General features: G+C 34.2%; 20 protein-coding genes and 3 long non-coding RNA genes across 41 annotated transcripts; 15 read left to right on the top strand and 8 right to left on the bottom strand.

The window, feature by feature from the left end:
• The first annotated feature begins 904 nt into the window (after nucleotides 1-904).
• On the top strand, nucleotides 905-2,898 carry LOC106124779 (gamma-interferon-inducible lysosomal thiol reductase-like). The gene is made up of 5 exons (XM_013321743.1): nucleotides 905-1,021; nucleotides 1,086-1,165; nucleotides 1,412-1,570; nucleotides 2,232-2,420; nucleotides 2,658-2,898. The coding sequence occupies exons 1-5, from the start codon at nucleotides 952-954 to the stop codon at nucleotides 2,877-2,879; spliced, it is 720 nt and encodes a 239-aa protein (XP_013177197.1). The 5' UTR covers nucleotides 905-951; the 3' UTR covers nucleotides 2,880-2,898.
• A 2,574-nt stretch (nucleotides 2,899-5,472) lies between these two features.
• LOC106123892 (gamma-interferon-inducible lysosomal thiol reductase-like) lies at nucleotides 5,473-7,064 on the top strand. The gene is made up of 5 exons (XM_013320306.1): nucleotides 5,473-5,494; nucleotides 5,746-5,828; nucleotides 6,016-6,162; nucleotides 6,553-6,723; nucleotides 6,816-7,064. The coding sequence occupies exons 1-5, from the start codon at nucleotides 5,473-5,475 to the stop codon at nucleotides 7,062-7,064; spliced, it is 672 nt and encodes a 223-aa protein (XP_013175760.1).
• A 752-nt stretch (nucleotides 7,065-7,816) lies between these two features.
• On the top strand, nucleotides 7,817-9,917 carry LOC106124777 (gamma-interferon-inducible lysosomal thiol reductase). Its single transcript, XM_013321740.1, has 5 exons — nucleotides 7,817-7,990; nucleotides 8,721-8,797; nucleotides 8,866-9,018; nucleotides 9,227-9,397; nucleotides 9,658-9,917. Exons 1-5 carry the CDS (start codon nucleotides 7,912-7,914, stop codon nucleotides 9,901-9,903), a joined length of 726 nt encoding a protein of 241 aa, XP_013177194.1. The 5' UTR covers nucleotides 7,817-7,911; the 3' UTR covers nucleotides 9,904-9,917.
• A 279-nt stretch (nucleotides 9,918-10,196) lies between these two features.
• LOC106124778 (gamma-interferon-inducible-lysosomal thiol reductase-like) lies at nucleotides 10,197-11,752 on the top strand. The gene is made up of 5 exons (XM_013321741.1): nucleotides 10,197-10,357; nucleotides 10,454-10,536; nucleotides 10,614-10,766; nucleotides 11,029-11,214; nucleotides 11,433-11,752. The coding sequence occupies exons 1-5, from the start codon at nucleotides 10,282-10,284 to the stop codon at nucleotides 11,655-11,657; spliced, it is 723 nt and encodes a 240-aa protein (XP_013177195.1). The 5' UTR covers nucleotides 10,197-10,281; the 3' UTR covers nucleotides 11,658-11,752.
• Nucleotides 11,753-11,827: 75 nt separating this feature from the next.
• Nucleotides 11,828-13,821, top strand: LOC106124780 (gamma-interferon-inducible lysosomal thiol reductase-like). The gene is made up of 5 exons (XM_013321744.1): nucleotides 11,828-12,221; nucleotides 12,313-12,386; nucleotides 12,636-12,809; nucleotides 12,954-13,127; nucleotides 13,379-13,821. Exons 1-5 carry the CDS (start codon nucleotides 12,167-12,169, stop codon nucleotides 13,604-13,606), a joined length of 705 nt encoding a protein of 234 aa, XP_013177198.1. The 5' UTR covers nucleotides 11,828-12,166; the 3' UTR covers nucleotides 13,607-13,821.
• Nucleotides 13,822-58,153: 44,332 nt separating this feature from the next.
• On the bottom strand, nucleotides 58,154-59,798 carry Rap2l (Ras-associated protein 2-like). The gene has a single exon (XM_013321762.1). The coding sequence runs from the start codon at nucleotides 59,455-59,457 to the stop codon at nucleotides 58,912-58,914; it is 546 nt and encodes a 181-aa protein (XP_013177216.1). The 5' UTR covers nucleotides 59,458-59,798; the 3' UTR covers nucleotides 58,154-58,911.
• A 516-nt stretch (nucleotides 59,799-60,314) lies between these two features.
• Nucleotides 60,315-65,807, top strand: scramb1 (phospholipid scramblase 1). Of its 2 annotated transcripts, XM_013320802.1 has the most exons (6): nucleotides 60,315-60,512; nucleotides 61,483-61,835; nucleotides 62,828-63,093; nucleotides 63,397-63,621; nucleotides 63,958-64,119; nucleotides 64,380-65,807. In XM_013320802.1, the coding sequence occupies exons 2-6, from the start codon at nucleotides 61,496-61,498 to the stop codon at nucleotides 64,419-64,421; spliced, it is 1,035 nt and encodes a 344-aa protein (XP_013176256.1). In that variant the 5' UTR covers nucleotides 60,315-60,512; nucleotides 61,483-61,495; the 3' UTR covers nucleotides 64,422-65,807. The 2 variants fall into 2 exon arrangements, with proteins under 2 accessions (XP_013176256.1, XP_013176257.1); XM_013320803.1 differs by lacking the exons at nucleotides 60,315-60,512; nucleotides 61,483-61,835 and adding an exon at nucleotides 62,143-62,330.
• Nucleotides 65,800-71,775, bottom strand: LOC106124298 (regulator of microtubule dynamics protein 1). Of its 3 annotated transcripts, none has more exons than XM_013320805.1 (4): nucleotides 71,761-71,775; nucleotides 67,557-67,702; nucleotides 67,182-67,436; nucleotides 65,800-67,102 (listed from the first exon to the last, which is right to left on the bottom strand). In XM_013320805.1, exons 1-4 carry the CDS (start codon nucleotides 71,765-71,767, stop codon nucleotides 66,755-66,757), a joined length of 756 nt encoding a protein of 251 aa, XP_013176259.1. In that variant the 5' UTR covers nucleotides 71,768-71,775; the 3' UTR covers nucleotides 65,800-66,754. The 3 variants fall into 3 exon arrangements, with proteins under 3 accessions (XP_013176259.1, XP_013176258.1, XP_013176260.1); XM_013320804.1 differs by lacking the exon at nucleotides 71,761-71,775 and adding an exon at nucleotides 67,881-68,103 and having other exon boundaries at nucleotides 67,557-67,736; XM_013320806.1 differs by lacking the exon at nucleotides 71,761-71,775 and adding an exon at nucleotides 67,881-68,103.
• On the top strand, nucleotides 68,461-108,746 carry pnut (septin 7-like protein pnut). 8 transcript variants are annotated; one of them, XM_013320801.1, is made up of 12 exons: nucleotides 68,461-68,574; nucleotides 73,162-73,163; nucleotides 97,473-97,760; nucleotides 98,338-98,497; nucleotides 98,872-99,082; nucleotides 100,037-100,292; nucleotides 100,471-100,675; nucleotides 101,482-101,650; nucleotides 104,750-104,828; nucleotides 104,970-105,190; nucleotides 105,525-105,565; nucleotides 107,228-108,746. In XM_013320801.1, the coding sequence occupies exons 1-12, from the start codon at nucleotides 68,562-68,564 to the stop codon at nucleotides 107,266-107,268; spliced, it is 1,686 nt and encodes a 561-aa protein (XP_013176255.1). In that variant the 5' UTR covers nucleotides 68,461-68,561; the 3' UTR covers nucleotides 107,269-108,746. The 8 variants fall into 8 exon arrangements, with proteins under 8 accessions (XP_013176255.1, XP_013176252.1, XP_013176253.1 ...); XM_013320798.1 differs by lacking the exon at nucleotides 68,461-68,574 and adding an exon at nucleotides 72,426-72,622; XM_013320799.1 differs by lacking the exons at nucleotides 68,461-68,574; nucleotides 73,162-73,163 and adding an exon at nucleotides 73,519-74,209.
• A 3,344-nt stretch (nucleotides 108,747-112,090) lies between these two features.
• Nucleotides 112,091-167,635, bottom strand: alpha-Catr (alpha-catenin related). Of its 2 annotated transcripts, XM_013321952.1 has the most exons (14): nucleotides 167,549-167,635; nucleotides 164,214-164,391; nucleotides 125,721-125,878; nucleotides 124,710-124,919; nucleotides 122,952-123,089; nucleotides 118,547-118,804; nucleotides 118,092-118,302; nucleotides 117,168-117,241; nucleotides 116,663-116,941; nucleotides 116,368-116,531; nucleotides 116,113-116,266; nucleotides 115,773-115,979; nucleotides 114,768-114,867; nucleotides 113,909-113,990 (listed from the first exon to the last, which is right to left on the bottom strand). In XM_013321952.1, exons 1-13 carry the CDS (start codon nucleotides 167,633-167,635, stop codon nucleotides 114,769-114,771), a joined length of 2,217 nt encoding a protein of 738 aa, XP_013177406.1. In that variant the 3' UTR covers nucleotides 113,909-113,990; nucleotide 114,768. The 2 variants fall into 2 exon arrangements, with proteins under 2 accessions (XP_013177405.1, XP_013177406.1); XM_013321951.1 differs by lacking the exon at nucleotides 114,768-114,867 and having other exon boundaries at nucleotides 112,091-113,990.
• Nucleotides 163,065-164,268, top strand: LOC106124923 (uncharacterized). Its single transcript, XR_001228228.1, has 3 exons — nucleotides 163,065-163,253; nucleotides 163,358-163,511; nucleotides 164,203-164,268. It is a non-coding gene; the product is annotated as an uncharacterized LOC106124923 (long non-coding RNA).
• Nucleotides 167,636-168,194: 559 nt separating the features above from the next.
• LOC106124572 (myosin-IIIb) lies at nucleotides 168,195-192,667 on the bottom strand. Of its 6 annotated transcripts, none has more exons than XM_013321386.1 (22): nucleotides 192,421-192,667; nucleotides 176,848-177,037; nucleotides 176,079-176,234; nucleotides 175,714-175,995; nucleotides 175,339-175,641; nucleotides 174,987-175,268; nucleotides 174,699-174,887; nucleotides 174,279-174,481; nucleotides 174,024-174,204; nucleotides 173,708-173,858; nucleotides 173,409-173,619; nucleotides 173,039-173,334; nucleotides 172,605-172,897; nucleotides 172,257-172,546; nucleotides 172,013-172,178; nucleotides 171,547-171,769; nucleotides 171,175-171,309; nucleotides 170,568-170,716; nucleotides 170,139-170,317; nucleotides 169,711-169,800; nucleotides 169,527-169,634; nucleotides 168,195-169,064 (listed from the first exon to the last, which is right to left on the bottom strand). In XM_013321386.1, exons 2-22 carry the CDS (start codon nucleotides 177,010-177,012, stop codon nucleotides 168,707-168,709), a joined length of 4,410 nt encoding a protein of 1,469 aa, XP_013176840.1. In that variant the 5' UTR covers nucleotides 177,013-177,037; nucleotides 192,421-192,667; the 3' UTR covers nucleotides 168,195-168,706. The 6 variants fall into 6 exon arrangements, with proteins under 6 accessions (XP_013176840.1, XP_013176841.1, XP_013176844.1 ...); XM_013321387.1 differs by having other exon boundaries at nucleotides 172,257-172,531; XM_013321390.1 differs by lacking the exon at nucleotides 171,175-171,309.
• Nucleotides 192,668-198,389: 5,722 nt separating this feature from the next.
• On the bottom strand, nucleotides 198,390-199,797 carry LOC106124188 (uncharacterized). The gene is made up of 3 exons (XM_013320657.1): nucleotides 199,449-199,797; nucleotides 199,157-199,258; nucleotides 198,390-198,967 (listed from the first exon to the last, which is right to left on the bottom strand). Exons 1-3 carry the CDS (start codon nucleotides 199,641-199,643, stop codon nucleotides 198,824-198,826), a joined length of 441 nt encoding a protein of 146 aa, XP_013176111.1. The 5' UTR covers nucleotides 199,644-199,797; the 3' UTR covers nucleotides 198,390-198,823.
• Nucleotides 199,798-201,323: 1,526 nt separating this feature from the next.
• LOC106124218 (uncharacterized) lies at nucleotides 201,324-201,766 on the bottom strand. Its single transcript, XR_001228194.1, has 2 exons — nucleotides 201,622-201,766; nucleotides 201,324-201,523 (listed from the first exon to the last, which is right to left on the bottom strand). It is a non-coding gene; the product is annotated as an uncharacterized LOC106124218 (long non-coding RNA).
• A 1,544-nt stretch (nucleotides 201,767-203,310) lies between these two features.
• LOC106124149 (uncharacterized) lies at nucleotides 203,311-205,135 on the top strand. The gene is made up of 4 exons (XM_013320617.1): nucleotides 203,311-203,427; nucleotides 203,502-203,556; nucleotides 204,495-204,891; nucleotides 204,983-205,135. Coding segments are annotated over exons 1-4 (546 nt in total). The 5' UTR covers nucleotides 203,311-203,425; the 3' UTR covers nucleotides 205,075-205,135.
• A 1,063-nt stretch (nucleotides 205,136-206,198) lies between these two features.
• Nucleotides 206,199-208,188, top strand: LOC106124133 (uncharacterized). Of its 2 annotated transcripts, XR_001228185.1 has the most exons (6): nucleotides 206,199-206,383; nucleotides 206,578-206,739; nucleotides 206,914-206,966; nucleotides 207,332-207,418; nucleotides 207,620-207,763; nucleotides 208,009-208,188. It is a non-coding gene; the product is annotated as an uncharacterized LOC106124133 (long non-coding RNA). The 2 variants fall into 2 exon arrangements; XR_001228184.1 differs by lacking the exon at nucleotides 207,332-207,418 and having other exon boundaries at nucleotides 206,200-206,383.
• Nucleotides 208,189-209,554: 1,366 nt separating this feature from the next.
• LOC106124997 (leucine-rich repeat extensin-like protein 3) lies at nucleotides 209,555-210,536 on the bottom strand. Its single transcript, XM_013322079.1, has 3 exons — nucleotides 210,178-210,536; nucleotides 209,800-210,105; nucleotides 209,555-209,695 (listed from the first exon to the last, which is right to left on the bottom strand). The coding sequence occupies exons 1-3, from the start codon at nucleotides 210,520-210,522 to the stop codon at nucleotides 209,648-209,650; spliced, it is 699 nt and encodes a 232-aa protein (XP_013177533.1). The 5' UTR covers nucleotides 210,523-210,536; the 3' UTR covers nucleotides 209,555-209,647.
• Nucleotides 210,537-210,872: 336 nt separating this feature from the next.
• On the top strand, nucleotides 210,873-211,479 carry LOC106124998 (small proline-rich protein 2D). The gene is made up of 2 exons (XM_013322080.1): nucleotides 210,873-211,106; nucleotides 211,202-211,479. The coding sequence occupies exons 1-2, from the start codon at nucleotides 210,873-210,875 to the stop codon at nucleotides 211,391-211,393; spliced, it is 426 nt and encodes a 141-aa protein (XP_013177534.1). The 3' UTR covers nucleotides 211,394-211,479.
• Nucleotides 211,480-212,452: 973 nt separating this feature from the next.
• On the top strand, nucleotides 212,453-214,678 carry LOC106124901 (uncharacterized). Its single transcript, XM_013321917.1, has 3 exons — nucleotides 212,453-212,492; nucleotides 213,259-213,456; nucleotides 214,361-214,678. Exons 2-3 carry the CDS (start codon nucleotides 213,281-213,283, stop codon nucleotides 214,554-214,556), a joined length of 372 nt encoding a protein of 123 aa, XP_013177371.1. The 5' UTR covers nucleotides 212,453-212,492; nucleotides 213,259-213,280; the 3' UTR covers nucleotides 214,557-214,678.
• A 314-nt stretch (nucleotides 214,679-214,992) lies between these two features.
• LOC106124900 (uncharacterized) lies at nucleotides 214,993-221,242 on the top strand. Its single transcript, XM_013321915.1, has 6 exons — nucleotides 214,993-215,208; nucleotides 217,990-218,023; nucleotides 219,057-219,451; nucleotides 219,652-219,866; nucleotides 219,977-220,175; nucleotides 220,352-221,242. Exons 1-6 carry the CDS (start codon nucleotides 215,169-215,171, stop codon nucleotides 220,570-220,572), a joined length of 1,104 nt encoding a protein of 367 aa, XP_013177369.1. The 5' UTR covers nucleotides 214,993-215,168; the 3' UTR covers nucleotides 220,573-221,242.
• Nucleotides 221,243-221,978: 736 nt separating this feature from the next.
• On the top strand, nucleotides 221,979-225,821 carry LOC106124624 (guanylate kinase). The gene is made up of 5 exons (XM_013321484.1): nucleotides 221,979-222,166; nucleotides 222,237-222,504; nucleotides 222,811-223,034; nucleotides 223,511-223,618; nucleotides 224,299-225,821. The coding sequence occupies exons 2-5, from the start codon at nucleotides 222,248-222,250 to the stop codon at nucleotides 224,322-224,324; spliced, it is 615 nt and encodes a 204-aa protein (XP_013176938.1). The 5' UTR covers nucleotides 221,979-222,166; nucleotides 222,237-222,247; the 3' UTR covers nucleotides 224,325-225,821.
• On the bottom strand, nucleotides 225,820-228,702 carry LOC106124623 (uncharacterized). The gene is made up of 2 exons (XM_013321483.1): nucleotides 228,387-228,702; nucleotides 225,820-227,999 (listed from the first exon to the last, which is right to left on the bottom strand). Exons 1-2 carry the CDS (start codon nucleotides 228,510-228,512, stop codon nucleotides 226,857-226,859), a joined length of 1,269 nt encoding a protein of 422 aa, XP_013176937.1. The 5' UTR covers nucleotides 228,513-228,702; the 3' UTR covers nucleotides 225,820-226,856.
• Nucleotides 228,703-229,229: 527 nt separating this feature from the next.
• On the top strand, nucleotides 229,230-232,525 carry CycB (Cyclin B). Of its 2 annotated transcripts, none has more exons than XM_013321968.1 (7): nucleotides 229,230-229,464; nucleotides 229,563-229,765; nucleotides 230,003-230,132; nucleotides 230,249-230,620; nucleotides 230,808-230,930; nucleotides 231,194-231,414; nucleotides 231,606-232,525. In XM_013321968.1, exons 1-7 carry the CDS (start codon nucleotides 229,435-229,437, stop codon nucleotides 231,985-231,987), a joined length of 1,461 nt encoding a protein of 486 aa, XP_013177422.1. In that variant the 5' UTR covers nucleotides 229,230-229,434; the 3' UTR covers nucleotides 231,988-232,525. The 2 variants fall into 2 exon arrangements, with proteins under 2 accessions (XP_013177422.1, XP_013177421.1); XM_013321967.1 differs by having other exon boundaries at nucleotides 229,988-230,132.
• The last annotated feature ends 2,572 nt before the right edge of the window (nucleotides 232,526-235,097 follow it).

The raw sequence follows: 235,097 nt of genomic DNA, 5'->3' as shown, positions 1-235,097 counted from the left end.
CGTTAAAAAAAAAAAAAAAAAAAAGGTCTGAGAATCGGCCAACATCAATTTTTAATCCCGCGCGGACGGAGTCGCGGGCGACAGCTAGTATTTTATATTTCAATAATTATTAGATTCTTAATGGTACGTTATTTTAGCATCGTCTATTATATCACCATCAGCTCACTATAAGTCCCCACCGAGGGGCTCGGAGCCTACCCTAAGTTAAGGGTCTATCGCCAATTATATACTAGACTAAAAATATGAGAGTTCAAAAAACCGATAAAGTATAAACATATTAATATGATGATAGTAAAACTGACTTTAAATAATACACAAACGAGAAATTACTTATCATTTGAGTCATATAAGTACAAAATCATAAAACAAAAACAAATATGTGCATATTAATAGGTAAAATACTTATTTAGCAATAAAATAATTATTGTGACTACAAAATATACATATTTTCACAACTATATAAAACATGCAGAAGCTTATGTTTGTACGTTATATACTAAAAGAAAACTGATGAATTTTGTACGTGTACATACATACATATTTGTATTTCGAGTATCCTTTATTTAAAAAAAAAAAAATTACATTAATAACATTGCTGGAACAGCCATCTAGATAATCAAAACTCATACAACATCACAAAGGCCGGCAACACATCTGCTGTTCCTTTGGTATTGCAGATGTCCATATGCGTCCATGAACACCTTGGTGTTCCCCCTTCTCTTATAAAAAAACTAATTTATAGCAATTTTAATTACGAATAATGAGAATTTAAAAAAATGTTTACAGTCTTGTACTAACTGTTAAGAAATCTATTGTTTTCCTAAATAAAGTCGCGGTATCAAATAAGTATTCAATGTATAGAATTCCTTAACATATAACATATTGTTATATCCCACTGTAATCAAGTAGTAAGCAACAGTCCCTCGAATAGTGTGTTTGTGTATTGGCATTATGATCTGTATCTATTTATTCGTCGGTTTATTTATTCAAAACTTGGTCACCGCACGGCTTGATGATTTAAGTAAGTTAAAATTTATTATTATTATGTTAATTTCAATATGTTTTAATAAAATGTAATTTAACAGGTGATGTTACAAGAAATGATTTGAACGAAAATGAGCCTCTTCAACTTCAAGTATTCGATTTGTTGGATTATTTGGAAAGGGTAATTATATTTTTATTTAATTTATACTCAACTAGCTGTCGTCCGCGACGCCGTCCACGCGTAATTAAAAAAACTTGTGTGTATTCTTCCAGACTATATTTATGGCAAATAAGTAAGCAATTTCATCAAGATCCGTTGACCCGTTCCGAAGATACCTTCATTCATCCATCCATCTAAACATTCGTATTTATATTAGTAAGAAGGAAGATTGAAGTACATTTCAAAATTGTTTCGGATATTTTTTAGATAAAAGCAGCTAAAGAAAATGACTCAGTACTATTACAAGTGTACTACGAGTGTTTATGTCCAGGGTGCAGACAATTCTATACGGAGAAATTAAAACCTGTCATAGAAAAGCTTGGACAGTATATAAATATCAAGACCTATCCTTATGGAAACGCAAGGGTATGTTTAGTATAAAAATAGACAAATAATACAATCCGATTAACCATTTAATTAATATGACAACTCCTTTCATTAAATCATTACTGCAAGTCACAGACTGTGACAAACCGTTTGTTTCTGATATCTAAATCTCTATATAAAACATATCGTCATCTCTGTCATTATCGTAGAAAAAAATAGAGATAACAATATGTTTTAAGCGGGGATTTTGGTCTTAGAAACCCACGGTATATCTATCAATATCCACTGTAGTAATTTTTTTAATTAAAATATATTGTTTTATTCATAAAGAACAAAAGAGGTAACAATATGTTTTTAAACAAGTGTGTCGACAGTGGAAATCTTAAGTAAAACATATTTATATACAGAATGTATTTTTAATAGTTGCACAAAATTGACCTTATTCATTTTAGAGGAATATAGTAGTCTGACAATGCGTATTTGTTAAATACAATTAATATAAACTGAGATAAAGAAGCATGTTCTGATAAACTTTAGAACTTGGCATTTAAATTACTGTTTAGCTTGTCAAGCTGTTATCTCCTTTTCGTTATTTAATTATTTTATTATGCAAAGGATTTTGTCGCGGTTATGTAACTATCCGACATATTGAGCTTTCTTTGTTTCAAAAGAAATCTATATATATATTTTTTTATTTTAGACAATAATTGATGAAAATGGTAATTACAAAATTGAATGCCAACACGGGCCACCGGAGTGTTACGGCAACAAGCTGCACGCGTGTGCAATAAATTTGTTGCAGAATAAAACTCAGGCATTGTTATTTAACGCCTGCTTGATGACCCAGAGGGGAGACAGCCGTGGTTCAGACGATAAGGCCGCTGACGCGGTAAGTACATCGTCAGGTCAATGAACTGCGATTAAAGTCAATTCTATTGTACTCGACATTAAAGATATGAAATCTATATTTGATTTTTGTTGTTAATTACTTTAAAAATGTATAACAAAATTGATTTAAATATGTATAAATTAACATAAATTGTACGTAATGTGTAACGGTAATTCCTAGTTTATCCATACGTAACAAAGAAGTTACTAGATTAGATAAGCATATTTTTTTTTCCAGTGTGGTACCGAACTAAATTTGGATGCAAGCCCAGTTAAAGAATGTGCGAAAAGCAACAAAGGCGATGAACTATTAAAATATTATGGTGATGAAAGTAAAAAGCAGAATTTCAATTATGTCCCATATATCCTAATACAAGGACAAGTCAACAATGGGCAAGAGCTGATGAAAGACATTTGCAGTGTTTTCACCAATCCTCCTCCACCATGTAATGACTCATGAAGTAAATAAATGAATATAATCAAAAATCTTAATTTTTTTATTATAATCCCTAACGAAAAAACATTAATATAATAGAAATTACTTAAACGGAGTCAAAAAAATCATTGTATCGAATTAAATATTTACCACATAAGTTACACAAGGTTAATACACTTATTTCAAATCACGTATTACATAATATATTAAATAATTTCATAATAGGCAATTATGCATTTTCAAATTTAGCTTTTGTGACGGTGCTCAAAATGATAATCATGTCTGAGTACGTTGTGTGAACGGTCCGTGACACAGCTTATTGGGAATACGCCCTATACTGCTTCAAGAGGTAATGCGGGGAGTCTCCATTGTTGCAACACATGTTCTATGACAATACAATCCATGACTTTTTCGAATACAAGTTATGCAATTTCATATTAATATAAAAAACCATGAGAAAATGTCTGTCCCTATCAAAGAAATGGCGGATATTTAAAAAGGTCTAAGTATACCTAACTAAAATTTCCTCTTCGTGTTGAATAACGTCAAAGAAAATTAGATAAGTAAAATTGGTACAAAAATTCTTGTCATATTTAACAGCACTAGCTTATTTTATTTTACTTATTAACAGGACAATTAATAAAACAACTTATACATTATTGAAAAACAAATTAAAAAGTTGCGGTAGCTATCGGGAATTTTTTTTTATTATAAGAGTAAGTCATTTTAAGTTTAAAAGACAGTAAATTGTTATTTTGTTGTGCCACGGACATGTCGACGAAGCGTGGGCCTCCCGCAAGATGGACCGATGACCTGGTCAAGATTGCGGGAGCGACCTGGATGCAGGTAGCACAGGACCGGTCATCGTGGCGATCTTTGGGGGAAGCCTATACCCAGCAGTGGGCGACTTACGGCTGAGAAAGAAGAAGAAGAAGAAGAAATTGTTATAATTTCATAATAATCAGATTAGTCATTAATGTTATTACTGCGGGGTTTAGACTACGGAAAAACCACTCGGGTTATCCGTAATCGTTATCATAGTTATTGTTAATTCGTTTATATTTAGTTAAACTATAGAAGATAGAGAAATAAAATAATAATTATATGGGATACTGAACAGTGTACAGGCAAATTATTGTCTAGAAAGTGATACGAATTTAAGATGTCGTTGTTCTAAATTTACTAAGACGTATCACAGAAATGCATGCAAATATTTAATGAGTAGGTAATACATTCGTAGCTATTAAGTAATTAGTAAATAGTTAGTTATATATAATATTTTTTTCTAATTGTATATAACCGTAATCCTTGTATTTATCTTTCTATATCTGGTTAAAGATCTTACTAGATTGATTTATCAAACTGATAACAAATCCATTAAATTCTAACATAAATAGATGTAGAAACATTTTATCTGTTTTGTAAAATCTACATTTTCGACGTTTAATGATAGATGAAATAATAAAAATTGTTGAGAATTGGTCGAGGAATTGTAGATTAAATAACAAAAAAAAGAAGACACTTCTATCGTCCACGCGATCAAATTACAAAAAATATATAAAAGATCGAATATTTTTTCGGTGCACTTCTTTTCATAATTTTTTTTTATATTATGCATTAAATATAAGCTAAATTATCATTTACAAATAACAATTTCGAGTGTATTATTTCTGTTTGTTAACATTTGTAATAGCGGACTATTTTTTCAACAAGTATTGTAAAAAAAAGCGGCACGCATTGAGTACTTTTTGTCCTACTGAATTGAAACAGGAATAAACAAGCAATGCTTTTTTTCGTTTTTTTCAGTTCCGTAAACAAGGATTTCCCGAAATTTACAGTATATTCAGTCCGATGTTGACCTACATAGATATTTCACCACCGAATCAAATAGTACGGATACCTATTTTATATCTACAAATAATATTCATAGCAATATATCTGGTTATTTGAACTATTTAAAAAAATGTAAGTTATGTTGCGAATTTGCTGAATTATTATATATAATAAATACAAAGAGCGTCGTTGGCTCAGGGGTTAAAGTTCTTGACTTGTAATCTGCAGGTCCTGGGTTCTAATCCCGTCATGTACCAATGTGATTTTCGATTTACATATGTAAATTTATCCGACGCTCTTCGGTTAAGGAAAACATCGTGATTCAACCTGCACATATCTGCGAAGAAATTTAAAGATATATGTGAAGTCAACCAACCAACACTGGGCCAGCGTGGTTGACTATGGCCTAATCACCCCTAACTTAGGTTAGGCTCCGAGCCCCTTGGTGGGGACGTATAGTGAGCTGATGATGATGAATATATATAAATAAAAAAGTAGTTAATTAAGTAAATTCATTAGACGGTTTCTATGGAATGCGAGAAATAATTAAACAAGTTATTTCTTTGTTAAATATATATACATCACATAATATAGAAAATATGTTAATATTTCCAAATACGAAGTTAAAAGTATTTAAAAATCGTCGATTGTTATCATTAACTGACTAACAAAACGCTGCTTCGAACGTCAATAGATTATTTCAATAATATTAATGAACTTATTAAAAATGTCAAAATATTTAATATTGTTCTTTTGTTTTATTTCTAGGAATTCTGTGTTCAGTATGCCGCAAAGTCAAATACCAAGTAAGTTCCTATTTAATGCGAATGTTTGGATGGATGGATATATGTTTGTAGGTATCTCCGGAACGGCTGCATGGATACCGCTGTAATTTTACATAGATGTAGAACATAGAACACGTAGGCTACTAATTATTTTATTAATGCCGCGTAGACGGAGTCGCGGGTGACAGCTAGTATTCTATAAAAGTAATAAAAATTTATATTCCTTAAAATTTCAATTACATATTATTCTCATTTAAATTTTGTTTAAACAGATGAGAAGAGCCTTGATATAGATTTGAAATTATATATCGATGAGGATTTGTCTACAGAGGAATATCCAAGTTCTTCAGATGAGGTAATGTTATGATTTCAATACAGTTACCGTGAGTTTTCATTCATCAAAAACAAAGACGCTTTCATTCTCTTTGAAAAAATAACACAAACAACAGTATATTTTTCGTTCTTCGCCAGTAGAAGCCTACGCTAAATCGAATTCCCTATTTGATTATTAAAAAGAAATATAATAATTATTATATTTTCAGGACAGTGGTGAGGAGTATCACATACAATTCTATTATGAATCCTTGTCTGTCAAGAGTTGGCTAGTATATACATTTTTTATTGGACCTTTGGCAGCAATACAAGACAGCCGCATAACAATTGAAACTTTTCCATATGGTATTGCAAAGGTAAAATATACTAAATAAATAATAATAAATAAATCTTTATTGATCTACAAAATATAACAATTTGAACCTGTGTTACAGAAGGTAGTGCCTTCTCTTAAGCTAGGTCTATAATAGGTTGGGCCGCGGAGGAGAGCGAAAGGGTGCCCGTGGCCCCGTCCCGATGCGTTGGAGGAACAGAGAGGTTTTGTGGGTATGCCTCCGATATGGAGGAGAATCCCATATGACTACCGCGTCCCCACCGGGGCGCGGAGTATGCATAAAGCATTAAGCTCTTAATGTAATAGCCATTTAAATCTACACTAAGGTGGTTTCTTCATTGACAATTTAAAGTATCTGATTGTAGCAGTTAGTGTATAATAGTTAATTTAAACGTGTGCTTAAATTTTTCAGACATATAGAAAAGGGCAGGGGTACAAATTCAAATGCGAGCACGGTCCAGAGGAATGTTACGGCAATAAGTTACACGCTTGTGTGTTACATCTATTGCAAAACAAAACTGAAGCGATATTATTCAACTTGTGTTTAATGAACAAACAATCCAATAATGCTGCAGTGGATGAGGTAAAAATTTAAATCACTCGAGTAAATGCAAGTTTAAACTGGGCAGTATCAAAAGATTTTATTATATATTTCATTATTTTAATATATTGCAGTGCGCTCAGGAGAGGTATGGGTTAGCCGGATCAATAAAAGAATGTGCAAAAAGTAGACTCGGATCAAGACTTCTTAAACATTATGGCGATGAAAGTGAAAAGGTTGATTATGAACAAGTCCCATATATCTTGGTAAACGGAGAGTCGAGTTATGTCAAAATGGCACAGACAAACAGATATATTAATAATATTAAAAAAAAATTGCTTAACTTGCGCCGCATTACCGAAGCCGTGGCGCCAAAAAATTAAATGTGAATTTTAATAAGAATAAAGGTATTTTTGTAATATGACACTGATTTTTTAATCGATCTACGTATAACTAATGTTTGGAAGAAAATCCCACACTGTGCCCATGTACTGGCACAACACTAGCCTTACAAAATGTCGACGTTTATCTCCCCTCACTAATGATTCTGACACTTGACTTTATAATGAAAGCGCGAAATTCGCGCTATAGGATTCTAATTAATAATGTCTAAAACTAATAACGATTTAGTCTAGCAACTATTTTTTTAGTAAATGATAATTTAATAATTGATTTTTTTTACAAAATAAGTAATCGTAGTTATCTTTTCTTCAACAACATCTCCCAGAAGGGTGGCATCTTTGTTAAGATAACCCGCAGGGACACGGTTATGTGGGAGTTTTACCCACTACAAGCACATGCCTAATAAACTTCTTTTTTTTTCGAATAAATGAATTTCATTATTTTTAAAACCCTCTCGGTGACCATCCTCTAGCGCCACTGGCAGGGCTACTGCATCTCCGGAGGGACGCACCCGTGCAACGGTTCGTTATGCCTTCGGCACGGTGAAACCTTACCAGTATTCTATTTCCCTGTCTGACTATTTTCTCCGGAAAACCACGTGCAAGAATCTTTTATCGAATCACATTTGTTATCAATTACAAAACTATAAACAATAATTGCAATATTGGTAATACCGGCAATGTGATAGCGACAATATTTGGTACAATATAAAGCAGATGGGATAACACTAAATTACAGTCAACATCTGTCCGTGGATGAGCAAACATCTCGCGAACAATACATAAATATAATTGTTGCAAGTCTTTTATCATATTTTATTATTTAAATATGTCTATTTATATATACTTGTTATGTTTTGTTTATCTCGGCTGTGAGTGTAGTGCGTTACCGAGTAAAAATCAACTTAGTAAGTATCTTAATATAAATATCATAATTTTCAGTGTTGTGATGAAATATGTAGCCAGTGTTGATGTCCACTATACTTCAGGAGTCTACAAAAGCATATTATCATCTCCAAATTTCATCATCCAAATCAATCACTCGATATTTTAGTGGTCACTTTTAAATCATATCTCCTTTCACACAAGCCATCGATCTGTTCTTAGTCCTGAAGATTGGACTTAGATGTAGTATCTAAGAACATAGGAGAGACCCTATTTTTACATCTTGTTTAGAATTTCTTAACAATAACTAAATCACAATTTATTATTTAGGAAGTTAACTAATTTGAACAGTGGTAGAGCCCGCGTTAACGTCTTCGCACGAATTGGTCCGGTTCGCCCGGTGAAATACCAGGAGCACACAGAAAACAGGCGTGTAGTGGAAGTAATTCCGCGTTTCGTCTGATGAGTGTGCGTCCCGGAGGCCTAATTTAGTCCTCTTTCCCTTCCCACCTTTTTTTTATAAGGAAAGGATGGGAAGTGGAAGTGGACTTTCCGGATGAGAGGATGCATAGGAAGGGTAAATATTTTCTTTCTGTGCATCCTCTCCTCCGTCGAGTAAAGGTAGGCAACGCATATGCATTTGCGTATGTCTATGGGCAACGGTTACTTCGCTATATCAGCGATTTCAGGTGGCCGCTCGCTCGTTTGCCACCTTATGATATAAAAAAATATATATAATTTGTTTCGTTACAGATAATGGTACAAATTTGGATCAAAACATTAATAGTACAACGATAAGCAATGATTTGAACACTACTATCACAGAGAAGGTAATGGTACATTCGTGTAGATATGGATCTTTTGATGGATTGTTGATAAATCAAATTATAATTTTCAGGCCGACAATGTTAAAGAAAAAGTATTGATACAGTTGTACTACGAATGCCTGTGTCCTTTCTGTACACATTTCTACACAGAAGTTTTTATACCTACAATAAGAGAAATTGGTGATTACTTGGACGTTCGGACATATCCTTATGGCAACGCTTGGGTAAAGTTTTGTCAATTACGTGTAACATATTCTCATCCATTCTATTTGATAAAATGGTCTTGACAGACAGACGGACGGACAGCAAAGTGATCCTATAAAGGTTCCGTTTTTTTTCTTTTCGAGATACGGAACCCGAAAAATATGGAGATCAATTTGTTTTCACATGTTTATGATGTTTCCTTTCTATAACTACGATATTAAATTTCAGACAAATAAGCGCAACGGATCCTACGTATTCGACTGTCAGCACGGTAGAGCGGAATGCTACGGCAACAAACTGCACGCGTGCGCCTTAGACCTGCTGCAGAACAAGACTCAAGCGCTGGTCTTCAATTCCTGTTTGATGGAGGGTAACTCAGATGATAGTGATGCAGATTATGTTAGTATTTAGTATCTCTTAACTTAATTAGCAGATAAAATTCATATCTACACTCGTGGTACTCAACAATATGGAACAATCCATATATTCGGTAGTTAGAATTGTATAATACTTATATCACCGTTTAGAGGGAATATATTTAAAACGCAGTATCATTACAAAAGCCTTCGTTGAATCTGACGCACAAGCTGCGCGTTGGCAATTTATAAATCAAAATGCATTATCCAAAAATGGTACTAATTAATTCATTTAAATTTCAGTGTGGCAAAAATCAGAATGTGGATGCTGATTCCATAAAAGAGTGCGCGAAAGGAAATAAAGGCACATTGCTTCTCAAATATTACGGCGATGAAAGCGCAAAGGGACAATACAACTACGTTCCTTATCTCGTAATCAACGGAGAACATAGGACGAGGTCTAACTTCATGTATAAAGTCTGCAAGATCTTTACTGTAACACCTCCTCCATGCGTAGAGGTACTTAAGAGTGAAGAGGACAACAAATAAACGATTTAAATAAACGAAAACTCTTTATTCATATCCCCATGTGTACTTATCTACTGTTCTATGTAATTTTAGATTTAAAAAAAAACTTTGGACGGCCGCATGGCCCTGTGTAATAAAAGCAGTATTAGATACTTCTTTCAAGATGAATTCAAAACCTGGTATATTATGGGTATTTCATGTTTACGCTTTTATCATGTAATGCAGTGATATAAACAGGTATTTTATACCTTGTTTCCAAATAATTTGTTTTTAATTTTTCTTTTCTGGTAACCCTAAAAAGTTACAGGCCCCTGTCAATGTCAAAAAAGCAATAAGATTCTTGTCGGTTGTCGGACGATAGCTTTGTCAAAGTCAAATTGATGCGATAAATATGTCAATATGATTCCTATATTTTTCCGATGTTTAATCATATATTTTTTAATTAATTTAATATGCGCGAGGCGACATAAGCATTGTAAGTATGAATTAATATATCTAGGTGGTTTTAATCAATTCAGGGATGAACTAAATAAGTAAAATAAATACATCAGTAATCTGACTACGCTTGCAGACTTTGATACAACAAATAAAATAAATGAAACTGAAGAAGCTTTAAAATTTTTAGACGGCGATGCCTTAAGCTCCCTGGAACAGGTAATCTAAAACAATTTACTAATCGTACTGAATACAGATTCAAAGTAAAAGTATGTTAAAATTATGTACATTTTTAGACGTTCCGGTCCAATGAGAGAGTAGTGATCCAAGTATTCTACGAATCTTTAAGTCCAGAATGCAAAAGTTTTCACAAACACATTTTAATGCCGGTTGTACAAAAATTAAATAATAATATAAGGGTTATGACTTATCCGTTCGGAAACGCGCAAGTATAGTATCTAATTATCAAAATGCACTGTACTGTGTTACAACTATAATTTCATGAATATAGTCCGACAAAATTGTCTAGACTTAAATGAAACTAAATTACAAAAGGTCATTAACGCCCTCTGTAACTCACTTTGGTAGCTTACGCTGTAGCTGTTATGTTTTGTCGTGTGTTTAATTTTGTACATTTAAGTAAGATTACCAAATTAACTGCCTATACTCGACACAGTACAAATATATCTTTTAAGAAATATATCTTATCAGGTTCTAAATCATCAAGGGCATATGGAGTTCAAATGCCAGCACGGTCCCGAGGAGTGTTACGGCAACAAGCTACATGCTTGTACTCTGGCTCTGATGGGTAACAGGACTCAAGCTTTGGTATTTAACACGTGTATGATGAGCCTTAAAGGTCATAGTCATGGCTCCGACGATCATTCCGCTGACTTAGTAAGTCTTCATGTACATTTTATGACGTTTTACAAGACTCAACTGATTTCAAAGTTTGAGCTTGTTACTTTTAAATGAATTTCTCTTCATAACATACATTGTCTCCAAAAGTTTCCACTTCCATTGATCAAAGTTAACAAAGCTAGGTTAAACGCAACAAGCATGTCGCAAAGTATGTAAAAGGGAAAAACGTATAACTTTCGAAAATTACATTTCAGTGTGGCAAAACATATAAAGTGGACACAGCATCGATAAAAGAGTGTGCTAAATCGAGTACAGGCGATGAACTTTTTAAATTCTTCGGCGACGAAAGTACAAAGGTGAATTATAAAAATGTGCCGTACGTCTTGATCAACGGGCGACCGTGCAAAGGCGATAACTTGATGCGCAACGTATGCGCCGCCTTCAGCAAACCTCCAGCCGTTTGCCACAAGCTGCACTGAACGTTTAGAGAGATTTATCTGTACAAATAATTATTTAATCTGAATATACAAATTATTTCTTTTTTTTTTTGTTAACAAGACTATTGTAATTAATAATCACTTAACTCTAATTTAAATTTTTTACTGAAGATTTTTAACAATTTTTTTTGAACGTAAAATTACATATTTTTAAACTCAAAAACCAATGACAAGGTACTAATTTTAACATTGAGTGTTTATTAAGAATATTTACTGCTTTACATTGAATTACATGCGATTTATTATTGTAAAAACCAATGTCATTTCGGTTATGCCTTTATGCGCATGTCAAGCGATAGAGAGAATTTAATTATGGCGTATACAGTGAATTAAATCAAATTTATTCAGTCACAGTACCTTATCAATTGCGACACAATTTATAAAAGCCTCGAACTACTTTTAGCAGTGATGTTGCGATAATAGCTCAAACATGTATTGCGGGATTAAAAATATTTATATAATTTTCTATTACTTTTATTAATATTAATGAGATGTTTATTTTTATAATCCTATTATTTCTCGGACAACAAATTGTTGGAAGTTTAGGTAAGATATGTTTATCTTATATTTTATTAATTATTATAATTTTATTAATTCATTTAGTTCTATTACTTTAAAATTATAATTATTTTCTCAGATGTGATTAAGCCATCGGAAAGTTTGCTACAGTACAATAAATTGTTGCATTTGAAGTCATATAGAAGAAGTAGTGTAAGTCGTAAAATGTCTTAATTTATTAAAAAAACAAGCTGTCGTCTGCGATTCCGTCCGCGCTGAATTTAAAGAGAAACTTAATAAGTAGCTTAAGTGTTCTTCCAGACAAACAAACATCCATACATCCATCGAAACATTTCAATTCCAATAAAAATCTATTTATGGTAATTTCCCTATAGAAGCATACAACCTGTTGAGGTATTATAAAACACCTTTATCTTTAAATCAGAAGTATGCATTTTCCAGCTAACTTCCCAGCCTTTAGAAACAGTGTATGTCGTGGTATATTATGAGAGCTTATGCGAAGATTCTAGAGACTTCTTTACCACACAACTAACCGCCGCCTACGAATTGTTAGAACCATATTTAGACGTACGTTTAATACCATATGGGAAGGCCACTACGAAAGTTGTCGACTCTGTAAGTATTCTCATTTATAGTCCAAAATTGTGGACCAGAAGTAGCATATCCAAAATGCCTTTTTCTTTTAAAATTAAATTTTAAATTTGCTAAAATGCATTGAAATTAAATAACATTTGGCAAATATTGTTGTTCACATTTCAGCCAGAATATTATACATTTAGATGTCATCATGGCCCCTTAGAATGCCATGGCAATAAGTTGCATGCTTGCGCTCTAAATATTTTTCCGTCGGAAAAAAATGCACTTGTATTTAACTCATGTCTAATGGATTACGATCATACTGGCCAAGGCTCGGACGATATAGCCGCGGATAAGGTAAAAAAACAACATTAATCTCGTAGTTTTTGTATTTTTACATCAAAATACTTTTAACGATAAAGATTACTACTTGATCATGTTAAATGTCTTACTTTTATTTCTAGAAACATTCAAGTCTATCTATAAAGTAAAGTTTACCATTTTTCTACGCCCACTATTAGTTGTTTAGTTAGATAAAGCATTTTTTTACGCTTTTAATCAGTAAATTGTATAAATTTAATAATAAACAATTGTAACGACGTTTGCAGTGTGGCAGAGCGTTAGCATTAAACGTCAAATCAATCAAACAATGTGCGAGCAACGATACAGGGACTTTCTTGCATAATTATTACGGACAGCGGACGAGGATGACGAAATTTTCATACGTACCACATATCCTGATCAATGGAGTACGAAGTAATGGGACCAACTTGATAGCTGACATTTGCGCTATCCTCAAATCACCTCCCACTGGCTGTAAGATATTCAAACCCTAAATTTCAACTATCATTTAACAAGAATTATAAGGTCATTGTTGTTATCTTTGTTTGTTTCATAATGAAGGAAAGTGATGGCAATAGTTTTGTATTGTGTTACGACACAACTCACCGAAAATAAAGTGTATAATCTATACAACATTCAAAATTACTGTACAAAAATGTCGCTACTAATTCGATGACAACAATTGTAAAAAAAAATTACAACTAAATAAACTTAGGTACATTGTTTTTGTTTTTAATAATTTGATTCATGATGTATTATCCTGCGAGATAAAAGCATTGCTACTTATGCGCCTGCAAATTTATAGACACGTTCACAAGACGGGGCAGACATAAAAGCACTTGTGAACCAGGCGCTTTATCCCGGTAGTGGCAAGCTTGCAAGCCATGCGGATTCTATTAATTTGTAGCTCTATTACAAAAAAAAACCTTCTGCCATTTTTGAGTAAGGAACTATCGTTTGTACATTTGATATAAATATTTTTTTCATATTTGATTTACGCATAAATCTCAAGAAGTTTGAATTTCCTATTTATAACATAAATTATCAGCAAACACGCACTGCCTTCTGGCAATGCAACAAAAATAAGTTGTTTTTGTTGCATTGTTCTTTTTGATACAGGTTTTGATTTTTTGCTTTGTCAATCAATATGTTTCTATACATGCACATTTCAATTGCAAATAATTGCCGCTATAACATTATAAGGGGTCTTTATCGAGATTACATTAAAAAGTCTACACCTTTAGTTATATTTCAAATATTCATCCACATATGCCATGGGATAAACTTAACAATTAATGCCCTCGTTTCCTTACACACAAAATTAAATTTTATTGCAACATCAGAAGAAATTTCAAGATTAACATGAACAGAATTAAAACGGAACACGTTATAGTGATTCATAATGTAAACATTTCAAATATTCATTTCTTATGACTAAGAGACCAGTACGTTCATGGTCGTAAATTATTACGACTGTTTTAAAGAAGAAACAATAAATTTTTAAAGCCCACTGCTACGAGTGCGCGTTAGTACCTGGAAACATGCAATAATGGACCTATTCTTTTAGAGTGGACTTCATAGTGTTGAATAATAAACAACGCGCTAGTTTCGAAGCATTTTTTTCAACCATACCACGTGGAGTATAAACAGATATCGACAAGTTAATAATAATAAAGACATATATGATAATTTTGGCGTCCAGATATTGTAAGGTATAGACTAGACTGCTAACTTCGGTTTAATTATTAAGTTCCGCTGGCTCCCTCTGGAATCAAACTAATTAATTCTCGGAACATAGCTCGAACAATGTTACAAATACTCAAAGGGCCAATTATTTCAACTACAGTCTTAGCGGGGCGGGCGCTAACAACTTAAATGCCATTTTTACAATTACATAGACACACGGGACAGCCGGCGGACTATTAACAGAAATAAAACAGTTCATTGCGCGGTACTTTGCCATTCTTTCTTCGCACAGAAGTTTTGTTTTGTGGCAGTGAACTTTTACGGTATTTTAATAAGAGTGCAATTATACTGTTAGGACAATACACTATGATTTCGTGACAACAAATAAATACAGTTTATTAAATAATTAAGTAACAAATAGCACACAAACAATAAGGAAAAATAAATTCTATCATTATTATTGTACATGTGACTAAAATAAATGGTGACTGACGTCAAAAATTGTATATTTTTAGATATTTAGAGCCTTAGACTTGTTAGCCAAAATACCTATAAACATCAACAAAAGCCTAAGAAACTCATTTCGGAAAAGAGGACAATTTTAAACACACTGTCTGCTGCCAGTAACATAAATACAATATATTAAATTAACATTAGCTAGTGCAATGTATAATTAATAAAAGAAAAAAACGGCAATATTTCCACAACCGTCGTAGTGAGTGCTCCGCGTTTTTTATTCAACTCCACGCATACATTATTTTCATAGAAAGTGCATCATAGTTGCATACCTTCTGAATACGTTTCCGTAGTTAGCACTATTCCATGCGGATACATTAATATTTTTTATACGGGCTTTGACAAACATCGTATATTAATTAAAATGGTAATAGAAATAGTACTAGCATATATCGCATTTGTTTGTAATTTAGCCAGCAAGGAGTCTTATTAGAGTAAATTCTATATGTAAAATTGACTAGACAATATAACCGTGGGTTTCTGATACCAAAATCTCTGTATCATCCCTGTCGTTATCTTTGACAAAACAGATATAAACACATGTTTTAAACGAGGGTCTTGGTGTCAGAAACCCACGGCAAATGACTCGCAAACTGACCATTAAATAAACTGAAAGAGATGAGATGAGAACTTTATCACGAATTTATCATAAATAGACACACTGTCGAAATCTCCTATCCTAAATGGTAGGAAATTAAATAAGGTAATAGGTAATAACCTACAGTATGATTACATGAACTTTCTAGAATTGATATTATCAAAGTTAAGAGATTATAATTTCTCTCAATGCGATGAATGAACTTAGGGCTAAATATTTAGGGTTCAAGCTAAGGATGCTTGAATAACGGAGGGTCGTCACCCTCTCCCACATGCTCAAGTTTATTTCTTACAGGCAGCCGTGCATTCGCTGATCACAAAAACCCTGCATCCATTTTACCCAAGTCGTTTTTATTTTAGCCCATACATCTTAATAATAAAACAAAAGAATGTGATTTGATTCTTTAGCGAGTATGTAATAAAAGCTATAACATTTTTCCTTAATAACATGACTAATGTAATATTTTGTCTTTTATCGTATCGTTAAATATCTATGTAACAGACAAGCGATGTATAAATAACATGTAAGAATACGAAGCCGCTATGAATATATTGTACTGAAACATCACTGCCGACAAGATTTCCATTCTTGTTCACTGAACTAAAACTAATATTTTGTTGGATACTTGATATAAACAGTTCTGAAGTAGCATTTGTCACTCACTCCCATACAAATATAAATACCATTCAAACTTACTTATCTCTTCGTAACTCCTTTGTTTTCATTAATTGTATTTGTATATTTGAACAATTGTTAATTACTTCTAGAAACTCATGATTGATGTTAAGGAAATACTTACGAGGAAAATATTAATTAATATAATGTATAGGAAACACTAAGTTTTTGTTGTGTCCGATGCAGTGAGCCCCGATGTGACGGCTCATTAGTCACGTCGGTCGGACACCTTGACAACCCGGTAGAAATTCGAACCGGCCACCGCAAAAACTATACGTGTTTACCTACTAGATGAACTATGTACTAACGTAAATATAAAAGGAACTTTGGACTTATAATTTAATACCTATATGTTTTATATTTGTTCTTAGGAGACGTAATATATGATCTTATATATAGACAAAATAATGACCTCCGGAGGCCTTTTGTTGGGATAAATTCCCTCAGTGTTATCATTTACGATACAGATTAACATTTGGAAAATCAACTCTCGATTATACGTCAAACTTGTACAAAACGCTCCATCTAGGTTATAGGTCTATGGTCTATCTATGTATATCTAGGTTGTAACATAGCTGGCAACAGTCTTATTCATATCAGGTTAATAGTCTACCTTTTTTTTTAAAACTTCAAACCGGTAGCAACATATAATAGAATTTTACCGAGTTGCGTTGCCTAGTAAGATTGAAAATTTTAACCTCAAATATGTGATCACCGATCTCCTTAATGAATCATGACCATCAGTAATAATTACCGACCTTCGAAAGAAGATGCCAGTTTAAGAAGAATCAAGGATCTATTTAATTGTGTATAAATGTCTAGGATTATATTTGTTATAGATAAACTGAAGCGAGCATTTTGTTTGTAACCGACATAACCGATAATAGATACATCAAACCACATAACCGCAACTCTGCTTCGATCATGTTATGTACGTGAAGCTCGTTATATTATGTATTGAATATCTAAATCAATATCCACTCTGATATATGACACAATTCAATTTAGTATTTAAAGCAAATTTTCTGATAAAATTAAGTTACAAATAAGTAATAAACATAAAACTGAAACATGTAGACTAGTAACTGCTATTATAGTTTTTTATCTCTGTTTTAACTATGCGAAAATATAAATTCTTTCTTTATTTTCTAAGCAAACAAAATAATATTAAATATGTATGTACATTAAATTGAAGATTATAGGATCACGAAGCGCGACAAGGCCAGTGATTTTAACATTGTTATGTAAATGATGGTGTTTACGTCCATGGCACCGACCAACGGACAACGGGCAGCGGGCAGTGGGCACTTCATCTGTCCGCTAATGTACCGCCACCACAAGGTCACGACGTGCCTGTTCATTTTCCTATAATATAAGAATACATAAATGTATTTCAAACGCTAAATAAAAAACCATTCAGAATAAACAGTGATGTGCCTATTAATGTTTTTGTTATTAAATTTGAACAATTGTCTCGTTCGACTCAGGTCAGTCACTTGGCCATCTTGTTTCCCATGCCTAAAATAAGGAATAATAAAAAAACAGTTCACTGAAATGTAACTTGTGTTATGCACAAAGAAGTTTATTTGAACTAAAATTCTTGGAACGGTCCACGACAAAATTCCATTGCGATCTAAAACAAAAAACTTTTACTCTCTTTTGTTATGAGAGGGTGAGCCCGAAACCCGCAGCCCCCGCAGTCGCTGGGAACCGAGTCCCGCACCCGAGCAGTCTTCGTGTCGCCGCAATGTACTATGAAGGTTATAACAACTCTAGTTTTACACGAACTCGTACACCCTTCTTGTCTAACTCTATAGGTATAAAAGGGACAAGCATGTCGCGCTAGCACGGCACCAACACGCTCCGGCCGCGGCCGTCCACTTGGCAGCACGCCCAGTGACGCGTGCCAGGCGGCCACGTGCAGCCAGACAAGTAATGAGTTTACAGCATAAAAGCGGCAATTTGATACCTCTCATATTGACAGTCCCGTTTGGCAAATTATTTCATAACTGCAACAAGAACAACCAAAGATTATCCAGACAAATAGGAAAATCAATATGAGGAAAACTTAAAACTGATACTTCTTTACGCTTACAGACTTTGAAAATGGTTAGTTAGAACAATCCTCGTTATTTAGAATTAGCTAGACCAACCAATCTCTTGATATTTATGCTTTGAATGTATGTATGACGTATGGTTGATGTATCAGTTCAACGTATCTTTAATATGCATGAGTAATTACAGTCTTATTATCACCGGAAAGATTAAATGACAACTTTAAACATCTTCAGCTGTCCGTGAGCTGTGAGCCGTGCGTCATATACAGCCGAGTAAGGTTTCATCAGCTGGTAAATATTGATACGAACATACAGTATGTATTAAATATTATATTGAAATTTGTAATCAAGATCAATCATAAAATGTTGACGATATACCAAAGGGTATTTTAAAATTTCTTTTTACTTTATGATACGAAAGCTAAAAGGAATAAACGTCTATTTTGATTCGCTACAAGAACGAGCTAATTGTTGTTTTTTTTTATTTGAGCACAGGAGTTGATAGTAAACAATATTGTTTGTTTCTACCAGGTCTCATTTACCCATATTTATAACTACTTATCCCTTATCCTCCTTAAGTTGTAACATATATATTTAAATATTGATAGCATGACATAAGTATATACCATACATTATGTGAATAAAATAAGGAACATTAAATTTGTAAATTACTAAAGGCAGTAAAAAATCAATACAACTGGACGTGGATTGATTCGTAAAGCATAATATCATCCATAGATGGCGGTAGCATTCGCTTTTTAAACACATTATGATCTACTAATATTTACAGTTGTTCGGTTACAAAACATACTGCGCGAGTTACACATACATTGAAAACTGGACACTGAAATTAGGTTCCTGCATATTTCCATAACCATAATGATATCATAATCAAAATGAGTAAAGAAAAATTATTTCGCGTTCTGATTTCATTGTATATTTTCAATTCTTTATAAGCACTTCGAATTTTATGTGATTTATATTATAAATAAAAAGATAATACTACGTTTCTGGTAAAATAGAGTCGGAGAATGAAATATCAAATCGTACAATGTCTATAATGTTTTGAGTAACATCGATACGTAATGTAAAGCTCAAAACCACAAGGAAGATAATCAACATCTAGGTCGGATGTTGAAAGGTCAGTCGTCATTAACAGAGTTATAATTTCATTAATTCAAAAGCAAGGTTTTAGGAAATCTTACTTCTCACTATAGTTATTGCGATACGCTCGCATTGAATAATTGTACTAGTGTTAATGTATTATGAACGCGCAATTCTCGAGGCCAGATGAAGAGACTTGAATACTTTTAACATAAGAATGAAGGCGGGTGCATCAACATGCCTTAGTTTTCGCATTTATTGAGTGTCGATGTAATGTGATGGAACATCGTGGAAGGAGACGGACGCGCCTCGGCGATGACGTCACAATCCGGTGAATCACTTGTCCGCTGCGCTGCCGCGCCGCGCATGCGGGAGTCGCCGATGCGCTCACGCATAATGCACGTCTCGTTCACAATGTGGGTACCTCACACAGTGCCACTAAACCGTCAAAATAAATCTCTTGTTTATATGCCAAATACGTCGTTACGATGTAACGATATCCTCATTCCAATTTGATGAAAGGAACTTGACTAAATTACAAATTAGATATTAGAGGGAGGAAGTAAAGTATCTTATAATTCAAAATAAGCAATTTTCTATGCCAAGTTTTTTTCATTAAAACGACGTAATATTACAACGTAAGTAAACTTAAATAAACAATAAATTAAAAATTGGGATCGAAATCACTTTCAAATTTACTGATAATTGTCTCCACAGATAACAAATTGCGTGCGTATTAGCCCCTTCGTACAGCAGGGTTTGAAAGATTTACAGTGCTTTGTGTGCGAAGAGTCTAAATCGGTTGTTACGAACGTGGCATGGTACGGAGGTCTGAGGTGATAGCTAACAATAATATGGTCAAATTAACAAAGCAGTGCACGTCGCGCGCAGGCGAGCGCCGCGCCGCGCCGTGCGGAATGTCCGTCGGTAGCCAACCCGTACACCAATACAATAAGATACTTTGATTATAGCTTATTTCAAGGCTGTTTCTTCAATCTCCTGTATAATATTGCAATAGTCAGCTCATACATCTCTATTTTCATTAAGATTACATGATAGGAATAAAAGCTATTTTATCGTCGTTTTCTGAGACCAAAACCCTTGCAAAAACATATCGTCATCTCTCTTTTTATCTTTAAGAAAACAGAGATATGCTTAATACAGGGATTTTTGTGTCAGAAACCAATGATTGGTGTAAATTAGTAACGTAGACCTTAGATATTCAGCTTGTTATAAGAGAGCGAGTGCTAAACAGTTAAAGACAATCCCAATAGAATGTTAAAAATTAGTTAAAGTAATAAATAACATATCTTAAGTCAACATTTAAATTAAAGTTTACCACTTGCGAAACAAAAGGTCATAAGATTTGCAAAATGTATGCTATTAAGAAATGCATTACGGCATTGATATTTCAGTGTTCTGCGTCATAAGAAATCGTGGGCACAGACAACATTAATACGCCTTCGCAAAAAATATTCTGCATAATCTAGATGTTCCATTAAAAACATACTTAAGAAAAGTAACTCCAACGAAAGATATGTCGTCACTCAAGCAATCTATCCAAATTGCGAGAAAGGTGACATAAATAAAAGGGGAACGACTAAAGTGAAAAGTGATAGATCATTTAAAAGGAAAACCTATTACCGACAAATAGAGTGGCATTAGGATAAAGCCGATGAGACGGACCAACTCAAAAACAGGAAAATTTAGAAAAAACTTGAAGGCAAATTAGTAAGCGGACAACAAACAACTTGACATAGTATCTGTCACGTGTTAATTATTATCAATTTCTTTTTTTTAACATAAGGTGACAAATCGCTGAAATAGCGAAGTGACCGTTGCCCATAGACATACGCAATTGCATATGCGTTGCCTACCTTTAATCGACGGAGGAGAGGATGCACAGAAAGAAAATAGTTTCCCTTCCCTTGCATCCTCTTATCCAGAAAGTCCACTTACACTTCCCATCCTTTCCTTATAAGAAAGAGGTTGGGAAGGGAAAGAGGACTAAATTAGGCCTCCGGGACACACACTCATCAGACGAAACGCGGAATTGCTTCCACTTCATGCCTGTCTTCTGTGTGGTCGTGGTATTTCACCGGGCGAGCCGGGCCAATTCGTGCGAAGATGTTAAAGCGGGCTCTACCACTGTTTTTTTTATTAGTGGAATCTGTAATTTGTAACATGGACATATCAAGATACTGAGTTGTATTGCATTTGCATTCGTCATCACGGAACGATGTAATGCACACATGCAATTCCTCTTACTAGCCGCGACACGCTTCAGATTTGAATGGACCAATATTTGTAAACATCTGAAGAACAGCATTGAAGACTACAAAGCCACTCTATGCAAAGAACGAATTCGATCATTCATTACTATAATTGCTAGTCTAACAATCAATGCCAATACAATTTTCTACTATTGAAATAAAGACGCAAAAATCAGTTGCCATTAAGTGTGTTGAAACTGTCTTGAAATTGTGTGTATTTTGTTTGGATGTATTTCATTTAACTAGGTATCGCATATGCCAGTGAGGCATCAATCAATAGACTGATAAGATTTCTGGTTCGCGTTAATGTTACTATCGTAAATCACTGTTTTATTATTGTTAGTTTCGCGAAGTGGGCGACATATCAATCACGTTTCCATGCAAATTACGATACCGAACCATTGGTTTAACTTATAACTTTTGATATATAATATCTGGTCATAATTTTGTATAATTACACGAGAACTATTAACTGGTAGTCTGTTTTGGGTTTGTATGTACGTCCGATCTATTGTGACATTTAGTCTTGACTATAAACAAACCTATTTTGATGACTTAGTTGTAATTTGATACGTATTCTTCGCCTGACCTCCATAAATACGAGATACAGACAGCCGGACTTATTGATTTCTTTTCAATTAAAAAGTACTTACTTAATTTGTGTATTTTATGTTTTTATATAGAATTTATTAACGTTCTCTATTTACTGAAAGAAACTTTCGCCGCCGACAAAGTTATTAAGAAAGTTGTAATTAAAATATTTATTTCAAAACAAGTAAACACTTACGAGTAATTAACATAATAATGTTTATGACAAATTAATGATTTATTTTTAAATAGAATACAAAATAATAAAGAACACAACTTAATATACAAACGCAGTTTATTTTAATTAAAGTTGAATTTACTTTATTGAGATTAATTTAAATAATATATTATTGGTGTTTATTATAAAATATCTAATAGTAGAGTCATAAAATCTTGAACATAACCTCAAATATCATGTGAGGTACTACAGCCGCCGGTGAACGTGGACCTGCTCTGATCTAAATATATACTAACGAAAATGTTCCACCACTTTCACAAAAGTACCACCGCATATCAAACATTTTATCATTCGGGTACACAAAATTATTTTAGCGCTTAAAGGAAACAACGTTCTATATATTAATTTGTTTTACGTAAATTATTTCCTTTGTAATTATTCACAGGACACGAGTAGAGCTTGTCGGGGTGAAGAACCGACGGGTCGGGCGATAAGCGCATTTACTCTGAACGATATAAATCATAGACATATACGTGACAGCTTCTGACCTATCGCTACACGATGCTCCCCGACTGCTTCTAGCCCAGCGGTTCCAAAAGTGGTCCACGCGGACTCAGTGAGTTTCACGAAAGAATAAAAACAAAAATCGGGGTTCGAAGACTAAAAGTTTACAAGTTGAAGAAGAAATTTAACATCACATATTTAATCGAAAGCAGAAAAGTTTTGATATGGGTCATAAGAGGATAAAGTTTGGTAATCTTTGATTTAACCAAGGTACCACAACTACCCACAGAATATAAATAGAGCGAATCGCTCTCAATTAAAACAGGGAACCGATCCTGAAGTTTCACAATTCAACGTTATAATTGAGGTCAGTGGATCAACGCAACGGTTGACTGGCTAACGTTAGAGCCGCGAGTATGATCATAAATGATGATGTAGGCCGCTTCGATGGGTGCGCTTCAAATATAGACGCACTTGTAAAACCTTTTCACGGCTAAATGTTAAATTTAAAGTCGTATTTTACTTTTTATTGTATCAATCATTTCATTATTAGGAATTATTATTACGAATGTGTGTGGTTGTATGTATTATATACGTATTTATTATACAGAATAAAAGAACATATTACAAGAATGACGTGGCCCAATCAGTATTGCATTTAGACGAAAAAAATAATGGAAAGAATGTATGTTGTAATAGTAAGTTAGTAAAGAGAATAAACAAGTGAGTTACGAAAAATTGTATAACACTACAGGTTAAAATAAACAACAAGCAACAACCATTCAGGAGCAATAGTAAAGAAGTTAGTGATAGGATAATTTGTGTACGTATTTTGTTTATCTAATATTTGTCATACAAAAACAAGGCACCGTTTGCACGCATTGTTTATTAGAAACAATGAATAATACTTTTAACTTATCAAATAAAACATTTAATACACAGACAGTGTAGCATTGAGTGTAGCATACGTATCTTGGTGCAGGGCTGATGCGGCTTCTGGGTGCTGCTTCCTGTGATAGCGACGGTGACCCGCCGCGGCCGCTCGATAAACATAGCCTCACTTCCGTCCCATCTACATCTCTTACTCATCGTATACTGTTTACAAATATTGCTGTAAAAATACTAGTTATTTTCGTAGTTTTTTCATGTATGTTGCGTGCAAGATTGACTGATGTTAAGATGTACGACTGGCTAGCATCAAGTTGTTGAAGATATATTCGAAGATATCTGATAAATTGTGCTTATCGCAAGCGATTAGACCTAATTACTTTTTTGTATCTATACAAATCCCCAGCTTTTGCCTTTCCGGGGTAAGACAGGGTTATTGAGATTACTCACTAAAAACCCCTCGGTGACCACCTTAAATGTGACTGCGAGGTTCCTTGCATCTTCAACGGAACGCACTGGGATCCTCTTTAATTTTTCTGCCTAAAAGTCTTACGCGTTCCATAATCATTCTAATCTTTCAGTTGCCTGTAGCTTGTACTTATAATTATTATTGCATACCAACAAATATTTTTTGATAAAAACTCAAAAAGTGGAACGATTGATATAATATTTTTAATATTTTCTGGTACCTACTAAGTTTACGTCAAACGAGAATTCGGACGTGATTATACGTACGATATGATAACATGAATTTATTAAGTGCCCTATCTCGGGGCAAGCAGGCAAATGTCGATAAGTGATAATTCGTCGTGATCTGATATTAGGGTCAATTGCCTTGATCGTTTGTTGACTTTATGTTTGATAACAATATTTAAACAGGGCTACTGTCGCGGTATACTAAAAATAAAAAAATCATATTTATAAAGACAAATTTATAAGGACGAAAATGTACATACAGACAGGATGATAACGATTGTCGAAGTTTACTTGCATTTTTTTTTCTTAGAATGTTAACAAGTCTTGTGCATTTATATTGATTGTCACTTCTGTCTACCCTGACTAGGTTAAAGACGTGAAAGACCTACGCCTTTACTGATACTTAACAATGCGTAATTTCCCACTTTATGAGCAATCAGTTTAAATTCACAAGACACGGTAAATGTTAGCATTAATCTTTCCTTACTGCACTTGTTAAAGAGAAATATAAAGTGTATATAAATTTTTCTTCTTCAAGTTTTAAAATAAAATTATTACTTTTTGTACAAATATGGAGTCATTGGTTGTCGTCCTTCAGAAAAATTATAAATAATTTATTCGACCTGTCGACTATTTCATTTTGCAATAACATTTATTTCCATTTCAATAACATTTATTAATAAACATACATCAATATTTTGTAATAAATCCTGTTACTACTGAACTGTTTACATTTATCTCATACATTAATCTTATAGTGACAGTAAACGAGAAGAACTTCGTACAAGTGATCTGTCATAGGTGTCACGCTTTGGCGCCAAACAGCTCCGGTGTCACGGTCACTGCTTGCGTCACAGCGGTCACTCGACGGTGCGGAGTATGCAGTTTTTGACCATATACAAAAGGATAAGGCATTGAACTGCCATCGCACTAATAAATTCTTACGAAATATGAGGTAAATTTGACAATCACATATATGTGCATATCGTACTGAGGCTTACATTCTTATGAACGACTCGAATGACGAACGAGCGATGATACCGACTCCAAAATTCACACACATAAAACGAGCAATCAATTTATAGTTGGTTTATATCTTACAGAAAAGAATGCGTGAGCTCGACAGTCCTGTCATTTAAAAGTCAAAGTACGGGCTGCGCGGTGTGCGGTGTTACACACGACCTTAGCGCTCCACTGCGCGCCAGGCCACAGACCACCGTAATCAGGTTATAAGTGCCACTTTTTTTTAACTAACTGTAATGAATTGAGTTACCAACCTTATTTTTTGTTATGGTCATTAAATTCTTATATTCTTTTACAAATTGTTGACGACTTCTGTGTTAATTCCGTTCAACGGTCAATAAAGGTCATATAAGCATAAGTTATTTTAAAAATTAACAATTCATCTTTTTATATTCTTTGTATTAACAAAAATAAGATATTCCACAAAGTAAATTAATGATTAAAATTACTTTTCATTCTTTATAATACTGAATTTTTTATGTACCTTTTGAAATGAGAAAATAAGTGTAAAATTTTATTAACATAAACGACTTCAGTTTCCTTGTCCCTCGATACTAAAATGATGCTGACACAGCTTTGTTGCTCCCAATACTTGACTACGCAGGTGTAAGCTATCCTGACGCTGTTATAGACTTGCTGAGCAAACGTCTTTAAAGTCTATCGCATCCATTTATACGTAGCTAGGGAATAATCTGTCCGTTTCTATACTAAATTGTGTGTAATATTTTCAGGGAGATACTAAGAAAATACTATCTAAATTTTAAGCACTTGAAATGAGTCTTTTTACTTTCAATTTTTAATGTTAAACTTTCTAACTTATTTGCATCAACTTGTTTTAGTGATGGTAATTAAAGCAATTATTAACGATGTATGCAATCTGTTAAAACCATCTTTTCTTTGATAAACACAATGTCAGGAACCTAGAAAAACAAAACGTGAAAAAGTTATCTGATTGTTTAGTTTTATGAAACATACGCAGGTAAAGTAATTAAAAAAGATTAAAAGAACAAAAAGTTAAAATATGTTTTTTTTATTTATTTAAAAAAATAAGTATACAAGGTTTGTAAGTGGGTCAGGGAGATAATGAAAGGAACATACATAGGTAATCTATCGATTTTATATTTTGAACCACTTCTAATTTAGATGAATTAGAAGGCATAGGTAAATTTATATAAGTCCTTCTTTCAGTTCGTTATTATATCGCATAATGTTTATTATATTCTAATAATAGAAGGAATCAGGATTCTAATTAAAAAAAAATTATAATTTTACTATTACATTTTGATTACACATATTCATCTGCGTCAATAATTCCAATAAATGTTGTAACATTCCATTTAACTGCTATCGCTACCATTGTCGATGTTAATTTAAGATACTAACAAATAAAAGATTTATACAATGCTCCACACATTGGCGTGTAAATGTTATCTTTATATTCATATAAATTCTGCACGCTTGAATATATCCGCGTCCAACGCGTCAGTTGTTTACTTAGAGAATATTTATCTTCCATGAATCGTATAGTGTATTAGTCTACCTACTCACTGCCGGCTGGATACGTCAGTTTACGTTGTAGCTGACCGCCAGATGGTGCTGCAAGCTTCAGGTCCTATTATTTAAATCCCCTCGGACACTAGGCACATTATCCCTCGCGCTCGGTGCACACGCACTCGTGTGAGTGCGCCCGACCTGTCGCCAATGCCTACATCAAACGTGAACCTGAAAAGAATAAAAATCAAATATCATTCAAAGCTTTCACGAATGAAAACTCAATTATCTACAATTTTAACCCTTTCAGACTTTGTTTTGTAATTTGAAAAAAAAAATCTTTGTATAAATTTACGTTCGTGCAACCGAATCATTGCTATAGGTCTTAAGGTCAAGGAAAAAAACTTACTTAAACATCTAATTTACTATTATAATAAAAAAGTTTGAGAATTTGTTGTCATTTCGTTTTTATTAATATAATTTTCCTTAGTACGGAGCGATTTAAAGCCGCCTATCGTAAATTACCACCGCATTCATGAATAAATATTTCGAAAATTCGAGGGCATTTTTCGAGCTGCCGTCTTACGCATTTCAGTGCTTTTCTTAGTTTCACTAAGTTTTCAGTCCATTGCTATTAACTACACTTTGTGTATAGCCCGTAGATTTGCAATATTCAAGGATAATATGAATTTAAACATGGATACATTAATGTGACGTATAATATTATATTATAGATTATTTAATCTAATCGCTTACAGTTTAATACCGATTCAAATTTAATTTACATAAATATATGGAATCATAAATCGTTTCACTATAAACCAGTTTTCTCTAATGAAATTCAATCAAGACTGTAAATCTGTAAACAAAACTTATATGGACATAAAAGAAGTAGAGTGTACAATAAGTAACAAATATACTTTTAGCATCGAGTTATTACAGTCACATTGAAGCGGTGTTTATTTCTGGACTAATTGGTCCAGACTATTATAATTCTCTCGGTTGCATGCAACAGAATAACATGCAGTTGTTCCAACTTAAGTGCTGGCCTGAGCAAAAAGTACAAAATGTATACCAGCTCGGTTCATATTGCTAAATATGGCTTACACTATGGTGACCGGAATAAGCAAAAAATTGTTAATTACACTTCAAAATAAATTCTGTACATCTCAGATAAAAGAAACGAAAACAAATGAACACATAATCTACTCCATTCATGGTATACCTGCAGATGTTTGCCGTTAATGAAGTTTCAAATACTGTAAATAGAGTACTCATATACTTAGAGTTTAAAAATAGGATTTCTTTGAATTCTGTGCTAGATTTGTGAGATCTGCTAATCTATTTAGGTAGTAGTAGGTCCAAATATACAAGAGACACATTATGAAAACAAAAAATACCTATCAAAATACAATTATACTTAATGCAATGAATTATTATATTTATAATGTCCCTGTTAATTTAATTCTGTCGTAATTTATATCTCACATTAAATAAAAATGTGAGTTTGTATGAGAGTAGTGAGATTTCATTGCAACATATTTTTTCTACATATCCCTACAGTTTCACTCCAGTTACTTACAAACAGCGGGGTTAGACAAATGCATTCGTTTCTAAGCGATTCCATTGCGAACTTCAAAAATCTATATAACTGACAATAACTGTCGATAAGTCTTGTGATTGTCGCGCGTCAATCGCATACATTTTTGAAATTCGTTATGGAATCGCTTCGAAGCGAATGTATTTTTTCTAACCTCCCTGGCGTGCTTGTTAACGCGGAAAATCCTCATAACGATACAGAAGCACAGGCCTCGTAAAATATGTTTCGTCATAAAATCGTCGTCGAATCATCTCATCGCGAAATACGTTCTGACAGATGTCACTATAATGTAATCCAACCAATCCGAAAACTGATTACACCAAGATCAGTAGGTATTACGTTTAATAGCAATAAAATTGTAAAATGACGGAATTTCCGATTTTCTATACAATTTTCAGGTGTTAAAATAGGTCGGTATTTGATTCTTATTTGTTATCGTTAATTTGTCGCCATTACGGTTAAAACATCTATTCCGGTTTATTTCGGCAAAAAATTCTATATTCAAACAAGAAGTATGACATGGGTAGCAGTTGTATCATTTCATTAGATCGTACCAACTAAGTAAACAAAAGCGCTCTTTTATCTGCAGATAAAATAAATAATAAAGATTACTGGTTACATCCATTTGGCCAGACAAAAAAAATATCGGTGTTTTTATGTTGTTCGTCCGGTTTTTTTAAAATAAAATAACTATATTGTAACTTTGTTTCTTATCAATATAAATAAAACATAACACTAACTATTTTCCTAACAGATTGTTTTCTAACTAAATATAAGTTACCTAATACTCGCAAAACGCACGTTTAACGCACAAAAAATTGGTAGCCGAAACTCGAGTGACAAATCGATTGCGGAGGCGTTGTTTGATGAGGCAACGGCAATTAATCGGTTTACGGACGACGGCCATTCGCAATCGCGCGCCTTCATTAACAAGTTCCAGCCAGGAATTTTCTAGATTTTTATTTTAATCGTTCATAAAATAAAATGGAAAATATGGGTTGCGTTTATTTTACAACTAATAATCCTTGTGAATATTATTTTCCTTCTTAATATGTTCAGTTTACATTGTAAAAGATTCTTTTTAAATCTATGCAGGTTAGGTAATTTACTTTTTCATATAAATCAAGTTTTCGTTGTTTCCATTTACCTAAATAATTTTTTGTAGATCTTTGCCCAATCCTTTGTGGCCGCAGTAGTCTTCAATAATGCTCATACTTGCAAAATACAGATTGAAACATTGTTAAGATATTTCAAACCTAAAAAATGTTTCTTTTCTATCTTTTCAATAACTTTTTACACTGAAAATACGATCCTTAGGGAGAATCGTAAATTTACCCCTCGTATGTCTTATCCTCTTTCATGTCACAAACACTGCCCAGGGACGATTCGAGTAAATATTTGATGCTTCACCTTCTCAGCTCGAGTCCAGTCCGTGGCCTGGATGCGCGTTAATTTTTAAACGTGTGCTTGTTTACTGACGAATAAGTAAGTTTCGTCGAATACTTTCACTCGTCCCCCCGATGTTCCGAAACCTAAATACAGCGAGATGTCGGTACTTGTTTCTGAACTCGTCTTAAAATATGATATCTGTAATGTGATCTGTAAAAAACTTACACTTAATTAACATCAAGCATTTCGTATTCATGCCATTTAAATGAAAATGGAAGAACGAGATCTATATCTACTTAACTTAGGTAGTGTCTTCTTCAATCATTAAGCCGCAAGCACTTACAGCTGTAGTTATAAAAATAGGAAATAAGGCACAAAAAGAAGTTACTTTGTAAGTTTGAAATTACTTGAATGTCCTACATCTTAAATAAAGAAGCTCAGCTCTACGAATGATTAAGTCAACGGATGCGATTCAATATAAATACACGATTCGAAATCCGTTAATTATTCGTTTCAATTAATTTGAGGCTCGGTCGGCAAGTAACACGCGACCATGTAAAGGATTACATGCTTAAAATTCGTAACTTTCACTTTTACCTTTTACGTATTTGTTAACACTAGAGAGTGATGCTCGAATGGTAATTAACAGTGTATAGGGAGGAACGCTGTAGCCGGGAGTCGGGTCGGGACAGGACGGGCCGGGACGCGCCAGGACAGCGGCGGTCGGAGGGCGGCCGAGTCGTAGGTAGACGCCGTCGCCGCCACAGCGACAGTAATTATCGTGGCTGTGTCGACGACTCGCGCCAGATCATTCACCCCGGGGGTCGCGGTACGCATGTGTCAAGATCGCAACCGAACTATCAAAAATACTGAATGAAATCACGTAAAAGATTGAACAAATGCCGCTAGACAATCAAACGTTTCGATTCATACCTGATGGTACTCACCTGACTTAATTAAGCGTAATATGGAAATTCTAATAGGTTATTATTTAGGCATAATGTTGCAACGAATGGGGCGAGGCGCGGCCAATCGTGCCAGTCGGCTCACGGCCGTCCGCCACCCACTCGACGCTTAAGCCCATATAAAGCATACGACTCAAACGTAATGATAATATTCATATTTTATATGACATACGCTGTGAAGCAACCGGCTAATTGACAAACAATCGTCCGACTTTCTTCAAACTTGTGCTTGAACTGAACAATGATAGGAATCTTCTTACGCCATCGGGCACGCGGTAACCAGTGACACGTGCCCGACCTACAACTTCGTTCATTAATGACACCGTTGTGCTACGAACAAAAATATTACACTTAAAATTATACTCAATTCAAGTCTTATTATTTACACATTCCTGTCTGAACAAATTCATTATTGTAAAATGATAAAAGCTCGAAAGAGTATCCTACTATCCTATCCTACCGTTGGTAAATTTGCGTTTACTTGGTTGCTTGATGAGGGTTCTATGATTACAGCAAACATTGGCTAATAATTGTGTATGATACGTGATATACGCAGTCCTCCGGCTCATTAGAAGCCGGATTGTGTTCGTACAACAATGCGTCATTACGTTTCCCGAGTCCGCGGGTTCCCGCGATCTCAACGCAAACTGCACACGGTAATTACGACGCTCGTATTAGTGAAAGCTGACTAATATCTAGACACAGAATGAGGACCGGTACACTAGATTCAACAAACCAGACTGTAAATTACTAAATTCCATTACACTAAAATGCAAACCAATGCTCATGCAACGTATTAAATTGTAGCAACTTTGTACAAATCTTACATTTCATGATTAGAAATACCTCTCTGAATAACTTAGATTAGTTTGTTTAAGTTGTTTTCTTCTTCATTTAACTTCAAATTAATAAATATATCATGTTTGTATGGATGTATTAATAGTGAAGTTCAAAAGAAAATGTCGTCTTTATAGCTTGTAGGGATGTCAATTCAAAATAAAATACTCTGGATACAGCCCTAAAGGTAAGTAAAATATAATTACTAAATCTTACTATGTATTAGTAGAAAGGAATAGTGAAAGTGTTACACAGATATCGAAATCCAACAGTTATCCTAACAATTAAATAAGCGAGTCAGCTCACTTTATGAATGAACAACGGAATCTTTCTTCCTCACATCGAACCGACTTACTTCGCCTTTCTAAAAAAAGGTTTTATATCTTTACATTGAGCTGTCTATCGCCGCCGTCTACCTGATACTTAAGGTCTTTGTTCCACAGGTCGACGACCTCTTTATCTACAGGTGTCCTATTTGACTATTTACTAATCGCGCCACTTAGTCAAATATTAGATAATATAATGTGTAAATTACACAGTGTAATGCATTTATCATATTCGCATATATTGTTATCTTTCGTTAACATTAAAAAATAACAAAGATTATTATCTGTGTTTAGTATTATTACTAGCTTCTAATATAGTTAATACTTTATGATTACTCAGAAGCATGAAAATAAACTCATCGAAGCTAATGTCGCGTCGTTCACCAGTATTTTTTGTTCGCCTAATATTAAGTGTTTATAACCGCTCATCAAACTAAAACAGCCTTAACTAAAACTAGCAATTCATAATTGGATAAACGAGGCCAAGGTATAATAATTACAGAAACCATTTAAATATAAAACGCACCTTAATAAATTCGTTAATTAAGCATTGTTAAAAAGCTAGGAATGGAACGCGATTAATCACATTATATACGATTGTTCCATAGATTAGCTAATAGCAAAATATTTTCCTTCGAAACTCGAAGTGTACACGTGAAAAAGTAACGCAATTGTTAAACACAACCGATTACAAACTAACAGATATTTTAGGTTATAAAAGCGAGAATATAGTTAGCACTTAACGCATCGGTAACCGTTTTAAAGGGCTTTTATGTGGCAATAAACATCAACAGATTCGTTACCAAAAATAAAGTCTCGACGCGGGGCGCGGGTAGTTTGGGAAGGGGCGGAAGGTGAGGCGGCCGCGGGGTGCGGAGAGGGACTGTTGAGCTGAACACAAATAGCCACGTGACCCGGCCATTGACTCGGTTTATCCTAATCCGTCCTACTACTCCAGTTCAGGCCCGAGATGGCGAGCCGATCCCACTCGAATCGCCTCGCTTGTTCTCTGTCGACGACCACCGCGCCGCACATTTGGACTTTCACATGACCCAATACTGCAGCTGTGGTGTCGCGGAATTGTATGCTGACTTTGATATAGATGATATCATGTGTGCTGAACTAAATGCTTGTGAGAATGAGTCCAAAAACAAAATAAAAAATCATTGTTCGTTTGCCTCAAAAAATGCCATTTTATTTTGTGCAATAGATTCACTCCTCAATGCTTTCATGTTTGCTGTACAAACGTCGTGAATCCTTAGGTCGGTGACATCAAAAATAATATGTTGAGATGTACACTATCAATTTCTTTAGTTAACACAAAACAATCCTGGGGCCCAATACAAAACCAAACATGAATGTTGAACGTACAGAATAAATATACTATTTTAATGGTTCAACCTTTTCTATAGAGTCAGAACCAGATGTGGAAACACGGCCCCCTGCCGCTTTTGCGCAAAATAAATAATTACACCCCGACACACTTCTCACACAGAGAACATCTAATTGAATTTTTAAATGGAGAGATCCGTGTAAGTAACGTGCAACAAAGTCAAATAAAGTGTCCTCAATGTTTGGGAATAGCTTACGTATCTATACGTAATTGAATCGGTACTATTCTGTGTAGCATTGCTGTCATAAATATAGTTAAATATATATTTTTAGAATATTTTATTTGCATAATTGATCTTGTATCTAAACCAGCACAAGTTTTTTTAGGATCCCTTTATGCGTACGATGATCGACGCGTCCAAACAAAGCATTTGTCTCGCCACCTCGTTAAGCCCCACCGGCATTACTTAATGGGGTAAACAAAATAAGGAAACATCTTTCAACGAAATTCCAGAAATAATGCTATTTTTAAAAGTTGTAACTAATATTTTATATCATTAGTCTTAAGATTACACAAATAATGTAAGATTATAGGAGATCTACTTTTGTGTTATGTCTCAGAGTGCATTGCAGCATGTTTTGTACGCCTACGGATTTTTAGATACAATGGCCCTGATCGGAGTGACAAGCGTGAGCCACAAACATGTAAAAGACTGTACCTCTTAATTGAATTGCTTATTTTCATAATACACAAAGCAATGTCAAGTCTTTTAGAACGTAACAGAGAGATAGTCAAATTATGTTTTCCAGTTGTCGCGACTTTGGACCATCTCTCTCACTCCTTCTGTATCTCCATATGAATACGTAGTTAACAATTAAATGCTTTGGCTACCAACTATTATTGTTATTGCTAATGGAAGGTTAAATGTTGTTAATGTCTTTAATACTCATATAAAGGCGGGTTTCATCTTTGTTAGGCGACTTTAGTTGCCACCACCGTGCGCGATATGGAACGATCTATGCTCGTTCGCAGACTTACGCACCATGGAAACCTCCCTTTAAACGAGTCTGCACAGATCAGTAGCTATACATGTTGCAGTTACATGCGTGTAATGTTTAATTGCGCGACATCTGTTGCCGCGCTATCACCAGACGCGCTGCAAACGCGCGTTCTCCTGTCGTCGTCAGCCGCACACTTTCAACTTTGTGTTCACACGCTTTGTTCAAATACAATAAGCCTCTACATTCTTTTTGTTTTCGTTCAGACGACCTTTGTTGATAATAAACAATATCTCGACTTTAATGAAAGAAATCATGTAACGTGAGATTTTTGAGTCATACGTTTTGCAACTTTACATTATTTTGTTTTCGTTTTCAATAATATTTTAAAAAGTTCCGTAATTTAAGTTTTTATTAGTAACTACCTATAATTAGTAAAATATTTGTACTTTGAAATGGTAAAAATATATTTTTTATATTATTGGCCGTTTGTAAGATTTTTTGTGAGCTGACTTAACATACTTACTCATTTTTTATGCTTTTCAACAGTACTCCAAAAAGAAAAAAAAAAGAAAAATTATAGCTTCCTCTGCAAATACACAAAACTAAATCAACCCGAGGGATTTAGAGAAGTTTCCTATGACCGTGGATTCGGTTTACGTCAATGCAGCCAAACGCCGAAAATAACTAACACGCAAACTCTAGGTCGATTAAAAAGCATGTCAATCGATTAACATTAAGTTAGCGGGGGTGCCGGCGGCAGCGTACGTAACCAATGCTCACTTATAATATTAACCTTCACACCGCGACAGCCTACCTAATAAAACCTACTTTATAATTGACAAAACAATCGCTTGCAAGACTCGCAAACATTGAATAATGTAGTGTCTTTTACAATTTCATAATTCCGTAAAAACTTTTTCACTTAAAATCTGCTATTAACATTTAAATAAAGAGGCCACTTATTGCTTCATTTCTGCGAAAATGTTATGTAATGCGAAATGGACTGAGCTCATGACATTTGCTGTTGGGGAGCGAATCGTGCGCAGCCTCCGACTTCGCCCAGAATTGACTTCTGGCCTTCGTTACATAGAAGTGGGCCATCCGTTCCGCTCAGCCGCCTATGAAATGCTTTTGTTACCAACAAATGATGGTAATAACAAACGCGCCGGTGACAACTCGCTAGCACGACAGCTGGCTTGTTCATACATTTATTATCAAGAACGAGAATCCCTGTCGAATCCGATCCGCAACAGGTTCGTTGCACAAACCGATTATTGCGATCATAGAACATGGGCGCTGCCAGACGAACAGCTGAGCATGACTGGCTATCATCGTACAGCTCGTGTTATGAAAACCGAGACCGGTTTCGAAAATATATCAATTGAAAGCACTCGCAGTCGGCCGCTCGCATGTTTAATATTATTGTGCGGCCCCGCGTCGCGGCTTGCGACACCAGCCAGCCGCCGCACCGACTGCACCACACAATATGGGACGTCCTCATAACCAAAGGGCACATTTATTTATCACATCAGCCTTCTCGAATTCGCAACACCCACGACCCGCAGAGAAAGTGGAGGTACGAACTTTCGTTGTTTAATTTCCGATGCTACTTAATCAGGTCGATCAGATACAGGTTTTTTATCTATTCATTAATTTGCATAATAGCATAATATTACTGCTTATATTATGTAATAGTTTTGATTTACGACTGGATATTTTAAACAGTTTTGTTAATAGAATTAAGCTCGATGTTTACAAGTAACTTAAGTGTATTAAGAGGTATGTTTGAAGATGAAGTACCGGGAAAATATCACTTTCGAGTATTTGCTTCGGTTTTCCTTTCGGGCATCACCTGCTGGCGTCGGGCTGCGTAAAAATTGAATTACCGTTAGACGTGTGTCACTGCGGCCTCGTTACCGCGGCCCGAGGCGCGCCGACCAAACTTGTTTCTTCATAAACCCTCTTCAACTATATTTCATTTCGTCGAATTTTCTGACTTTTAAGGACTACTTACATGATTTGAATATCAGCCGTAATTTTTATTTTATTTCTTAGTATCCGAATACTTGATTATCAAATTTAATATTTATTATTATATATCAACTTAATATATATTTCATAACATTGCGCGATATAATATTATGTAGCATAAGGTAACAAAATATTTTCCTGCTGTGTAGGAAAATGTCTATACTCCCCGCAAGTAAAATAATATACATAATTAACAATTATTATATTTGTATACCAAAACTTTATTTTTAGGGTTCCGTACCTTAAACGATGACTGTATTGCAGTCATATGTGAACTTTTACTTATACCTACAGGTTTGTTGGGAACCCTCGGGGCGCGAGTCTGACTCGCCCTTCACCAGTTTTTTTGTCTAAAGCGCATAATGTCCGACAAATATGCAGACAGACAAGTACAACTCTTACTATGTCTACAGTACTTTGAATAAAACGTAAACTTTTTACATTTTAATTTACTTAATGTATATTTGAGCCAAGAACATTAGTATAAATTTGTTTATTACTTTCCAAATCGGAGATCGTTCCTGGACCGGTAATGGTGTGTTAAAAATTATTACACACGATTACAATTAATCTTAATTTTAACGATGCATGACGCTGGCATTGAATAAGCTTTACTTTTAGAATCATCTTCAATTATAGATAATGTAACACTGGAACACTATTTCCTTGACAGATATTGCTCCCATCTGTCTGTGGAGTGTCCGACATAACACAGATGTGCCGGTGCTGTGCCAACTTACTGCAAATCTATTCACTACTATTTCGTTTCAGAAAACATTCTAATCTTACTAATATTATAAATGCGAATGTTTAGATGGATAGATGTTTGTTATAAGGTATCTCCAGAAAGGTTGCATGGATTTGGCTGAAATTTGGCATAGATGTAGAACATAGTCCTGAAGAACATAGGACACTAATTATATTTTTTTATTCTGCGCGAACAGACCCGTGGGCGACAGCTAGTACAGTACATTCATAAAAACAGATATTTGTTATATTGTTGTGTTACTATCATGAGTTTTCACTGCTAATGCACCAATAAAAAGACATCTTACCATCGCTGTCATTCTAGACCCCATATTTCCTATTAAATAATATCATGGTTTCAAATCTTTATAACGGAATATTTTGAAATCTTTTAATTCATTCATTTAATTTAGGAAGAGGAAAGATTTTTAAATTTGTAAATACAATTAACATATTCATATTTGTAATCCAACTATAATTATAATTTAATGTTATTTCCTGGCCAAAGAAACATATTTTATATAAATAAAGTTGGCACGTGATATACAGCATTATATCTTAGAATGTTTATAAATGACAATAATCACTTCTTTGCCAAAATAATATCTATGTATATCTATAGTTAAAAAGAAAAGGATACCAATTTAATTCAGGTATTCATTCTATGGATTATGTTTACATACTAAAGACAAAAGACAATCAAAATAATACACGGAAAGTATAAACAAGTATGGAAGTAATGCGAAAAGTGTTCCGAGGCTTTGCCAAATTACAGTAAAGAATTGATGATTGGTGAGCTTCAGATATAGTGTCCATTTATTCATTTCTTAACTTATATTTGTATCGAGTCGAAGGAGAAAAGACACATTATAATAGTACAATCAGCTTTGAGATAAGATAAGGAAAAGGTCGGATGCATCGCTAACATAGACATAGACTAAACATATACATCCAAGTCGAATCATCTTTTAAGATAAAATTCAGACAGATAATGTGAAATCATTGTGAAATACTTTAGATGGAAATTATATGAAGACGTCAACATATTTATATCTAAGGTAAGTAGCGATAAAGTACAAATAAAATATAGTTCAAGTAGTAGTCTCAAATTCAAGAGTCTTGCTGCTACCGGAGTCTTTATTCGGCTTTGAAGAAGCGACTAACAGCCTATTTCTATAGTGATAATTTATGTTAGATTTCTGATACTATGTATAAACCAAAACTAAATTGACGCAAATTTTGTTTTTCTGTTGTATGAAAGAAGTTAACAAAACATCTTAATTATGACGAAATTGAGTTTATTAGGGCATACCCTACTTAGCGTCTTCGTTTTCGCAGCTCTTCGTAATATTTCTCAGATAGACAAGTTTCCCTGCTATGTTTTCCTTTGCCGTCGAACAAACGGTGAATCAGCGGTTAAAATTGGTGTCAACTGTTTCATTAGTACCGGCACTGGGATTGGAATTACAAGAATATTAGTTTTAATGAATAACAGCAACCGTACTGCACAAATAATGGTGGTTATCGACATCATATGAAAGAATCACAATCGATACTTGATCGACCAAAAAATTAGAATGATAAAATATTTAAATCTAAAAAGTTTTCATGCTTTTGAACGAGTTTTAAATTGAATGCTATAAAGATTAAATAAATATATATTAATTAAGCAGTTACGTTATTTATATTGGTTAAAGTTTATAACCACAAACGTAATTATCATTTGACAATGAACAATTTTTTGTTACGGTATTTAAAACATACATGATATGATTTAAATAAACATTACAAATCGGCAAAGGACTGGAACTTTGCAATGTGTACTGAATTTCAATGCAAACGTTATCATTGCTTGTCAACTATTGATACAATATTTTTTCTAGAATATTTTAGAGGAAATCGTTATCGATTTTTTAAAACCGATAAGCTTATCAGCTTACTGCCTATCTTTGTAAGCTACAAAAAGTAAAATAAATCCTTTGTAATACTAATGAAGTGTATTATTTAAATCTCATTGTATTTGCAAAGTATTTAGTAATCTTCAACAACGAGTCGACTATATTTTATTGTATACTAATGCAACTAAAACTGCTAGTTGGAATCATACAGAGCAAAGTGCCTAACTTCAAACCTATAAACTTAAAATTTCAATATAATAGGACGTTAAAACATACCATCCTATTAGTGGTTTGCATTCCACGTACGTACGCTTCTCGCGCAACTTCCTGCCCCAACCTTGCGGAATCAACTGACGATATTTCCAAATCAATTCGACTTAGGATCTTTCCATTAAATAACACGCTTACCTTTTGCTCATATACAGACTACATAACTTCTCTCCATGCCCTTATTAAAATTTATACGGGATGTCATTTCCAATTTACGATTAAAAATTGCTAACGTAATATCCCTCATTCTCAAGAAAAATATGAATTAAGTTACTGTCAATAAAAATTCTAGTTTAAAGAAGAACAACAAAAGATTCATTTCCTTGTAAATATGCAAAAAAACACTAGCATTGCGGAAGCTATCTAATCACGGTCGCGGTATCTATTGAAGTCAAGGTGATACATTTAAAAACATTCATTATAAGATTGTCGTTCGAAATGCAATGAATTCCAAATATTTTAGTCACTGCTATTTCAGTGGAATTACGTCTGTTAATACAAACGAATGCACAAACAGACTGACAGACGGTGATTCAACGCTAATGACGGGACGTAATAGATTCCCAAGGTGAAATAGCCATTGATCGTTATAAATTGTCTGCTACTAATATCTTCTAATACGTGAACATGATATTATAAAACTTTTTTAATAATTTCATTTCAATTTCAATAAGAACTCTAACGAGTAATATCATTTTAATTTAATACTACTTATTACTTATTTTAGGCATCGGCGGAATAAATTAGTTAAAGCGTGAAATGATAGGCACAATCCTATACTCTTGAAATGTAGCGTTAGTCGAAAGTCAATGTGTTTGTGTGACTTAATAGATCTTAAAATAATAGACATAAAATACAGGAATATTTTGCAAATATTAATTCAAACACAAAGCTAGGAAATAAAAAAAAACAATCAAACACTACATTGATTGTGAGGATATCTGTTTGAATCCTAATTTAAGATCTTAATCCAATATTCTATTATATTAAGCCTTAGTAACCAAGTCTTTTTTTAAGAGGGGGAATGCGTTACGCATCCCGGTACCTCGGGGAAAGCCACTCCGGTTATGTGGGACTCTCTCCACATCCCTAAAAGGACATGGAGCCTACCTACTAAACCCCCTCTGGTTCCCTCGACTCACTATTTACCGGGGTGTGGGTACATGTATACTAATGTATGTATGTTATACTCTTCGCACACATCGGTCGGTAGTAACCAAGTCTACTAATTCCGATACCCGATGTGATTGCAAAGATTCTTTCCCATATTATTCCATAAGAAATTTACATAATCGTACAAAATTTATTGCGGACATTAGTAAATGTTTCACCGGATATTAGTGTAATAACTGTGACCGAGTTAGTACTAGAAACCGTTACAACACAATATGTGCCGACAATATGCTAAAATTAATACTAATACGATACATTTTGCACCATAATCCATAATACAACGGATTATTTACTATGCGTTTATGTATACCCTACACGTCTTTAATTTGAATAAATTAATGTGAAGTTAATATTTGATGAAAATTGTGAATCTAAACCATTCCCAGATCCCCTTGAACACACACAAAAAATTTCATCAAAATCGGTCCAGTCGTTTGAGATAAGTTCAGTGACATACACACTCACAGAAGAATTATATCTATAAAGATTGAAATCGTTTTGTACAAATGTAGTATTGTATCGTCTAAGCAATAGGAAACACTACCTCCGACGAGTGTGGGAGCATGGATGCTGCCGTTACCATCATACATACTAGTATAATCTTACTTCTGACTAATATTATAAATGCGAATGTCTGTATGGATGGATTGATGGATGTTTGTTAGAAGGTATCTCCAGAACTGCTATACTAATCACAGTGAAATTTGGCATGGATATAAAACATAGTCTGGAAGAACACATCGACTAATTTTATTTTTTTATAATACCACACGGACGGAATCGCGAGCAGGAGCTAGTAGTTTCATAAAGATAACGACGCGATAAGAACAACAAATCATTCCAACTGTCAACTTATTTATAAATGCAAAAGGTATGTGAGGCTGTTTATTACCATATATGTTTTCTTCAAAAACCGCTAAACGTGGATCAAATTCGGAACATAGATAGACCATATTCTGGATGAATATTTTTGAATTTATGATTATTAACGTAAAATTTACATTTTATCTATGGTTCATTTTATTGAGTTACAATAACCGTCACAAAAGCGTTAAGCATTACAGTCTGCATAGTTCTCGTCTTCGCGTGACAAGCAACTTAGCTCTATTTAACACTATGAGTTTACTATCGTATGCTACATTTCAAACCGGAAAAGTATGAGTATACATTAAATATTGATGAAAGGAAAAAACCCAAATTCCTTTTAAAAAAGTAATAAAAAGACCTTGGGCGAGATGTTGCTATTTTAATAATTTTATTTGTCTCTTCCATTTGCCAAATAGTTGAAATATTGTTTTCCCAATTGACAAATAATTGTATGCTGGTAAAAAACCGAGCGTCAAAATGTTTGGAAATATATTTATTACGATTACTAATTATTTTAAATGAAATCATTTCATTGGATTATAAAACCCGGCTGTGTGCCGTAATCAAGTACAATATTTATCTATTATTTATTATTGGTAAACTGATTTTTTTATTCAAAAATATATCAAATGTAGGTACGGGTTATTTTTAAAAGTTCATTACAAGGACAAATTGTGTTTGTTAAGTATTATTTACTCCTTTTAATACAAACATTGCTATCAGAGTTGGGATAATATTTGTGTGATAGCTGAAACGCAGTGGCTCCCACCTCGCACACCTCGCGACGACCTTATAATCACAAACAGCACCTGAATCAACTTACTGTCAGGACGATACAGTATAGTGAAAATTATTGCATTGATACAAGGTTTTATAACAATGTCTTAAATTTTATTGTTCATGACATCAGCCCGTAACACATAAGAAGAAGCAAAATTACGTTTCTATATCCTTTAATGAATTCGTAAATATTATCAGGGAAAATACGCATCATGATGACACATAACCTAATGCTTGTATTCAACTATATTTTGCTTTTTTTTTAAATAAAACTGTCGTTTGTTTGCTTTCATTTATGATTCATTCATTATATTGAAATCCAATACTTTATGAGTCAACACAATAACTTTATCTTATCTCTACAATTCCTCCAAACGAGCAACTTCTTGTGTAACATTTTCAAATTATGTCAATGGTATGAGAATGTAAAATCTCTGAGTCATACGATCGATCAATATGTACGTAAAAACCAGTGGATATCGAAACGTCAAATAAATATAACGTATGCGACCGAGACCGACACCCTGATATACGATTTATATAGATAGTGTTGGGACATTGTTACACATCGTTAGATGTGTGTATGTGTGTGTGTGTGTGGTGTTGTATGGCTGTGTATGTGTAGCGCTTATCGCTCGGCAGGAAGTGGCTCGGTTTATTATTCGTGTCGTGTATGACGCGGCTGCGTGCGCCGGCGCGGCCGTCCTCGCTCCTGGATAATTTAAACGTCATATATACGACACTAACGGGATTTAACGATATTATCTCTCATTAACGGGGGACACCAACTTGTATATATGCTTCCTTAACTTTATAGAATCACTTGTAATTACGTGCAGTAAATTTTTCATTTAAGATTTTTACATTACACATGTGAAAATGATTTTTAAGTCTCATCACTTTATATATTTGCTTAAATTAAATATGTCACTCATATCAAAGTGCGAGATCATTTTTATTTACAGATAATTGTTGAAAAGTAACCATCCAGTAACCATCTTTTTCTGAGGTTAAAAGAAAAGTATTAGAAGTATATTTTGTTAGGGACGTAAAATAAAGCAGTGTATCAATGTCTGATTGCAGATCGGCGTAGTGTAGGTAAACGCGCGCGGCACTAGTGCAGCCGAGCACGGGTCCCCGGGGAACGGGTTTGACGGGAGCGATTGCAGGTCAACAACTCTCCTCTCCTCACCTCACTGATACAAACAACACCTATCAGCAAGGATCCCGTCGCCGGCGCCGTTCTGTTCTTGCTTAGATCAATTAACATCGTAGAGATTACGCGGAATTCTATGAAATATTTCTAAGACTATCTACAATCTAAACTATTGCAAGCAGACTATAGGTATCGAAATTAATTACTCAACTCTATGTATACCAATTCGTTACTTTTAATTGCGTGTTACGTAAAGTTAAATTGTACAGACAAATATTTACTCATATTATGAACCTACTTAAGGTTTTCCTTTGTAACACGATCGGTCATTAAAGATCGTACGAGTACGAGATGTTGCAAACTTATTTACGTTCGACATATTTGTATTGAAAAGCAACAGTAGGCATGCACGTCAACAAATAGACGGCATCGTGTGGATAAAAACATCTCTGTAAACGAGACGAGACCCATTTGCATTTGTACTTAGCGGGGCAACGGACAGCAAAAACATAAAAATAAATAAAAAGCCGCCTGTCCGTCAGCCGGAGATGTACTGACGCGAACTCACAGAGTGTTGACGTAGAAAACGAATGGATACGGTTAAACATGTGCATGTCATAAACATTGGACATATACCAGTGTAATGTAACATTGCTGATTGTAGCGAGAATAATGAGGGAATTTATCGTTAGACAAATCTGAGGCGTTCTTCTACTATGAACAGTTAGGAAGATCAATCTATAAAATGTAATTTAGAAATGTACTCAAGTAGTAGAAGAGTTGTGATGTCTACAGAGAGTGCCGGATGAGGCAATCAGTACAGAATGAGTCACACACATAGGCGGCGGCCGGCACAGCGAGGCGCGCAGAGACCACGCGCGTCCCGGCCTATAATTGAGCCCCTATTCTATAATGTGGATGTTTACCCATTATGGATGTTACGATCTCTCATTCGCACTTACAACATTAGCCACTTTATACTGTCGAGTGAAAGAGAAAGATAAAACGGAGAATAAACGATGGGCTACGTCATACCTCGACTCGTTAGATATTGTAGTAAATGTGATGGTGCCACTGGGTTGCAGCGAGAATAATCTTCAATAAATAAACTCTCTCTAACGTTGTACGCAGTGAACTATATATGATTGTGAATCCTTACAATTTCTAATTAAAATACCTGTAAAGTTTTCTAAGATTTAAACATGTCAATGTAATAATGTTATAAATTTGAATGATGGATGGTTTGTTAAAAGGTATCTCTAGAACAGCTACATGGATCTCGCTGAAATTTGGCATAGATGTAAAACACAGTCTGGAAGTATACATAGGCTACTATTTGTTTTTTCCTAATTCAGCGCAGGCGAAATCGCTGATTACTGGTATGATGAATAAGATTAATTACCCTTATTTATCGTATAGCATAGCATCAAACGTACTGGTAAGTGGTAGCTCGTATGCAATTAATTATTTTTTTAAACACTGTAGCACTGATCAAATCGGGTACAAACAGATACGTTCATGTAAATATCAACCTTGTAACGTTGTGCTGGAATATTTCATATTTTTTTTGGATCGAGGGATTCGTAAGATCCCATACCTTTTGGGGGAAAGACAGGGTTATGTGAGATTCTTATTCACTAAAACCATAAAACCATCTTCAAGAGCGACTGAGAGTTTCTCGGGATGTCCAATGGAACCCTTTAAACTGAGCTTCTGTTTCAAATCATGGTCAATTTTATTTTGCAAGTAAAATTAAAAGGAGTCTATTAAAATAAAATAGAATCAATTACAAAACGGCGTTGCTAATTAATTCGTTTGGTACATTAATTGGAAATCGGTTATTAAACCTTCATAGGAACAAATCATTTAAAATTTTCAAATTAATTGACTGAAAACCAATTACGATTTCGTATGAATTACCTTTGAAGTAGTCATAAGTGTTTCAAGCTCTAATAAACATAAAAGACACAACGGAACGTATATTTTGTGATTGACTGAAACTAACGAAAAACTGTAAAATTATTTGGTATTTCTATGTATTCTAAATATGTGCAAATGGAAGCCAGATTTTCTTTTCACAATGGAAACTTATATTTACTTGCACTTATTACGTATAATAAAAATTGATCTAACACGGAATAGATTACATTTATATAAATCAAGACAGTGAATAAATTCATTGGATTGTTGGACAAGGAGAGGCTTGGAAATAACAAACTTAGCTTTGCAAAATTGATAAGAAAATTAAGGAAAATGTCTTATTGCTTCAGACCGATTAAAGCTCACTATATATAAGACAGTAAATAAATGCTTTCTCTCTGTAAACTTGAGTGTGAACCTAACTTAATATGACTTGCCCTTCTTATTGTTGGTTTGCGAGACCAAAATATCTGTATGAAACACATCGTCATCCATTGTCTTTGACAAAACAGAGATATCAATATATTTTAATTGTGGATTTTGGTTTCAGAAACCAACGGTTAGAGGTTTCACATGTGTCATAACAAGGCATGTTCATGTTATACATACTCTATTACACACTCAGTAACTTGTAAACGTGCTGCCTATTGTGTTAAATGCGTGTCCTCCTAAAACAATAGAGCAGTTTAAGCATTTGGGTCATATAGTTACTTCTGATTTAAAGGTCGTTTGTGTATTAGAAGAAAATACGACTTGTATCCTGAAATTTTGTACAATATCATTCAACGTAAGAAAATTACACTTATAAATGGCGAAAATGCTTTAAGGGGGCTCTTATTTAAACCTCTGTAATAAATACGAAAATTCTTTTCATCATCATCATCATTGTCAGCCTGGATTCGTTCAATGCTGAACGTAGGCATCCCCCATCGATTGCCACAATGCCTGGTCCTGTGCCCGCATCCAGTACACTCCCGCAACCTTGACCAGGTCATCGGTCCATCTTGCGGGATGCATACGTATGGCGCGTCGTCCTGTCTGCGGCCGCCACTCTAGGACTTTTCGGCAACATCGGTCGTCAATTCTGCGGGCAATGTGGCCGACCCATCGCCACTTAATGTTTGCAATTATTGTAATTGCAAAATTCCTTTGGTTACTAAAATTGTTTAATACCACAGAAAGGACATTTTTATTTCGTTAACTTACCTATTTTCGTTACCAACATATCTTGTCTAGAGAATTGACTTTGATTGAATTGATGATTTGACAATGAATTTACTCATTGCCAATGTTCAACTACTATCTATTGCTTTGTCTATCAAACATATGTTTAGCTGCCGTTGCGTCGTATTTCTTTCACGTCGCTTTTTACGTCATGTCACGTTGCACGTCCATACTTCGATAAGCGCACCTTATCTTACATAAATTGTTCACAACAATATACCTAACCGTTGTTATTTCACTCAATCTACGACGCAGTTCATATTAATAACAATATTTTTGCCTTAGGGATAACTTTTAAAAAACAAGCAAAATTTATTTTCAGCGAGCGCTTTTAAAGCTTAGTTTCCTCAGATTCTTAATGTATCTAATTTACTAACTTTAAATAAATAATAACTTTTCATAACAGCGGTCCTTAACATCAGGTGAATATGCACTATTGCAATCTCAATCAAGGCACATCGAGAAAATTACCAAAAAGGAATGTTAATAACTACGACATAGTATTTATCGACTCGCCTTTACATTTATTACGCTAATTAAGTTAACTTTAATTATAAAATGATTTTAATGACGTCAACGAGCTATGGTATTTAAAAAGTCCACATGTGTTAACTCAGTTTTGACTAAAGTTGTTAATAATTTGAGTGTAACCGGAGACCCGTCAACGAGCCTCATTGTACCCGAATGTACATTAACACCCCAACACGAAAAAAAGATGTAAAATGTTTTACACACAGCGCAACAGATGTTTTACTTTTGAGAAAAGCCACGGCTAAAACAAACAAAGTATTCCTTTTGACTCGGTTTATTTAATTTGCCCGCAGATCTTAGTGTATTGGTAAATAGGAGAGTGTATGCCTTACGGACGGTCGGTTATAAACATTGAAACATATTGGGAGCATTGGCTGTGTGCCATCGCAGTAACCGTGATGCGAACGAGCGGCTCCGGCGCGCTCGGCTGGAGACGCACGCGTATGCGCATGCGCAAGCACGCAACGAGTAAAGCAGCGTACGCACGTACGAACACAAGCATTTACCTCCTAGCTATAAAAGTTTGATTAGTCATTGATTAACGTTTTTATGTGTTTTGATGGATGAATATGTTTGACAATCAGTCTATGTTGTTAGTGGTAGTTGTTGCGTGTCGTGCAACGCATCAAAATTATTGATCGTACGTGCGCACGCGACTTAACGTCTTGTAGAACTATACCAGCTCTTTTTGCGCTAACTTGTGAGAATACGATTTCACCGGGAAACAGCGGTGAAGTGGCGCCTTTCGCTCTTTCCGGCACTTTACGCATAACAGCATAAAGTTGTACCACTTCCCAATGACCTTTGTTAGACGTTGATTTGCGAGAACATTTTCTTCATGGTAATTTGATCGAATCCGTACTGCATATATGTTGGATTAAGAAACACAGAATGTCATTTAATAATACTGCCAATAACATTGTCCACAATTTGAATTCTATGAAGCTCAGAGCATATTATTCACACATCTTTCGTAAACCTATTGTAACTTAGCTTTAATTCTGTCAGAAGGTTTTTGTGTACATATTAGAAATTAAAAAGTAGAAAGTATTCTAACTAAAATATCGCTAGCATTCGAATCGCTGGTTAGAAGATCGTAAATCGGTGAGCTAGTTTTGATTTTATTTATAAATACTCAATTTTATATCTGCTGTTTTGAAGCTTATAATAAGCTTATTTTGCAATTGGTAGACGCTAAGAAGCGCAAAACTAATGCCCGCATAAAACACGTCAACACATAAAAAATTCTTATTAAAAACTAATTTGTCTTTAAAAGTCATAAATCTAACTTCCTTGAATTCATTCAACATAATATTTATAAATTAGTAATGTCACACACTGTGGGTTTTTTTTCATTCAAGTTTTTTTAGCATTTGTAAATAAGCGTGGTGTAAGCCAAGAACTGGTACGCATTCATATCGGCATTGAACTTTGCGCTGGAAACATCCACGCTGACATACATTTGGCAAATCACCAACTTCACTAAGCTCAATCGACTCGACACAAAGCTCGGCTGGAGTTCGCACGCCTATAAATATGGCGGCAGAATTTCTAAGCGGAATTTCGGGAAGTATTACAATGAGGGTTTCGTCGACCCTAAACGGGACACGTGTTTATCATGTTTTATGAATGAGAATTTTGCGACGTTCCGCCATCACAAAAATAGAAAAATCACCTAAAAATACTATGGCCGAGTTGATACAAATAACTTCAGTATTTGTTTGCGTTAAACAAAAAGGTTATGTATGAAGATTAAATTATGTAAACGACAAAGCTAATCCAAATCATAGTACCCAAAGTAAAAGTAAACGTCTTACTATTTTACTATAATAGTACCTAAGAGTGTTTTAAAAATGCTATAATATTATACAATCAATGAACAAATACACAAAGAAATAAAATCTTTGTCCTTATGAAGTTTGTACTTAAGAATGGCGTAGTGACGTATTCATGAACATGACTCAACACAATTGTACTGCAAGAACAATAGATTATCTCATGTAAAGTTGCAAATTGACGAATTAGGCAACTTTGACAAATAAAAAGAAACATTTTATATGAAACCGAAGAATATTAAGATAATAGTGTGTAAATAAAAGCATTGCATCTAATGGCAACGGTTTTGTGTTTATTAGCAAACTTTTTTGCGTCACTTGCTTCCAAAAATTGAACAAATTTTGAAATTTTCAATATCAATTATTGGTTAAATTGTTTAACTCGTGACATTAAGTGACAACTCGGCACGCATGTAATGTAATATTATATTAAAACATACCTAATCATAATTTTAGCTGTCTTTCCTTTAGCACCTGACGTGAAGTTCGCTAACCTTGGAATTTAATCAATTACCAACTAAAAGTAATGTATCACAAATATTTCTGTAATCCACCAATCCAATAGTTTTTAAGTAGCGGCTAAAAAAATACTGTATTAAAAAAATTGCAGCAATGTTACGCGTGGCACTGCGGTGTTACCAACATTTTATACTCTATAATTATTCGGTAGCACTGTTTCACGCGTAAGCGTTTCACTGACCATCAGGTGAACGTCTTAATTGTCTCCTCGTTTAATATGTATCATAAAAAAATAACGAGATAAAAATTTAATTGGTTGTAAGTATCGTTCAAGCGTTGACTATAAAATTGCAAAACATTGTGAATTAACAGTTGAAATTGTTGTATAATTTCACTTTCAGGCACGTCGCGAGCGCAGCGTCGGCTGGCAGCCGGCATCGCATGTCGCGGCGCTGGTGCGCGCCACACGCACGCAAAACTATATACGTTTACATCAACAAGTCGAACCAAACATGTACCGTGATATACAATTCGTTATAGTTTCACTTCTGACGATGACACGTACAATAACTTGTTTCTGTTAATCCACATCTATGTATTGAAACTTATTTACTGAATCTTACTCCAATACTGGTAGAAAAGAGGACAAACAGTCAGCCTCAGTGGATATTATCGCATAGTGACAAAATCTGTGTAAAGTTACTTTTTAAGCACACTTCAAATTTGTACTACGTAGCGTGGAGGGAAATGTTAAGAAAGAAGAAATCATTCTGTAGTAGAAAATGACTAACGAATGATCTGACCAACGCCATGTTTGGTCAACTCATTCATTAGTCAATCATGAAGCTATGATATTATATCTAATGTATTCTATCCATTATAGTGCATCCGATTTGTAAGCGTAAGGTTCAAACATCAAAAAAAATCTAATTCAGTATACAAATGATAGAGTGCAACAGTGTATAAATCAGTTGCGGTCAAAGAGCAACGCATTCCCGAGCGGAAGTCAACTGTCGATGGATGCGCCCGCCTCCATAAATATAAATGTTTATGATACCTAACTGGCCAGACACATATGCACATATATTACGTGTAGTGTTTAACTCTGTGGCCGCGGATGTGTACACTAGCGGATCATACTACGCATATTACACGCAATACATGTTGAATTAAACCCATTGTCTTAAAAAGCATTATGTTTGGTACCCACTATAGATACATTTAAATGTCTCCTTTGGCACATTTATTATTGTATTATGTTCAATTTGTATATATATAATAATATAAGACAAAAACATCCAAACTTCTAAATTATGCTTCTGATCCTTCCGCTGGGTAGAGTAGTAATAGGAGCGAGGTAAGAAATGGGAAAGAAATTAATGTCTTGCATTTTACTAGATACGTAAAGATGCCACTCATGAACGAGTGTTAGGAATGTTAGGACCGTGCCAAATGGAAATCCTAAGCCTATACTCAAACATTTGTTGAAATTATTAATTGCACCAGATAGAATAAAAAGAACATCCAACGATTTAATAATAGTTCCTAAAAATTCTTATTAAAAGTATTTCCATTACATCTCGGTTTCATACTTGATATTTTTACAGTTAGCACATTTATAGGTAAGTTACGTTTGTTTAATTTCTTTAAGCGTAAACATGCCCAGATGGTTCCTGCGCCGCCACGGCAAGTGTCAGTCATTTGTAATGCTTCTTTTTATTAAATATTCTTAAAAATGTAAAATTATTGAACGGAAGCTGACTAAAAGGAAACCTGCTCAACACGTGGCTGCATTTCACGGCGCGTCCCCGAGCCGAGGCGAGCACAATACACGTCTCTCACTTTGTTATTGTGTCGACTGTCGCTCGCAGCTCGCACCGAGCACGTGTGGCTCATCCCACCCGCCGTCTCATCTAATTCAAACTAAATCATATCTTATTGAATTCTGTTTAAGATTTATTATCGCACTCGTAAATTTCGTCGTTGACAAAAATGTAACAGATATTACATACTCATATTCCAATATAGAAAGTTCATTTTACTTTGAGGACAACGCTAATGAAGTAAAATATGCGGCCATTGTAGAGGAACGCTATACCGAGAATCACCAAAGGAGCAAAGTCCTCCATTGTATGAACCATTATCATACACTCGACTAAATCAGGTCGACAAATTGGCGTTTTACTAGGAAAGTCGTTTGGACTATGTTACATTATGTTAAAAGATTATTATAATTAGCGAAACTTACTCTTCCTGTTACCTAATTAAGCTTTTAAATAAAGTCATTATGACAATTATTTGACGAGACCTTATGTCTTAAATATCCTTATTATCATTCCTATTTTTATGAAGTTACAGAGGTACAGATTTTAATTTTGTCTAAGAGTACCTTATTGCGGTCCCTATCGTGTTCCTCGTTTTCCTTTTATATTTACTCTTTTGTTTTGATAACAGGCAAAGATTGATTGTTGACACTTTCCTCCGTCTTATAAAATACGTCTATATTACATGCTTGTTAATAAATTTGCAACGCAGAACGTTTACCTAAAAACTATAGAATTACTTGTCTTAAGTAAGACTTAAAGGCCGGCAACGTATCTGCAGTTCCAGATGTCCATCGGTATCGTTTGTCACCTCGGTGTTCCCACCGCTCGTTTGCCCCCCTTCTCTTATATAAAAAAGTGTGTTAGTCTCTAGAGCAGTGCACCTAAATAACAATAGCCCAGTATTAAAACTAAATAAAGAAAGAAAAAAGACAAACACCAATACGTGAGCAATACTTGTCATCGTTTTGAGAAGATATGGCGATATTTCACAGGCTAAAGCGGGCGCGCCTTGTTGGGTGCAAGTAATGCAAGTCAAGGTGGGCGTTTGCGCAACTCTACAAGGACTACGCAGCCGCCAAGCCACAGTACCAGTTTAGCACGACATCCTACTGCAGCACAACTAGTTTATTGTAAAGATACTGCGCAAAAACAATATTCTTTTTTTTTGGAACCTAGCATAACAAAAACATTCATCCATAGATCAGTATTTAAAACAATATTGTATTATTGCTCATAAATACCAATCAATTATCTCTGTATTTTATTTATTATTTGTTTCGTAATTGTAAACTACCATAGTACTTCAAGATCTTGGTTCTCGATCTCTTTGTCCCTTTGCCGGCGCTGCATCTGCGTGGAACGGCGACCATCTCTTTGATCGTAAAATAGCCCAGCCTAATGACTACATTAGAGGAACTAAGGACTTGAATTAATTGAAATTCCTAGACACGATACGTAGAAATGAGCACTTAATTTCGCTATATTATACTTACTTTCCAATTGGTATGTTAAAAAATCAAAAGCTATGAATTGGTAATCGTTTAAATTATTAATTCAAGCAGTCCTCCATGGCTTTACCCCACTGTAATCGTAGCGGTCAAGAAAACGATGTCATCATTTGTAACTAATAGAAAATAAAAGACGGATTCCACGGATTTGGACTATAGAAACCATACAACGAGTCTATATTAGATTACATTCATCCGGTTGTTATATTATGCAAGATATTTGATGTCTCGGAACATTATAACACTAAATTATTATATAAATTGACCAGCTTCATAGTGGGCGGCTAGTTTTCTAGACAGCGGCAGTCTATTGGGCCTGGAATTAAAACACGTTCAATTCATGCTCTCGAAACATAGCAAAGGCTGTTCGGCCTACGCCTTGCACAACACGGGCGAGGACACCGGGCTTCACGGCTCCTGGTGCGCACTTTACATAACAGCACCGCGCTCGAGTACAGACGTGGACATTTATTTCCTACCCTCGTGATCGTAATTTGTTGCTCACAATGCAATTTGGTTTATAACTTAAATCAACATATATGTGTGCAATTACCTGAGTTATGGTGACAGTTTGCCGTAATATATTCTATCCCAAGTGATAAGCTAATTTAATTCTTTGACTGTAGTCTAAAGGCGAAGCTGTTTGAGTGGCAAACAACTTCGCCTTTATCTAGACTTCGTCTACGTCACGAATGCTATAAATACTTCATGTATGAGTGGTAATAAATGTACCTTTGTTTACAACAGATTATAAACTATGTTGATCTTGTATGCTAACGAAGAAATAAAATAAAAACATTGTGATTAAAGACTAAAAATACACCAGGCTAGTGAATGGACCTGCTGCAATCCTCTGTCCTAACATTCATCGAAGAGTTGAATTTTAATTTCTACCGATACATAAGCGTTGCAATGCTCTTTCTTTTAAAATAATCACTTTGCATTTATATCCGCAAGGCGTGGTCATTATGGCAATTAGCCTTCATCATTGTAAATAACTGACTAATTGGTAAAACGCAGCACGTAAGTAAACATAATTAATTTTAATTTGGAATGATCATAAATACCGGAGTGTGAGAAATGCTTTGGAAATCTTTTTCAGTGTTTACAATCCTTGTCGATAAAAATGTCAAGAAATATTAGTTCTTGCTATTCTTAATAAATATTCGCAGCAATTTTAATTTGTACAAAACTATAAAGATAAACAAACTTTCAAAATTTCTATAGAAGGCCGTTTATTGGAATAGTTTTGACTTAGGCAAGTTTTAAATTAAAAGTTAAAAGAATTCTCAACAATGCTCCATTCATTAGGTAATAAGATGTTACCAAGGGTCAATACTGCGCAAGAATAACATAAATTAATGACCCTTTATAACTGTACAAATTAAACAACACAGAAATACCCGCATTGATTGTTTCCATGAGAACATTCAGAGCATGAGAACTGAGGGCACCCGACGACTCATGCCTTATTTAGTAAATAACAATACATTTCTATTGCCCCTTACATGCAACTCTTATGAATTAATTGCTTTTAATATCTTATAATAAATGTTATTAAATATTTATGCAGTGTGATGTGGCGTAACATTGTTTAAATTGGACAATAAATTTGTTTTGAGTACTTCGAGCAATGGAAGTGCAGTCGAGTGTGTTTCTATTGTTTATTTTCCCTTTTTAATTACACAAGTGAGGAGATAGGCAAAATATGGAGCGGGTAGCCACAGAACGCTGCGTCGAGTATTTATAGCGCGCCGCCCCACGCGCAGCCGCGGCGACGGCGAGTGGCCAGCGCGGGCGTGCGCGGGAGAACATCAACGCCATGCTTCTATTCCAAGCAAGACCTTGCATAAAATCTACTTACGTTTCATGTACTGCACCCCTTGATAAATCAATTTATTACACTAATCATGTACAAAATATAAATGAAAATGCTGGCACTGTAAACTGCGAAAAATAAACTATCATTGTCTATCATACTAAAGACCTGCTAATGCTTATAATATGCTGTAAACATGTACCACGTCGGTATCTATGACTAAGTAACATATTTTATAACAGGCAATGTGCGCAGCTGAGTCAAGACTTGTCCGTATGCATTAATCACTAGCGGCTGTACGTGTCTACTTAATACTTACCGTTTACGTCGACTGCCGCAAGACCTTGCGACGACGCATAATTGGTTTCTTCGTAGTCATCATTTTCTTCCATCTCGTCATTCACTGGTCATTGAGTTATAGAGTTAAGAAACTGTTTTCTTACGACGTGACTATAGATTATTCGTAGAATTGTACACTTACAAACCTGATGACTTCGGATTAATAATTGTATTGGTAATGGTCGTATACCAATTGTTTCCTTGTTTCGCTGCCAAGGTTAATGAGAACTGAGTTAAAAACAATCTTAAACAATAGTTGCATACTATATCAATTATAACAACTTTATAGAATGTGCTATGCATGACGCGTAATCTAAAATGCATTAACTCACCAAAAATTTATTCCTATGTTTTATGTACTACAAAGAGGTTTTGTGTTTGAAGGATTGGAGGGTCGCCTGCATAAGAATACTGCTACAATGCGACTTGATTACAACTGAATGAACAGAACGAGTGACAAGCTCAAGTGCACCGTATTGTGATGCATATAAGACCGCGACCGACGACGACGGTCGCTGCACTTCAGACTGACGTGGCGGTGGGGACGCGGCCAAAACACGTCTCGCTATTGAAATTAATTTGTGCATGAATTCATTGTTGGCCCCAAGCCCTTTACCTGTTTCGTCTGTTCGGAGTTTTAACAATGTCTTTTTAATGGGATCCCTTCAACATTGTATACATCTCTCTCTGATATAATAGTATAAATAATATAAAGCAATTTAAATAATTAATTCCACTTTAACAACATGCCCTATAATATTTTGGACATTCAAGCAAATGCAAAAAAAAACCATGTTTCAATAAAGACAGGCAATAATAACTATTAAAGAATGAACCTACTTTAAATTTAAATGTGTGCCAAATTATTAATATTTTCTACTAATATAAAAAACTTTGTCCTGATTTATATTTTTTAAAAAAATTAAAAATTATTGATATTTAGGTATCCATTATCCTTATAAATGCCATTTTCCTTCTTTGTGTAATTCCAATTGTCCTGTCCTATCCTGTATCCTTAAAACAAGGCAGAGTCAATGTTTTTATTTGAAATTCTTGTAATAAAAATGAAATTACTTGCTTACTTTTTCTGTTTAAATGCTCATTTAGATAAATATTTAAAGATATTGTCTACTCTAGTGTGTTTACAAAGATATCAGAAGTAGATTTTTATTTTCCTTACAGAACAATTACTCATCATTAATTTGTCATTAAAAATTGCCAATAATTATAAATCACTGTTAGAGGATTACACAAATTATCATTTTATCTGTATTATGATATGCTGCTAATTATCAAAAGTAAATATTAACTATAATTATCATCAATTAATAAAAAGTGTAATTACTTCTAAGAAATATTCCAATGCTGTATACAACAGTTACAATTAAAATCTCACTAAAATAATATTTAAAACAAATATATACAAAGTAAATGCATAAGATTTAAAAGAGTGAACTACCTTTTACTAGAATAATAAATACTAATCAAGTAATATGAAAGTTAGGAGGCAAAATGTAAAATGATAATAAACAATCGCTAAAAGACACAGTCTAATAGGCCCACATGTACAAACATACATACAATTGGTTTCAAAACTTATATAGTCACAGAAAGCCATGGTAAGTTGTTGAAACGTTTGTGAGGCATTATTAAAAACTAATTAATATAAGGCTAAAAATCACATCTAATATCTGGTGGTGATGGAACAGACTAGTTTTGGTTCCTTTTCTTCTGAAAAAAGGCAATTAAAGGGCAGAGTAAGAGCCTTAAAATTGACCCCTGACTAGACCAAAAATTAGATGTGAGTATTAGCCATAATAAGTTAAAAGAATTGGGTGTAAACAGTGAAGTTAACTAAGTTTCAGCTCGGTACAAAAAGTATTATATCATGTTTTTAAATAAAGTATTTCATTTTTTATGTATGACCTTTGTATAAGATTATAATAATTACCAAGAAATTAAGAATTTTCTAATGCATTTGTTGTTTAAAATGCAGAGCTCAAAATATCAGAGATAGATGTATTCAATGTGATAAAAACTACAAATGTATTGTTTGTCGCAGAGTTATATAGTTAGTTTAGACTTTTATAAAAAAAAACAAACATACTTTATAAGTATGTTTGTTTTTTTTTTTAATAAAGCTACTTATTTTGTATATTTCGAATCAAAAAATTAAAGAAATATATGAATTATGAAAAAAAAATATAGAAGGTATACTAAAATCAAAAGGAAATTTTGTGAACTAAAAATTCTTATGAGTCTGTTTTGGCTATTAAAATAAACTATTATAATCATACAAAACGCTTCTTGTTTGTTTATTGCATAGTGGCATTTGGTAATCAACAATGTTTTGGTTTGACCATTAACTGCCAACATACATCTTTTCCATATAGTAAGTTAATCAGACTGTTATTTTTTATAAATAAAATTGTGTATAAAATTAATCTACGCAGTATAGTCAAGTCTTTAGGTCTACAGTAAATAGTTTTATACTTTAGTTGTTATATGTTTTACTTTAGTCTATAGTAAAGATTGAAGAAAATTGAGATTATTTTATGTATGTTTACCATGCTAAGCATTATTAAGTTAGAAATCTATCACTCAATGCTGTGTTTTAAAACTAAAAAAAATGTTAAAGATCAAATTTATCTCTTTTTTTACAAGAAAAACTCAATTTGTTACTTGAAAAAAAAACTGAACAAAAAAGTAATTCTATAAACGAAAACATATAGGAATTTGAGATTAACCTACTATAAACTTAGATAATGTCACAATGCATATAAAGATATATTTTGCTAAAAATCTCACTAAAAGAACTAAAAAAATTGTATGTGATCTGTTGTATGGCAAACTGTATTGTTAACGCAACAGTGATAAGAACAGGTTCAGCAAACTATGTATAAAAGATTTGTGTTTACCTGAAATCTGCAGAATAAAACTTCACTTGTTAATCTCCCACTTAAAACTTTTATTATAGATATTTTGTTATATGTATTATCACAAATCCTGGTAGACTTTTAAAACACAATCACGCAACTGACAATTCTCAAGTCTGTGTTTCCTTTGATTACTGATTTCTCATATAAACATAATTTACACAATAAAACACAATCTGCAAGTTGACTTAGGTACATCTCTTGCCTTCACTTCACACTACACATTCATATATGTTTATTGCATATTTGGATGGCCTTTTAATTCTCTAAAACCGTCTTTGTCCTTCCACATTATTAATCTCATGAAATTATATACAAAGTTCACTAACATTATTTTACAATACATATAATATATAGTGTCATATAAAAATCAGACAATGTCCTAGTTAGCCGAGGACAATATCAAAATTATTACAACTTTTTGATGCTTAATATAATATTCCAATCAGAATCCACATGTTCATTATGTTTGTTTGTTGTGACAATGATTATTGCGGGAGTATCTACCAGTACTAAAGTATGAAAATATAAGATAAAGCACCTCGATTGGACAATGGTATGTATCAAAGATATTAACAACGTGATATGACGCGCTCCGCGGCCGCCAAAGGTCCAACGACTGGGACCGGCAGGGCGCGCCCCGGGACCTCCGCGCGCCCACCGGAGGCAGGCGGCCGTCGGGCCGAGGCGGCTGCCTCCCTGCCTCCTCTTGCAGTCTTACGAGAAATAAATGCCACATTACACTCTAAATATTAAAGCACTGTACAACAACAATAAGGTTTCTTGTCCTTCTCTGGACTAACGTTCATTTCGCGCACGATCTCGGCAAACATTTCATTCACATTGATGCGACTCTTGGCAGAGCCCTCGAAGAACGGGCAGCCCCACATTTGTGCGAGGCTGGAGCCCTCTGCTTGTGAGACCTCCCGCTGGTGCTCCAAATCTGCTTTGTTGCCCACTAGCAGTATCGGCACACGCTCCGAACCTTTGACGCGCGTGATTAACTCTTTCATTGGCTTTATGTCTTGGAACGTCTGATGATTGGTTAAAGAATATACTACAACAAAGCCTTGGCCATTTTTTATATACAAATCTCTCATTGATGCAAATTGTTCCGTGCCCGCTGTATCCAATATTTCTAAAACACACGGAGAATTGTCCACTTCTATTTCTTTCCTATAAAAGTCCTCTATGGTGGGGTCGTATTTTTCCATAAAACATCCAGACACAAATTGCACCGTCAAAGCACTCTTGCCGACCCCACCCGATCCCAGCACAACTACTTTGAATTCGCGCATTATTGTGGTATCTAAATCACACTAGCCAGTCTTCTAAACAACGTTTTGAAAACGTATTCTCACTGTGTGCTATAAAAATGTCATTGCTATGTTGGTTTATGACTCACACGGATGCGATCTTTGTAGAACGTTCACATGAAACAAGATAACTAAATGATAAACAGCGACGCCATTTTAGTTGGATGGGTAGCAAAACAACTTTGATTGCATCCCGGCGCTGCCTAGTCACTTCACACTTGAAAGTACAAACACGGAAGCAAACATCTATCCAACTGACTTGCTCCTCGGTAGAATTCGCAGCAACAGCAGGTTGGTCAATGCACTCTATTGCTATGGTTTGATTGGTGAATGGAATTATTACAAACCGGATACCAACATTGCCATATATTTTATTAAAAATAGCACACAAATTACTCAAATTTTAGAGACAACTTAATAACTTTATTATTAAGCGAGATGGATACGTATTACTTTTTTAATTGACATAAGAACATTAAGATTCATTTAATTCAAAGCAAAATGTTAACATTTTTCTAGCAGCTGTCAATATTTTTTTCTTGTGGCAGGAAAATTTTAAAATATTTCTTAAAAATAAAAAGAATTGGCATCACGCTAAGGAATAATTTAATAAAAATAATTTAATAACTTACTTTTCGTTAGGAAAAATCAATTACTTGGCAACATTACGCCGGAAATGTTAATGCGAAAAAGTATGGCAACACTGGACTCATGGACTTCGTTCAAAAATTGTTTATAATCCACTTTCCATTTTTTTAGGGGTAAAAAAATATTATTTTGTGAAAACAAACTGTTAAGGATTTCTCATATTTTACAAAGTATAAAATACATACATGTGATCTTAAAGCATATGTAATCACTTGCACTTTGTATGTGCATTTATTATCTGTCTTCTTAAATAGGTGTTTTGATTTTTTCAAGTTTTCGTTTTGATTTCTATTTTCTGTCAATTTCCATGGGAGAAGAAACCGGGTAAAGCACAAAATAAACAGAATATCCCATATCTTTGAACAACAACAACAGGAAGAAATATCAAGGTAATAATTTGTATGTTAAATTTTAAATGACGATATACAATGCTTCTTGATTAACAAATGTATTAACATACACTTTTGTAAATTTTCAAGTAAATATTTCGAAACATACGTTCCATTTTAATAAACAAACAGTAAACAGATATTAAATCCTTAACCTTACTGCTGTGCAACCACCAATCGCATAGCAGTAACAATATTTGATTATTTTTTCTGCCGCAATAAAGTTTCACATTATGGCTATAAATAAACAGTTGTCGAGGAGGAGAATTCCTGTATAAGAAAGCGAAGTTCTTGCAACATATATTTCAACAAATTTATTTGGATTAGACTAACACGACAAGCTTAAAGTAAAATAATTCTAGTAATAATTTTTACTGTACTACTACTTACTAATGTAATTACATTTAAATTGCATGTTTGTTTTCACAGATATGTTTGCCTCCCTGTTACATTATTTTTCCTCCTGTAGCATAAACATTGATACATATTTTAAGAGTGAAGAATCATTATATATATTTTCTTTCCTGAGGTGTGGATAGCGTCTACATAGAATTATTTGGGTTTATTTATTAATTAAAATTTCAGTTACCAGCTAATATGTGTTCCCACTTAGGGGCCTGGAACCAGAACTTATGGTGGCCTTAGTCAACAACGCTGGCCCAGTCCTGTCAAGATGGCTTAACACATATCTTCGAATTTCTTTGTGGATATGTGGAGGTTGCATCATGACATTTTCTTACTCTCTGAGAATGTCTGATAAATGTGCATATAAGGTTTAAAAAAAACACATTGGTACATGGCTCCCACTGTGTACCAATGTGTTTTTTTCAAATTAACCTGGATATATAGATAATAATTCAGTATGGCCAGGTACTTAACAATTGCACCACCTATGCTCTTTAGAAAAGAAAAGTTCAGTGCAGATGAAAAATTAAAAATAGAATTAAATTGAAGACATTGATGATTTCAGGTCCATAGACACAATGTCACACAAACCCACACCATACAGCCCTAACTTTCCACCTGGTCAAGGTTATGAACCCCCAGTAGAAGGTGGAAAAAATAATGAAAGTTATCCTATGAACCCCCATGGAGATTACCCAGGCCCTCCTCATCATCAGATGCCACACCCTGGACCAACTTTGCCGCCAGGAGCTCAACCTTTACCAGGAATGCATCATGGCTTCCAACCAGGATTCCAACCCGGGTTTCAGCCTGGCTTTCAACCTGGCTATCAGCCTGGCTTTGCTCCTGGATATCCTCATCCTCAGTCAGGATATCCTGCTCCAATTGTGCAGCAGCCAGCACCTCAAGGTCCTCCAGGTAATACAGATTTTTTATTCATCAACAACACATTCATTTTTGTTCACTTAGATAATATTTCTTATTTCATATTATTATATAATCATGAACATAATATTCAAGTGTTAAACCCCTTTTGATAAGATAAAGTTGTGATTTTTTCCGCATATGTAATTTTTTTTAACAATTTTAAGAAACATTAAATTAATTTCATTAGCATTTATTTGCCCTTGTCTTAAACCTATCATTGAGTACAAATAAGTTAATGACTCCTTACATAGATAAAGCTGTTTACTCTTTAGCGATAGGTACAAGTTATAATCACATTGTAGCAATATTCGTCCATAAAGTGTCGACACCACTCTTCATTTAATTATTAAACATTTTTACTATCACAGTGTTTAAATTGTGCATTGAAAAAAATGGTTTTTGATCATTCTAATCATCCTTTTGATATATTGTATGAAGATTTGCCTAAAAAAGAAACAAAAATTAATTCTATTAAGTGGTGTAAATGTAAGAAATACTTCTCAAGAAAGTGCAACTTTGAAAATATTAAAAATCGAAATATTATTTACTTTCAAACCTTGAGTGCGTCAAGTGCTAAGAGGACACTGGCCAGAATTTTTAATAATCTTTTTAAATCACATCATGCTGGTTATGAAAAATTTTTATCTGATGAGGAAAAGAGGTTTATAATACTTAAGACAAATCGGGAATTGGTGGAGGATATTAAATACTAACATGAAATAATGTGACTAATGTTATGTATTAATTATATTGTATCTATTTATGTGTTTATTTGAAACTCGTCTTATCCAACTAATGTAATATTGGTATAGGTATAATATTAGTTTATGTTCTGCCCTATTTGTTTGTGCTCACTGTTATATACTGATAAGAATGTATGTATTTAATGTTCATTTGCACTGAATTGATGTGAGTATTTAGTAATTAAACTACATCATATAGACTTTTATATACATTTGCAGTAATTGTATATATGTTTCTAGGTGGTTGGATGACTATTCCGCGCGGGCTGAGCAACTGTCCTCCAGGTTTGGAATACCTGTCTATGATTGATCAGTTGCTTGTACATCAGAAGATTGAACTAATGGAAGCTTTTGTTGGATTTGAAACCAATAACAAATACACAGTTAAAAATAATATTGGACAAAAAGTGTATTATGCAATTGAAGATAATGATTGCTGCACTCGTAACTGCTGTGGACCCATGAGACCTTTTGAAATGAAAATCATGGATAACTTTCACAATGAGGTATACAATTTTTAAAGTTATATCTGTACAATAAAATATTATCTTACTAATATTTTAAAATGCGAGAATTTAAATGGATCGATCGATGTTTCTTGGAAGGTGTCTCCGGATATTTTCAACTGATCTTGATGAATTTTTGCGTAAATGTAGAACATAGTCTACAAAAACACATAGGTTACTTATTTAGGTTTTTAAATTCCGCGCCGACATAGCCGCGGCCAATAGTTAATAATACATAGATTAAACATAGAACAATAAAATTGTCCTTGATTATTCATAAAAAGGTGTATATTTTAATTTCAGGTTATTCATCTCCATCGTCCTCTAGCATGTGATTCTTGCTTCTGTCCGTGCTGGCTGCAGAGCATGGAAGTGACGGCGCCGCCGGGGACGGTCATCGGCTCCATTGAACAGGAGTGGTCCATCTGCAAACCGTGCTATGTAATAAAGAATGCAGCGGGTGATGTCGTTCTGAGAATTAAAGGGCCCTGTTGTACTTTCTCCATTTGTGGACAAGTTGAATTCAATGTAAGTACAATGTTACATGTATGTCTTTCTCTAAAACATTTCTTATTCCAAAAGTTTTTTTTGTAGTAAAGTTTTTCAGGATTAAATTTGACCCATTGATTTAAATTTAAACATCAGCCCAAATATAAAAGAACCATACTTGGGTTATATTTTTCTTTTCTTATTTTATACTAGCTGTCGACCGTGACTCCGTCTATGTGGAATAAAAAAAACCTTAATCAGCGGCCTATTCCTTTTATTACCATTGCATAATTGTTATCATCCTTCTATTTATCACATATACATTCGCATTGATAATATTAGTTTGATAGTAAGATATAAGATTTAAATTGGCAGGTGTACTCCAGAGATGGTGATACAAAAGTGGGAAAGATAACAAAGCAGTGGTCGGGGCTCGCTCGCGAAATGTTCACAGACTCTGACTACTTCGGTATATCATTTCCTATGGATCTAGATGTGAGGATAAAGGCGGTCCTGTTAGGCGCATGCTTCTTGATTGTGAGTATTTTAGTAAATTTGCAAATATTCTACAGTATGGTGCATTTCAAATCAAAGTGTGCGCTGTTTTATGATTGACCTGTTTTTTTAAATATAATTAAATAAAAATCTATTAATTTGAAGTACTAAGTTAAATTAATGGCACGTTTTTATTTGAAACACATTATCAGTTATTCAATATAATCGAAGAAATTGTTTTGAATGTATGCAGTAGAGGAAGTTCATGTATGTAATATTAATATGCTTTTATTTATTTCCAGGATTTCATGTTCTTTGAGAAGACAAGAAACCACAACGAGTAACAACGTAACTAATCGGCATTTACACTATTCGTCTGATAATAATTTAGATCTCTGACCGTGGGTTTCTGAGACTTAAATCCACATTTAATACAAATTATATCTGTTTTGTCAAATAAAATGACTGGGATGAAGATATGTTGTATACAGAATTCGTTCGTTCGAACTCAGAAACCCACAGTGAGTATTAGCTTTATAAAGGCAGATTGTAATCGTATGATATTGGATCTCGTAACCTTTTCGATCTGTTTACATCGTATTATTAAGACAAGTAGGAAAGCACAAACATAAGCTTTAGTATTGAAAATGCTTACGCCTATTATTAATATTTACTAAAACATACATTTTTATAAAAAAAAAAAAATTAACCCTTTAACATTTACTAAATGGATTGTTAACCTTTTATGACTAAAAATGTTTCTAAGTATTTTAACCTAAATAACGAAATGTAGAACTAGATCGTATAAATTAAACTGACGCTATGTTTATTGATAAAAAATTATAATATATTCAAATTGCCAAACAACGGTAATTTTATTACCATTTTACCCATTTTTTTAATCAATTATCCATGACTCAAATACATTAGTCTTATATCAGTTTCCTTTTAAAAATATACATTATAAAATATATAATAGCAATAATAATAGTCTAAACATCCTACACTAAGGGTAAACCCCCTTATTGGACTAGCCTTCATAAAAAAATTTAGGCTTCAGAATGTTTTTTTGTATAGAAAAATTTCTACAAATTGTCATTGCCAGAGTAAAAAATACGGTAAAAACATTTTGGATTATTCTTTAGACATTTTAGACCAGTGGATAGACATTTTAATCGAAAAACTGATACCAAAATTTTTTTGCTGTTTTCTAAGTTTTATTTTGGCAGAGAAATCTCAGTTAGATGTAAGTGAAACTTCTTGGTGCTGTGCTGTTGAATTATTTTGATGGCTTCTTTAATTAAACCGTCTCATAAATATATCTGTAGTTAACTATCTTCTAGATTTATTGAATGTTCTTACTTTTGTTTGCCATTTTTTTTAATGTTAATTTAAATATTTTGAATAACTGTATTTACTCTATATAGTTTTCACTTCAAAATTTAGTTGTATCAACATTTGCGTAGTTGTGTGTTTGATTACTGCTATTCATAGTTGGTACATTACTATAAAATGGTACTTTTTCATCAATGTTTTTTTTGTTAATTGCAAACCTCAATTTTAAATTTTCTTGTCTCTGTAAATCTATGCATAATGTGGAATATTGATTTTATTTTTATTTATAATTTGTACTGTCTGTAATCGTGGGATTCCAAGACCAAAATCTCCATTTAAAATTTATTGTTCTCTGTTTTTTCAGGGATGACAATATGTTTAACCCTGTAAAAGGGTTAAGACAGAGATTTTGGTCTCAGAAATCAATGGTAAATGTTACATTTAAATGCTTTTGAAATATAACATCATTTATTAACATACACATAATAGTAAATATGGTTGTGAAAACATTAGTTGCCAATTTTGGTAATATTTGCATTTTAACAATGAGGCTGCAGTGCAATTTTATTAGAAATCAGTTGAAGACATTTTTATTTTATATTTTTACTCTATATAATGTTCCTTGATGTATTTTATTCTCTTTGATATTTAATGATTTATGACGTATGAAATACCAATAGTTGATATTGAAAAGCAAAGCTTTTAATTTTGCAATAATTTAAAGTCAAAATCTAATAATTCAAATATAATATTATGAATCCTATGAATTAAGATATTTTTTTTATATTTACTTTGCGTAAGCAGAAATGTAATCTTCTAGAATAAGTTATAAATGATTGTAAACCTTTTATACATTAACGAGTTATTTAGAAAAATAAATAGAGAGACTATACTCCATTTTTTATTAAAATAAATTAAAGCTGTGTAATAATATTTAATATTTGAAGTATAAGCAACTAATACATTCTTTATCTTTGAAGAAAATCAGGAGAAGAAGAGCATTTTGTTTACTAAAAGTTTGATTACTGCATTCAACAAACTTCTAAAAATACATCAACAATAAAAATGAGTAATAAAAATTAATTAATAGATCAGAACTTCAAACTCTTGTTAGTGAAATCCTACACTGAATTCAGTAACAATTACACTCTATCCCCTCTATATTCTTGATATCCGTCTTTATTTGGTCATTTAAGATTTTTTATATATCTAGCTATCTATATATATCATTCATCAGACTACTGACTTATATACATCCACCTTAATCTTACTAAAGTAATTACCCTTTTGAAGAGCCCAATAACCTTTATAGCGGATTTTATACTGAGAAAGAATAAATTCATTAAATCTTTTTCAACAATTCTGTTGCTTCTTTATTAGCTTGATGATCTTCATTTGATTTAGCAGGGTAACTGGCCGCCAGTTGTAAATAATATTTAGCCTGGTCTGGTCTGTTTAGTTTTAAATAGCAAATACCAATCCTTAATAAATTCATACTGTAAAATCTAGGTTGTACCGTTTCTGCTTTTAAAAAATATTCAAGAGCATCTTCATAATTTGATTTAGGTAGAGAGGCAAAAAGAATTTCAGCTGTTCTTCTATGATGCCAAGGCATTTCAGTTATTTGAAAACACCATTCTCCAAGCATATGAAAGGTTGTAGCATCATTTGGATTTAGTATAACTGCTAGCTGAAATAATACATAAAAATTTATATTGTGAATTATTATACAAATACATACACTTTTTACTTTACTCAATTCAACTTACATCCATATGTTGTTTTATGTTTTGAAGATTTTTAATTTTCTCTTTATACCCTTCATAACTAGCTTTAGCTTCTAAAATGAGGGCAAACCATTTGTGGACAGCATAATGATTTGGAGAAATAGTGACTTCCTTCTCTATAATTTCATATGCTTGTTCAATAAGCTCTTTTCTATAATTTTCATCAAATTTTAAATTTCTTGATAAATTGTAAAGTGCTCGACAAATTCGCCATCTAACTTCAACATCATCATGAAACTGTAAATTAAAATATATATATAATATTTCATAATATTGTTTATACTATATCATGATACATTAAAATCACTAGACAGTATAAGATATCTTTTTAAATGTTCATTCAGGATATTAACTCACCTTACTTAACATTAAGGTTTGGTAACAATCTTCATAATGACCATTCTCAAACTCCTCATCAGATTTTTCTAAGACTCTACTAACATTATCTTTTTTTTCAGTTTTCTGTTCAGATCTTGACCACAAGAAACCTAAGGCCGCAATCCCTACAAGAGGGAATTGACTTTTCTTATTGTTATCCTAAAAAATTATTAGTTAATGGTTTTGTTCACTATTACCTAAGTATCTAGTGATTAAATAAAAAAAGAACTGACCACACCACAAACACAATCAGAATACTTTGGTGTTTACTAAAATTATCAACGTATATGATATGATACTTACTCTACATAACATTAACTTTTTAGCATATGTTTGTTTCAAAACTCGCGTCATCATGACTAAACGTAATAAACAAATCCTGGTACTTTGCATTCTAATTATAAATAAGGCAAAGAAGTTTAAGGGCCTGTCCTACCGAATTCTTGTAAAGACTGCTTCATCAGAATTTCCGAATTCAATTTGAATGTTATCAATTGCAATGTTTACAAAATACAAAACCATACACTTTGACAGACCGTGTCAAACTTGACACATTTGATTTTTAAATTATAGATTAAAAAACTGCGGTTTTTATATACTCTTTGGTTTTTACCAATTTTGTTACCGGTTAAATGATCGAAGTGGATCGAAGAGACACTTGAAAAAAGTATTTATTCTAAATTATGCTTGTGATAATTTGTAATTGTAATATACCAACGGACTTGACACAACAGATAAATATCCCACTTTCCTATCTTTAAGCAAAGCTTTAATTTAGTACAAATTATTACCGAAAGTTTAAGAGTTGTTTTTGGTTGTTTTGCAACTTGACTTAATTTTAACATTGGCAAGAATCTTCAAAAATCAATTTCTTCCCGTCGCAAGGGCGGGTGTAACTGTTGACAGTTCGGTTAAGTGTTGTGTTAAAAGCTTGTGAATTCGCTATGTTTTCGCTGTGAATTATTGTTTTATAGTGTTATCATAATGCAGAGATCAGGTAATATTTAATATTATCCTTCCGCTTATGTAACCGTCTTGTACATTTACCTGCAACTTCGCGCCAATAAAATTTTGCGCATACAGTTCAAATTTTTCGATGCATGTTTTTACTTTTTAAATTGTTTTTATGTAACGGATGACTTTGGTTTTGCTCTACTGAGACAATTGGCTAACCACCAAATTATCAAACATAGATGAATATTTTACGTACAAATGTTACATAAATTAAAGGATAAAATGTAATTATTATGAATAAAGAATGTGTTAATATGTTTAGTGATTTAACGGACGTTTAAAGCTGAAACTTAAGCCTTTATACAATTCAATGTTGTATGCAGGAAAAGACATTGTTCATATAATGTTAATGCAATCAATGGTTTTTAATTCTATTACTTAAATGAAACAGAGTACTTACATTGTACTGATACAGCATACAAAAGCTAAGTCCAACATGTTTCTTGCATATTTGTGTACATCTTTATCTGCTTTACCACTACAATTCCCACCATAACTAAACAATGACTTTATTTGGAATTGATATGTAGATGCTTATATGTACTACACTGTTTTTAATTATTAGTGGAATTGAGATTTCAAAGCCATTTGCTAAGGAATTGGAACATATTGCCATTCAGCCAATCATAAACAAAAATTGTGCGATAGAAATTGACCAAAATTATTGTGGTAAAGGCTATCTTACTGTGGATTTCCACTGCTGAAATACCCTGTATGATTTTTTTTACTCTTGTAAGAAAAAAGCAAGTTTTAAATTTGAATTTATCCGTGATGTGTAGCTTAAAACTGTGATTAACCATTGATGGCTTTGTTATTTGAAAATCTCTAATATAATAAATCTAATAATAATTCAAATGACACTGTAAACAACTGCTTTAAGCATCTTCAAAAGAAGTAAGAATTATTTAGAATAAGGTATAATAAAAAGTCTTGATGTAATATCTGTGTTCTATGAACATTACATTGATGTGAAATTAGGCTTATTTTTGTGAGGCACTGGTTTGATCCTTTATGATAACCTAGAAGTGGTATTCTATGTAAGTTTACATAAATCATATTAATTGTAATAATTTCGTTACTTTAGTTTTACAGAATTTTGTAAATCTTTTCTAATAACATAATATCCATATGTATCTTAGGAACATAAGGATATTCAAAATTTAACATGATTCATTTCCAAATAGCAAATTTTCAATACTTTTCGAAATTTTGTATCATTAAATATTTATTAAGTACAAAAATATAGATCGAGGCCAAATTCAATGGCGGCATCCTGACGGACATCGTGCTATACCGATTGTAAATTTCCTGCCGACGCGCGAAATCCTCGCTGCGCGTTAGTCCGTCCTGCGGCCATTACCTGACGGTTTTATTTAGGAGGGAATAAACTAAAATATTATGTTCCTAGGTCTATTCAAATAACACGCGACGATAGTGACATCATATATTTACCAATACTCTCATCATTTTTGATAAACCTCATTGTTTCTATGCAAAATACGTAATTATAGTTATACTATTCTATTCTTCAAAGCACACTTGAACTATATTTTAAAACTTTTCGTGATGAAAGGTGAACGCGTTTTTTGTTAAATTATTGTTAATTTTTTTCGTGTAATCAGAAATATCTTTCTAATTTGACTGTTAATGTGGTCATCAAAGCGACGGTGGTGAATAATTTCGGAGACATTTACATACCCTTGGAATTAAGTGAAAATTATTTCTTGTGAACCGCGTAGTTTCTGCTACGGCTATGATCAGAATTGTCACGTTACAAAATGGGGAATGGAAACGTAATTATAATTTTTATACTTTTTTTCATTGTACACGCTGCTTTCTCGATAACACAGTCACAACAGTAAACCCATCTATAACAATCATAAACTCTAATAATACTTTATCTTTCACGGTTCAATATTCCATGTTCCAACAGCTAGTGTCCTTACAGACTTCCATACTATTTTTTCTGACCTTTCTTCCGTATTAGTGGCAATACATCTGCAGTGTTCATATGTAGCATTTTATGATCAACTTAAGGTCGAGGAACCGGTTATACGTGTGTCATCTTCTATCTTAAAATAGATCTTCCTGGTATCACTACTTTACCTAAAAAGAGCCCTATTCTGAACTGCAAACCGGATGATATATTTCAGTGGTGTTTTACGATTTTCATTAATAGGGATGTAATTTTAGTCTAGCTTACTTGCCTTACTGCAGTTCTGTAGAAATCGTAAATGAGACCAACGTAAATAAGAAGCGCAGTGACCTGTTATATTTTTTCGCTACGCCAGGGCATGGATTACGTGTTTTTTTTTTTAATTAAAATGAGTAACGATAGTAGTTAAATTATGAAAAAGCATTCAAAATTAACATACAAATAGAATAGCAGTTTTGAAATGTTTTGAAACAGATTATAAAATATTCGTTAAGTTTTAAATCTGTACAATCTTATTACAAAAGATGAAAAGTAAAATGTGAATGTTTTAAACGAGGCAAAAACATAGTGTTTTTTATCAGAGGTTTTAGATTGGGATTTAAGAATAACCTATATTTAAACTCTTAAAATTTTCAAAGTTTTTCTAGCGTGTCAGCAGTCTTTTCTAAGCGGCACTTCATCTTATGAAAGCCAATGTAACCTATATAATACGAAACTTTCATGCTTTTATTTAATTCTTGAGAAATACAGACGAAATTTTGTGTCCCAGGCTTATTCCTCGTACGCTTTATAGAAGTCAAGAAAATCTTGGATGTTTCTGTTGTTATATCTTAAATTAAGTTTAGTAATTACTCCATTTATATTGTAGTATAAAGTTAAAGTTTTAATCTGTGTTTGCATTGAGAAGGGCCACATTGTCCTGTGTGCATGGACCGTGTAACTTGGTAGAAGCGACGCCCTCGAGCGGAACCTAACGACTGTGACGTCATGATGTCGTCCTGCCACTGAAATCCACACCTTTCGTACAGCAGCATTTCTTAGCTGTAAAGCTGGCTACGTTGTAATGAATTTTGCATCGTATTTTATTATATTTAGAACAGTTGGGGAAAACACTTACGCTGCTTTTGTGTATTATATCCAGCTTAAAAATTGTTTCTGTTTACTTCGAAACTTAAAAGATGAATCGTAACATGCAGGTGTCTTGATCGTTATGTTATTAAACAGTATACTTACTAAACATTAATTTTATTCCATGTTCAACAACCACTTTAGTGTAACACTACTGCGATAATGCATAAAAATGCACCAGTAATTAAGTACACAGCAGAAAAACAATTCTCTGCAAGCTTTCTGAGAATACCATCGGACCGATTGTCAATTTAAATCAATTCATCATTTAAAACATTGTGCGCATATCATGCTGTACTTGTTCGATTTATTACTACTTTTGAAAATTATTTTCGCATATTACTGTTATTTCATTCAACTCTCTTTTTGTTACGGTACTTAAATAATGTACTTCATATTAAGACTAATTCTAATGTGAATGATAATCGCATTGGGCCGGCAGTTGTTCAGTTGTTCTAACAATGTACATTATATATCTGGGTTATACAAGCAAATAAAGCGATGTTGTTCCTTCTGGTTCAAGTTACATCGTCCCAGGAACGGCCACCCTTGACGCGTCGGTATTTGCCAAGTTGCGAATTCTCTGCGCGAATTGAAATAGCATAATACCGCAGCGCGAGCTGTGCAGCGCTCAGTTGCCGCGGACGGGGGCATACCGCGCGCTCTCCGTCGCCGCTAAACACACGTTTATCTTCCACATTAACATATTTTTATACGTCCGTCTGTCCGTCACCGCCAGTACAGTACTGCTGAGTACCGCTATTTGTCATCGCGTAAATATTTGTGGCAGATTACCGTTCTCGTTTGTAACATGATTAAAGCCAAACATGGATAAAAGATTTAAGTGTTGATGTTTGTCGTAATGCTGTGATGCCATTTGTAATTAGTTACGAGTCGTTAATTTTAACGCGATATTCGTCACGAAGTTGCCGAGAGACTTTCAACAATATGGATTTGAATTCATCACGTAAGAAAGATGTTTATTAAAGTCTTTATCTGGTGTTGTTTTAGTATTGTTTATGTTTAATGCGTATTTATAGTGGTTTGAGTGAAAACGCTTTCATGAATGTGTGCATTCTTGTCATTAACAATTATTTCTTCGACAATTGTTTGATTTGTTATAACTTCGCGCACGCCGCATCCAAAACAATCTAGATTTAAAAACAATAGCATTCAAGTGTATTGATTCATGGAATCGTGTGTAGATTTTTATCACAATGTGCCGCTTACACCTCATAGCCGCGGCCTTTTGCTAGTTTAGTGCTGCTTCACTTTATATGTGGATGCGGACCGAAAACATTGTTCATGGATGTCGCCTACTTGGATAGTGCGGATAGTCTGGAAGACGTAGGTACATGTTGTCTTCCTTGTTTAGGTGTGTATTTATAAGCTAGTGAATCATTCAATTTTGGTTTTAAGTAAAAACAGGTGTTATCAAAATATCATAGTGCTAATAATCATTTATTTATTTTTGTTCCATGTGCTGCTTTTCCGGTGGTCGCATAGCGGTAAGTACAAGCAACCTTTTTGTCCAGTGCGATAGAAATTACTAGGTCAATTGTAATATAAAAATAGTGACAGCTTATTGTTGTACTTATTAATACAAAATAGGAGTTATTAGGTCGATAGTACAGTTGGTTCGGTACCTCACGTACGAACACAATGCGTGCGTCGCGTCGTTTGCATTACGAGTAGGAATTCGCGTCCGCTATTCGGCCCTCGACGCGGCGGCGCAGCGCCCCGGGCCGGTCCGGAGTCACCGTGACACCGATATCGCTCCCATAAGGGCGTTCATCCTCCGTATGTGCATGTTTTTAAGCGACACTTACACATCGGCTGGCGCTCGTAGTGACTAAACATGTCTACTATCCACGACGCGCCCTTGCCATTGTTCCATTCCAGTGAGCGAAAACGTAATCGCGGAGTGGTCGTTTTCATTGTTAGGCGAGTCGTTTAGAACAAAAAATATTTGTGAAAAAACAAGTCAACCGTTTCTCTACCAAATTCGGTACTATTGTTGTGAACTATACCGGTAACCCTTACTCTAACCTTATGAACTGAATCTTGTTACTATTCTAAAGGGGTGCAATATGAAGAACACAAAAAAACAATATCAGTTTTCTACGCGATTAAACTAAAAGCGATAATAATCAAAGCTGTGTTTTATTACCTATGAATCACTTTAAGTCTGCGTTACCAGTGTTAATTTGTTATCAGTTAGTTTTAAGCGAAGTGTTGGCGTAATCGGTTGATTCAGCCGCGCGCCCAGCACTACACTCCACTACAGCCCACCCGTCCGGATGTGATTTGTCGACGGAAAATGTTGTATCTCGTCAGTGCGTCGCTCTAAATATTGCAGTATGTTTCCGTCTTGTTTAGTTAACGGGTGACCGAGTTAGTACTGTGCGTAATTCCTTAACAATAATAACAATAGTGCAAGTGCAAGTGTGACTATCGTTAACCAAGGATGGCTTCGGTATCAGATTCGCCGGTGATGCGACAGCGCGCCAGGCCTGTTTTGGCCCGGTACAAGCCCATGGGCAGTAACGATCAGGTGAGCATCGTTCTCTTAATACATAAATCGTCCATCCGAAGTCTTACAAGTATAATTCAATGTGTACTAAGTAGGTATCTGTAATCTTATCGCAGCGCCAACAAATGGGCTCGTTAGTGTTTATTTTAGTTATCCATTGTTTTAGTCATTTCGATACCGCATATGGAATTTCTTTACACTACAAATATTTGTGATAGCTCGCTGTTGACGTTTATGACTAATTTTACTTTAATTATTGACTATAGATTAGATGTCCCGACCAATGACTATTCGATATTATAGTTTGTAATATAAATGTTAACCATTTGAGGTAGATTGCATTTAAATTGTCCTGGTTCATAACAGGAAAAGTATAGTTTACATCTATATTGATTCAACAAATTTCCAATTAATGTACTTACATGTAATTTCGTATTTACCGTAATAATTATAGTTGAAGTATTCGATTTACCCATTTTATTTAAATAAGCTGCCGCCCGCGACTCCGTCCGCGTGGGATTGAAAAGGCGCCAAATAGGAAAGATTTATCATTACAATGTATAGCTTTGTAGCTGTAAATGTGTAGGTTTGGTCCTAAACCCTAAGAATGACTTTATTTTTTAGGTAATGACTTAAACAAGGTGGTTTCTTTGGAGTCTCTTTGGCGATTTAGTGCCCTTGCGACAGATGCCTAGTCTTAGAGCGTCAGATCATCTCACTCGAAATATGTAAAACAAGCCCTTTAAATTTGTACTTTTAATAATACATTATTTGTTATAAGACATTATTAAACAAAATCTCAATTTATTGTATTTTCAATCCTCCTTTCTGAAATTATAATAAGACATTTGTAATAAGGATAATTTGTCCAGTTGATGTCAACCAAAATACTCGCTAGTCTTGGTATTTGGTGGTAGCTTATTGAATGGAACTAGGATATTCCTGTAGTAGTAAATACAGCAAATTTGATAACACAAATATGTTTATGTGTTCGATGACCGGCCGATTTTATAAACGGAAGTTGTAGCGTGTTTTGTGAATTGTTTTAGAAACACGGCATGTTGCCGCTGGGCGCGTGCCTCTTCGCCTAAACACCGAGTTTAACTCAAACCGTGTACTTTTGGCGTTGTGATAAATCATGCATTTAGTGGCTTAGTCATATTAAATGTTCGACACGTGTGTGTAATACGCATGGACAAGAAATATGCTCATAGCAATGGTATATTGAGAAGAAAAATTGAAAAGTTTTGTTCGCCTTGGTAGACAATTATTCTATGGTAAATTTATTTCAAATCGCGAAATGGTAACATAACAGTCATTTGGTATTATATAAATTACTTCTCCAAATTTATATGAGTTAGAAATTGATCATACAAAAGGCTACACAATTGCAAAGGTTTCCATCGATTTAAATGCAATATTTCCTCATAGTTCGTATGTAATGACGTGAGTTGTACGACCGCCGTTAGTGATTATGGGGAAGGGCATTTGTTAGATAATTATCCAACTAAAATAGATTTATCTACGTTAAACACTTTTGTTATTATTTGCCTTTATCTATTGGAGTACTCTAGGTAATACTTGTAATGTTCCACTGGATATCAATATTATTTAGGCATTTCATTGCAAAATTTGCCTATGCTCAAGTAAAGCACAATTTAACACGCTTATAGCACATGCCACAAGTGTCATAGTAGGCACATTGTGTGCAAGAAATCCTTGTCTCCGATGTATTGAGACCGTAATTTACTTGATGAGGCGTGCCGAGTGAGCTGACTGCGTGCCGATTGTCATTTGTTACGTTAACTATAATAGTGAACATGGCGCGAGAAACATGGCTTCGCACGTGGCTACGTCCAATGCTTTTTAACTTTTTATATCGCTTGTGCAACATACGTATACCTATCAGAACAATATCATATTGTTAGAAATTAGTATTTAAATTTCATGTTGAAGTTAACAAGAGATATAAATAACAACGTGTTTGATTACTGTATAAGATTAGTTGCGAGGTTTAGTTATGTAGGCATGAGCAGGTCCACATCTTTTATCTATCTTTCAGCATGTGTAAGTTCAACAAACTAATATAGCGGACGTTCATTACACGTGGTTCGTAGGGAACTGATATTTTTTTTTCATTTCCCGTACTGACGTCAGTGTTACTTCACAGTACTACTGTTATATTCTTATTACGCTAATCGTAGTACAATACAATTATTATTTTTACAATCACACGGAAGAAAATGAGATAATTGTTGTAAATACGACCTGCTTATCAAAAATAAATGTTCAGAACATTTTTATCGTATAGTGTTTGTTTGTTACGCAGAGTTTTTTCTAAGTAACTTACAGATTGTTCTCTGATAATTCATTTTTTAGAAGGAATAAAATTGTTATGTATGAAGATAAAGTATGTATGTTCCAACTTAACTTTTAAAAAGAAAAGTTGCAGTGTTCTGTATTTCCCGAGTCGAAGTCTTTGTTTTCTAGAATTTCGTTGCTTATTTTTTATTTCGAACACTCGTCTCACATTGCGAAAAGATGTTCCGTGTCAAGGGCGAAAAAGTTTGCTGGAGCAATTTCGTTTAATATTTTTTGAATTTTCGATGTGGTACGAAATAAAGTGAAGCTTTTTATCGTTCATCCAAGCGAAGTAATATGAGTTGAAAGAGGAAAACAAGTAAACTTTAACCGACCTCATTGCCCTAATGCCCTATATCTACCAGTAAAATTGAGCAAGTAATTTTATTTAAACTTCGCCTAGCATACTATTGATAGCGGATTTTTAACAGAAACGTGTGGAAATTTCATCAATGTACTCTTATAACATTTCTGAATGATTTTAAGATGGTATTTACCGTGAGTATCCAGAAAAAAAAGTTGATCGAGTTAAGAAAACACTGCATATTACTTAAGCAACGGAATTTAAGGCTAAAACATTATTAATAAATGTAACCGTGAATTTTCACTCTACAACAAGTACAAAAACAATATTGTTATCTGACTTTTTGAAAGAGTTAATAAGAGGAATTAGAAAAATCCACAGTACTCTTACTGTTGTAATAGATCTCTTGTATACTCTTCTCTAGTAGTTCTCTTTCACAGGTTAAAAGTTTGAAACTCTTTATAAAAGTAGTTTGCTTTTAGACATATACTGGATGGTATATGAAGTGAGATGAGATGGCTTGACCTCGCCTAGACTCTTCAATTTGCACGTGCACCAGATAGCGTTGACCTGAGTGGGGAGCAGGTCGACTGCTCGATTATCATTTTATACCTACTGTTGGTATACGCATATTTTACGACTGCAAAATAAACTTGTAATTAATGACAAAACCTTGAATTATCTAGATATAATCGGTTGTAACTTCACATTTCAAAATGGTGGCATTGTTGCAGTTACAGAGGCACGGATACTTAAAATCCTTGAAAAAGCAAACATCCCTGTCAGTCGGAAAAAAGCTCTCGTTAGCTACATATAATGTAGTTACGCATTGCTAGAGGATCTACAAATAAGGACATTTGGTGTAAAATACTTCAAATTATTTTTCGCATATTTATAACTTGCTTTGTTTAACTACTGCGACTTAATATTTTTTTTTGTCACCATTTTTAGTTGCTTGCGATAAAACACTGTCAACGCCATCTAACGACAAATAAGAACATTACGAGTTGTGTAGAAGCACTTGAATGTAGTCAGCAGTGTTGAACATTTTCGTGTATTCAAGTTGACAGTAGATGGCGCTACACGTACAATATGTTCATGCTGGTTATGTGTTTTAATTTTTTTTAGGACGATACCAGCTGGTTATATCTAAGCTATTTATATGTGGTTGTATAATTATTTGCTTTTATATAATCATCTTATGAAGAGACTTAACCTTAGACTTGACTCACAGGAAGATGAGTTCACAATGTGTACCCATAGCTTGATATTCATACTTGTTTATTTTTTTTGTTATCAATTATTATAAAAAAAAAAAAAAAGCTTTTACATCTGTAATATTAAAAAAAATACTGTAACAGTTATAATTATGTTAATATATGCGTTCAATTTTTATATTGGTTAAACAGAAAAAGGATTTTTTCCTCAATATTTCGTAACTTAGGCGTTTTATGACTATCAATAAAATAAATTCCTACTTATCTATCTCACAAATGTTTGGAGGTAGAGATGGATGTTTTTTTAGAAAGGATCTCCAGAACAGTTTAAGGAACGGATCTTGATGGAATTCAGAACAGATGTAGAACATAGTCTGGAAGAACACGTAGGCTACTTACTATGTGTTTTATACCACGCGCACAGCTATATAGTTATAGTTTTGTGAAGCAATGAGTACGTATAAATCCTTCAATGAGTTTTTATCCTGTATCCGCTGTGTAGGGCAGGTTCAAAAACAGGCGAAATAATTATTTTATGTCAAAAGTTAAAATATCAACCTTATATTCATCACTGATATATATTTACATAATAAAACTATATTTTGGTATTGGCAGTGTTTTTGAGTAATGTCAACATACTTCGAAAGTGAATGTTTTTATTTTCATACCGTTTTGCATCACGTCACATATTATCACAAGATGTTAAAACATTTTTAATAATGATGTTGTCAGTTCAGTTTATTTGAAACTCTCGATCAATCGCTGCGAGAAAACCCGCATGCCGGAAGATAAGTCATTCAATGGCATCCTGCAAGAAAGCATTATAACACGTATTTTGTATACAATGTTTTATGCGAGAAAGTTTAGCGGTATACTAATTAATGCGTTGGCACAAACGTGTTAACAAAATTTAATCGCCTTTTTGATTACCGTTATATTTGTACCAGGGTTAATTAAGTTTATAAACTAGTGCCTGGTACCTATTTGCCGTCCAATTATGAAAGAGTACCTTCTGAGTCTGCTGTCTTTTATTCACCTAGACCTAAAGTATAAAATCCTGGTTAGATCCCTGATTGTTGTAGGTCATTGAAATGTTCATTTTTTTATATGTCCTGTTTGATTCCTGATTAGTTAAAAAATATATTTTCGTATTTATGCTTTAATACAATGGACCGATTGCAGTGTCGTGAATACGAAGTAAAGTTGTGAAGATGGGCATTGCGTTGGTTGCAGTTCATTATACTTCCCAATTACCATTGATGCCGTGGGGCGGTGTTGCACCGAAGGGTTGTGTCGGTGGTAGGGGGTAGCGCCGCGCTTGCGCACTGCTTCGGTCGATCACGGCCACCCATGCGACCGCCACGTGCTCTGCCTTTCTTCTATACGACACTTTTTTATCGTTAACATCCGAACTGTATAGATACTAGTAGTCTGCCACTCCCTTTTTTTATCTAATTGAAGATTTCATGCGATTTTTTTTTAAATTTTGCAACAGAAATAGAATTGTATGGTTTTTGTAAATGAAAGTGGATAAAAAGATTCTTTACTTAAAGTATCTATATGCATTTCTTCTAGGAATATTTTATGTAACTTTTTAATAGGTGATTGTCTGATTAAACGTTTCGATATCTGAAATAAACTGTTGTTAATTTTTCCATAATTACATATTCGATTTATAATAATAAATCGAACTGTATAAGTTTGTGCATGCGTGATTGCGGATGTCTATTCTCTACGACTCGAGTACTTCCGCTAATGACCCGCACTGAGGTTTACTTCGCGTCTTAGCTGACGCGGGCCAATGAACCAAAAACGTCATTTCCTTCTTTCACCTATTGATAACAGTGATGAAAACCCAGGTAATACGTTTTATTTTAATAAAAAACTGATTAATATTATCAAATGGATTTTGATGTTTTTAACCTCATTTATGAATTAATTGTACTTTGAATTTAATGCTTTCAGCATTACTGTATAAAGTAAGGCTTTGATACTAGTAAAATTGACTTTTTATTCTAAGAGGTGTTTAATAATGCGTTTGATGACGCTCGAGGGTTAAAGTACTCTTCAAATGATTGCAATTAGACCGGCGTTGCTTAGGGCTGCTTTGATTTAAATGTCCATTAATGAACTCACAAGGGTGAAATATGTTTAAATAGTTAATTTCTCGTTTATATTCGACTCGATTATTGCACGATCAATATATTAACACTTAAAATTCTTACTTTACTGAGTTTTTAATGCATATATTCCAAATTTCTCTTTGCGAAAAATTAATAGTAAAATTTACTTAAAATTGAATATTTGACTTCATTTATTACTATCCTATTCTGGTTTTATTACTATCAATCATTTTTATGGACATAAATTGTTCCATTTATACGTATCCATGTATTTTGTGGAGCAAAGATGAAAATGATAGAATAAAATTTTCGTGTTGACCTTGACTGAGAATAAGGAACAATGCATTTTCAACCCTCCAGTCGGGTGAGGCAACCGTGCCCTCTGGTAATAGTCCTGACTGAGAGACTGCGGGCGGAGCGCGCGGGGGGCGGCCCTCCCCCGCGCGCCACCCGGCCCCGTCTCGCCGCGCCGACCTGTCAAACCGAGTCCGAACGGCGGCCGGCGCGTACGTACTTCGACGAACTTACAAGTCTCGTCGTTCGCGGTGACAGTGTGTGCTCGCGCTATACGAATCGCATGACGGTAAACATCGGAGAGAGATGAACGGCACAACGACGACGGTGAACGGCGGCGCCGTCAATGGCACCGCTGGTGCTCTTAATGGGCTCGCAGCAGCGCCGCGTACTGCCACGCTTGGCACCCCTGGCGGCTACGCGTATACGTCCAGCGGGTCGCTACTGGGGCGCGGGGGCTCAGCGCGACCAGTGCCGCCGCCCACATTGCCCAAATACAGTGGCTCCTTCAGCGCCGGCAGCACGCTCAGCGCCACAGGGCTACGCGAGCGAGACCGGGAGGGTGCCGGTGGTTCGCACCGCCTCGCCAGCCTCGAGCGGCTTGCCCTGCGGCAGCGCATCATCGAGCAGAGCGCCAACAATCAGGTGGCGAGCGCGACCTCCCTCAATACGACTGCGACGACGAGCAATGGACCCACCGCGGCCACCGCCACCCTCACCGACACGGCCACGGTGAGTCCCGCACCCCTCTCGATGTTCCCCCAATCGCTCCGTTAACGCACGCACCCCAAAGGGAAATTTCGTTATTTTAGTGCAACCCTCTTGTACTAACGATTGGATTCAAGTTTATAACACTTGTGTTCCTTTTATTTTACGTATGAAAGTGTAGAGCGTATACATCTTAAGAAGAATCATACGTAATAATAATGCACTTGTAAGTAAAATTCATATTCTATTCTAAGTTAGTATATAACCTTTAAATGATCGATTCTTTTTATTTTGATTACACTGTCGTAGGTGGAGTGGCTCCCTTCTAAGTTGTAACATTGCAAGGAGTTAATCTATACCTGTATCTGGCTGTTTAAAGTGGAAGGAAACAACCACCCTAAAACGAATGACAAACAGTTCTGTCCATCTCTCAAAACCCTAAAGGAACAACAAATCATGTACATGTTGAAAGTAATTTTTTTAATACTTTCTTAACGGGACCCTCGCTACATTTCGACGCATGACGTATTAAAAAAGGACCAGTCGACAGTTATACGGCCTAATTACTGTGCCCGATCAATTTGCTTAAACTTACATTGTTTATGATAAAAATTATTAAAAATGATAGAATATAAATATGGAGAATTGCACGTACCTTCGTATTTTTGTATAGTCCGGAAACAATAGAACTCAGAACTAATGACGTGTAGAGTTATAATTTGTTTTATATTATGATCATTCTATTGAATGAGACTGTTGATAAACTTTCACGGACGAATACGTTTTCAGGGACTGTAGTAGGAAAAAGTCTAATGACAGTTCAGATTTTCTCAAAGATTTCGATAAATAAGATCATGTTTCTTAATATATTTAAATCTTTCTAGACACAACCACGATTATGAGTCATTTGTCGTGAGTAGTCTCTAGGTTTTGTTTTTACTCCGTTTCTTATTTCCCTTCGTAAGGACTTGGCTGGTGCATTCCCACGCGAGTTCCTCCTGTGATAGGACTGGTCCTCGCGGGGAGGACTGCGGGTGACTGACCCCAAGTCACACAGGGTTAAAAATAACCCGTGCAGCGGCGGCCATTCTGCTCGCATGTGTCGAATTCACTAAACAGACATTAACTGTTTCACGGTCGCGCCCTGACCTGAAATTTCTCAGAACGCTAATAAAAGGCAGCAAAAAATACGCAAATTTTCTTTGATTTCATCTTTTTGTATTGTCAAGAGTTTAATGTAGGCATTTATAAGTTAACATATGTGAAAGGATATGTTTGCATGCATACGTGATCGTGTAACTGTATCCTTTTAAGCCTTCTTTGTTTGAAATAAAATTAAAGCTTTTACTGTCTACAACGAACAAAAGAGCCATAATAATCCGTCGATTATATACAAGAGAGGCTCTTTATTATTATGTTTACTGAATTCTAGGAATTTCTGTTATCAGTAAGACGTTATCACGGTGGACGCGTTGAGAAAGCTGGCCAGATAACGCAGGAAACAGACTTTGTATTTATTTGTATAATACATTTCAACTTCTACCAAGTTATACGTACAGCGGGGTTACACAGTACTGATTTTTTAGTTTATACGAACCAGCAAAAGCGGTTAGGGCACGTTCTCCTCTTGCATTATTTAACTTAAGACGTAACGATGTAAACACACACTGCTAATAACTTATTTTCGTCTCTCTTTCGAGTGGATTAAGGTTTATTTTGCTTGCTATTAATCGACTAGTTATTTTATTTTCAACAATAAGACCCCGCTTTTGTGCGTCTGGTGGGCATAAGTGTGACGGCCCGGGATCCTTTTGCGTCTATACGAAGTTATAGACATAATTAACTTATACCTGAGTTAACGTGGACGCGTTCTACAACTGGGGGATTCAGTTTCAAATTAAATACGTTAAATTTCTTTTTTTCTTAATATTTTGCTTGTTCGTGACGTCTAAAATATTTAGTAATACGTTCGTTTTTTTAAAAGAACAGATAGTGTCTTTGATATTTGACAAATTTGATATTTTTCTTTACTTTAGAAAGATAAGTTAGTGCAGGTGTTTTAAAGTTGTTTTATAATATGGCGATGTGTTTCCGGCCCGTGCGGTTGACGGCAGCCGCGTCGCTGGGGCGCTCGTGTGCCAGCCGGCAGCCGGCCCCGAGTCACCGGTAACTTAACCTCAAACCGATACAGACGCGAGTGTGCTTCATATTAAAGCGGCTGTCCGGTTTCTATCCATCTGAACTTTAGTGTATCATCGTCTACATGCAATTTTATTGTGACGCGAATTTTTGTTACGCAACATTTATGATTCAAAATATAAACGAGTCAGAGTAACGGTGTAAAATAAAAGACAAAGCAGACAACAAATTCGAGAGGCGGTTACAAAAAAATGTATAACAACCGTGCGTACACGTAACACGAACGAGACTCGCTAAGTGAATTGCGAGTGATTGTGTTCGCGAATTTGTTACTTGTGCCTGTGTTTGTGTGCGAATGACTTTATCCAAACGTGTGTGATCTGGAGCCGAACTTGTTTTTGTATATTCGCCGTATTCGGATGGGCGCAGAATGGAAAGCAGGCCTTTAAGCAACGGCGCGGGGAATACGAAGTTGACCCGATGCGCCAGCAGCGTCGGCGACAGTGCCTCGGACAAAACAAAGGCAGGTTGGTCGAGCCCGCGCGACATATGGAGGAATCTGTCCTTGAGAAGAAAGGCTGAGGTGAATATTTAGTTTGGTATCGATTAGCTGCAAGTAGTAATTTTAACATTGTTTTGAATTATGGTGGAGTTGTATTGATTTATAGCTACCGCTATCGGACGCGGAGACACAACGATACGTTAGAATATACGTCAAGACTGTATTGACGCCTGCAGATAAATAACAGATAATATATTTCTATATTTGTTCGTAATTGATACGCATTTATAATTTAATGCCTATTTAAAACGGAGGCATAATATTGTAATCAAAAGGAGATTGTTGTCAGTTGTAAGTTCAAGCCTGAGAATAAAAGAATCATCTTCAATCCATCAGAGTTTATTCGAAAGATGAATGAACATCATACAGAAATTGAAATTGTTTATATTCTGATATGTAGTTTTATAGGCCTAAAACAGAGGTGTAAAATTCGGGAACTATTTATTAGGGAAGACTCATGTAAAAAGCACATAGCCAGATTAATGAGGAGGGATCTGTTAAATATGAGTCCAGGTTGTGCTTACGCTTAGGGTGAAATGCGTGAGTATTTATGCATTTAACTATGTATCCGGTCGTATTTCTGTCTAGTGCGAAAGTACAATAGGCGTAGTTAAACATGTCCATGTTAATTTGCATTCAATGTAGCATTGATGTGTTCGATCGGTTTCCTGATAAATCTCACTTGCATATTCTACGTATATCCATTTCGATATCCTTGGTGTTGGGTCATTGACTCGATCTATATAACGACAAGTCGCGACTGCATTCGGCGCCTCAGCCTGTTGCACATTATCTGTAAATGGCGAATGTGTCTACGTCTCGCCCACAAACTCTTCGACTATAAATAATTTAACAGTACGGACATGTATGTGCCACTTCTGATATGCACTTCATCTTGTGCGCCGTATTATAAATATACTGGGAAAATATACTTCAAACGTTTTCGTTTTGCTTAATCTTAGAATATTGTAAAGTTATCGTACTAAAACTTATAATGAAAACAGCGAATTATAGAACTTACTGGGCAAATCTTAGGGTTAAATGAAAGTACCAATGTGTAAGTCGGGATTATGAATACTTACTACGGATTGAATATTAATTTTCGTTGAGATTCCTTTCTCAATCGAAAGTAATAAAAATAACTAGTCATAAATGTCTAAGATAATTTCTAGTTTAGTACAGCTCGATAATTTGTTGTTATTTTTAACTTTGTATTCTCCGTTTCAACTTTGCTATACTGTATAAAGAGATTGCGGTTTTATCTGCGGTTGGCTTATAGCTATCATACAAATTCTAAACATGTTTTAGTCCAAGTCTTAAGATATTCTTGTTTATAGACAATCTTACAGTAATACTATCATTTAAGTCAATATATATATTTTTATATTTTACTGAACAACAAACTGTATGGATAGTTGATGTAAATTATGTACAGTTAATCATTACCATCAATTGAATTTACAGTTACTTTAACTACAAAGCGTCATTTTAATAGTGTTTGTTTCAATATTACTATAATCTCCTTAGCTATAATCATTTCTTCAAATAAACCGTTGTATTTTATTCATTCTCCGTGCCTTTTGTATGCGGACATCTGTTACGTCTTGACAGCGTTTTAAGTTAGAGCCTGATATATACTATGAAACTATCGTTAAAGCAAGTCTCATTTGTTTGTTGTGTTAGCAATACAAAACTTAACTTTTGTCTAAGATGATACACGAAATGGTTATAAACGCTTTGAGACACGTGTCTGTCTGTCGACAAGAAATTGTGTTTCGTTGACGTTCTCTAACTGTTGGACATTTCCAAATGTTTTGGTGGCGATGCGCTACAGCTTGTCACATAATTAGCATTTCTCTCATTCTATTTATAACGTGGTTTTAAATGTTTATTTTAGGAAACACCACAAATTGTTACGCAACCGTGCTTATTTAGAGAGACGTTAACTAGCTAAGCCGAATTATTTACAAGCTGTAATTCGCTTACAACCCTTATTCTATTGTTTTAAAGTTCATTCGTTAAATGGTGACAATTTGAAAACAATAGATAAATAAAAATGAGATGTCTATCAACAATTTTTGAAATTTAACTTTGCTGATTTTGAAATGTTAAGAAAAATCAACCAAATTTTTGGACGAATCTCATGCAAAATAGGAAGTATTTGTAACCGCTAGACATGGTAAACATTATAATGATTTACGACGCGTTATGTTACCCTGTATTATAGGTGCTGCTAATGTAGGGATCGCGTATACAAAATGAGCGACAATTAGTTTAACCTCAATTTAAAAAAGGTTCACGGGTGACGTTATATGTAATTAGTCGTTAATTATATTATGCGTGTTTGTGATAACTGATACGGAGCGAGACAAAGAATGTTTGCACAAATTAAACAATTATATTTGTGTAATTCGTTTGCATGTCTTAAGTTAATGTTCCACTTCCTTTCGAAGTGTTGGGCGCTAAAGAAAATAATGATATGTTTGTTGACATTTTTATGGTTTTGTCCCAATGTAAGGTAATTTTTTTACTATAAATTATCATAAAAATACACGTACTACCGAAGATATGAAGAGTTCCAAACATACGGCAAAATACTTTTTGAGTTCTGATAGAAAATATAATAATAAATTGTTGTTTTACAGGTCAACAAAATAATTAATATTGCTGATAGGAATACAAAATGTAATGCTACCCAATGAGCTAACATAAGAAATCTTATTTAGTTAGGCCTCTCCGTCGGAGTCTAAAACTTATTTATGGTTTAAAAGAAGAATTGCTAGTTAGATTTTAATTCCATAGGCGAGGGTACTTCATTACTCAAAGTAGGAAAATAGCAAAGTGATGTAGTACATATAAAAACGCACACGGCTTGCCTTCGCGCCACATCACATGAATAATGTAACGCAGTCCTCTTATGCATTGTGGTGCATTCGAGATTAACCAGCTAACAGCTTAGGTTTTAATAAATCTAGACCGAACGTGTCGCGTTCAAAAGGAAAACTAAAAAGTTAGATTTATAGCAGTTTCTAATTTAATAAATTTGAAAAAGATTTGCGAGTAATAATATTTCTTTAAGATATTTTTTCACATCGAATAATTGACATAATGAATTCTCATACCTTACTTGTCACATTCGCCTTTACACATCGCTTTCCTTATAAAATTCAAAGAAGTAGGGAAGTGTAAAAGATAACCTTTTATTACTTAATAGTTTTTATTACTTCTTAACAAAATTAGTTCGATACAGCAAAAAGTGGTTAAGCAATAAGTAGAGGCACTAAAACAAGTTTCATTTTATTTGTATCATAATGTGACATAATTAATTAATACCGACATTAAGTCTGGGTTACTATGCATCATCTCCAGAGACGTATCTGAATAAACTCGTTCCATTAGCATCAGATCCGGTTTTGCCTACGCGAGGATCAAACGCCCACAGCTCTTGTACTCAAATGGGATAAATACTTGTCGAAAGAGGAACTCTCAATTCCGTATACAGTCATTTAAAAACAACTTCTTAGAAAATTTTATCTCTTAATCAAGTCATTGCAACTATTTAAAGTCCGAGCTTCAATAAAAGATTTTATATCTTTTATAACCAAGTAACTTAATTATAAGTCTTTAGTATTTTTATGAGTAGAGTGGTTCTCGTGAAGTAAAAGAGGGAATATTTGGAGAACAAAATTAATCAATAACATGAAATATAAACTGGGTTAAATGGCACGGGACCGGTTAGCTAGTTCGCGGAATCGATGACGGATAGGAAGAAATATTTACCCATGCCATAAGGATAGAATTGTCGGTCTGTATAGACGTTAATCTGTTCTTTTCTGTACAAATTATATTTTTTAAAACTCATGTTAAACAAAACGAGCCCTAAGTTATAAAACCAGGCGACCCACTGTTTGTAGTTACAATTAATGAATATTGCAATTTTATTTTCAAATGCAAAAGCAGCAAGTGTAGCAGTACCTCTTAAATAAATGCAAGTTTATAAGAATTGAATGTTTAATGAAGATTAGAAAATACAAAGTTTAAATGTAGAAACGTAATTATAAAGTAAACGTCACATAAAACAATGAGTTGTATAAGAAAAATGCACTGTGTGAATAAGCATGTGCATGTAGAAAGTTAAATGAACCGTCGACCTGGATTGCGACTCATTATCTTTGGATATCGAGTGAAATCAAGACATCGATAATGTAGTATGTAATTTTAATTGTTAAGAAGTGTATTAGGTGGTGGTTAAGCTATTAATAATAAATTAATATTATAATTTTGTATAGATTTGTATAGTCTGCTGCATAAATATGTAGGTATGTATAAATTTACAAAGCTTCAGAAACAGAACATGTAATCGTGTTTGTAGGTGCAGGCGTATTTTGGAAACCGAAGGCTATATAAGTTTCTAAAATTTTGTCACCTTACATATTTATGTAGCTGACTGTACAGTTAAGTCTAAAGTATTTTACGATAAAATTTTATTTGTGATGACAAAATAATTTTATCTTTGAATGTTTAATATGTAACCTCAATTATATTTAGACAGTTGAGTATACTATGATAACTCTTAAAGTTCACAATGTCTTTATGTATTAATGCTTAAAATGTATTTTTCATTTATTGAAATATCCATTATTATATTTTCAGTCTATTAATTTCCTTCTTCTTTTCCTACAGATATATTTTGCTGCGTATATTTATAAAGTTCCCGAGTAGTCCTTTTTTAAACACGTCCATCGTCATTAAAACAATGTGTGTTTAACGAACACAACGAGCTTGCTTTCATCATTGATCAGGCCGACGAAGATACGGCAATAAACGTGTGTCATTCGCTTCAGTCTGAGTCCCCTTGCCGTATACGGTTAAAAATATCCCACATCGAGGCGTTGAAACGCGTAGTGTACACTATGGTTAATAACTTTCAAAGTAAATTGATCGAGCGCAACCTTGCATGGCATAGCATGCGTACCTCTATAAGAACGTTTCGCCACCTGTAGCCATGGTGGCCCGTAAACATCTTGATTTAAAGTGGGGAATAGTAGCCATGTGCAGAGATTGACATAAGTGAAAAAGTATTCGCATACACGCTTTTACATACAAATTCCACCTCATTTTTCAAGAAATTTGTACAGCATTGTACTAGGTACTATTTACTATGTCTACTTAAAACATTCCAAGTGCTAGAACAGTTCGGTTCACTTGAGGAGCGCACGTGCAGTGTTGGCCGTTAATGTTTACTTCCCGTAGAAACGTTTGTTTAGTTAGGAAACGCAGCTATTAGGTTGCTGAGTAACGGATACTTTCATGAATGTGCTAATGCATTGGCGTTGTTAAAGTTAAAGTACCAACGCTTTCGATTCCTTTGCTAGCGATGTATGCAAAATACGTTATGCCACAATTACGTGTAGTGTTTAAGCGTTGAGAGCTAATGTATTATTGAAACATTGTGGTTACACGCTTGTCTCCGCGTTGTATAATGGTAATCTTGTACGACTGAAAGGTGTAATTGACACATAGCGAAAGATCCTTGGAATATAAAACCTCTCTGTACTTTGATATTAAATAATATATAAATACTTTATCTCAGTTAAACTTTTTTTTTCGATTGATGTTTGGTTTTAACACTACATGCCATTTACAATTTTTCGGCTTTGACTTATTTTTTTATACCAAGTGTATTCCTTGGTTGCATCTCTCGTAAGAGTAACATAAAAGTGCTAAAACAACGATATTAAAATATGATAATTGAAGATAAGATTAAAATTCACAAGGCCAGTGCCCAGACGTAAGCTTTATCTGCATCTCATTTGCCAGTGGCACCTCCATCTTGTTTACATGCTGTGACCGCTGCTATAAAGCCCTTGCATTGACATTACTTACATATTCCTTATGAATGTCAATTATACGACTGCAAAACAATAGCAGTCTCAACGTCATTTGATGTCCTGTAGCTATATTTATATATATTTAATTTCATTATTGAGTTAAGCTAAAACACGTGTTTTATATAACGAGTAATTGTATTAGGAAGAATCACAGTAATTTTATCATCGGCATCTTGCTGTGGCAAAAGATGTTCAATAGTTTTTTTTGCATGACTACTTGTAAAAAGGTATTGAGCTTTTAGCTAAAAGAATATATAACTATATTGAACGATATTTTTATTTGATTACTTATCATATATTCTACTGTTTAGAATTCAATATTACACGATTAGAATCGTAAAATTGATAGTTAAGCTATATTTTGGAGAGTAATATATTATATCATACAACAAAAATTAAGTAAGATATTGCAATAGCTAGAGTTTCTTCAATACTGGATTTAAGAAACTCTGCATAAAATTACAGTTGACAGTAAGGCATTTCTAAAGTTACAGCAAATTTAATATCAAGCTTTGCGAAATTGTAATATTTTCTGCTCTTATTTTATTGTCTGACATGAATCATAATTTTAGCAAGGAAACGTTTCAAGTTAATGAAGATTTATACGAAGGCCTTTCTTTGCTTTGTGATTGAGTGCACGGACGAGAAATAAATTTAAATCTAAAAACTTATCCTGCTTGAAATATTTTTATAATTAAGAAGAAGAAGTAATAATCTGCGTTTTTCTAATACGACAAAAAAAACTGATGGTCGTGATAAAACAGCCGAAGCATGGACTTCCGATATTCTGAGTTCAATATTAAGAGAGTGTAATTTTTAAACGTACCACCTGTTGTTTATATTTAAAGTAATAAATTGACAATGGCATATCTTCGAAAGCAGCTGAAAATGTGGTTTTAACAATTACATTGTTGAATTACTTTAAGTAAACGATATAGCAGGAATCGGTGGCTCAGGGGTCAAGCACTTGACTTGCAATCTGCAGGTCTTGGGTTTGAATCCCGCCATGTACCAATGTGTTGTACATATGTACATTTATTCGAAGTTCAAACGGCGAAGGAAAACATCGTGATGCAACCTGCACATATCTGAGAAGAAATTCAAAGATATGTGTGAAGTCACCCAATCAGCACTTGGACAACGTGGTTGATTATGACCTAATCACCCTTAACTTAGGGTAGGCTCCGAGCCTTGGTGGGGACGTATAGTGAGCTGATGGTGATGATAAAACGATATAGGTTTAGAAGTTATCTATGCCATGTCGCCTCTTAAATTAAAGTAGATATAGTCGTTAGAAGTTGTAAGATACAATTTATTTCATCTTATTTTCAGTTCCTAGTATAATGAACGATAGTATAAATGTTTTAAGAGTCGTACGGGAAGCCGACTGAATAACACTAACTCAGAAGTCAGTGGCCCTTTAGTTCTCTAGACACCTACATCCTTGCCCGATAAGGAAACCAGATTTACGTGCGTTGTTATCGTGAGGACTAATGTAAGATGTCCCGTTATTCTAATTGACTTTCTTGCTAAATAAAAGTACTATGATAGTGATTGTTTTTACTTTAACATTATTTGATTTAATCTTTTCTTAAGGACTAAGATTATTAAGACTTCAAGTATATTAACGATTTGTTAATTGGCTGAGAGTTTTCTGTAAAACTGTATAGTTATATACATCATGGCTAAGAATATGTTTTACCTATTGTCTAGATATAGTAATATGATGAGTTTATTTATAGTTTTTAGTCACAACTAAGCATTTTCCTGCAAATTATCAACATTATTGTGCTCTTTATTTTGATTATAAAATAGTATTGTATACTTATCTAGACGACGAAAAACTAGTAGTTCAGGAGCGCAAACAAGCATTTTGACAGTGAATACATTATAAATAGAAAGAACCTATTTATGGGGCTTAAGGAACGTTAGAGTATTATTTATAGGACTATTAAAGACGCCGTTAACAATTCTGACATCCAAACTTGACGATAACGCACTACCGTAAAAATTTACGCCTTTCAAAGAGACTTTCTAATCTAAAATATGTCTACTTATAAATAATGGTATTATCCTAATGATATATCTGAAAAACAGTGATAAAAAAGTTTATTCCAGGTAGGCTGTTTGATTTAATTTGTTCATATAGTGATCTAGTCAAAGTAACCTTAGTAGTAACTAAAACTATGTTATTTGTGTTTCACCTACTGTTATATTAACAGTATGACCGCATTCAAAGAATGACATGTGGGTCTAACACGAATATTTGTGACAAACGCCGTCGTATCGTTATCGACAAAATTTGTATTAAAATGTATGTAGCGGGCGTAAAGTATAACAAAAATCTCATACTAATTTTGACATCATTAACAATGACGATACGAACGCGCTTATCGCAAATATTCGTGATAGGCCCACTGTGATTCTTATTCTTTGCTAGTGTCGCACGCATACAGTCAGACAGGTTTTTTTGAATTGAACTTGGTTATTTAAATAAATTGCTTAAAACATAATCTATATCTTATGTTGTTCGGAGTTGCTAAATTTTCAATTTTGTCGCTCTACTTACAGATCATTTCAAAAGATCTGACTGATATACGATACGAAAGGCTTGGTTTTGCGGTGATACTAACGTTGCAGCAATGTTTTACTAAAAATATTATTGTTATAATTTAAGTTCATATTTCCAATTAAATATTACTGAAATTGACAAATTATCGTTAACATTATTATTTCAAAAAACAGTTATTAGAAAATTTTGTTTGAAGGCTTCGTTGATTCAAATCACTAGCAATACAGTCAGAACGCTATATTTTTGTTTATCATACCTAAACTTTATTTTTGCATATAGTCCAACTATTGAATCAACAAGTTAAAGTATATGTAAGCGGAACTCCGAGTGGAAAAGGTAATAAAGTTATATAACCTATCACGGTATGCACCTATAATAGAGGATGCGCCGGCCGAGGAAAAATTATTCACATCCTTTGTTTATAGTCATCATAACTACAACTGCGTCGTTTTGTAACAACATATATAAATATTGCAATCCTATTAACTAAGTGCTTGGAATATTTCAGTTAAGTTACTTTAATTCCCATAAATATTGCTCGCTTCGCCTGGCTTCACTTTCAATACGATAAACTAGGATTATATCCCGGAGGAAACTATTTTATGGGCAATAATATTGATAGACAAAAAAGGTGTCGCACTGAAAGGTTGGTTACATGTTTTTAAAAAAGTTACATTCCTTATCTCGAGTTCTCACCATAACGTGTCGTGCACGTGGGACACACACAACACATTCGAGATCAAATTATTATAAATTAAATTATTCGTGCAAGCATACATACTTTATTAACAGTGTACGTAGTAAATCGGCTGTTAAATGAACGTATAAACAATTTTTAATTGTCACATTGTGATTCACTTTTAAACAGGCATACAATAACAACTTCGCGTGCCATCAACGCAAAAAGGAATATGTCACGCTTGCATACAATGCGCGCCGTACAAGCAAGCCTTCATAAATTAGGCCGGGTACACATACGCCCAAACCCCTCAACACACAAAAGGAGTCAGAACAATGTAAAGTTCTTTTGAAACATAAACATTGTGGTCGACATAAATAAGCACGCATTTTTTTATTTACCCATGTTTCGTGACTTATTAAGAAACTTTTGCATTAAAAAAATTAAAAATTGGACAGTAGTCCAGGATTAGTTGTTATATAAAATTTCGTTGAAGAGTAACGATTCATTAACTCCACAGAGTTCTACATCGGTGACCATCCACCGCAATAACTCGTTTCGGGTCATACTGACAAATCCAATCGAACGTGTAAACGCTATTGATCTTTATCAAGGAGTGGCTCCCGATATTACAATTTTCATTTTTTATTAAAATACTCACTGTTTGTCTCATTGTTTAGTTGAAAATACTTGCTGTAAATCGTATTGATTTGTAGCAACCTATTGCCACTAATTTACGTAACGCTTACGAAAATAAGGACACCCAAATTTGTTAATTTAGGTATCCTTTAGTTTACTCATCAATATATTTGCAGCCAATTGCATATCGGCTTATTATGTGTCACTCCCATAACATTCGTAAACTAGTAGATTTACCTCGCTTCGGTTGTAAAAGTTTAAATCAGATACTTGAACGTGAACGATTCACCTATATTTTAATCTATGTTTGGTATTTAGTGTTGAGTCATTAAAAAAAAAATATTGTCGTTTTTCTACGCCATGGAGTTGATTACTCACTGAAGTTGTAATTAAATGAAAACACTTATGTTTATGTATGTGTGAATGAAATCCCACTGATAAGAAGCGGTTTTGCGATAAGATAGAAACAGTAAACCTTTTAAATTGTCGTGTGTTGTTAAACGCGATTAAAGAGGTAAGCGTCGTGCCATTGGTGAGGGCTTATCGTGTGTTACCTAAGAGAATAGATGCGTTAGTCAGATGTCGAGTGCGGTCGGGCGCGCGTTTACTGTCCACACTCCGTACCAATATAAAATATATAAATTGGATAAAATTATGACCGCTGTATTATAGTAAACAATTACCCTCAAGGTTACAATGACGATTTCGCTCAGTTTCCTCCTGAACGTCGAAATGACTGATCGCAGTCTTCCGTTATTCGTTGTCGAGTTACTGAAATTGTTTTAAATGATTTGTCGTGAATAGTGTTAAAATGTTACAACTCATTAAAAAAAGGTTTAGTACTAAAAGACGTGACAAGAAAAAAGTCGATACAGATACTATGGTAAGTTTTGATTTTTATTTATGAAAGATGATTATTGAAATTAAACAATTATGTGGGATTTTCCGCTCGAATTTCATTAAATAATAAACGTAAATGTAAACAAAACAAATTAAACTTTTATCATAATATGAAAACAAACAAATACCTTAACGATATCGTAATCGTGTCGAATTTGTTTATGCTGGTACAATGCGCGTGCTATGATAAACACCGGATGAAGGAGGGCTAAATGACTGCAGTGATCAGTGCGATGATAATTTTCATGCAGGAGTCTCGCCGTTACAGTTTACAAGTTACTTTTGGATACTTTAAGCGAGGTGTTCCATGATAAAAAGGTGTTTGTGGAAGGGTACTTGTTTATAACATGAAGTGTGGCGCATGCCTGCTGCGTCGTGAGTCCGTGCTGCGTCTTTTGCGCGTCTACAGCTGTCACTTAAGTGAATCCTCTCGTGCTTACTTCACTTGGCTCATAGAAAAAGAAATGGTAATTTTTATTCGACCGAGTTTTTGATGTTTGCATCGATGAGTAACTGTCCATTAATGTGTCATTCTTTGCAATACCGTTACTCATCGGACGGTGTACACTTGCGAACAGAATTACAGGTCTTTAATTTTAATAAAAATAATATGTTCGTATTTTTGTAAATTCTTGCTATTATGTGGTTATGTTTTTTCAAAGTAATTTATTTCTTATACTGAATAACTGAATAATTAATAGACTGGTGCGCCCCTAATATTCAGTAAATCGGACGTGTACTCGGTTTGCCAAAAGATATTTTTTTGTTTTGTCAACAATAAACATTCTTTAAAATGTGTTTTTCAATCCATAAATTCTTTATTTGCCTTAATATTTTCTTTATTTTACAAATATCGCCAGCGCTCGATATATGCATAAAATACGTTGTTTTATTAAGTTTTTTTAATTATTGAATGACGTCGCGCGTGTGTTTTCAGAAGTAGTTGTGACAAGCTAGAATCTTTAGTTTTTTAGATCACATGCTCTAATATAGGCTTTTAACGCATAACGTCAATTTTTAACGCATTTCACTACATCTACTTGGCACCTCTACTTTCTAATGATATAGATTTGAATACCTAATTAGGGTTGAAAGCTTTTATAATTGTTCTAATGCTATAAAGCAATTTTATTGACATCTTCAACAAAGACAGTAATGTCTTGATGTCATTGTATTGGATGATTACTCTAAGATATTATTAGAATGGAGCGCCGCGATCTCGTACGGTCGTCGTACTTATCTAAACTGCATAAGTTTATGTTATTTCTGCAACTGCGTCATTCTAAAACGTGGACTGCATGTGAACGATGTACGAGGATGTTTTTTATATTGACGAATCGGGTACATTCATGCCAATACATAAGTGAACCAAACAGTATACTTCGAATCAAGCTTACACGAGTTGTATTGGAAAATAGATCATCCTGTACTCTTATAACAAGACTGATAGTATGCCAACATGGCTTATTCGTCCATATACAGACAAATAGCTCAAATTCGTTCAATTGGTTTTATTTCACATTAATCAGTTCGAGCTTTTATAACTTTGTTGACATGTGAATGAACAAAGAGAAATTCCTTGTGTAAATATTATTCAGGCCGTCAATGCACGTCCGTTGGATCCACAAATGAGCCGCTCGAATACGCCCAGTGAATGCGTCTACTTCAAAACCGTTTAATTACCATCTGCTCGTGAGCAATGTTTATATCGGTGAGTACACAGGGCCCTGAGCCCACGGTTTGAGCTAGCCGTGGGAAATCGATATTGCATACAGATCGATAACGACATCGATTAATATCGATTACTGAAGATTTTAATGTAGAATGCGTGGAAATTTTGTGTTAATCGTGGCGAACCTGTTTTAAAATAAAAATGGATGTCCAGCAATTTACGTTAATCGTATAGAATTTATATTGTTGTCAAAGGAAAATACAAAATTGGTTTAATCTGAATAATTATATAACCTTGGGTTTCTGAGACCAAAACACCCGTTTAAAACATATCGTTATTTCTGTTTTGTGTATAATGAAAGACAGGTATGAAAATATATTTTATACAGAGATTTTATGTCAGAAACCCACGGTAAAAGTATGCTATGCGAAGTCACATTGTTAATGCCAACATTTGTGAACGTTTATAGGGTTAACATTTTGTCACAATGATATCCAAACATCGATAATTAATCTTATGTTACATCTCTTGTACACAAGTACATCGAATATGATTCACGTGTACAATTATGAGTTCCGCGTGAATCACCGCTTTCGCGATTCTTGCTCCTATTATCAAGTAGCTATACGCGAGAGCGATTATAAGGCGCTTTCGCTTTTACGTGCTACACAATTACAGCAACATTCGATTTGCAATACCTCTAACGGACGTTACTACAATTGCTCATAATTTGTTATTGAGTTATCGTGCGATAAATCTATAAAACACGGTTATAAACAGATTTTTTTTACAAAAAATTGAAATGTATTAGTCAATGTTTTACGGTAATTATGCGTACTTAGTGAGTACTTTATGAGTAGCTTAATCATCAAACCTCTCGAATGTTGACACAGATAGGTATAGTATTACACGGTCGCCTTGGTGTCGATGAGTCAGCCGGCGGCGCGGAGCCGACTAGACCGACCGCGGCGCGAACTGCGGACAAGCGCCACCACCTAGCTACTACATTAACTACTCGATATCTTGCCTCTCGCCGCTACACGATTCTTTGTACGATTTACGGCTTCTCTCGGCGACTGTACACCATTACCCAACCTATAATTAAGTACGATAGTAACCTTTGCAACTCAGTTAACAGTGTTCTCAACAAAAGAACTTGCAGGCGAAGGTGCTTATAAAAAGTAAAAACATACACACACTAATGAAATAATTACTGTTTGCAGTTACAAAGTAAACGCGAGCTGTTCTTCAAGTCGGAGTCGGTGGGCGGCAGCACCGGTCTGCCAAGCGGTGCGCCTCCCGCGCCTCCCGTCGCACCCTCCGCGCTCAAGGATGCGCTGGCAAAGCGGTCCGCGACGCTGCCCGACGCCCTCGAGAACAACCACCACGAGGCCAATGGCCTCAAGCACACCAGCACGGATGTCGGCAAAGCCGCGCCGCCGCAGATGCCCGCCCCTCCGCCACCTACTACAGCACCGCCGGCATCTCTCAGAAATACAGACAATATTAAGGTCTATATTAACATTTTTTTATCAATTATAGTAGAATTTTTATTGTTTACGATCTTTAAATTTGGTATAGCATAAAAGGGACTGTAAGTATCTAAATCATCTCACCATTATTCGGATCCAAATCGTACGTATTTGTATTAAGGTGATTATTAGGACTTTCGTAAGAAATCTAAGTGGTCATTATCTTATGATAAGCAAAATATTGCTGTATCGTTGAATCTATATCATATTAATTCATCGTTACATTTATCTAACTGCCCAGCATGCTGTTAGCACATGAGAGCCAATGATAACAGTTAGTAAGACACAGTAAATGATTATTTTTCATTATTGTCCTTTCTTAACGAAACGCATCGTCTGATGCGTATGAATGCAGTTTAAACAAACATCAATTGCCTTAATTGGCGACCAGCATAACATAAATGATCATTAGTTAAGGCATTGAAGTAAATATTTTGACATTTCTTGCGGATATTCAATCCGCGATAAAATATGGTTTAAGACTATAAATGTGTGAGTTAGCTTATACTTGTTTTTTTTAAATGTCTATTACAATAGTTCTTCTTTGTGATTTTAGAAACCCGAGCATCCTCCAGTTGCTCCAAAACCCGAATTACCTAAGATAGAGAAACCAAAGACCAAAGAACTAGATGGCTACGTGGGCTTCGCGAATCTCCCCAACCAGGTGTACAGGAAGGCTGTGAAAAAAGGGTTCGAGTTCACACTTATGGTTGTAGGTAAGTACAAATATCATTAGTATTAAAAATACATAGTAATGATGATGACTTTACTGGAAATAAAGTTTGCTTTAGACGTTTTCGGACTTCAATGGAAATTCTCGAGTTTATGTCTGTTTATTATAATCAATAGTAGTGTGAACCATAGCAGAACTAGAGTAATCAGAAAATAAAGTAGCCACAAGTACATTTTGACGCAGTTAAACCTCGGTAAGATCGATTGATGGTCACGGTTGCCAGAGTGCACTAGATAAGGTCAGGTTTGGGCATCCTTTTATTTGCAGAGTATAGGTTAAACCATAACTTTACCTCTGAATTTAGTATTACAAAGATTATTAGCCATTTCAGTAACCTTTATTTGTTTAAATTTCCAGGTGAGACGGGTCTCGGCAAGTCGACGTTAATAAATTCTTTGTTCCTGACGGAGGTATACGACAGAGACAAACACCCTGGGCCGTCGTTGCGGGTCAAGAAGACAGTAGGAGTGGAGACTAGTGTCGTTTTACTCAAAGAAAACGGAGTCAACTTAACACTTACGATCGTTGATACGCCCGGATTCGGTGACGCAGTCGACAATAGCAATTGGTCAGTTTATAATCTGCCGACTTATATTACAGAAGTTCAAACTATTTTTTTATATTTTGATTAATGTGTACTTCTTAGAAATGTTCGCATTTAAAGTATAGGTAACAGTTACATATTAGCAGGCATCGTATATGAAATTACATCCAATCTGGTTTTAATGAAACAAGTTTAACAGGAACATTTAGAATATTCGTATATACTGTCTGCACATTCGCTGGCTTAAAGAGAAAGTATTTCTTAAAATCGTACAAAAGGAATTTATAATATTGTCGTGTCAATTATAACCTAGAAATAAGAATGAAGCAGACGGCTTTATGTGTACACAATACAGTAATGGCAAATAAATGCACTTTAGGTTTGAACTCTGTTGCCATCAATTTGAATCTCAAGCTGTCTAGTTTTTATTCCTACGAAGCATTAATGCTTCGTAGCTTCTTTTATTGATTTGCTCTATATAGACACTCAAACATAATTCTTTATGCTAAATTCATATTTTGCCTACACTACAATTTTTTTCATGGCATCATAAATGTGTACGTATTGCGTAAATAAAATGATAGCAATATGTAACACTTATCCACTTTATAATTGTGTTAAATAAGCTGCTTTCGCTACATCAAGGTCATGGTTATGCGTGTCTAAACATTATGTACGTTAATTAACTTTGTCCTACGAGTTTAAAATTTAAAACGTATTTAACCTTTAGCTGCTAGTTTTAGCTAGTGTAATGACATTTTGCTAAAAATAATTCTTTGTTTCGTTAAATATTTTACATTCGAATGCGTACTTTTAAGACTTCTTTTCTTGTTATTACAACTTCTTTCTAGTATATAACTGTAAAAATTGGTGAATAGTCAGATTATGAAAGTAGAAGGAGGCAGGGGTACTTGTTTCCTTACAACTTTTGTATGATCTTAAGAAACAAGAAAAAATTGTTTAAATTGTTAATTCTAGTTGGCAACCAATAATCGACTTTGTGGAATCGAAATACGAGGAGTTTTTGAACGCTGAGTCCCGAGTGACGCGTAAGGCGGCGCCGCCGGACACGCGCGTGCACTGCTGCCTGTACTTCATAGCGCCCAGCGGCCACGGCCTCAAGCCGCTCGATGTCGAATTCATGCAGCGGCTCGGTGATAAAGTCAACATCATACCCGTCATCGCCAAAGCTGACACCATGACACCAGAAGAGTGCAAGGACTTTAAGGAACAGGTGAGTTTTTTAGAAGCTGCATTTCTAATCTCGTTACGTTAGTATACAGGATAAGGTAGAATTTTAAAGGCAAAGGTAAATCAGAACCGGTACTCTTAATGTGGAATAAAAATGCTCTATTAATCAATTGGGAAAGCAGGAAAGTAATTAATACTTTTTTGTTTGTGAATGCGATCAGATAATGAAGGAGATAGCGCAACACAAGATCAAGATCTACGAGTTCCCGGAGTGCGGGGGCGGCGCGGGCGAGGAGGGCGAGGGCGCGGACGCGACGCGGGCGCTGAGGGCGCGCGTGCCTTTCGCCGTCGTGGGCGCCAACACTGTCATCGAGACCGAGGGCAGGCGGATCCGCGGCCGCAAGTACCCTTGGGGCATCGCTGAAGGTAATAACTATCGCAATCGTAATAATATAATATGCCCTCGTGAAACAACTCAGCTACCTTTCCTGTGAAAGTCTCCTCAAAATCAGTCCAGGCGTACTGGAGATTACCCGGAGTTAATATGCCCTTGACTGACTTACAGACAGACAGTATTCACTCATTTTAAGAATTCAATAAAATATATTTTTATTGATAACTCGTCTATCGTAAACTAAGTGCGGGAAAATCTATTGACTATGCCAACCATTGTGTTTCTGTGCAAACATAGTTTGTTTATAATCACAAGTATTGTTAACAATAGGCACGTTAATAAATAGCAATACCACAACCTAGTCATTGTATTCTACACACAAATGACTTGGACATGAACAAAGGAATATGATTGTATCAATTGTTAATATGCACTTTGTAGCTGTTTTATACAAAAATACATTTCATAACTAGACGGATTTTACAACAGATATGTTAACAAAGATTTATTAACTAACTAGCTGTCGCCTACGACTGCGTCTGAGCGAAACTAAAATAAAATTAGTGGCCTATGTGTTCTTCCAGGCTATGTTCTTCATCTATATCAAATTTCAGCGAGATACACGCAGCCGTTCTACAGATACCTTCTAATTAACATCCGAACATGCGCATATATAATATTAGTAAGATTGTGGGTTTCTGATACCAAAATCCCTGTTTAAAATATAATGTAATGTCTGTTTTTATCAAAAACAACGATATACAGAGATTTTGGTTTCAGAAACCTACGGTAAGAAAATAAAAGGCGATATAATTATGTCCTGATGTTATATTTTCAGTGGAGAATCTGGAACACTGCGATTTCTTAGCGCTGCGTAACATGGTGATCAGAACGCACCTTCAGGACTTGAAGGATGTGACCAGTTCGGTGCACTACGAGAACTACCGCTGCCGCAAGCTCGCCGGCCTCTCCCACGACGGCAAACCGCACAGGATCAACTCCAACAAGTAAGATATATCTCTACATGTATTATAACGTTCAAATTTTACACCGGCTCGCACGTCTTTGAATTCCGTTGTTATATAAAATTCTATTCTGCGAAGCGTTTTGTTTGAAGTTCCGAGCCGCCATAAAGTTTGAATCTCTCTGTCTGTCATGTTCTTGACTGTTAAATAAGAAATACTAAAATTATGCCTTACGAACTTATAGTTTGTTTATTTTAGCATGAATTAAAACAAATCTATGTGTAAAATGTAACTTAAAAGTGCTTTCACTATATTTTTGAAGAATTAACACTTAAAATTAATACTAAAAAAGTGATAAATTTTTACTATTCATATTTGGAGCCTTTAATTTTTATGTGTTGATTTTAACTTAAATTAACAATGATGTGCAAAATCTTTTGTATGTTTTTTTTACCCGACATCAAAAAGAAGGAGGTTATCCATTTACCCGTGTTTTTTTTTTAATTTCCAGGATTTAATTAAGTTTTTTTTTTCGAATTCCTAATTAAAACTTTTTACAAATAAGATATTTTGTATAGATTTGAAAACATGCTAAAGTAAACTGACTAGATAAATTTATTCTAACATTCCGATAAATAGATTTTCAATTAAATAATTCTAAAAGGCATGTATAACAACCTAAACTGACAGGGTTGGTAAGTTAACTATCAGATTTACCTTATGTACTGCTGTCACCGCTTTTAAGGTGGCCAGACTTACGTTAATAACATTATTATATACAAATGTGTGTCTTAACATTGTTTCATAACTCAAATGTATGTACTATGTGTGCACATTAACGTAATCAATAATCGATGACGTCACAATACGGTTATTTACTTTTGTTAAATGACATTAATTGAGCCTAATGTATTGCTAAACAAATGATATGTCGTATGTGGGACGCGGTCCCGATATTCAGAAGGTCACATGTTATTGTGCACGCGTAGTAATTTCATTGCTGCATGTCTGGTCACCTTTGACGCGGTCAATTATTTTTATTTATTAACTGTCGCAGTTGTGAGCTACCAGATTTTCTTTTAATTGTCTATTTTAGTTACACGTCTATAGTTGCATCAACATTCTTTATTATTCGAATGTTATGTGCTTGGGCATGCAGAAATGATACATCTTACTGCATATCGATTTCTTTATCATGGAACTTTAAAATTTGTTTTTATGTTTTAAACATCTATGATAATGTGTCATTAACCATAACAAGCGCTTAGAGTGGCATCAAAATATTCTATACATAATAATATTTTTAAGAATTATTTCACTGTGATCAAATTCTTATCGGACACGGATAAAATAAAAATCATAAAAGTACATCTATTTTAAACGTTGATATTAAATTCACGTGTCACATTGTTAGTTACCATACTGCTCCAAAATAGATTTTTCCCGCGCGGACGGACTCGCGGGCGTCATCTAGTGTATTATATTATTTAGAAATTCTACGCATCTTTTGTTGATGATGGAAATATAAGTTTCCATGAATATTTGCATATATTTGTATGACTATTCATACGACCTGTAGAATTTATGTCGCTTTCATATGCAATACAAACACGCGATGTTACGGCACCGGCTGCCAAATGAAATATGTCGCGTTCCGGACGCTCGCGAACTGAATAAATAACACAATCGCTATAATTATTTGACACATGCCCATAACTACAGTAGCTGGAATAAGTTTCTGACATACAGACTTGAATAAATTTTTTATGTAAAAATATTAGTAAATTTTTATTAATTTACGAATATTTCTTGTACCATACCAACTAAGGTCTAGGCTTGTGATAGGATATAGTTTACGACAATAGTCGAATGGTGGGATTCGAACTCTCGACCGTGTGATCGGAAATCCGTACCCTTAACCATACAAAAATACCAACGTTACTTTTCCAATAATCTTATATATTAAAATTCTTAGTTATGCACCATAACATGTAGCGTAGTACATGAAATATAGTTGAAAATCCATATAATTCTATAATTTTAGTATCTTAATAACTCTTTTTTGTATGTGATTTTTTTTTATAATTTTATTCAAATGTTAGTATAAGTTTTGATGCCACTATCGCGCGTTGCGTTCGCGCACTCCACGTGTTGTACGTTAACAATGGTTGTGTTGGTGTTCAGTTTGTGCCCGCAAGGACTGATGAACAGTTTCATGACCGTTTGGTAAGTCTCATCCCCGCACACAACTCTATGCGTGTGTTTGTGTGTTTTTACTACATTCATAACACACTTTTCATTCGACAGCACGGGGTGGTCAACATTTCGACCCATTCAACGAAGTTACATGACTAATAATTTTTTTAAGAGATGTCAATATTTTCGTTGCATTGGTCGATTTTCAATTTTGACTTTTTCTATTTGCCCGATGCAAATGCTTTTAATGTTAGCGTGGCGATGTTGCATGTTTCAATATTCACGTTTTTGCATTTACGCAGTTTTATTTAGCACGCAATAATAATTTATATCTATGGAGCAAGTAGCGTGACGCATGTTCACTTTGTTATTTGTATTTGTATTAAGGGACTGTGGTCATCAACATTTTTAAATCGTCATCAAAAATTCACAAAGAAATGGAAACATTTTTTTTACTTTTTTACAAATTATATAATTAAAGCATCACCTCACGGAGCTCAATAAAATAAATAAGTTTGTAAAAGTTGTAATGAATTGGGATACAGTAACAAATCTAGGGAAAGGAAGATGGCGATTTCCCTAATATTAATGTATTATAGGCATGTTATTTATAGCTACCATCTCAAAAAATAAAAAAATGCTATTATTGTGTCCTGTAAGTCGTATGTGCATACTGGTTGAATTTTGTTATATTGTTTGAAATTTCACATAATTTTATATTATTTATGAATACTTTTATACTGGTACAGTAATAAACGAAATTTGTAACTTATCGAAAAGTTATTAAATTTTTCACTTTCAATTGATTTAACTAGTATTCAATAATTTTAGAAATTTTAAGTTTTCGTTTGAAATTTTGTTAAATCTGTTAGAACATATTCCCGTTGCATGTAACTTATCAAACGGATTAACTTAATCTTATTAAAACAATACAATTGTTTCCAGGAATCCTTTAGCTCAAATGGAAGAGGAAAAACGAGAGCACGATCTTAAAATGAAGACAATGGAAAGCGAAATGGAACAGGTAAAGTGATCACTTTGATATCACTATATCGTAAATCTTACTTTTATAACTTATCTTTTCTAGAATACGTCGGAATTGCTACCTTATCGTTGTATGTCTCTTTCGCACACATGATATACATATATAATATTGTTGTTGAAGGTGTTCGAGATGAAGGTGCGTGAGAAGCGCGCCAAGCTGAAGGAGTCAGAGGCGGAGCTGGCGCGGCGGCACGAGGCGACGCGGCGCGCGCTGGAGGCGCAGGCGCACGAGCTGGAGGAGCGCCAGCGCGCGCTGCACGCCGAGCGCGCCGCCTGGGAGCGCGAGACCGGACTCTCCCTCGACGACCTGCGTCGCCGCTCGCTCGAGGCCAACAGCAAGGAGTCAGTCTCTCTCTCTCACTTACACTCTCACTCACTCTCTCCCCCCTCTCTCTCACTCACTCTCTCTCACTCACTCTCTCCCTCTCTCTCTTTTTATCTCCCTTTCTGTTATCCTTTTCTCTCTTTTTATCTCCCTCATAAACCCATTAGTCGAACTGCTACTAAAGAACCCGACAACTAGTCAGACTTTATCTTTTATTATAATATGAAAGTGGACTTGTTAATTAGTTTACTGTAACTGTTTATTCGTTAAAAAGTAGACATTAACCCACACAACACTACTCGTTTTTATAGAAAAAGATTTTTATTTAATTTCCATATCTGTTCATTTCAGGACCGTCGATGGAAAGGATAAGAAGGATAAAAAAAAGAAAGGTTTGTTCTAGGCCTCCGACTTATGGCATCGGCCTCGCACCCACCGTACGTAACACACGTGTGACTAACATGTCGCCATTGTGCCACACGACACGACACGACAATTTACAATGGATACTTACAATATTTTCTCCTAATCACTGTTTAACTTATGTAATTCTTTGGCATCGGTTATTGTGACAAGGTAGTTGTACCTCTTACCAAAGATTGGAACACATAGACAGGTCTTTATCAGTTAATTTAAGATGGCAGAAAAGATAAAATAACCGATACAACTCCTTCACTTTATAAACTGAAGTTGATTTCTTCTCTTATATATTCTCACAGTTTTTTTAATCTGTAATTTTAATTAGTGGTGAATAGTTGTTTTGTACAAAAGGGCCTACCTATGTGTAATAATCTTATTATTATTGAAACACTGAATATTTGACTATCTTATGCCTTCAACTTGTATAGACATGACATGTGACGTCACATGACATCACACGAGGTCACGTGACGTCGTGCCGCGGTGCCGGGTGTTGTCATTTTGTATGAAATTGTGTTGTTCCCTCAACCCACATATCGCTTCCCACTAACTCGTGTTGTACCTTTGTAAACTTTAATATTTCCGCGTTAGCTCAATGAGATTTTTAAGAGATTTGATTGTTATCTATTAACTAAAATTCTTGAACATAGTGCCATTGTCTGAATAGTTAACTAATTGTTTTATTCGCTAAGTATGTATACAACTACTATGTACAATAGTTGACGCACGGACCACATACAAAATGGCGAGATCATTTAAATAACGACTCTTAATTTTATTCGTATTATGTATATAAACAGAGTACCTAATTTTGTGTTCGCTAAATGGAAATTATCGTATGTCGACCGCGACATCGTCCGGGTGGAAGTAAAAACTTAATAGCCTATGTGCTCTTCTAGATTATGTTCTACATCTATATCAAAGTTAACAATCATCCATCCATACTACATTAATTATATTTAATGTTAGTAAAAAAGATGGAACAATAATTCTAATTTTAAACGCAAAAATATTGTATTACATTTTATATGGAGTACGGCCTCATGATGACGTCACGATGTAATAAGTTAGAGCGTAGTCCGGCCCTGTGTATGTGGTCCGAGCGTCAATAATTCATGTTTGTCATTTAATTTTGAATTTGTGCTTATGACGGGAAAAACGTTCACTAATCAAGGGGATCTGTTTTATACTTTGTATATAGTATAATATTTGCTAATTCTTTTAGTTTTAAGTTATTTAAGAAGTGATAAACATTTGGTATTTTACACGCGATGAATTTCGTACGACATTCGAAATTAATCTATGTCATTTGGACCAAATAGTAGTTTACAAAAACTAATGCACTCTATGGTCCGGATTTGCTGTCGTGAATATATTTTTTGAAGTTCGCAGATTTCTAAAAATTTTGTAGTTATAAGTTGATAATTGTTTAATTTTTTTTTTTGCAAAAGTGAGTGGGCCAATATTTATTTATTCCATTAACCTTAAGTTTTCGGAAATGTATTTATTATTCATATGTATAATGAAAGTTTGATTTAAACGTTCGCTAAGATTGTACAAATTCGGCCGACACGAGACTTCGACTTTGGGATACGAAGCCTCGAGGGCTTATTATTATTGAATTTCTTTTTCAGATTGGTCTTTTAAAAGTGTTGCAACAGGAATAGTGTTGTAGTGACCTGCACAAGTTTAAAACAATCTTCGTATAACCCACAACTGTACTCGAACAACGATGTCAAAGACTACGGACAAAAATACTACTTCGGACATAAAAGTACCATTATCCAGCAGTGTTCGTTTAAACCTTTTTTTATATTATATAAGACATTTTCCATGACAAAGCATTTATTTAATAAGTTTGGCCTAATTTTTATAATAAATTTTCATCAACATTTTTTTAGCAAAGACATGCAAGGTTTTTGTGCAGCAATCGGACAGCACAACTTTTATTACAGAATCGCACGTTCTTTCGACATAAACGTCCACAATGTTGCCAAAGTAGCTTGTAATTGGTCAGCTTAAAGCGACTAAAGGAGTGGCCACATGTGCGTTAGCAACAGGTTTTCGTGAGTAGACGTGCGGTAGAGGAATTCTTGAATCTTTTAAGTTAGAAAGAAAATATGCTGCTGATGTGGCCAAGCCTTAATTGTACGGAATTATTTGATCGTAAAGGAAAACGCCACCGATATCGTTTACGGCTCAGCTCAAAGTCTAAGATTAATAACTAGGCACTTTTGAAATTTCAATAAGATATTTAGATAAAGTTAATTGACGCTAGCGATTTATGCATACGAGTTTGAAATATCGATTTCGTGATGATAGAATTTATTGCATTGTAGGTATTTCGAGTAATTTCGCATTTAGGAAATACACGATTCTAAATTTTGATGTGGTTTCGACTTTTTTACTATTTAGGTGCGGGTTTTTTCCGCTCGATCGGTGCAAATGAATGCCTAAGAGATTATCAAAATTCGTAACCGTTTTATAACTCGGTATCGGGATGATTATTCGATGTTGGTTAATATCGATATTTTGCATTGGATATATCGTGCTTAGTGATATTAAAGTATGCTCATAGGTCAGTTGTGAGATAGGCTCTAGCTAGATGTTAGCGTTTCATTGTATTTGTAAGGGCCCGAGAGCGAGGAGCTTTGCAAGGACAAGCGTTGTTGCTTCAGTGCCGTGTTTGTGTCGAACATAGCAGGACGGATATCATATCCTATCATAAATAACATATATATTAAAGGATGTTTGTTTTATAACTATATACTTTATTGTATACATGTTTTATTAAGATTTTATGTGTAAATATGTTCTTGTAATCGTTCGATTACTTGAATTTCTATTTGACATGTTACTCAATGAGACGTAATTTATGAAATGCATAATCTTTATTTAATCTACATGCCATTATTAAATTCGTATTATTTCCTACACTACAGTATTGACTTCCGCTATAACATTAGATATTTAGATATTAAGGAATATGCTTAATTTTTGTATTTTATGTAGGGTTTTGACCCGTTTTACCATACTGATTATTTGCTTAGTCATTGCAAAGGATATGACGATATGTTGGAGCGCAATGAAGTTTGGACGATGTAATATATTGTACCTTTGAATAAATATAAATAAATACGTAATATATAGGAACATTTGTTTTATTTTATCAATTTAAATAGATTTTATAATTGGCAAGGAGAAAGAAGACAGAATAAACTAGTTGCCAAGAAAAAAAAACAATAGAATCATAGTCATAAAATTACCAATTGGACAGATTAAGGTTTAAATAAAAGAAAGGTAAATTCGTATGAATCTCTTTTAATTGGTGATTTCCGCAAATCCTTTACAATACCGTACACAATCAATCAAATTGCTTCAATAACCTATGCCGTCCACGTGGTGATCGGCGGCTACTTCAAACATTTACATTCTTCGGCCACATCAAAATACAATCCATAAATTCTCGAATAACCTCAAAATATTTCGTTAGGTAAACAACATGACTAATACTAATTATATCATTAAACTTTGGCAGCACTATGGAAAATATACTTCTAATTATTTTTAATGAAAATGCAACTTTGAATATATATTATAACAATCACAACAGTTTCTTGACAATATAATCTATTTTATAATATAATATTAAATAGAATTAAAACATACAAGTGAATAAACTAAGGCTCCTTATTCTAACGTTTTATAAAACGTAATATATACAATATTCACTTAACGGGGTTTTTCCTCCAGGGTTACCATCTTTTACATCTCAATATTACAGCAATAAAAATATACAACTTTTTACTACGTAGGTTATTTACACCTTTGTTATATCGTTACAATTAATATAACTGCTAGTTGGTTCGTTGCCTAAATCGGGATCAATGTAATGTTTATCATTAAATATTATATTTTGTGTGCTTGTATTTGATTCCCTTATGATTGACAACTAATAATTTAGTGCAAACGATAGGAAGTTTTTCGTTGAATAAGCTTATATAAGCTGACCAAAAATAATATTGGTGTTGTATCAAACTTTATTCCGGCTCGTGGTTGATTGCGAGCGCATGTTATGCACACCTCCGCTTGAATCAGTGGGACCTGGGCCACTGAGGTTAGAGGAACGCGTGCATAGGAAAATAGGACGTTAATATCTCGTCGATAGCAAAAATTTTGCTTTGCGCAGTTCCATACGAAGTTGCGAGCTGTCATAAAGTTTGGATGGTACTATATCCAACTCATTCATTTCGGACCCTGTCCCGAACTACACCATTACTACAGTATAACGAACTATATTTATATTAGTATTAATAGTCACTATTTTATTGGTGTTCTTTTCGTGTTCCACTAAAGTTAACTACCTTTATATATCTTGAAATCATAAAAGTTGTACTAAATCTCATTAAATATTTTGTAATATCACAAATCGCTGTAACGCTAAAAACCTATATAAACATCTCGCAGACTTAGTTGACCGAGCTAAAGTTTTCCGAACTTTGATTTAGATAAGTTACCTTCTTAAAACTATGATAGTACTGTCTAAAACTTTAACAGTGGTAGAGCTCGCTTTAACATCTTCGCACAAAGTTGCCCGGCTCGCCCGGTTAAATACCACGACCACACAGAACACAGGCGCGAACTAGAAGCAATTCCGCGTTTCGTCTGATGAGTGTGCGTCCCGGAGGTCTAACTTAGTCCTCTTCCCTTCCCACCCTTTTTCTGATAAGGAAAGGATGGAAAGTGAAAATGGACTTTCCGGATGAGAGGATGCATGGAAAGGGAAAATATTTTCTTTCTGTGCATCCTCTCCTCCATCGATTAAAGGTAGGCAACGCATATGCAATTGCGTATGTCTATGGGCAACGGTCACATCGCTATATCAGCGATTCCTGGTGGCCGCTCGCTCGTTTGCCACCTTATGATATAAAAAAACTGTACATAGCTTATGTTGTATTTTTAGTGGCTGTCATACTCTGACAAAATTCAAACCTTAATTCGGTTAACTAAAGCTGCGACTATCCTTAATTGTTACAATATGGTATAAATGCGATTGCGGCTATGCTATTGCAACGCACTCTGCCGTAGCGGATATCTAAACACAGGCTATAATGGACTTAATTTTGTCCTATAATCATTGTTAAACTACTTTATGAGGCACAATGGCACAGCTATTGTATTAGTGAATATTCCCGACTTTTTTTACTTATAGACTATTAAAAAACATATTTAGATAACTTATTATATGGATTCAGCTGTAGTATTCAATTGCTTTAAATTTTCTTAGTAAAAAAATTTTATACAATAAATATTAGAATAATTTAACATTTTATCAATCAAGGAAGTTTAATATGACTATGGCCGTTTGATCAAGTAAATAATAAAACAATGCTTCCGTATCAACTCAATATTACCAATCGATATATGTTTTTTTTAATTAAAAAAAACTATTTTATTGGCCTTAAGTGCTGTACAGTGCTGGACATGTTTGGAATTATAGTTCTAAATTGAACACGATAAAATCCAATTTAATTAATAATTTTAACAAAAAAAATTAACTGTAAAACATTATTAAATATTACATTTAAAATACATTTATTATATCTATAAATTTTATCATTTATTTATATCGAAGCACAAATTACACTAATATTTTGTGTCTAAATTTACGTGGCCATAATTTCGATTCACAACACGCATTATAAAGCTTTATGAAGCTCTTTACATTAATTATAAATAGTGATCGAGAATCGGAAATATCTTAATTATTTAGTTAATCTAAATATTTCAATCAATTACGAAGGCAATAAACAATATTATACATATAAGTAAAGGTTTATTACTATCATAAGTTAAGTGCGAAATAGTTCTTTTGACATATTTTATTAAACCGGAAACACGTGTTATACAGACCGATTCTATTTATTGAGCAGGATACTGACAGGATTTTTGCGGATATAAATCGCGCAGACAAATAAGCAACATTTTTTTTAATTCGATACTTTGTTGAAAATTTTTCTATCCGTTTCAAATAAGAATGTGCCCGTTAAAGACCCCGATAACATCGCTAGAATAGTACAGAATTCAACAAAATGTTATATAAATTAATTATTTCACTGGAGTTTCGGATTTAAGAATTACTGACCATACCCTTTTTTCGATTTAACGTCTATGACGGCACGGGTTACAGCACATTTTTATTTAGAACGCAATGTATAAATTTTAAACATATTTCCAACAAAATATCAAGTAATAATAATGTAAAGCTTTATGGATTTCTAGAATTCATTTGTTGCTTTACAAAAGCATTTAACTGAAGCCGCTTAATGCGTTAAATTATATTACTACTATTCCAATCATTCTAAAACGCAACTGATTATTTAAATTCTATAAACCTACAGTTCGATGAATCTAAGCAGTAATTTTATTGCTTAGTTACATATTTTATTGACGTCAATATAAAAAACCTAAATATTAAATAGATAACTGATGTTAACAAGATCTTTATTACCCATAGTAAAATATTAAATTTAACAATGCTATACCCCAATTATTTACAACTAAGAGCGAGGCACGTTTATTTGTTATCTACAATGATTTTTAAACACTAAATAACGTGATTAATAATAAACAATTCAAATACCTAACAAATACGTGATATGTTACTTATTGCCAACATCAATAGCTTTAGTCGTTACGATTAAGATAGACACAATGGGCATGCTAGCGGTATACTCGCAAGGCCAGCGGATATCACGGGCACATGCAATGCGGGTGCAACGCCTGTCTTTAACCTGCCCGCAAAACAGCGGCGAATGGTCTATATAACACATAGTTTCTCAGGCGACGTGGGTGCTAGCAGCAACCAGAGTCAATTTACTCTCATCTTAGTGCTTAACATCTTCCCCCTTGGACAGATGAAGTACGACATCCATAAAATACACACATGCAACACACATCTATCGTTTTGTTTCACAATCATGCAGTGTCTGACGCGATTCACATATCCGAACTATATACACGAAATTAATAAAACAAAAGACTAACACCGATACACATTGAATGATAGTGACGCTGTGTTATTGAAGTAGAATTTTGTATAAATGTTGCATGTAGATATAACTATAACATTGCAAAACAAATAGAGTAAGCATGGCGTGCAACAAACAAAAAAAACAGTGCGACAGGACCACATAGGTGCAAGTGTGCGTTTTAGAAGACAGATTTGAACATAAAATTTATCGATAAAGCAGATGGAGTATATAATACATACTATACATAAGGTTAATATTATCTAAGGGGGAAACATAAAAAATAGTATTCTCTGTGTCGTTTACGTATTTGATGTAACAATGTGTAACATTAAAATGTAACAAATATTGATTATTGTACGTTTTCACTCAATAATTAATGATCACAATATTATTACGAGGCATGTCATCGTGATGTAAATCCTAACAACTAACATGATTACTACTTAAACTAGAAGTACAAAATATTTGAAAATACGCGAAATGATGTAATACATTAGTATAATAAAAATTACATCAAAATTCAACGTATTTTTATAATCGTAAATACAAAAACCAAATAAACACCTTATTTTAATTGGCGTTAGCATTACGTATCTGCTTTTGTGTGTCGCAAGTGGTCTGCCGAAGCTTTATCTGTCTATCGCACTAATCATCTTAATAAAACTAATCATTGAATTTGCTGGAACCCATCAAAACATTTTATTTGCAAACAGTTCAATGGATTACCAGCAAAACGGTCGATAAAGGACAAACGCCAGGGATCGCTTCAGAAAAATCTAACCCCAGAATAGCTCTAACATCTCTCGTAATAAATTAAAAAAGAAGATGTATACTTTTAAGTTTATTCGATTAATATGATGTGTTCCGTCTTGGTATCACATTGGTATGGTAGATGGGAATTTTTATGGTTTTTAATAGTCGCTTCTGGTGAAATTTATATACATTCTAAAATAAACTTTTAATCGTTTGAATTTTATCATTTGATTTGATGATTCTAGCGACGATGTATCAGTCATTACTATGATTAACTAGCAGGATTGCAAATATAGTAAAATGAAGGCACGTACCAACTTTGGTAGCCAACGAATTCGATGTGAACGAGCCCGTAGCGTTTGTCCGTCCGACCCAAGGCGACGAGTCCAAGACGTTTAAGCCTTTAGAACAAGAGGAAGCTGACCCTGGTCCGGCGCGCGTCGCCCTTGCCGCGCCGGCCCATGCCGTACTGTCACATGGCCGTGTCGGAGGAGCTCCCGCCCGGCTTGGCGTCGCCGCTGCCACCGCCCGCTGTATCCTCGTCCCGTGCCCGACCGCCCGCACCCGACCCCGCACCGCCCGCAGACAGACCAGTGAAGTCCAGTTTGTACTGCACCACACAAAACACTTTATAATCTGAGGTTCCCTTTCATCTTCTTTGGCGCAGTCTTGCCACAACTTTTTTATTATGTCTGCTAAGTTCAAATATTGAAGTTACCTCTACGAAATTTTCGAAGATCAAGAACTGTAAATGAGAATGGTTTGTGAGGCGTTCAAAGTCAGTAGTATAACATGTTCAAGATTCGGTCTGCGAATCTGATATTCTTTGTGCTAGCCATCTTATATTTATGAAATAAATTCTAAGCATCAAGCGTATTGTTTATGAATCTAGGATTATTGATTTTAGTAAAAGTTGTGGCGAAACCGGGACCAAATATTGACGTCTACCCATCGCTACTGCACCCATCCTAAAGACAACAACCAACATGCACGCGAACCAATTTCATAAAAACTAATTCGCCACATTTGTAGTTTATATTATTAATTGTTCATTTAATCGACAAAAGTGAATCAAGTAGTTTTACTTTATGGAAAGAGAGCGCAGCGGAATAGCATCCTAAAGTTTGTAAGCAGCGTTATAAACTTTAGGATAAACAACAATTATTTTGTAATGACACACATATCTAAACTAAATAAGTATAACAAGGTCATCGCAACACACAATAAACAACATCCAGATATTAGCTATTGAATACACCATATAAAAATTCTACGCTAAACTTAAGAAACCACGATGTTTAGTAATGTTAGGCTGAATTAAGAGTGTGTTATTGCCACATTGCCGTTTGGTGATCGAAAACTTTAACCCACACATTTTTATACCTACTTCATCCATTTAATACACTATTTTCGCTTTTAAATGTAGATGCTTTTTGTAAGTTTGGTTTCCAATGCATGGGTACTCTCTCGGGCATACAGAGGGAATACTGAAATTAGGAAAGAAATTAAAAAATAAAAGGAGAAAATAAAAAATAACAAAATATGTAAACAGTTAAAGTATTAAAAAAATTATATTGAAATAGAGCAAAACAAACGCCGTAGCCTGCCGTGCCTGAATATGAGCACTTGTATAGATAACTTTTGATGCCTAGCTATCTAGCTGATATTTTACACATCAATATAATAATAACAACAATACAATATTTACTATGTATATTTAAATATTAAAATATACTTTACAGGATTACACAAAACATGCTGAGACGTAACTACACACAGAATTACATAAACATAGGGGTATATGTTTGAAATGTAACAGACAATGAGACAGACCGATATATCTCTTGTTTTGGTTGAGGATTTGTTAATCGCTTTGTCCAACGGAATAAGACCCTGGCGTGGAGGGAACCACCCAGTGCATAGCGGTAGGAAAACAGAAACAAATTTTTAAATAAAACATACAGTATAACTAAAAGGGACTCCCAATATTCAATTGTACTATGACTATGTCAAACTAATTTCTAAATAGCTAAAAGGTTTATTCTTGTTTAATGTATTTGATTTAAACAAAAATAATAATTTTTGTGAAGTAGAATAAATCAAGAATAAACCTTCAGTAATGTAACCACACTCGTCCCCCCGTATCCCGATAGTCTAACAGCCATGAACGAAATAAAATTTTTAAAGTACTTAACGGGTGCAACACTCTGGTGCCTTTTAATCACTCCCACACTCGCCTCCCACGGCAAAGGTACCTAAGGAACATTACGTTCCAATGCACTAAAATCTTTAATATTTCTAGAAAATTCGCTAAATTTTCAAAATGTGCGATGTGTTGGTCAAATTTTCGATAAAAATAGAACCGAACGAAGTATAAGATTAAATAGTTCACCTTATTGGCGCAGTCGAAGCAGGTGGTGACGACTTTGCTGATGACGTTCATGAGGTGCTTGGTCTCCTGGATGACGTTGTCGACCTTGCTGAATGTAGCGGCACGCCCCACCGTCGGCTCCTTTACCGTGAATTGCAGCTGCTGCACGTACGTAGGCACCTTGTCCAAATGTTCTAGCAACTCCTTCTTCATCGTACCCGCTGGTACCTGGAAAAACAAATCATCTAATGCTTTATTTGAATTTACTTCATACACTAGACGCATAGCAAATGCAATTCCATGGCATTATTAGAAGAAATTCTTCAGTTTTCTTGTACTTAAAAAATTTGATGGCACTTACCTGATATGAGAATTGTCGAACTATTTTATAAAGTCTATTAGCTTCTTCAGCAAAGTATTCCGCTTGTGTGAAAAGGTCCTGCGTCGTATTTAGTCGGCCCTCGCCTTTCGTGAATTGGTACATAGCGAAGGCCATGGAAGACATATTTTTCGCTCTGATAATGACAAATAACAAAGATCAATATTCTAAATTAAACGTGCGACCCGTAATATTAAAGGTTAAGGTATAGCTGAATGGGTTTTTACTGCTTTTTACCTCTTCACAATGTCATTATTTTCATCAGCTCCCTGCCATTTTTCAGTCTCGGCGTCCATCTCAGAGGACATCATTTTCATCTCCAGTCCTGACTTGGCGATTTTAGCTTGTTCATCTGAATCTAGCCGCACAGCTTTCAGTGGTTTACTTGTTGTTCCATGTTTCTGAAATTGTATAAATTAGATTTTGAATACTGTATCTGTGACGTTTTTAACAAACAAAGCTTTAAAATACAAGTACATTTTCTAAAAACAAGGTTATGATTCACATGATTATTTCAAACATAATGAATTACCCCCGGCCTTGGTAAACTGCTGTACTGTTGTTTGTCTGGTCTGTCATCTGTGAGGTCGAGGAGTTCCTTAGCCAGTCTTGCGGCATCGCTCAGCAGCCATGCCCACATATCGACAAACACGTCGAGATTTTCCCTCGCGGCCGCACTACCGGGGTGTGCTGCGAGTGTGCGTGCCGCCGTCACCACTTGCGGACCGTATATCCTCAGGTTGATCTCCGCAAATTTCGCGCTCACTTGAAGGGTTTCCGACATCGCTATATGCCGGAGGAGTTTACATACCTGGAATAATTTTAAATAAATCTTTGATATAACACTATCTACAGGTTGACAAGATAAAAGAGCTTTACAGTAAACTGTTATTTTATTGCTTATAGAGACGCATACTGTAGATTTCTCATACTTTGCATTAAGCGTTATGTATTTACGCATAACTATCACCATTCTATCCATGTTACATTTACAGCATGTCGTTTTAATTAGGTATTTTTTAAGCTCCAAATAATACCTCTATAATATGGTCTAATTGTTCGTGCAGTCGGCTGGCTATGTTGTGCAGTCTCTCTGACTCTCCGCTGCTTGCTGCAACAAATCTCATCTTTTATCCTAACACTAATGAATAATTTATTATTAGTCAATTATAAACACAGACGAACACTTACGTGCTAAGCGACGATGAAAGCTGCTTTGTAATAAATTACTTCTTTAATTGTTACTAAACATGTTAAAATGTTTATTCAGTGTATTTCGTTTATTAAAAGCAAAGCGTAATTGTAAGCAATAAGCAAAGCATAGGTTTAAAGATTAGACTAAATATGTACAAACTACGAGTAGCACAAACCACTAACACTAAATTTACGTACAATTCAGTCATTATTGTTTTTATGGTCAGCATATAAATGGGACCATTATTGGCTTAGTCTCCGATTTAGTACCGAGACAGACCGCTAAGCGCTGCGGTGGATTATGCACTTCCAGCGAACTAAAATAGTCGTTCCAATTAATAGCTATATAAGTGCTATTTTATCTGTTTCTCAATTTATTAAAGTAACTGTTTTAGAATACGAAATTACTCTAATTTGTAAATAATATTGCACAAATAGAAATTATGTGACTAAGATTGAAAACCTGCACGGAGACCATAATATTGAGATAAATCAATAATGTGAATAAATTCCAGGCATAAAGCGAAGTAAATTGTCAAGTTTCCTTATGAAATTATTAACGTACAGTTGATTATGATTACAAATGATCTATAAAGTTCCGGTTTTTGCCTGACTCTGTCTTACTGCAGATATCGTCCACTTACACATTATTACATTCTTTGCGGGGTCCTAGCCAAAATCTTTAGGATTTTTTAAACATAACAAAGGCCATGCAAAAGCTTCGCAGCAAGCACGTAAGCGTTCGCCTCAAGGGAAAGGGACAGTACCTATGGGGCGCGGGGGGTTACCTATGTAGGCGAGGTCGGTAGCCAGGCGGCGTGCGTCGTCAGCCAGCGGTGGGAGGTCCCGCGCCTGCTCCCGCGCCGCCGCTACCAGCGCGCGCTCCAGCTCGCCCGCCGCGCCTGCTGCGCCTGCGCACGCGCTCTCCAGCGCTGCACCTCCGCCCCCGCACCCACCCCCACCGCCACCCTGCTCTTCCTGCAACAACGACATGCAAACATATATCAGTGGTCGTATTTGCACATAAAAGAATCAACATCGATGTTATTCAGCCAGGAGACAGTAAAACTTCGACAAAGTGTTCGGTTGCAGAATCCAATTGGAGAATCTAGTGAACTTGGTCTCAGACCGATGTAATTGGCACAAATAAGTAAAAGTATATTGCACACAAATTGAATTGTTATTTGCTTTGCATGCAATAGAACGTTAGTGTTGGATTTACCATAGACACAGCAACTGCGACTAGCCTTTCTAGCTCGTAGGCTATCCGCTCGGCGAGCGCCAATATCCTTTGTCTATGGTCGTGCGAGGTGTATGCGGAGTCAGTGAAGTCGTGCGTCCTCTCGACCAGGGCTCGCAGGGTGCTAGCGAGTGCCCGCCTCCTGGCAGCGTCAGCGCCGCCCCGCGCTCGTGCTGCCCGCACTTGCGCCGTCAGCCCACGCAGCGCACCGAGCGCGGTGCCCGCCTCCCACTGCGCCGCCTGGGCCCAACGTAGGTACACGCTAAAATATCTACATTCACGAAGAATTCAACCTACATCTAATATAATTTAATAATAGAAAATAATATGTATTTGTAATAACACAGTGAATATTTGAAAAATTTGCATGCGAATTTTTAAAAGGGTATCGTCGAGTTTGTATTACCCGAATGTCTCTAAATAGGATGCAAACATTTCCAATATTTTCTATTTCTCGTAATTTAGTTTTAAGAATTAGTCTAAGAATAACCTGCATATTCTTGCCTACTGTTTAACGGTTAGTAAAAAAAGCTATGGTACTCTAAAGGCCTGATTGAATGTGTAGTGTGTGATAAAATTTGCCTACGAGATGTTCTAGCGTGAACTGCTTAAGCTGCCAACGAAGCTTAGCGTACTCGTATACCTACTGTATCAAATCGTGTTATCGTGTCGTTCGCGTTGTCACTTTACACTAGTAATTTTATGTATTTAAGGCGTGAAGCTTCACTACCTACGGAACGAACCTACTTAGACCTAAGTCTGCGCGTGTCGGATAGCAAAGAGTGGTACTTGAAAAAGGACGTACCTATCCCGGAGATGCTTCGTTGTTTTCAAAGAAACACATTAAAATAACGTTAACCATTTTTAGGGTGCAAAATAACACATTTTACTTTCTTATATATACTTCAAAATGTAAATTATATTCACAATTATTTGGTAAATTACTCAAGCCCTGAGGAAATTATTTTGTATATTTTGAGAAAGTAAAATGTGTAAATTTCTAAAAAAAACAAATTGTATTAAGGAAAAAGAAAGCATATAAATACACTTTATATAGGTAGCTGTTGTACATACGGCGATACTGATTTATAAAAGGCACTCGTCTAGACGTTAATTAATACCAACATAAGTTTTGTACCTGCTGATGACTATCCGAGAAAGGTTGCAACTACAAGAGAAATAAAAAAATCCGAGTTTATGTTTTGAAATATAGAAATAAAAATAGACAATAGGGTGGGTATGAAAAGAAATTAACGAAAAGTTAAAGCAGGCAGGGGAACTAGATGCTCCTAATTTACTTACTTAATTTTCCTACATTCCTCACTAATACTTACATACGTCATACCTTGACTCCCAAATTTAAGAAACTGACCAACGCTTTATGACTTCACTTTTTTGGCTTGTAAAATATTGAAACGTGAATTTATTTATTTTTTTTATTCGATGAAAGTTTAAGATCGTCTGTAAAATTTTGTGTGCAAAAATGTTGACATCGCTAAACGAATACAGGCTGTTCTATAAATCGGAAAACTATTTTTATAAATACTCCTAGAAATAGAGGCAACAATTTACGTTTTTATATTTGTTCTATTTATGCTTTTAAAACGAATTAAAATTATTTATCTTTCGCCGATAGTTTATTCGAAATATCAAGTCTTAACAAAATTGCAAAATTATTTGATTACTCACTAAAAAAGTTTTTAAACGTCGAGCGATGTGTTTACTATTATCTAGATTGAGCTTTATACCTCGTATTAAAGTTAAACTAAGCTTTTAACTACTGTATGCAGCTTAAAGTTGCTTTCCCTGCTTAACTTATAATAGATAACTTTAAAAGTGAGTTCTCTTCAAACAAAACTTTGTAGTATATACTCACCTTGATAATTTTACTCAAAAGTATAAGTTTAGTTGCTAAAAGATTTTTAAGCTTCTTAGCAATTGGATTATCATTTTAGGATACTTGTACAAAATCTTACTAATGTTTCGTGAGCGTCGATGGCGCAGATGTTAAGCGCTTGACCGATTTACAGATATGTGTGAAGTCAACAAACCCGCATTGGGCCAACGTGGTTGACTATAGTCAAGTCACATTATCTTTGGGCAGCCTTCCAATCCCTCTGAAGGGACACATGAGTTAACGACGACGTCAGTTATGCCATTTGCAAATGTTAATTTAAAAATAAAAAATGAAACTTGAAAAGTCTATCGTAATCATTTTTAAAGTTCTATAAAAATTGCCAAATTAACATACGATCAACGTTGGAACCATCATTCGGTAATCGAGACAATATATAATAATTTCTGTAATTTATTTTTAATTAAAATTAGTAATTAAGCTATCTGCAATCTACAAGTGCCTAAAAAATTACGTATTGTGGAGCTACTTTAGTGAGAGACTTATGAATGTGTCGTCAGTTACAAGTGTATGCAATCCCGCGATTTAAAATTCCATTAGCGGCACGTTCTACAGCACTGATTGATGCTCCGTCCTGGATAAACATAATCCAATAGAAGACGGAGAACGAATTATACTAATCGATTGATCGAATTACGGGTTGTTTTTATAGTTCATTAATTATGCATTTAATGTTCGTTGTTTTATTTAATAAATTTCTTTGTTTTCTCTAGTAGTGCTCAGTAGTACTGTAATAAAAATCCTTTTGTTGTTAAAAACATCCACCCCAGGAAATACAGGGTGTTACATATTACAAATACTAACAATACGCGTTATGGTTTTTTACATTTCTGTCACCGAGTTTATTTTTACACATTATACATTTCTAAAATAAATCTTAAATGTAATAAATTCCGATATCCTATAAGAAATCAGCGCTGGAGGTAAACGCTTCGTCATAATGCCGAAATGAGAGCAGCATTCGGTTAAGTACGAGGGGAAAATGGGACCAGATTACAATTTACGATGTCTGTAATTTAAAACAGTTTCCGTAAATTCCTTATTTCTTTAAAGAATTCCAACAGACTGAATAAATCTTAAACCTCATTGTTTTGTTCCTCTTGAAGACATTGAAGTACAAAAAGAAAGCTTTTTATTGAGCAAAAAATAAATAAACGCGATTGATAAAATAAAACAAAAGAAAAAAAATTATAAAAAAATATTTACACCTATTCTACCATATTGAGTAACGTTTTTTTTTAGTGAATAGATGTACAAAAAGTTTATCATATAATCATTACTAAATGTGCCTAATACGTAACCATTTACATATAATATGTTACCGTATAAAATATATATGTATATACAACTAAGAAGTCATAAATTGAGCTGTATAGTTTCCACATGCTTAACTGGTATAGTGGCGTTATTGGCATTGTCAGCCGGAGCGTAGATACGATCCATTTGCGTTGTCTCGAGCATAATAGTCTGGAATTACATGAACGACGGGGGCTTAAATGCCAACGCTGAGTTCACAGCAATATACCTTTATGTGATTCACACGAGGGCAGAATGTAGAGGTAGAGCAGTAGACAATTCAGAATTGCTATCGTTGGAACGGCGTTACCGTGACAGCACAGGACTATTTGGATAGTATGTGTGCATTCACACAATATCAGCACCGTATTGTCTATTGCTCTGCCTTTAACCTCATTGTACTGTCCTCGTGTGAAACTGCCATTAGCATCGAGCCTGGAAAATGTCAGTAGGCTTTAAGTGGTCTGGAAACAGACAAATATAAACTAGAAGCGAAGGTAGCCTGAATGTTGGACGTCGGCCAGAGTATAACGCTAGAAATTATCAGAATAGTGTCCAGTTTACAAAACCGATATGCCTTAGTGACGTCATGTGCATTTCTTATCTAAAAATGTTACTATCAAAAGATCAATTCTATTGTTCATATTTTGTATTTCTATAGTTGGAATACTTTGAACGAATAATAAATAAAGGACATAAAGGTTTATGGACAAAACTAGGCTACTACTTTTCTGTATAGATAAACTGATCATTTACATTAATCAACAGAAAGTTAGCGAAACTTTAGAGAATTGTTCAAAACAATCCTATTGAACTTAATTTAATTCGTATTTTAATATTTTCCAAACACAAGTTATACTATAATTAACATGAAAATTCATTATATTTCAAAACAAACTGTATCTTTAATTTAACTTTATAATTGAGCATATTCTGTTTTCATTATTCTCAAATAACAATGATTACTTTTATTCGCAACCTACAAATAAAACTTTTAATTTTATCTTTACATTTGTGACGATTTTAGATCAGACATTTTTTTAACGTATTTATGTATCGACCTAACTAAAGAAAAGAGTTACATTGTTATTTATCTTGGTTATGTAACTCTTTTTGTCGGGTGAATGTTAACGATATGTGAGCGATGTAATAGAGAATATAAATATGAGATCAAACCTCGTGCGACTGTTCCTCGTGTCCGGGCAGGCCGTCGCGTACCACGTAGTGTATGAGGTCCATGGCGCGTCGCATCTGACAAAACACCGTGTCGCGGTTCTCCCGCGCAGAGGCGCTACCCGGGTGCCTCATACATGTCTAAAACAAGGTACAATACACTACTCTTAATATTCATTAGATACATTAGGCCCTTCGTACACAAGGCAACCTAAATGGCTGCGTCGCGAGAATCGTCGACGCGGGTTGTCTATTCGGGCAGTACAGGCATAGCAACTACATATATCACGACGTCCTTAAGGTAGGTTGCGAGCGACTATCTTTGGCGATAACAAATAGATGTCGGCGACGCGCGTTGCGTACGAATCTCTGACATTGTATCGTTTAAGACACCAAGCACCTAAAACGTCGATTTTTTGTAGATTAACGTTGCCTTGTGTACGACTCTTCGCCTGACGAATTGACGTAACGCGATAAGATGTTTTGCGATATAATACGACTATATTTTGTCGCTTAATTGTTGTTGTTATTTTACAATTAATATTAATAACAATAGACAACTACCCTGGAAATAACATTTTATAACTACAGTCCGAATTAAACCAATGTTAACTTTTTTGTGTTACTTAAATTGAAAGGCAGTAACTAGTATGCCTCGGATACAGTGTTATCTTGCCTTTAGTTATTGTTATTAAAAATCGTTTAAGTACTAATCATTTCGTGATCAATAATTATAGAAAATAAATTGAAATCAGTAATTATAAAAACATTACTTTCATTTGAAAATGTAAAGAAAATTGCCATTATTTTAGGATTCAATGAACTCAAATAAATCGTAAAAGTTTACGAACAAATTAGAAAGCTTGAAAGCCACCATTACGGTAAAGTATGGGGGCTTAGTTACACTCGTCGGAGTAAATGATCTAAGAAAAAAATGTCCGTATTTTTCAGGCTTTAGGTGAATAATACAATCTCAAGTTATTATTATGATTCGCTTAGTACGCTAAGCAAATTCTCCAATCTTGTTTTTAGGTCGCGTATACGGAGTAACTAAGTGTGCAAAACCTTATCATGAGCGGGTTAATGTATTTAGCATTGGGGTTTTGTATACAGGACTCAAGATAGTTTGTTGATATTGAAAATACATTTGTGTACACTGTTTTGAGGCAGTACTGATTACTATAGATATATTATATTAATATGTATAGTTTTAACAGGTATTTGATCAATCTTTACATAATTATTATATTTCATGTTAGACTTGTTACCTTTTGTCTACTACTTTCTTTTTAATCCGGTTTAATTCGATCTTATTGAAGTTTACAACGTTTAATATTGCTGCAAAGAAAAAGTATAGTAGGAAAACAACTACGAGGTCAGTTTAATGCGAAAGTGCTGACATATTGGTTAGCCGTGATTATTCCTCGACTCGGGTCGGTGCGACCGCAAAAAAACAATTCTGTTTTAGTGGCTACAAGCGCTTCGCTTCGCTTTTTTCAGTGTTTCATTGTTGCTGTGATTAGATTTTACTTTGATCCTTCTTGCTTTTCCTATGTTTTTCATATGGTTTTCAAATTATTGCACAGTGTAAATTTAAATTATTAACGTTGATATTGAAAGCCTTACAAAGATAAGAGATTGCTTTATATATATCGTAGTGACTTCCGAAGAGGTTTTAAAAACCTCTCGTAGTTTTTACTAACGATCTAGAAATCTTTTCATTAATAAAATTTGAATAAAAGTGAAGTGAGATGAACATACCTTAGATGATGTGAGTAGCATGAGCGTGGATCGTTCCAGCACGTTTCTAGCGGCGGCGACCTGAGCACGTCGCCGCTCGTCGCGCAGGTCCGCGCGCCGCTCCGCCGTCAGCCGCGCCAGCTCCACCATCCCTCCACCGAACTCCGTGAACGCGCGCACGAATTCCGCGAAGTTCGAAACAGATTCCAAACGGTCTAGTGATCGCGCCACCTTACATAAAAAGTAAATAAGAGATTTCTAAGATTCTTCCACTTCAAGGCTGGCTGATTCTGTCGTGACTTTTCAAGGAACAAAGTCTTGAGTGGTGTTTTGTTGACCCTTTGTCGGCCAACGCCGAAAGACGCTTTTTTTACTAAAGAACTATGTCACATCGTTAGCCGAAATCTTGTCTTGAACAGTTTAATTAACGTTTTAAAAATTGGCTGGTCTTATGGGAGCAATAAAGGCGTCAGTATCTACGAACAAAGAAGAACTTTCATTTGATGCTCTACTTCACAGTGTTTGTTGCATAAATTATATACAAACAAAGCGTCTGTTACTTTATTTATAATATATTCAAAGTATCAAAGTCTATTCATCTTTAAATATAGTTTTAAAATCAGAAAATCAGAAAATAACCCAATGACCTAATTAATGCTACTTTTGTAATATGTAGAGCAGCCGTTTGCCAATTTATTACTTGGCCGAATGTTTCTGTGTTGGTGATAAAGGTTTTATAGCAGGCCTATGTGTTTACAAAACTCTTTCACGCTATTTATCCTGGGCACATTAAACATGATGCGCAATCAACTGAATGCCACTAGATAAAGCGCCACAGTGAAGTTTTGTCGTAAAGCCAACCCGACAAAGTTTGCGAACAAAGTTTTGACATACATTTGAGAAGATGGCTAAAACTTGAATTGTTCGGTCTAAGCTATTTCAAACATAATTTCGCAGTTGGTTATATAATTGAATGTACATCGAGCGATGTTTGATCTTAAATGGATCGAGAATTTAATTTCTTAAATGTACCTTGTCCTTGGCCAGTAACAGTTGCCGCACGACCACCATGTCCGCGAGGAGGAGCACCCGCGTAACGGCGGCCAGCAGCGCGCGCGCCGCACACACCATTCCTGTGCCCTCTGCGCCACCCGCACTCCCCGCGCCGCACACTCGCTCGATAGCGCGCCCTAATATATCATATAAAAATTTTCTAAATCACAAAATAATTATAAACATATGCTTTCAGATCACTTCATCATCAGTTAAGGAAGGCTACATCCAGTTGTTTTCCCAAAGTCACAAAATGTGTGTGGGAAGGGATTTAAACAAATATTGTACTACATACGTCACAAACAAACTTGGCTCAGGTGAACTTTACATAAAGTTAATTTCTAACATGTCCTTACTATTTACGCGCGCAGACCGCTTTTCATTTGTAACTTCTTTTTATTATACTTGCTTAGCTTAAAAATTATAAATAAAAAACTTAATTAGTAGCCTATGTGTTCTTCAAGGCTATGTTCTCCATCTATGCCAAATTTCAGCATCAGATCCATACAGCCGTACTCGAGATACCTTCAAACAAACATGCATCCAAACATTCGCATTTATAATATTAGTAAGATTTATTTCCAAATGTAAATAGTCGGTAGAACTGTAAATCTTTATCGTTGACGTTGCATTTTCCAACAAAGTATTGACTATATATTTTTATTTATTTTGGACTATATCATACAATGTTTTTCAAATTCGATATTCAAAGTTTTGAATTAGACTATTTTCATGTTACGTTATTAAAGTAAAAGGTTATTTTAATGAAACTTAAATGTACTTTAATATTGCAAATTATACCCAAAGTTTTCGTCTATTGTAGCACCTTGTTACAAAATGAATTGACGTACCCAAAAACAGGATATTTTCTTACATTTGTTCGGTATTATTTGTTTTATAATAAGTACAACAAACATATATTCCAGCGGAGAGCGGTTGTTCGTTGATGAAAAAACAACCAAATAAGAAACAAAGGGCGAAACAGCAACAGAACAATCGTAGGTAAAGTTTACATAAGGTCGCCGTGTAACTTCGCTATTCAATGTTGACACAAGTCACTCCACTCTCGTTATTCTTGGTTATTTCTATTTTTTCTTCTTTGTATGTTTTAGAGAAATGAAAATTTCGATGTCTTTTGTTTTATTAGAAAGTTATATGTATTATTCAGAGCTTTTAAAAATAGAAAGATTTTTTCTAAATTCAAAATACCTATTAAATTTAGTGTTTAGGCAGCCCTTGTTCTTCTTCTAGGTCTACAGCCCTTTGTAGGCCTTGGCTGTGTCCAGCAACTTTTTCCACCTCGTTCTACCTCGGGCCACGGACTTCCAATTTCCTATGCCCACTTTTTTGCGTCTTTAGGCAGCCCTTACCAAGTGCTTTATTTTATTCTAAACCTAAAATAAATTTCTATCCGCCTTATTACTTAATAGTATGTCATAAAATGTATTAGTGTGTACAAGGATGTGGGTTGAAAAGCGGTTACACCGGCCAGAAACTACAAAAGTCTAATTTGAATATCACTTGTCAAATGCAAAACAAGTAATATACGACCACTGAATACGCTTAGATTATGCAAACACATATATCTATTTTAGTTCACTGTTTGCGAATAAAAAGTTCAATTTTTATTTTTATTTTCAATCTCAACGGTACTTCAGACTTAACGCCCACTCGATTGCATCATGTTAAAAAAATCATAAGCATTATTCACTTCTGTATCGATATATTTGCCGAACGTTTGATATCACTGAAAGATAACATTTTTGTGTATATACAGTATTTAACTTAGATATATTTAAAATTTGCCCAATCAGATTATCAGAAATTTTAATATTATACATTCGGTTATCTTATATTAAAAATATATAATATATATCTAAAACTTATAAAAAAAACAGTTGAGTTCAGATTTAATTTCGTTACTTCACAAACTTAAGTTTGGTCAACGTTCAAATAGATAAAACCCTCGCTGCCCCATACAGATGGCTCTTTAAGGTTCTTTACTATCTTGACCCTCGGAGAGGGTGTATGGGGATTCCAAATGGGTGAAGTATGAAGGGTCCGCAACACCTTAAAGCGTGCACAGTCAGGAAAGGGTAAAGAAAGGGTCGTGTTCCTCTGAATAAATGCCAATAGGGAGCTTTTATATGGCGTGAAGGTTTCTTATTAACACACCGCAGATAAGTACTTTTTACGTGAGTTAATTTATAAAATAGTGCCTTAATTGCAATTAAATAGTACATATTTTACTTTGTTGACTTATTTATAATGCCAAAAAATTACATTAAATCCACAAAATTGCAATACAATATACAATTTTGGGTCGAAAAAATACAGTTAGCATGTTGATTTTTTATGATAACATTTTAACTTAAAAGAGTGCAATCTTGCGTGAACTGATGTTGAAATTAGCTTTATGTATAATTAATACACTCATATCTATAGAAAACGGGGACAAGAGTGGGCGAGGCTCCTTACTGCGAGGCTTAGCGGCGCGAGCCTCTCATTGTAAGCAGCACTTGTTCCCTTCAAAATAAAAAATTATTTAAAATTTACACGAAACGAAGCTTTTAACATTGCTTTTAACTCGCCTGCATTGCTGTTACGGTCAAAGTCATAAATATCTCATGCTTTAATTACGAAGTTTCAAATTGTTTTGATCTTTAGTAATTTAGCGGAGAGGGGCTACGGTGCTACGCTTGCTACGTAACTTAGCTACGTAAATCGCATATGATAAATGAAAACTTCAAAAATATTTAGTCTGAACTAACCATGTTCTTTACATGGAAATATTTGCGAAGTGGAAATTGGATTTCGCGTAATGCTTCAATATTTTGTCAATATGTCCAAATATCTCGTGTAGGGAGCGGGACGTATGCGCTGCAGTTGTATGTACTATTTATGAGTAACAAATCCAGACCGGGCTTTGATTTAGATCACCGTAATAAAACGAATGATATCGGCGTATTTAAATAATGTATCAATAATTCATCAGTATAAAATATTTTGAAAAAATTACTGTTTTTAGACAGCTAAAAATTTTTTTAGCTAAAAAGCTAATAATTTCGAGTAGCAATTCGTAGTAATTAAAGCAGATAAAGCCACGGGAATTGCAAAGAAGAAATTAATTATATAACTGTGTCGATGTTCATCACAAAAGGAACAGAACGTAAAATAAAATGTTAAAACTTAAAAAATGTTTCAACTTGTACCGTTTTAGTTTGCGAGGTTGAAAGAATTTCCGACAACTTTCAAGAGCTGATTAAGACAGAGTGTTCCGCGTTGAAACTTCCCGAGCCGAGGTGCGCAGGAAGAATGGCCTGTAACTTCACTTGTGTAAACTTTGTTCGTCCTCACAACTTGTTTCTTTTAAAACTTAGTAAATCGTTTCTTTTAAATAGAATGATTCACTTTTATGTATTTAAATGATAAAAGAAATGGGAAAAAAATCTTGTATGTTGTTTTTTGTTATCTTAACATCGAAGCAAAAGAGAAGTGTTGTCGGAGTGTTTTTTTTTATTCTACCTAACAGTTTTGTGTGGGAAGTGATTTTATGAACTGCCTGACACTGATTTTAAATATATACTCCTGCATTGTACAAATGCACGTCTTACATTTATTACCTATAATAAGGTCAGTAAAAGTCGAGCTCCAACAAAAAGAACCATTATTTAATAAAAAGTAAGATTCTTTTTAGAGAGATAACTTTGTGAGTGTGTCTACGTCGAGTCTGTAAAAGTTAATCAGTACTATCACAATACTTTGCAGCCAATCGTTCGATCGCAGCGCTCGGAATTGTATTCGATTTTTAAAACGAAATATTTTTCTTTTAACTTTTAGGTTAATGAACAACTTATGTTTAATGGTTATATAACTAAAGAAACGTATATAAGTCTAAAGTTAGTGTTGCTACTCTAAAGGACTATAGTAGAAGGAAGATTCTTGGCTTAAATATATTACAAGGCCATCAAGCGCTGTGCCCAGACACTTCGACGCCCTAACTTCCTCTATTTATCAAACTGGGAAACTATCGTACGGTATTGTTACTAAGTTGCTGGTAACCTAAATTTTCTCATTCATATAGTAGATAATGTATTACTTATTACAAATATATTTAGTTATTATTATCCGACTGACAAAGATTTGTTTCCGATTGTTAAGTGACAAGCAAACTTTGCGGAACTTGATATTTCCGGCTATCTGATAGTAGGATAAATTTATAAAAATAATAAATTGACTATCTATCATCGTAAGTAGCACATAAATTAGTTGATATATGTATAAAGACTGCGTGCATGCATATTATAGCATGCAAACTATATGCATGCATGCATGTAGTTTTGTTACGGCTGTATTAAGATTGCATGCTGTTATAGTCCATTCAGAAAGCTTTGTAGGTAGTTTATTGACATCCATTACGCCCGATGCTACGCTGAATAAACTTACGTAAGGCTTTGCAATGACATGATCCCAGCTATTAACGTAAACGACTGCGTTCTGTTCGAGCATCCCCCAAATCACGCATTGAAATGGACCAGGAAATTGTTCTCGGAATAGTCGTTTTCTCAGGTAGTGATTGCTTAACGCTACCAGCATAGCGTTGTACCGATTTTTGCAGGTATCAATTTCTAGTAGCAAAATCTTTTTTGCCCTTTTCGTATGTCTAACATAAAATAGTAAATTTTATTATCATGAAGGAAACTTTCTAATTTTGTTGTTAACAAACCAATTAAATATTTTTTGAGTTAGTGGCGTTATAAATAAAAAAACAACCTTTCTCAACGGACTGTGACGTAAGAAAAACAACACAAGAGATAATTGTAAACAAATAAAAACATTTGCTTGTTATTTTATCCGTTGTCGTGTTGTCTAGGAAAGAGAACGCTTTTTCTGTCTGACCAGTAATTGCTCGGCCCCACTTAAAACGTCACATAGAAAATGCATGTCGAAATCGGTGCATGTTTAATGTTCTCAAGTCTAAAAACTAGCCAGATACTTTAGTATTTTTACTTTATTTTACTGTAAAGTTTCGAATAGAATTTAGATTTCTATAATCAGTATAAACTCTTAAAAATATTATAAATGCGAATGTTAAGATAAATGGATGGCTTTTTGTATTGAAGGTATCTCCGAAACGGCGAAACTGATCTCGCTGAAATTCGGCTTAGATGTGAAAGATAGTCTGGAAGAACACATAGGCTACTTATTGAGTTTGTATTTAATACTGCGCAGTTGGAGTCGCGGGCAACAACTATATAATATAAGTCAATAAACCCGACTATATCCTTTGATAATGTCATTCAACATTACTTATTCGTTCCTGCTTTCATTTGTTACAATATTATTTTTGCTGTTATGCTTTAAAGTAACATTAATACACCTACGCAATTCATAAATTTGTATAAAGTAGAACGAACGTGTGAACCTTAGATCCTATTTCCATATAGATAGCTTTTAGAGCAACAAAGGTGGTTTAATTTTAGACGGTAATGTTACAAAGCACCGTAAGCTTCAGCAGAAACGTGTTTTCTTGTATAAGAAGACACGAAGCAACGTGTTCATGTATAAAACTTGAAGTTAAGATAGGAACAGATGCTAAGTTATATTTTATATCGATAGGATATTGGAAAGAATACATACATTTTAAATGAACCCTTTGTTATCTTGCAAATGTATGTGTATTGTTTTCATGAGAGCAAAGATTCGCATGTACATATGAATGTGAAATATTTACATATGTGTGTTTGTATAATTTAGTTAGAGATTATAAAGTCTATTGTTCAGTACAGTTGCACTGTTCGTCATCTTCAATGTCGTGCTATAGTTTTGAATTTTCGCAAGCGGTGAATGGCACGGAGTTCATAATTGTCACTTCATCTATTTACAATATTAAGCCATCCCTTGCAGCACGTAGTTTAAGGTAGGATGTGCCAAGGAACCCGAACCCAGCGTGTAAGGCACAATTTCCTCATTGTTGGGACTACATATATAAATACAATATATTTAGTTGACTAGTTTTTTTTTTTTTGTTTTACCTAATCCTTTTTAAAAGTAAATTTAAACTGCATTCTCGTCAGTCCAATAGCGATTCAGTTTATTTGTCACTGGTACGCAAATTCGACTATCAATTTTACTCTTTGTGCAAACGGTTTTTAACCGAGCGGAATGTTCCGCAATTGGATTAACTACTAGTTTAAATTTTATAAAAAAATAAACGCTACGTTCTCGAATTTGAATTTGTATTTTTTTTTGTTTGGTTTAACACATTTTACCAAGAGATATGTATTTATATCTCTTGGTAAAATGTGTACGAAATTAATTTGAGGGAATAATAAAAAAAAACTTCCAGAAATGTATTTATCATTAGAGATACATTAGATTAGAGAATTTTTTTTTCAGAAGCTCTACGAACTTTATCGTTATGTTTATAGTTTAAAAATAAAAGACGAGTTTTAAAAAATTAAACAGTCCCATTTTTTCATCGAAAAATACTGGAATAGCGCCAACTATTAACATTCTTTATACTTTAATCAAAAAATATTTTTCGGTATGACATTTTTAATATGCTAACGTTTGAAACAATACATATGTGAAGAGGTTGATAAATGTAAAAAAAAACTACTAATAATGATTTACCACGGGATTCTGAGACCAAAAGGTCCGTTTAAAACATATTGTTATCTCTGTTTTGTCATAGATACTGACAGGAATGACGATATGTTTGATACAGAGATTTTGGTTTCATAAATCTACCGTCGATAATAGTGCATAACAAGTCTGAGCATTTTATTGGAAAACTAGCTGTCGCCGGCGACTCCGTCCGTGCTGGATTAAAAATAGATGTTGGCCAATTCTCAGACCTACATGCTCACAAAATTTCATGAGAATTGGTCAAGCCGTTTCGGAGGAGTTTGGGAACGAAAATTGTTACACGAGATTTTTATATATAAGATAAATCTGTACCTTTTGTATGTATGCCTTTGTCAATTTCAGGCAGCACCGTTTTTATATTATCAAATATTATTTATTATTATTTAACTTCGATTCATTATTTAAGGTTAAAAGGTTACATGTGAATGATTGGTTCAATAAGTTAATTAAGCTCAGCTTTGTTTCCATTTCACAACAACGTAATTGCTTCACAAGTGACTTGTTTCATTGTATTTAATAAAACACAGCTGCTAACCGTAATACAATTTCACACGAATATATTACGAATTATCCGATAATTTTGAATAAAGTTATTTTACCCCTAAATTGGGGATCTAGCACGAAAATTGTAAAAAAAAGTATTCGTAACGTCTCCGACAATATTTCATTTGTTCATAAAAATTTTGACATATTTTGTCAATGATATTATGAAAACGCACATCGCAAATACTCGTGTTAGACCCTGTGAGGAAAATTTATTTATTTAATAAAACTACCATGCCTTAGTTGCTTCTTACTTTTTTATAAGCACTAAGCTAAAAAATATGACTAGAAGTAGCTGCTACTTTTCTTTCTTTAAGAACTTTTTCTCCTACAAGTCTGAACAGACGAGGGTATTCGTGTAAAACATACCTCATTCCGTCGGATTTTCATTGTACGTCAAATGATCGCGACTTACAAAAGACGTCTTTTTATTTTGGTTCGATGTTAGACAATGCGGTATTCGTTCGAAAGAGATGTAACAATGCGGATTATGGCCAGTAATTGAACCCATGAATCATCGAAGCCAAAAGCGCCGATATTATATTACTTTATTAAAAAAATAATTGCCCAAGAACATTTGTTAATATAAAAATCAATAATGTTGAGTTAAAATTTACATTAAAACAGCTATCTCATGTACATGTGTAAAATTGTTTTTGCCCAAAAAAAAAGATAAAATATTCTTCTACAGGTAAGTGCAGGGTTCATATAAGGGGTGGACGATACTGATCGCACTTATAATCTGCGCGTAACTTATTTAATTTCTTTAGCGGCATTTGCTTGTTTTTAGGGTTCCGTACTTCCTAATAAAAAAATGGAAACCTTATAGGATCACTTTGTTGCCCGTCCGTCTGTCTGTCAAGACTCTTTTTTCTGTTTTAATATAAATCGAAAGAACGCGTCTTTTATCAGATTTCCATTCTTTTTGTAAATATATAAGATTATTCTTGGCAATATAATAAAAATATAAAAAAAAAAACAATTTCTTAAACCATATTTTCATTAAAGCCCTCGTTCTCATATTGTTCTTAAAATGTTACATACAAATTGATTGTAGAATATGTTATGAAAAAATGAAGCTTTTAGCAAGGACAATAAAAATCTCCTCGAATAGAATTCATTTTAAGTGGATCTTTTACAATATCTCAGCAGACTAAAGAAAAATAAGTATTTATTTTCTTTCAAAATCCAACCGAAAACAATAGGCATTGTTTTTCAAGTTTTAATTGCTGGCGTCTACGTTAAAAGATGCATATGCGGACTCGGATGTTATTAAAAAATCGCATTCGTTTTTCCACACAATACTTTATTGTTTGGTCATCTATGAAATAACAAATAAACGGTAACAACAGTCAATCAAAAGACGATTCTCACTTTTAATTTATACAGATTACTGAACAAAATACTTATGCAAAAAAAAATTTGAAAATAAGTTTGTAGCTTAGTTTAAGAAGCGGTCGTTTTGCAAACATAATAAATACTTTAGGAATTAGACATCACCGTAAGACTATATTCGATTTATCTTTTTATTCCTGTTACGATTTTAAAAGACTAAAATTCTATCACAGTGTCAACAAATCGCATTAAAAACAATGTTGTAAATGTTGTAAAAGATTTTAAGTATTTTCTTAGAATAACTAACGTATAAATACTATCATTGTTATTCGAGTTACGAGCTTACGAGAAACTTTTTCCTTCCCTCATGAATACAGGAAGTTCTTCTCTATCGATATCCGATAACGCTTCAATGCCATTAGCGACTTATACGTATTACGTGATACACTATCTTATTTTATCCGGCCTTTGTTTAGTTGTGCTAGTTATGTTAATTTAAGATAATAGCTGGTTAAAGTACTTCGTGCAAAGATTGCTTAAAGTTAAAAGTCAAAAGATGATTTCTTTTATATCATTGGAAACTATTTTTAGAACAAATTTTTAATTACGCTATGACAAATTACGATATATATAGCTAAAAAAGTAAATAAAAAAAGAAAAACCCACAAAGTTAATAAGATTTCATTTCAAAGTTTGTTTGAAATTTTATTTTTAATTTGCTTTTATTATTTACGTGACATGCATATTAATTTCACCTTTATAACTTTTTTCATTAAACATATAAAGCGTAAAAGGCTCAAAGGTGTTTCTGCTTCGTAATGACTGCACTTTACTCGACGCGTCAATTAAGAAAAAGGAACATGTCAAGACGCCCGTTTGTGCTCGCTTTCATTTGCATTCACTCATTCAACCTATTAAAGCATAGGATTTAAAAGATTTAATTATAAGTGATTAGTTTAATATTTCTTATGGTTATTTTTATTTATGGTAAATGTATACTAACAAGTATTTAGTTTTAATCTATATATAAAAAAGAAAGTCGTGTTAGTGACACTATTTATAACTCAAGAACGGTTTTACTGATATGGTTGAAAATTGGTGAGTGAGCTCAGAGCCAGGAGACGGACATAGGATACTATTTATTCATTTTTTTTTCGAATTTATGCCTTTTTATTTAACTTACTAATATTATAAATGCGAATGTTTAGATGGATGTGATGTGGATGGGTGGATGGGTGCGCTACACTAATTAAGTTGTTTTATATATCAACGCGGACAGAGTCGCAGGCGACAGCTAGTTTATTTTAAAAATAAAGCCAGTCGTAAAAATAAAGCCAAGCCAAAGTATTATAATAAAAAGGTTGATAAACCAATGCGCACTCCCGCGAGAATTTGAAAAGATTGAAATATAGTAGTTTTGATTATCGAACTTACAAAGCTTAAAAATGAAAATTGGTTAAATAAAAATCATTCTATTTGATAAATATGTTATGATTAAAATATAAACATTGATTTAATCAATAAAAGGGCCAAAAGAAGTTGCGTGAAAGTTAAACATGTTTTATACATTTCATTAGACGTTAGCTTTAAGTTAATTTTACATAGCAAAGCAGCAATCTTGTTTAATTCGAACGAACATCGCGTGATGTCGCTGCTACAAGACCTAATTAAGCTTGTGTTTAATTTATCAAATAAAAAATCACAATCAGAACTTTTATTTTAGGTATTACAATAGACTTTTATGTAGAAATCCTTAATAAGTCATGAGTCGTATGTGAAAGTTCGTGATTTAAAGCAATACTTCAAACTATATGAGTGTCCAATATAGTTGAAATTTAAAAAGACTCAAATTTAAAATTAAACAGACTTCTTATCTCTTTTTTATTTCACACAGTTCCATAACCGCTTACTCTACATTTTGTAATTTAATGTTATATAGGTAAAGTAAAGTAACGCTGAAAAATAATTAATATACACAACACTTTAAAACATAAAATATTAATGCTCCATAAAATTTTTATCTTAATTACAAGGCAGTAATTTTTTATATTACTTACCTTGAAATAATTTTTTTATCCTCTTTAATGCAAGCTGTAAAACACTTGTAATGAACTGCTTTTATAAATATAATTGCAAGAGGAAAATACTTGTACATTTGTTTGTTGCTACTTAAAAGCTGTACTCTTTTATTGCTTGATTTATTTCTGTAGTTAAAATACTTCGCACTAACTATGTTAATAACGCGAAATATAATATAATAAACTACATCAAAAAATTCTCTAATAATATTTTCTATGTAGAATTACTACTATAAAGAAAATATAAAACATTTGTACTCAATTTTTATCTCATTTGTTCACAATCGTTACCTTAATTGGTCCAAATGAGTCATGACTTTTGCACAGAAGTAACGTAATACCAACATCCATTACGGCGTAAATAAATAAGATCTTTCATGTAGTCTCGCCGTTATTCATTCCATTTGTCTCCTTGATGGAACCATTCAAAGCAATTGATATTTTTAAACAAAGATTACGTTTCTTTAAAGTCAATAAGATTCGATAACGTTTATTTTAGAATATTAGATTGTATTTTAAATTAATTATTATTGTAATTATTTTTAATTAGTAATGTTATTTTATTGAAGACACCAGATTCTTAAAAATTTGGAAACGACTGCTTTATTTAGGAGGATTAAAATTAGACATTTCTTTGTAAGTCTATTGATTATATTTTCTTTTACTATTAACGTATTTATCGATTACATAAATTGTATTATAACTCAATTTATTTGCCTATCTCATAAGTATAACGATTATTATTAAACAAATGTAAGTAATCTTACTAATATTACAAATGCGAATGTTTGGATGGATGGATTGATGTTTGTTTAAAGGTAACTCCATAACGGCTGAACTGATCTCGATGAAATTTCGTATACATATAGAACAAAGTCTGGAATAACACATAGGCTACTAATTATTTTTTTTTCTAATTCCGTGCGGACGGTGTCACGTGCGACTGCTAGTGGTTAATAATTAGTTTAAGAATTGGCAACATAATCTCAAATTGTCAATATGTACAGTCATAATAATTGCTTGAGCACGGTAAGATTAGTGTTAATATTAAACGTCGTCGTTATAATTCCCGGAGGCTTTCAGCGGATTCCGACCGCCCTGTGACATATTACTGGCACGTGACTTTTGCTGGGGTAAGTGTGACAGTTTTTGTACTGCTGATATAAACATAATATGAAAAGAATATTTCAGTTTAATGAAATATTAAAACCGAAATAATAGAGATTGTAGCTTGATTAATAAGTAATATATTTGGCCATTGTGTAAACGATATAAAAAGAATAATTTGACGGATTTTATAAAGGCAAATAACTTTCATAAAAACGGTAACGTTATGTATGCTTCAGGTGATTAAAATACTGAAAACACAGACAATGGAGTGGTTTTTGGGTGTGAGTTTTATTGTGTTGTGCGTCACCGAAATCGCTGACAGTTAGACAACAAAAGCGTATCTGACTGAATGGTGAGACGAACGAGTAACGGGAATGTATTAGAAAAAAAAACCGTACACGTACAACGTAAGTAAAAAAAATATTACGGGTAACAGGTGTTAAATGGCAAAAAAGAAGTATAATTTTTTTCGTGTTCCGGATCACAAACACATATAGTGTCCGGATTTCAAATTGAAAATTTATTTCTTTAATGCCAGAAATTTAAGATGTTAACAATTGCTTAATTTAAATGGCCCAAGAGAAATGTAAATTAAACTGAAGAACACTATAATGCAGTTTAAAATAATGTTCAAGACTACAGGAAGATAGGGACTGTAAATTACATTTATTAGCTTCTTAAAGTGCAAAAGGCGTGGAATAAAAATGACGAAGTAGTCTCAAAGGACTCAAGATAAAGTTTAGGAATTTATATTGTATTAAAAGCCTCTTTTTTAAAAGCACGTGTGAAATAAATACAAACATTTTCAATTAGGATGTATTCTGTTAAATGAGCATTTATACAACAAAACAATAGCCCTGAGTACTAAAATCTGACTGCTTTGTTACGCAAACTTTGTTTTAATAGTGCAAGGCTCAGTCTTCTAATATCGAAAGTTGGTAATTGAAACTTTTTGCGGGCGCCCTCTTCCGTTACGAGCGCACAACAAAGTTACATTTTCAGTAATATTTTTACTGAACTTTACTGTAGCCTATTTTTATTTCTATCCTATTTTGTGCCCATCGTAGACTAGTGTACTTTTTTTAAATTTAAAAACTGTATTTTATTATTTGGTTAACCGTGGGTTTCTGAGTTTCCAATCTACGTTTAAAACATATTTTATCTCTATTGTGAACGGTAATGACAGAGGCGACGATATGTCTTATACAGAGATTTTGATGTCAGAAACCCACGGTATACACAAGTCTACTACAAGGTGAAATAAATTCCAGCTTGATACCTTCACGCGTTTTTGAGAGAAAGGGTCTTGACAGACAGACGGACGGACAGCAAAGTGAACCTATAAGGGTTCCATTTTTTCCTATGAGGTACGGAACTCTAAAACGGTACCCTTATAGGATCACTTTCTTGTCCGTCCGTCTGTCTGTCATAATCCTTTTTTTCCTTCGAGGTACGGAACCTTAAAAAATTGTAAGTATAGTACTGTTAAATTTAAAAGTATCGGGCAATGCTCGATACAAAAACACTGTAATAATTCTGTTACGTGAAACCAGGGCAAATGCACCAATGAAATTTGCAATCTAAAACGATGTTTACGTTTATGTCTATATGAAATCGCTCGTTACAAAAACAAAACCGGACCGATCGTTTCGAAGTTATTGCTTTTAAAGCGCTTGTTAAAAATGTTTTTGAGGAAATTCTGAATGTTACACTGGAAATGAAAACCGTGTTTTTGTTTTTTGTATCGAGAGGTACAGTGTTGAAGCAAATGTTTTATTTTAAATCTATCTTAATAACATTAAAGGGACCAGCGAAGGGAAAGTACTTTGTTACAGATTTTAATCCGTGATATTTAAAACTCAAATCTTTAAAAAACTTGCTATGGTTGTTTATTTGATATAGCTAAAAGTTTCGCGGTGCATAATTACATAACGAAATCTCTACGGAAACATAAGGCTACGTCACCCGTACGAAGCGCCTGGTAAACTGAAATATCGAGTTAAATAATTAGTTTATTACGTAAAATCAAAAAGAATGTTCATTTAAATGTCCTTTCGAGCTTTAATTCAGAATTGCCGTGTACCAAACTACTGTTATTGCATAGTTTTTTTCGAATGGACTATAGTTATTTAGCAAACATCGTCTCTAGTTTACATATACTCTTGTTGAAGTTGATATTTAATAGAATTCGACTGTAATGGACACTTTGAAACCTATACGGTTGAGAGTGGCTGTAAATTAGTTAGTACTGAGTTACGGAGAGGCGAACGCCGGTTGAAATGTCTTCGTGGTCACTTGAATTACGAGTACTTTACTATTATGTTTAGTTTGTTGGCGCACTAGTACCATTTAGTAGTTGGTAGCACTAAGTGTAAGTCTAGTTATCTAAATAAAAAAAAAGTCCACTTATTATTTTTCAATTCAGTATAATATATATGCAACCAAACGAAAAGAACAAAATTTTTACGTAAAAACATACAGTCTGAGACCTTTTTTGAATACGGCCAATAAAAATAACGTTTTAGTGAATTTTATATATAGACGGATATTTTCATAGAGATTTATTTATGAGTGATAAAATGAACTAATAAAATTGTATAAACACTCAGTCAAATCCGAATAATTCTTTATTAGAAGATATGTATGAATAAATGTTTATATTTCATCCCTCAAATGGTTTGTGGTCACGCAAACATAAATCATTGGTGAGGATGATGCGGTTGTTTGAAATTTAAATTCATTATACACATTTGCATTACCTACGTTATTAAATTAATTCTGTCTGTTATTTTAAGCTGAATCCGCCACAACTAACCACTGAGATATGCTAATTTCAACAGCATTCAGAGAATTAAATTCACAAATTATATTTTAGAGTTTAGCCGGCTTAAATTAACAATTGAAATGAAATAAGTTATTTTAACGTTTCTATTTAAATTTGTATTTTTTTAAAGATCCTTTGCTTAAGAGTACAACATTTTACTTACGATCTTAGAAGTTACGATCTTAGTAAAGGAAATTAATAAATAAGTTTTAAGTTAGGTCTCATATAAGAATTCAATAACAATATAACAAAGAAAACAAAACTGCTGCACTTACAAAAGCAAAATAATTTTGTACATATTAACATGAATCAATAAATACTCGATGAGTTATAACGCCATTAGTGTGGTGTGGTCATATTGGCAAAGCTCGCGATATTTATATGATCTGACGTCTGTGCTTTACGATGTCATCGCCTGGTGACGGTACGTATTTTATGTATTAAAATATTACACAATTATATTCATAGAAAATATGGATGTTTTTTAAAAACTTTCTGGTTCCAAATAAGTGAAAAGCCACAAAGAACAAAGGCTATTGTTAAAGATTCCAAATAAAACCTTTACTTTGCGATAGTTTTACAAATTTATTTTTAAAATATTATTTCTCTAAAACACTTTGTGGCGCTACAAACAAGCAATTATTTCCGCTATTTCGCTACCTTTGTTACTTAAAGGACAAAGAAGGTTTTGCATAAAGCCGCGTCTACGCCTTTTTCTTTATTTCAATTGCTGGGGAAAGTCACAAACCCGACTCCGTGGTAATACTGTGTTTATTTATTCTATTTCAATGTAAAGTTTCTTAGTAGTCACAATATAGTTTCTAATGTTAATAAATTAGTGAAGAGATAGGTTTCTCCGAGTTAAATTCAGTATTAGGTTTATATATTATCAAAAAGACTTAAAAGTTAATTAAGAATGCGTTATTTTTTAACTAACTTTTTTCCAGTTTTCCAAAAACTAGATGATATTTAAATTATATTTTTTTTGCTCCAATAACACCTTTGTAAAATAATATTTAAGATAATTTCCTTGAAAATTAATAAAACATCGTACATACATTTTAATTTTTAAACTTTCGTATAAATTTCAGGTCCAAGATTATGTGAAGGATATATTCATTATAAAATTGCGAAATATACAAAAGAAATAGTGAAGGAGTTTCTGTAAATAGCGACATTGAGGGAGAGGGGAATTGTTGCGATGCGCGAGGGGTCGGCGGGGGGGAGGTCGGGCTAAATATAGCCAGTCAGTAGGGCAAGGCCGCGTCCCGCCGTCTTCGCCCAGGTACCCCTGTTATCCTTCTGATTACTCTTGACGCGCCTGTCACAAGACTTATAGCGTAATTACGCACACGCTCAAACATACGGAGTTTAATTATCCTATTGTATAATTAATTGTTTGTTCGTAAGGAGCTTTAGCGAAGTTTTAAGAGGTACGCCCCTTAGGGTGAATTTAAATATGACGATTGTGAGCAAATTCTTAAATTATCAAAGTTTATAATAGTAAAATTTTGACGTCATACACATATAAAATATACATTAATGATATATTATGACATATTGAATGACCGAACAAGACATTCATAAGTTTATGTAGTTAATATTGCTGCATAAAACCTTAACTTAGTTTAATTTTCTTTACGAATTATTTTTTTTGTATTATGGTAGAAGACGGTGCGCGGTTTCTGAATTCGCTTGAGCGTAAAAAAGTAAACACTCGTCTGAGCATAAAAACGTAAATGTCATGCATATAGAAACATTTTCATTAGGCTTATAACACCTGAGAACCTTGAGGCTTTTAGATGAAGTTGCATTCATCGAGTTGAAGTTTGAGAGGTCGTGAATACTTTTGTATGGGCTATGAAAAGGAAGAAAGAGCATTCGCGAGCTGCCGTATATGTATTCATTCTATTGTTCGCAGAACGGTCGAGTGCAGGCGACAGCGCCCCTGCACTCCGCATGCTAATACGTAGCACAACCGCGCCCTCTGTATGACGAATACGGCTCTGTTTAATTATTTCGATTTTTCAACTGCTTCTTTACAATTATGGTTAAACTAAAGTATTCTAGTGAGGTCATCGTTTTTAAATTGCGGACTTAAAGTACGACCATTTCGATATTAAATGTATAATAATTTACATTTAGCAATACCAGTAATCAAATAGAATACACTACCAGCTTTGTCAAATTCGAGTCTGTTTAAATGTTGATGTTGTCAACATTTTGTAACACATGAATGAGGCAGAAAATATTTATATCATAGTGACCGATGTAGCAAAGTACAGTTGTTTTAGTGAAATATGTAGCTCTTTCCCGGCGCAATCTGTAAGAAGACTGTTGAATTATAGCCAAGAATATATTATAGAGAAAACAAGTGATACACTATTATATTTAAAATAATGTAATGTATGTTATTCTTCACATATATTAATATGCTACACATTTGTTATAAACAGCGTAAAGTGGATGTTTAAAACAACTACAACTTAATGGACATTCTACAATGGTAAGAGTGATTTTTCTTCTTCTTGTACAATTAACAAGGTGTCAGAAAATATACACAAACTGTAAATTAAATAAAAACTTTACTTACAGTCAAAATCAGTCTTCTTAAAACAATATTACAACACGGAACTGGAACACGCTCAAGTGTAAAAGTGGTCACCATTAAAAGAATAAAATAACAAAAAACCTGACGCCGGCTTGCGCTAATGGCCTAAATCGTGCAATAAGGCTTCCAAAGGTATTTAGTACATAAATTTTGTATACAATTTTAATGTGGTTTTACCTTATTTTTAAACTGCAATTAAATTAATCGTTTTATTAGACGGTAATGTCAAGAATTACAAACACTTTTTTAAAATATTGTTACTATCAAAAATACACAAAACAAAAAGGTGATCCTTGTAATTTCTCAGGAAGATTTATTCGACAATTATCTGGAATTTAGTGGGTGTATTTCATCGTATTCGATATCTAGTTTCTCATCGTTTGACTTACTTGTTTGTTTAACTAATTACGTACGTAATAACTTCATAACGGCACTAACACTGTGTATTGTCATATCAGAATAACAACGTTAAACAATATTTATGATAGATGATTAAATAATGTATACCGCAAATAGATTAACGTAATATCAATGTATTTTGCGTTAAATATGACGCTTTCATTGGCACATGTTTCGTAGTATGGATTTTAAATCATATTATTGTAAGGCCAATTTCATAGATCATATTTGATACTACATCAAAATTCAACAATGTAACGGCGGTAATAAAATATATTTTTTTTTAAATTAGAAATTGCATTGAGTTAATTTCACCGGTCTAGGCGGCCTATTCGTGCAAAAAATATTATTTAGCGCTCTACACCTATTAAAATCTGTATCAAAATAGTACACGTCTATTTAAGTAACTTTGGAAAACATTGTATATTATAGAAAAATTTAAGGATGGCATTTTTATATCGTTAAAAAAAATGGTAAAGTACCTAAGTGACAAAAGCTAACAGAAAATGTGACCATTTCTCGAAAAATAAAATAAAAACAATCAAAATCCATTCTGATTATAAGGAAGTAATATTCTTTTCTATTAATCATAAAGATTTACGGACATCATATATAAGAAAAGCATGACAGGTGTGTAGGTGTGCGTACACGTAACCTTGAGATATATTCTACATCAAAGATAGATGATTAACTGTCCATTAATGTCAACACATAACCCATCACTTCTGACATATTTATAGATCGCATTCGAGATGAACGTATTGGCAACAAGTCGGAAACTTTCACGAAAACATCAAAAATCTATCGAATTGCTTTTTATCTACGAAAAATACGGAACTGCGACGACATTTATTAAATTATAGGCATTTTATTCGCAGTATCGTATCTCATGACGAAACTTAAGTGACCAGATTATGTTGCCACAGTTCTAACGGCAAAGGATAGTAGAAATCGTATTCATAGAACTGATGAGCAAATGGATTAGTCACAAAGCTCTTGACGCCATCCCACATTTGAAACCTTCTAGAATGGAAACTGCGAAGCCGATTTAAGATTCTTAGATGTGGAACAATTGATAATTAAACAACAATTATTTATGTTTTTCAAAATTATAATTTAAAAATAGAATAATGAAGGCAGTTGAAAATCAGGTCGAGTTGAATATAGAAGAACGTCATGAGAACGAGGGCATGTCCTAAGTACGTTAACCCTACGTCAGTTATCGTCGTGATTATTCTCGGCGTCACATCTGCGATGGGCTTAGTGATAGCTTAGACGCGCTCCAACGATGCGGACCCTCTTCACTTCTAACAGATTACTGATCCCCATCTAATATAGATCTTATTTAATTAGTTAAAATTGTTTGGATCAAATTGTATATCAAAAATAAAACTATTCAACCAAGGACATCGGGAATCAGAGAGAGAAAAATATGTAAAACCTACATGGGGATAGAAAATAAAAAAACAACAGCTACAGTACGAAAAGGATCATGTGATTTTTTTTATGTTGACGTAGTGGCACCAGTGAGATGATTTATTCTTCTTTATCCTTGTTTTTTTTTAATATATCATATATGTAATTTGTTTGATTAGCTATATTAAATATACCTTAAAGTAAAAAAATAAAACGTATTTCACATCTCGTCATTTCCGGACATAAAAAAACATTATTCGAAAATGTATTCGTTCATTCAATATCCTAGCACTGGCAGCTGACAGACTATTCTACTTCAATATCGACCTGTCAAACGAAATGAAAAATGCAATGTCACATTCAGATACAGATAATATAAATTCTTGTAAAGCCACCTTCCACTTTGCAACGTTTCAAAAGCGAAGTATTGTAAGAGTGAGAACCTTTCGTTCAATACAGTTGTGATATTACGAATGTAATATGAATTGATTTGTAAGGTTGAGGTTTCCACTACCAAAACGTACAATCAAAAACATATTGATATCTCTGGTTTTTCCAAGAGAATGTAAGGGTGGACAATATGTCTCTGTACAGTTGAAAATCATGGATCGCCGATTTCGATGGGTCTTTTACTGGAAGGCAACTGATAGTAGAGAGTAACTTAGACTAGATTTCTTTTTAATTACTTAATTCCACGCCGATGAAGTTTGCAGTAACAATTCGTTACAAATATATTAATTGGTAAAAACGTTAAAATATTTTCTATTACTAGTAAATGTTTTATAAAAAAAAATCTAGATACCTTAAGTAATTAAGATTCTTTAATTAAAAATAAAATGAGCGTCAATTAATCTTGTTTCTGGTAATGGGGGTGTTGTGAAAGGACAGGCAAAGAGAGGCATGACGCGGGTCGCTATCTATGGATCTATAGACAATGGGAGTCAGGACACAGACGGAAACTTTCTGCGCCATTACCTTATCTAATAAGACTTAACTTTATAGTGACGATTGAAATAACGAATAGATTGATCTGGAAGACACCTGGTAGTCAACCTTACCTAGAAAAAGAAAAATATATATAATAAAAAAAACTAAGGGGTCGTAATACCGATGAAAGTAGAGCAAAAATCTAATGTTATACTTTCACTAAAATAAAGGCGACATTGTCACGTTTTTCGCATATTATTAGATATTCTGGAGACAATCTCGATGAATAATGTAAGAGTTATCTTCGTAGAATAGCGGAAGTTCAATAAAGTTGGTGAATTTACAGTGAGCAAAGGTGAGCACGTAAAAGTGTCGTTACATACTTTAGTAGTGTCATATGTTACGTTTAGGGTATAAAAGTATCGGGATTCCTGATAGAAATTCTAATAAATCATGGCTATGTTTGTGTGCTACGAGTTTAAGAGTAAAAATAATTTGAATAATATTCGATTTTGGAATTAATTTTTTATTACTTTTGAACAGCAATAAACAGATTTAAGATAAGAATTATATGAATTTTCGTAGTTTAAAAGATAGTAGCATAAAAAAGCAGTATAATAAATGTAATTTGAAGATATTGAGTCGAATAGATACGTTAAAGTACATTGTGAGTGTGTCATAAGTAATGTTGGTAGCAATTCCGGTTAAAACATTTATTTATCTCGAATAATTTACGCAACACGAAACTAGAATACAACATAAATTTTGCTCGAACGGTTTTGTTTAATATTTTATTCGGATTCAAATATTTTATTCAATGCGGTCGAGGTTTCGCAGATTGATAGGATACTTCACACATGATGTGTTTTATTTTGAGAAATTTATTTACAGATTTCCGTTTATGTTAATTTTGGGAACATTTTGCAAACATACAAACAAAAAGACACGAACAGACGCAACATATATCCTTTCGAAAAACTGAGACAAGTATTTGTACGTGTTTATGGCGTGGAAACTCATGGCTACCAACTTTAATTAAATGTGTAACCTACAGCAGTAACTTACCCTTGTCAACGTTAAGTTATAGTCGATGTGGTATTTTATTGCCGTATAGTAAGTAACTGAAATTGAATACTTTAGGAGTAAGGTTGAATTAGGAGCCAGGTGTGTTACGCTAACGAGGTACAAGCCCCGGTAATGACGCCCCGCGGCAACTCACACTTTTATACAACTCAGAGTAAAACGCATTGGGGTTCTAATGGAAAACATTAACATGGAAAATTAATCACCAAAAAATTCTTGATTCATTTTAAATTATAAAGGTAAAAATAAAATTTAAAAAATGTGTTTTTGAGATACATTAAAATAAAACTTTTAACTTCTTAAAATTAAATTTATATCTCATGACAGCATATGCATATAATTTACACTGTTCTCAATATGAATAGTAAATTACAATGTGCGATGTTTTCATAAAATTAGGTCATGGATTAAATAGATTTATATTATATAAAAATTATAAGTTTTGCTTTCATCAAGAATATCGGAACACATTACTTAAGATTAGAAGAACGATGAAGGGAAGTGTAACCGATAGAATGAATATCGAATACTGCAGAGTGCGCAGTATTACACAATGTCACTGAGCTGGGCCGACGCGAGGGGCTGGAAGCGTGGCCGGCGACGAATGCGTCACAATATTATCTAAGACAACGTAACAATGTATATTAATCATAATGATTATTTCCCGTTAAAGAATTAAATTCTTTTGTTTTTTTTTTATTAAATAAAAAAAAGTTTATTACGAATAATTTTAACAGAGCGAGTTACGCCAAAAGTTTTTATATATTAAACTAGCTGTCGCACGCGTCGTACCGATTCTCAGACCTACTCATGCTCACAAAATTTCATGAGAATCGGTCAAGCCGTTTCGGAGGAGTATGGGAACGAAAATGGTGATCCCGAGAATTTTGTATATAAAATGTTGGGTTTATAATTTATGAACCTATGAGGGTTGACTTTTACTAACTACTAAGTTAACGTTTACAGAGATTTACAACAAAAATTCGAGAATCAGATTATAGTGAACTTAATATTATTTCATTTTTAACTTTCTTAATGAATCCTTAAATAACGCGTATTTCGATAGTTTTTCTTATCAATTACAAAATTATAATACTTTCGTCCGATGTATTTATTTTTATACACTTTTGTATACGGCCTAATCTTAATCCTCTTAACAGCCTAATAAATTCGGTATGACGTGGATAGCGATATCTATCTCTATATGTATCGATAATATAAAAGGCCTGTTAAAAATGTCAATTCTTACATTTGTAGATCTATGTTGTGACGCAAGTATTATTGTATATTACGGTAATATTTTATGATAACGGACGACGAGGAAGCACTGTGAATCGTAAAATAATAATTATTTTTAGCAATGGAATGAAACAAAAGAAAGTCTGAGACACAATCAACATTTAGCCATACCTTTTTATCGGTATATTTGGTGACTATATATCGGTTTATTAGAATGTTTTTATGTACATTCAAAAGTAGTTTAAAGTTTTTAGATCTGTGGTAAACGATCTCTTATCTAGTTTCTTATAGAGTTTACGAAAGTAATAAGAAACAAACACCTCCATTGTCGAGTCCGTAATAACCTTTCCGCGCTGAAAATGTTATCCTTTACATCTTTTCGGAACGGCAACATTGGTCGTTTAGAAATTTCATTTCCTTTCCTTTATCCAAATTGAAAATAGAGAATGTACCTATTTGCTTTCCACGCCTTTTTAATATAAATTCATTGTATTGTTTAATAAATAAATTCACATTTACTTATAATTGGATAATGGTATTAAATTATTTCCTAATGAAGGTAAAATTAATCTCATCTGCAACAAAGTACGGATGGACGAAAATCGAATTGCGTCTTTCCGTGAGTCTTACGTGACTGAGCGTACATACTTATTAGCAAAAAAATTAATGGGACAGTTATTGTGGTTTGAGACTTGACTTCGGATCCTACTTTGACGCGACGAGGTTATAGATAAAACTCGATCCCTTCAGATAACTGTAGTGAATTTTTCATAAAAGTAGTCTTAAAAGAAATATTCTATTCATGACCTTCCAATGAATTAAAACATCAGCTGTTGTGTTATTTTGGGAGCTGTATTTGCAAGGGTTGCGCGGAGCCATCCCGGCGCCGTGGCACCTTGCCAAAGCCCCGTCTTACCTACATCTCGCTGCCCCTGCCGCCTCCGGGGTGAGCGCAGATGCCTTATTTAAGTACTGTAACGGACACGGATTGCGTAAAAGAAAATAAAAACTTTTATTAATCATTATTTAATATTGAATTCTTTTTATAATAAGTTTTCTTTGTGTGGATGCAATGTTAACTATAGTGAATATTTAACAAGTAGCCATTGTACATTTGGGGTGTTTGGCCTATTGACCAATAAGTCCAATGGGATTCTTGTACTCATGCCCATTGGGCCGTTCAATCATTCGTCTTCCTGTGGTTCGTAGATATGCAGATATACGATAGACGAAATTAAGATTTAAGGATTCTACCTTAGAATTAAATAATAGGTTATGCGGATGTTGTGTAATTGAAAAGTAAGAGGAAAATTAAAAACTTTAAAAAGTTAAGTATTACCTTATATAAACTATCCTATACTCAATGATCTACTTTCGAAGTTGAAGGCGTTTGATTATTTCGGTCTAGTTAAAAGAGAGATTTAAAATACAACCGTCTTTAGCAGAAGTAATGGTAAGAAAACTTAGCCAGTTAAACTTTTTTAGCTCCACGGCAACTTATCATATCTTTTCCAAGGGAAGTAAAAAAGTTTGCGTGAGGAAAAGCGTGCGTCGTATATTGTAAATTCTGTTACAATATCGATTTATTTCAAAATTACTTTACCTTGCTGACCCTAAAGTTTAAGTTTTAATGTGAACGCACACGAAAACCTTCTCCTTCGCCTGAAGAATAAAACTGCGACGCTTTCGCTTTATGTAATAATAAAATAAATAAATTGGGTATTATGAAAGGAACATTTTCTTTTGCTTTCTTTTTTAAAGCTGGAAACCAAATCCAGGCACAACTTTATTTTTTAGATAGGCCATTTTACTGCTAGAATAATTTCAATTTACAAAAATTAATAGGTCCTACACTTTACATCAATATATATTTTATGATTCAATTAGAAAATATTATGGTCAGCAAGTATTCTTTCTTGTCGTAGAAAATACCTAAGTTCATTGATTTGACATAAGCAGCGGTAATGCATCTTTGATGATCGCATGCTTGCACTAATATGACGTAGTTCGTCGCATGTTAACGTACTCTCAGCTATCTTTTAACCAGCTTTGCGATAAATTTATTTATCTAATACCTTACAGCAGCTTAGCAGCTCCAGCAGTTATTTATTTAATAAGATCATTTGTACAAGTATTATTATAATATACTTTCCTTAGTCTTCAGTTTGCATCTGGCGATGTCACCTTCAAAACGCATTACAACATTTCTAGAGTTATTACACACATTCGTAGTTTGCCCTGATTATAGTAGACAGGCTCAGCTGCATGCAGAACTGCATATGAAGACAGTGAAGACAAATAAGTGCCTTGTAGTTTTGAGTTAATCACAATAAAACCATAAATCAACTTGCGTATAGTAAATTCTCAATGATGTCTTCACGTTTTTAAAACATAATAGTAGGCTACACTTATAAAATTTCTCATTTTGTATCAAGTGGTTTGAAGCTCGAGTCTCGAGTGTAAAAGAGTCTTTATTGTATAGCTGTATTATTAATATTCAGAATTAATTATTCGATTAAATTCTTCCAACCGAGCAATCTTTATAAGCTACAGTTGAATTTAATATGCATTTTAATTCTATTTATTGTTTGTTTTTAAAAAACTGAATATCTCATTAAATAGATAAATAAATTTTAGATCAGACAATTGACACTATACTTAACTTTTCATAACTTTGCTCTAGTAACTTTAAAATCATGTATAAAATGTATTCAACCGATGATAATCTTAGTTCAAGTCAAAGTATGATAGTAATTGATGAGGTCGGGGCGTCGGCCACCGCAAATATTATTCGAATAGCTTTACCTCCACATACAGTGCGGGTGAGCTTGCGACACCATTTGTCATTTTCCCCTGTCTTGATTTACATATAAATTTGGGACAACGTCATTAATCTATTCCGTTATACAGAACCACAAAAACAAATAGGTAATTGTTCTTATATCTAATGTTTTTTATTTGACACCTTAGTTTATTGTAAATCTTGGTTAAATATATACTTATTCCTACAGTTCATTTAATTTATGGTGTTTTGCAAACATAATGGTGGTATTCACCGAAAGATGTACAGTTGACACATTGATAACTTAGCCATCACAAAATTCAAGGTCAACATTTCTATGCGCAAACCTGTTTCATTTAAGTTTATGTTTAAGCATTTTCTACCACACAGAATCCTTGAAAAGTCATCAGAGGATGACACCTTCAGGGTTTATAATGAAAACTCTAAACCAACTGCTGTGATTTACAAGTCATGTCTATCCAATAGCTATTTGATTAACACAATTTGTTTGTCCGAGCTATACGCTCGACAATTAATCAATAGCAGCTGGTTGTCAGCTGAAGATGACTTGATATTAATTGCTCTACGAGCAGCACAATCTCTGTAGCTTTAGCTAATTATTTTAGTACTTAATACAAATATTGTATCTAAAAGCATTATATTAAATTTCTATCGCTATTACCAGTGTGAGGATGTTATTCTCTGAATCTGTTCTTCAAATCAAACTAATAACTCTTTAACGCTAAATTTTTGGCTTAGTACAGATATTGTTTATTGAATACTTATAATAATTTGACTATGATTCTGTGTTCTATAAGGTCATCTATATTTTTTTAATATCAATGCTATCTTCGCTTACTTGTAAAAAGTATTTTAGCACAAGCCCCTAGTTCTAATAATCAAATATCTTTGCTTTATTTAAAAGAGATCGTTGAAGAGAGAATCTAATTGGTCCAATAACTGCATTGCCTTTTATAATTACTATTGCTTGCCAAACGCCCCGTTTGTCTTTCCCAGTTCGTGATTAAAGTTCGTTGTTTAATCGCAAATCATTTATCAATATGTTGACATCATTTATCAATATGTTATCAACTATTTCTAGTAAAAGAAAACCTGACAGAAATCAACCTTTACTGTATTATTATCATTTTTCTGTTAAAATCCAAAATGTAGCCGAATTTATTTACAAGTATAGTAAAATAACCTGTGAACTTTTAAGGGTGATATTTATTTAAGCAACGCAAAAGAGGTAATTTTACATTTTGAACACTAGATTTTTTTAAGTATTTTGTAAGAAAAAAATACATGCAATTTTATCCAAAAGCGCTTTTTACTTTCAAGTATTAAGTAATAAATCAATATTAAGTAATATTAAGTAATAAATTAACCAACAATAGTTTAGAAATTATTTAGCATTTGGCTGGGAGTTAAAGTTTTTATATTGGGAGCTTTTGCCCGTACACCTGGGGGCGGTAATTTAAGTTGAATCTTCGCAATAAATCGAGAGCGCGCCACTGCTGGCTACGACACCTCCGGGGAAATTATTGTCGTTTCTATTTTAACAAATTACAATGCCCTATGCTCCAAATCAGCCAGAAGACTATTACCAGTTCTGTCACCGTGTAAACTGTTTATTTAAAAGTGACCCTGAGCATCTCATCGCAAAAAACTATTTACTACTAAATTGAGAACTTCAAATATTTTGTCGTCACTTTTTGTTACAACATTCTTAAAAATGAAACATATGTCGCACAAAAAATACGATGTTAAAACTGACAGGAACCTCGTTAAAATGCATGAAAAATGCCTGAATGAAAGAATCATGTTACACTGCGTGTCATGTATGCATATATCCAGGTGAGTTATGATTGCGACAATATGCAAAGGAAGATGGAATGTGCAGATCTGGTACGTTGGAGCGTTTAGGTGTGACTTTGCATAAATGTATTACGTAGAGGTTCAGAAGACGGATCGATGTGGCCAGTGGTGGCCGCGTCATGGCTCGCCGCGGCTGCCAACTGAGCAAGACATTCTCGCAAACTAGAACGACGGTCGGATAAGTTTGTTGTGCTCCACTAAATAACTTGTGGCTTACTCTATGTAACCTATTTCTATATTGTGTTGCTACTTTTTTGTTTTGATGAATGTCTTAGATAATAAGACTGTAATAAATATATAGTGTATTAAATGAACACAAGTTGGAATGATAGTTTAATTTGTACGTTACTGTTATCTAACGCCCTAATTAATCTATTAAAAGAGGGCACAACAGTGGAGTGGAACAGACATTGCAGGACTGCTATTGTTTTGACATAACTAGAAAAAACTCGGCACCTAAGCTTGCAACTGGATACTTGAGAAGAATGGAGGATCGGGGCACATATCTTTGTGGAATATAATGTGATTAAGTTATGTCATAAATGACCACAATCGTTATGACACGGGTCCCGCGAGCACATCAGTTAAACCGGCAACGTCAGTACGCGAGTCTTTTGTAAACCTCTGCCTTTTGTCGCCGGACTCTGATTAATGTTGCTCTTTCCAACCCTTTACAACGGGGTTACTGCGCATCCCTGACAGCAAGGTCAACGTTATTATGACAGAATTATTCATTGCCTCATTATGAATTAATTTAATAACAAGGCGGAATCTTAAAGAATCTTGCTTGGGGATCGTAAAAAATTATTCTACTTGATTATGTAAATGGTGTTTTGTTCTGCAGGGTTTTCTTCTTCTATGTAAAATATCTTGCTTAAATAATTTATTATTACAGTATGTTTTTTTATCTTAAAATAAAAAAGCGTATTCCGTTTCCGTTTTTCTTTAAAATAAAAATGCTTAAATTGCTATAATTTCATTAGTAAAGAGATATTTTTATAAGAACTGTAGAGTAATGAAGCTAATGAGGTTATTTTCTCGTGTAACGTGGTATTCTATAAAAGGAAAAAAAACACTTAGCCTAAATTAAAACTAAGAGGAACGTCGGCGCAGAGCAGCGGCCGCGAGTGTATTTAATGTAAGAGAACACGATTCAGCGCGTCCATTCAACTAATGAGTCTACCTCAGACACACGCTTAGTTTTAAGGATTTGATGGCACAAATTTTTCATTTAAATCTCATAAAAAAAGAAGGCATTAGGGCTATTTTCTTTCAAAAGTTTTAAGCAATTTAAACTGATTAGAATATAATTTTGTTATTCAAATATATTTTTAAGTATTGTATCTAAGAATGACGAACATATTATAAATTTAGGTACGCATTTTTTTAATTTACTAAACCACCTATTATTTTAATAATCTTTAATTTTTGCTGCGATTCACAGTAGTAAAATAAAACAACCGTAATATTCAGTGTCACGATAAAACAAATTTGTTTCGATTTATGGTTAAAACAACAAAGATCAAGGGATTAGTATTCGTAATGTTTCTGGATTATGGAATAAACAATGTTTACCGTGTCGCAGTTCTCCGTCGGCACAGCTTGAGATAAAACCGAGTGAATGATGACGACGCAACTTAGACACGTATCAGCATAATATGTTGGTAATGTGATTCTTAAGAGCGCCGCGCCACAAACGCTGCCCTTCGCCTCGCTGCGGATTATAGCCTAAGCTCGATACCCAAATGAGCTATTTATGCACACTCAGTGGTCCCTTAAGTTAACATGAAGTCAAAATCCTACATTTTGATTTTTATGTGACGTAAAAAATTTGCAACAAGATAAAAGAATTTTGCAGATACATTTACTTTCATATATTTAAATCCTCTACAAAAAGCTGTATTTCGTTGTTATTAAATGTTCCTCTTCTTTACGTATTTTGTACTTATAGGTTTGGAAGTATTACTAACATTTCAGATGTGAATACAAATAGACAATTTGTGTTTGTAAATGCAAACCACCTCCGACCTGTCTATGCGGTCTAGTATTAGCGTCAATCCAATGAAATGCCGAGCAGTAATACTGGGAAATAGAGAATGTTACGTAACATACATTATACGTGTTTGACTTCCGTAATTTGTAACACCATTCTAATGTCTGTACTAATGCGATGCCTGTTTTATTTGCATTTAAATTTTCATATTATTTCCCACAAAGTATCATTGTTGGTTACCACCGCTTCAGCAAAATGTTACTTTTTTATTGTAATTTATTATTAAAATCAGGACATGTTTAGAGTTTAACTTATTTTATATATTGATAGTATGGTAAAATTATAGGACAATAAAGGCCTGTCTCACCACTTTCTTGTAAATTGTCTGATATGTATCAAACGTCTAAAATCTATGCGTGAATATCGGTGCTTATGGAAGAAGCTAATTCGTCAAAGCAACTTCTTTCCAATGACAACAGATAGATTAAGTACAGTAAGGAATCTTAGTTAATAATCAACAAAATTGCTTGAATCATTCCCTATTCGACTATCATAATTCTCATATTTTTCATACTGAACTCAAATGTACGAGCCATATGTAAATTAGTCATGATTGAAGCCGTCAAATAGTTCGAGAAATGTTTACAAACGTTTCGAGTGCGAGATTCAATTCAATTGGTTGCAGTTTAACAGTTCGTCATTTCCAGGAAATGTCGCTTCGTGCTCCGGAAATTTAACGGAGGTGCTCGCAATTTGTAGCACGATTTGAAAATTTACAGGAAACTAGGGAGCGTTTCCGAAAGAGATAAAAAGCAATATCTCATTCAATGAAGTTATGATTCTTTTCATTTTTATGAAAATGTTGGCATTACTTCACTGATTATTGATATATCTATATATAGACGTAAGTTGTACATGTGGTTCTTTTCTTAGTGTACTTATAAGAACTTTACATTACTCTTTATTATTTCACCGGTCGATCTGAACCATTTGGGCAATAGATATTGTTGTTGGTTGTCTACCGCTGTTTCGTTTAATAATATAAATAAAAGATAAAACTCATCTATATATCTATTTCAAATTAAGGCCATTAAACTCTCGTTTAGCATAATATATTGTGTCATTTGGCTCCGTTACCTTGTTTGTATGTGTCCTATTTCGGTCTTTGCCAAACAATTTTATATGTCGCCATAATTCTGCCCTTGTTCGTGGGAAAAAGACCACATGAACTTTGTGAAAATACAACAGGTAACAAAAATTTATCAAATTTCTTCAGTCAAACGCCAAGCAAATTGCTTACGGCACGCAATTTGATTTACGTCAGTTTGAACGAAGCGATTTTATTTGAAAAAGCTGAGCAGGTTAGTGATTTTGACATGATTTTTTTTAGCCTAATCTAAATTTTCTTTAGTCTTTTATCGGGTAGTAATTAGTGGTTTTTATAACACCAAAAAGTACATTTTGCTGAATTTCAAAATATAGTTGTATCTATTTAACTAGGTTCGTAAACACATAGGCTTGTTTGTTGTCTCTTCTGGTCTTTTACAGGTTTATGATAAAAAAAAATGTTGTGTAACCTTATTTAAATGTATTATTGTTATTTAATGAATTCAATTAATTTTTAGTAATGCAGGTAAAAGTTTATTCAATAAAAGCTATTTCCACGCTGCAAATTGTGTCATAAATACGAGGTTATATGAGAATCTTATCAACAAGGCTATCGGAATTTATCGGCCAGCAGACCGGTAGAAAATGTAATTTCATATTCAAGCAATTTGTGAATTGTGAATTTCTGAATATATATATAGAAGTATTTGCTTCTGAGATTCGTAACTTAATGGTTCTAAAATACAATTCCTATGTAACGAAATTTTATAATAAATTTTAACTTAAACTTTAATTTTTTATAATTTATTAACAAATATCGAGCGTATCTATATCTAAAAGACCGGAAACTAATCTGTAGTTCTTTAAGAGTTGCGGATATCCATAGGCGACAATGACCATCTCGGTGTTCCTGCTGCTCACTTGTCTCCTTCTTTTTTTTTAAATGGACTACCAGACTACCGCTGTTGAAAAAATTGTAGTAGAGTATTTTTTTAATACTTGTCAATATTCAACAATACCAGGATAAAAAAAAATATTTTGGTCCTGATTTCACGAAGAAAAACACTCGTTAGTATCTTTTTTATATTTTTGAGTGAAATCATTGAATTCTAAATACAAGAAATGTTATAAGAACGTGTCGATAGCATTATTAAGTAGTAGAGTATCAAAAGCGGGGCGCAACAAACCTAAGTCCGGGATTACCTTCAGGGGCTTCTCACTGCAAATTGAATGAACGCAAGAATTTCTTCGCGGCCCAAAATAATACTACAAAAATAGCCTACGCAGTCTCGACTAGAGGGAGGATATGAAACGGCTGCCTGTAACGGTGTGGGACGACCCTTTTATATCATGCGAACTCAATGTCGACATCGCAAACATTTAATCAAAATGTTACATAAAAATTGATATAAAAAGCGTATCTTCAGATTTACGACATTCACACGCTACTCAGAAAGTTTGCGCTGAGGATGTCGTGTCGTGCTGTTTGAATAAGTTGACAAATGAGCTTGACGCCACTTACAAATATATATATCACGCGACTAAAGTATTCCGATGGCAAATCCGTGTTACCGTACGTACCGTAGGAAAAATGAATGATACATTGGTATGTATGCCCTCATTTTTCCTGCTGTTATGGTGTGGGTACTATAAAATATTATATAATATCATGCAAATATTCTAATGGCGTTTACCATATTATAATCCCAAAAGACAGTCAAGTCAGATTAGTCTGAAATGGAAGAAAGAAAAATAGGCTTGAATTTGTGTGGATTGTAGACCAAAGGTCAATTTGGGTCCATACGCCACACCAGTTTTTTTTTTTAACGATAGTTTTTAGTTACTATGTTACTTTATTAATTTTACATTCATAGTATCGTTCATCTATTGATTTTCAATTTCTGTATAGATAGATACAAAGTTAGGTAATTTTCAACAAAGTGAACATTTGGAAATGTCCGCTCGAACCATTAAATCCACGTTTGTTCGCCTTCACTTAAATATTCCCATAAAAAGTAATGGCCGCAAAAGCAATAAATTTTGAAGAGAAATTTAAATTTGCGTCATTCGTAAAATGTGATATTTGCACTTATATTTTTTAAGATAATGTATCTGAACATTGATTACTACATTGTTGGTCAAAGTAGGTTGATAGGGATAGCACCTATCTTTCCAGGAACGTACTCACAATAGATATTAGTGTAAATAAGTGTGAGAGGGGCGCAAATTATTGACATAGAGAAACGCAGTCTCTAGCAACACTAGAGAAGGCCTACTGGAGGCTTTTAGTAAACAAAAATACGAATGCAATTAAAAATATTGCATTACCAACATTTTCCTCTATCGCGAACCTCAGTACATCGCAACACTTAAAAAGAAAAAAAAAATGGAAAAAAGTGTAAATGCTTTAGGCGGCAGTATTTAAAGTGAGTGAACCACTCGTACGTGTTTGTGTGGCATCGTCTGTGCGGGCGGCTCTAGTTTACATTACACTATGAACAATAGGCGCATACGAGTACACTTATGCGCGGAACTTAGCTAACATTGCAAAGCTTGGAGGCAAAAATACTGAAAGTATTGAATGTTTGCTGCGACATTCAAATGAAGCGATAAACCGCTTTTGAGCTCTAAAATCCTTAACTCGAGAGAGATTGTGATTACTATTTTTTTAATGGTAGGAAAATGCCCTTTTAGGACAAGAGCGGCTTATGTTATGTCTCCATAACCTAATAAAGCATTGTAGGTTTTATGTATAGATCTTTGTAGAACGTTTCCAGTTAAACGGGGTTGAAGTTACAGAGTAATTTGCGGAACAATTTCCTAGCAAAGCAATTACCCGCTGCTCCCTCACTAGGGATCAAAGACTAATGGGCCCCGTACGTGCTGCTCCTGACTATTGTTAAACGGATACGATATTATTGATTTACAGCCTGTCAAAACGATGTGTCCGTTTGTTCCTAAAATTACTAATCTAATATATTATAATTTAATAAGATTTTTCTGGTAAAAATACCCAGATAAATATTTATGATGCTGTCCAATGCACTTTAGAGCTTTCGTTGGCTTATATCTTAATATTTCGGCGAAGTCAAGAAATAATTCATGATGAAAGATGCACATCAAAAACAATATTTCTCTCTACGAAGCAGGTCGCAATAATATTCAATTAATAGGAAACAATTCTAAACATCTTAGAACACTTTGAACGTCTCTGATAGAAGTTTGATTGCGATAAAGGAGAGGCAAACTCGTCCAAAGCTATGAGCTCACGACAACTTAACAGGGTACGTCCGATTTTGCTGCGTAATTATTTGGTTAACTGATTGCTATTGTTCTTACATACTTTGACTTATGATTAATGCCATGGACCTTGTTATTTATTGTTGGGATAAAAATATGAGAATTATACAACAAATTTTCGAACTTAAAATAGGTTTCCTACTACTTTGGAAGTTTACATATAACTTTGTGAATTCAGCGGCCTCTCAGTGTAAGGTGTCATACCAAATAATCGCTAAGGGTCCTTCTTCGTAAGCTTTGAAAGACGAGTACGACGGTAATGCATTAAAATAATAATAAATAATTACACTAGTTGACAGCACAGCTGCCGTAAAAATAATTAAAAATTGGACTTTTGGTTTCCGATATAGCTACATAAAGTTGCGCATTAAAAATATTTTAAAAGAAGTGGGACAGTAAAGGAACGGCAATGTTATTCCCGGCGGGCATCTGTCGTGTGCAGGCAGGGGTAAGCGACGCGGAATGTCGGTAGCAAACGCCGCACCGCCTGCGTTCGTAAGACCTTAATTTATGCCCACCAGGTCACTGCGGCACCGACTATACGCAAATCATATATCAACTCACACGGATTTAAAAATAGTGCATGAAAAAATATTTGTACAGCATGAAAATTTTATAATTTCAGCGTCAAAATGTCTATTAAAGTACAATTTTCTCTCATACTTTGTTAAACACAAAACTTTTTCAACGTTTTATTTCTTAAATAAAACCACACAAAGTTGGTAACGATAAACTAAAGTTAAATCTATACATTTTTAATAGAATAATAACGATATCGTATCGTAAAGTTTCTCTTCTAAATTTGACACTGGGGTCTCACTATCTTAAACTTACGCCTCGTTGCCTCCGTCTCCAATATAAGCACGCCGTTCCGGTAATACAAAGTAACGGAACTTTGTACAAAGGAAAATTTAAGGCTAAATGTGTTTTTATATAAAAATCTATTTATAAAATAATTATCAATATTCGCTAAGTTGATGTTAAATATCTTAAAATCGAATAAATAATGCACATTTCGTTTGTAACAACGCGAAATAGATAGATTAGAGTTTTCCATTTGGCTTGGATTTGACAAGATTAATACTTTTAAAAATTCATCGTTTATTACGGTAAAATAAAAAAACCAAATACTATAAGAAATTATAATAACACTTTTTTATAATCGAACTACAACTTATATTCGGTATAAAAATGTTTAAGGCGACGTTTCCGTTCATGATAAATCACGACTATTTATTTTACTTGTGGAAAAATAAAGTTAGAAACGAGAACCTTCTAATCGGCAGTAAGTATGAAGTTCTATAGTACGCCTTCAAAGTTACTTTGTAAGAAATGTTCAATGACCTCACTCATAAAAAATCAATAGAAGCTTAATTTTCATTACGCAATTTGTATTTCGCTTATTTTAACATAAATGAAGTCAAGTTTGATTCAGTTCAAAATGTATTCAAACGGTGGAAACGAAATTATTGCTCATTGGCGGCTAACGAAATATTGGTTAGTGAGGCCATTTATTACGTCTGATCTATTGAAATTTATGTTTCGTATTTCAATATAATTTAACGTAATATTCAAATTATATGTCAATAAAGAAAACCATGAATTAGACTTAAAAATTACGAAATGTATTTTTACTGATAATTTAAAAATAGGAACTAACTGCTTGATACTCTAATCCGTAAGAATTTCCTAGACAATTTAACCAATTTCCTCTGTTTCTAGTTATAAACAACGATGTCTGAAAACGATTAAAACTTTCACAAATTTATATGAGTCACATTCTTTTTAAAAGTATTCTTATTTTATTTTAATGTGAATAGATATTAAGGATGGATGCCTTTACGCGTAAAGTATGAACATCTAAAATACAAGAACGTCTTACGACACCTCTAATGTTCGTGAATAAATGAGAACAAGATTGTCGGCGTAGGTGAGCTTTTCCCTGTTATAGGGAGGTGAGGGAGGAGGTACATTTATGAAGCCGTGGGTTGCCGCAACAGAGGTGTTTTGACGGAAGTCAGAATTTACGGCCGACTGTGTTCAAAGCCGTAACCATTGAATATTGCAACCGGCACCACAAACTGACACACCTCTCAAATTCTGAACGCTGTCGAATAATAATGAATATGTGTTATAACTAAGATACGCATTACACAGTCACCTTTATCAAGATGAGAAGATGTTAAATGAGAATTTAGAGAAATGGAAAAACGAACAGTTACGATAAAAGCTTCATTCGCACAAATGTTTGGTAAGCAAATAACGTAATGAATGGCCAATTCGTTTAGCATGCGGACCGCTTCATTAGCTAATAAGTAGGTTCGCATTCATTCGGTGTCTACGCTTACATTTTATTTGGTGCGAAATAACTAAAATATTCACTGAAAATTACGTGATGTTCTTATTCATGATTACATATTGTTAATTTCTTAGGAGAAAACATGTTAAGTATGTGTACAGTAGCTTCTATTCATCAGTAAGACAGTTTTACGATGCAATCACTCAAATGTTGACACAAAACCCATACCAGGAACATTCTCGAATCCAGTCTGTGGCAGTATAACAAATTTATTACACGTAAAAACGGCCTTAAATGTAGCACAAAGAAAAAGATTTATGTCCAAGTCAAAATGATTGTAATCGTAAAGGCGTGCGTCAATATTATGAACAATTACGCGGGGCTCAAATAAAATTAATTCGTTTATAGGTTGAGGTATTTCCAAATATTTTATTATTTGATACAACAAAATCTGAAATAATCGTGATGAATATCAGATATAAGTCACGAAGTGGGGCGATCCTGTGGAAGCGAGGCGAGGGTTGCCTTTGTTGGCTTCCTTTGTTTGTTGTCACACTAAGTTCGGTAATAACGTTCGAGCATTAAAATTCGGGTCAGGTTGTTGACTCAAATTTATGAGGGCCTTATAAATTACTAGCCTTTATTTAGCGTTTATATTAAAATGCCCAATAGACCTATTTGAATACTTCTCACAATTTCTTTTAATATTTTTCTTATAAAATTATTTATAAGGAAAGCAAAATAAAAAAACCCAATTTATTTCAAGTTCCATACATTCCAATAATTTTTTTCTGGCTTCACAGTATAGAGCTACAGATTTAGTTTGATTTTTTTCTTTTCGGTAGTAAAAGAAGAAGGAAAACAGTAATTGTTAGATGCCATTATCCTTTTTCCAAAAGAAACCTAGTTAAGTACATTTGGCGAAAATACGCTTTTTTGTATTACAAAATTCTTATCGGTCGAGTCGATCTATTTTACTACATACAAATAGTTTGACGCAAATCCCGGCCGTGTAGAGTCGTATAGAGTTACAATATTAAATTTCAAACAATCGAAACCTTAGAAACATCAGATAGCTCACCAATAAATGTAATGTCCTTTGATTCTTCCAGTGTAGTAACATAAAACTACTAAACCGAGTTAAAATGTGCCTTCAAACTTTCTCTAATACGCGAATTGTAATTGCCATTTCCATGGATTGCCTGGATTCGATTGTGATTAAAATAATTAAGTATATAATAAACTGCCGAGAGATAACTAAATTACAACTAAACTTTGATCAATCAAAATCTAGTTAATGTTAATAAAAAAATTCCAAAATTAAGCACCTAGGAATTTTAAAATAATATATTGTGACAAAACCAGTGTGTCAGTTTTCTAACTCACTATCGATTTTCTAAAGAAATCGATTAAAATCTATCACATATATTTTAATCAATGTAAAGCAATATACCATGTGAAGGCCCCTAGCGTCTACACTACACATCTTTGGTTGAAAGTAAGTTGGTTATTAGTAAATCATCATATTTTCGACCACGGAATTTGTAGTACTCCGTACACGCCTTTTCCAAGCTTCCTGTATATTCCGTTTGCTTATGTTAACTTGGACGTCTTTTTCTTCGTAATTAATACAATCATTTTTTTTTATTACAGAGAATTCACACATAATATAATATAAAACAAAATATCAAACAAATATGATATGTACGTAGCTTCTCAATTAAACGCACAAATATTGGGCGTTCGTGACTCACTAGAGTATCTTTGCAATGTTCGCAAAACAATAGCGCTGCCATTTCAAGATATAAATTAAGGAAATTGAAATGTGGAAGGACGTTTCATTTTGTGATGTTTGTTTTTTTTACAGTTTCATAAAAATTGTTAGACAATGGAAATATGAAATCTTTGTATACATATAAAAGCCTTAAGGCTTAATGGTAGGTATATCTCAGGATCATTTCAAGTTACTGCAGTTGGTATTTAATATTACTAATATTGTAAATGCGAAGATTTGCATGGATGGATGGATCTTTGTTACTAGATATCTCTAGAGCGGCGAAACGGATCTCGAGGAAATTTGGCATAAACGTTGAATACAGTGCGGAAGGACACATAGGCTAGCTACACTCCTGGAAATGTATACGGCTCCCGTGGGATACATTTGATTATCATATTTACTCCATAACTGAGCAACGGTACGACATATCTTATTGAAATTTGGTAAAACATAGTCGCAAATAACATAAAGAACTCTGCGCGTACAAAATGCACGGGCAAAAGCTACCGATATATAATTTAGGTAAATTGAATTTAAGTTTTAAATCTAGTGTTTTAGTTATATCGATCAAGTTAAAAAGTTAAGAGATTTCGGTTTTATTTTACATTTTATGAAATAAACATTGAAACCGTATTGAATTCGAAACTAACTTTGGATCTAAAGTATTAACTTTATACTATCTTCACAATGTCGTTCGTACTACATTGCGGTTCGTTAAATGTTATGACATCACGTGTTATAAAATTCGAAGTACTGAGAAAATGGTAGCGAAAATATCTACTTCTAAACTAACAGTAGTATTAAACAAAGTAAGTATGTATAAGAATAGTTTTATTCATTTTTATTTTTTATAAAGTTACATCCTCGCCTAGGTTCATACACTAATTAAATTATTATTTAGGTTATAAAACATGACAAGTGCTGTTCAAATCAACTTAAGCAGATGCAAACTTAAAGGAGATGTAAGGAAAGGTTTCATGTTCAAGTCTTCTGCCGGTGTACCTTGATATTATATGTATTTTGACTACACTAGACTTTGTAGATTATTTAAGGTAGCAGTAGAATCTACCTTAAATGGAATAGATTTATTTAATTTTACAATTTTGCAGTTGTTACTCACCTGCGGCCCGGGCCTCCTTGCAAGCAAGCACCATACTGTGGCGAACGTCGGGGTTGTCGTCAGCGATGGTCTCGCCGACCGCGACGAAACGCTCTACAGCGCAGCACACCGCGGCGCCCACTCGTTGCACCGCCGCGCCGCCAGCAGCCTCACCGCGTGTCGCCACCAGGCTACTGATCTGAGACAACATTTGCCTTTATTAAAAAGAAAACTAAACATTTCCAATAACTTAATATTTTAAAAAGGTAAAGTACGATTGTCCACAAAAGCCAGTGTACCTTCTTGTAAAATACTCTCAAATTGATAAAGGCATGAACTTACAAAGTAATGTTGTATAAAGTCAAATCCATCTTGTATCAACTACCTTCCGTCCACTGATTTGTTTTCTTTTTATAATCTACCGCTGATACTAGTGCAATTCTTTGACTTTAAACTATACCGTACTCACTATACTGGAGTATAAGTCTAGTAAACGAGGCTTTTTTATTTAACCGGACTGCAGACACACCTGCTGTTCCTGCAACTTGGTTTACGGGCGACCGTTACTTAATTTTTTTTATATTTAACTACGTTAATATAGTTAAAAACTTTTATTTATACTATTGAACTCTGTATTCGAACTCTGTTGTCGAAAAAACACATTGACTTTGGCCTAGTCACCCCTAACTCTTAGGGTAGGCTCCGAGCCCCTCGGTGGGGACCTATTGTGAGCATCAGCTCACAATAGGTCCCCACCCATCATCAGATGATGATAAGTTGTGACTTGACACACACACGCAAATTAATTAAATTGAACTGACCTCATAAATAATCTCAATTAGTATGTCGCGGAATTATAACAATTGAAAAAACATCTTTGTTTATTATTAACAAATTATATTTGTAAAAAAATATATATTACCTTTACTTAAGCGACTAAATTAGGGGAATCGCTTGCATCTTCTTTCATAAAAAGTTACTTAGGAATATTGTAAATAAGACTATAGCCGTGCGTAATATTTTTCTATTTAATCTTATATTAGCACAGTATTTAAAGACCGACGACTTTCACAATTGATCGCATTACAAAGACCGAGTTATTCTTGGAAGCATGTCAACTAGCCTTTTATCATACTATAAGTGTTGACATACTTAATTTTTTGCACTTTTTAAGTTACTTATGAATAATTTATTAGCATTATGTAAAATTTCTTAGATCATTTATCTTATAGGCAACCTTATAAAAGTTTTAATAAATAGTGCAAGAGCGACGTCCACCTGATGCTACTTAATAGATCTTTTTTCTTTATACATTGTCATGTTTTGGAATAAAATATATAAGCTGCATAGGCTTTGGTAAATTTTCGTTAACTGTGTTTTGATCTTCTTTTATTTAGTAAAATGTAGCAATAAAATAAAAGAAACAAGTCACTACAATTTGTGGAAAATGCTAGCATTAACTCATATCGTTATAGTTCTTTCTAACTAAATTATGTAGACAATGATGAAATGTGTGAAGATTTTCGTAGAAAGTATTTCATGTAAATATTTATGACTGCTACGTTTCCCGTTCGTGCCGTAACAATAAATGTACAGGCAATTGGATTTAGAGCATCCAATCTAAACGAGATTGCAGTACGTGCTTTCCCTTTCTCTTCTATTCCGTGTGTATCGTATCTCTAAAATAAACACCATTTTCTAAAACATAAGTTTTGATACAAAAAAAATAATTAACTATCACCATCTGATCCAAACATTCGATATGAACACATAACTAACTATTAACAAAATATTTTATCTTTGTAGTATTCTATTTTTAATGCTTAAAGATTAGACAAGGATCAACGTAACATCTGATTTTTGGTTTGCCTATAAACGTAATATAAAAATATATTTCTAAATAAGGGTTTCGGTGCTTTGTGAAAAAACCTTGTCTTCTTAACTTTTTTCGAATTTAAAATAAGACACTATATTATATTGGACACGTGATAAAATTGGATTGTCTGTGTGTAATATACAGACAATGTGTATATGGGAGCTGGCACATTTAGGTAAGCTACTTACTGACCGAGTCGAAGTAAACCATATAATTTGTTAAATTTCCTTACTAATTAAATATTTGATCTTTAACTTGTAGTCAAAGTGTAAATAAAAATTATTTTACGTATTTACTTAACGTTATTAACGACATAACTTACAACTGATAAAGTTACAAAGTATCTAGTACCCTGGTATGTTATGAAGTTACGATCTAGATTGCATTATTTTTCAAAACTTTTTAAATAATTTGTACTTAGATATTTTATATTCAGAAATATTTTTGCGTATTTGTACCGTTTTTACTTGTTTTAATTGAAAAATATCGAATGATGTTTATGTTACAACTCAGTTTTAAAATACGTTGATCATGAAAGACGCCGCTAAACTTAACAGTGAGGGTCACCGCGTGTTCCGATCGAAGTCGATCTATCACGCGATCTTCTTCTACGCCTGAGGCACTTGTTGCGTTTTATTTTGATTATATTCATTGTGATCGTGCAGAGAAGTATTGATATGAATATAATTCGAATTGGCGGTACGTCCTCTCTACAAACGTACCTGGGGCTCCCGGCGCGCGTACTCATCGTCATCGGAGAGCGTGTCCATATCGGACGAGCGCGCGTCGAGTGTGCGAGCGGTGATCGCGCGTGTAGGACGCGCTAACGCTAGCGCGGGCGCGGACGCGCACGTGCCGAGTGGGCCGAGTGTCGCTGCGGCGCCGCGCCGCCCCGCCGCCCCGCTCGCGTCCGACGCGGCACTGCCGCTGTCGACCCGGCCATCGATCCGCGACCGCCCGCCCGCGCTCCGCACACACACCGCACCGACTACACGTGGCCGCCCGCCCCGACACTTACGCAAACTCGAACTTAGCATCACTCTTTTGTACCTCAGTCTTCCATGACCTCACTTAATAATACTACGGACATGCCCTAACTTAATATAAGAACTTATGTCCTACAGTTCTGTATTGGAAAATAACAATTCTCGGATGGGAAGCTAACGAGGTTCAAAAAAAGCGCCATCACAGAGCGTACTCACTGCGATTGCGCAATGAATAAGCAACAGATAGTCGTCGGGCGGGAAACTTCGGCGTCATGTGACGCAAAACGCCACTGCGACGTCGCGAGCCAGCGATTGCACGAATCCCAAAATAATAATACGACTTTGAATACGGCGTAAAAGTCAGCGAATCATTGACGACGTCAGCGGATTAGCGCGATGCAGCTACAACATGTAGAGCGTCACGGGCGCAGCGAGCGACTCGCGCCGCTGCGCTCTGTGCCGCCGGCGGATGATTGCAAGTGTGTATAGCATACCTGTCTGATGAGTGGGAGTAGCGTTTTCTCGATGGTGCGCGTCTTTATCTGAGAGAAGTCGAGTTCTGGCGAGCCGGCGGCCGCCATGGCTGGCGCGGGCGCGACTGCGCGGGCGTCGAGCGTGGAGCGCGCGTGCGCCGCTGCGGCCGCGTCACGCGCCGCGCCGCCCGCCCGCCGTAAACACGAGCTTGCGTGTTAACGCATACTCTTGCGGGAATATAAAACTACAGCTTTATGTGTTTTATTTTGTTTTGATTGCGAATGCCAATTATTTAAGTACACATGGATGTTTTAACCTATTTTTGTTTTATGTTGTTGTGTTGTCGCTATATATTCGTAGTTACGCTTTTGAACAGAAATCACTTGGAGTTTATGAAATAAAACTACCGTGTAATCGAGAAGATTTATTGAGTTAATTGTAACAACTTAACGACTAATCACTTACATAATAATCATTGGCACATTATCACAAAACACATCAATGATTCATCTGTCGTGTTTTAATAAGTAAAATATGGAAAAAGGCAATTGATATAGTGATGATTCATTGCAACATACATTTTTGTTACAAAAGTTTTTCATTTATGTCTTGTTATTACTAATTACAGGAAATTATTTTATTTCATTTAAATAACTGACACGCTGATCACGCTTTTAATTAAATTTTAAACTTAACTTCAAGTCTATGTAAAATTTAATATAATTACTAAAGTTATTTTTGGGAAGCGAGACAAAACAATTTGATTACTAATTAATTATACTTAATTAAAACTTTGGTTGTTAATAATATGGTAAGATATGAACAATGTTAACTCAGCTCTAGGTGGTAGTATAAATTTTATTAAACGTATATATTTAAGTCCACCTTCCTTACTTTTGTATGAGATAACTTCATAATTTTGAAACATACACACGAAAGCACACAATGTTCGAGGAATAAATTGGCATAATTTAAATGCTGATTTGATAGTTGCATAGAAACGTAGGTATTAGTTTTTTCAAATATATTGAGAGTCTGCGCAACGACTCGGGCGATGTTAAAGCCGCCAAGATATCTGAAAACACTTATACATTACTTATTGAGGGTACGACCAACTGGGGTAAATCTTTATGTAGAAAAGTGTATACACATATTAAGTCCCTGACATGCATTTGAGTTTAATTGTAATAAACTCCCATACTGATTTGTGGTCGACGTTTGTTATAAAGCGCTTGGTTTGACCCAGAACTATCCTGGGAACTGTCAGACATCCAAGGGCTCTTCCCAGATGTGTTGCGTACTTTCCGCTTGCGGAGGCTCTCGGTAGGCCCTAGCGTCGGCCGAAGAAGCTGCTTGAAACGGAACGGACCCTCCGTGTAATCATCATCGGAATTGAACACCGGCGTGGCGAGAATTTCCGGCGAATTTCTGAGAATCTTGCGCAGACTCGACTCAGGATCGCGCGCGAGCTGGTACGTGATCCTCGGAGGTGAATCCGCTTTCTGTGTTTGCTTAACAAGCTCATTTATTTTATTGCTGAAATAAAAATATATTTGATAATCTCTTCGCCTCGTTGTTACATGATTTCTGTGGTTACTAGCCTAATGTTAACGATATAACTTTATGTACATTTTTTAAATTAATGATTTAATAGATATACCTAAAATGCATGAAGTTGGAACTATACGAATGTAGTCGAATCTAGGTGAAAATCTTTACTTGCGTAAATGCGTCTGGATCTCATCAAAAGAAATTTAGAGCAAACTAGTCCTATTGATGATCAGAAGGTGCTCAGGGAGGTTAGATTAGATTTGTCTAGGTCCTAGACTCTAGGATAATGAGTTCATGCATGTACGGAAATGTAAAACATTCACAGTAACACATACAAAATAAATTGTTCTTCATACCCTTTGTTAATAATCCAAAAGAATATGCATGCATTGAGAGATATGATTAGCTTATGGCCAAAATCTTTGAAAATTATATTCTTCTTCATACCTGACTAGACCTCCACACTGTCTATTGCAAGGTAGATTTTGCCAATTTTGATTCGGTTGCAGACGATTTTCTTCATTGTAAATTTTATCGTGCCCATTTTGTTGATACCTGTACCCAAGTTTGCAATTTAATATAAAACGAGAAGTCATAAAATAAATGAATTCTGTCAAAATGAAGAACACACCTCGGATACCTGGATTCTACATTGTATTTATTTGATCGCAACGGTACGTCCCACGGTTTAGTTGAACTTTCAAAAAATTCCGGTGATGGACTAATCCAGTGGCCAATATTGAAAGCAAGGAAATACAAATACAGAAGATAAATAAAGAAGAACAAATGAAATTAAAGATATTGATAAAATTAAAGCAATCCTTTGAACACGTCGTCATTTATAAAAGTTACAATTGTAATGGTGCTTAATTTTATAGATATTCCTAAAGTTTGCTAATTGTTAGATACACACAAAAAGTACTTATTTCTTGCGTCACCGATAACCGCTAAGTACTAAAAAAGTATGCTTTTTAAACGACTTTAAAAAGGAGGAGGTCCTCAATTCAGTATGTTATTGTTCAGAAGACAGCAAAAGTCAAATATCTTGATCTTTTTTACCTGGACAGTCTACTGGCATCTCGTTCAACTTGTGTGAGATTTCCTTTTACAATGGCAGGTATAAGGCTGAAGCCAGGCGGGGCACGATACTCATCGGGTGGACGCTCTATATTTATCAAGCGAATGCCAGGCTTGTTACGTCTGAGATTCTTGTGAATATCTTGGTTTCTAAAATGCGCCTGCAAAAAGTATGTTTGTATGTAATCAGTTGTTTACAACAAATTGTCACATATAAAATTTAATTTAATGCCCTTTGTAAATAAGGCAACGTAAATTGTCTAAAGTAATATTGCAGGCGTCGTGAGAATTGCGTTGCGTATGTTCAGAAGTACAAAAAACGTTGAATCGTCGCCGATTATTTGGTCAGTACAGACATACCGACTACATATTAAGTACAAGATGGCAAAGAGTTAGCGAAAAAAATAATACCTGATCAGCGAATGTTTGCAGCTGCGCGGCACGCTCTTGTACGGAGAACTTCTGCATTATGTTCTGAGGCGCGGGAGGCGGAGAGTGCGCGGGCGGCGGAGGCGCGCGACCCTTCGCCCATTTACGCCGAGCTGTATACCCACGGAAATCTGGAAGATTATTACCATATTTGTATAAGAGTACACAAAAAGCAGCATCGAAATTCACATGCTGATAAGTATTTTCGAGACTGAGCATTTTCTTTAATTTTCACTAAACCTTTTTTTACAATAATGTGTACGCACATAAAGGTTATATTTACACAGGTAATGAAGTTATTTACATATACACATGCAGTATATCGTTGGAAACAGAAAATGAAATAATCTTCCAAAAATTCTTACATATAGTAAGATTACTTCCAGATAGACATAAGATTAAAGTGCACACAATAGTACAAAAGTTTTGCTTATCCATACCATTAGGCAATTTACATAAGAACATGATTTATCCAGTTGCTAAAGAATTAAAGCTTTGTGATTAAGGACATATAATTTTTTATATACATTTAACTACTAATTAAGATCGTTACACAAGTCACTACACGTGCATGTATCAAAGTACTAACGACTCTGTATAACCACGGCAGCCTCATTGTTGTCTATGTTCTCTTTGTTGCTCGATTTGTTGTCTGGACTATCGTTAGCTTGAGATGTCATTTTTCTTATAAGCTTAGCCAAAGCTTTGTTCTTATGTGGTACACCTAGGAATACAAATCAAACCACATGACAAATTACTTATGCTAAACCAAAATAATGCCTATTGCCACTAAATATTAAGGGTTGGTTTTCGCATTAAATCATTTTTAACGTACACTGAAGATATAAATAATGCACTTACTGATATAGACTAATCTACCTAGCAATAATTCAGAAATCATATAATAATAGATGTCCGCAGATAATTCTGCAAGGAACATATTCTGAAATGTAACATTTACCAGGTTTCTGTTTTCGGTTGTTATCGTCGTGTTCCATCTGTTCTCGCTTGAACTCTCTGGCGATTTGTCGCTGTCGTTCGCGCAGATGCTTGCGGGTGAGCCAGCCCCGAACGTGGCGCTGCAGTGTCAGCACAGAGATGGACATCTGCAAGCGGAGCCGCTCGCACTTCCGCCTTGCCAGCCACGTCCGCACGCACGCTTGCACCAGGATTATTTTCCTAATCTGAAAAATTAAATACGTGATTCAATTATTTTCAGTACGTGATATTCTAAAATTGTAAAAATAATAACTCAACTCAACTAGATATAGACTAACGATTTTTTATATTAATACTGTCGCTCTGTTTGCTCTGGCGTTCGTGTATCCAGGAATACGTGCTGATCAACGACTAATATTTATTATCAGGGATTTAAAAGTATTGAATAATTTGAAAATTAAAACTTTTAATTTAAAATGGAATGATACCTGCTCTTCATATATCCTCGATAGAACTTCAACGTGATAATACTTCAGAAACACCTTTGATTTGCCGAGAGCCCATCCATCCATTTTGAGCCTCAGCAAAAGAAGACGGCAAGAGTCACGATTTGGCTTAACTTGTTCATCATAACCAAAAGCTAGGAAACCGTATCTGAAGAAAATAAATGGCTTTTGTGATCTTTTTATAAATCGAAATACTAAATAGTATTTATGTAAAGCAAAGAAATACCGTTTGATAAATTCTTCAAATGTAAGTCGGTGGGAAAATCCATTTTGTCGTATCCTAATTGTCTCTAGTACTCCCGTGTAGCGAAGCTGCTTGAGTATTTTCGCTGAATCGAAGTGCTTTGGTGAGCGAGTGTCGTTTGGCTTAAGACATCTCACAAACTGTGGACTTCCACTGACCATTTTCTGTAGCAGTTCCATCAGAGAATAACGGAAGTAAGTCGAAACTGTCTGCTGCGCTCGAGATTGCGACGCCAGGCCTCGGCTGTTGCATCTATCCTGTTTTATATTAAACTAAAATTTAAATTAAATACTAATGTAGAAAGAATATTGTAACATTATTTAAACTTACCCTCATATCACCCGACATAGTACTTTCCAAACTTCTCGAATCTAATTCCGGATGTAAAGCTGAATATAAGTTGCCAGTCTTTGTAATAGGGCATTGGAATAAGAACCTTATTATATCGTGTTGACTCTGTCTCATCAGTTGAACAACTTCGGGAGGCAAAAAGTTTCTGTTCTTCTCTAAGAAGCCGTCCGCTTGATATACTACTCTGCCCGCAAAATGATGGACGGCAAAACATATGGCGTCTGACTTTGGCCGAACGTAATATTTGCTTTTGATATTGTTGTGAAACTTTTCTGAAAGAAATACATTCATATAGATAAGATTTATTCAATAATACTGATACACTGAAGGCAAACTTTTTTCTTGAGTTGAACTGCCCATACTGACGATATTTTTGAGATTTGTAATTAAGAAATTACAGTTAAAATATTTACCTATAAGACTTCTATCAGTAGATCTTGGAAAACGACTCTCCTCGTCCAGCAAAGCCAACAACCCCATGGGTCTTGATAGTAGCATATCCAAAACCGGTCTGTTGTCAGAGAACTCTACTAGATCCACAGGTATACCTTCCGCCATGTATTCTTGCTGCTCCCACGTGAAAATATGTTGGTTAAAGTAATATTGAATTTGTTCATTTGCAATGTTGATACAAAGCTGTTCGAATGAATTGTTTTGGAAGTTTTCAAAACCGAATATGTCCAAAATTCCTATTGATAATTGTTCTACACTGAAAAAATAAAATGGAGAGTAGATTTCGTTTTACATTTTATTATTTACAAATTTTGTTAAATTGTAACTCACCCATTTGGTTTATTTTGAGAAAGTAGAGCATTAATCCTTTCTACTATGCGGTCAAATGTTCTGGCATACAAGCCCCGTGCAGTAGCGTCCCTGGCAACAGCAGCCTCCGCTGGTGAGCTGTGCCGGGCGATCGTCTCTCCCCTGGTCACCATGCTACTACTGGTCAGACATTCTCTTAGATCTGCTGTTTCAACTCCCAAGAGACAAGAAGCTGCAAAAAATGAAATATATATATTTATTAAACTTTTGTTATAAATCAAGTTGAGAAAGTAATTTTACTACAAAAAATTGTGTAATACCTCTATGCAGTGGGGCTGTATCAATTATAGTAGCTCGGTTGTCTGTGTTATCTTCACCTGCCATCTCACCAAATTCAATATCACCCAAATGTAAAATAGCGGAGAGCATTTTGTACAAAACAATAACTTCATCTTCATGGAATCCCACAACCTAAAGTAAATAAAAAGTTGAATAATGTATTTGAGTGTGCAAGCTACCGAGAATTTTGCACTTGCAAATACATGCTACGAAGCCGAGGGATAATCAGAAAGGTCAAGTAATTAAATGCAAGGGCACTAAAGCAACACTTAGGTAACCACTTATTTGAGACATTACCTTGAAAGCTTGATTAAGTTGCCGCCATCTATGAACATTGTGTTCACGATGAGCCGCGGAGAGCGGCTGCAAGTACCGATGTCGTGCCTTCAGCTGTTCATCCAAATAGAACTTCCTCCAACGTCCTTCACTCTCCAAACCATCGTATAAGTAATAGAAGATATGAAAATTACTTTCGCCTCTAAACAATAATAAAATACCAGTCATATATTGTTATACAAAAATACAATTCAAATTTGAAACATTAATACTAACATTGCTTGATGAACTACTCTGGACTGTTCCAATAGATAAACAGATATTCGAGCGCCCGATATTCGTCCGACTCTCATCATTGACAAGTCTAAATATTTGCCGAATCTAGAACTATTAGCGTTTATTCCTGTTCTCGCGTTGCCAAACGCTTCCATTATTGGATTAACTTGCAATATTTTTTCTTCTAAATTTCCATGTTGAGTCTGCATATAAAATAAATTATTAATAAAAATAAAATTAAGCCTACAGAGAATAAGCCCGGGTTTATAACATTTTCTCTAATCATATTTTTATGCAAATTAAGTATCTGTTAAATCGTCTTCATATCGAGAAAGGGACCATACATTTAACAAGACTTTTTGTATTTCTCGATCATTCATAATAAAATATTGGTTAAACATTCCATATCATAAATAGTACCTTTGATAAAAATACGAGTTGTTTGAGTAATAGGTTTGCTGACTCAGTTTTGCCGGCGCCGCTCTCTCCGGATATAACAATGGCCTGATGATGTTTTTGATGCATTAAAGCCTGATGGGCTGCGTCCGCAACTGCGTAAATGTGAGGCGGGTTGTCGGAGCGACACCGGCATTGATACATTTGTTGTGTCTGGAAAAAACATGTGGCCTTAATTATTCATATAAAAATCTTATTCGTAGACCGAGTCTACTATGCTTTATAGTAATTGATTTAAGTCACAGAACTTACTTTAGGTGTATAGATTCCTATATCAGTAAAAGGATTTACTGCTACGAGTATATCCCCGATGTAGGTGTAAATTTGGTTTTGATTGTATCTCTTTTGTAACTGCTCTACTATTGCGTCCTCCGTCAAGGATTCCAGCGTCGCCAAGTCATCTGTGTACATCTTTTCCGGTCGCGCTTTACGATGTGATTTTAACTTTCCCCGCTTCGTGGTGGCTTCTGTGGCCCGAAAACTTCTTCCGTCAGCTCTTTGCCGCTTTATCTCCGCATGAAGTTCTTTTCTTATCTGCAAACAGGAGCTATTTGCAACTGACCAAAACAAATATAATATTATTCATTTAGAAGAATATTGTTACCTTGTCTTCGAAACTGTTTACAGCAAGCAATAAAGGGTGCTCTAAAAGTTCTCTTGCAAACGGCCGTTGGCTCATATCTTTTATCAAACATTCTGATATAAAGTCAGAGAGCTGCGTTGAGAATAATTCTGGTCGACTTAAACTTGGCGGTGGGTTCCTAGGAATTTGAAAAAGGGCTCGCATGGGATGCAACCCGGAAAGTGGGGGTTCCCCCTCAGCTAATTCTATAGCAGTAATTCCAACTGACCATACATCGCATCTACAATCATAAGATTGATCCAATTGCTGTTCACAAGCTATCACCTAAAAACCAAAATCAATATTAATATCCATGCGTTAACTTTCAACTCTGTTTAACAGAGATGCATTTATTACCTCTGGCGCCATCCAATATGGAGTACCGACAGATGTGTTTCTTCTCGCAGCCGTTGCGGCTAGATGTGATGATACTCCAAAATCTACTAACTTTACTTCAGCATTCTCAGTAAGTAGTATATTGTGACCTTTTACGTCACGATGCATACATCGATGGGCATGTAAATGTGCCAGAGCGCGCACGGTCCCTCTGAGCACGTAAGCTAGTTGAGGTTCGGTGATGTTACTGCCTCGTGAGCGCATACCCGCACACAGATCAGTGACTGAACCACCGGTACAGAGCTACAATATAAAAGGTCAATCATGATCGTTTTGGCATTGAACTAAAACTCCTTTCTCACAATCTAAGGCGAAATTATACTGACCTCCATAACAAACCATATTTGGTCATCTTCCGCGCTCACACCACGTTTAAGAAACAACCCGAAAAATTCTGGTATATTTTGATGACTCGATAGATCTCTGAATACGAGGAATTCCTCTTCTATTTCTTCAATATTTTCGGCAATGTTTTCCAAAATCTGTAACATAATTAAATAGGCACGTAGTTAAAAATTTGAAAAATAAATAAAACGCTTAGGACACACATGAACATGAAAATTAAATTTTCATTTAATTAAATGAATCCCCAATGCGACAATCTGTGGTTTGCCAGAATATTTAGGTAGTTAGCTGTTATGGCAACATTGTAATTGAAAATGATTGTTCTCAAATGGATAACAATAGTGTTTTGCGTAGCTGCAGGCCGCTTGCTAACCGAGAATTTGTCATAGAATAAAAGGTTGTGAAATAATTATGGTATTGTCACACAACCATGACACCAATTTAAATGTTTAAAGATATTATCTGACGGAATGTTTGTTGCTGGCAAATAATACTTTCTACTGAAATATCTATGTGAGTACTAGGAATTTAAATTTTTCTTGTACATTTTTAAAAAAAATTGTGAAAAAACAATAACATTACGCAAAACCGCTGACAAAGTTGGTATTTCACCAGCCCATTCCCGATAGAAAATATGAAGCTATGACTAAATGCTGTTGCGATTTGATTTTATTCGTCTCAGAATCATGCGAGCGTGGTGCACGCTTTCGAGTGTAAAGAGTGGCGTGCGGTAGGGTTTAAGTTACAGACCTTGACGGCTACCCGGCGGCCAGACTTGGTGTCCTTGGCGCAGTAGACCTCGCCGTACGTGCCCTCGCCTATGAGCTCCTGCAGCGTGAAGCGGTCGCGGGGGTCGGCCGCGCGGTCCAACTCCACGTGGCGCGACAGCCCGCGGTACGCCATGTCGCTGCGCATCGCACCTCACTCACATCGATATCTTCTGTAAGTAAACAAAATACGACGTCTTTATTTTGTTTTTAAGACTCCCAGTTAGCAAACAGTTCACATAATCCCATATGAAACCCCAGTTACAATTGATTTACCGTGAGATGTTATGTAGTGTTATAAGTGTCTTAAAAAATGGATTTGTTGAGTATCTTATATGAAAAGCAGAAACATAAACAGTATTAACGTCAACTTCAAGTGCGTTTTGTGAGGTCGTGATACCTCCTCGATTTTGTCATCTCTATCATGCAATAGCTGTCGCTACCACGAATCTCTGCAAATGCTAAAGACAGTTATTTGACTAAAGTAACCTTCATTATATTAATAAAATCTACAGGTTTGATTTTGTGCAAAACCACATTGTATGTAAGTACAAATATGGAATAAAAGAAACTTGATAAATTATTATTACAGTGAGTTATTGGTCTGGACTAAAAAACGTTATTGTTTTTTTTGCTTTAAGGCCATGTTTTACGATACAAACGTAGTCACGACAGACGAGTAAAAAATTACTCTACTTATGGCCGGTTGCATGTCTACTTAACTTGAATTCGGCTTACATTGAAATACATAGAGATATAAGAATGTTCGGTCTAGGAAACAATAAGGATTTAAAGTGTATTCTAGAACTACGCGTAGTTATTAATTGTTGAGGAATCTTATTTTGTTTAATATTTCTTCAAAACATAATTACGTACCGATAACTGATAGATATGTGAAGGAGTAATGTCTTGATACCAAACTTTCGTCGATGTTTTAAATTATTCAAAATAGAAATTAAGAATTAAAAGCGTAAACATTGTAAAAAGTTATTTTATAATGCAACTTTTATTATTATTGTTTAGATGATTTAGTTGTGTATCCAAAAAAGACGTAAAATTAGACACGGTCGAGTTCCAACGTAAATATTTAAAAGTGCATTACCATTACGCTATAACGTTGTTTTGATGACAACGAACATAAATTCTCAACACCAGCACACTGATGCTTTTGTGAATAATTAGTCGTGTTCAAGAACTCTAGAATTCGTACTCTATTTTTAACACACATTCGGCGGATCCTTTAAAATTACTTTTTATTTATAACACACCGCGTCCATTTCGGAATATTATTTTTGATTTGATTTTAAAAATAAATCTAATTGCGAATTATAGATAATTTTGTCAATCTAATTAGTATGGTTTGGATTTTAGTATTCATATTTTTTTCTATCGTATTTTGGTCGAGATTTTTAAGGTCATTTAATATTCTTAATAAAGTTTTAACATGATTTTTCTTCCACAACAATCTTTAAATATGATTGTACCGGATTTTGTGTTTTTAGCATTAGGTTTTTCTTTTTTATAGCATGTATTATATATTTAATGTATTCAGGAACATAATTCCTGGATACATCAACTTACCAGTTATTATTACAACAAAAAATGTCTGCGTTGAAAAGTATACAAGTTTTTACATTAATTGCCGTCGTCTCGTGACGATTGCGGCTTACGACGCACGCACAAACGATGACTAAATCATAATAGTAGTTGTCAAATGATTAGTTGTCCGTTATGAATCGCTTTTCGTTCGTAAACAACTTGACTATAAATAATAATTATAGGCCGCTGACTATAACGGAATGTTCAATAATAAGCACGCAATTGGAAAACAAAAGTAGCCGCCATTGTAAAGGCTAACTGGCTACTTAAAATTGTGTCAATAATTAAAACATATTTGTACAACGCAACGTTTCACTTTACACAGCAAAATAAAAGATTTTTTCAATACATTGCTGTATTTTTCTGATGGTTTCAACAATCGTTTTTAAAATTTTAATGGAATAGATATTTTTTATAATTTAATTCTTCTCTTTATTAAGTTATAGATTTATATAATAGAGTTATGTTGTTTTAAAGTATCAGCATCATTAATTCACTATATGTCCCCGCTGAGGGGCTTATAGTCAGCCACCCTAGTCTAGTGCGGTCGGTTGACTTCACATGCATATTTGAATTTCTTCGGAGATATGAACAGGTTCCATTGGGATGGTTTTCTTCACCATAAGAACGTCGGATAAATGTACTAAGGTATGCAATGCAATGTTTTAAACAATGCAATAGATAAATCCGTTAACGAAATATAGTAAAATAAACGTCAAGGTGAGCCCGCCGATGCATGTTAAACTTTTATTGCTTTCAGTGCTCCGCGACATTTATTATTGACTCATGCTCTTTGAAAATGTCAATGACGAAATCAAGGCACGATGCATGTACAAATAATTAAATATTTACTCTTATTAAAAATTAATTGTGAAATTAAATATAAAATAAATTCATAATATTAAAAATAGTACTTTTGCTTACGTCTCACATCTTTCACCCTTGCTAAAACTATAACTATTTTATTCCTGGTTTATATAAATAAAATAAATAAATATCCCAAAAATGTTTTTTCAACGATATCCGTTGATCCGTTCTGGAGATAGCTTTTAACTAAAATGCATTCATCCATACATCCAAATATTTGCATTTATAATATTAGTAAGAATTAACGTTATTTAATGTTTTAAACGCAATGTAGTTTATTGCAAACTTACAATCATCTCGCGTGATACTTTCGTAACGCTAACCAATATTAAAAACAATAGAAACAAGATAACATAGTGCATTAAGAAAAATATTCACACAATTGTATTATGGATCTCATTTAATAAGTACAAGAAATCAAACTGTGAGACGTTCTTATTGGTATCACTTGTGACGCAACTGACTTCGAATATGCGCTCGAGAGCTTTGTAAATTAAGTACCAACATTAAGGTGTATTTCCACTGGTGAAACGTTATACCAAAAGACATTATTATATCAGCTATTTCAGAGAGAATGAAAGAGATGGCGACATGTTTGTTTATGAATGTAACGGTAGTGGAAGCCTACGCTTATATGAATGATTTGGAAGTCGCATAACTTGACATGAATTGATATTTACGCTACAAGCACGTACAAGTGTATCCGTTTAGATTGTGAATGTGTAGTGAGCGATGACTGTGTTGTTATTCAATTTGAATATGTCAAATTAAACGGTTGAGTGATTTCATATGAACGTACTAGAGTTATGCGTGCACTTCTTTTTTACTTTAAAAATAAAATGACTATAATTTTTTTAAGAATGTTAAAAATTAAGGTTAACTGAGCTTCTTCGTTGCCAGTATCTGCAGCATTATAACATTAAATGCAGGATTACCTGCAAACTATAAATAGGATATACCAGAGTGGTATGAATTGTCGATATATTACGAGTGCATTTGAATCAATCAAAAGTTCCTAGAATTTGACCCTCACATTTTGATATTCCGTCGCAATACAATTAGAAAATCCCGATTGATGTTAGTCTTCGTTGTATGACGGGTGGAGTTCGCGCACCTTCCACTCACCTTACACTTAGACCATTCCTAGTAAAATCTGTAATGTGGTCTGCTAATGTAAATATGTATTATAAACGTATTTATCAATGTCAATCCAGTGATGGATACTTTGGTGAAACTTGAAGTAATGGCTTTTATTCTACAAAAAAAAAGTATGTGATCGCATTACAAAAACACGTGAAAGGTGTATTTGTGTTTCACGAAATTGCAAATACAATTACTTTTTACTGCAACGTTTGAGTTTTGAATATTTTATTACTCAAGTCACGTCATTATTTGCAATGTAGATATAGAAAAAGAAAGTGCACGTGGGACTTTAAAAACGAGGAAACAGATTGATACTAAGTTTTAAAAATTACCTTTGTAAAAGTTTTTACAGTCTTGTACAAAAAATATATAAATAAGTATTAAAAACGTAAGTAAAGTAGACCACAATCTAGTTTGTATTTATAAGCCGTTTTGGTAATTACTCTAGCAAAAAGTCATCTTCAATCAACCGTATTTGTCATTGCAGCTTCGATTATTTACAATTCATAAAAGTCACAAAGGTCGTTCACGTAATAATTTATTCTAATATTTATTAGAGTATGAAAATAACCGCGACTAAAATCAAGGAAATTGAGCAAGTTGACAAGCGAACGTGAAACATTGTCAGTGTAAGAACAGAGGGGGTCGCAACGTTGATCTTAATCCGAAGTCTTCAAGTCACCGTACCCGACAATTAGCGCACACAATACCACGTAATGATGGCATTAAAATATTTTCATGCAAAAAGACTCCACGGCTGACGCCTCGCGACGGACAGATGTTGACGACACTTTCACTTATATTTGTCACGAAGTTTAACCGTTACGATTACATATCGGAAACTCAACATATAAACTTTGTTATACATATAAACTTCGATAATAGAACATCATCATCGCTTTTTCTTTTTTTTAATTTTCAAATTAGGAAAGTAAAGTAGTAACAATTTCTTAAAAATAATGTTATTACCGAGTTAAAATGAATTTAGATGTAATTAATTAATCAACATCGAAGGATTTATTTTTGGAAACTAAATATTTTCTGTTCCGTCGATTTAAATTAGAATGCTAACTACTACAGGAAATTCTTAGAATGTAAGCAGAAATTATACGTAGTATATAGTTATGTACAAAACCGCAAAATAGTACAGTCGGCTTACATGAAAGCATTTCAAAACAAATACTCTGGATTAATGACTAATTATGGGATTAATAATACTCTTGATTGCGGAAAATATTAAAAAAAACTACAAGGTTGTATAAAACAATGTTTTGTTGGAATGTATCTGATTGTACGTAATGAGGGTATTCGGAAAGCGTGTAATGTAACTAATTTCCTATTCATTGGATTGAATTCAGGCTCATCATTAGCATATCCGCCTATATGTTTGTTTTATTACTTTGTACTTTATTCTTTTACTAACGAAGCACAACTTAAGTGTATTACTTAATTTTATAAATTGTAAATCTTCCGACAAAACATATGTCTGCTTATTACAAAGCTCTTTTAGATACAAATTCGTATCGAATAATGATACTTAGCAGTTTTTTGCGGTGCGGTGAGGTGTATTGATTGACTCGACATGTGACAGTAGTTTCAAAAATGTCTCTGTTATAGGTGATTAACGTCTCGGATCATATGATTGTAACAAATATTACAAATTATTATTTATTTAGGATAAGAGTGAACTTAAAAGTCTTCGTCTTTTATAGTTTATGACTGGATCTTATCTGGTTAAATTTATAGGGGACAAGGAAGCCTTTCAAAAAGTACAATCCCTTCCAAGTGATCGTAAGCAGGGTCATTGTACCGGTGTCTGCAAGACAGATGGCATTACGACGCCTATAAAGTGCAAACTGACATGAAATATTAATATTCAATTGTGTCAAGTTTACGACAAGCGTATAAATCATATTATAGGCAGATTAACTTATCTGACCCGGTAGGCAACAGCCAAACTTAGTAATCATAACTCATTAGCGCCCTACTGTCAACATCATAAAGTAATACAAAGTTTTTGTAGTATTGTAACTGTCTTTTAATGTTTTTTGGTTTTGTCATTTTCTATGGCTAAGTACGAGTATAATAGTTTTTATATTTGTGTGATAAAAACAACCGCGATGCATCTCTCAACAGCCCAGTAAAACTTGTCGCACTATACTCAAAGTAACTTGTGTGTCGACTTACATTATTATAAGATAGAAACCGGCAACTTGTAAATATCGTTAAGTAATTGGTCAAATGATTGTACTATTTGTGTGATAATTATTTAACGAAATGTCTTATTTAACCCAGTTACACATTATTAAGTGTCAATATAATTGCATAATTTATTTTGGAAAGTAACTTAACACCGCTGTAATTCAATATTATCAAAACGGGAACTTAAGTTCGTGCTTGCCAAACACAAGCCAGCTCGACCGACGAGACGCGGCGCGTTGAAGGCTATATTTAGCTAAACGCAGGCGAACGTGTTCAAGTGGCACGTTCAGGCCGGACGCCTGATCGAATATAACTTGACTAACTTTAACTTAGCCCTTAAGGTGTGACTTAAACAATAACAACTTTCCTTTGTCAAAGTTTATTACTACTACATTCCATGAAGGTTTATTTTATTTGTTTTAAAACGAGAACTTTCTTCTAAAAAAAACATTCGTGCATATTACACATTTAGTATTCAAATGTTCTGTATTTAATCAGTGATTAAGAATTGCAAATGCAACCAATTTAATTTAAATGAGTTACGAATAACTTGTCTTACAAAATATTGTCATACAGTCGATGTTTACTTTAACATGCTTATGTTAAAATTAGCACATGGGTCGCGACCCAAAATACTATGTTACGCATGTAACTATTTGGTTAGTTGCAATAAGTCCACGCCAACGCAAAAATGTTACGATTGTTAAGTAATTAAAATGCGTACAAATTAATTTTTAATGCTTACAATACAAACAATTGAGTAATATGCAACCAGTTAACGAACGTCTAAAAACACTAAAAAAGATTTCCTAATAATATAAATTTTCATGCAATAAGAAATATCTCGTCACTCTGTTACATAAAAAAAAACTTTGGATTGTTCACTTTAACTTTGTCCATTACTGTATTCAAGTATCCATTTTTTTCAGTCTTTACGCATTTCAATAAGTTGACACACTAGCCGACAGCGTTTGTACTCATAAACTACTTTAAATTTTTCTTAAGCAAAGAAATTAGAACGAACGTTAGTAATGGATCGTGTAAAAATTGTAACCTACCGTGCTGCTTCGTTGAACCAAAGAAATACAATACGATAGTGACTTCTTCCAAAATAAACGGGAAGTTCGATTTGTTGTTATCACCATGGAGAGAAAGTGACACTTTCTCGACGAAATCAATGGTAAATAAATCGATTTCAATTAAAACATCGATAACAGCTCCGGTGGAACAGGATTGAATCGATTTGAGGAATTCTTTATTAGTGGGGTGGTCACGTAATAATTGACTTTTATAAAATTTGAATAAATTTACTGTCGAATACTCGGTAGTTATGATGTAATTATACAAATGATATGTGATTATCGCATATTATTGAATAACAGACATGGTTTCGAATCCCATGTAGTAAACTGCGAAATTATACAATATGCCCGCGACATACGCCAAGTTACGCATTTTCATAAACGTTACTAATCGTTACCAAACTCGAAAACTCTTATAAACTACATAAAGCGAAGCGCCTTTAGTGATTTTTAGAGAGGAAATGACTTAAAGATAGTAACCTGAGCGCCACAAACTTGTAGTGATTATTATAATGATAGTCATTTCCGCATAATATATTCAAACTAAAACATGTGTTAAGTTATGAACATTGTCTTTAAGAACCACTTATTTTACGACTAGCTGTAGCCCGCGACTCCGTTCGCGCGTAAATAAAAAAAACGTATTTAGTAGTCTATGTAATCTTCCAGACTAATTTCATCGATATTCGTTCAGCCGTTCTGGAGGTACCTTCAAACAAACATCCATCCATCCATCTACACATTCGCATTTATAATATTAGTAAGATTTTTATTATTTTTCCAAAATTAATACATTCATCACAATATCCGCAAAATCTACGTTATATAAAAGCCTCAATTATATAAAGGTTTAACTAAAATCGAGGTAAAGAGGCTGTCAAAATTACGACGGCACACATTTAACAATAATTAACCAACACCTTTGTTCTAGTCTCGTGGGAAAATTATTTCTACAAACAACATTTATTATGGTCATTATGTAGTACTGTGTATTTTTTATGGTGATTACTGCGTCAAATTGAAATATGAAATCTTCAATATTTGCAACTAAATCTGCGTTAAAGGCGTGAAAGTCAGATGGAAAAATTCTAAGTGTGATGTTACAATCGCTCAGTGACCTCGAAGAATTCAAGTGTGGAGAAAAGATATATGTAATAATTTGTTTTGTCAGATGTCTACCGTTTTACAAAGAAATTGCCTTTTCAAAACAAACTTTGTAAAGCACAACCATAATAAAAAATGCGAAAAATTTTGGAAAAAAAAATTATTATAGTTACACTAGCTTTTAGGTGGGCACCAAGGTTGGTAACTATCACATTTCGACGCCAAATGACAAAAGAGTCGCATTTAAAATGTATATTATCAATAGATTCATGCGTGGGCTTGAAAACCGATAAGCTTATCGAACCAAAACGTGTAGTGATGCGTACTGATATGGGATGCCGCGGAGAATCGATCGCTTTGTAACGGTTTTGATTCTGTTATGAATACGAATGAACGCTGGTGCGTTAGCATGCGACGCGGTGCACCAATTAAAACCATATCTTGTCTTTCCATAAAACTATTACGTATAACTGTTTCTTAATCAATTATCGGTCATTTAAATCAAATTGATATATAAATAATCAATAAATTTATATGCAATTAGATCTAAAATATTTCTGATAACCTTACTAATATTATAAATACGAATGTTTGGATGGATGGATGGATGTTTGTTGGAAGGTATCTTCTGAACGGCTAAACGGATCTTAATGAAATTTGGCACAGACATAAAACATAGTCAAGGAGATCTAATAGACTACTAATTAAGTTGTTTTTAATCCTGCGCGGCCGAATTCGCGGGCGATAGCTATTTTTAAATACCACCTTATTATTAAACACGTTTTTTTTATGATTTTGAATATTTTAAATAATAAATTTGTAGAATTCCGCACACTAAGACAATGTACTATAGTGTAAAGCCGGTCTGTTATATTTACTTTAATAGGCTATTTTAAGTGTGCGGTTGTAAGGAATCGGTTTAAATGTCTTGCAATGCTATCGCGTTACTAATGTTCTTACTATCCACAAGCACGTGCCTTTCTAAGGATTTGATGCAATTGTCTAATTTGCATCGACGGATAAAATTTTATTAAATACTTGCAGTACATGTAAATTAATTCTACTACCAAATTAATTTTAAAATCACCAAAAATAATATAATTTTATAGCTGAGTCCGTCCGCGCGGAATTAAAAATTAACTTAATTAGTAGCCTATTTGTTCTTCCAGGCTATGTTCTATGTTTATGCTTAATTTCAGCTAAATCCACGCAGCCATTCTGGAGGTACCGTCAAACAAACATTCATCCATCCATCTAAACATTCACATTTATAATATTAGTAAAATTAATACGAAGTTAGAGATTATAGGCGAACATGAAAAGAATACAAAAAATCGATGATTAAATAAAAAATTAATATTAAAAGTTCATGATTTATCAGACACTAATAGATTTATGACGTAACATTTCAACACGATTTCTACGTGCCTTTTACTAATTAATCTAGATGGTCATTTAAGTTTTATTAAAGTTTTTATAGTTATTTACTGCGCATTTTATAATTTATGTTTTTGGTTACATATTAATGATGTTATAATATTTTTTGGCATTTCGTAACATAATTTTCCCATCCAGACGAATGACAAATTATGTAATGATTTCCTAACAAACTTTATCATATGTCCTTTTATACTATAAATCATCTCTCGAGATGAGATTTTTGCTTGGCATCGTTTTTTTACCAATAAGCTAAGAAAGCAAAGAAGTCCTAAATTCTCGTCATGCATTTTCAACTTAAATTCAAAGTCTACTAAACTTCTAGTCATTTCAAAAATTAGTAAAAAAAAGGGATCCACCTGCACGCAAAACCTATCGATCAAAAAAAATTCAAAATCGGAGCACCAAGGGCGCAGTTACGCAGTAACACACATAAAAAAAAACATGCGGTCGAATTGATAACCTCCTCCTTTTTGAAGGCTCGGCTTTGAAGCCTCGGCTAAAAAGGTTTGTAAATCATATTATTAAATGTAAAACATTTTCTTAACACGTCTTCAAGCGCACAATTAAATATGAGTCACGTACGTCCAATAAAATAAGACAAAGAAAATGATAGTTTAATAAATGAAAGCGATTATTAATAACCAACAACGGACCGCTTTATCGCCATAGTAAATTAATAAATACTCGAGTGTGACTGAAAGCAATTCGTAGAAACATATTTTATAATCAGCATTGTTACCTAAATATTTTTTCTCTTATGCTGATAAACAATTCATCAATGTTTATTTAAGTTAAATTAAAAGATGATCAAACACGCTCCACGTAGAATAGCAAGCCTTAACCAAATTGGGTGCTGGACTGTGAAAATAAGTCGCACCCGCACCCCAAGGCCAAGGACCTAGACGCTCCCTAACGCAAGGCGATTGAGCATCCGTATTTCTTGCACACTGGTTAAGACTGCTGAGAAAGATAAGCTAAGATTTAGGAATACAGTTGGAAGAAAGCTGTTTACGGCAGATTTAACTACAACTGCACAGTGCAGTTTGTGTATAGCGAATGTCAACTGCTTATCGGCAAACACTTGAAGCTGCCCGTACTAACGGCTTGAAGCAATCTGTTAACGGCGACTCTTACCTAACTTTTTTTACTATGTACAGACTATTTGTCTGTCTACTGAAACATAACAAATCAGTTGTGTTTAATGCCGCGTGAAATGACTATTATGAAGGTACCTAACCTTTAGTGTAACATTTAAACAACGTTGTGCAAGCAATGAGAATCGACGAAGCACAAATCCCCATTCCTAAATGCGGAGCTAATTTATAGGCAATGCAATATCAGACAATGCATGTGAATTTTGTACTGTTACTTAAAACGACTATATCCATTATATCGTAGAGGTAAGGTATAACCTTATTTATATATTATATTTTGTACAAAGCAGTTGTTTTTGTTTTCGTTTTTATACTTGAAAATTTACTGGCGACAGATTTATTTCTCATCAGTAGCACTAACTTTCAGATAACACCAAATAACTAACTACCATATTACCATAAACTATTGCTATGTTTTTTTAAAAGTTCAAGTGTTATTCATGTTTGAATACTAGCAAAGTTAATTAGCTGTTCTGTTTGTAATATTCTAGAAACACGTGCAAAAAGTTCCAATTAAATGTATTATGCGATTATGTTTTATTTACATGTGTTTAATTGGCTATCGTGTAGTTTGTTATATCTGACAAAGCGATGTACACGACTGCTATAAGCATTGAAATGGTTTCATGTAAAACTATAAATATAATGATCACGTGTAGTCCACTGCCAATGTCAGGAGCCGACATAATCCCGACCGTCACCTTGAAACACGTGGCAAATAACAAACGTCGAAACAAACTAAAGCTAGTTTTAACAGTGGTAGAGCCTCTTTCTTTTCCCACCCTTTTTCTTGAAAGGATGGGAAGTGGAAGTGGGCTTTCCGGATGAGAGGATACACCGAAAGGGAAGATATTTTCTTTCTGTGCATCCTCTCCTCCGTCGATCTAAGGTAGGCAAACGCATATGCAATTGCGTATGTCTTCGGGCAACGGTCACTTCGCTATTTCAGCGATTTCACGTGGCCGCTCGCTCGTTTGCCACCTTATGATATTAAAAAAAGCCTCTTCAAATACATATGAAATATCATTATTCTGATATTTAGCCTCGCGCGTGAATAAAATAAAAATAAAATAACGTATTACTTAATTGAATCATTTGTATTAATAGGGGTGTATAATTAAGCAGCCACGCTTTAACGACTCGTTTTGAAAGTAGGCATTAAATGTTTAGCAACCGGTTCTTTTATACTAACATTTTTATAAAGTTAACTAAAAAAGATAACTTTCGATACAAGATTCCGAAACTATTACTTTTGCATAAAGAATAAAAGAAAGTTTTATTCTTTTGAACAATGTTTGATTGTAAACGAAACAAACATCCACCAATACTTAACTTTTTGGCACAAAATACGACTATATTCATTTGAAAGAAATTAAATGATTTGGTGATAAAATTCTTATTAATAAACTTTCTATTTATTTAAATTTTATTTCATTTCATTAAATATAAAATACATTCTAACACTAAGTTTTATTGCCCAAATTGGAGACTCGGTTTCAAAAAAAAATTAAAAAACAGATAAAAATTTAAATAAGAAATAGTCTTCGACATCTATTTTTTTCTATAGTAAATTTAATGTGTTTGACAGTATTTAATGCAGACGAAGTCGCAAGCAGAGCTAGTCGTTAATAAAAACTTTCTCGTCTTTTAAAATTGTTCGCGGAGAAACGTTATAGATTATGATCAGAATTACCAATCTATATAACTGCCTAGGGCTAGTCTCTAGTATACTTTTAATCAGAATTTTTATTTGTTTTTTATTTTAACGCACTTGCATACAAAGACAGTGCCATCCCTTTCATTCTGTTTGGAAAACCAGATACTACAGTATGTTTACAAAATGTCACGGCGATAAAATTTAAGGGTTAAAGAATATTTTTTTAGAAACAAGTGCGATAACGCTATTCGATTGTGACCTTGTCTGTCTCAAGTCAACAAGGCGGGGTTAACATCTCTGGTATTGACACGACAAACTGACGTCAGAGCGTAATTACCGCAATTTATCATCGGCCAATCGATCGGTCGGCCACAATTACGATAATTAGTCGTCTTCATTATGCATCAAATGCTAGTTTCCAATTAACAATGAGGATTATCACATGTTGATGTTCACGTAATGTTCATTTGACATGATCGTAATGGAGATTGGATCACCCTGTTAAATTGAAATTTAATCTATGTTCACGAATACATTCAAAAAGTCGTTATGCCAGTAGAACCCGTATTTACATCACAAGGCGTTGATAGACGTGAACCTAATAACGCATGGCTAGACAGAGTACAGTGAATATCTTGTAAGCAAAATGGAAAACATATTGGATCTAATGAGATAACCGTAATTTGTATGAAATAACTGCTGTTTACAAAGATTGATATAAAACGAAAAGCAAGAAATGATTGATTGAAGGTATCGAAAAAGTTAGAAAGTATTAATTTCAGACGGCATATTTTTGGTTAATATATAAACTATTAGCGTCGTTGGCTCAGGAGTCAATCACTTGACTTGCAATCTGCAGGTCCTGGGTTCCAATCCCGCCATGTACCAATGTGTTTTTCGATTTCCGATTTACCTATGTACATTTATTCGACGTTCTTACGGTGGTAAGGAAAACATCGTGATGCAACCTGCACATATCTGAGAAGAAATTCAACGATATGTGTGAAGTCAACCAACTCGCACTGGGCCAGCGTGGCTGACTATGGCTTAATCACCCTTACTTAGGGTAGGCTCCGAGCTCTTCGGTGGGACGTATATTGACGTATACTGATGATGATGATGAATATAAACTAATGAAACGTTCGACACATTATTATTATCGACGATTAAAACCAAAACTTTTGTGTTTGAGTTTTTTCAGGATTTAGTAGGCAATTGTCTTTACTTGTGGACGGTGAAATCACAAGTAATAACAAAGAGGTCGAAACTGTGCCATCATGCCCACGTCTCGGCCGCTCCGATTGACAAGCGTGACGTATCGATGGTGGACCACTTTTGCCACCGAGACTGATGAGCGAATTGAAAACATCAAAACCGAGGGAAATATGAAACAAATTGTCTTGTTTTCTATTAAGTCGTTGATTTGTAAGCACGTACAAAAGACTCAGTCGACCGCTGCGTCGTCGCGGCTTTGCAATTAGATCCGGAAGAACGTCGGATGTTCATTACCCGCGAACCGTCTCTAATGCCTTACGACAGCTACCCGTCACCTCAATTTAGGTAAACATATGTTAACACCCTTGCAACGATGCACAATTAGGTGCAGAAAGCATTACGGGATAATATATATTTTTTTATTTTAAAACCGAAACAATGGCGAAAAATACAATACAATTGCACCGACTTTCTTACTAATCATTATACAATTTTGAGACTCCTTCCGAACGACCTATGAGTAAATGGAAATAAGCGTTTTTAAGAGTACTCATAAGTTTTTCTTTGGTTCATTTTATTTTACTAACCAAAACATTAAAAATGAAGCATAACATATAATATGACCGCGTGCATCAGCTACCTTTCGGCCAAGTCCCGTCAAAATCGGTCATTCTCGAGATGTTTTAATTACTATATTATTTTTTTTTTACAAAGTTGTAGGCAAGTTTTGTTCTTACAGTATTGTACAGCTGCCCTCCGTACTAGTATAATAGATTACCCGGAACAAATACAGCCATGTGAACAGTCATACAGATAGACATTTTAAAATTTTTCTATATTACATAGGCACTCCAATTTTATTAATATATAAAAATATAAATTAGCTATAATATAAATAGCAGAACTAATAGGAAAAATATGTAAAAAAAACACGGAAAAATAATAGTTTCATAATTTCCTTATTTGTCCATACGATGAGGGCACAGGTTTTTTTTTTAAATGGTAATTATGTGTCATTAAACGAACAATACTGAGAGTTTATTCCCTATCGGCAATCATGCGAACAGACTTAACAATACAAACAAATGAATCGGCGCTCCCTTGTATGTACATAACATACACATATGGAAGCCGACATATTGTATTAAAACCGAATAGGGTTGCCAAATTTCAAATATCCGAACACTGGCTGCAAAAAAAAAAGCAATCTAGATACCTAGCACACGACAAGACATACAATGCCTTCTTTCACACCACTACCGACTATGTTCTTGTTCAATACGCTGCATGCAATGGCATTAAAGCCAACCTTAATATGAACCATATAGAAAATAAAGTTTAGAACCCTATTCGCACACCCATTTCATCGATTTATTCAAAATTAATGATCTATTAAACACGTACCAATTCACATTTTATACATATTCAAAGTGGATACGGCTCACTTCCCTGTAACGGCAATTACTCTACGCAACAATCAACAATCTAGCAACAACATTTAAGTAATTTAGGAGTTTACTTGATGAATTAATAGTCATTGTTACCGAAAGCAAAAATATTGTCTTCTCTTTTATTTTCTTTAGCAAAATTGAGATAACGATACTTTGGATGTATGGAGTTTTCGTAGTGAAAACCCGCGTTAACCTCATTCGATCACAATTACTATTTTGATAATTAAATATGTGATTCTAAGGCTATTACAATTTGCAGTGGTTGCACAAATTTTGCAAGTTGATTAGTAATGTCATTAAGAAATAGGTAAGATTTACAAAATAATCTTGCGCATTCATTTCTTAACAATGATATCGAAATTTTTATCGCATGACGGAAATAACAGTAAAACATATTTAATTAGAGTATATTTAGTTTAAACTTATGCAATGAAGAATAAATAAATATAATGAAAACAATTAATTACTAATAGGAGATTTCCCAATTAGTAATAAATTGTTTACATTGCTGTTAATAATACTAAACACCAAAACATGAAAACATCCTCCATATCAATCGATTGTCAGCTCATGAAAACCGCGTTTGTTTGAAAAACAAATCCACCGATAGCACTGAATATTTGCAAACATCGAGGAACTTACCCGCATAAATTTGATATCGCCAAATGCGTTCACTAACGACCAATATCCTTCGGGCTCAATAATAATGTATCTCCAAAAATACATATAATTATCACCATTCACTTTTTCATTGAAACTTAATTGTTCTGTTTGGATCGTGACATTGCCGGCGTTTTGCGACCTCGGAGTGACGAACACGCGCGCGACACCTCACTCGGATGGAGGCGATGTGAAATCAGCTGTGGCTTGGGCCACTGCCGGCGCGGCTAACGGAGCCTGCTGCCTCCCCCTACCCGCCTCGGTCCCCGCTGCCCCTCCGCAATCCACCTCACATCACTCCGGTCGCATTAGCGATATAAACAGATAAGATTAACACTTCACCACCTTGTTTGTTTACGGACAAACATAAAATAGATTGGAGAATCTGAAAATTTTCACGAATTTCTCAACATATACTGTATATAAAAGTATTGTGCGTGATAATCTGTTGAAATTATATCATTGACTACGAAATGCGCATATACGATAAGATTATGTATAGTATACATTTCTATTACGTAGTGTCCTTTTGAAGAATGTGAATGAATACCTTGCATACTGCTACTATTGTATTGTTATTATCACATTCTAAAAGTACTTATGTCAGTTATTAATAATGTTCATCAAAATAGCTGATTTCTAACATGTTGTTTGTTTACTTTGACATACCAACCTGAACCCTGCATCCATTTACATTCCAATTGACATAAAATTTAAAAAATAGAAAAACTTAGTTTTTTATGTCATTTAATTTTTTATTTGTAGTTTCCTGGCGTCCTCAAACACGGTGTCAATAAAAATATTGAGAGTAACTAAACTAAACTAAAATATCGAATTTTATTTCCATAGGAATTATAACTATTACGGATCATGCAGTTGGCTTATAAACTTACATCATACGGAAAAAATTTCGGCCAGTGACTCATACGTCGGAGCAGAGCATTGAGTACTGGAAAAAACAAAACCTTCGGTGTTTTTAAATCTATCTGTGAAGTTAATATTTTTTTATTTACTAACCGTATCCGTAAGACCTTAATTAAGTATACCTTTTAAGGTTTACTTGATAATTTTATTGTATAAATAATTTAATCTGTAAGACATTTTCAATTGCATTAAAGATTGAATGACCTGAGAAACTTTCATGGCTTCTTAATTATCAAGCTAAAGTCGTATGCTAAGAAATTACTTTACATGTATTCTTCAAAAAGTATTCCACTAACTGCAAAGGTGCCTTTGAGGTGCTTCTTTTATACTGACCTGTCTTTCTTCATCCTTTACCCCATTGTTTTTAAGGGTGGCAAACAAGCAAGCAGTCACTGGAATTCGCCGAAATAGCGATGCGTTTGCTACCTGTAGACATTCGAAATTAAAGACCCGTTGCCTATCTTTAATCAACAAGGAAAGGGACGCACAGAAGAATATTTCCCTTGCTATGAGTGCCTTCTCAATCAAATCCACTTCCCCTTCCCATTCCTTTATTACCAAAGGGTAGGAAGGAAGACACTTCAGACCAAAAGCGCAATTGCTTCCACTTCTCTTTCTTTGGAGTAGTCGTGGTATTTCCCCGGTCGAGCCCCATTCGTTCAACAGATGTTGTTGTTGCTGGCTACTGGTCTGCCATTGTTAAACCACTATTTTCCTACCTTTATAAGAGAAAACAAAGTATTTAAGTATTTTTATCGCTATGGGCAAAATCGAAAAAAAGTTACACGATCAAAGGAAATATTCCAATGAAAGTGTCATCAGCACGTATAGGACAAATACAGGAAGAAATTCGAAAACGGTCTTTTGTATTTTATTCGACTTTGAATCCATAATAATGAATATCGTTCGTTTAGTGTACAGTCTCGCATTGTATGAAGACGCTATCAAGCTGTTCACCTTGACCTTTAGTCAAAACTGCGGACACACAGCGTGACCTTTACTAGTCGCCATTTTGTTGCATTCGCCCGTTCTATTATATTAAATGCCCTTCACCAAAGTATTATTAAAGACAAAGAATATTTTGTTATTATTTGGAGAATACAAACCACAGCGATGGATTGATATTGTTGAAGTTATTTACTTGAATTGTATTCATTTATTCAAAGATATCTGTCGACCGCGACTCCGTCCGCGCGAAAATAAAGAAATAATTAGTAGCCTATATATTTTTCCAGACTATGCCGAATTTCATCAAGATCCTTTGAGCCGTTCTGGAAATACCTTCTAACAATCATCCATGCATTAATCCATCTAAACTTTCGCATTTATAATATTAGTAAGAGTAAGATTAATTATGAGTTGATTTGTTTATCAGCCTTCTTGCTACCTTATAGCGTTTAAACAAAATTGAATACATTATAAGCTTGTTATAATTAAATAAAACATTACAAGTTTCGATTTCTCGATCAGTTCAACTTGCTAGGGCTGTTATGCGCATATTTTCTCTGTAGGGAAATCGATGCTATGGGGCAAGTATTAGAAATCGGCCCGTTGAAGTTGTCATTTATAAAATATAACAGCGGTGTTCAATTTTCACCGCAAATAACTTCTTTTATCTGCACGACAGTTTAACGTCCATGATATAAATGAGGGGAGAGAGAGACGCTGTACTCGTAAATCAAAGCGGAAAATCTTGACAGGTAGTGCTTAAGTAAATCACTACATTTACCTCCACTATATTATTACGACAAAAATGACTGCACCGACATTATCACATCATGTCGAACTACATATACTAAACTCAATAAACTCAAAAACTACCGTGGGCCTAGTACAATAATACAAGTTAATCACAAGTGAAGTATGCATATTTGTTTTAACCCTTCTATCCAATTTTGTACGTAGCCGCTTAACATATATGTTAAGGCAGCGGTAATAACTAAATATATAATCAACACTCAAACATACAACCAAAAGAAATTACAAATTTCCAAACAGTTCACTCAAGGATAATAGAAACAAAAAAAACATTTTTATTCTTTAATACGTCCTTGCTTTTATTTCCTGAGTGTACCTAACACGAATTCAAATATCTAAGAAATGCTTATGAACACCAACCAAAGCACTTACAAGTTATAGAAGTGACATCCTTGTTTAAATAGCATAAATATGCTTAAGACAAAAGTCATTGTGAATGTAGAGTTACCATCATTATAATTTGACGATAAAACCTTTGTCTTTCCTTATACGACAGTATCAAAATAAAACATCTAACTGTTTAAAGATCAAACCAATTCCTCATTGTCTTATAAAAGCTATTTGATTTCCAATCGTGCAGGATAGTTCTTGTTTTCATTGTGACCGCACAATATTAGTTTCGTTACGGATGATTAGAATCATATATGCCGTGGCATTGCGTGTGTAATTTATACTTCAGAGCCAATAGAGTGTAAAGCCACCAACGATGCAAGCCTATAAATATATTATACTGGTTAATTTTGTTCTGTTGCGTTCCGTCTAGTGATTAGTGCATTGCTCTTTTACGTTACATACTCTATCCCTGAACAAATTGTCATGAATGCTGTGAGATTCCGTTATTATTTTGTCAACAACTTTATTTCAGATTCCACCATTAATATCATATCAGAAATTCCTTGTATAAAGTAAACAATAATTGGAATAACAATACATACTTGATCGAAGGGAATGGAACAGGAACAATGGCGAGTTACCGTGAAATTCCAACACTTGTATTAAAACATGTTAACTGTGTATTATCATAGTGTAAAGCAGGGATGAGAATATGTTTTATACAAGTATCTACAATGGGAACTGTAGTGTATGCCTAAACGTAGTGTTGTTTGGCGTACACGCCATAAGTACATGCCGGAGAGAGGGGACGTCAGTCGATATCAGACTTTTGGACCGGCAAGACGTGTTGGTACGTGAACGAGCCAAATATAACTCAACGAATGCTACAGAAACTAATAGTCAACATACAATAACAAACGTGTGATTGGACGCTAGAGAGTTGTCCGCGTCCAGTCCGCGCGGAACACAAAGCAAATCACTATCATTTGTCATGCACGTCGCTCCTCATAAAGTGTGAACCATTTCACTGTGATTGTAACAATACCTCGGAACACTACAAGCTTTTTAAGAGAAGAATAGATTGTCTATCACCTATGCACAAATGTAAAAAAGACACATCTTTGTAATGTAACATTATATTTTTGCCTTAAGACAGGATTTGTATTGAACTTTTAAGTCGAAGTTTAATTGGCGAAATTTACCGGTAGTTATTTATATCTAATAGGATTTATTCATAAAAATCGTATTATATTATCGTTCAGTTATTCAATAAATGAATTAAAAACAACAAAAAGTCTCCATGTATTATAATATCTGGAAACTATTATCGAAGGATTTTATTCCAAAACATGTACAGATTAACATACTTATGAATAATATTCCTTTTCATTTTAATTCTATTCATGGAAACATTTTGCAAGGTTATACATTGCGCGAAAAGGAATTCTAAAAAAACAAAACAATTCTTTAAAAATCAATTAATATGTATTTCTAGAAAATGTCCATATAATGAATAATAGAAAAGATAAAGACATCCGTGAAGGTAAAAATAATTAAGACGTATCCTAAACTTGCTTTTGCCCACTACTATGCGCAGAATTAAAAAACTTCAGATTCGCATGCGAGGTAATTCTTAAAAGATGTACATTATCTAAAACGTATAAGTGGGCTGACGGTTGACGGTATAAGAGTGTATGTAATCCGTCGAAAGGCTGTGGGAAATGAAACGACTGCGTGATACCATTATCTTGTTCTTTTGTAAATATGTCTAGTCTGTGATAGTGATTCTCAAACCCTTATTAAATTTATATGTAATAATAACAATAATTCAGCGTTGCGTATTTGAGGGAGGCTTATGCCCAGCAGTGAACGTCATATAAAAGACGCAGAAGACGAAAAGATATAGTATAGGTTTCTAGAAGTTAAAACTTGAGGTCGTTCAGAACCAGTTCTTGATCAAGAATTCCCTTTTTGTTTCTATTTTATCTGTTCCCTATTTTAACCGCAATTTTCTAAATCAGTCATCATTAGACCTGCTTTTGTATGTGATAATGATAAACCTATTTTTATGCTCTTAAATATCCAAGAGATTATATCTTGATATGTTATCATTTACTAATATTTGAATTACATTATTGTTATCTATAGATAAAGTAGTGACAGTTTGGGAACCTCTGATAGTGTTAGAAAAAGTGTAATGATTACCACGTCACAGTTTTCAACCTCAATGGTCTACAACGGTGATGTTTTTTACACTCGATTAATTAAATTTTATTGTAGTTAGTATTTTATAAAAAGCAATAATTAGATGCAATATTTTTAAATAAAAAAAACCATTTACATAGTTTAAATTGATTATGTTTACGACACAAATATTGCTTTTAAAAAGGTACAGCCGAAATTATTTTTTACTGTAATCTTGTAATATGTCAATTATTTTCGATGCCATATTTTTTATAATTAGACTATCCAAGGACTTTTGTACTAGTATCAACCAATGTTACAAAGGGACAGTTAAAACATAATACATAAAACTGAACGACCGCATGTATGTAACTCTAACGTCGACCCGACCACCGCTGTCGCAAACATGATTGACTGCAATTGATAGTTAGATATAAGGCCACGAGCATTTGACCATGTTCTTGTATATAGTTGCATATGTTATTAGATATACAGCGTGTCCCAAAATTCAATTATAGCCGTAATTCATTTGATTTTGAGAAGAGTTTACATTTTTAGAGAGATTGTTTCAGAAAAAAAACATACAGACGAACTGACAACGAACAACCTCTTCCTTTTTGAAGTAGGTTAAAAAATGATTTGATGAAATGATGATGATGATCATTACGAAGTAAAAATAAAAAATATCTAATTTTCTTTTTAATATTTAATATACATTGTAATGTAATAATTGATGTCCGTTTATTTATTTTATATTTTTTCTACATTCTTTTTATAAGTTCATTCCTTCCTTCCTAAATTTTATTTCTTAAAACTGCAAATAATTCTTAAATAGTTATTTGCTGATAATTCATTTCAGGCGCTAGCAATGAAATATTCGTTTCATTAAGTACTTCGAATTCGCCAACTAGGTCGTATTGGTCATTACCTTCATTACATTTTCTATTACTTATTTACTTTATGTTTCAATCAAATACCTCGAATTTTTCCAAAGTCCTCATTCTGACAACAAAAATGATCATACACGAAATAGTACAGATGGTTCATCAATCGGACAATAATAATAACTAGGGCTCCGATGATCGGTGTTATATGCTTTTATTAAAACTAAATATATTATAATTTCATGATTTTCTGGTGATATAATTAATAGTATGTTACGTTCAGTAAATTATATTATATACAGTTATTTTTTTCGTCCTGTTTGAGGACTAACTTTCCGATATGCCCTTAAAGCTGTGTGAAAATCGTAGTAAGACATGTGATGATATGAAAAGTATTCAGGGTTCTGGTAACACGAGCCTCCGAAGCCAGTACCGGCGCCTAGTGTCTGCAAATATCAACAAATTAGACAAAAGAAAATTGACACTCTCCTGTTTGGGATTGATTGTATTGTAGTTTTATTGTGATAGTGGGGATATTCTATATTTATTCATACTGAAATTAAAAAATGATTATGAGCGTCAAAACTCAAAAAAATAGTTTTTATTATGGTTCAATGTTTTTTGTATTTTTATACCTCTCCGCAAGTCTCCCTGAAGACGCCAGTAGGTATGCCGTATAGTGGGTCGAAATTCAACGACACGTTGTTGGATGGTAAATCATGACCGTATTTCCGACTCTAAAATAATAGATAAATAATTATTACCATAAATAAGCAGTAAGCTACTTTGCCTGTCACCACTTTTATATTTCTCTATTTCGTGACACCAAAATATTTCTTGTTGCAAGGGACATAAGGCAATATCTAGACAAGACCGTCGTCTTCCGATGATCGGACAGGTACTTCAAGAAGAAGAGAAAAGACTCACACTGTAAAACGTGTTAAGCGCACAGGTTAAGATATCACGGGATGAACCACCATACTCAAGGTCTTTGTCGTTTTCTTTAGTTGTATTGTTTTCATCTGAATCAGTATCACTTGTTTTAGATGAGCTGCTATATAACATTTTGGCGGTGTTCCTTCCCAATTGTTGTACAAACCTATTTAATTTGAGGAGCGACATTTTAATAAATATAATTTTCTCGTTACATGAGAAGCCTCATGTTTCCTTTGGTCTGTGTTTTGTTTGGTTTGGTTATATGAATTGGATTTTTTAGATGTTAAAACTTTTCATGTTTTTTATTCACGTCATTATAATTTTGACATTAATGTCAGATGTCTATTATGTTTTAATTTTCGGAAGTGTCAAATACCATTCTGTGACTCACTGATGTCTTTATATAGCTTCTATTTAAGATTATTGTTAAATTATTATTATTATTCATTTATTATTTTTTTATATTATAGATTTAAGACTATATGTAATTATAGAAATAAGGATGTTTAATAAAGTTGGATGTGTTGTCATTATCGATAACAATATGCAAATCATGGGAATTTAAGATTGATAACTTACGCCTATGAAGTATCAAATTAATTTTGTATGACGTTTAATGTACTTAATAGACAGTTGTCATAGTGTCGGACCGTCGCGCACAACGAATAATTGTGAACTATCGAGTATCGATCTTGTAATAAAATTAATCGGGCAAATGGCACTATACTAATTTAGGTATTTTATAAGTTTTTGAATTTATTACAGTTTGTGGTAATATATTTTGTTTATTCAAACATAAATATTAACAGAACACTTAGTTATTATGACTAATTTATCCATATTTTAAGTCTTTGTAGATAGCTTATTGGGTAGTAATTCTACTGTAAAATATTAGTTTTTTTTCACACCAAATATACAATTTATTACATTTGGCTGTGAATTTATACGATTATTAAACAAAATTAAATGAATTTCTTTTTTGTTTGTCAATACGACAAACAAAATCAATAATCATGATATTTTCGATGTTAAGTTATGAGAATCACCGAAAATCAAAAAAATTCTGATTCGATTTTACTTAACCCATATCTAGTGAATGGTCAAACTAATCGTACACACTATAGTAAATTTATAGTATTATATTACTTCAAATCCTCACCGCCGCAACTTACAGCGTTAAAATGGCGAAAGTCAAGAGCACAAAACACACGATAGGAACTACAGACATAAAGTTAACTGTCAAATGCTTAAACAGGCGAGATCTGTAATTCCCAAGCAACCATCCTATACCATTTTATTTATTATAAATGAGTTATTATGGATGTTAAGGTATATTCCAGAACGGCTGAACCACACCGCTGTAATTCGGCATAGATGTTGAACGTAGTCCGGAAGAACATGGGTCACTAATTAAGTTTTAGCTCTGCGCGGACGACGGCTAGCTTATGTATCAGTAACTGCATTTCATGTAACGTGTGGAAATCGCTAACTTACTGGACTGTTCACCCAGGCCTTTAGTATCCCGAATTGTAGGACGTTAAAGTCTTCTTTTAATATTTTATTTAAGACTCATGTGAAATATATAAATATATTTAAATATAGTTATTTATCTATATTACAGACCACGTTCGTTCCCTTGACTATCAAGTGGCTTTGTGTGCGTTAGTATCAAAAAATGAGCGAGTCCTTATGAGGTTTGTGGCCTGGCCTGTAAGCGCCAACAGTCTTTGCTCATGTGATTGTGTTGTGTGGGAGTATACTCCAGAGCTTAGAGCTTGGCTTCGAGCCCCTCGGTGGGGACGTATAGTGAGCTGATGATTATGATGCTCCAGATATCTGGAGGTTTAGTGAATAATAAAAGAAATGTTACTCTTAATACATTTATTTCACGTAACGGCACTGTATATTGAGTACATAACGAAGCCGAGCGGACGTGGAGCGCCTTGCGACGTTCCCTCGCCGCGGCAGGTTAGCAGATCTTCGTACAGCAAGTGTAGATGGTGATACAGGGGCAGCATGGCCCGCAGCAACAGCCGCCGCAGCATCCACCGCAAGGTCCGCAACACCTGACGACAAAGACATTTATTAGAAGACACAGAATAGGAAGAAACCTCGTTATACGAAGGCACACGTTTGGCAACAAATAAAACAGAATTCAACTTACATTTTGAAAGTAGCAAAGGGTATAAATAAACCAGATAATAAACTAGTATAAACGTCTATGAAGACGGATAACTGCTGATGAAAATGATTTTTTTGTCTTTTTATATATACGTTTACCGCAGAGGATTTGATTGTGCACTGATGACTCTGACAAAATATTCCCTTTATATACCATTGGTGAACATTAGAAGTATTCTTAATTCGAAAGAAATTTACTCTTTTCAGAATAGTGGTACCTGCCAGAATTTTATAATTAAAGCATTTAAACACACGCGGGTAAAAAACGCTAATATTAAGTCTAGTTCACACTAGACATAGACATTTAAGATTATAAGCTAGTTTTGCCCGCGACTTCGTTCGCGCGGGAAACAAAGTATACAACTTAATCTATGTGATATTCCAGACAGTAATCTATTTTTGTGCCAAGATTTATAGAGATCCGTTTAGTCGTTTTAGAGTGACCTGATGACAAATATCCATCCATCCATAATCCAAATATTTGCATTTATAACATTTTGGATTGGCAATCATCTTATATATAAAATTCTCGTGTCACAATTTTCGTTGCCATACTCCTCCGAAACGGCTTGACCGATTCTCATGAAATTTTGTGAGCATATTCTGTATGTCTGAGAATCGGCTACTATCTATTTTATAATCCCGCGCAGACGGAGTCGCGGGCAACGGCTAGTGTATTATAAGAAGCAACACAAAAATCTAGACATGGTGTTAGACATACAAATGAATTTTATACAGCTAATAAAAACTAGCCATAGCCGCTGTATCGTAACTTTTTATACTAAATAAGTCCGACTTGTGATGCAATGTGACAAAGTAAATTTCTAAAGTTTTTTTTAAACCAGTATATTTGTTTTATTAATGTCATAAAATTGGGTAAAAATCTAAAGGGTTCTTTGATTTTATAAATAGAACCTTATGAACCATCTGGATTTTTTTGATAATTAAAATGACTTATTATATATTATTGAAATGAAAACATAGATGTAAATTTCTAGTTTCTACAAAAAACCTTACAAAATTCTAGTGTTCATGTAAGTAATAATTTTTTCTTGTATTTATTATATTATAATAATGATGATGATTTACTTAAATAAGATTTTGTTACAGAATAAAAAAGCAACCATGCCGTCATGCAAACCATTGAAAAGTTGCCAAAGTCGAGAGTTGAGGGGAGGAATATTATACACGGATTGTTTTTGTTTACGAAGAAATGGACTACAATACGATTGTCGTCGTAGCGGATGTCAGACCTCTCCCTATTGTCAGATTCTACCAACACCAATTTGCGGACCCGCCACCATGGCCTGTGCCAAACATATGGCTAATCCACACGCCGAAGCCCTGAGCAGTATTTGCAAAATGAGACCTCATTAAAAATCAAATCTTGTGCACATAAATTTTCAGGTTTTATTTTTATCGAAAAATATAACTTAGAAGCTCAAATTTTTTTTACATATATATTCGTCGATAAAAAATTGTAAAATAAAACGCGTTGTGTAGTTCTGTCCTATTGCTTATAATTACTGGCACTTTAAATTGTTTTTAATTTTTGAAGATACAGGCATGAAAGAACGAGAAAAAGAAAAAAGAATAGAACAAACAAAAGAACATTTCTTGCCACTAGAAATTATTTCTTCAACTTGAACACATGTATTTTTTATAAAATAAAAATTTAAAGTGTAACAAATATTTTCAAAATTTTAAAGTAAAATATAAAAATCTTTTTTACTAAAATACAAAAAAAGACTCGTCGTTTTAATCGCTAAGCACAATAAAGGTGGAAAATGTAAGTAATTTCAGTGTTAAAATTATAGAAAACGAGTACGTAAGCTATAATAAGCAATGTATATTTTGTTTCAGGTGTTCTCCTTGTGGCCCTATGGTATGCTACAAATACGAGGACTGTGGTCCACCAGTAAGTAAATTTTCATATTTTCTTGCGCAAAAGAAAAATGCTATTAAAATGTATAAAACTTGAATAGTAACATTTTTAGAATTGAGGTGTTCACTTTGGCAGAATTTTCGTACTTGTTTATTGTTAATGGCATGGTAGCGCTTTTTTGGCCGTTTTTGCGTATAAGTAGATAACTACTGCTTTAAGCACCGTGTTATGGTGTATCTCCTAAAGATAAATTATTTGTTTTTGTAACTACATATGTTCCTTCACAAGAACATAATGAATTTGCCAATTCCATGTCCCAACAGGGATATTAAGGACGTTGCAATTGTTATACGTGTTGCCTGCTTTTTTATAATTCATATTCGTTAACATCCCGTATATTGAGCGTCTAGCGATTGTCTGCTTATTGTAATTTTGAATTTTGCGGAATCAACCTGACTAATTTTGATAATTTTATTGCGGTTGTCTTTTAACGTTGGAGCGGAAGTACATCAAAACAAATTTTATTGTAAAAATACTTTTAAACGCTTTTACTTTAAAACGACTGCGACATTTGAAACCGAATAGTTGCAAACTATTCGTCAAATTGTCACGTTGCACCTATGGGCGCCTTACTAAAGCCATAATGTATACGCAGCTGCAGTGCCTGCCGCGATCTGCGTTCAAACGCAATGGGCTGCAGGACCAGCAGTACTTCCAGCAGGGCTCCATCCGCTATTTGTGCCGCGACGGTCCGTGCTGCCCGCGGCCCTGTCCACCCTGCTGCCCGCCCTGCGTGCGCCGCCCCCCGCCCGGCAAGACCTACGTAACGCGCTTCAGCGACTTCGACCTCCTGTCTCAATGGTAGTCGCTCGCCCGCTACCGGCCGATAACGGGTAATGACGCTTTACAACACGGCGCACGCGGCGGTCTCGCTTACACGTCCTACTATATATGCACGCTTTTATTTTCAGAAAAAGAAGCCCAATAACGTTGCGGAGATCGAGGAGGGCGGCGAGGAAAAAACTGAGAAAGAAAACCAATTAAAGAGAATAAAAAGTCGAGAATTGAGAGGAGGCATTATGTACTACAGTTGCCACTGCATCAAGCGCAATGGGCTGCAGCACGACTGCCGGCGTACGGGGTGCGGCGGCGAGCCGGCGTGCCTGGTGCTACCGGACCCGCTGTGCGCGCCCAGCCAGCTAGCCCGCGCACGCGGCCTGGCTGACCCCGCGCCGCTCGCCAAGCACGTGGCGGCCGTCTCTGGCAAGGCGGAGGACGGGGCTGCCCCAACGGGCAAGAGATTTATTGTTTGTGAACTTAAAAGCATCGCGCCAATGGAATCTAGCGGCGGCGCTAAGAGTTGTTGTCGTACGTATCAGCATTACTAATTTTTTTTTAATGTTTTGATCCTTCTAAATCCTTCGGCACAAAACTTTTTAAATTTGTATTTTCCCAACAGGTTGTGCTAAAGACGCTCACGGTAAAAGTGGAGTAGCAGGCGGCAACGACCCAACGTCGGGGCCGCCTATTGTGGTGATGAAACTTTGTTAATTTATATCATGTCCTAAAATATTAAGAAAAAATGAAAAATAAAAGATTTGTGTTTAAAAAAGTTATTTTATTTTCATTATATTTAAATTACCCAATGTTCGAATCAACTTCAATGTCACATGCTTCGATCCTGTTCAATAGCTGTCATGTCCCAGCAAGCCTAAATGGCCAAGTTGAGCTTGTTCGTAATGTGGAATTAGGACAAGAATTTGCAGAAGATGTGTTTATCTTACAAATATTTTAAATGTGGATGGATGCATGGATGAATGTAAGAAAGTATCAGCAGGACGACTGCATGAATCTCTGAAATTTTGCATAGATGTAGCCTGGAAGAGAACATAGCTACTGATATATCGTAGTTATAAACTAGCGCTTGACCACGATACCTCCTGAAAGTGGAGATGGGGTCATAGGATGGTACGTGCTACCCTAGTAAATGCCTATTCACCATACTTTTGAAGATACCGACGTTAAAACTGAATGGAAAAAGTAACGACGCGCCAGCAACGCTCGGTGTTCCCCCTGCTCGTTTCTCCCCTTCTGTTATAAAAAAAAACCATTAAACAGAGATCCCGCATCCACATTCCACGTTAAAAAAACAATTCAAATAAAACCAATCCATTTCCACGTATCTGTTCATGCGGCAGCGCTTTTAAAAAGCGACGCGTTTTTATAGCACAGTGTTGCATTTTGAGCGCTGGAACAAGAATGATTTTGAAGCCTTTGCCGCTCGAGAGTCGGCAACGTCGAGTTTTAACGAACCGATAAGAAAGCGGCCGCGCAAGAGGCTAGCCGACTGATCTATTTAAAAATACAGAGTCAGTGGGCTAGCAACTCTGGTATTACTGAATAGGTAAGTACAGAAAGTTTACGAAAACCTTAATGTCATCTTGTTGACCAGTCATGAACCACACACCAAGGGCTTTCACAAGTGGATCCCGGATCCCTCACCTTTGCCGGCTGAGCAAACTAAACATTGACATGCTAACGTAAACCTTTATACTGTGTTGTAGAGAACCCTCACAACAAGTAAAATTCAATAACACTGTCGTAACTTTAAAAATGGAATACAATTATCTTATATTTCTGTACACGGACTGCATAAATATGAGCGTAAAATAAAAAGTCAAATCATTAGTTTGGCAGATTTCAAATGAGAAAATTGTAAAAATACGAAAATTAATTGAAAATCTAAAAATAATCCTTTCTTCAAAATTACAAAGTTTCATATTTCACCATGTGTAGTCCGGTATTAGATTTGCCAAGGTATAAAGAACCACCACAATACATACCTTGTATTCCAGTTAAGGTAACAAATATTCTTTATCTAATCTAATAAGTATAGTCGTACTTACTACAGTAACAATCCTTTAATATTTAATCACCAAAAACCTCTATCGTTTGCAATACTTATCGAATGAATTTTGGAACTCTTTGACCGTTCTTCCTACTAGCATTAAGTTTGCGATAAAAATCTTACCTAAACATATCTCTCATTTGAAGGGCCCTCCTTGTCTACCATGTGGCATGGATCCAGTTACATTGCGACGTCCACTGATTGTGCACGATAGCACCTTTGACTACAGACCCACCAGTTGGCCGGGAATGGTGCTCAATAATCAAGACAAAAAAGTGCGATACCAACTCATAAATTACGATCGACCGGTATGTACCTATATCCTATAGTAAATTAGATTGCCTTTCAGTTACTTGTCTTGGTAGTATTGTTTATTGTTTTTCATTCGAGCATATTTGTTTGGATCCTTTCTTATGCATGTCATTTCTTGGACCTTAATCATCAGATTCATATTGAGGGTTGATCATTCTTTTTATTTTCAGGTTAAGCCGCATTATCCTGCATGTTCACCGACATATGTATAGGCACAAATATAGTAAGTACTATTGCTGTATATATTCTACTAAAATAGTATTTAGATATTTTGGCGGCTCTTAACTTTTACCTTCGTAGCGGAATGCGTGGAAATGCGTGGCGAATTTAGAGCACTACGCAATGCGCCGATGACCTTGGGCCACCAAAATATTTAAACTGAACTATACCTCATTTGTAAATTCTCATCTTCTCACTATAAACAGTCTTGATATCAAACTCCTTTCTATGTCATTTGACATAACGTAGCTGTCAAATTTTAAAGAAAAAAACGTTTGACACTTATTTCAACAATTCACAATCATCGATCATCAAAATTCATTTTTTCGAAGAAATAAATTTACAAGTTCATTCTCAATAAATTTTCAGTAATTAAATTAAAAAACAAAATCAAACAAAAATGTGCGATCGGATGAACGTTATCGGCCAATTACAAACAATTATGTCTGCAATACAGTAAGTGAATCTACTGATTTTATTAGGCGGGTTGGCTAAATAATAATTTTTATGGGATTGTTGAATAGAGCTTGTTCGTTTTTTTCCCCAAGTACAACAGCTAATGATACAATTTCTTTATAATTATTTTTTGCAAGACGAAGAAACCGACTGAGGCCGTCCGAATTTTTTTTTATACAACTTAAATATTTATAATTTCAGGGGCGGGTGTGGCGGTTGCCACGGAGGCTGTTGCCGGCCTTGCGCACCCCCTTGCTGTGGATCGGCTGGCTCCCTCGTGACAGTTTACAGTCAAGTAGCACATATTCAGTGAACCGCCGCGGCTATCGCGCTTCTGCGGATCAAGTTATTCTAATTTAGATACTATATTTCCCTGTAGTTCAAGCATAGAGCAAAGCCGGTGTAAATATAAGCGTACACGAAAGCTTTGTAAACATTGCATTCGGTACAAGAGGAATAAGCAAAGAAATGAAACGCGATGGGAAAGAAGTTGAGACAGAAGATACTGTTACCCCAGTCTTCTACAGCTGTATAATTACGGTGAATTTTAATCAAATGCAATTATTTGAACATTTAATTATTGTCAACAGATGCAGTACTAGCAGTAGGGCAACCGCCGCGGCCGGTGGCAGCCTTCGACAAGGCTGTCATTGAAGTGGGCCATCACTGAGCAGCTAGTAATAATTGTCCGTTTGTGATCTGTGAAAATTCACTTGTGCAGTTTTATATGATGTTTTTGTGGCCTGTAATCAATAAATATTTTAATCTTATGTTGTCTTTAATTATTAAACTATCATTAACCTATGCAGACGTGCTGGTTCACAATATGTGGTGTCCAGTACAGTACCGCTTAAAATCAGCGCTGGCATACAACTGGCATAATGTACTAACTGGCGCTAGTCAACCAAAACATTCCATGATAGGCTTGCGTTACATATGACGCCCACTGCTGGGCGTATTCCTATTACAAAGATCAATCCTGTGCTACCCGCATCCAGGTTACTCCTGCCATACTTTACTGGCATAATATTAGCAAGGTATCATGGTTTATCCTAGAATCAAATCGTACTCAAAACAAATTGTTTCAAAATCAAAAATAGACAAGTTTCCTCATATTTCAAGATAGCTGGTATTATTTCACGGTATATTTGAAGCTCTGTAAAAACCGATAAATCTGTTATTTATAGAAGTCGTTTGTGGCTGCATTATCAAATCTTATAGGAGAAATATTCCACTGACTAAGACACCATCACACCGCTATAAATACGACGAACCATTTTGTTACAAGTAGGTGCTTTGATACAATTAGAAGCAATAAATTAACATTTACAAAAACTCAGCTAAGTAGTTAGCAAAGATTAACTTTTACATGAATGGACCAGTTCTTCCACCAAATAAATCAAGAACTCTAACAGAAAAAGGCTACTTGAAGCAACTTACATGGTGTGCCAAGGACACCGGAAATATTGTTTCATACGAGATTTCATATTTTACGTCTACTGTTTTATAAATCTAGACTTTCAGCAATCTAGATTAACAAAACAAAATTAATATTCAAGTAGGCTTAACGTACTTATAAATACAAGTACACGAGCATACTCCTCTCATTTGTTTTTAACAGTCTCATTACTCGTTTACTCATTTCTAAATTATCAGTAACAGTACTGGCTAAAATGGGAAGTTGCGGAATAACTAACGTACCAGCGGCATGTCTGCCAATCGCTAATACTTGTGGTCCTCAAGGCCCTTATGTATGTCAGAGTACAGTTCCGCCTGCACAGAGATGCTATACCTTGAACCCATGCATCAACATCTACAGTTGCCACACGCAGATCATGTAACAGTGAGACAAAAAAGAAGAAAAAAAAGATATTGCCGTAAAAATTGTAACCAATTCATTTCAGTGATAATATAGAACTTATTAAAAAAAAAAGTGTTTTGTTATTCTTCTGCTCACGTGTGAGATATGTACATTATGAATAGGTAAGCGTAATTTCAATTAATTTATACATAATCTATATGAATAATCATAGTATTTGTTTTCTGTCTGTAGTGAATTCATCTGCAAAGTAGTATTAATGAAATGTACGACGATGAAGGATTATTTACTTAATCATAATAAACACAACACGCATGAAACAATTAAAAAGACAAACATTTACTTTATTTTACAGTATTATTGCACGACACAGGAAACAGCACACAACTTGAATACTATATCACCCGACACTACCTCAACGGCACAGGCACTGAGTAGGCACAGCCTGCCTGCTCTCCCTGGAAATTAAACAAATAATTATAAAAAATTCTAAATAATGCACAAGAAATAAATTGAAAATTGTGAATTAATTAATTTTATCAGTATCAGCGATGACACATACCTGTCTGACGTAATTCGCCACCGCGTATCGGACGTTGGGGTTTCGTCGTGTATAGCACTCTGCAGGCAGACCGGAGGGGCGGCACTGGAACACGCTGTCGTGCACGATGAGAGGTCGCCGTCGCGTCACCGGATCTAGCTCACAAGTGGGGCAGCAGCTACGAGACACGGGCAAACACGGGTACGGGCAGGGTGGTGCTCGGGGGCAAATAGGTCGCTGCTTTGGAATTATAGGCGACGGACATTGCGGATTGAAACAAGGTAACACCGGCTGGTAGCAAGGCGTAGGCTCCGGACAAGGACACACCTGAAAAATGCAAAAAATATATATTTCGTGTTTGCATTACTTTTCCATTACACACAACAGAAGTAATATTACTGGTGGTGGGTCACAGGGTTCCGGCGGAGGGCAGCAGGGTAGCACCGGCGGGCAACAGACCGGTCTCGGCGGCGGGTACGGAGGCGGCTCGCAGTGCGGTATCCTGCGAGGCTTGCACAGCGGCAACTCCGGCACGATAGGCGGTACAATGTCGGGGAGTATGGGTGCGGGGCAGGGTCTATACACCGGGCGGCAGCGGCATGGCGGACAGGGCGTGCAGCAGGCGGGCGGCGGGCACACCGCCTGGCAGCACGGAGGTGGCGGCGGGCACGAGTAGCGGCAGCACCCCGTGCCGCACGGGATGATGGCGGGGCAAGTCGGACAGAAACCACAGGATGAGCACATCACTTATTTTTAAGGTATAATGTGAGATTATCAAATTTTATTGTGTATATCTAGATTTACTTCCTTATTTTGCAATTTTTACTTGTAAATTTTCTTTAAATTATATCAAAAAAAATATTTTTAAAAATTTTAATTAATTAACAAATATCAGATGACATAACGGACATTATTTTTAAATTGTTCATTTTTTGTCAAACAAGATTTTAATATATTTTCTTTCAATTATTCATGGCTAGTAAGAAACAAATTCAGCGTAAAAAGAAATAACAAGATACTTCACTTTTGACTTTTTAATGATATATTTGTAGTAAAAATAAATTTTGTAAAAAAAATTGTAAAAATTAATAATAATGAGTGCACCTTTTTACAGCTACGACCCATGCGTGTGTTCTGGGCGGCCGTGCGGTGCGTGCTACCCGTACTCGACTAAGCCGTGCGCGGCGTCCTATAACGATCTGAGCGCGTGCTCGACGTGCCCCGGTGGCGGCTGTTCACCCTGCCCTGCGCCCGTGCGGCCCTGCCCCGAGCCCTGCCCGCCTACGCCCGTCCTGCCCTGCTTACAGCCCTGCCCACCCTGTGATAAGGTAATTCACAGCTTGTCTGCCCACTGATATTGCTACTGCTCAATATCTACTGTTTACGTCGACGACAAATATATTAACGTTGTTACTCTTTCCAGCCGCGAACTTGTGTGAGGCCACCATCTAGGCTGTGCGACTCAATTGCGATCCCTTGCTGCCGTCCCAACCGCTACAAGCCATGCCCCTGCTACTGCTGCACGGAACCCGCTATCTGCTCGCCTAAACGCTGCAGTTACCCAGGCGTGCCTGTCTGCAATGGCTGCTGCGGCCCTTGCATGCCAGTTTGGTAGTCACCCCGAATCGACATTCCGCTTTTGCAGTTCCATAATTAACATGTAATACCATCAATGTTCTAATAAATAGTGTTTGCCAATCATTTGTTGATTTTTAATTTTCCTCCATAATTTACACACCTGGTCTGAGATCCGTTCGAATCTTACAAAAATTGAATGGTTCAATAAGGAATTTACAACAGAAGTTACTTTCCATTAAATTTATACAATAATTTAAGCAACAATATTGATTTGACAACAATAAATCTTACAGCGTAGTTCAGTTGGGGCAGACAAATGAGCAGAACCTTGGATACAACATTGATGTATTGACGACGTTGCATGTGACAATTTATCAGCGCGCCACTGATTGCATCTTAACCTATAAATTTACGTGTCGTAAGCGTTAATGAAATCAATTTATGATTCATTTTAATACACAAAGGAAACAAATTTAAATAAATGGCTGTGAAGGTCGTCTCAGTTTCATGTTTATTGACACTTTTTATGTTCAATTAAAATAAAGAAGTTCTTCAGACACGAGAGATGATATTGTGGACAATTAATTACATACTTCGCGGGCGACACAAAGTGGGCTTTGTGTGGACAATTAAGAAAGTTATAATTGAATACGTCAAGTATAATATTTTTGTATTCCTCCTCGATACTTTAATAAGCTGAAATCCAACTAGAATGATAATCCATGGATAATTTCGTCAATGGATTAATGGTTAACGGCAGACTACCCCCAGTCGTGGGTTCGAAAACCGGCATTCAACTATTATCGTAAACCATATCCTAACATAATGTTACCAGGAATGTTTACAAGAAATGTTATTAAATTGACAAAGATCTACTAATATTTTTACATAATATAAAAAAATCCAAAACATTATGGCGTTTGTTTGCTGAGTTTTAATAGTGGCCAAAAAAGTTTCTTTAAATTTACTTCTTTCTTTTCTTAATTTGTCAGATGGAAAATTCTGACATTATCAAAATTTTGTTTGAGTTATGTGTACATATTAAAATAATAAAATAAATTAAAAAGAGTTAAAGTATTCTAATAAAAATAAAATACATAAAAATTGCAAAACTGTGGAAAATATAAATATTTCTTGTAAGTATATCTTACTAATATGATAAATGCGTAAGTTTAGATGGATGGATGGATGGATGTTTGTTTGAGGGTATCTCCAGTACGGCAGAAAGGATCTCGATGAAATTGGATAGAGATGTAGACCGCAATCTGGAAGAACACGTAGGCCACTAATTATTTTTTCTTTTTTTATTCTGGGTGTATGTATTGCGTGCGACAGCTAGTAGTATAATAACTAAAACAAGATTGCGAAAAATAATTTCATATTCCCTCTTTTTAATACACCGTAAAGGTTTCTGTACAAAGTAACCATGTACTTTTTATTTTTATCTGTGCGTATCTGTTAGCTTCTCTTTCTTTGCAATTTGTGTCTGGTAGGAACACACACGCATTATAAATAGACCGGTTCTGCACATATGAATGTTATAAAAATGTCATCTCGCAGTTATCTCTGGCCAATGAGACTGTTTCCAAACTCTATATCATTTAAAACAAACGTAGATAGTTATCAATTTTAATTGAACAGCTGCGGACTGAATGGAAATAAGTTTAAAAATAAAAATATCATAGATTTTAATTTCACCTTCAGTTAATATAATTAGAATTAGAAGATTTTCTTATCATTACAGTTTTTTTCTTTGCCAATGAATAACTTTTTAATAGTTGTTAAATTCATTGTTACCTGATTTACTTAAGAGTTGATAAAAAAGTAAATGTATGCATTATTTCCTCCTTTATTACGAATGACACGTAGTCTAACTTTAAGACAAAAATACATTTGGCGCAGGTGACAATCTTACATCACTGGTATGTCAGTTCTACCCAGGGGATACGAATGCTTCCGACCCTGCCCCAGGTACGGGTTTGTGCAGGGTTCGCCCGGGATCTACTACAAGAGACCTCGATGCGGCCAGCCGCGCCCACAGCCCTTCCAGCGTGAGGCAACCCCTTACTGTTCGGGACCGAGTAACGCTCCACGTGACAGGTAAACTGTCAAAATTTGTCGTAAGGCTTATTTTTTTAATCAAACCTAGGACCTAGTGGAGCTGTTGTTAAAATTCGTTGACCGAACGCACATAAGAAAGACATAGTTAACCGAGGAATTAAACCGCAAAGCCAAAATGTGCAATAACTGCTTGACTATGAGGCCCTAGTATTAAAAAATCAGGTCGTGGCCGTAAGATTAATAAAAAAACATTGAGGATCAAAGTATTAATGTTTTAGTTTAGAAAAAATCGACTAGATAGGTCAGTGGAAATTACGATATAATATTCTAAATAGCTCAATAAAATACCTTTTATGATAATAATAAACCGATTATTTACCGTTTGATGTATAGAAAAATTCACTTGATTTACTCTCATTCGGTTAATAGGTTTAGAGTTAAATTTTATCTATCGATTCTTTTAATGTCTGTATCTGCCCGTTTGAATTTTATAGGCAATATTTGCAAAGTCGTTTTCCATAGAACTGAGTAACAACCACATTCCGTAACAGAAATAAAACGTGAGCAATAATTCACACTAAATTTAATAAAATTTAAAGTGTAGAAACTAGTATTTTATTGGCTTACGAAGTTTTTCAAAAATAAAATTTCCCAAATGTGTTTTTATAGACAAGGTGTTTTAAAAAATAATGATAGTCATATTCTAATCCGTTGCTGCACAAACAATAAATTAGCTTCAACTAGCGTTGAACAAACACGAAGTGTTCTAGCAACAAAATATAGAGACATCCCGTTTGTATGAAGTCACAACATCCGTTGGTAAAATTTATAAGGCACATACTTATAGAATTTGTGCTAAACATTTTAAGGAGTACTTAATTTATACATGTTAATATTCGTTTATTAAAGTTATTATTGTTAAAAAATGTATTTATTTTTTCAGACCATGCTGTTATGATTACCCTTGCAAAGCACATTGTTTTAACCACGGGGCTTGTACAAGGCCCAGTGGTAGATACGCGCGCACCGTGTGGTATCCAGGCGAGTGCTGCCCTAGAGTCCCTCCCTGCCAGGCCTTCACTTGTCCCAACCCGCCCTACCATCCCTGCTGCACGTACACCTGCAATAAGATTGTCTAAACCACTAGAAGCATAAAAATTTAACCATGTGTAACGTTTTGTTCCCGTTTGAAATAGTGATGTCAACACATTGTACAATGTTCTCGTTTGTTTTGTGATATGTCAATAAATGTGTAAGTGTATGTTTTGTTTTTCGTTGATATCCAGCCAAAGATATAATAGAATTATCTTTGCTTGCCAGTCTTCCATCTTCATAAAGTAGGTGCAATAGCTATTTTAGTACACAAGCGTGTTAGTAAATATATTGATCTTAATGGGTTTCCAAAATTAATCTTTTATTTGTTTTGATTTGCCAATCAAGGAAAGTCTTAACCTTCAAATCACCTGAACAGTGCAAGCTCGTCATGTAATTAGTGTTGTGTACATCAACACACTGATCTGATCTGGCAAGTGTAAACTCCGCCTACGCTTGTAGACTTCTGTTACCGCGAGTGGATTTGCGCGCTTTTTCTCATCAGTTCGCTTCGCGCGGCCACACGCTTTCGGCTACTAGATTAGACGCCCTTTTGTATCTCGCGAATAGAGTGCCTTGATACCGCGTCGATTTGTTTTGCTCAAACAATCCCGTCGGCAGTCGCAGGCCGATTTTCGAACACTGATGTTTGTCGCAAGATGTCCATTATCTCTGTCTGCACATTTGTAATTTTATTCGGTGAGTTTTTTTATTCAAACTATGTATTTATTTTTTGATTATCATAATTTAGACGATGCGAGTTTTTGTGGCACGATTCGCGTGTTTTAAAACTAATTTCTATTGAATTTAAATTGTTATTGTATTTAAAAAAATTTTAAAATAAAATTATTATTTGTGTGACCTTTGACCATTCAACCAATAAATAACCTTATCAATCATAGCATCACATTATCTCATTAGTGAAGTTACTTAGTCTTTTTTTTAAGTAAGTCCAATTGGATATCTGTCGTCACATACCATATGTGTATAAACTATAACCGTACAGCCAGCAAAAGAATATCGTAGCTATAGAATCATACAGCCAGGATTTGAATCTTTGATCGTCGGATCGTAAGCTTCACTCGGTACTTACCGTGGTGACATATAGAAGTAGGAAGAAGTCTGCGAATATACGTATAAGTATCAGTATACGAGAGGTGAAAGCCGAATTCTCTGCCTACCACTCTGGGTCACGGCTTGGCTTATATTATTTTATTTAGGTGTATGTATAAGTAATGACTGGAAAAAAGTGTGTTCAGCAACATATTATACCTTTAATTTTGGTAAACAACCACATATACTAGTTCCATACAGATGTGGATTGTTAGTTTTTTTCTTATAACTCTTTTTACTCTAATAAAGTGGTAGGTGTAATGTAATTCAACATTTGTATATAGTTCAAACTCGTTATAGGCTTGTTTTAAATGAATTGTATAGCCGTTGGTACTTTAAGTATAAACTATATTATGTACTTCACACTATAAGATTCAATATCGCTGTTATTTAAAAGCAGTGATATCATTTCTGCATCAATTGAGTGACGTCATTTAATGCGTCGCACAAATCCTTTGTGAGTTGTTGCATTTAAAATCGGCACGTTTGATTTGAATAACACATCATAAATTATGACACGATGTAAATATGTATGATACACACATCACAAACAGCTACATCTAATAAGCCGAGGGTTTTACTCAAGCATTAAATAATACAATTCTAGATTGTTCTTCGATTGCATTCAATTCGTGAACGATATTCTCTGGACAGCGCCTAATATTATTAACTAGCAAAATTACATCACAAATGTGTTTTTAATAGTGAGTGTTCATTGCCGAAACACAAGCGTAGTGTTAACTCCATGTTCTATTATACTAAGTATAGGTTTTTCGGCGGTGGAAATACACGATAAGGTTTTCGTAAAACTTTAACATACCTCGGAAATTAAGCCCCTATTTGTACGGGCATTTCTAACGCTCTTTTAAAAAAACGTTCATAAAGAATAAAATGCATTTCCAATGTTCATATGGCAGTGCTTTTAAAGCGCTTTTTAATCAGTAGGGTTGCATTTTGAGTGGTGGGCGAACGGAACAAGAGTCATTTTAAAGCGTTCAACGCTCGATATCCGCCAACGCTGAGTTTTAATGCGGCGTTAAAAAAGCGTCCGTGTGAATGAGTGCTCACGGAATTAACAATGTTGTTTATTAAAAGTTTCCTATAATGTTCAAAACTAGAACCGATCATGAAATAGTCATCTTCTCTTACAAAAAAAGAAACAACAATATATGGGAATACAAAACCGTCGAAAGTCGAAACCCCCAACAACTCATCTCATCACTACGCAATTCACATCAAGCTGTAAGACAGATAGTAAGCATGGAAAATAAATATGAAAGAAAAGTATTTATAAACGAGGTCTTCAAAGGTTTTTAATGGTTGGAGCTTTTTTCAAGAAATTAAACGAGCTATCGATTTGGTGGTTTTTTTGCAAATATATTTTGGACAAAAGCCAAAAAATCGGCACGTACTACTGCAGTATATTTAAAATAACACAGAAGTAATGAACATTTATCGAAACTCATCTTCAATCATTTCATGCTAACGGTCAAACCGTTGGTTTCCAAGACCAATATCTCAAATATAAAAACTACTACTACTACAACTATAAAACATATTGTTATATAATGAAGACGTCATTATCTTTGACAGAGTTTACAATATGTTTTGAACGGGTATTTTGGTCTTAGAAATCCGCAGTAAATGTTTAAAATTAACTTGAACGTTATAGTTATAAAATATGATTCTAAGCAATCTTCTGGTGCCTTCTTGTTTCCATTAATTACCTTTATAGTACAGGTATAAAAACATAACAAATAAGTTGTCATCGGTAAGTATGTGCAGCCAAATATGCTCTAATTTTAGGCTAACTGAAAATTTACGATTACAATAACAATAAACACTGTGACTGGGCTTTCGATGTGTATAAATGTTTGCTCAGGAATTTTCCTGCCATTTATAAGCAAATGCCTAAATCAACGTCAGCCAGAAATATACCTGCAATTCGTTTATTGTTTGTGTAAGCAAATTCATATGCTAAAAACGAATCTTTAGTTCGCCAATGATGTTGAATGGCTGCGATTAATAAGTTATGATAATGTCTAACTGTGGGTTTCTGTAACCAAATCCCCGTATAAAACAATTTCTTATCTCTGTTTTGTTAAAGATAATGACGGATGAATAAGTTTGACACTGAGATTTTGGGCTATGAAACCAACAGTTATCGGTTACAATGATCCATTACCGTACATTTATATAAAATATTTTTAATCAGAATGTTAATTTAATGTTTTCGTTGCAATGTATCGTTCCTGCTAGGATTATAAACACACTAAGAAATTAACTATGAAAATAATAACAATTACAATGTTAATTACGCTTTAATGGTTTATAAACATCAATAAAGTATTGTTTTTATTGTTACAGGAAGGCTCAGTGCACTGCAAACAAATCATAACAGGTTAGTGGGTGACGCAAAGCTTAATTCGTGATCTTATCGCCACATAATACATTATTGTATACATAAAAGCAGTCTGTGTATTCAATGTGTCTGTCACTGAGTCATCATAGATCAAAGGAAGCTATTATATCTCTTTTATATCTATACTTTCTTAAGTCTTTCTCTACAATTGTAGCCCGCGTTGTTCATATTCTCTCAACATTCCACTAGTCTCTTGTTTTTCTTCCAGGAATATTACGTATAGAAAATATGGCTATAGCTAGCAAAAATTCTCGGTGTTTCTAAATCAAATATTACATTGAAGAGTTACGGTTATCGAGCGATAAGTATTTATTGAAATATATTGTTCACAATAGCAAACATCTCTACCGAAATAGCATCTCCTGCGTCATTCCTATGCCTATAGTATTTGCATATTTCAAAGTCTGAGTATAGGTAATTTATGGGCTTTCTTGTCTTAAACACTAACAGCTGCTCCCACAAATGTTTACGTTGATAAAACAACCGATACTTCACTCGAATATATTGAGGATGTTCGCGAATACTCTAAAAAAATATTGACGATTGAATCGCTTCCGTTTATATAATGTTCTTGGCCTTTAGAATGTTTTAAGTATAATACATTATTTTCATACGAGATTTTTTTGACTTCCTAGGTTTTTTGGTAAATCATAATTTTAATTATAATAAGTATTTGCCTCACTAAATTAAAGATTAAAGAAAATATGCTTTTGTACTTGACACATTACTGAAGATATACACCATCACCTCAATATACGTCCCCGCTGAGGGGTTCAGAGCCTACCCTAAGATAGGGGTGATTAAGTCTAATCAACCATGCTGGCCCAGTGTGGGTTGGTTAACGTCACATATATCTTTGAGAATACAGAAGATAGAAACTTGGTTGATTTATTAATATTTCATACTTACTTATTTTAGGCAAAAATATATGCTTAATAAATGCAATTCTAAAAATAGTATATGAATTCCATAATAATATAATAATAAAATATTAAAGTTGTATGTTTTGCAGTGTAAACGACGTGAAAAAGGCATCCCATAGCTCGACCTCGGAAGAATACCAACGGTCTTCATTGTTGAAGTCCAATCATATATACAGAGGCGATGATTATGATGATTATAGCGGCGGGGTCGGCGAGCCGCGCACGCCAATGCAGTTTTGGTATCCCGCCCCGCCATACACCGATGCGCAAACGCCGATCAAAGTCTACAAGCCCAGAGAAGACCCCCGCCTCTACTATCAATCTGATCAGTATCTTAAAGAAGTTCTGGGCAAAAACATAAAACCTGAAGTGATGAATATTTATCCCGGAAGAGAAGTTGTCAGAATGGGTGAACCTCATGTAATACGCCCAGTGCCAGTTAGACGCTTGAGGAGCAGGCATGACAACCGAATAGATGATACAGGTTAATTTCTATCATAACTTACAATATGAATATTGTTCTAACCATATTAGCTTAAAAGCTGGTTCTAAAAAAGATTTTTGATCTATTTCTTAGACTAATGAGTAATGTATAGGAAAAATTCATAATCAGATTTAAACGTCATATAATGTTTAAATGATACTATGTTTTTAAAAGATTGTAACAAAAAATCTTTGTTCCAGAATATAAGTTTTGCATAAAATGTCCTCGAGATAGAACAGTGGTTGCTAAAGCGGGTTTCGACCGTGTCATACTTCAGGCACCACGCTTGTTGTCATGTTCAGGTCGAAGGGCACCTAAAAATATACGTTTCCAGCATTACTTCGGTCCTAAGTTTGGTACATTACTCGAGGAAGGCTCATATTCCGTAGTAGGACGAATAGTAAACAGAAATGAGGTAAATATAGGATTTATTTTTTTAATTAATTAAAAGTCGTAGCATTTGTTGACCGCCAGCAATCCAAAGTCTAGTAATTTAAGGTTTTTTTCTTTGATTTAACATTTCAGAAACTACAAATGTGCAAATTTAAAGTCCGCGTGGTCGTACAAACATGCAAGACTCCGGAATCGTTAATCACACATTGCAATGGACTCAATCAACCCTGCAACTTCAGATGCCGAGACGATAAAATGGAATTAATTGGTGCAACGTCACTAATATGCGGCGATGACTTACAGTGGGATGATGCACTTCCTACATGCAGAGGTAATATTTTATTCGTTAAATATGGATAAGTCCTAAATTCACTTAGTTCCAGTTAAAACGGTAAGCTAAATAGATGGGTACTTAGCATTCTTCAAGATATATCATAGATTGGTGAAAGAAGTTGGTAATTCTAATACTGCTTTTTTCATGATAAAAATATATAATTTATTTCACAGTTCGTAATTGGTGTATAACTCCGGCACCACCCGAACATGGTCGTATTAGCTGCATAGGGCACCAGGCAGGGAAATCGCACGAGGGTTTAGCTGAGGGATCGAGATGCCGTGTGCGCTGCGATCGCGGTTGGCAGTCGAAGCTACGAATCGTGGCCTTCTGTCGTCGAGGAAATTGGACTCGAGCTCTCGAGTGCGATTCAAATAATAGCACGCAAAGATAAATAATAATGCAATGGGGTTTCATCAATTGTATTACCGATGTTCGATTTAATTGTAATTAAACATCGGTATTATCGCAAAGTGCAAAGATTCAGGACAAGGTTGTCACTGTTACGAAGAAGTACTAGTTTGGAAACGAATAAGGAAATAAAAGAATATTTTTGTCTCAGTATGGATATAATACTAACCCATACGTTGAGGTTTTTGTCAATTTGTGTATATTCTCTAGCGCTATTTAACAACAATGTTCAATAACACAAAAAAAATCTGTAACTAGATGGCGCACTTAAACTACATGATTTTTGTGTAAGAATTCGCGTGTTTTCTACAGCACAATAAGACGGAAAAATTATAAAAGAAAACAGCACATAAATACAAAATTATACAATCTGTTTCCTTGAAAATGGTTAAAAATTATAGAAGTATCAATCGCTTTATTAATACTTAAATCTGAGCGCATATAAGAATAAATATTTACTTACTTTAGACGAACTGACACGATATGATAAGATATTGATTGTTGTAATACGTTTAATAGATGCAATACATTAAGCATATTTTGTAAATATTTTGTGAAAATAATTAAATTGCATGCTATTGCTACTAAACTGTTAGTCCGAAGCAAACCTAATAAAAATGTTTTATATAATTATAAAAAAATGTCCTAATGGTATAACTATGTTTAGATGTATTAAGAAAATAAATAAAAATATAATCGTAGAACAGTTGTTTTATTTTATATAAAATACTCTGTGTTTTTATCAAATACTTCACATTACAAGAGTCATCAAACCAAATTTTAGAAATATATCAGCTTAGATTAGATGTGTCGCAAGACGAACCTTTACGTATCGATGTGCATTTTTCTAAAGAAATGTTAAATTACAAGTTTAATCAAAAAATACTTTATTATTGCGAACATTCCATAGTGTCGTCAGTCGTGCTCGCTTCGGTTATAAGACAACTTTTCAACTTTATTATCAATGTGGCTCAAAATATTGTGTCGCTTGCCATCAATGGCACGCGTGCCATGGGTTCGCTATACCTGTCTTAGATTAACAGGCTTGTGAGGCGCGTCTCTGATACGTGATGATTAGTCTAGAAAGATTGGAGCGACGAAGATGATTAACTTTAGATATGGATGAAAGACCAAAAACTGATTTGTTTCTATACAAATTGTAGGTGGCAAAGAGATTAAAAGGGCTATCACTATCGTGGCGTGACGCTCTGGTATATCTACAGTTGTATGTATATATACAGTTGTAGTAGCAAGTAAGTCAAGCATTTTAGTAAGTGGAAACACGGTCTTACTATAATGAAAGCTGAGTGAAATTTTTCGCTATCTATGAGATTGAATTTAACTTGTGATAATCTATATCTTGTTCTCATAATTGTCAACTTGCTTGTCAAGTTGTCATTGTCACTTGTGCCACTTTCCACTTCTTAATACGATTTGTGAAGTAGTAGTGTGCTGGATTTCCTTTCGCGTTTGCGAGATAAAATCAATAAAAGAGAATAAAAATTGGGCGTATCCTGTACCCACAAGCTTACGTGTAAAGTTGGGGTATTTAAACGTTATCACGTTTTTCGCCAAGTGTACGTAAAAAATTAAATAGAAAGATAAGATTTAACCTGTATGCGGCTTTTTAATTTAATTATTTTTTAGTTTTTTCGAGGATGGTTCAAAAAGGACCTCGGCCATTGGTGCTTTGCGGCCCATCAGGGTCAGGAAAAAGCACCCTATTAAAACGTCTACTTAAAGAATTCCCGGATAAATTTGGGTTTAGCGTTTCGCATACAACAAGGGCTCCACGTCCGGGAGAAAAAGATGGAGTTCACTATCATTTTACCAATAAAGATGACATGCTTGCTGCTATTGAAAAGGGCGAATTCCTAGAAACAGCAACGTTTAGTGGAAATATGTATGGAACAAGGTAAGTGAAAAGCAATTTTGCCATGTGCTCAATGGCTTTATATTTGGTACTTTGCCAAAAGACTAACCGCTGTAAACATGCTGTTTATAAAAATGGTTGCATCTTTTGTGTTTACGTTTTAATCTTTATTTCAATTTTCTTACACAAATAATATACACAAATCTATAATATTTCTTATTAAAGTTATCTGAAGGCAGAGAGAGAGAGATATTAACCTTAATTTTTTATTGCACATGAAAGGTATTTATTGAACTGCAGAAATATTTTGAATAAAATTTTTAATATCAATACTTATGAATATTTCAGTAAACAAGCAGTAGAACATGTTCGGCGAACTGGTAGGATTTGCGTACTAGACATTGAAATGGAAGGGGTAAAACAAGTAAAGAAAACCGACTTGGATCCACTTTTGGTGTTTGTAATGCCACCCTCTATTGAAGAACTTGAGAGACGACTGCGTGCACGGAATACAGAACAAGAAGATGCATTGAAAAAGAGATTGGAGACAGCCAGACGCGAAATTGAATTTGGTAAATATAAAATGTATTAATTTTCATGTATTTTCATTTCACATTAGGAAGTCTGAAAAAGAATGCAGTAGCAAGTATTTTAACTTTATGAGCATTTTATAAGATCTTGTTACATTTTTGATGTGTTTATTACCAAAGTTCAATCAAGTAGAACCATTACTTAGGTTTTATATCTAATATACTTTATTAACTCTATGTTGCAGAATTATGTAATAAGAATATTTGTGTCTTTTATCGCTGACCTTATGACATTAATTTTTTTAACTGTAATCAAAGCTCAAATATGTAACGCTTATTAAGCCTATACATAAAAAAACATTGTTTACATGATTCTCATAGAATTTCACTGGATTACAAGCACCTTATAAAAAAAAGTGATTTTATAAATTAACTAAAGTTACAAATAGATTGGCTATATTATTTAGCCCTTATTTAGATATGTGTTGTCTACAAACCCTTATTTATTGTTATTTCAGGAGAACAGCCTGGGAACTTCCACATCATAATTCTCAATGATAACTTGGATAAAGCCTATTCAGACCTTTGTGAATTTATTTCAAAAAATGTTCCGGAAAAAGTGGAAGGTAAATTGTACATATAAATAGAAAAAGTTATATTCTGTACTCTACTATACTGATATATTTTTATATTAAGTTATTAATATATATTATTATTTATTTTATTAATTTCAATAAAACAATTTTTATGAACTATTAAAATTACATGGCACTATAACCCAAAGGAGCATGGAGATCGAAAATATACAAAAAAGTTGATCATTTTGTCAAATCGGGGTTTGAAAGTCCTCATGCTAAATAACTTAAATTAATCAAGTTTTATTTGCTTGCCAATTCATTTGAATGCTATTTATAAGAACGAAATGGGGTGATCAGAAATATGGATTACTTTAAATATGAAAAAATCATTTTTTTTAAATATAGATTTAATTTCACCTTTGTTCTGTCCATATGATGAGTTTTTTTCATAAACAGAACGCAACTAATAAACCGTTAGGACTAAAATAAAGAAAATGTATAGGAATTATTTGATTAAAAAAAACCTTAACCTTTTGACAATTTCCTACCATAATGCACATAATTTATTTTTAATTCAGATTTTATATGCTGTGATTCATTACTAACTGTTGATAAATCATTTTGTTGTACCTTTAGCATGTTATCAGTGTTAATAACAAATATCTTAATTGTAAATAATATGTTTTGTTTGAATTGGCACAGTTAACACAACTAAACATTTATTACAGAACCTAATAATTCAAATGAAAATTGAAATGGATGAATTTATGGAAAATGACAACCTACCTCTACAAATCACAACAAGGATGTAGATTTTATGTATGTGTGTTAGAAAGTTGTTGATGCTTTTGTTATCGGCTTAATAGTTTTGATGTTGCAGACCTTGAGGAAAGATTTTACAAATGAAAATGTTTTATTAACAATTTCTGCAGGGTACTACAATATATAACAAAAGTATTTATTGATACGGTCATATCGATGTATTGTAATAATGTAACAGTTTGTATTCATTTTTATTAAACAGTGATGATGATTTCAGAAGACTTAATCCAACGATTTTAATGAATTTTATATTAAATTTTGGTTTTGGGTAAATTAACTCATTAAATTCTTTTATTATTCTCATATAGCTACTCTAATAAGTGTAAACTCAATGAGATTATTTTGGACGCTATTTGCAAAGGTCAATTAAACAATATTGTTACGTTATTACAATATATGTACAAAATTTAAGCGAAAGATTATAAATACTTAACAATCATAAGTCCATTTTAAATATGTATGTTTACTAACATCACACTTCTTTCTTGGTTGTACTTGTGACTTAGCTTGATGAAAATATATAGAATATTTGTATATTAGGTAAATTTTTACACGAATCACACTGACAGCTTTGAAACATACTAAAAGTAACTTTTTTCTACCCAACAAACATTTATTACTTTTTCTAACGAAAATAAAATTAGAACAATGTAATTTTTAAATAGTGAAAGTTATATTGGAATTAAATATTCTTAGCTGTTAGGGTTGATCATGTAAACATCCAGTGTAAATAGATGCATGTATAATTTTATGCATGTCTTTATTCTCATTTACTAATAAAGTATGTACCTGAAGTTTTTTTTTAAATAATTGAATAGTATGTGCAATAGTTCTTTTATTCCATGTATAACTGTAAACATAATCAGCTTAAAATTTTCTGTAATTTATCGTCAGTTATTTTTTTTTTTAATAATAATCTATCTCGAATACTAAATAAATTTTCTAGTAATAAAACAATTTTTAAATAATATGTAGTAATTAATGCGATTGATTTTATATTCTTAAAAAATCGGTACTTATTTGGCTTTACTAATTTAACAAATGATAGTTTTAATTCGCAATTTCAATACACATGATAGATATTGTCGATTTTACCTTGACGGCTCTTAACTTCGGGCGAGTCGCTGCGCAGAACACAATGTAGGTGATGCGGGGGAAGGGCACAGCCCTTCACAGCAATGACCTTGAGCCGCTAAGATATTTGACGATAATTATACCTATACTATTAGCTATGCGATTTTACCTTTAAAAGGGTCACCTGAAAATGAATTGCAATATTATATAGTCATATTAAATGTTCAAGGCTCATAGAACGGCAAAAGTTAATATTTCACAGTCCAACTGTCTTAAAAATCAGAAAATATGTTTCGCTCTGCCACTCTATTTAGTTTAAAAGACTATATGGGGTTTATTAATAATTTATATATAATAATAGTACTACAATATATTTATTCGGTTTCTATATTCAATATAGATTAATGTAAAATACTGCCTGTGCCAAATCACTTAAGATATTATTAAAGACTTTTATACAAATTTTAATTCTTTGAATATTTGCGTAATAACAAGGATCCAAGACTCCTTGGTCAGCGAAATTATAATCGTGTATATGGTACTTTTCATGCTGTTTCATTGTTTCAGATTTTTGCACTCAAATATTTAGTGTATAATTGATAATTTACATAACAATCAGAAATTAGTTTTCTCAGTTTGTGTAAAATTTAGTAAGGCTATAACTTGCCCTTTAAAAGTTTAGATGTTTGCTTAATGTGTTGCATAAGAAAATAATGCTTTCGATGTTAAAATGTAATTCTTGCTTGAATTATTCATGTGATTTGTATTCAGCATCATCACTTTCATCTGAGGAATTAGAAGGTTATTTTAGATATAGAAGAAAGAAGACCATATTTTTTTATTGAAATCATAATATTTTTATTGTATTAAATGCTACAACAAAATTTTTGTCATAATTATATTTAAAGAAAAAAATCTCTTATAAAAATCTGATCATTCCAATGTTATTTTGTCATTTAACAATTGCATTCTATGTCGTGTATTTAAATTGCAATTCTATTATTTTGCAATAATAAATTGTTACTAGAGTTAATTAAATTTATTAAATTATTCCGTGCATTTATTTAAGACTGAAACCCTGAGACCTTAAAATCAATTAGAGAGAATATGGATATCCAAATTTTTTTCACAATCATAAATTGGTCATATTTAAAATAATTATAATTCAAAACCAATCCATTGCCTAGATGGAATGTATTTATGTTGTATGATCATATAGACTTTTATCTAAATTTTTAAGACATGAATCTTTAATTTAAAAAGATAATTACTAAATATCCTACAAGTTAGTTATGATCAGTGGATAAAATTACAGATACCGTTCCTTTAAGAAATAAGAAACACAGAAAATCAAGACCATGAAAACCTACTAGCCATATAATAAAGGAGACTAAAGTACAATACTATTGTCCTTATCCCATCTGTCTCTATGAGAATGTGGTGGTGTATTTTCACAGTCACCACTGATGGATGAACTTTTAGAAGTATTTTTCAATGAAACCGAACTTCCTGATGTCATCTGTTTGGACAAGGACTTGAGCCTTGGAATGTGAGAAACATATTTCATATGTGATGCAGTTTTTGTTAATTCCTTCTTTTTTTCCAAATTGTTAGCTGATTTTGACCTTGTGTGTGATGCATCAGTAGTGTTCTTCATACAAGATAAAGGTGTTCGAGAACCTAAGCTATGAATAGGCCTTTTCTTAGGAGTTGTTATAACAGCAGATTCATCTTCATAAATCAGTACACCATCAACATTGTTAGCACCAATGTGTGTCTGTTCACTTGTACTTTGTAAAACCCTTATTAGAGTGTCATCAGACATCTCTTCAACATTGTCTTTGCTATCATTTCCATCAGTCATTGTCACAACTATGGGAGTTCTTTTGATATCAACTGATGGTGATCTAGGATCATTTTTTAATATCTTGAAGCAATGATTTTTCTTTAATTTAACTTCAGGTTCTTCTATATCTCCATTAGTGTAGATTAATTCTTTGCTTTCTTCAATTATATCATTTTTCAAATCTACATAGTCAAAATTTGTTTCCAATAATACTTTAGGCTGTTCAATTCCATCAGGACTTAATTTATCCTCAATGCATTTATTAGATGTGGTAGATGATCCCAAAGGTTGTTCATTTTCATCAAGTGTTTCATTAAGAGAAAGATCATAGAAGCCATCACATAAATTTTTGGCTACTACTAAATCTGGACTTAACTTTATTGTACTATCTGATGTGTCAAAATCATCATTGGGATCTTTTTTCAAACATGGACTTGCATAGCTGTTGTTATTTTGAAGTCTTGATGTTTTCTTCTTGATTCCACTTTCATCAAATGTAGGTATAACTATTGGAGTTCGTTCAAAATCTTGTGTTGGAGAACGAGGATCATAAGACTGCAAATGATTTTTGATGACTGCTGTTAGAATGGGATTGTTGTGAATAAGTTTCTCATCTACTTGTCCATTTTCAAAAGTCTTCCTTAAGTCTACATTTTTCGTTATGTTATGTTTAGAATTATTTTTGTTCTGAAATTAAGAAAAATAAGTTAAAAAACTACCAACTCTGCTTTATGCCTTTTATAGTTTTTGAACTAACAATATATAAGAAACGTTAAAATAATTATAGAAGTGAGGTTTTAGGAAATCTGTACGAAGTAAATTTTCGTGGCGATAGATTGTTAAAAGCGCGCCAACTAAATGTTATTTTTATTTCCATCTACCTTGGTTGATAGTTAATTATAATGGAAGTCTATAAATGTTAGGGAAACTTTTCCACATTCTAATTCTTATAATATCAAGCCCATTTTTATTTGTAAAAATGTAATCAAAATTGTTCGTTGGGATTTAAACTATGTAAATATTTTTTACTACAAGTGTTTTTTTGTAAACAGAGCCATGGTTTAAAATAAATACCTGTAATGGCGTCCGAGTTATTTCAGGAGTCGGCGATCGAGGATCAGGATTAGTATTGGTGTCCAAATCGTTTTTTTGTTCGTGAACAGCTGTCTCGCTGATGGATTTACTGGTGTTACTTCCCATTATCACTGTATGTTAAAATATAATGAAACAAATCTCTTGCAAATAAAGCACTAATATAAAGTCATTGAACTAAAACATAGTAAAGATTTGTATAATAATATAAGCAAAGGAATATTTTTGCTTTATTTCTAGAAGTCAAAACGCAAAGAGAATGTAACACGACAAAATCAAACAAAACTTAAACATGTAACGGCTCCAAATGTCAAAATAGATTTCTAATTTTAAAATTGATGTTGGTAAACGGGACAGTGTTGCTACACCATAGCGCCACTTGTATAGGAAAATTGCAGTTACATTTTATTATTAAGGTTTATAGTTCTTTAAAATTTAATTTAATCTATTCTTAAATCCGTGGAAAATAATACAGACTGAAGTAGGTAATTATGGACATAAAAAGTTAGTTATTTATATTTTCATCGATCTCTTAAGTCACAAATTTTTGTGCTTAGTCAGCTGGACCAAAAAATATTTATGGTCTATGGGAGAAAAACCATTTCACTACTTAATAAAAACTTTGGGAAAGGTAAATATTAGATTAGAACTACTTTTTAAAACAAAAATCTCAATTTTATTTAAACTGCTAAATTGATGTTTTATTTTGTATATGATTTACATTAAAAACGAAACTAAAATAATAGTATTTTTCCGATACAATATGTTGCTTCCGCTTAAATAATCTAAACCAATCACAGGCCTTTGGAGACGTTACGTCGTTCTGAATTTGATTTTATCCGTTATTTTCGAGTAGAGTTTTACGTTGTTGAGTTTGGTGGTCGTTCGTACATTAGCTTTTTCCTAGTGCGTTGTATCCTGGAACGTTAATACTAAGCAAAATAACATCACATAAGCTTAGTCTCTAGAAGCGGCCGAAATACATTAAATATTTCGGTTCGTACAGCTGCAAGATCTACATATCACTAAAATGGAGGTTCAAACTCGAAAACTTCGAACGGTAATATATTATTATTAATTATTATTCATTCTTTATTTAATTTGTTTTTGTAACAATGTCGGTTATCATATTGTGCATTTAATTAATCGTCTATTTAGGTGCAGCTACATGACCAAGAAAATATTTATGGGAAAACTAAAACCCACACAGCGTTCCCATCAAAACGCGATGGCTTAACTGTCCGTGGGGTTCTCGGTGAAATAAATGGTAATTTGCAAGTTCAACGCGATGTCAGTAAAGGAAAAATCACCGTTACCGTATCCGAGATTGACAAGAAATCAAATCGCGCTGCTCTTCGAAGGTACTTAATATCATATTCTTCTGTCTTTCAGCATTGTCTTACCTTTATATATCTAAATGAATATTGTTATTTTACTTTATGCTGCAGTATAATAGAAAATTTTCACATTGTAACTCATTGTTAAAAAAAAAAGAATTTTTCAAAATACCCACTAACCTTATTTATATTTTATAATAATAATAATGACTATGCTAATTGATCGTAGCTGATGATTAATTTTAGTGACGGCTTTTTTAGCAATTACAATCATGTGCAATCCAAAGTTGATTCTGGACTAGCTACCAAGCCGGTATTGCCTACAAAACCATCTTTAAGGCGTGAGGAGAGTACAGCTAGTCTTGCTGTGAAGGCAGCTGCTCGGACTAAGGTATATATTTTTTAAATTACAATTTTAATAAGTTTACTATAGAACTAAAAAGGATAAAGAATCTTTCCTCTTTATAATATTGGAATAGATGAAACATCACTTCAATTTTTTTTCAGCTATTGTTAAAAGAAGCACAAAAGACAAAGGAAGCTAAAGAAAGTCAAGCAAAGAAAAATGACAAAATTAATGGTTTGCATTCTGTTAAGGAAGTTAAGACAACCAAGACTATCAAATCAATTCTGAGAGACCCGACGGATTCTCTAGGAAAATTAAAATTGTCTGAAGCAAGCTTACAGGGACAGAAGAAAGACAAAGCAAATTCAGTTTGTATTGTGAAGCCTTTACCACTACCAAGTGACATTGAAGACATTGATGCGAGGGACAGTAATAGTCCCTTGCTCATGTCAATTTACATTAAAGATATTTATCGGTATTTGACAGAACTAGAAGAAAAATATCCCATTGAAAAGGATCACTTCAAAAATCAGGTAAGGTTCTTTTCATATATTGATGGTGTGCTGAGCGATATTTTCACATAATTTTTTTAATTTTTATAGTATCAATTTTGAATTAATTTGGAATGGTATGGTAATGAATTTAATGTACTGGTGTACTAAAGAACTAAATTATGTATTTTCTCAGAAATGTTTAACAAATTAATTTGAAATATTTCAGACTCATATCACTGGTAAAATGAGGGCAACACTTCTTGAATGGTTGGCAGAAGTGCAACATCAGTTTTCATTGGTATTGGAGACATTTCAAATAACAGTTGGAATTGTTGACAGATATTTACAGGTGTGAATTTTGTTTTTTTTTGCAAAAATAACAGTATACACTGTTTAACAGTACTGCTGTCATACTTTTATTATTTAAGTATATTCAAACAGAATATTGCATGGAGTTTTATATCCCCTTCCCATATGCTTCCAATTTCAATACCCTTCCCATAAGTGAGGAAGGGAAAGATAACATGATTACATATTGGTTGTTTAAAACCCATAAATTGTTATCAATAATTTTATTTTTTGCAAATACATTTTGGAATAATCTTTTCACAGATTGTCCCTGATCTTCCGAGGAATAAATTGCAGTTAGTCGGTGTGACTGCTCTGTTCATAGCAAGCAAATACGAAGAGATTTACGCACCCAATGTCAACGATTTTATTTATGTGACGGACTGTGCTTATACCAAAGAAGAGTTGTTCCAGTGTGAGAGAGACATCATTGTGAAGTTAGGATACTGCCTTGCTCGTCCCATACCACTTAGCTTCTTAAGAAGGTATACATTTTAATTAGATATAAATCCTTTTAGTTTTGTAAGTAAGTGTAGTACATGCTATAAGTAAAAGCAAGGAGTTTAGTTATCAAAATATACTTGTCTTTATTGAACTTTCAAATGTTTCGACCAGATGGCGCTTTAATAAAAAAATTATAGCACATTCATATAAAATCTTTTTTTTCATATTCTAGGTTTGTAAAAGCGGCTCACGGCACATCGAAAAATCACCATTTAGCTAAATATTTAGTTGATTTGAGCCTTGTTGAGTATACAACGGCTCACTACCGGCCGTCGGAGGTCGCCGCGGCGGCCATCTGTCTCTCTCTTCATCTACTATCAAGCAAAAGCCTCAAAGACGTATGGACACCCACATTGTCATATTACTCTGGATACACATTCGAACATATTAATCCAATAATTAAGAAATTAGCGCAAATTGTTGTAGATGTGGAGAAAAATAAGTTCAAATCTGTATATAAAATATATTCATCAGCGGAATTAGGTAAAGTATCAACATTACCACAGCTGCGGAGTGAATCTATTTACAGATTGGCGGAAGTTTCAAGTAGCTAAGTGCATTAGGTTTTGTATATTTGTAATTCATGATTAGTGACATGTGGACGTGTAGTTTTTTTAATTGGTTATTGTTTTGTAATTAGCTTTATATTTTCTGACCGACTGAGTTTTTGTATGTGGGTTTGCTTTAGTACCTGTTTGATTTTGAAGAGTTTTAGATGTATTTAGCGGTATTGTTGACATGAAACTGAAAGGTTTTGAGTGATTGATGTGTAATTTTTAATTATTTATGTATAATTCAAATATTATGTTGTAACGTAGTCGAAATGTTCTTACGTGGTAAATAACTTGACAATAATGGTTCAAAGAAATTTAAAGAATTATATTAATTTTGTTACATAAAGTAACTCTAACAATCATTTATCTTTATGTACTAATTTCACGAGAACCTAAAAGGTTTTATAAAATAATGTAATTTTAGATAGCAATACGAAATAGATTGACATTTTGACTTTTTTAATTTAAAAATATTGATTTAACCATAAAGTAAATTCTATTAGTATGTAATCGATAAGATCAAGTTATATAATATTTATGGATTCTAGTAAAATATTATATTAAATGACAGAAATGAACCAATGTTGTGGTGACCACGTTTACACATGAACGACAACGAAGTGTATTTTACTGCCTTAAGCCTATAATGTATTTTTGTATAGTTCTTAGACCTGTGATTGATATTTTAAATAATAAATTCTGTTTTATCACAAACGTATTTTTTTTTTGATAATACTAGAATCAATTGCATGCTCCATTTTCTAAAATGTGTAACTTAAAGTTGGTATCAAAATGTTAGCGGAGTTTTAATTTTTCCTATGGCGATCACCAATCGATGGTCGGATGGCAACGAGTGAGATTTTCCGCGTTAATCTGTGAATCTTAACGCCTGAGAAAGTACAAAATTGACAGGTCTCATTAAAGTTCTAATAGCAAAGTAAAAAGATTTAAACTGGAGATTGTACGACGTAACTCACTTTCAACTTTTTTTAAATAACTTCTTTATAAAAGAATGATGTCTTAATGTCTTTGTAGCACTTAACAAAAGAGTATTTTTGGTTCAATTCTAATTGCCATTTGATTTTGATTTACTTTCAGAAATTTTTAACGATTACGTGTAGGCACGATAGCTTTCATGACGAAATTAAAAAAGAAAAAGCTAGGAACAAATTAGAATAAAATTGTAGTGCCCATTGTATCGTACATTTTTGTGTCAAATATTTTTGATGACATTAATTTAATTTATGGCGAGCACCGACTACCTGAAATATATATTCTGTTCAACATGGAGAATATAAATGTAATATTCTCTATGAGTGCATCATAGCGTTCGTTCGATGCGTGATGCGATGGGTCATTCGAAATCGCGCCGGGCGCGGGCGTTACCATAGTCTATCCTTTCCTCGCAAATTCGAAGAATTTATTAACGCTTGGCGGTTAGCCGAACCATTTTTGTTTCCTGTTTTTTCATGGCTCGGTCTCCCGCCGTGAGAACTGGAAACAAAGAAAGTTTCGTTGCTATTTTTTAACCCGTTCGTTTTTACTTACTGGAAAAATTTCAGTTCAGTATGTTCCTATTTTCAAATTAAAACACATAACCAATTATAAAAATTGTAAAGTGTATTTACACATCAAGGCAATGGAAATTTTTTAGTTTACTGTCTAATTCAAACAGATTTCAAAGCATAAATAAAAACCAATTCATACAAATGTTAAATGAGTATTATTAATAAAAAGTGAATGTTCTGATGAGGCGCAGTTATGTCACTAGCTACGAGTAACATTCTTCAGTTAGCATTGTATATTTGTAGCTTGTATACTCGTCGTTTTTGTATATTTTTACAATGCTGATAAAATTACTATTATTTAGTATAGAGTCACCAACAATGAGCTGTGCTAGGCTGGCTTGTTATCACTTATATCATAAAAAATACACGTCCAATTTAGTTTGGGTGTATGTTTTAGCGTTTTTGCAACGAACGCGCTATTCCAATGCATACAGGCATTGTAGTGTTGCGTACTCCTGTCTCGTAAATATTTCGCGCACGCAATTTACAGCTTTGGGAATCCTCTTAACGGAATACTGTGGGTTAGCAGAAAATATATTATTTTTGTGGCCTCTTTTTAGGCATGATAAGTGTAATCATTTTATTAAATTTAACCACAAATAATCTTTTTTAAAATAACGCAAACCCGCAGCTGCTTTCATTTACGGGTCGATTACAACGTAAAAGTATTTGAAATGTTGGAAACATAAAAAAGATTAGATTTGTTTTGGTTGGTACCAAATTTTGCGGTATTTTGCGGGTACCAGTTTTGAATATCGCGGTTCGGTTTAATGTAGGTAAGTCGACTCAGTTTTTTTTCCCCGCACAAGCGGGTAGTTAGAAATCCATCGTCGCTACGGTAAGGTGCGGGGTCAGCGGAGGCTTGAGCGGAGAGGGTAACGAGTCGAGAGTTTAGTGTTATCATCGCAAGCCAACGGAAGTTGGACGAAAATTGTTACACATCGGACGTGTGGGGTTCATAGCGAACACTATCGCTTAAGAGTTTAGGAATCCGCATTTGGTTCGACAACGACGCGTCTAAATCGTGCTTACGGGAAACAGTGCATCGGGTGCATGAGGCAGCATTCCTGGCGCTTTGAGACTATTTGACTGTGACTTGACTCGATTGACAACTGAAGAGTGACCAGATGCCTACTGGCGGTGAACGGGGCATCGAGTGGGTAACTGCCACTTATCTGAAGCCGTCGTATGCGGCTCATGTTTTTTCATTAAAAATATAAGATTCCGCCTCTGCTTCGATTCGTAGTTTCTGAATGCTATTTATTATAATATTTTTTCTTTATATTAGTGTGTTCTACAATATAAAAGTGTTGTGTTTATGACTAGACGTGTTACGATTTTTTTATTCCAATTAGCATAAAAACAACTCTCAAAGATTTTATATTCGAAGTTTGTGCTGAGACAAAATGTTTCATATGATTGTCGCGTTATATAGTTCTCTACTTAACGTCCGGCGCCGCGAGTGTCTTCGAGTAACGATCCTTCCGTTGTTCCGCCAACTTTTAACGAGTTTGTCGGATGCGAGTGGAAGCGGCCGAAGTG

This window comes from Papilio xuthus, unplaced genomic scaffold, assembly GCF_000836235.2.
Source record: "Papilio xuthus unplaced genomic scaffold, Pxut_1.1 DF825946.1, whole genome shotgun sequence".
Lineage (NCBI taxonomy): Eukaryota > Metazoa > Arthropoda > Insecta > Lepidoptera > Papilionidae > Papilio > Papilio xuthus.
This window is presented reverse-complemented; position numbering and strand designations above follow the sequence as displayed.

Coding starts and splice junctions, on each gene's coding strand:
- LOC106124779 (XM_013321743.1), top strand. CDS start 952: ATGATCTGTATCTATTTATTCGTCGGTTTATTTATTCAAAACTTGGTC. Junction 1,571..2,231: donor ATCCTTATGGAAACGCAAGG/GTATGTTTAGTA, acceptor TTTTTATTTTAG/ACAATAATTGATGAAAATGG. Junction 2,421..2,657: donor ACGATAAGGCCGCTGACGCG/GTAAGTACATCG, acceptor TTTTTTTTCCAG/TGTGGTACCGAACTAAATTT.
- LOC106123892 (XM_013320306.1), top strand. CDS start 5,473: ATGCCGCAAAGTCAAATACCAA. Junction 6,163..6,552: donor TTCCATATGGTATTGCAAAG/GTAAAATATACT, acceptor TAAATTTTTCAG/ACATATAGAAAAGGGCAGGG. Junction 6,724..6,815: donor ATAATGCTGCAGTGGATGAG/GTAAAAATTTAA, acceptor AATATATTGCAG/TGCGCTCAGGAGAGGTATGG.
- LOC106124777 (XM_013321740.1), top strand. CDS start 7,912: ATGTCTATTTATATATACTTGTTATGTTTTGTTTATCTCGGCTGTGAG. Junction 8,798..8,865: donor ACACTACTATCACAGAGAAG/GTAATGGTACAT, acceptor TATAATTTTCAG/GCCGACAATGTTAAAGAAAA. Junction 9,398..9,657: donor ATGATAGTGATGCAGATTAT/GTTAGTATTTAG, acceptor TTTAAATTTCAG/TGTGGCAAAAATCAGAATGT.
- LOC106124778 (XM_013321741.1), top strand. CDS start 10,282: ATGATTCCTATATTTTTCCGATGTTTAATCATATATTTTTTAATTAAT. Junction 10,358..10,453: donor CGCGAGGCGACATAAGCATT/GTAAGTATGAAT, acceptor CTACGCTTGCAG/ACTTTGATACAACAAATAAA. Junction 11,215..11,432: donor ACGATCATTCCGCTGACTTA/GTAAGTCTTCAT, acceptor ATTACATTTCAG/TGTGGCAAAACATATAAAGT.
- LOC106124780 (XM_013321744.1), top strand. CDS start 12,167: ATGTTTATTTTTATAATCCTATTATTTCTCGGACAACAAATTGTTGGA. Junction 12,222..12,312: donor ACAAATTGTTGGAAGTTTAG/GTAAGATATGTT, acceptor TTATTTTCTCAG/ATGTGATTAAGCCATCGGAA. Junction 13,128..13,378: donor ACGATATAGCCGCGGATAAG/GTAAAAAAACAA, acceptor CGACGTTTGCAG/TGTGGCAGAGCGTTAGCATT.
- Rap2l (XM_013321762.1), bottom strand. CDS start 59,457: ATGCGCGAATTCAAAGTAGTTGTGCTGGGATCGGGTGGGGTCGGCAAG.
- scramb1 (XM_013320802.1), top strand. CDS start 61,496: ATGTCACACAAACCCACACCATACAGCCCTAACTTTCCACCTGGTCAA. Junction 63,622..63,957: donor GTGGACAAGTTGAATTCAAT/GTAAGTACAATG, acceptor TTAAATTGGCAG/GTGTACTCCAGAGATGGTGA. Junction 64,120..64,379: donor TAGGCGCATGCTTCTTGATT/GTGAGTATTTTA, acceptor ATTTATTTCCAG/GATTTCATGTTCTTTGAGAA.
- LOC106124298 (XM_013320804.1), bottom strand. CDS start 67,970: ATGCAAAGTACCAGGATTTGTTTATTACGTTTAGTCATGATGACGCGA. Junction 67,437..67,556: donor AAACCTTAATGTTAAGTAAG/GTGAGTTAATAT, acceptor TTTAATTTACAG/TTTCATGATGATGTTGAAGT. Junction 67,103..67,181: donor ACATAAAACAACATATGGAT/GTAAGTTGAATT, acceptor GTATTATTTCAG/CTAGCAGTTATACTAAATCC.
- pnut (XM_013320794.1), top strand. CDS start 80,794: ATGAACGGCACAACGACGACGGTGAACGGCGGCGCCGTCAATGGCACC. Junction 100,676..101,481: donor CCCTTGGGGCATCGCTGAAG/GTAATAACTATC, acceptor TTATATTTTCAG/TGGAGAATCTGGAACACTGC. Junction 101,651..104,749: donor CACAGGATCAACTCCAACAA/GTAAGATATATC, acceptor AATTGTTTCCAG/GAATCCTTTAGCTCAAATGG.
- alpha-Catr (XM_013321951.1), bottom strand. CDS start 167,635: ATGGCGGCCGCCGGCTCGCCAGAACTCGACTTCTCTCAGATAAAGACG. Junction 125,879..164,213: donor CAAGGAGGCCCGGGCCGCAG/GTGAGTAACAAC, acceptor ATGATATATTAG/GGCGCGCTATCGAGCGAGTG. Junction 113,991..115,772: donor GCTTCGACTGCGCCAATAAG/GTGAACTATTTA, acceptor TGTGTGGTGCAG/TACAAACTGGACTTCACTGG.
- LOC106124572 (XM_013321386.1), bottom strand. CDS start 177,012: ATGCGCAGCGACATGGCGTACCGCGGGCTGTCGCGCCACGTGGAGTTG. Junction 174,205..174,278: donor AGAGTAGTTCATCAAGCAAT/GTTAGTATTAAT, acceptor ATTATTGTTTAG/AGGCGAAAGTAATTTTCATA. Junction 172,547..172,604: donor CTATGTCGGGTGATATGAGG/GTAAGTTTAAAT, acceptor TTTAAATTTTAG/TTTAATATAAAACAGGATAG.
- LOC106124188 (XM_013320657.1), bottom strand. CDS start 199,643: ATGTCGCTCCTCAAATTAAATAGGTTTGTACAACAATTGGGAAGGAAC. Junction 199,259..199,448: donor CGCTTAACACGTTTTACAGT/GTGAGTCTTTTC, acceptor CTATTATTTTAG/AGTCGGAAATACGGTCATGA. Junction 198,968..199,156: donor TCAGGGAGACTTGCGGAGAG/GTATAAAAATAC, acceptor TGATATTTGCAG/ACACTAGGCGCCGGTACTGG.
- LOC106124149 (XM_013320617.1), top strand. Junction 203,557..204,494: donor ACGAGGACTGTGGTCCACCA/GTAAGTAAATTT, acceptor TTTTATTTTCAG/AAAAAGAAGCCCAATAACGT. Junction 204,892..204,982: donor CGGCGCTAAGAGTTGTTGTC/GTACGTATCAGC, acceptor TTTTCCCAACAG/GTTGTGCTAAAGACGCTCAC.
- LOC106124997 (XM_013322079.1), bottom strand. CDS start 210,522: ATGTGCTCATCCTGTGGTTTCTGTCCGACTTGCCCCGCCATCATCCCG. Junction 210,106..210,177: donor AACCCTGTGACCCACCACCA/GTAATATTACTT, acceptor TGCATTTTTCAG/GTGTGTCCTTGTCCGGAGCC. Junction 209,696..209,799: donor TGGCGAATTACGTCAGACAG/GTATGTGTCATC, acceptor TTTAATTTCCAG/GGAGAGCAGGCAGGCTGTGC.
- LOC106124998 (XM_013322080.1), top strand. CDS start 210,873: ATGAGTGCACCTTTTTACAGCTACGACCCATGCGTGTGTTCTGGGCGG. Junction 211,107..211,201: donor CCTGCCCACCCTGTGATAAG/GTAATTCACAGC, acceptor TACTCTTTCCAG/CCGCGAACTTGTGTGAGGCC.
- LOC106124901 (XM_013321917.1), top strand. CDS start 213,281: ATGTCAGTTCTACCCAGGGGATACGAATGCTTCCGACCCTGCCCCAGG. Junction 213,457..214,360: donor AGTAACGCTCCACGTGACAG/GTAAACTGTCAA, acceptor TTATTTTTTCAG/ACCATGCTGTTATGATTACC.
- LOC106124900 (XM_013321915.1), top strand. CDS start 215,169: ATGTCCATTATCTCTGTCTGCACATTTGTAATTTTATTCG. Junction 219,452..219,651: donor CAACCGAATAGATGATACAG/GTTAATTTCTAT, acceptor TCTTTGTTCCAG/AATATAAGTTTTGCATAAAA. Junction 219,867..219,976: donor GAATAGTAAACAGAAATGAG/GTAAATATAGGA, acceptor TTAACATTTCAG/AAACTACAAATGTGCAAATT.
- LOC106124624 (XM_013321484.1), top strand. CDS start 222,248: ATGGTTCAAAAAGGACCTCGGCCATTGGTGCTTTGCGGCCCATCAGGG. Junction 222,505..222,810: donor GGAAATATGTATGGAACAAG/GTAAGTGAAAAG, acceptor TGAATATTTCAG/TAAACAAGCAGTAGAACATG. Junction 223,619..224,298: donor TGTTCCGGAAAAAGTGGAAG/GTAAATTGTACA, acceptor CATTTATTACAG/AACCTAATAATTCAAATGAA.
- LOC106124623 (XM_013321483.1), bottom strand. CDS start 228,512: ATGGGAAGTAACACCAGTAAATCCATCAGCGAGACAGCTGTTCACGAA. Junction 228,000..228,386: donor TAACTCGGACGCCATTACAG/GTATTTATTTTA, acceptor TCTTAATTTCAG/AACAAAAATAATTCTAAACA.
- CycB (XM_013321967.1), top strand. CDS start 229,435: ATGGAGGTTCAAACTCGAAAACTTCGAACG. Junction 230,133..230,248: donor AGGCAGCTGCTCGGACTAAG/GTATATATTTTT, acceptor ATTTTTTTTCAG/CTATTGTTAAAAGAAGCACA. Junction 230,621..230,807: donor AGGATCACTTCAAAAATCAG/GTAAGGTTCTTT, acceptor GAAATATTTCAG/ACTCATATCACTGGTAAAAT.